Source organism: Molossus molossus, unplaced genomic scaffold (genome assembly GCF_014108415.1).
Source record: "Molossus molossus isolate mMolMol1 unplaced genomic scaffold, mMolMol1.p scaffold_m16_p_12, whole genome shotgun sequence".
Classification (NCBI taxonomy): Eukaryota; Metazoa; Chordata; class Mammalia; order Chiroptera; family Molossidae; genus Molossus; species Molossus molossus.
In genome coordinates, this window is record NW_023425347.1 from 4,461,448 (window position 1) to 4,749,805 (window position 288,358).

Genomic DNA, 288,358 nt, shown 5'->3' on the forward strand with positions numbered 1-288,358 from the left:
CAGAAGGAGTGCTCAGGCCTGGGCAGCAGCAGTGCTGGCCCGAGAGCTGGGGACATGGCCTCGGGAGCCTGTGGGAGCGGTAGAGGTGGGTGGTGGAGGTGATGGGGAAGGAGGCAGGAGGTGCGAAGTCAGGTGTCCCCTAAAACGCTGGCGATAGTGTAGAAGGCAGAGGGGATGGGCGGCGACTCTCTGCCCCACCCTCCCTGCAGCAGCCTTGCCCAGGGACCTCCCCTCTTCCAGGCAGCACAGGCTCTCCCCCGACAGCCTTCCTTTCGTTGAGTGATTCTGACCCTGGGAGAGGGTTTCCCTTTCTGGAATGGAAACCATTTTCCCCTCTGCTTTCAACCCACTGGACCAGGGTCACTTCTCTTCCAGTACAGAACGCTGCCTGACTCCTCACCCCATAGCCCAGCAATCGAAGGCTCCTCTTGGCCCTTGACCCCACCAGGATCCCCACCAGGATCCCCACCTGGATCCCCCCTGGATCCCCACCTGGATCCCCACCTGGATCCCCACCAGGATCCCCACCAGGACGGCGGCCCTGCCCTTCACTTGGTGGTAATGTCTTTGCGTGGTCTGCGTTCTGCCCCTGACCAGCCAAGTGCTTGGGGTGAGTGAGCCCGCGGTGTTGGGGTGACAGCAGCTCCCAGGGTTGCTGTTGTGCTAAAAGCCTAGAGTGACCCCAGCCTGTGACACACGCTGACTGTCCCAGCAGCAGTAGCAGCAGCAGCTTTATTCACAGGCCGTTCACGCCCTCACCCACGGAACACACGGCCGCAGCCCCCCGAGGCCCGGCAGCTGCTGGTGGCGCCGGGCAGCAGGGGCACAGCGCCGGCTCGCTGGACACGCACAGCCTTTCCCTAGGTGGCTGGAGAATCGAGTCGATAGCATGCTCATCAAGTTTTTGCTGAATGAATGTTGAATGATTTTGAAATCAAAGACCAAACCACAACACCCATGAAGAGGAAATGAGAGGATGGTTCTAGAGAGAGTGAGGGTTACAGCGCAGAGAAACAATGGAAAAGCAGCCGCGGGGGCGGGGCCCAGACCCGCCGGGAGGCCAGCCAGGCCGCTGTTTTCCTTTTCAGCTGACAGTGAGCACTGCGCGCTCGCGCTCTCTCTCTCTCTCTCTCTCTCTCTCTCTCTCTGATTTTTCAGTTTGAAGCAATAAATTAGGGGATTCATAAGAATCACTGTAAATAAACAGAGTGGAGCATGGCTGATAGCTTTGGTTTCTGTGGTTTCTGCGTTGGTATTATGAAACAGTCTCTGGAACAAAAACAGTATGAGGAAGACAGGGCTGTGCTCGGGAGCCAGGTTCGCCTGCCCAGAGGCGTCACAGGACCTGTTCAGAGAAATGTTTCAATGCGATGGCGAAGGGACAGTCGACCATGGCACCTGTCTCACACCAATGCAAGTCTAGCACTGTATTCAAGTTGCAGTTAGTCCCTCAGGGGGTATGAAGCCTGGAAGACGGACCAGCGGATGGAGAAGCCCGTGCAGAAGCCCGGGGGCTGCTGGCCTGGGTCCCGCTTCAGGCCCAGCAGTGGGAACAGGTGGTCCCCTCTGGGTCACCGAGCGCTAAAGAAAACGGCGGCAGTGCTTTGGGGGCCAGGCGGACAGCCTTCAGCACGTCTGCCCTCAGGAGGGAACAGTAAGCATTCATAAGTGAAACAGTGACAGCAAAGGGCTCTGAAGGCCGAAGTCCACTTATGTGTGGTGGCACGACCCTGGTCACGTGGGCTTCAGAAAGGGCTGGCGTGGCACTGAGGCTGGACCGCTGGGGCAGGGGACAGGGCAGCTGGCCCAGGCTGCCACCCCTGTGAGGGTTCCCCCAGCTCTGCCAGGGGCCTGGCTTGGTGCCACGTCACATTGTTAATGGAATGTTTGGAACCTGTCCCGCAGACTCCTAGCCCAGATTCTAACTCTTGTTTTTCCAGACCCCTGAGCATGCGGCTTGAGGCTTGGGGCCTGGGCTTTGGAAACCTTCACCATCGGTTCCCAGGACCTGGCCACCTGCCTCCCAGTGGGACCTGCCCGTTCCTCTCCCAGCCCAGGCTCTCGGCTCACCCCACTCACAGCCCTGGGCAGGTGCCATTCGGAAAGGTGGGGCGCACGGCCACCCTCCGCTGGGGTGGAAGGAGACCCAGGAGTCCGGGCTCTCTGGGCAGCAGCATCCCTGGCGGGGCTGTGGGAGGGCTCCGAGGGCACCGAGTGGGCCCACACGGAGAAAGTGTTCTAGCTGCAGCACCTGGAAAGTTCTGGAAGAGAATTTAGCAGTAAGGACTTGCATCCTGGGCCGAGCGCGGGCGGCTCTCTGCCTCGGTGCCCCGCCATCCTCGCTCGGACCGGGAGTCCACACCAGGGTCTCCGAGGGGTGGGCCGTGGAGGAGCATTTACGGAATCAGGTGAGCACACGGATCACGTCTCTTTTAACCTATGGAGTGACTAAAGCAATCTCACACACACACACTCACACACACTCAAACAGCTCCAGCCTTCCGGGTGGCTCCGCCGGGAGAGCGCGGTGGAAACACTGATCGGCGCCTGCCGGCTGGGGCAGCAGCTGCGGCAGCCGCGCAGAGGGCGGCCACGCGCCTGACTCAGTGGAAGGAAGTGGTGTGTTTCCATCGCAGACTCGAAAACAAGGTGGTTTGAGGAACAGCATGTGTCACTGGCATTTCCCTGTTGTGTTTATGAAATAAGGTGGGAATAAATCTTCAGGTTACTCTAATCTCATCTTTTACAAGAAACCATGAAGCCCCCAGCGGAACACAGGCAGAGGCTGCGGCAGCCTCGGAGGTGCTGGGGAAACCCACGGACGCGCCTGCGGGGGAGGGGCCCGCACGGCCCCGCGCGGTGACGCCCGTGTCAGGAATGGCACCGGGCCACCCTGGCCGGGCCAGCTGCTTCCTTCTCCAGGTGGCAGGCCCTCCGAGGGGGCACTGCGTCCGGCCAGGGCCAGGCGGTGAGAGGGTTTGCAGACAGAACATGTGGGGTGTCAGTGTGAGCACCCCCCTCTGCACGGGAGTCAGCAGCCAGCTCGCTGAGGTCGCAGTTCGGCTGAAAGCGCTTCCACGCTCCGCGGGGACAGGGCGCGGAGGCGGCCGCCCGCCTGGCCCGCCGCAGGACAGCTGGCTGCGCCTGGCAGCGGGCCGCAACCCCACAGTGAAGATGGACGAGGGGCCCAGGCACAAAGACCCAAGGCCCCTGGGCAGTGAGGTGCCCTCCTCCCGGGCTGGCAGCCTTCGCCGGAATCTCCGGGTCCAAGCAGCCCAGAGGAGGCGGCTTGGGAGGCACAGCCGGGCAGGAAGCCGGCCCAGCCACGGGGCGCGCACGGAGGAAGCGCGTCTGCCAGCGCCCTGGGCCGAGCCCCAATGTTCCACTCACCTGTTTGCGTTGTGATCAGGCAGCACAACAATGGGAGAAAAATCCCCACCTTTTCACAGGAGGTTTACTGGAAATGTACCAAATAAATAGACTCGGAAGTGTAAGCACAGCAATCTTGAAACCACCTTCTTATCATTCAATGTTGTTTTCAAAATCCCTCTCTCCTGGGCACAAGGTCCCCTCTAGTCCTGTGGCTCTTCCGCAGCCGGGGACAACACCATCTGTTAGGGGCCGAGCTGCTCTCCACAGATGTATGTGGGGCCCTGGGCCGGCCCCTCAGTGTGGCCTTACAGAGGGGAGGTAGGTTGAAATGAGGTCGTTGGGGTGGTCCCAGTCCAAGCTGACAGTGTCCTTACAAGAAGAGGAGATTGGAACTGACACCCACAGAGGGATGACCACGTGAGGACACGAAGAGCAGCCTCGGAAGGAACCAGCTGCTGGCACTTTGACCTCAGACTTCAGCCTCCGAGAGACCGAACTCGCCGCTGAAGCCGGCTGCGCCCCTTTGTTCCGGCAGCTCTGGCAAACTACTGTATCATCTTTCTGGAAACTCTTTTCTTTTTTAAAGGACACTTGGAAGTCAGTGAGACCCCTCACTTTATAGATGAGGAAATAGAGGCCCCCGCATCTAAAGTGACTGGTCTGAGGTCACATGGGGCAGCGCAGTCCACAGGTGTCTCCTGAGCGTCCAGGAGGGACCGGGCTCTGCTTCAGCAGACAGGGCTCCTCCCCTCAGAAGCTTCCCCCGCCTGCTGGGACCAGACAGCGAATACACACGTGTCGCGGGGAACGAACGCTGGGCAGGCGTGGCCCTGCCTGGTGCGTCCAGCAGAGCAGGGCGGAGGCTGCGGAGGCTGCGTGGCTGGAATGGAAGGAGCCAGGGGCGAAAGCCAGGAGATCAAGGCAGAGCAGAGGGGCCAGCTCTGGTGACGCGCAGGAAGGGCTGGGCTCCGCGCGGGTCGCGAGGGGGCCTGACAGCCCTCTCTCCCTTGCCAAGGGTCCGGGGGCTGCATGGAGGCTCTTCCAGGGGACAGGGGTGGGAACAGCAGCTAGAGGGCCGAGAGTCCAGAGGAGGAGGAGAGTGGCAGTGGGCACATTCTGGATGTTTTCAAGGTAGAATTTACAATATTTCCTAATAGATTAAATAAGGGGTGCAAGATAGAAAGAGAAGAGTCAAGAATGATTCCAAGCATTTGGGTTGAGCCATCGGTAGGACGGGGGGCAGTGTGGTGCACAATCGTTGATTCGGGGCACGTGAAGCCCGAGCACCTGTCAGGCCCTGGAGGAGAGGAGAGCAGCTGCTGGCCTGCCCCCCTGGAGCCCGGGCACCAGGGCCTGGGCGGGGGCGTTCAGCCACGTCACTCAAGGTCCTCAGCGTGGACAGGGTCACCGTGTGAGCGAGACGATTGAGACCCTCGCAGGGAGAAGACGAGAGGAGGGAGGAGGCTGGGCAGAGGGGAGCCCGGAGCCTGGGGGGGCAGCACTTAAGAGGACATGAGTGCAGACTGCGTTTGCCACGGAGACACTGACACGGGACGGAGAAGTGGCCCTGGCTTTGGCACGTAGCCGCGCTGGCCCTGGCAGCGGTTCTGGTGGAGGGGCAGCGAAGGTCTGGCTAAACAGGGCCAAGGGGAACGGGTGGTAAGCGTGGCAGCTCAAGGGAGCAGAGAGAAGGGCAGCGGCTGGAGGGATGCACGGAATCAGGGGTGGGTTTGGTGGGTGCTGCTGGGAGGGTGGGAGCCAGCGCAGAGCTGCCGGCTGGCGGCAGGGCCACCAACACACCCCGGCAGTGGCCGAGGTGGCTGCTAAGGAACTCAGATCACTTCTGAGGCCGTGTCACCAGGGGAGGCTGAGTCCAGAGGTGAGTAATGTCTGGGTCTCAGCCCTCTTGCCCAGACAGAGCCTGGAGTAGGTGGCTGCAGGGCTTCTGGGAGGACTTCCTCACCCACCTCCCAGTGCACACACCACCAAGGCCCCCTCCTCTCCCTCGACCCTCACTTTCCCTCTGCCTGTGGCAGGCATCTCGGGACCTTGAGAAACCATTTTAAGAGGGAAAGCTACATGCTGAGGATGGCAGCAGCCTGGGTCCCTGCCAGTGTCCCCAGGTCCTCACATCGCCCCCAGAGGTTCCACGTCCAGCCTTCTCACCAGGTGGAATCACAGTGCCACGCTTGTCCTGCTGTGGGTTTGCTTTGTCTTGCAGGCGTGGAGGTCAAGCTCAGCCAGAAAAGGCCTGTGCTGCGGTCTCCTGGGGAGGCTCTGGAGTGACCGCCTCACAGGCGTGTGGATGAGACCAAGAACCTGGCCCTGTGCTCAGGACGGGGCTGCGGGCGCCAGGCGACCCGAACCACGGGGACGGGGCTGTGGGCGCCAGGCGACCCGAACCACGGACCGGAACGTGTCTCTGGTGAGGTGTGCACGTCCTCTGGTCCCCTCGATAGGACTTCAGGCAGGTCACTTAAATTCTCCAGGCCTCAGTTTTCTCAGATGTAAAATGGAGGTTAGAATAGTACCTGCCTCAGTGTCCTTACGGGGATTAAAAAGGGTCACAAGTGTAAAGCAGTTCAAACAGTGCCCGGTCTCTATTAAGTGCTATGATGTTACCTATTAGTATAATTGGCCCTTGGCCTGTGCCACTATTTTGATAAGAAATAATTAAAGATAAAAAGAGCTAAAAATTATCGAACACTCACTAAGTGCCAGACATCGCACAATATCCGCTATAAACGTCTCGCTGACCCGACCTGGTCGCTGGTCCTCTGAGGCCTGCTGTTAACCCTGAATAGTCCGGCGCCCTGTCTTGGGGTCAGTTTCCCCAGAGACCCCTAGCACCTCTGAGAGAGAAAAGGTCAGTGCCGCCCAGCTCAGCTTCGACAAATGCAAACACTGCAGGCAGCATCTCGGGGTTCCTCTCGGTCATCTGGACACCGAGCGGGGTTATCAACCCTCCCCCTGCCCTTCCACCCCTCCACCTTGAAGAGAGGGCCAGGAAGACAGGATTAGGGAAAGGGGGCCAGGGCAGCACCCCTCTGGTGCACCCTCCACATGTACCCATATCCCTCCTCCATCCTTGGTTGGGGGGGGGGTCCGGAGGAAAGGACTCAGAGCTACTTCTCTCCACACAACCCCCACGCATGACTGAGGGGAAGCCCATTTCCTTGGACAAAGAGCCTGGCAGGAAACAGAGCTGGCTGTCTTCTCCTGCTCGGCTGAAGGCCGTGCGTGGCTCCAGCCAGAGCGCAGGGGCCTGGGACTGGGCCTAGTGCAAGGACGCACCTCCTGGAGCAGCTTCCCTGGTGAGCTCAGGGCCCGCGGCACCAGCCTCTTCTCAGAGTCAGGCTGACACATGACACAGTTCACTTTTCCAATGACAACTCCAGAGGCTTCTGTGGCCACGTCCCTGCTCTGCTCGGAAACCTTTAGGGGTTCCCACGGCTCACTGATTTACGTGCGTGCCCCTCTGGACAGGAGTTTGAAACGGCTGAGGCAGCGCCTCTGGCGGGGCTCGGACACGCTGGCGCTGCCCTCGGTGCACATGGCTCAGGAGCCCAGGCCCCGCTGCTGCTGGGGAGCCCCGCCCCCGCCCCCACCCCCGCCCCGCAGCGAGCAGCTCCCTCTGCTCCTCAGGAGCCTGGTCTCCCTGGGTCGGGTGGGCGGGGCCTGCCGAGGACCTCGCCTCCCTTCTTCTGGGGCTCTCCTAGGCTGACCCCCCAATCCTTCCGCCCCGTGGGAGGCGGCGGCGTGGGTCCAGTAGGACCCAGGAACTTCGGAGACGTTCGCACCAATCATACCCCACAGTATGAGGCTGGGAGGGCTCTGCGGTCTGTGGGCAAGGCCGGGGCCTCCCAAAGATGGCTCAGTGCGCCAAGGCCACACAACAGGTGAGCAGAGCGGTGGCATTTGAACTGAGGTGCCGAAGCCGGGCATTGCTGGAATGATCACACCCTTTTCTTGGCTTGTCTTTGGATGAGATGAGTGACAGATGACTCTTCAGACGTTGAGCCAACCTTTCCTTTCTGGTGTAAACCCCACTTGGACATGATATTTCATCTTTTTTACATATTGCTAGACTTGGTTTGCCAATATTGTGTTAAAGGTTTTGGGGTCAATGTTCATGAAGGATACAGGTCAGCAGTTTTCCTTTCTTGACATGTTTTTGTCTGGTTTTGGTGTCAGGGTGATACAGGAATGATAAAATGAATTGGTAAGCGTTCTCTTCTATATTCTGAAAGTTGGATATACTATAAGAATTTCATTATTCTTTAAATGTTTAGTAAAGTTTACCGTGAACACATTGAGGCCTAGAGGTTTCTTTATATGGGATGATTTTAAACTATGAACTCAATTTCTTTTCCTTCTTGGTGTGTGTGTGAGGGTTCCGTTTTAACTGAACTTATTGGGGTGACACTGGTTAACAGGATCATACAGGTTTCAGGTGCACAATTCCACAGCATATCATCTGTACACTGTGTGTGCACCACCCAGGTCGTCTCTGTCCATCACCATTTGAACTCAATTTCTTTAATATATATAGAAATATTTAGGTTACCTAATTCTTCTTGAGTGAGTTTTGGTAATTTGTCTTTCAAGGAATGTGTCCATTTCACCCATGGTATCAAACTTATTGGCATAAAGTTGCTCATAATATTCCCTTGTTATCTTTTTGATAGTCACCCTTCTGCTCTGTCTTCAGGCCACGTGCTCAACTTTCATCTTCTTTATTTTCAGACTACCTTCTCTTTCCTTTCTTGGTCTTTAAGCACGATTCTCCCTGAACCTCTAACCTTTTTTTTTTATTATTTTTTTATTTTTTATTTTTTTTATCCTCACCCGAGGACATTTTTCCATTTTTTTTTTTTTTTATTCAGGTAGAGTGGGAGGGAGAGAGAGGAACAGAGAGAGAGAGAGAAACATCGATGTGAAGGGACACATCGAGTGGCTGCCACCCACACAACCGACCAGGGCCGGGGACAAACTGCAACCGAGGTACGCGCCCTTAGCGGGAACTGAACCCGGGTCTCTCAGGACTGCAGGCCGACGCTCTAACCGCTGAGCCAAACCAGCCAGGGCTGAACCTCTAACCTTTACCTAAAAATTACCTTCACCCCTTCTTTACTTCCTGTTTACTGACCTCTGAAAATGTGTTGTCTCCTTTCCTGTCACTGTGCCCTGATTCCGGCCTCTTGTGCCCCGTCCCAGACCTAGCCCCTGGAGCTCTCAGAGGGGGCGCCCGGGGCAAGGAGTAATGGCCCCTCTTTCATCCCTGACATTAGTCATTTTTATCTTCCTTTTCCTACATCACTCTGGCCAGGGATTTATCAATTTTATTGATTTTTTTCAAAGAACTAGATTTTGGTTGTATTGATTTTTTTCCATTGCTTTTCTTGCTTTAAATTTCATTCATTTCTGTCCCATGTCAACTATTTCCTGCCCGGTGTTGGCTCCGCATCCAGGTGGAAGCTCAGAGTTCCAAGTGGAGACCTGTCCTGTGGCCAGCAGCATGGACGGGGTCCCCTCCCTGCAGCCTGTGGGTGCGTGGCCTGCAGATTCTGACGTTGCGTGGCCCGCAGTTTCTCTGACGCTGCGTGGCCCGCAGATTTTGACGCTGCGTGGCCCGCAGATTTTGACGCTGCGTGGCCTGCAGATTCTCTGACGCTGCGTGGCCTGCAGTTTCTCTGACGCTGCGTGGCCTGCAGATTCTCTGACGCTGCGTGGCCCGCAGATTCTGACGCTGCGTGGCCTGCAGATTCTGACGCTGCGTGGCACTTTCACTCACTGCAGAGTACTCTCTCATTTGCCCTGTGATTTCTTTTATGACCCATTGGATATTTAGAAGTATGTTTAATTTCTGAGTCATTGAGGATTTTCCAGATATCTTGCTGTTTGTGCTTTTTTTGTTTAAGTCCGTTGTGGCCAGAGAGCATTTTGGTTGTTACAGAGCGTGGCGGTCAATGCTGGCTTTCAGTGAGTGTGTTGGGCTGGGACTGCGGCATGTCCTGCTGTGCCCAGGATGCCCAGACAGGGCCGCGGACGAAGGCCTGCCAGTCCGAGTCCGAACAGCTCCCTCTCTGAGAGCTCCGGGAGCAAGGTCTGGGACGGGCACGAGAGGTCGGAATCAGGGCACAGTGACGAGGGTAGACCTAAGACAGGCAAGGAGATAACGCATTTTCAGAGATCAGTAAACAGGAAGTAAAGAAGGGGTGAAGGTAATTTTTAGGCAAAGGTTAGAGGTTCAGGGAGAATCGTGCCTAAAGACTAAGAAAGGAAAGAGAAGGTAGTCTGAAAATAAAGAAGATGAAAGTTGAGCACGTGGCCTGAAGACAGAGCAGAAGGGTGACTTATCATCATGGGTGCTGAACAGGAACTAGGCAGGACAGGACTCCCGGCAGCCACCCAGCGGACACTGCCGAGTGGCGAGGAGGGTCAGAGAGCAGCCCACCGGGAATCACCAGGCTCTCCAGAACATTTACACCAAAAGCCTGGTTGGAGGCATTCAGTTTCATCAACATTCAAGCCTATGGCTTGGCCATGGAATTTAATAAAATAATTTAAATTATTGCACAGAGATACAAAGTAGAAGGAAGCTCTTTCAAGGTGACAATTCTGTGGACATAGTAGCAACAATGGGGAATGGGGCAGTGAGCCAGCCAGGTCCTATTCTTTTGGATCCAAATGAAGAGAAATGAGTCATGTGACTCAGTTTCTTTGTGGTTCATAAATTGGGTCTGAGGGTATTTCTAAAAATTAAAAAATAATAATAATGCAGTGTTTTGACCCTGAGGCAGCAGAGCTGTTGTCCACCCAGGCTGTGCGATCATCACACAAACTTCACACGGACGCACCTGTCGAAGCAGAGCCCACGGCAGCACCCGCCTGACAACAGCCTGTGTTCTCGCCCAGGCACAGGCATTGCACCCCCACCTGAACCCACCTGTCTCCCCACCCATGCTGTACCTCACCTCCGTCTCATCGTCCCTAAAATGTCTTTGTGTAGTTGGATTACCATTTTATTGAAATGTTGTAAATTACATTGAAGCCTGGGTTTGTTCTAATGTGCAGAGGCAGGTTTTAAAACATTCTTTCTAAGCACCAATCTTTAAAAACACCCTCTCTTTGAGAAGGGCCTCGACTTTCCAGGGCATTCACTTTGTGGAATGAAGCAAGAAGTTGATGGCATCATTCCTAGAGAAGGATAGAAGAAACTGCCCGTCATTTCCAAGGCTAATGCTGATGCCTCCATCCCCGTGACCAGAGCGCTAATGTGACGGGCTTTGAGCCAAGTGAGACTCGGTGCATCTTGGTTTTACTTAGGCCGTTTGACAAGCTGGCTTTGTGATCATAGAAAGCACAAGTTTCTCTTAGCTTCAGCTTTCTCCTGTAAAGTCCAGACACAGAAACATTAATTCGGCTCACTTCACAGTGAGTAAAAAGTCTTGTACATGAAAGTTCTTGGAAAAGCACAGGGTGCTGTACCTAAGGTGGTGCTGTGAACAGAAATTATGATTAAATATAGGAACACATGTACCCACGTGTGGCTCAGGAGGTGACCTTTTATGATACTGCTGTGCACGATGATACCTGCAGCCTGTTATTTGCTCATGTGAATAACTAGCTCACTATGTAACAGCAAACAGACCTCACTAAGTGCAACAGTATCGCTCCCATAAATGCTAGGAGAGAAATGAGTAAGAAGTAAAGTGGCATCAGGTAAGGAAGTTGCTTTGTGGCATTGCCACCCTCCCCCCAGTTCTAGGACACAGATCACTTTAAATGACTAAGTTTGAATATATTTTCTAAAAAGTAAACTTCTATGTAATTCTCTTTTTTGCATTTGCCTCAGAGCCTCTGGCCCCTCCTTGTGCCTGCTGAGTCTCTTCTGCAAACCTGACATCCAAGATGCGCCCCCAGACCTGCTGTGGGTTCTGCCCTGACCCCGACTTGTTGGAAATGATCTCAGGTAGCACCTACAAAATGACTGTAAATTCTTCTTGTGCTCACAGCCATGGGAGTGCTGAGTGGTACATCCAGTTTCTTTAAACCCAAACAGAAATAACAGCAACTGGGACACACACCTCTTAACTTCTCCGACTGGCTCCTGGAGGCTGAGCCGAATGTGAATCGTCTCTGCAAACCCACGGAACCAAGAATCCCAACTGCCCGGGGCGCCCTTCTCTTCTGGCTTTGGAGTCTGACCATGGGTTCACTCTCCGCTGGGACTCTCAGGGGCCCTGGCTCAGCGACATCTGCTCTTCTGTTGAGCAGTACAGATGGGGGTTACGTGCACAATCTTTGGATCTGCCTTGAAATCCTCGCCCGGTTTCCAATGAGTTATGTGGCCTTGGGCAAGTTCCTGGACCTCTGTGCTTCCAGTAAAATGGGGTAACAGTCCAGATCTAAGGAGGCTTTCGCCAGTGCTGACCTGTGAACTCAGGACAGTGTCTGACAAGCAGTTCGCGCTCGGTGTCAAGGCCCTAGGGCAGCGGTTCTCAACCCGTGGGTCGCCACCCCCTTGGGGGTCGAACGACCCTTTCGCAGGGGTCACATATGACCATCGGAAAACACATATTTCCGACGGCCCTAGGAACCGAGACGCCGTCCACTGCCGGCTCCGGGCGGCCCGCCACGGACAGTGTGGGGAACGTGTTCCCGGGCCGGCCCAGGGAGGCCGAGCCGCTGCGCCAGAGGACGGGCCTCCGCCTGCAAAGCCAGATCCCGCCCCGCGCCCAGGCCCAGACCTTGGTGCGCCCGGAGCCGCCAGGGTCTCGGGGAGAGCACAGCGGCTGGGCCTCCCCGCGGCCCTCGGCCACTCCCACCACACCCAGGTTTGAGGGCCACTTCTGCAGACAAAACTGGACTATTCTATTCCCCTGCACAAAGAAAGGCTTTGGAAGGAAGTAGCCAGTCTCCTCTTCCCCCAGTTCTGTTCTTCGGTCCAAGCGGCGGGGTGTGCGGGGAAGGAGGAGTCTGCCGCTCCCAGGAGCAGCGCAGGGGGCAGGTTCCTAAACAGCGCTGTTCTGAAAGGTTCTGATTGGGAACCTACACTTCAAACCCGTCTGTCATTCAGGTTGTCACCGCAGATACTCTTCCTGATGTCTCATACAGAATGGGATTTCATGTTGTGGCCTGGCTCTGTCACATAAAATAACAGGCCTTGAAAATCATGTTATTTTTCTTCTCAAAAGAATCTTTCCTTTTTGTTGAGGAATTGTTTTAAGTTCTGTGTGAAGTGACTGACAGGACTAAACCGGGCTGGGGGAAGGGCTCACTCTGCCCCAGCAGCTGTTTCCTGTTTGGTTCTGATCCCAAGAATTCTGGGGAGGTCTGAAGAGGCTGTCGTATTGGATACCTTCCTCCCTGGCTGTGTCCAGGGGCCCAGTCTGATCCCAGAAGTATCTTTTTTAAAAGCAGTTGTATGTTTCATCATGTTTCCCTCTTCAGTCTAGCAGATTTTGTCTCCAATAATCCCGTTTTAAATTTACTCAAGAGAGTCAACTTTTGGCCTTGTTGATTTCATCACCTCTATTGTGTCTTTGTTTTCTACTGCTTTCATTTATTCTATTGTTTCCTTCCCTCTACTTTCTTTGGGCGTATTCTTTTTTTTTTAAACCTTTGGTGTAATGCTTAGCTTATGTTCGGTCTCTCTGGCTGCATCTCACATTTTGATGTGAAATTTTTTATTACTGTTCAGCTCTCGACTTTTTTTCTAATTTTTGTGATGACTTCTGTTTTGACCAATGTGTTCTTCAGAAATCTGTTCTAAAATTTCCAAGCATAAGTGAGTTTTACAAGATATCTTCATGTTACTGGTTTCTAACAAAATTTTATTGTGGTTAGAAAACTTCATACTGATTATTGGTTATTTCTTGAGACTTGCTTTAGTGGCTAGTACGTGGTCAGTTCTCTAATGTATGATTGTAGGGTTATATGAATTTCTGCCTGATTCAGTTTTCTAATTGTGCTTTTCAAATTTTCCTTAAATTTTATAATTATTTTGTCTGTTTAATCCATTAATACTGAGAACATGTGTTTAAAATCTACCGATATAGTTGTGGATTGTGAATCCATCAATATAAAAATTATATATCTTGAAATTATTATTAAGTGTACCAAAGTTGAGAATCGTTTTATTTTCCTGGCATGTTATCACACATATTATTACAAAGTAGCCATTTTTATTCCTAAATACATTTGATTCACATGAGCACTACTAGCTTTCTTTTCGTCAATAGTTTCTTGGCTTGCTTATCTATCAATCATCTATCTATCTATCTATCTATCTATCTATCTATCTATCATCTTTGCCTGGCATTCTTTTGTTTTCAATATGTACGAGTCTCCATATGTTAGGCTTCAGAAATGACATATATTTTAAAATACCTAGATGAGATTTTATCTGCAAATAGTTCTTGACATTGTATTAATTCATTTAAAAATATTTTTACTTTTTTTTTTTAATCCTCACTCGAGGACATTTTTGCACTTATCTTCAGATTCAGATAGAGCAAGAGGAAGAGAGAAAAACATTGATGTGAGAGAGACACACCGACTGGCCACCACCCACACAACCCTAACCAGGGCGGGGAACAAACTGCAACAGAGGTAGGTCCCTTAGCAGAAACCGAACCCGGGACTCTCTGGTCTGCAGGCCGACGCTCTAACCGCTGAGCAAAACTGGCCAGTGCTATTTTTACCTTCTTAATTTGCATTTTCTAATTACTCTTTTGTGCCCCCCCATATTAGTTATTTCTATTGGTTTAGTTTTGTTTTGTTTTTAATTTTTCTTTTTTGAAATTTATTTATTAAAGAAATCACATTGTTTATCCTATAGGGTTTTCCAGTCTGCGGTTTGCTGAGTGCGTCCCCATTTAACATGATCCTTTATATTTCCTGTCAATTGATAGTTGGATCTAGAGTCAGATTCCCTTCAAAAACGTTATGTATTTACACCCTGCCAGGCCCTTTAGGGAGTCTGTGCAGGCAGTGGTGCCGGATGTAAGTCACTTTTCAGTATTCGAAAGTACTGTGTCTCTTCAGCTAATAAGGCTATATAGGTAACAACATTGCCTAGTTTCTTTGATTTTACCTAGAATCACATAATAGTTTAGTTTTTTAAAAATTACTCAGCAATAACTATGCAGCTGTAAGAAAGAAAGATCTCTTATCCTTTGAGACTACATGGAGGGACCTGGAAAGTATCATCCTAAGCGAAACAAGCCAAACAGAGAAAGACAAGTATCATATGATCTCACTTATTTGTGGAATATAATGAACATAACAGTCTGAGAAATGGGGTAGTACCAGAGACGTGGAAGTGGGGTACAGACTGACAATCCCCAGAAGAGGGGGTGGTGGGGGAGAGATAAACCACAGAACTTATATGCACGTGCGCATGAACAATGCACATGGACAACAAAGAAGCTGGGGACAGGGCAGGGAGGGAGGGGGAGGGAAGAACCAGTGGGGGGGCAGGGAAGGAGAAACATCTGTAACAAAAATAAATTAATAAAAAATAAAATAAAATTAGCAATATACACTGAACTGAAAGTTTTTTATTTTATACCTTTTTAAATTAAAACAACTTTTTATTATAAAATAATTTAAGACAGTTTCAAAAATAGTATAAAGAATCCTCACATTCCTTCTCTCCATTCAGTTTCTCCAAATAGTAATACCTCACATCACCACAGTACAATGATCAAAAACAGGAAACTAACATTTATACAAGGAACCTACAGATCTTATTCAAACTCCAACTGTCTCATTAATGTCCTTTTTCCAGGTTTAGGATCCAATCCAGGATCATATATGTTGCATTTAATTGTCATGTCTCCAACCTGAGAGGGTGCCTCAGACTTGACACTTTGAAAACACACTACTTAGGTATTTTGTAGACTGTCCCTCAGATGTGCTTGTCTAATGATTCCTTGTGATGAATTTCAAGTTATGAGCATCACTTCTCTGTTACTACTGCCAAGAATAGGTTCATGCTGCCTGCTGGGAACCTGGAGGTGCTGCAGCTCAATGTGCTTCTGCGTCCAGATACGCTCATCACCTCGGGTTCCTCTGTCCCCGCCCTGCTCCCCCACACACCGGAGAAGGCTCAGAGCAGGAGCTCGCTGAGCTTCAGGTCCTGGACCCGCGGTCAACAGGCTGAAGAGATCCCCTTAAAAGCTCCCGGGTAGAGCCGAATGTGAGGACTCTTGGGAACTGGTCTGGAGAACATATAATTTGAGACTATGTCCAATATTACCTAGAGGAACGGTGATTTATTAATTCCCTTTAAAGTGTAAGATTTTAGTGATGTGCTTATTTCTGGACGTTAAAGCCATATTATAAACTGTTATTTTAAAAATCCGGTAAAATTTCAAGAAATTTTATTTAATAAATAGGAGCTAAGGGGAAAGTCAGGGATGCTCCTTAGTAGCTCTTACTTGAATTTATTTTGAGGCAGAGAACACAGCTGTGTGCTGAGTATCTGATTACGTCTCTAAAATAATGCTGACAACTCATATGGGTAAAGAGACCCACAGAACAAAGACAATGATTGTCCAAGAGCCTCAGGAGCTAGTCAACCAGAAATCAAGCTTGGGACTTCTAACCTCTGATTTGCAGTCTTAACTACTTGAACATGCCCACTTTTAGCAAGCCAAGTCTAGAGCTTGTGGTGAGTCACATCTAAGTCCATGGTATATGTTCCTTGGAGTATTAAAAGAGATGCCTGGCTGGTGTGGCTCAGTGGAATGAGAGGTCCCAGTTCCATTCCCCATCAGGGCACATGCCAGGGTTGTGGGCTGAATCCCCAGTAGGCGGCATGCAAGAGGCAGCTGCTCCATGTTGCTCTCTCACATCAATGTTTCTATCTCTCTCTCCCTTTCTCTCTCTCTAAAAAATCCATTAAAAGAGTAAACATCAATGAACGTTATAGATTGTACAAATAAAGCACGGTTTACTGAGCAACTACCAGCACATGCTTCTGCACCCACCCTAAAATTTTAGAGCGTGTCGTGTGCCTTCTAAGTCCGCGACCTTTATTATACAGATGAGCAAAAAGATGCATCAAAAGGGGGCGTGACCTTCCCAGCACTGTGCAGAGTGGATGGCAGAACTGAATGGAGAAACAGATCAGAAACTTTGATTTCATTTTCTCTAGTGCGTATGCATTTTCTCTTTCATTGATTTCTACTCTTCATTATTTCTTTTATTCTACTTACTTTGGATTTAAATTGCTCTTCTTTTTTACTTTTTAGCATGGAGACTTAGGTCATTGATTTACATGTCTTCGTATCTAACATAAGCATTTAAAATGACAGATTTGGTGCTGATTCGGTGTATTATTTTTCATCCAGTTCATCTACTTTTGTCAAGCGATGTTCCTCGGCACCACCAAACACAACAGGAATCCCTAGGTTGGGGCGCAGTGAAGAAGGAAACTCTAGTGTCAGCAGCTCAGTGGCGATGCAGCACGGCTGTGAGGACAGCACGCTGTGGACAGCTGAGTTGTCATGAAGTCGAAGCGAGGTCGCCCTGGGCGGGGTGGCCCTGGGCAGGGCCTCTCTGGCTGGACAGCTCTGCTCAGCCTGCTCTGTTCCACTCTGGTCCAGTCAGACCTCTTCCATGTTTCCTCTTTGGTGGGGGAAACAGCCTTCAGGTTTTGATGGAAAGGGAAGTGTGCACTCCCCCCCCGAGTGGAGCTGACTTATATAAAGAGAAGGCCCACCCCGGTCCCTGATAGGTCTGTCCAAAGGCAAATGAGAACTCCAAATCATTACAGTTTTCTTATATTAACATACATTATTTTTTTTCTATTTATCAATTACAGTTGGCATTCAGTATCATTTTATATTAGTTGTGTGGCAGAAGAGTAAGGAGCGAGGAAAATTCCTGGGCAAGTGGAGTGGGGAAACTGAGGCAGGGAAATCAAACAAGGCCCATCAGTCCGGGCAGCCTGCAGCCAGCTGTGAACCACAGGCCTTGTCTCCCCAGCCAGAGAACACATAGCTTAACTCACGCTGGCCTGGGGAAACAGAGAACAGAGACTCAACCAATGCCATTGTGCCAGCTAAACCCAGGGCCCAGTGAAGTCGGGGAACAAATAACGAAAACCTCATTAAAGCCAGACAGAACTATGATAAAAATAGAACAGTAGAGCAGACCAAAGAATAATCCCAAATTCCCCTGTACACTCCTTTTGATGCATTAGCATATTTCAAATGAACCTGGAAAGCTGATGAACACTCTACTGAAACCCTCCCCTCAATCTGGCCCACAGGAAATAAAGATAAAAAGCCCCCAGGACCAGACTCAATGCGGCTCGCTCTAGAGCATGCCCACGCCTCTCGCTGGGCATGAACATTCTAGTTCTTTTTTTTTATCCTCACCAGAGGACATTTTTCCATTTATCTTTAGACAAATTAGGAGGGAGAGAGCCAGAGAAACATCAATGCGAGAGAGACACATCGACTGGTTGCCTCCCGTGCGAACCCAACTGCAATCGAGGTACACGCCCTTGATGGGAATCGAACCGGGTCTCATTGGTGTGAGGGTCAATGCTCTCACCGATCAGCCAACCCAGCCAGGGCTGAACATTTTATTTCTTCCTACACTCTAAGGGCCCCTGTGAGACTTGGAACCAGGGCAGCAGTGGGCAGCTGCGGCTGGACCCGGGCTCGCCCTCGATCCTGTCCCCAAGCCCCCTTTTCTCTGACCTCAGTGACTAAAACAGCCCTGCCTTGGCTCTCTTCCATCCTATATTTCCAAGAGCCAAAGCGGAGCTCCACCTAGGCTCTCCCCTGTTGCTTATTCTACCCTTTCCCCCTTTGTTTCGCTGTTCCCAGCATTAATAAACACTCTCAAACCCGTCTGGACTCATCTTGTGAAATCTTTCCTACACGAAGTCAAGACCCTACACACTGTAGGCTGGCCCGAGGCAGACCTGTTCCAGGCTGGTCCATGTCTGGTAACAGTTTAAGGTGTACAGCATAGTGCACAGACATTTATATAATTTACAAAGTGATTGTCTCCGGACGTCTAGTATCCACCTGGCACCAGACACAGTTATCAGAACATTATTGACTATATTCCCAATGCTGTACTTTCCATCCCTGTGACTATTTGGTAATTGCCAATTTGTTCTCCCTAATCCTTCCCAATTTTTCACCCAACCACCAACCCCCTTCCCATCTGGCAACCATCAATTTGTTCTCTATAAGCCTGTTTCTGTTTTGTTTGTTCATTAATTTTGTTCTTTAGATTCACAATATAAGTGAAATCATGTGGTGTCTTTCTCAGTCTGATTTATTTCACTTAGAATAATACCCTCTAGTTCCATTCATGTTTTAAAAATAGTAAGATTTCATTCTTTTTTTTTTTTTATGGCTGTCATATTTCATTGTATATTACCACCTCTTCACTATCCAATAGTCTATTGATGGGCACTTGGGTTGCTTTCATATCTTGGCTGTTACAAATAACACTGCAAAGAACATAGGGTGCATATATTTTGTCAAATTACTGTTTAGGATTTCCTCGGATAAACATCTAAAAGTGAAACTGCTGGGTCATAAGGTAATTTCACTTTTAACTTTTTAGGAACCTCCATACTGTTTCCCACAGTGGCTGCACCAGTTTGCTTTTCCACCAACAGTGCACAAGGGTTCCCTTTTCTCCACACCCTCGCCAACACGCTATTTGTTGACATATTGATGGTAGCCATTCTGACAGATGTGAGGTAATATCTCAGTGTAATTTTAATTTGCATTTTTCTGATGATCAGTGACATTGAGCATCTTTTTATTTGTCTGTTGGTCATCTGTACGTTCTCTTTGAAGAAATGCCTATTCAGGTCCTCTGCCCATTTTTTTTTATTGGACTGTCTGTTGTTGTTTGTTTGGTTTGATTTTCTTCGGGTGTTAAGTTATATGAGTTCATTATCAATTTTCAATATCGACATCTTATCAGATATACCATTGGTGAATATCTTCTCTCATTCAGTAGGTTGTCCTTTTGTTTTGTTGAGTTTCCTTTGCTGTACAAAAACTTTTTAGTTTGAAATAGTTCCATTTGTTTATTTTTTGTTTTGTTTCCCTTGCCCGAGAGGATGTCTAAGAAAAAATATTACTGCCCTGGCCGGTTTTGTTCAGTGGTTAGAGCGTTGGTCTGCGGTCCAGAGAGACCCGGGTTCGGTTTCCGCTAAGGGCATGTACCTTGGTTGCAGTTTGTCCCCGGCCCTGGATGGGTCGTGCGGGTGGCAGCCATTCGATGGGTCTCTTTCACATCGATGTTTCTCTCTCCCTCTCTTTTCCTCTCTCCCTCCCACTGCATCTGAACAAAATATTGAAAAATATCCTCGAGTGAGGATAAAACAAAAAAACAAACAAATATTACTAAAAGCAATGTCAGAGAGTTTACTGCCCAAGTTTTCTTCTAGTTTTATGGTTTCAGTTCTTACATTTAAGTCTTTAAGCCATATTGAGTGCATTCTTGTTTATGATGTGAGGTGACTTGGATTTGTGTGTGTGTGTGTGTGTGTGTGTGTGTGTGTGTGTGCGCATGTATCTCTCCAGTTCTCCTAACACTATTTATTGAATAGACTGTCTTTTTCCATTGCATTGTCTTGCCTTCTTAGTCATGTATTAATTGACCACATAGGCATGGGTTTATTTATAGAGTCTCTATACTGTTCCACTGATCTATGTGTCTTTTTATGCCAGTACCATGCTGTTTTAATTACTATAACCTTGTAGTATACTTTGATATCAGGCAGCATGATACCTCCACCTTCGTTCTTCTTTTGTAAGATTGCTTTGACTATTCAAGGTCTTTTGTGGTTCCACATACATTTTTTTAAATATTTGTTCTAGTGCTGTGAAAAATACCATTAGTATTTTGACAGGAATTGCACTGAACTTACAGATTGCTTTGGGTAGTATGGACATTTTATTAAAAACAAATTTTTTTTATCCTCACCCGAGGACATTTTTTCCATTTTTTGTTCAGACAGAGTGGGAGGAAGAGAGAGAGAAACATTGACGTGAAAGGGACACATTGAATGGCTGCCACCCGCACAACCCAACCAGGGCCAGGGCCAAACTGCAACCGAGGTACATGCCCTTAGCGGGAACTGAACCCAGGTCTCTCTGGACTGCAGGCCGACGTTCTAACTGCTGAGCCAAACCGGCCAGGGCAGTATGGACATTTTAACGGTGTTAATTCTTCCTACCCATGAGCACATTATATGCTTCCATTTATTTGTATCTTCTTTAAACATTATATGCTTCCATTTATTTGTATCTTCTTTAATTTCTTTCTTCATGTCTTATAATTTCCTGAGTACAGGTCTTTTACATCCTTGGTTAAATTTATTCCTAGGTATTTCATTTATTTATTTATTTTGGATGCAATTGTAAATGGAACTTTTTTCTTAGTTTCTCCTTCTGATAGTTCACTATTGTCGTATGAAAATGCAACCAATGTCTAAATATTTATTTTGTATCCTGCTGCTTTACTGTATTCACTTATCAGTTCTAATAGTTTTTTGGTGGAGTCTTTAGGATTCTCTCTCTATACAATATGTCATCTGCAAATAATGACAATTTTGTTTCTTCCTTTCCAATTAGGATGCCTTTTCTTTTTCTTATGTAACTGCTTTGGCTAGGACTTCTAATACTAAGAGTGGCGCCAGTGGACAGGCTTGTCCTGTTCCTATCGTAAGAAAAATGCTTTTAGTTTTTTACTGTTGAGTATGTTAGCTGTGGGTTTGTCATGTATGACCTTTGTTATGTTGAGGTATGATCTCTCTTTTCCCACATTGCTGAGCATTTTTATCATTTTGTCAAATGTTTTTTCTGGATATACTGATATGATCATATAATTTTATCCTTCATTTTCCTTTTGTGTTGTATCATGTTAATGATTTTTGGAAAATGAGCAAACTTTGCATCCCAGGAGTAAATCCCACCTGATCATCATGTACATTCTTTTTCATGTATTGCTGATTTTGGTTTGCTAATATTGAGTTGAGGATTTGTTCATTTTATGTTCATCAGAAATATTGGCATATATATATATATGTGTGTATGTGTATACACACACACACACATATATATTTTTTTTGGTAATGTCTTTTTCTGGTTTTAAAGTCAGGGTAATGGTGGCTTCATAAAATTAGCTGGGAGGATTCCCTCCATTAGAATTTTTTGGAATAGTTTGAGAAATATAGGTGTTAATTCTCCTTTGACTGATTTATAAAATTCACCTGTAAAGGCATTTGGTCCGGGATTTTTGTTTGATGGGAGTTTTATTATTATTACTTATTATTATTATTATTATTGTCATTACTGGATTGATTTCATTGGTTATAATCAGTCTGTTCAGATTTTCTGCTTTTTCTTAATTCAGTCTGGAAATTTATCCATTTCTTCCAGATTATCTGATTTGTTGGCATACATTTATTTGTAGTATTTTCTAATAATCTTTTGTATTTCTTTGGCATCAGCTGACACTTCTCTTGTTTATGATTTGGGTCCTCATTTTGTCTTAAGAGTCTGGTTAAAGGTTTATCAATCTTGCTTATCTTTTTAAAGAACCAGCTCTTGGTTTCATTGATCTTTTGTATTTTTTTAAGACTTGATTTTGGTAATTTCTGCACTGATCTTTATTATTTCCTTTCTTCTACTCATTTTGAGCCTTGTTCATTGTTGTTCTTCTGCTACTTTAGATATAAGATTAGATTTTTGGAAAAAATGATTTTACAGAGGGAGAGATAAACATTGATGTGAAAGAGATACATTGATCGGTTTACCTCCTGCACATGCCCCAACTGGGGATCAAACTTACAATCTAGATATATATCCTGACTGGGAATCAAACCCGCACCCTTCCAGTGCATGGGGTGATGCGCCAACCAACTGAGCTGCACTAGCCATTGGTAAGGTTAACTTTTTTTATTTGATATTTTTCTTGTTACTTGAGGTAGTCCTATATTGCTATGAATTTCCCTCTTAGGACTGCTTTTGCTGTCCCATATATTCTGGGTCATTGTTTTCATTTTCATTTGACTTAGGTATATTTTTATTTCTTCCTTGATCTCATTGTTAACCCACTCACAGTTTAATTACATTAGCCTCCATGTGTTTGTGTGTTTTTCATTTTTTTCTTGTAACTGCTTTCTAGTTTCATACCACTGTGATCAGAGAACATACTTGATGTGACTTCAATCTTCTTAAATTTATTGAGACTTATTTTGTGGCCTAACATGTGGTCTATGCTGGAAAATGTTTCATGAGTCCTTGAAAATAATGTATATTCTGCTGCTTTGGAGTAAAATGTTCTAAAAATATCAGTTAAATCCACCTGATCTACTATGTCATTTAAGGACACTGTTTCCTTGCTGATTTTCTGTCTGGAAGACCTATCCAGTGATGTCAATGGGGTGTTAAAGTCCCCTGCTATGACTTTATTAATGTTGCTCTCTCATTTTAACACTTGCTTTATATATTTACGTGCTCCTATGTTGGGCGCATAAATGTTTACAAGGGTTATATCCGTTTGTTGACTTGATCTCTTTGTCATCATGAAATGTCCTTCTTTGTCTTAAAGTCTATTTTGTTTGATATAAATGTTGCTACCCAAGTTTTTTAAATTTTTCCATGAAATATCTTTTTCAATCTCTTTACTATTAGTCTGTGTGTGTCTTTGATCTAAAGTGGGTTTCTTGTAGATGGTATATGTATGGGTCTTCTTTTCTTATCCATTCAGCTACCCTATGTCTTTTGATTGGGTCATTTAATCTGTTTAGATTTAAATTGATTATTAATGGGTAGGAAGTGATTGCCATTTTATTATTCATATTTATGTCCCCCTCCTCCCTTCTTCTTCTTAAATAAGTTTCTGTAACATTTCTTGTAATATTGGTTTGGTGGGAGAACACCTTTAGCTTTTTCTTGTCTGGGAAGCTCTTTATCTCTCATTTCAAATGATAGCCTTGATGGGTAGAGTAATCCCGGTTATATGTTCTGCTTTTCATCACTTTGAGTATTTTGTGCCAATCACTTCTGGCCTGCAAAGTTGTGATGGATTCTCAGGGAGTCGTCAGGGTGAAGCAAGTAGAGTTCACCAGGCTAATGCATATTCAGACCCGGCCAGACAGCTCCAGCCCTTGCCCCGAAGGCACACAACTGTTTCTCCCTGTGTCTCTAGAGCCTATCTAGCCACTGTCCCTCCACTGGAGCCCAGGGTGAGTGCCTGTGAGCAAGCAAGTTTGTGTGTGGACCCTTTAAGAAGACACATGTGTTTGCAGTAGTCTTCCATCTCACCTTGTCAGACAAGATCCCCACTGATTTTCACAGCCAAATGTTTTGGGGTTCCTCTTCTTGGCATTGGTGCTCAGGGCAGGGGAGTCCAATGTGGGCCTAGGATCCCCTCACTTCTCAGGGAGGTCTTCTGCAGCTGAAATTAACCACTGATTCTCAACACCACATATGGGTGTAGGGCCAGCCTGTTTCACATCTCTGCCCCTCCTACTAATCTCCACGTGCTTCTTCATTACATGCTTAGTTATAGGACTTCAGCTAGTCTCTAGATGGTTCTCTGGGTTTAATTTTCAGTAATTTAGTTGCAATTTTGATGTGGTCATGGGAGAAGGTGAGCAGTGTTTACCTATTCCACCATCTTGACTGGAACTCTTCAAATCCTCAGTTTGGTCCACTGTCCTGACAGGTCAGAGTGGAGTCATACTGATTGGTCGGTGAAGATACTGATGGAGATATAGCTGTGCAGCTCTGATTCAACAAGGAAAGTCTCACTCCTTTTGGTTGAAATAGGATTCCAGGAACCCCTTTATAAGGGCTGGCTCAGCTGGCAGCAACACACAATACAGGCAGGCAGTTCAGTGCAGGTTTTCCCTGAAGCATGGCTTGTATGAGATGCCCATCTAGAAACAGCTGCTAGACTCCTTTTTTTAAATTTTAATTTGAGTCCTGTTAGCTACTAGAAGCCCTTCTTGGTAGGTATCTTCTATCTCGGGGTCAACACTTTTCATTCAGTTTTAGATATTTGATTTCCCTGCTGATTTCCTCCTTACTAATGAGCTATTTAGGAGTGTGCAGTTCAATTTCCTAATATTTAAGGTTTTAAAGATATTTTATTACTGATTTCTAATTGAATTCCACTGTGGCCAGAAGGCAAATTCTGTATGATTTGAGCACTTCTGTATTTTTGAGATGTTTTATAGCTCAATGTGTCCTGGTAAATGTACCACACAACTTAGAGTATGTATTGTACAGTTGTTCAGTGTTTTATAAATATTAATCAGGTCAAAGTAGTTGGTAGTATTGTTCAGAATCTTTTTTTTGCTGATTTGTCTAGTTGTGTTTTTTTTTAATTGTTGAGTTTAAAATTCTCCAAATGAAATTGCCCATTTCTCCCTTTAATTCTGTCAACTTTTGCTTCATGTATTTTAGTACTCCACATTTGATGTTTTATTAGGCCAGACACATGCATGATTGTTGTCTTACTGCACGTTTCATAATTATGAAAAGTCCCTCATCGCTAATGACATTATTTTTGTCTTAATATCTACTTTGTCTCATATTATACCCAGTCCAGCCTACTATTTGCATGGTATTTTTCCATTCAGTTATTTTCAATCTATCTGTGTATCTTTTCTGTTCTAAATATAATGTCTACCTCTTGTATATAGCATATAACTGAGTCATGCTTCTTTATCCATTCTGACCACCTCTGCCTTCCATTGAAAGGTTTAATCATTAGTGTTTAATAAAATTATTGGTATAGTTTTATCTGAGCACATCATTCTATCATTTGCCTTCTATTTATTTTTTCCTTTCATGAATTTTAAATATTAAAAAAATTCAGTTAAAATATTTTAATTACTTTTTGTTTATTTTAATCCTCACCCAAAGATATGTATCCATCCATCTTCAGATAGAGTGGGAGGGAGGGAAAGAGGGAGAGAGAGAAACATCGATGTGAGAGAGACACACTGACTGATTGCCTCTTGCATGACCACGACCAGGGCCGGGGAACGAACTGCAACCAAGGTACATTCCCTTGATCGAAATGCTCTAACTGCTGAGCCAAACTGGCCAGGGCCAGTTAGAATATTATTACTGGCTTTTTAGCGATAGTCCTCTACAGTACTGTTTTAGTGATTGATATGGAGTTACTATACCAACTTTTCACAGTCCATTTGCAGTTAATATATTACTTCATGTAAATGTAGAGATCTTGCACCCATATAGGTCCATTTCCCTCTTTATGTTACATCCGTATATACTATCAGCCCACAGAACAATGATGTAATTTTTGCTCCAAATGATCATGTATTATATATGTCATATATATTACAAAATTTTTAAGATAAAAAAGGCAGAAAAATATTTGTATTTACCTAGCTATTTACCATTTCTGATGCTTTTCCTTGCTTTCTGAGGATCTGCAGTTGCATCAGATATCTCCTTTCAGTTTGAAAAACTTACTTGAATACTTTACAGTGCACATCTGCTGGCAAAATTCTCTTAGTTTTATATGAAATATCTTTATTTTGCTTGCATTCTGAAAGAATATCTTCACTTGATATAGAACTGTTGGTTGACAGTTTTTTTTCTTTTATTACTTCAAACATGGTTAATTCATTCTCTTCTGGCTTCTACAGTTTCTCTCTCATGTTAATCCTCCCCTGAGGGTATTTTTCCATTGATTTTTAGAGAGTGGAAGGGAGGGGTGGGTAGAGAAAAACAGCAATGTGAGAGCGAGATGCATCAACTGGTTGCCTCCCACGTGTGCCTCAACTGCAGCCAGGGATTGAATGTGCAAATGCTGTTCCTCTATATGTAATAAGTTGCTTTTCTACCTCTGCTTACTTGATTTGATCTTTAACTTTGGCTTTAACATTTTGCCTCAGTGTGGCAATCTTAGTGTTCATCCTTTTTGTTGTTTGTTAAGCATCTTGAATCTGCAAATTTGCGTCTTTCATTAGATTTGAAAAAACTGTCAGCCATTCTTTTTTTCTTCCAAATTTTTCTGGCCTAATTCTCTATTTTTTCTCCCTTTAAGACTCTAATTGCACATAGTACACTATTCAGTTACATCTAACAGGGGCCTATGAAAGTACATGTTCACCTTATCCCAAACATTTTCCTCTCTATTCTTCACATTAGATAATACCCACTGATCTACTGAGGCTGGTCTCAGTTGATTTTGTTCTAGACATGATTAATGATAAATTATAAATAATCTGGATCCTGTTGTTTTCTTTTAATTTAACAGGAAGTTATCTTCATTGAACTTGAACAGCAAACTCAGTGTTAAGTGTTAGCTTTAATCTAAGTTCAAATTTTCTGTCTTTAGTTGAACTGTTCTGAGTCTGCCTCATGCAGTTGTTGTTCCGGGGTGTCAGCCAGGGATTTAGACCAACAGAATTTGGGGATCTCTTCACTGTCACTTTCTTTTCGAAAGTTCTTCCTCTCCAGTAGCTGCAATTTTGGGGGTACAATTCTAAGTACTGAGAACAGAAAAACATCAGTTTTTACATTGGTTCCCCCTCCTACCCTAGTCTGTGCGCCAACAGTCCCTGATTCCTGGCTAAAAGCCACAAAAATAGTAAATCACTGTATTTAGTTTTGACAGTGTAAGTGAAGATTCTGTCTACTTCTTTTCACTCCTCAGTGCACTCAGGTTACAGCTTTATGACTTGTGGCCACAGTTTATGGTTATGTGTAAGTGCCAGTCTAATAGGGATTTACCCAGCAAGAAGAATGAAAACAGAATGTTTTGAAATATTAAGCTTTACTCTATATTGCTCTATATTACTATACTTATCCTTTAAAATATTAATAATCCTAGTGTGCATAATTAAGGAGAAATAAACTTCTTTTTCTATGTGAAATGATCTCCTTTTATAGAGATCATCTTTTTTCTGAGATTTACTTTCACAATTTATCCACAACACAGAAGGGGATAATGATTTGATCTGCTACAACAGATACCTGTTGTCGTAGCAACCATCATCTACCTTTAGTTAAGACAACACTGCAGCTATGATTTCTCTTCAAGTGATCTATGAGCACTATCCTTAACACAGACACCTGAGCCCACATATCTTCTGTTCTATCAGTACGTGCGGGCAAGCAGTTTGTACTTACCATGCTCCTCAGCCGCTTGCAGTGTCTATGCCCACTCACTCCCAAGGCATCTTTTCCATCATGAAAGGATTTGATATTAGTTACCTGCACTCATTCAATTGATTTACTTTAGTATAAATGAGCTGGATTATTCAGTGGTTACTTTTGTTATGTTTTTCCTTTTTAAACTTTTTATTATAGAAAATTTCCAATATATCAAAAGTGGAGAGAACATTAAAATTATGCATCATTTATCTATAACCCAGACTCAACAATTGTCAACTCATGACCACTCTTATTTCATCTGCATCCTACTCTCTTCCCCCACTCTCCACTGTTACCTCCCTCGGATCTTTTTGAAGCAAACTCCAGAGATCTTATCATGTTATTTGTAAAGAATGAAAAGACATACACACATTCAACAGATTATACTTTAAAGAAGTTTGGTTCACAGCAAAATTGAGCAAAAAGTACAGAGTTCTCCTACATAGGCCTCTGCATTTTCAACATCCCCACCATGTGGTACATTTGTTACAACTGATGAACCTACATTGACACATCACCCAAAGTCAATACTTTACATTAGCGATCAACCTTGGTGCTGTACATTCTATTGGTTTGGACAAGTGCATAATGACATGTATCCACCATTATAATATTATACAGAATAGTTTCACTGCCTTAAAAATTCTCTGTGCTCGCCCTGGCCAGTTTGGCTCAGCAGTTAGAGCGTCGGCCCACGGTCCAGAGAGTCCCGGGTTCAGTTCCCGCTAAGGGCACATACCTCGGTTGCAGTTTGTCCCTGGCCCCAGTTGGGGTTGTGCGGGAGGCAGCCACTCGATGTGTTCCTTTCACGTCAATGTTTCTCTCTCTCTCTTCCTCTCTTTCCCTCCCATTATGTCTGAGCAAAAATGGAAAAATGTTCTCAGGTGAGGATTAAAAAAAAACACTCTATACTCCATTTATTCATCCCTCCCTCTCCACTAACCTCTAATCTTCACTGTTTCCATAGTTTTGCCTTTCCAGAATATCACATAGTTGGAATCATACAGTGTGTAGCCTTTTCAGATTGGCATCTTTCAGTTTTCTCTTCCTCCATGTCTTTTCATGAATCTAACTACTAATAAATATTTTCATAGACATAGAAAAGTCTTAAATGGACCATATTATTCCATTATGTGATGTGCCACAGATTATTTATCCACTCACCTACTGAAAAGCATCCTGGTTGCTTCCAAATTTTGGCAATTATAAATAACTGTATCTAAAAAGTCATCACCAAACCTGCGGTCGTCTAGATTTTCTCTTACTAGTTTTTAAAGTTTTGTATTTTACATTTAGGTCTATGGTCTATTTTGAGTTAAATTTTGTGAAGGGTGTAAGTTTTGTGTCTAGATTCTTTTTTTTTTCTTTTTGCACTGGATGTCCAGTTGTTGCAGCACCATTTGTTGTGAAGACCATCTTTTCTCCCTTGTATTACCTTTGCTCCTTTGTCAAAATTCAGTTGACTATATTTGTGTGGGTATACTTTTGGCTTATCAGTCCATTCCATTGATGTATTTGTCTATTTCTTTCAGCAAATCAGTTATGGTTTCTGTAGCTTTATAGTGACATCTTTTAAAACATGTGATGTCATTTACAAAGAGTTAAAAGATAATGACTTAAAAAATCATAACCACATATACTAATTCCTTAATGTAATATTTAAATCTTTTTAGAATGGTGTTTAAATTTTTCCAATTGTTTAATTTATAAAAAATAATTTTCTGGTACAACTCAAATAATATTCATACAATGCAATTAATAAACAAATTCCTGAAGTATACTCCCTCTTTCGAAATTAAAAAGAGTTTTAATTTTGTCTGAAATTTCTTTGTTGAAAAAATGAAGTTGTTTGCTTTAGAGTTTTCTGCAATGCAGACTTTTCTGACTGTACATTGATATGTTCTTCTATCCCCTGCATTTCCTATAAATTAAGTAGATCGAGACATCCAAGTTTCACTTTTCTGTGGAAGAATACGTCATTGGTGTATTGTGTGAGTTTTTTTTTTTTTTTTTTGGTACATGCCCCTAGCGGAAACCGAACCCGGGACTCTCTGGTCCACAGGCCGACGCTCCAACTGCTAGCCAAGCCAGCCAGGGCGAGTTGTTTTTAAATATGCAATGAAAGATAGTTTCTGCATGCCAATCCTGATGTGGTACCTTTAGCATCCAGGGATGGGAAGAGGGATCATCAGAATAGAAGATCTATGGCTCATCTCCACTAACTCTTCCTTCAATTTTTAAAAGTTGCAGTAAATAAGCATATTTTATGAGCAACAAATCTGAAGGCTATACGCATGTGAACAATTTGGTATATTATCAAATAAAACAAGCAAAAGGTTAATCTGAACTTTCAGTTATAGAGGACAGACTGAAACCACACACTAACCTTAGCTCTAACCAAAACTACGAAAATGACAGTACAGTTTTGTATGTGTGTGTGCGCATGCGTATTCATACAACAGAGACACACATATTGTATGTATCTATATATGCAGTGAATATACTGAATGTAACAGTATATATAACTATAAATAGTTAATAATACAGTTCACTATTTGTAAAGAGTGTAACTCCACAAAGAAAGAGAAGAGGTGAGGAAATCACGCTGGAAGAGGCTGAAAGCTGCCAAGCGTACGGGTGAATGGAAAGTGACGCAGCAGATCTGAAAGCATCAGAGCCTAAATCGGCGGTACTGTGTGTAAAACAAAGCTGCAATCTATTTCATACTGCAAAACTCCCAAACGGTCAAGAGTTTGTGGTAAAGAAACTTCTGAAAGTGGGATAAAGTTGGGATTAAAACAAATGACTTGTTTAAAGGCTGTTTAAAAAATAGCCAGATGTTCCCAGGTCTCTTCTCCCCACACGGCTGAGCAGTGCCTTCCATCTTCCCACTCCAGCAGAAGACCAGAGCTTTGTTCTGTGCAGCGGGTTAACGCAGAAAGTCACGTGACAGCAGATCCCACTGAGAGCAAGGGTACTGCCCTGACAAAGACGATCTTCCAAGCCTTCTCCCTCTTCTTCCTTCCACAAGGCATAAGATTAAAAAAACCTTCTCTGGGAAATCTTACCAGCCCCAGAAAAATGACCTAAGTGTAATAATGCTATGGATTCCCCAATGAAAAGGCCCATACTTTCTACCCTAATTGAAGCTCAGTTGATAAGACCCATTCACTGCATGGAGTTTACAATCCTATTCAGCTTTTTAGTGCTCTACTGCTACATCTGAATAGGGACCCAAAGCCTGATAGAAATTTGAAGTCTGTCATTTATTCTAGAATCGAAGACAAAAGAATAAAAAAAATTGGAGACTATGCAAAAAGAAAACTTCTAAAAGAGTATTCTTATTCCCAGGGAAATAAGAAATAAACAGGACTATTAAAAATAATATTCAGAGAACAAGAAGTTTCTTATAAATTAAAACACACACACACACAAAATAGCAGAAACAAACAAACAATAGAAATGCTCTATGATAAAAGTGAGGACGTTTCTCAAAAAGCAGAATAAAGACAAGAGGTAAAACATGAGAAAAAATATTTTAAAATTTTTATAAAAGACCAGGATAGGAGATCCAATTACTAAAGATAAAGAAAAATATTGGAGCAGAGGGAGTCAAATAAATAATTCAAAAAGAACTCCCAGAATCTAGGAGTACTAGGGCATCACACCCAAAACATGATGAACTTTCAGAACACTGGGAAAAGGAGAAGGTTCCATAAGTAGAGAGTGACAGACAAACACTGGAGAACAACAGTGCAAAGTCTTGAGAATTCTGAGGAAAAATTATTTCCAACCTAGAATTCAGCCAAGCAATCATAAAGATTTCCACCATATATTCAAGGTCTCAAAGATTTTACTTCCCATTTACTCTTTTCTCAGAAAGTTACCGGAGGTTAAGTTCTATCAAGGAAGGAGCAAACCAAGAAAGAGGAAGCATGGGACACAAAAGCAGTCGGTCCAACCCGAAGAGAGGCAGGCAGAAGAAAACTCCAGGATGATGGTATTGATGGGTGATCCCAAGACGACAGGTGTGAGGCTGGCCTAGAGAGCACCCAGGCCGATTCAGAGGTGGCTGCGAGTGAGACTGTTCAAAATAAACTTGATGAACATAGTGTTTGAACATAGTACAAGGGCATTTGCATAACTTGTTTGGAGGAAGTTTTGGGATGAATGAAAACTACATAGAATGCACAGGAAATACAAGTACAATAGGAAAAGCATCTTAGTATATATGGGCTTTAGACTGAATGGCATTGCCACAGGCATAACAACATGAACACTGAATTATGATCAAACCGAAAGAACACACTGGGGTGAAAGGCTGAGAGAAGAGTGGGTGTGGCAGAGGCAATGAACAGGCTGCTTTCCTCCCGGCCCCTGCAGTGAGTTAAGAGAATCAGTCCAAAGTTTAAGTTTCTCGGACTCGTTCCTTACCACTTTCTGGTCGTTTATGATTTTCTGAATGCCAAGTCTAGCAAACATTTCTCAGTACTTATTCTTTGGACATATCCGTAATATTGAACTCTAATAACATCTGACTGTGATTCTTGTTCTATTCCTGATTTTTGTGACCCTCTGACCCCATTCTTCCCTGGTTCTGTGACGAGTCCTTCTGTGGGCTTTCCGTGGCAATTAAGTTCAGACAGTGGATTGGGTCTCAGGAAATTTGTTCCTAGCTAAAGGGTTTGTAGGCAGGTGAGACAGAAATATTTTTTTTTACATGTGATTAAAATAACAATAGCAACAACAACAGTATTAACAATGATCGGAGCAACACAACCACGGGTGCCAGTCATGGTGACAATGCTGATGAAGATAAGAGTGACCAGCTCCAGTGCTACCTTTGTCTGAGTTTATGGGTCTAGACAGGAGAATCCTATTGGCTTTCATTAGCCAAATTACAGCAGGTAACCCAAAGAACCCAGATCTTGTTTGTAAAATATTCATTGCTATGCATTTATAACCTAGACAGGTATAAAAAGACTTTCCAGTGATACATAACACAGCTAAATCTAAAATGCGGATGAATAGAAAATGAGATAGCAACACACAAAACACGACTCTACTATATAAAGATATGTAACCCGCCCTGGCCAGTTTTGCTTAGTGATTAGAGTGTTGGCCCATGGACCTGAGGGTCTCAGGTTTGATTTCCAGTCAATGGCATGTGCCTGGGTTGCAGGCTTGATGCCCAACCCTGGTCTGGGTCATGTGGGGGGCAACCAATTGATGTGTCTCTCTCACACTGATGTTTCTCTTTCTCTCCCTCCCCTTCACATCTAAAATCAATGAAAAATTATCCTTGGGTGAGGATTAACAAAAAGTAAAAAGATATAAAAAATAATAAAAATATGTAACCTACATGTAAAGCAAAGTTAAAATTATTAAAATTGTTTTAATTAAAATATGTGTGTCAAGTATTCAGTATATCTTTTATATTTTCAGAGCAGTTTATATATAAATCCATGAAAACTTTATGACAGTACTGCTAGGTAAATGTTTAACGACAAAACTGTACATATTAAATAAAATAGAGTTTACTTATTTTAGAAACTTAACTTTTATTTAAAAGCTAATTTATAACTTTCAGAAAACACATTATAATATCCTTCTGCCACTGCTAATACAACATGCCTCACCACACAATCCAGACAGAAACACACAGGCCCCCTTCACCAAATCTAGAATGAAAATGTAACCTCTGCTCGTCACCGCTTTAGGAAGCCTGCAGGTAAGGCTGACGGGCCAGAGTGGCCCAGGGAGCTGTGCCTGCTGCAGCCAGGCGCGCTTTGCAACGCTGGAGTCATTTCTAGAATGTGCCACTTTCATGGCACACTGATATAGAAAGTCGTGGTAAACCCAATTATTTCTAATATTTGTTGAGCACTGAGGTGAGGCTGACTTTGCTAACTGACACGAGGCTAGGCTGGCCACATGGACGTGGACATGTGAAATCCTAATGGTATCTCGGCGTGAAAGCAGCACCTCTGAGTAACTCGAATTTTTTCTTGGCTACCTCTTTGTAAATCTGCTCCAAGTCTCTCAGAAGTCTTACACTGTATTCAGCCATTTCCTCTAACCACTAAATTCTTCTGTAGCTCAAGATGATCTTAAAATTCCCCCTTCTTCCAAGAAATGCCCCTTGACTTGTTGGAAGAGTAACCCTCGATTGGGGTACAGGGTTTTTATGTGCCTACCCTCCCTTCTCCAGTCCACTAAGGCACTTACCTCCCCTGCTCTGCTTACACGTTATCACCCTCCCACGTCCACGTGCCTCCCTGAGCCGGGCGCTGCGGAGGGAGGGCCAGCGGGAGCTCGTTCTGCTGGTGGGACGAGCTGGCAGTGGTGAAGGAGCCTGCCCCTTGCAGCCTGTGGCCTTAGAGAAGTTGCTGACCACTCTCTAAGCCTTGATTACCTAGATTCCCGGTGTCCTCACTGCTGGAAGGGCTAAGTGAGGTAATTCAGTGCAGTGCCTAGCATACGGTAAGCTCTCAACAAGCAGAGAATTAGCAGGACACCTGATAAAAGCTTTCTGACAATGACTAGACAAACATAAGGTAAATTGCAATATAAATATTTATTCTGAGTATTAAAATTAGACCTATAAAATTATATAGCTAATGAAAATGTTGAAGTAAAGATGCTTAGGAAATAAATGTCAATTAAATTACATCTTCTATTGAAGACACACTCTTTATTGGTTGAATGCTTTACACTAGATATTTAAAATAACACAAATATTCAGGACTGTAGTTTTATAATTTAATTTATAGTCATGTTAGCTACAGTGGTTAACATGCTTAAGAGACAATATCTGTATATTTCTTAATAAATGATAAATCAAGCACATGTATAAAAGATTAAACCTTCACTTCCAGTTACTATGATTTCCACCTACATAGCAAATAAACAAACATAACACTGACTTATTTCAAATAATGGACGCTCTATATGGCTATACTGTACTCTAAAGTGAGTTGAATTAATAAAGATGATCATGTCAGCTTATATGCATGTGTGCATGGACAATGGACATGGACAACAAAGCTGGGGACAGGGCAGGTAGGAAGGGGGAGGGGGGAATCAGTGGGGGGAAAAGGAGAAACATCTGCAACAAAAATAAATTAATTAATTTTTTAAAAAAAAGGAGATTCTGTGATACCCACAGAATAGTTGGAAAGCCCTGACACAGACTATTCATTTTCTGAAGCGAACGGTAAGATGAAGTGTGTATGAGGGGACTGACCTGAAAGACCTCACCATGACCTGAACACACGTCTGTGGTTCATCAGCAGCTCCTACTGCCTAGTGAGCTCCTGAGCGGGTACTTCAAAGGGCAGGAAGTGGAGAGAAAAGAGCTGGCCAGGGGGGAGCAGCCGGCATGGGCAGCTGTGCCGGCTCTCGCCCTGGGGCCTGGTGTGCTCTTTAGGAGACGTGAAGACAGCAGCTGTTCCAAATAGCACCTACATGGTATCCAAGCATGTAACAGAGGGTTCTTCAGGGACAGGTAACACACTGACAGGAAGTGACACATCAATTTAAGAGTGAGAGACACCAAAACAAAAGAGTTATGTTGAAAAGACACTTAATATTTAGCACTGTGAAAATAAAAATTAGGCAGCAAAATGCAAAGGTCACTAACTCATGGACATCTGGACCACAAATGATCTACTGCAAATATAACCTTTTTTTAATGCAGACCACAAATTTTCTAAACATCTTGAATCAGGAGAGCTAGGAGCTAGAACTATAACCTCCTAAGATGTCTAAACAGAACTTTCCAAATCTCTTATCAATCTGTCCATGTGTCTTGGAAGCTGCCGACGCAGAAATTTTAGTAAACGAGACACTGAATAATGCTTTAGTACACATCACATGCTGCCTCAAAAACGCCCCGAAAAAGTAACTTCCTGCGGCACTCGCCATGAACACCTAGCTAAGACAAAATAGACAGATTTAAAGTTTGAAGTCATACAGGACTTAATGTAATAAAAATGACAAAACAAATACTGATGGCATTTCAAATAAGGGTATTTTGGTTGAAATAAAATATATACCAACATCCTTCTAAGCTACAAATTCGGGAGGGGGAAAAAAGAGAGAGAAACTGCAAATCTAATGCTTTATATACAATACCTTTAGGGCAATTAAGAAAGAGAATAATTTCATCACTTGTGATTTTTGGGTCGCCTTTATTTTGGAGGCATTTACGTTTTCATCATGGTTGAAGAAGCAGCTTGGAAGCAGGTGAGTTGCAAGTGCATGCTGCTCCTGAACTTGTTCAGCAGCTCTTCCAGTAGCCTGCAGGGAGCAGAGAGCACGTTACAGCCTGCCAGAGCGCAGGCGGGCCAGCAACGCCCGCAGACGCGCAGGGGAGCCTACTGCGCTATTCATCTATCGAGTCTCAACTCAGTGACAGAAACAAGTCAGTCAAAGCAGGTAGTAGAAAAGGAAGATGCATATTTATGTTTATATATAACAATCTCCCTCCTGTTCCCTTCCCCAAGTTCTCCTGAAAACAGATTGTTTGCACCTGTCCATTTTCTTAATTCACTTTTCAAAATTCTGCATACAGTAAAATGTACTCCTGCTGGCATACCGTTCTATGAATGCTAATAAACACAGCACAGGATAAGAACTCCCATCGTTCTCCAAATTCCCTTGCACTGTCCCTTTTGGCCACCTTTCCCTCTACCCCTACCCAGGGACAACAGTTTGTCTAGTCTCCGTTCCTATTATTTTGTATTTTTGTCTTTAACAAATATTGGCAAGTGATGAGCTAAAACCAGAAGAATCAAGGTTACTTCTAACTCCACTGGGCAAATCATTCTACTACTTGATAACTCAATTTGTTTCTTTAACTGGTCTGATATGTCCATATAATTTTAGGGCCAGAAGGATCTTAGCTTTATCTAGTTCAGATGAAGCAACTAAGAAGTGGGCTGGGGTCAAGAGATTATCTCATGGTTTAACAATGCTCAGCATTAGAACACTGTCCCAACCAACAGTAGATCTAAATTATCGTCCATCCAGGACTACATCAGGGTGGCTGTAGTTCTTGACTCGCCGCAAAAAGCACTTGCTTTTTGAGCCTTGTTCTGTATGTTACAAATAATAGTAATTGTTTTCATCCTTTATCAAATTTATTTTAAATAAATGAACAAGGTTTAGAATAAATTCAGAGCTTGAAAGTTAGTGTGAGGAGAAGGAAGTAGGAACATGGCAAAAAGGAGTGTAGGTGTGAGTACGGTTTGACAGCCATCCACTTGCCCGTCTGGGAACACACACAGGAACACATACGCATACTGGTCCGCTACCATCCCTCCCAGCCCACAAAATGTACATTGCTGAGCTACTCCAAGGAAAAATCATTAAGCCCTGCATTTTACTATGCTGTCCTCTCTTTTACATTTCCAAGTCTTTTCTTAAAAATGCAAGATAATGATAGTTTAGTGAGTGAGTCAAAATTAACTTTTTTTATGACGTTTTCTATACTAGTCACTTAAAACAAGAAAAGAACAAATTTATAAACTGCCATGAACCCAGAGGAAGAGTTTCACGAGCTCTGCCCTGAAGACCAGCAAGGCACAGCCAGCAGCGTGCACACCTAAGGGCTCCTCAACACGGCTCCTCCTTAAGTCCAAATCGCCCCTGGTGACAGGAGTGCTTCTGGGGAACACCACGTCCACCGGCTCCGAAGAGCACATGACACTTACTTCTTGTCGGCCGCGCTGGACAGCTGGGGCAGCGCCTCCACGGCCTGTTTGAAACTGGACCTGCAACACGAGGGCGACACTCCGGCTGAAACAGTCCAAGTTCTCAGGGGAAGAGGAGCATCACTGAAAACTTGTCAGCATAACTTAAACATAAAGAAACTAGTCTAAACCAGTGCAGCATGTAGAAATATGAGGAAGAGTGCAAGTGTAAAGCGAGGAGAAGTAAATGTGTGGTGTAGTTACCAGAAACTGTAGGGGCAGGGGCAGAAAGCTCATCTGGGAAATGAAACGTAACTTGAAAAACTAAAGGAGAAATGGAGTTTTATAAAAGGATGCTCCTAGTGGTAGATGAAAGCTTAATGTGGGCATTTCATTTTTTAAAGGGTCTTTATTTCAAAACAAAACTGAAGTCTAGATAAAACAACTGGTCAGAAAGGAAGAACACTAAGTAGAAATATGATCTTGTGAAAGGGTACACAGATGGGGCCATCAGCAGTATTGACGTGCGCAGGGACTGGTTTACAGCCACTATCTTACAACGCTGTAACTGAGCACAGTCTTTATAGAAATTAGCTATAATTAATGTTTAAAATTTGGAAGATAATGGAGAGATGTATCTATATATTTTTAAAAAGTCAACATTATTCCTTTTCATGAAAAAGAAGAGTTTTAAAACCACCAATTTGGTATGGTTGACTTGTTAATGTAGAAAGTAGCAGAAAAATTGCTGAACCAAATTAACAGCATTTTAGGGGAGGTTATTTAGTAATAACTTATACCATTCATGTGGAGACAGCTAAGGTGAAGAAATAAATATCATTCATGACTTTAAAGTGGTCTCTGATTTTGTCTTGTAAAAACATCCTCATCACTACCAGAAAATAACTTTTGAGGAGGACTTCTCAAACTAGAAACAGATGCCCTAGCAACATATAGAGAGACTGCAAAGTCCCAAGAGAGTCATAAAAAGTGGCACTTGATACCATCAGTTGTTCCTGGTGGGGGCAGGGTGTGGGTACAGGCAGAGGTACGGCTCGTGGGTACACTTAGCTCTCTTCCCAATATGAAATCGGCTCTATGCTTTCCTGATGTCGAGGGAAGTCTCTGCTGTATCTCCACAATCATCTTGTTTCCTGTAAATCTCTTCTCAATTAATCAAATAAATGTGATGCTATTATTCTTTATTTTTATATTATGACGGTAATGATGATGATGATATGACCTATTATTTGTAGTGCACCAACAGTTTAGAAGATGACTTTAGATATTTCTCATTTAATTTCCAAGAACTTTGCCTAGGAAGTATTATCTCCCTTTATAGCGAGGAACTTAGGTGCGAAAGGCTAAGATACTGAGAGTAAATACACAGGCACTTACAGAAGTCATGCATGCACATCAACTATGGAAGGAATGCTTCCTGTCAGCTGTTGTTTAGCACTTCATGCAAAAAACAACAACAAAAATGACTGGGAAATGGTGTGGTTAAGCAACTAACATGAAAGCCATCTAGAAATGGCTTCTGGTAGCCATGATGAACAGGACTAAGGAGCTAACTTTGTCAGGCAAAACACTGAAGAAGTCTTTCGGTTGTAATGATGGCAGTAAGAATGGTGGCATAGCCATGTTATCAAAAGCTGGACATGAATGAATATGTATATTGCACAAAATATCCTTCAACATTTGCATACCACCTGGCTTCTCATGCACATTAACGGTATAACCCAAAATTTCCTAGGTAATGTTGCCAGTGGAGTAAACAATTTTGTGAAAGCAAGTAGTGCTGTTTCAGTTCATCTATTGATATTTCAACGATAGGAAATCCTGACTTTCATTCAAAACAGCTAGAAATCATCATCAAATTTCCACTACAAAATTTTGCAGAGAAAGCACAAGGCTTCCTCTTATGCTGACAATCACAACACATGAACTGTCCTTCAAAGTCTGCTATGAATAGACTCAATTCTTATTTTCTCTTTTTTTAAAGAAGAATGTAATGCTTTGCTATATCATTTATGAGACTAAAATTTATCTTACAGAATGAAAAACATAAAATCATATTAAATCTTTTTCCTTTATATTATGCTAACCAGTCTTAGGAGTCTGTGGCTCAGTATAAGTATACGCTTTTTAACTGAAAATTTGATCAATCGAATATAAACATTTTCCAATCACAAAATCATGAGCATTCACTCTGATCAGTTATCTTTTCAAAGAGTTTTATACATTAGTAAGGCAGCTCTACTTTTAAGGAAGCACTCAGAAGAACCATCAGCATCTCACCTGCTCTCAGGCGTCAGGTGGACAGCCACAGTGTCCCTCAGGGCACAGACTTCAAGCCTCGCCTGAAGAGGAGGGAAGGAAAAGTGAAGTAGGATCTGAGATGATGCTCAGATAGAAGCGGGTGGTAAGGGAGGCCGTCTCCAGCCTGCTCGCTGTGGGCACAGTGCTGACAGAGTAGTACTGGCACATGGACACCTCAGTACCTCCACCTCCCTGTGACTATTAGTTATGAACAGACTTTCAAAAATAGAAATCAGCTATGACAAAATTTCCTTTGCCTGAAAATTAACTTACAGCCAAGCGACTGAGTGAAGACAGAGAGTTCCATATCTTGCTGTGAAAGGTACAAACTACACAAGGATTTCCCAGCAATATGTATTTACTATGTAATCAGTGATTTTTCTTTTATTCTGCTTGTGAGAGGAGAAAGTCTGGATCGCTGACCCTGAGTTATTCCCCGCCCCACAGATTTAAGAAAGTGGGCTGGCTCACTTCCTCACACCTATGCCGTTCCAGCACACTGGGTCATCTCAAGGCTGCTCTCAGCTGTCTTTTCTGTTGAAAATAGGTCATGTTTTCCTGTTTGTACATTTCAATGAAATTTGGATAGTACCCTAGACCCTGTGTATGTCATGTTGTGGAGACTCTGGATCCATAATATGCCTCTGAAGAGTGCTGATGCTGATTTGTTTTAGCAAGCAATTTCCTTATTTGTACTCAAACTGAGAACTCTTGGCTCTTGGGAAGCATTTCCATTCTTACTTCAGTTCTTTCAGCCTTAGTTGGGCTGGCTGTAGTGGAGTGTGGCCATGCATACATGGTTCAAAGGCCAACTAGAGACTTAAACAGTGTATACACACAATTTCTAGCTCTTGCTTTCTGGGGTACCTTCCCCGTTCTGTTGTTTGCCCTATTCTTCAAGCTTAAAAGATGTAGGTTGTGCAGAGTTTTAGGCACTGCTGGGTTTGCCTTCAGGCTAAAATCCATAAAAAGTGAGGAACTCAACCAAGTGTCATTTCATCCAGAATCACCATTTAATGGCCATTTCGCCAGTGTTTTTCATATTTTTGTTTTTCTTTTAACATTTAAAAATTTTTATATATTATTGAAGATATAGTTGCTATCTGTATGGGCTTAGCCTGGTAAGAGCTTCTTCAGCCATTACTGGAAGAAAAACTGGCAGGACTTTTAAAAACACAGTGTTCTTGCCCTGGTCGGTTTGGCTCAGCGGTACAGCGTCGGCCTGTGGTCCAGAGAGACCCGGGTTCGGTTCCCGCTAAGGGCGTGTACCTCAGTTGCAGCTTGTCCCCGGCCCTGGTTGGGTTGTGCAGGTGGCAACCACTCGATGTGTCCCTTTCACGTAGATGTTTCTCTCTCTCTCTCCCTGCCCACTGTATCTGAACAAAAAATGGAAAAATGTCCTCGGGTGAGGATTAAAAATAAATAAATAAAAATAAAATAAAATAAAATCGGTGTTCTAGATCACTGACAGCTCTGGTGCAGGAGGTCACACTCCACATGCCTGCACACCTGGGCTCCTACCAATTTGGCTACATGCATTCAAGAATCATCTGGTTTATATAAGTTATATCTGCTATTGTAATTATGTAATTTAACTAATTACAACACAAACCAATAGAATATAAGTGCAAAGAGACAGTTATTTGTCATTTCTATGCAAACTATATTGAATAGTTTAGAAAGACATTAAAAGTTGCTAAAAATTTCTCATGGGGATTAAATGTAGTGGAGACAACTGTAAAATTAAAAGGAAAAGAAGCACAGAACTTCAGAAGGAATCTGCATCCAGATAATCTCTCGAGTCGGTAAGGCCTTGCCCTGCTCTGAGGACGGAACCTCTGGGACTTACAGACAAGGTGTGATGGGTGTGGCCATGCGACAGAGACGACATGCACCTCCAATCAACAGATTCATAAAAAAAAACCCCAAACCTGCGTGTCTGTCCTAAGAACAATAACTAAAAATATGTTTAAATGAAATACAAGTCTGACATGCAATGGAGTGATTTTGGCACCTGTAATGCTCCGTTTTTGCTGAAGGATGAAACACACTGCATCAGTCGACTGAGCTCTTCAGAAACTGCTTCCACCACCTTGGATAGGACCCGAGGCACCAATTCTTTAGAAATAGTGAACACCTGAAAGGTTTAAAATAAAGAGAAATGGTGCATTATGGGGACTTACCCTGAGTTCAATTTGTTAAAAACAAAGGAATGAACAAAAAAGGTAGGAAAAAAGACCACCATAAAAACCATTAAATTAGCCTCTTTTACCTTTTTTCCAGTTACTAATATGTCTTAGGAACATCTAATGATAGCTTACCTCTGCATGCACTGCAATTATGTTCACCAGTGCTTCTTTTAAATAGTTCCTGACACCTGAAATCAAGATGGGGGAGGGAAAAGAAATTTAATGGAAACACAAGCTGCTTACCCTGCCCCTCCCCCCATGGCATCATTGTGCATAGTCCTACTGCCTCACAGTTTTCTAAGGAGAAACAAAGTAACACCACCACTATCTAGTTTCTTTTGAGAACCAAATAGTGAAAGGACTATTTTTGTACATGTTTTTTTAAAAAAAGGTTAAATTACTTAAGCTTTTTCTTTCATTACTTTTCCATTGTCATTGTTTATATTCTCTGTAACTGTAGGTCAAGTCTCCTTCAAAGCTGAAAATTTAAAATGTCCTTCATGTATATATTCTTCACATGTATGCATACACACACTCAAATTAACAGGCAAAAAATAGACAACAGAATGGTATTTACCAAAACTTATAAAACATATGCTAAATATTTATCATGGAATCATACTTCCAAAGGTAAATAATTACGCAGAATAACTATTTTTATTAAAAAATCTTCACCCAAGGATACTTTTTTCCCATTTATCATCAGATAGAGTGGGAGAGAGAAAGACTGACGTGAGAGACACATCAACTGGTTGCCCCCCACATGACCCCGACCAGGGCTGGGGACTGAACCATAACTGAGGTATGTGCCCTTGACAGAAATCAAACCCATGACTCTTTGGTCCATGGGCCAATGCTCCAACTCCTAAGCCAAACAAGCAAGGGCTACAGTATAATGATTTTGATTTTTAAAAAATTGCTTTTGGGAGAAACTCTGACAAAACCACACTCAGTCTGATTCTGCAAATCAAGTTCAAGACTGGACAAAATACAAGATTTCAGATGGTACAGAATTAATTAATTAATTAATTAACTAACTCTAAAGCAGGCACACACAAGACTTAGTGCGAGAGTCTGAAGTCAGAGTATCTAAGATCACACCCCAATCTGATAAGGCTCTGTGCTCCTTCCAATACACTATCCTGAAAATACGAGGGCAGTTTTTAAGTTTGTAAATTTGTTCAACGTAAAAGAGAAGAGTGGGGCCAGAGTTCTGACTAAAAAGCAAAAAAGTAAACTTAGAATGAAGCAAGGCAATGTCATATGCTCAGTATGTTATAACTCAACTCCCACTCTGACCCTGACAAGAAAAACATTTCCTGGCAAGAACCCATCAGACTAAGCATTACTAATAAAACACCCTTAAGAGAGATAAATCTAAATTACTCAGTACAATTCTAAAGACAAAGCTGTAAACACTAGGAAAAAACTACAGGACACTTTCAACCAGTGGAATCATATTTCTGTTGATAAGAAAATTTGAAAGAAAACAAAAAAATCAAGCTTCCTGTTTTATGTTGACCACAGGTTTCATAAGGATAATGTATTGGAAGGAGCACAGAACCTTGATCTTGGGCAAGTGAAAAAATTCGGAATTTCTTAGAATCTTCTTTTTGTGAACAGAAACAAATGAAGTAAGTCTCTCCCCAAGCAACAACAAGCTGCTGCAGGGGGTCAGTGGAGAAGAGAAGGGAGAAATAGAAAAAGAGCTCCTAGTCAAGTCACAGGAAGTCTGTAAGGGTTTAAGAAGACGGCATTAAATTGAAGACGTCTGAAAAGGCATGCTAGCTCAAGGCAGAGCTCGATGACATGGAACAGCCTCCCAAAGTAATGCATATGCTGATGTTTTAACAATAATCATTTTTAAATATATAATAAGTCATTGATTGCTTCTCTCCAAAAAGCTACCCATTGCGGTGATACAGAGATAAGTTTTTTTGTATTGTCTACTGGGATAAAATTGTTTATTTCTAAGGGAATGGCTAAAAGTTCTCATTCTTGCATTTAACATAAATTTGTTGAGATTCTACCCCCTGGTGGACACTGTTAGGCACACCTCAGAGGTAGTCAGACATTGGGTCCTTCCAGTAGAATATGTAAGCTCCCAATATGAATAAGACCCTAAAGTGCTTATTTTTACTTTAATTTACTGGTGTTCACAAATGTATCTATCTAGTTGTACATAGAAATTAGCAGTAGATGGCTATATAAAAAGGTTTTAGTTAAAAAAAATCTTTGTACTCCAATTTAAAGTAGTCTGTAAAATATTTGTTTTTTTTCTATTTTATGAGGTTCTTAAAAGGTTAAAGAATAGCATGTGGGGAGGGGTGGTAAAGTCAGGGTAAAGGGCCTAAAGACTAGACAGCTCTGTGTCTAGGGAGTGAGGTATGAAGGTTATAAACATGAAACAGATAAGATCTTTGTGGTCTTCCTAGTTAAGAATTTCAATTCCTTTCTCTCTTCACTCCACTCTACAGCCAATTATCTGATGAGAAACAAAGCCCTGCTCACTAGCCTTCCTTCCCCAGCCTCTCCCCTGTACTCACTCAGGGGCCCACATGGAGACTTGAAGATGGGTTTCTAGCAAACTAAATGCAGATTAATCCCTCAGGTTTAATTGTCTGTTGAGTTTTGTTTTAAAATATTGCTCCAAATTAAACTGTAGGAGGACTGTCCGCTCTTTCACAAATCTGCACCAGAAGCAGCCGTGACGCGGCAGGTGCAGAGACTGCCCTGCTTTCCGCACGCGCAGTGGCGCCAGAGCCCCACCGAACACGCGCCAGCGCACGGAGTGGCCAGTTCGCCCGTCCGACTGGGCAAGTACGGGAATCATGCCAAACGGATGAAGATGCAAACCTCCGCGCCGAGAGAACAGATCTGGGTTTGGGGAAATGAAAAGTTGGGTCTTCCCTGTGATTTCACTGACAGCTGAGTTACACTGGGCAGTCCCTTCCTTGAACAGGAGTTAGATTTGGAAAGTAAGAAAGTGGTGGTAAGAACGCCAAGAAACACATCGCCCGAGAACAATCCTGGAGCCGTCAGAGAAACTGCACGTCTTCTGCCGTCAGGGGCTGGCGGCCCTGAGCCCATGGCGAATGAAGTGAACAAGGAGTTAAAGGGTCCACGGTCATGGCACTAAGGGTCAGGACCAGGATTGTGACAAAAAACCACATTTTAGTTAATTTGAATGGTACATGTCACATGTGCTATGACGGACAGGCTGGTCTGGCACGATACTCTGATTTTGCTGGGTTGCACAAAATTCTCTGGAAACTGGAATTTTTGTGGAGCTCTTGTCATACTGGTTTTGGAAAGGCTGGCGGACCACCACTAGGGAAGGCTGGCATCTGAGCAACGGCCTCTGGAATCACAGCGCGCAGCAAAAGTAGGTTCACAGTTGTGAGTATGCGAAACAGTTTCTTCTTCTATTTTTTGGTAATGATTGCATTATTTTCCAGATGAACAACTGTAAATCGACTTTTTCGCACACCCTCTATGTATGTGAACAAAAGGCAGAAGCAGATGCTGACCTCAAATACCCATGATACTAAGTCACCTTTGGGCAAGTTTCTGAACAGCTCTAACTTGTTGCTTTCTCGTTATAAAACAGATCCCATTTGTTAAGTGAAATACTGCTAAGTACAGCAGGCAGGCATCAGACAGAAGGCACTGGTACTGGTCACATCCGCCGACCCTCCCTCTGTTTCCCAGGTGCTGCACTTCGCTCACTTCTTGTGTCCTCACTGCTGGGCCCCAATCCTCCCACTGCAGCAGCTCTGTTTGTGTGGCTGCTTGTCTGATCTCTCCCCTCCGCCAGGCTGTCAATTATAAGCCTCACTTACCTCATCTTTGTAGCCTCAGTACCTGCCACAGTGTCTGGCCTGTAGCAGCAGATGCTCAAAAATAATTATGAATTAAGAAGTCAAAGAAGGCAAAGACCACGTATGGCTTGCTCACTAGTAAGTTCCTAGGACTTAACCCTCTTAAGTAAATTGATAAGTAACTGAATGAGTGAACACCAGAAAAAAAATTAGTATTTGTAGAAGTCTATAATACATTATTCTGTATTTGAGTCATCCATTAAAAATGGCAATTGCTCAGTTTATGTGCAAAGGAGACATTCTCTGCTAAAGCATGTATCTCTCCACTTCTCACTGGATTTAAGAAACAAAAAGTCCTTTTGAGGTAATTTTTCAGAATTCATTTGAAAAATACTATTTGAATTAAAGTATAGCAGAATAAAATATTGCTGAGGCTAACTACATTTGTTTTCTAAATATGCCTTACTTTTCTAGCTATATATTTAAGCAAATAGTGTATTCCAAATAATAAACCATGAAATATTTACCGAATGCTTGCCACGTGCTAGTTACTTAGGCAGATGATTGGATATATTAGAACACAGTGCACACTCAGTAAATGTGTTAGGAAATCTAGGTTTTAGTTTCAGCTTCAACAGTAGCAGGCAAAAAATGCCAAATTTGTGGTACTACTAGGGAAGACACTGGTAATGTTGACAATGTGCACAGGAAAAAGGCAAACTGACTTGCTCCTTGAAATTACAGACAGGCTACATTATTATCATGTAGTAATAAGTATTGCTTTGAAAAAGATTACCCTTAGGTAAACCCCCACAATTTTCCATGTTATTTATGCAAGGGAATGAGAACAGTTCTAAACATTTAGAATATGTATCTCCTGTACTCTGAATATGAAATTAGAATGTGTCATGATATTTGACCAAAAGTGTCCCCGCCCACACAGTATCAATCTAGACTATCACGTAGCAATTAATCTAGTAGCCCAGTGTGGAAATTCCCCATGGAGAAAACAAAGCTCATCTCTGCTCTGAGCAGGAACCTGTAGGCTTTTTTTCACAGGGTGGGCTTCCTGTAAGTGGGCCCCTTTACCACATAGCATCTTCTCCAACAATGAAGGTCTTGTTTTTCATACATTAAAGTAGAAAAAGAGGTTTTTTTCTTGCTATCTTTGTCAGTTCCTTCTTTTAATCTAATAGGGCCCTTGATTTTTGGAATCGACACACTGCTAAAAATATGTATTGAGTGCTTATTACTATTACACATCAGACTCTATTCCAAGTGCTGGGGCTACAGTAGACCAAAAAACAAGGTCCCTCTCTTCACAAGACCTACCTTCCAGTGGGGGCACATCCAGATTTAAGAAAATGTGACCATCTTGCACATGGGAGAGGCTTACATCACCTCTAGAACAGCATGAGAAAGCAATCACATGGGATAAACTTGTTCAGCAAACAGAACCCACACTGGCACACAGAGAGCTCTTCTGATTAGAAAGCACAGCACCATTTGTGAAAAAAGAAAAACAAAAAAAAGGCTCCCTAATTTGTTGAAAAGATTTTAGTGTTTCTACTGTGCCAATCTCATGAAATAATGCCTAGCAGTCAACTATAATAGATAATGTACAACAGATGATGTACAGGTGTGTATGCAATAACTTGGATTTAAATCTTAGCTGGGAAATCAGTTAATTCATTGGGGCTTCAGGTTTTCTTTCAAGTATGAGAAATACTTTAAAAATTAAAAGCAGTCCACAGGCAAATTTGATTCTTCTTATAATTAATAATTTGGACAAATTGCTAGGCAGACGTTAATTAACAGAAGAGTGAACATTTTGGATTGATCAAGACTTTATTCTTGCCCTGGCTGGTTTGGCTCAGTGGTTAGAGTGTCGGCTCACGGACCAATGAGTCGCGGGTTTGATTCTGGCTGAGGGCACATACCTCAGTTGCGATTCTTCCCCAGCCCTGGTTGGGATCCTGGGGGAGGCAACCACTCGATGTTTCCCTTTCAGGTTGATGTTTCTCTTTCTTTCTCCTTCTTTCTCCCTCTTTCTCTCTCTCTCTCTCTCTCTCTCCCCCCATCTTTCTTTCTTTCTCTCTCCCTCTCCCCCTTCCTCTCTCCCTCCCTCCCACTCTATCTCTCTATCTGAACAAAAATGGAAAAATGTCCTTGGCTGAGGATTAAAAAACAAAACAAAACTATATTTTTGATTCATTTATTTTATGTGTTCATTGAAAAGAATTAAAAACAATACAGAAGTATAAGTTTTCATAACAAATAAAAGTCCAATAAACTTCTCCTTCATTTCCCTAGTTTGTTGTGTATTCTTCTGCATCTTTCCTATGAATATAATTTTTCCCTAAAACACGAGATCGTACTACATAGTCTCTCCTAGAAACCTGCTTACTTCATTCCACAATATATCACAAACATTCTTTCATGTTACTGCATACATAACTACCTTATAATTTTCAATGGCTTCCTAGTATACTATAGTATGATTGTACCATATTTATTTATTCTCCTACTATTTATTCTAATTTATCATTCTTAATTTATTCTCCTACTGTTAGACAGTTATGTTGCCTCTTCCTAGAAGTGGAACTGCGAATTCAAAGGTTTTGAGTTTTAATTGATTCTGCCAACTTGTCATTCAAAAGGCCATATAACATCATACCCCTGCTTTATGCCTTTTTATATTTTAACTTGGATTCTCTAATTACTATAACTAATAACCATAATATATGTACTTCATAATATGTCTTCACATACATGACATAATATATGTCAACCACGATGTCAAAATTTTCAATTAAAACACTAAAAAAATTTAAGCTAAATACAAAGGTCAAAGGAAATTTACTAAAAGTTACATAAGACACACTTAATCAGACTGTGTAAAGACTGTCTGAAAAACAGCTAGAGAGAAAGAACACTGTGTAATTACAGAAAATGACTACTATGTTATAGGAACCTATACCAAGAATGCAAACTTTTCCATGAAGCACTTCCTGTCATAATTAAACAGACACTCCTTTAAACGGACTGATTTCAAGGTATGCTGCCTAATGTTGTTTTGAAACACGACACTCTACAGTCAATAGTATAAAAAAATAAAACTTTGGAAACTGGAGATACCACTTACATTATAAACCACATTTCCTGTTTTGAACCCCTGTGCCCTAAATCAGTTATCAGTCCTCGTCTACAGATAAAAATAGATTGAAAAATACTATAAATATCCCACAATGTACTTTTTTTTGGGTCAAACTGAAACACTACCTGAAAGAACTTTGAAGTATTTTTTTTCAAGTAAATTATCTATTCAAGTATACTCTGAAGACACATTATTGAAATTACTGCTTATTAAACACAAGGCAACTGTAGCAATATTGCCAGACAGATACAAAGGCCTAAATATTCTGCAACAAAAATAGCTTTTGTTGGAATAAAGAGTTTTTAGTCCTAGGTCTTCATGTTTTAGTTCACTCATTCTTAAACTGATGCTTTCCCTTAAACTGATAAATGTCTTTTGCCACGTAGGGGATTTTTAAAACGAACATTCAAGGTAAGGACACCCTTTATATAAAGTATATGAATGAATCACTTCAACCTCTACAGTTTTCTATTTTCTTTCTCAGGATCTTTTTTTTTTTTTTGGCGGTGTATGTGTGTGTAATTAATATGATCTGCTAGCTTTTAAATGAATAGAAAAACTTTCTTCTATGAAAACAGAAAATATTGCCAGCAGTGAAAATAACAGTAAAATGATTTCATGGCTTATTTTCTCTATTTGCAAGACAGGATTATATACACAAGAATTCATTTAGCATTCATAAACTTGACAGATAGCTTTAAGACAAATTTGGGCAAGAGAGTGACAACCTCTGCCATTTCAAAGTTAAAGTCTGATGTGTAAAACAGATTATGATTATACTAACATAAATTATTACAGAATACTTTATACATTTATCATAGAATTATCAGTTTCATTTGAAACTTGATACACTAAATTTCAGACTTAAAGGTAAAATTTTAATTTAATGTTTACTAATAAATCAAATTCATTTGTTTCAATGTAGTATACTTAGAAGGCAACTTCAATTAGAAAAGTGTGACCAAAAAATAGGATTCATTCTATATATGCAAATGAATGTATTTGTTTTACAATAAGAGGCATCATATTTATATATATTTCATAAACTGGTCTGTAGTTAACTGTTCAATTTTTAAAATCTCAATCGCTCTTTTGGATTGAGTACTGACTGAGATTTTGAGTTTATAAAAAATAAGAATGATTTTAATTAAATCAAAACTAATAATGCTTACGAGAAGTTGGGCTCCGGAGCCTGACTGCTTGGGTTATGATCCTGACTCCCCTCTTCAGCTGTGTGGCCTCTGTGATGAAATGAGCGAACACAGGAAGCAGAAAATGCCTGGTAGCACTATTTTACGGAGATGCTATTGCATCCCTGTCGTTGGAATCATTACCATGGAGCATAGCAAAGAAGTAATAAGGTATGGTCCCTATTCTCAATAAATAATTCCATATATAATTTAACAAATAAAACCCAATTATTATATGTTTCAACCATTAAACTAAAGACCTTGAAATAAAAAACAACTGAGTTGTAATAAAATTAAAGTGGAAAATAAATATGAAAAGCCAATAGTTAACTTGGAGTTTAAAAGAAGTCTTTAAAAAATCTTTTAAATCTTTCTTTTTTTTAAATCCTCACCTGAGGATATTTTCCCATTTATCTTCAGATTGAGTGAGTGTGTGTGTGGGGGGGGTACAGAGAGAAACATTGATGTTAGAGAGACATATCAATTGGTTGCCTCCCACACAACCCGACCAAGACCAGGGACCAAACCGCAACCGAGGTACATGCCCTTGACTGGAATTGAACCCCAGACTCTTTGGTCTGCGGGCCGACGCTCTAACCACTGAGCAAAACCGGCCAGGGCAAATCTTAAAAATCTTTTAATAAGCATCTTTTAGAAGCTGAATTCTGACCATTAAAACTGGTTGGGCATGATAAAACTGAAGTGTGAAGCAGCATGGCAAGCTGGGACGAACTTGACCCATACTCTGGGTCTGAGTCCCTGACTTGGGTAAGCTATGTATATACATTCGCCTGCACTTCTGTTTTGTGACACCAGCTTTTCAAGTTTATTGCAAGGACGACGAACCAAGGGCACAGCAGCTTAACCGCAGCAAGGAAAAGGCACAGGAGGGGTAGTAAGAATGGTTTGTTTCATTGATAGAACTTGGTTTCTTGGATTCTTCGTAATAAAATCTGAATTCTAAGTTACTTTTTCTCTCTTGGAGACTTTACGTAAATAATCACTCTCCTGCCTTTCCATCTTCTATATCAATGCTTGCTTTTTATCCCTCTACCCAATTTGTTGCTTAGAGCCCTGCTATAGTTTTGTGTAGATTCTTTATTCAAAATTAAAAGCAACCTCTTTATTCGTACTAGTATCTTTACCATTCATTACGATAACCTTTATAACTTGGCCATACTTTGAAATGATCCAGCATAAGCCACTATTTGCTGGGGAAAAGGTGCAGCTGGGCACACACACACTGTTCTTGTACTAAGCCACGACTCGGTTCCTTAGCAGAGGCCTCGCGCAGGAGAGGCCGCAGCCCTGCGTTTTCAGTAGTGCGATGCACCTCGGACAGAGGAAGGCACAAAGCACGTTTTTAACCCAGCTATTAACAAAATACTAGAATATGCAAAATTACACAGCATTGTTATCTGTCTGGTCTGATCCATTTCCAAGGTCCCATACACTTCTCTGAGAAGAGTGACAAAGTTAGAATTTGGAGACAGAAGAGCTAGGCTGAAGACTGAGTCCTAGTACCTCGAACAAGTCATAGCCTTTTCTAATTCTCCAACTTTTAAAAATCTGCCAAATGAAGAAAAAAAATAATACCTTACCCCAACAGGCTATTGGAAGGATAAAATGCAATAATGTATACAAAAAATAACAGTTAAACTGTAACATATTTTTATTTAAAAATGGACCAAAATGATATATCCTAACAAATTTATTAAACTTTTGATAAGAGCCAAACAAACTGATGTTTGGTATTTTATTTTCAATGCTATAAGCTTTAAAAAACACAAAAATGGGCCAACCTTCCAACTCCGTTCCCATTCACACTGTTATGACTCGAATGATGTGTCACTAGGTTCTTTCTCAGTCACACAGTTTCTGAAGCAATGTCCAGAAGCGCATCACCTGCATTTCTACAGGAGCCTGAAAACATTAGCACTACCTGTATGAGATGTTTCCTTATCAGGAGAAAAGGTTAAGACTTGGGATAATTCCCAAATGAGAAACCACTCATTCACCTATTAAAGCATTCATTTGTTCAAACATATGTTGAGAATCCATTATATAAAGGGGCTTCTTATTGTGGGGACCACAGAGATGACTAAGGCATGGTGTCTGTCATTAAGAGACATAGTCTAATAGAGCAGTCTTCAAACTTTTTTTGATTATGCAAGTAATAAGTAAAATAATTTTATACCCTTTCAATACATGTATTTTTATATGTAAATATATATAAGGTTTTAGTATATGATATGTAACTTCTAATTTATCAAGATTTGTAGCATTATGTTAACACATATATTATAAAAGTATATAGTATGTAAACTTATAAAATACATAATTTATACATATATATGTATATTATGTATTCCATGCATTATAAATAAGAAAAAAAAAATCAGGAAAGGAAGCAATAAAGAAGAAATTCAAATTACTTCATTAGTTTAAATAAGTTAGGTCATGCTAAAATGTAAAAACAACCCTAAAATACCAGAAGGTTAAGACAACAGCAAATGTATTTCTTGCTCATGAGATATGTCCAGTGGGGGTTAATCACTCAGGGATCTCAGCTTATATGGAGGTTCCACCTCAACACAAGCTCCTGTGAGCACAGAGCAGGGGCGAGAAAAACCATGGCCACATTCCAGGCTCAGGCGGGGACATCCGGGCTGCTTCCACAGGACCACATTTGGCCTCGGCAGTACAACCCTCTCCCAGGGAGAAAAATGGGGACTTGGATGAATGGTAACAGAATCTATTACAATTATTTTTTTAAGTTTTACATTTACCAGTACAAAAAGTGTTCCTGAATTGAAATCACAATGATTTGAACGTCTGAATCTAAGGTAATCACTATCCTGCCCTCTGTCTCCATTGATCAGCGTGCTGGTTTTCTTATCAATGGAATGGACTCATACAGAAGCAGGCATTGTCTTCTTTTGGATCCAGCTTCTTCCCCTCAACATTATGTCTGTTAGAACCATTCATGTGGCTGCATATAGAAGAGTTTGATTGTTTCACTGCTATCTAGACTTTTACTATGACTGTACCACAATTTATGTAGCCATGCGACTGCTGATGGACATTCGAATTGTTTCCAATTTTTAACTATATCAAATAGTTGCTGTGACTATTGCTGTCTGTGTCTCCTAGTGGGCATAAACACTCAGTATATTCTCTTAGGTAACATAGTGAAATAGAGCTGGTTCACTGCAAAAAGCACATTTCTGTTTAGTAGGCACTGCCTGGTTTCCGGTGGGGAGAGAAAAGCAGGGATGTGTATCCCACCAAGAGTGCTCTATTGTCAACAGACTTTATGTATAGTTTTGCTGAATATGGGCCCACATATCCAAAAGCAAAATTTGCTGTAGTTAAAAAAAAAAGAAAGGATTTTCCATACCTAAACCTATTTTCCTTAGCAGAAAAAGCTATGACCCAAAAACAAAAAAAGTCCAAGAACATACATCAAATTTTCTTTTCATTAATATAACCCAGCCATAGAGTACAAGAATATTAATTTCGTTCAAACCATCATATTTAAAGTCTGTGAAGATTTTTGTGATTTTATAAAGCTATTATTAAAATCCTTCAATACACAAACTTGCTGAAGTTGACATTGAATCTACATATAATTTTTAGTCCTTGTGACTGTGATCACAGGCTGTCACACGTTTTCAATTAGAAATGACAGTAATTTCAAAAATAAAAATGGGTTTTCAAATACATCATAGTTATTAATTTACTTCGCTTGACACGCATACATTTCGATTGTATGAGATATTATTTGAAAATTGAAATAAATTGATCCAAAGGAAAAAATCTATATTCCAAGTAGATATCCTGTGAAAGATTTTATTAACACTATCTTTAATTTGCTTTGTTGATGTCTATAGCTTCAATCACTTAAAATCCAGCCCCAAATTGAGTTTTGGATTCAAACTACACCACTGTTGGTGTAGTGTTTGTTCAATGCAGAATTTGCCGCATTAATGAACTTGTTGATAACTGATAAACTGAGGCAGAGGAGAAAAGTCCCAGTTTTGTCAACCAATGGTCCTCTGTGGCCTTAGATAACCATTCACTTGGGCCTTGGTTTCCTCAGCTGTTCTGGGAAGGATGTGTCTGCTGTGGACTCCCAGGAAATGTACAAGACGTTGTTGTTTCAAAAACACATGCTCACGCCTGGCACGCCACAGATCCCACAGGCTCTCAGGGCCTGCATGCCCTGAGTCAGAGATCAGAACAAAGGCAATGCCTCCAACGCACTGTAAAGCTTTTCACACCGACTGTTTAAAGGCAAACACTTTTAAATTCAGGGTAAACATTAACTCCAAGATCATAAGGAAATAATAAAATAGATGAGGTGGAGAAAAGAACACCAGAATGGTAGAATATATACAGGTCTCAGTTACCTTGGTGTCCACCATGGTGCACACACTTGTTAAGTGTGTCAATGAGTTTTAGAAAAAGACTTTTCGGTCTATAATTAGACATCATCAGGTAAATTGGGGGGGGGGGGACCCTAACGCCTTCCATCGGGCCTTAGAAACAGAAGTTCCACATTCCTGATCACAGAGCACAGGTGCGGCAGTTCTAAGGCCTCACTGACCAGAAGAGACCACGTCAGAGGGCGTGTGGCCTTCCGCTGCCAGGCTGACCAGGTTGGCAGGAACTGGGATGGTAAGGAATGGGCGGATCTGGTGCTACCTGGAGCAGAAGCAATGGCACTGCTGGAATATGAGAGACCGCCAGGTACTGTGATGCTCTGAACAGCACTTGTCCAATCACAGAACCGACTTTCAGATGAGATTTAGTGAGAGTTAGATTACAAGAAAGTCAAGGGTACACAGGGAGGACAGAGACAAAGTGTGGAAAGAGTAATGGGAAGTTAAGAGAGAGAAAGTTTTTGTCATATTTCAGATTATTTCAATCCCTTCCAACCCCCTGTCCAAGCCCGGAACAAGAAAGCACACATTGAGCACGGAGCACCTCAGCACCCCAGACACGGGAGCATCACCAGGCGGCATCTTCAGAAGCCCAGAGCCCATCGAAAGAGATTCCCCCAGCCAGAAAGGGCACAACTTGATTATTAAAAAATAACTACTGTAATAAATTGAAACCCATTAAGTATGCTCAAATCATGAGTTAATAAAGATAAAAAATAAAAAATATCTTGATCATCTTTTAAAAAATACGAGGCAACCAACTCATTCTGAAAACTCCTAAAATAAAGAATCAAGCATTTATCCTGCCTTTCCTGTAGAAACTTACTTCAGAGTAACCGAATAGTTGATGATTTTTAAAATGTTTTTACTTAGTGTTCCACCTAACAATCATTAGTTTGCAATCCCTAAAGAGGAACAGATCATGGCAACAATTACATATGGTACTCAGACCATTAGATGAAAGGTTGTGATAAGTTGCCAAAGGGTGGATCAAGCTGATACCACTTATATCCAGTTTCAATCTTAATATCAAAAAAAAAGAGAGGCAACCAAACACTATGTACCTCCTGGTGGTTGTAAACAAAATTAAAACAAAATCAAACTCTAAAGCTGATAAAGCTTATTAGTCACACATTTATAGGAAACACAAGGGACAGAAGAACATGTTAAATGCACTATGAAGAAGCAATCTGGAAAGTCCAGGAAGCGAGAATATCTACAGAACAACCAACCTGATTTATTCAACAAATAAGCTGAACAGGAGATCCTAGAGAGCAAAATAATAATAAAAATAATAACATATCAAGCAAAAGCAAAGACCTTGGTTAAATCCTAATTTAAATAAACTGTCTATAAAGCTTCTATGAGAATTTTGAACACTGATGGGATATTTTATGAAATTAAGGAATTAATATTAATTTTTTCCAGATCTGATAAAGGTACTATGGTTATGTTTTTTTTAAAAAAAGCCCTTATCTGATCTGCGTATGGATGAAATGATCTAATGTCTGGAATTCACTTCAAAATAATATATCCCAGAGGTAGTGGGGAAGAGAGGAGGGTACAAATAAAACAAGATTGGTTATGAGCTCATAATTGTTGAAACTGGCCAATAGGTCAATCAGGATCTGTTTTACTGTTCTATTTTGATATGTTTGAAAATTTCCAAAATAAACGTCTAAAAGTGACTTTGACTGTTTCTTTGCACAATAGTAAGTACATTAGTTTACCCCGATGCCAAATAGCATAGTTTACAGCTATCAATTTAATACATAATAAAATAAGTACTTTAACAGATAAGGCATGCAATGAAGAAAATATGTAGGTCACAGGTCATCTCAAAGTTAATAAATTTCACATTGAGGACCAGTAGAGCCAAAATTTAGCTTTATTGAAAAATGTTTGGCAGACAAATAACTTATAACCAAATGTCCAAAGTATTGTACAAATGGTTTTATAGCATTAACTCTGATACATTAAACTGCTTATGAAAAAATGTCTGGGGAAAAAGTGAGATTAAATAATAAAACTGATTTTTAAAAAGATAATGATTATACTCTTGTAGAAAATGTAAAATTGCTTTTCTCTTAAAAATAGTTTAAATACAAGTTTATTAAAATCTACTTCACAATACTTTTCAAATGAAATTAATAAAAATAGCCCAAGGAATTAATAAAAACTATATTTTCAGAGTCCAGTACAGGAAAAAATTACTAACTTAGACTTTTCTCTTCAAAGATGAAGTTCACTCACTAAAAATCATTAGATGACTATGCAAGGCTAACGTTCAGTTAGTGATCACAAAGTCAGAAGTACACAAAGAACAGAACTAAGTACTACAGTTTATAAAAGTGAAATGAACATTGACAACACCAAGTGTTTTTGGAAACTGAGAAAGAATAAATAAAGTGCTGACACTGCAGTGTCATGTGCCCTCTGCTCATGAAAGTATGTTTGTCTTAAAAGAAACAAGAAAAGAGCTAGGTAAAAAGGCCACACCACTTAATGTTACACAGCCAGCAGAATTGACTTTGTTTTAAAAAAGTACCCAGAGGCCACACATCATCATCACTCTCATGAACGGCTGTACTGGTTCACTTTCATGGCAGAGAAAATATGAAGACACCTCACTGGGGATCCACCATGGTGTCACAAAGCCTCTGAAGTGCTGTGGGCTGACCGCACCCCTTAAGCGAGGGGGTGACCTCATGCACTGCTGTCTTCCAAAGACACCCCCTGAAACACGTGAGCTGATAAGAAAGCAAGCCTGCCTCCTACCCCGTCAGGAATTCTGTCATCGCTGCTGGTGGTGCTCAGCATGTGCTAAAGACTACTGACTGTTAGACGAAGCTGCAAGTCAGAGAAGATTGGGGGGTGGGAGGTTCCTCTGCATCACTCACAGGTAAATTGTGTTTCTCAGTAACAATTAGACTTTAAATGGAGACAGATGTGAGACTGATGCTTTGTGACCAAGCCTTTTGTTGCAGAATCACTAAACATGAGGAAAGCTGCAGTAGCTGTGTCATGACCTTTTCCTATTCTCACAGAAACATCACAAGTAATCTGATGACCCCGAACATACAAAGCAAATAATTTAAGAATAATGTCAGTGCTAATAATTATGTCAATATAATAATTATGTCAATAAACATACCAATAACTGAAGAAAATATTAATTTTAACAAAATTAAACTATCCCTGAAAACAGGTTACATTTTGTATGGCAATGCCACATAGAACTGCTTATGTGTTGTGCAGACATGATACTTTCTTTTTTTTTTGAATCCTCACCCGAGGACATTTTTTTCCATTTTTTGTTCAGATAGGGTGGGAGGGAGGGAGAAAGAGAGAGAGAGAGAAACATCGATGTGAAAGGGACACATCAAGTGGCTGCCACCCACACGACCCAAACCAGGGCCAGGGACAAACTGCAACCGAGTTACGCGCCCTGAGCGGGAACCAAACCCAGGTCTCTCTGGACCACAGGCCGACGCTCTAACCGTTGAGCCAAAGCGGCCAGGGCGGTACTTTCTTTTTAATTCAGATGTAACTGCTCAAAATTTAGGGAGTGCACAAAACTACCATGTGAGAACTCACAGGACGTAAGAAAATGAGTGTTAATATATTCATTTTAATTCAATTAAACAAGTATGAATATTCACTGTGTACTATTTATTAAAAAATGAACAAAAATAATAATGGAAACTAGAACATCATAAGATTTGCTTTCCTATTGAAAAATAATTTTAGAAAAAATAATAACAAAACCATATAGCAAATATTTGGCAGAAAACAAACTGAGGAGTGACCTGCACGTTCAGTAAGGCTGTATACTAACAACATAAAAATAAAGAGACAGTGAGACAGAAGGTGGAGGTGGGCCACCCAAGGAGAGAGGCAGTTATCAGGATGGCTGGCAGAGCGCAGGCTCTTCTGTCTAGTCGTCCGAGGACTGGGGTAAGAGGGAGGTTACACTCAGTGCTGCTAAGAGCTGTCGAACAAATCTGAGAGAGACCTGGAACCCGTTTATACCACTGTAAGGCTAAGAACCCAGTAAGGGCAATATCTGAGTACTGCATATTGTTACTTTAAGTAGAAAATAAAAAGATTTTTAAAATTCTTCTGATATCTGCCCTTTGGAATCTGCATCTTTCAGTAATTGTTCTATTAAAATACTTAAATAATTTGAAGTCTGGGAATGTGAAAAGAAGCTCCTCACATCTTTATTTAAAAATTCCTCCAATACAGAGTAATAAGAAAACAGAAACAAAATATATACATACACATAACATATACATGTACTAAAGAGGAGAGGCTAAACGTGTACTAGGGGTTCAGAGGAAAGCAAAGCCACCTTGTCAGTGTGATTAGGAGGACGTCCTGGAAGGAGCACTCAGCTCAGAGGCAGGCCCCGAAGTGTGCACAGGTGAGCCAGGAGTGATGATGACCAGGCTGATGCTACTAGCAAAGGCACCTCTGCGAGCTCCCAGGAGGTCATCCGTATAGTTAGTAAACAAATATTTACTGAATAAGTACTAGGTACCAAGTAGTGGTCTAAATGCTGGACATACAGAGGAGGATGCAAGATTTTGTTTGTGAATTTGCAAATTTGTGGACTCTTGTGGTGGAATTTCTCACCTGAACTGAATAGAATATTATCCCTTCATGTTTCTCTGCAGGAATCCCTGTTGGGAATGTAACATAATATATATGGTACACATACTATATTATCTTTCTAAAACCCCAAAATATTCAACTTCAAGTCATCTGGGCCCAAGAGTTTTAAATAGAGACAAGATCCAAAGTGCCAGAGGCTGCTGACTGAGGTCTCAAGAATGAGAGAATGATCATTTGTTGTTGAAAGTCAGATTTGTTCACTTAAAGTCATAAACCATGCTTACCACTAAAGGTCAATTTTATCAACAATGTTGTGATAATTAAGAGTGGACTATGATCTTATGGATTTAGCTTTAAAAGCTCTCAGAATAAAGGCCAGTGTATAACATTCTCCCTTGAAATACTTCTTTCACGAACGAAACAGGAGTAGTTGTCACAGGTTGAATCTAAAGCACCATGCCTATTCTCCAATGGCCCTGGCACTTCTTCTGGTCAATGGCTGGTCCAGTGAGGCCTGAGTGACAAAGGGGAATCAGCCCCATGAAGATGTAGGAGAATTACTGTCTACGCAAAGGGAAAAACAGTACTGAAGAGGCCCTGAAGTGGAAGGGTTTGGGAAGTCTGGGCAACAGAAAGGCGCACTTTGTTGGAGAGCAGGTGGAGAGGTGGGTGGTGGAGAGGTGGGTGGTGGAGGTGCACCAGGGGATGGGCAGGGGCCAGCACTGAGCTGCTCCGCAGATTTTACTGTAAGGATAATGGGAATATATTGCAAGGATTTAAAGCACGAAACTGATAGGATTTGATTCAAATTTTAAAAAGACATATTTGGGATATAAACTATAATCCAGTTTTCAGACAATAGAGAAGTATATAAAAAGGTAATGGGAGTTTAGAAAAAAAGATCAATTATGGCCAACTGTAGGTAAAAGGCCTTATATGACTCTCTCCCTTCCTCTATCTAAAATAAATTTAAAAAATTAATAGGTAGCTTGGTTTTATGTTTTGCACACTATTTCATACAAAGAAATTACTATTTGATTAATCAAAGAATTTATTTGATTCAGCAAGCAATAGTTTTGTTTTTCCCCTCACCTGAGAATATGTTTTTATTGATGTTAGAGAGTTAGAGAGGGAGAGGGAGAGAGAGAAAGAGAGGGAGAGAAGGAGAAACACTGATCGGTTGCCTCATATAAGTGCCCCGACCAGGTAGCGAACCAGCAACCCAGATATGTGCCCTGACCAGGAATCGAACCTGCCACCTTTTGGTGTACGGGATGATGCTCCAACCAACTAAGCCACCTGGCCAAGGCACAATAGTTATTTTAAAAATATATATGATAAAGTTATGTGACTTTCATTTGATATCACAAAGATAATACTGAAAGTGTATCAGTCATTCTCCTGCAGGTCAATTGTCTTTGCTAAATTACTATGATAATCTTACTCCTACACATTTTCTTTCTATCCTTCACTTTCAGCATCAATAATTAGGTCTTTCTTATGTAGAACTACCCAGACCTCTTAAATTTTTTGATGATGGTCACAAAATCATTGCATAAACTGTTCAAGTCTATTATATCTATGCAATAAAGGAATATTGCAAGAAGTATGCATCACTAAAAATGATCAAATATTATAAGGTATAATTATTCTCCAGAATTTAAAAATAACGAAGTCATTAATTAGTCATAATTAAAAAGTGTACTAAATTCTAAACTATCAAGAAATGTGTTTAAGCTAATAAATAGTTACAATCAAGGTAATCCCTTAGTAAATATAAGAAATGTGAATAAAAAGAAAAATATTTTAAGCATATGTTAATTGATAAAAAGCATATCCATATTTATTATTCTAGATATATCAGACTACTTTTAGAGAACTTGGAGAACTTGAAACCATTCACCTGTTGGAGGCAGGCAGTCCTTCCAATCAAAATAGCCTGCATAAATTCCAGGTTCTAAGGAGCCAACGATGGGATCTGCTTTCAATTCAATGTAATTCTCAAATAGTCTTTGGTCTAACTCTTTCAGTGAGGCCATGCTAACCTAAAAACATATAATAAAGAGTAATTATAAGTTGTCCATTTAAGGGTGATGGAAAAGGTAATAATGTAAATTTAAAAATACTTCAGCATAGCCCGGCCCGTGTAGCTCAGTGGATTGACTGTCCCATGGACTGAGAAGTCCCAGTTCGATTCCTGGTCAGGGCACATGCCTGGGTTGCAGGCTTGATCCCAGTAGGGGGCGTGCAGGAGGCAGCCAATCGATGTTTTCATCTCTCTCTCCCTTCCTCTCGCTCTAAAAAAAAATCAATTAAAAATATTTTTAAAAAATACGTCAGCATATTTTAAAAGTACTTAATTTTCCTACAAAAACCACATTTTAATTTTATTTATGTCAGTGATAAAGATCACTTTAGCACAGCTATTTAATAGAGTAAGAACGAATCCCCATGTGTGGACTACAGGGCATTTACAGAAAGCTCAGCCCACGTGAGTTCCTGCTAGCGGTGGGGATGAAGCAGGGTGAGGAGGTTAGCTGTCAACACCAGTCCAACAAGTCTGTGCTGGGTCTCGACGGCACCCAAGAGGCCAAGAGGGTACAGTGGGTGGGTAGAGCACTAAGTTTGGGGAGGAAAGAGTCTGTGGGTGCAGGCTCCTCTGTAGTGGACTGGGCACCTGTCTGCTTCTACAACACTGACCCACGGAACACAAGCTTCTCTCCAACACCAGATCTAGGTTTCAAGAAGCTCAGGTTGAAAAACAAATAAACATCTAGTGAGTCTGGTGGCTATAAACAAGGGTATCTGTCAAGCAGTGAAATTCAGCTGTAGAAGAGAAAGGCAACAACATGAGCTTAGAAAAATAACAAAAATGCTTAAAGAGATTAAAGTATAATATAAAACAAGACTTCATGAACATAAAACATGATTTCCAAAGCTAACAACTGACTAGATTAATTGAAACTATTGGTGACTACTAAGATTGAAATTAAGTGCAATTAAGTACTTCAAAGCACAGAGTAAAAACGTAAATGGGCGGAAACTATGAAGGGAAGAGACTCAGAAGAAAGATCCAAGAGCTCTAATACACATCAAGACATTCAAGTAGAGAGCTATGAGCAGTTAGAGAAGAGGTAATAATTAAGCAACCAATAGAAGAAAATTTAACCGGATCTAAAGACTGAGTTTGTCATTTGAATAGGCTTGCTGAGTTCCAGGCTAGACTGTTAAGACACTGTACACATCTAGGCAAATACTACTAAAGTATCAATTCTCTAAAAGAATAAAAAGAGAAAGAGGAACTCTTTTAGGCTTCCAGATCAAAAAAAAAATTTACCTACAAAAAAAAAAAAAAAATCTGTCTGACGTCAACTTTCTCAGAGGTAAAATTGGAACCCAAAATCAGGGGAATAATATCTATAGGAATAAAAGAAAGGCAACCCAAGAGTACTATATTTGGCTAAGATATCATTCACTAATAGAATTCAAGAAAACAATTTTTGAATATACCAAGATTCAAAGAATATATCATCCATGTAACTTGAGAAAAGCCTCTAACCTAAAAGCAAATACATCAGATTGAGGAGGAGGAACAATTGAGGAAAACAGTGGTAGGGAATGAACCTTGAGCTCCCTTACCCTCCTTCATCCCTCTCTCTTTCTCTAATATTTAGAAGCATAAACCTAAGCAGATAATTAGAGATACGCTGGGAATGTGAAATACAAGTGCCAATTCTTGAAAGAGGAGAGGCATCCAAAAAGGAAGCATTAATAAGAACCTAGACTGACAATGAAAATACAACAGATCAGAATCTGTGATAGAGATAAAACCATGGATTTTATAGCCAGAGATGTATCTCTCAGAAAGAAGAAAGGTTTAAAAGAAGAAAAGCTTAAAGTAATGTTTTAATCTTTTATTTCCAATAGCTAGAAAGAGAAAATTAAACTCAAAGAAAGCAGAATAATTAAAGATATGATCAGAAATCAATTACATCTTTAAAAAGATTAGTATTAGAGAAAACTACCAATGCCAAAAGTAGGCTTTGAAAGCATTATTATAGTTTTATGTAATCTGTTAACACAAAGAAAATTGATAAACTTCGGAAAAACACAACTTTCTAAAAATGGCACAAGTAGTCCTATGTAGATAGAGTCCCTAACAGAGTCCATTATTTCAAATGCTCTCATATGATGCCAACTTCAGGACCAGGTGGTTTCACTGGTGAATCCTACCCAAGCACTTAAAGAAGAAATTACCACACGCAAACTTGATCACAGTCCAGAGCCTGAGAATATTTCCTATTTTGTTTCATGAGGCCAGCAAAACCCTGATATAAAAAACTGACACAGACATTGTAAGCACAGAAAATTACAGACCAATAGGCCTCATGAACAAAGACATAAAAATTCTAGCAAACTACTGGAAAATTGAATCTATAAATAAATAAAAAGAATACAACCCGGCTGGTGTAGCTCAGTAGTTGATTCCAAGAGGTCGTACCAAGAGGTCGCTGGTTCGATTCCTGGTCAGGGCACATGCCCAGGTTGTGGGCCCAATCCCCAGTGAGGGGCTGCAGGAGGCGGCCAATCGATGTTCTCTCTCATCAATATTTCTATCTCTCTCTCCCTCTCACTTCCTCTCTCTCTAAAATCAATAAAGAAAAAAAAATTTTTAAAGAATACATTATACAGAAGTGGAATTATTTCAATAGATGAGAAAAAAGGACTTGATAAATGTCCCTTCTCCCATTTATATTCAAGATTATAACAGAGGCCCTAGTCCAGGTAATACAGGAAGAAAAAAGTATCAGAAAAGAAGAAGCTGAACTGTCTTTTCACAACATAATATAACTTATAATAATATATTTAAAATTAACACAAAGATAATGAATAAAACGTTAAGACTTAATAAAAGATAAATCATAGATCTGAATATAATAGCTAAAACTACAAAGCCTCCAGGAAAAAAATATTCAAGACACTGGAGCAAATATTTTGACAGGATAGGAAAGGCATTAAAAATTTTTTTAATTGACAAACTGATCTCATCAAAATTAAAATTTTCTACTCAAAAGATACCATTATAAGAACAGAATGGGAGGAAAAAAATAGACATCTAACAAAGAATTTATTTACAGGTTTCTAAAAATCACTCATAGAGAAATGAACAACCCAATTAAAAAATCAGTAAGCGGCCCTGGCAGTGTGTCTCAGTGGTTATGGCCCAAGCACGCAAGGGTCGCAGGTTCCATCCCGGGCCCCAGCTGGGGCTTGTGCAGAGGCAACCAATCGACGTGTCTCTCTCACACTGATTCCTCCCCCCTCTTTTTCTCCCTCCCTCCTTCCCTTCCACTGCTCTCGAAATCAATGGAAAAAAATCCTCAGGTTAGGATTAAAAAAAAATGAGTAAGTAAAAGAAGATATTTAAATATGAATATCTGAATGTATAAGATGCTTAACATCATTACTTACCAGGAAAGTCAATGAAAGCAATGAGACTGGCTAAAATAAAAAGAGTGATAACTTTATCAGTGAAAAGATGGAGCACCTGGAAGACTCATACATTGTTGGCTGAGTGTAAAGTAAGAGTCAACTTTGGAAAACAATTCAAAGTTTCTAATCAACTTATTCCATGACCAGCAATCCCACTTCTAGGTATATACAGAACCCCACTCAACTTCCAGGACCCCTCCATGGATGCCTGAAACCAAGGAAACCAAACCTTATACATACCATGTTTTTTTCTATACATATATACATATGATAAAGTTTAACTTGTAAACTGGGCACAGTAAGAGATGAACTAATAATAAAACAGAACAATTATAACAGTATATGGTACTATAATAAAAGATATGAGCGTGGCCTGGTCTCTCTCTCCAAGTATCTTATTGTACTACATACACAGTGTGGATACGCTGGACAAAGGGATTATTCACATCCCAGGGTGGGGTCGAATGGGACAAAAGAAGATTCCATCACACTGCTCAGAAAAGGATGCAATTTAAAACATGAGTTGTTTATCTGAAATTCTTCATTTAGTATTTGTATTCCATGCTTGATCGTGGGACTAAAACTATGGAAAGCAAAACTGCACCTGAATGGGGGAACTACTGTATCCAAGATAAGAGAATGCGAATGTCCACAAAAAGACTTTCACAGCAATGTTCACACCAAATATATTTATAAAACCTACAATTCAAACAACCCATGCCCGTTATCATGAGAGTGATAAACAACATTTGGTTATCCAAACTCAGCAATTAAAGATGATAAATTTCTGAAAGACACAATTTTGATGAATCTCAAAAATTGTTAAGTTGGAACAAAAGCAGCCGGATAAAAAAGGCTACATACAAACTGTATGATTCCATTTTATATTCAGTTCAAGAACAGGCAAAAAATCTATGCTGACAGAAATCGGAACAGTGGTGAGACAGTGCCTATCGACTGGAATGGGGCATGAGGGACATTTTTATCTTTTGATCTGGGTGGTGGATACTTGGATGTGTAAAAAGTCACCAACCTATACACTTAAGATGTCTGTGTTTTACTGTATATAAATTATACCTCAATTTTTGTCAGAGAAAGGGGAGATGAAAATAAACGATGAGTAGACAGATACTAGGCAAATGAAACGAAAAAGAGGGAGTGGCAGCATTGATATAATGGAGTGACAAGGCAGGATTAAGGTAAACAGTACTCACCTTAGAAATTTTGTGAGAATTTAAAAACACAATTTGAGGAGCCTGTGTAGCACATTTAAAGCACATAATAAATGCCAGCACCAATTATTATTATTATTTTATTATTATTATTTTAACTGCCTGTTATCACTGATGCCCTGTTCAAACCAGTTATGAACACAAGATGTTAACTAAGTGTACTTGACCCTACTGAAATCCAAGGCTAAGGCCCACCCATCACTAAAGCACTACCTGACAGTGATGGATGGAAGTTAAATGAAAAAATCCTGTAAAGAAATCACAGTCTAACAGAAAAGAAAGACAAACATTCTTGGAGCTCCATGTTAAAAAACAGGGTTATTACGGAAGCAGAGTGTTTAAGGGGCACTACCGGGAGGACGGAAAAGTCTCACAGGGAAGGTGATGGCTGAGGGCACGCTCCCCTAACCAAAACAGCACACTTATCTACAGGAGAAAAGAGGGGGCAGGGTGCTGATTAAAGAATTATGTACTCAGTATAGCTGTACTCACTCAATTCCTACATATTAAAACTGGGCAGCACCTTTTAAAGTACTTCAAACAGTTAGTAATGACTTACAGAATACAGACTACATTAGGAAGCAGTATTTCAGATGTAGTACTACTTGCATTAATCTACCATGATAACTTCTTTAGCAGCAGAGACTCTTCTATCACATGCCGGACCTGTATCACACTGGACTGGTCCTGGACAACAAAAACCTGCCAAGTCGCATTTCCTCAATTTCTATACAGTTGTCTTCAACTCACTTAAAATAGTTTAAAAAATTAAAAATCATTATTTTTATTTATTTTAATGTTCCAAATTTAAATTTTTAAATTTACTATTTCAAAAAAAATTTTAGTAAAAATGCTTTTTAAAATAAAATGTTTCTGAGAAAGAAGAAAATAGAAAACAAAACCTGTTTTTTTCTTTTCAAAGATGACAGAATAAAGTACATTTAACTGAGCCATCTCTATAGAAATAAACTCATCAAACTTCTAACTGAATTTGAATTACTAGGTTCAGTCAAATTAATATATTTTAATTCATTACAAATGTATAGCTAGACAGATGACAAACCAACATTCTTTTATGTTACTGAACCATAACTTATCAAATGTGGACAAAATAAATACCGAGTAAATAATTTTTTTTTAATCCTTACCTGAGGATATTTTTCCATTTATCTTCAGATAGAGTGGGAGGGAAGGAGACAGAGAGACATCAATGTGAGAGAGACACATCGACTGACTGTCTCCCATATGACCCCAGCAAGGGCCGAGGATGAATCGCAACCGAGGTATGTGCCCTTGACTGGAATCAAACCCGAGACTTATTGGTCCATGGGCCCACGCTCTAACCTTGGAGCCAAACTGGCCAGGGCTAAATAATTAATTTTTAAAAATAAACTCCTAATCCCGAGTAGAAGTGATACTATTAAAACAAACAAAAAAGAAAACCATGGATAAAACAAGATACACTCTTGCCCGAAACAGAAGAACAAGCGATGTTTCTAGGACTTGTCAGTGAGCACCATCATCAATCACTTCCTTCACCTTCCACTGAGTAACCTGGTGACGTACTGCTAATCTTTATTATCATTCCCAAAACTTTTTTTTCCCCTTGGATTTTTTATAATCAAGCTAACTACCTCACATCCCATTCATTAGGTGTCACTGGATTGCTCCAATCTCTCCAATCTTCTGTTAAGGAAGGGAAGAAGAGATGGCTTTTGTTTTGGCTGTACACTGTATTTGATTTGAGACCACCTACATAGAATGATCTGAGGGATGCTGGAAAGAACTTGACTGCCAGACCACTGTCTCCTACACCAGCGATTTTCAACCTTTTCCATCTCATGGCACATAAACTAACTGCTGAAATTTGTGGCACACCAAAAATATTTTTTTGACGATCTGACAAAAAAAAAAAAAAGGTATAATTTTGATTAATTCACACCAGATGGCTATTATTGTATTGGCTGTTGTCATTTTTTTTATATGCCTCTGACTAAATAAATAGTCAGGTACTGCATGGTTTTTATGTTTTGTTTTGTTTTTTAAATCCTCACTGAGGACATTTTTCCATTTTTTGTTCAGATAGAGTGGGAGGAAGAGAAAGGAAGAGAGAGAGAGAGACATTGATATTAAAGGGACACATCGAGTGGCTGCCTCTTGCATGACCCCAACCAGGGCCTGGGACAAACTGCAACCGAGGTACGTGCCCTTAGTGGGAACTGAACCCGGGTCTCTCTGGACCACAGGCTGATGCTCTAACTGCTGAGCCAAACCAGCCAGGGCGGTACTGCACGTTTTAAAAATTATTGTGACACAACGGTTGAAAATCACTGTCCTACACTTATATTGGAAATTATACCATTCCAGAGTAAGTTAATAATTTTCCATTACTTAGTAAGAAAAATAAAAAAGTTTCTGAAAATGATAAACTGAAATAAAATGTCAAAAGACACTAAGTTACAGCAAGATTAGATACAACTGAGAAGAAATGAATGAGAAGAGAGAACTTCAGAAATAACTCCTAATCATTTCACAGAATTAAAAAGATAAGGGAAAAACATGAAAGAAAAATATGAGACATAGAGAATAGAGTGAGAGGTCTAATAAGTATCCAATAGGAAATCTTGAAAGGAGAGAAAATAGTGAATAGAGAAACATAAATATTCAAAGAGATAATGACTGAGAATTTTCCAGAATTAATTAAAGGTATAAATCAAAGTCAGGAAAAAAAAATCATCTTATCAAGAGACATATTATAGTGGAACTACAGAATGTTAGAAAATACCTACAAAGTAGCCAAAGAAAGACTTTCATATATGTCTTCTAGTAATCAACAAATTAAGACCAAAATAAATGAACAAAAGGAATGGATACAGAAGATTCAACAATATAATTCAAAAACTTGACCTCACGGACATGTATGGAATGTGGCATTCAAAACTGAAAGACATAATCTTTTTAAGAAGGTAGAATTTAAGAAAACTGATCATGTATCCTGCAAAGCAAGTTTCAACAAAGTTAAAAACATATCTTCTGACCTCAGAACCATTAAGTAAGACATTTGTAATAAAGAAAACTAATTCCCAATATGGAAAAGATTGCTCTCCCAATTTGGAAATTTACAAACACATTTTTATATATGTTATGTGTCCAAAAAACCCCACAAAATGAAAATTAGAAAATACAAAACTGAAAAACTAAAATACCATATGTTAATATGTGGAACATAACTAAAGAGATAAAGGGATATTAAAAAGGCAGAAAGGTTTGGAATGAAGGAGCTATTTAAAAAAAAATTAAGCCCTGGCCGGTTTGGCTCAGCAGTTAGAGCATCGGCCTGCGGTCCAGAGAGACCCGGGTTCAGTTCTCGCTAAGGGCACATACCTCAGTTGCAGTTTGTCCCCGGTCCCAGTTGGGTTGTGCGGGTGGCAACCACTCGATGTCTGTCTCTCTCTCTCTCTCCCTCCCTCCCTCTTCCTCTCTCTCCTTCCCACTCTCTCCGAACAAAAAACAAAAAAATGTCCTCGGTGAGGATAAAAAAAAATTAAGCTAAGCACCCAAATTATTGCAACAGAAAAAAAAATATAAAGAGAGATCAGAAAGAATGATATACAATTAAGCTAAACATAATCAAATATGTAAAATATAGCAAGATGGTTCAAGTGACACAAAAGTCTCTAAAACTGACAGCTGTAGGTAAAGAACCTTCCTTCCACCCCAAGCTGGAATAAAGCCTCAATCAAGAATTTAAGGAGACTTGTTTCATGATTGCAGCCCAAGTAAACTGAAAATCTGCGATTATACACACTCTAAGTTAGACGTTTGCTTTTTAAGGACTAGAATAGGTTAAAATAGAATTTTATATATGTAAAGAAGTTCTTTGGAATTATATAATTGCAGCTACCACGATTTTCCTATTCCTTTGGTGTGTTTCCATGGGAACAATTTTGTTATTTATTTTAAGATATATGGTGCTAGGTCAGAATGCATTCTGGATTTAGAATGAGAGTACTTAATGCTGAGACCTGCTTTACTCTGCACTTAAATAGGTCAAATCATTACATTCTCTGCGCATCTTTCTATATTAAAAAAGATGGAATTAATAATACCTTAATTACTTCACAAGTTATTTGCATCAAATATACTTGTATATTTGAAATCATTCCAGCTTTAAATGATCATTGGTCACTAAATTTAATAAGCTCCTAAAAAACAAAGCTATTTGTGTACTTTTCCAATATTATAATTCATTCTACTTTGGAAGACGAGGAACAAGATTACAGGAACTAACAAGTGCTCATTTTCATCCATCTGCTGGTAGAAGTACCAAGAAGAAAGCAGGAGGAAATGCCCAGACGAACCCTTGGCAGACCACCAGTTCATACCAGGGAAGAGATCTGAGAGAATGTCTAGTGTCCTGTGACACTCAGTAAGAGCCCACAATAAACCATTATCTCCAATAGAGAAACAGGGTGAAAGAGTGGATACCAAGACATTCGCGTGACCTATGTGCCCCATGATTTTTCAGGGATCACACCTCTAGAGCTATCTGTCATTTGAAAACAGAACTGTGAAAACCAACAGCAGTTGGCAATCTTTTTTCCCTTAACGCAAAAATATAGTTTACTTGGTTGGCATCATGAAATTAATGAATTTACTCATAACAAACAGTTAACACAAATGTTATAATCTAAATCTAGTTTACTGTTTACACAACTGAATAATTTGAAAATATTCACTGGTCAATTTAAAAAATTACAAATTCTGAATGTGAAAAATAGCCTACCATTTATTCTAAGCTGTACTCCCAAAGCTTTCATATTACCTTGGTCTCAAAATGATCTAGACAAAAACTAAGGAGGGTATCTAAGTCTATTTATATGTCACTTTCATGCTACTTCTTAATGATATAAACTGAAAAAATAGATAGCTCCTATTGATAACTTTAAAAAATATATATTTTTGATTGGAGAGAGAGAGAGAAACATCAATGAGACAACATCGACTGGCTGCCTCCTGCATGCCCCCCACTGGGGATCGGGCCCACAACCTGGGCATGTGTCCTGACCAGGAATCGAACCAGTGACTTCTTGGTGCATGGGTCGACACTCAACCAGTGAGCTACACCAGTCAGGCCCCTACTTATAACTTTTTAAAAACCTAAAGAAAACCAAACTTAATGCTTCTGCTATATGCAATTCCTAATCATTTCATGTATTTTTAAATAATTAAAAAGTCTCCACTAAATATACTGTTATCATTATTGTTACTGCATAAAAACAGTGTCCACTTTTTACTGCAAAAGAACTCTGTACATTTCTCAGCACAAAAATTTCTGGAAATAAACTTCACTTTTGGCCCTATAGCCTTAAGTCACAACATTTCTCATCAGAATGATTAACCTTTACGAAAAGGCAGGAAAACAAGACAGAGCCACCCACTTTGATATTTTCATTCTTTGAAAAAAAATTCCAATTGAGCTCATAAACTGGAACCATCATTTGTAAAATATATGTAATCCATCAAGAGTACATTTTGATTATAAGATTAACAAGATCATTATCTTTATTATTCTTTGCACTGAGAAAACTGTACTGACATTAAAAAGTGGTTCTAGCTTAGTTTTACTTAGAAATCTGATAAACCTTTGCCCAGGAACTAACCTTTAATAACAAGGTTGCTTCATTTTTTCCTTTTCTGCTTACTTAAAAATATATAAACGACAAAGTAAAACGTTCTAAAAAACCTACTCCATTGACACAGGACTATTTTTTGTTCAACCTTGCTACTTCCATGGAGTAGAGAGTGAAGAGCATGTGTTTTTCAGGTAAGATGTTAAGCAAGATATTAAGCATCCTGCCGCTGTTATACACCAGCTGTGCGTGCATGCACACGTCCATGCTAAAGCACCTGTGTGCTGCTTAAGTAGTGAAAGCAAAAGGACATCGCAGACACATGAAAAGGGAGAAAGGAAAAAGTGTGAACAAACAGGAAAAGATTTATTTAGAGACTCAGGGAATCTGCTCCTGGCTATAAATAAAAGTTATGATCTAAAAACAGCCAAATTTGAAATGATTCTTAAAGACTTGGGTTTTATGCCTTCCAGTCATTATTTTCTTCCCTTACTTTTGCATAACTTAGGTGGGGAGTAAACCAGCTCTAATCTTCAGAAAACTTTGCTCTAAAGGAAAAGAGAATGTATTAAATTAATTATTCAAGGTGAGTTATGAGAAGGATGGGAATTACTCAACGACAGTGGGATGAAGATGGGGAAAGAATATGGGTGTGGGGAGGGCAACAAGAGGGAAAAGAATAGGAAAGTAAAAGAAAGAGGGTGCTGAGGAATAGTTTGGAAACTAAACTGATAAAACAACCAACTTAACATAATCCATTTACCTGTGTTATTTTTTCTATTCCCTGGAAGTTGTACTTTTCAAAATGTTCTGCTATATTTAGGAAGGTGTGACGTTGCAGGTAGCAGCAATTACTTAGGACTATCAAAAGTTGCTGTTCCTAAAAGCAAAACAAATTTTTAGAAAATTACATTTACAGTAACAAATGAGAGTCTAACAGGTATCATTTATCACTTATTAAATTTAATTACAATCTCTTGGTGTTTAATATCAACATTCAATGCTTTGGTTTTCTTGGCTCCTTCTTTCTCAACATTAACATAGAGACAAACATAACAATTCTAACTGCTTATTATCACATAATACACTGAAGAGTCAAATAATGTTCCCTTTGAAATTTAATAGCTGTATAGAGAAACAGATTGATGAAACACAGTTAACTAAAGTGGGATCAGCTGTTGTTCACATGAAAGGGGTTCATGCTATTATTCTACTTAATATTTTGTGCACAAAAAAGCTATAAAATTGATATTTTAAGTGATTACAAAAATTATAGAAACTCTTAGAAAATAGTTTATAAGAAAATTATGATACAATCTACATGATGGGTTCCTTAAAAAAAAACGTACCTTTGCAGAATTGTTTATGTAGGATAATTTCCCTCTTTTGGGGAGTGAAGAGAGTTAGGGGACTCCCCCAGTGTCAGTAATAGAGGATTAGAGCCCCATGTTCTATACTCTCCAGAGTTCTAGCTGCTTAAAGTCATTTGTCAGCAAAATCATAGACCCCAATGCTGATAAATAAGACACCTTTTACAGTTCAGAAGAACTACTTTTATAAATAAAATTCCAGGAATGGCATTTGTCACTGCTACTGTGGTTCACAGACAGACTTTCCCTGTGCTCCCTCCAGCGTAAGAGCATTCTCCGGAACAAATATGACTAATTTAGGGCCGTAGTTTAAGATCCCTTGACTAAAAACTAAGGCAAATAACATTTTCCAGGAAAAGTTCTCACTCATACTTGTTTACTATTTCATATGTAATCAAAATAACTTATGTTCAAGTCAATATGATAAACACGGAAATAAATAGGCCCCTGCCCTTTGAGGTAGACAAATGACAGATGAAATACACTCTTGAAGCATAGATTATATTTCCTAATAATTTAATTTAGCCCCATCACATTTTTCAAAATTTTCTAAATCTAAAAATATATTATTTAATATGTTCACATACTTAATATGTCCCTGTCTTTATTTGTGGCAGAGTGTAGTCTATTCAATGCCGTTTCTGGTCTGCAACAAATATAATTAAAAGGCCAAGGAATTACTAAGGTACTTTCAAGCAAATGAAACACTGCTGATGGCACTAATACTGTCTGGGTGGGAAATGGAGTACAGAACAAGGTAGAGAGGATTATGGTGTGTAAACTCCTCCACACTTTGTGTATAAATGACAAGTAAAAGTCAGAAAGACAGCAGTGAACAGCATTGGCAAGGTACACAGGTGAGGCAGGGGGTTGGAGGCCATACTGCCTCTTGCCCCAGACCAGACCTGGTGTTACCCTTTTGTGGTCTTTGTAAATAAAGCACATGAAATAAGTAAACATAATGTCTCACCAGCCACTCTAAACATGCTGTAATCCTCGAAATTCTCATCTGGACTCCTAGTTATAAAATCAATTCTTAATTGCCTTATTCTTCGAGTCTTCCCTCCAAATATCAGCCTTATCTAGGAGTCCACCTGAGCCTGCTATATCTTCTGACCCCTATTAATTCTCTTTAGTGGAAGAAAAATGATTCTTCCCCTAAAATGGAAAAACTATTTGAGTGATTTAAAGTCTTACCCTTAATAACTGGTTTCCCCCCTCAAATCTAACCAATCAGAAGAAACATAAGTGGAAGAACAATTGAATAACACAATCAAATAATCAAATTCTTATTAACAAAATCAAATAATCAAAAGCTTATTAACAACTTAGATGAGTATATATGCTTGAAAATAACAATGCAACCTATGAAAGGTAGCACTTGCAAACTATGGACTATAACCTCATGTATTATTTCAGTTATTCCTCACCGAAACTCTGAGATATAGGCATGACCATCCCAACTTTGTTCAGAAGAAAACTGGACAACCTCAGTGATAGTCCAAGGCTATTCAATTAGTAAGAAGAAGACCAGGACAAACCAGTGTCTTGTGACTTCAAACCTAGACCTCTTTCTATCATAACTGCCCCTGGTAAATAACAAGACCTTAAGAAGATTTCAATAATCTGGGCCAAATCTCTGGACCGAAGGCCGACGCTCTAACCGCTGAGCCAAACTGGCCAGGGCGATCTGGGCCAAATCTAAGAAGGTATTACAGAAGAAGAAAAAATTAGGAAATAAATCTGGTACCAAATAAATACTTTTTGGAGAGCAAAATGGAAGAAATAAAGTCTTGTGAGTAGCAAAAGCAAGTATGAAACGGGGTTTTGGTTGACAGTAAGCTCAATGTAAGTCAACAGAGAGATGTACCCTAATGTGTGGTCTGGCTGCTTCCCCGTAGTCAAGGTCACATTGGAGTCCTGTGTCCACCCTTGAAGAAGGACCAAAGTAGACTTAGAGGAGAACTACCACATCAAGTGACTACAGCCTGTGAACTGGGAGGCATCTACATGATTTAGTGTTAGGAGAAGGAAAGATCCCAAGCACACACAGCAGCTGTTTTCAAACATGGGAAAAGTTATCATGTAGAAATTAGGCTTGTTCTAAAAGAAAAGAAAATGACTGGCAAGGTCTCTCTCAATTTAGGAGGATTTTCCCTCCAGCTCGTGGCCCCCTCTGGCCCTCTTTCTAAGTTCCCAATGGAAAGAACATTGTAAACTCTCCAGAACAACTTCCTCAGCTCCTATTCTCTCAAGACCCTGCAGGTGGCCCCTTGGCAGTCTAACGATGTGATTCTCCCACTGTCACACACAGCCTCCTAATTGCCAAGGTCACGAGGCTCTAGTTTTCATCTGATTGAATCTGAACCTCATCTGTCTATTGTTAAATATTCCTTTGTTTAAATGGTCTTTTCCATCTGTCTCAGGAACATTATTACTCTATCTGGATTTCCTTTCTTTGATTATTCCTTCAAGAAAACTTCAAGGTTCTCTGCTTCTAGCCATCCCTTAAATATGGTACCCCAATTTTATTTTTATATATTTGACTCTCTTCTCATGCTACTAGTATTTTCCCCAATATTGTTATCCACTCCCAAGCCATATATTGCTGATTCATAAATCTCTATCTATATTTTTCTCCTGGGGTCCAAATAAATATATCTAATCTCCCACAAACTATCTCTAACTAAATGTCATTTATTTAATACATCTGGTCCCAAAACAAATTTTTAATCTTTCTTTAGAATCTATTTTCTTCCTGAATTCTCTCTGTGAATGGTACCATTATCTACCTAGCCATACAAGTAATTAAATCTAGAATAGATGTTATTAAAAATTACTTTGAAAAACTATACTTTTCCTAATATGGAAATGCAGACTAGTGCAGCCACTGTGGAAAACAGTATGGAACTTCCTCAAAAAATTAAAAATAGACCTGACCTTTGACCCAGCGATCCCATTTCTGGGAATACATCCTAAGAATCCCAAAACACCAATCAGAAAGAATATATGCACCCTTATGATTATAGCAGTATTATTTAAATAGCCAATATCTGGAAATAGCCCAAGTGCCCATCAGTGGATGAGTGGATAGAAAAGCTGTGGTATATTTACACAATGGAATACTACACGGCTGGAAAAAGGAAGGAACTTTTACCATTTGTGACAGCATGGATGGACCTGGAGATTACTATGCTAAGCAAAATAAACCAGTCAGAGAAAGACAAGTAACATATGATCTCAATTATATATAGAATCCAATGAACAAAATAATCTGATAAACAAAATGGAACTGGAAACATGGGCACATGGAACAGACTGGCTAGTACCCGAGGGAAGAGGGGTGGGGTGACTGAATAAACAAGGTGAAGGGATTAGCTAAAGAACATATATGTATATTCTATGGACATGGACAATAGTTCGGTGAAGACTAAGGTAGTAGGAAGTGGGAGTGGGCGGAGGTGGGCAAGAGGGGGGGAGGGGGACATCTGCAATCATGTCAACATTAAAATTTTTTAATAAAAAATTTTTTTTAAAAACCCAATCTTTAAAAAAAAAAAACCCAAATCTTTTATTAAGGAATTCCTATTTATAAATATAATAATTGTGGAAATGATACAGGCCGAAAATTTAAGTCATATTTTCTTAGTTGAGTGACACATACACACACACACACATCCTTCAAATTTATGACAAACTAGAGAGGGTTATTTTTTTATATAGCTGGAGTTTAGATTTCAACAGCTAAATTTATATATGTGATAAAATACATATACACAGGCACGCGCCCCCCCCCCCCCCAGGTTTTGGTTTTGGTTTTGCCATGGAACTCTGTATTAAAATAAAATGCTATTATGGAGTTTAGAAAATGAAAAAAGAGAGAAAAGCAGAGCTTCTCTGGTGAAAGAGGAAACATGGGAAAGGAACAGGTGTCTGCCCTCTGTCGCCTCTCCAAATTTCAGGCATCAGGGAACTACTAGACACCTAGTTCACACTCAAGAATCTGCATGATACAGAGAGTAAGTGGAAATAGTTAAGTTATAACTTCAGCTAAAGAGATTTTAAGTACAGAATATATATAAAATTATATTTCAGTAAACTTTTCACAAAATAAAACACAACTCCAAAGTACAGAGTAGTATGCTATAGCACTAATATAGTAGATAATTTAGATAGATTTATGAAATAGTCATTACATAGTTTTAAAATGACATATTTTACTCCCTTTTTATCATCTTAAGTATTTATCACCTTACTTACAGAAGTCAAACTGAAGTCTTCATGAATACTTCCAAACAAATCAGGAGAAGAAACATCAACAGAAAGGCTGAATATAAAAGAAAGAAAGAGAAAAGTTACAATCAAAGCCTTAAAATAAAAAATGCATCCAGCCAGTATGGCTCAGTGGTTGAGTGTCGACCAATGCACCAAGAACTCACCGGTTCTGATCTCCAAGTGGGGGGCATGCAGGAGGCGGCCAGTCGATGTTCTCTCTCATCCATGTTTCTCTCTCTCTCTCCCTCTCCCTTATACTCTCTCTAAAATCAATAAAAAGAAAAAAATGCTAATACAATGTTTGTTGAAGGACATATATATATATATTATACACACACACACACACACACACAAGTATTACTCGGCCATATAAAAGTGAAATCTTGCCATTTACAACAACATGTATAGACCTAGGTATTATGTAAATGAAGTAAGCCAGAGAAAGACAAATACCATATGATTTTATTTACATGTGGAACGTAAAAAGCAAATTGAATAAACATATAAACAAACAAAATCAGACTTACAAATACAGAGAACGAACTGATAGGTGTCAGAGGGAAGGTCGGCTAGGGAAAGAGTGATAAAGGTGAAGGGGATCCAGAGGTACAAACTTGTAGTTATACAACTAATAAGGCACAGGGATGTAATGGACAGCTAAGGGAATATAGTAAACAATATAACTTTGTATTAAACAGATGATTATTAGAATTATCATGGTAATCACTTCATAAGGCTATAAACACTGAATCACTATGTTCTACACCTGAAACTAATATAACATTGTGTATCAACTATACTTTCATTTAAAAAAATTAATCTTTCGATCAAAGATCAAGTAACTTTATATAAGCTTCTAATATTTAACAATAGCTCAAAATAGACATTATAAACTATCTATTAACATGAGCCATTGAAATGTGGTTTTGGTCTTCCCAATGACTTAATTAAATTTAAAAAACAAATCAACAAGGGAGAAAATACCAAATAATTTAATTTCTAGGTACAGACTTACATAATTGAAATTGTTGTGACTATCAGAATCTCCACGAGGCTTTTTCAAGCTAACCTTCATAGTTGACCATTTACAAGTGAGTTAAGTTAGAAAAGTAGTTAATTGCTCACAAGTAAACAGACATACAAAATTATACAGAAGGAAATATCATAAATCCACTGATTAATTTAAAGATACAACAAAATCATAATAAACACCTTAGTAGGAATTCTTTTCTTTAAATCTAACCAACTGATTTAGAATTCATAAGAAAGACTTTTAGCCTGGCCGGCTTGGCTCAGCGGTTAGAGTGTTGGCCTGCGGTCCAGAGAGGCCCCGCTAAGGGCATGTACCTCAGTTGCAGTTTGTCCCCAGCCCTGGCTGGGTCGTGTGGGAGGCAGCTACTCGATGTGTCCCTTTCACGTCAATGTTTCTCTCTCTCTCTCTCTCTCCCCTTCCCACTCTATCTGAACAAAAAATGGAAAAATGTCCTCGAGTGAGGATAAAAAAAAAGACTTTTGGATAAAATTATCAAACAATATTTTAAAATAGAGAAGCAATAAAAAATAATCGGAAAAATATTAAAAAATAAACTATACTTAAAGTAACACAAACTGATCGAAAATATAGATGAATAAATGAAACAATATAAAAGTTCAGAAATACACTGCACTATATATTAGAATTAAGTACTGTATGAAACAAAAATTGTAACAAAACAATACGAAGAAAACATTTAATCAATAGTTTCAGGGAACTGATTAGTAATACAATTTCCTGGTGGGTTTATGTGTTAAACATACAAAATCTAATTTTTTTAAAAAACAGAAGAATTAAATACTTATTAGGTATCAGAGAAGTGATAGTTTTCTATACTGAGGCAAAAACCAAGGAAATAGACAAATAGGAAACAACTCACAATTATTATTAAAAATTTTTCATTTATTTCAGTATTACGTATGTCAGAGCATATATCGTAGGTGCACAAAAATTATACATGCCAATGTCATTCAGAAAAACTACATTTAAAAAAAATTCTGTAGCGACTTCTGGTCAGGATAGCGTGTAGGTAAATGCGGTATAGCCTCCTCCCACAACCACATCAAAATTACAACTAAACTACAGCACAACCATCATTCAGAACCACCGAAAATTGAGCTGAATGGAAGTCCTACAACTATGAAATTAAAGAAGAAGCCACATGAAGACTGTTAGGAGGAGTGGAGGTGTGGACCGGCTGGTCCCATACCCACATATGGCAGATAAAAATCAGGAGGGACACCTCAACTGTGAAGGTCCTCCCTGAGGAGTGAGGGGGTCCCTGTCCCAGGCGTCCAGCTCAGGGCCCCAGTGCTGGGAATAGATGTCCCCATAACTTCTGGCTGTAAAACCAGCAGGAACTGAGGCTGAGGGAGGCTGCAGCTGCTGAAGCCCCAGGTCGTTCCTCTTAAAGGGCTCACGCACAGACTTACTTGGACTTGCTCCATCCAAGCTCAGAGGGGAGGCAGCTTGAGGGGCACCAGAGACATACAGGGAAGAACTGTGGCCTCAGGACAAGGGCTGGAGAGGCAGCTTTCTCCTGGAAAAACGTGCTGGCAGAGGCTGATGTTCCTTTGGTGAGCCCTACCCTGGGGCAGCAGACGGCCACCATATCTGGGACTCCAGGAACCTGGCTCACACTATTTGCCCCACCCTGATGACTCCCTGAGGCCCTGCCCAACCCAACTTTCGAGCCCACCCAAGCTATTTCCAGTGGCTTTACCACAGGATTGGCCTGTCTTGAATCCTGCTTTAGATTTTCCTAAATTCTCTCAAACAAGCAGCATCTGGTCTCAGCGAGCCCCATACCTCTCATTAAGTGGCCCCAGGCCTGGCACTAGAAGCAGCCAGCCTTGGTTCACAACTTGGCTTTTTCTGGGCAACTCCAAGCCCAGCACAAGAAGCAGCCATCATCAGATCACTTTGTAGCTTGTGCTGGGTGGCCCGGGATAGAACACAGGCGATGGCTGACCTGGCCCTAGAGACAGCACACTCAGTAGACAGTTTCAGACCACATCGAAACACCACCACCCAACCACCTCCACAAGTGACACATTCAATGAATGGACCCAGTGGGTACCAGAGCCCTGATGAAGTAAATCTTGCTCTGTGTGGTGGGCCCTACTTAGCTGATCTTCCAAAGTAGTCAGAGGCCAGTGGTCAGTGGGCACAGCCAGTCCTTACAGCTGATCAGCCTGAGTAAATCCCTCCCATTGATGTGCCAACAGCAATCAAGACTCAATTATAACAGAAGCATATACAGTCCACACTAGGGGTGTGCCGTGAGGGCCCGGCTGGGGTGATCAGGGAGGTTGTGCCACTGGATCCTACAGGACACCTACAAAAACATGCCACCCTATGAAGCTTAGGAGATATAGCAACTCTACCTAATACATAGAAACAACCACAGGGAAGCAGCCAAAATGAAGAGACAAAGAAACATGTCCCAAATGAAGGAAAAGAATTTAACAAAATGGAGATAAACGATCAATCAGATGCAGAGTTCAAAACACAGGTTATAAAGTTGCTCAAGGAACTTGGTGAGACATTCAAGGAACTTAAGGAGACCTCCAAGGAACTTAGTGAGACCATCAACAACATAAAAAAAGGACCAGTCAGAAATGAAGGATGTACTAACTAAAATAATAATTTACCGGAATCAATAGTAGAGTAGGTAAAGCCAAGAAGAAAACCATCAATTTGGAATATAAGGAAGCAAAAAACACCCAATCAGAACAGCAAAAAGAAAAAAGAATCCAAAAAAATGAGGATAGTATAAGGAGCCTCTGGGACAACTTCAAGCGTGCCAACATTCGCATCATAGGGAAGCCAGAAGGAGAAGAGAAAGAACAAGGAATTGAAAACGTATTTGAAGCAATAACAACAGAAAAATTCCCTAACTTGGTGAAGAAAACAGACATACAAGTCCAGGAAGCAGAGAGTCCCAAACAAGATGAACCCAAAGAAGACCACACCAAGACACATCATCATCAAAATGCCAAAGGTGAAATATAAAGAGAGAATCTTAAAAGCAGCAAGAGAAAAGCAGTTCATTACCTACAAAGAAGCTCCCATAGACTGTCAGCTGATTTCTCAAAAGAAACTTTGCAGGCCAGAAAGGAGTGGCAAGAGATATTCAAGGTGATGAAAAGCAACATCCTACAACCAAGACTATTCTATCCTGCAAAACTATCATTTAGAATCAATGGACATATCATGAGTTCCCCAGATAAGAAAAAGCTAAAGGAGTTCATCACCACCAAACCAGTATAATATAAAATGCTGAAGGAGAACAACAAAAATATGAACAATAAAATGGCAATTAATACATATCTATCAACAATCAAATCTACCAACAAAATGAGCAAACAGAACAGAAACAGACTCATAGACACAGAGAACTTTTTGTTGCTTGCCAGATGGATGGGGGCTGGGTGAAAAAGATGAAGGAATTAAGACGTACAAATTGGTTGTGAGACTGTTGAACATCAAAGGGAAGGGGGGGAGGGAGGGCGGAATGAGATAAACCAAAGAACTTCTATGCATATATGCATAAACAATGGACACTGACAATAGTGTGGGGAAGGTTGGAGGGAGCGAGATTGGGGAGGAGGGGGTCAATGGGGCAAAAAAAGGGGGACATCTGTAATACATTCAACAATAAAGATGAGCTAAAAAAAAAAAAGAATAAATTGCTAAACTGATGTCTATAAAAAAAATCCTATAGAGCATTCTGAAAAATATTTAAAAATAAAAGAATTATCACATGAATTTGTAAATATCAAGATTTGTCCTCTGCAGCCCAAGTAACTAAGCCGGACCCAAATTAATTCGATTAACATAATCAGTCTTTCACAATAGTGTTAGTGAAACTCTCTACACCAAAATTGTATGAGTTAACAAGTAAGAGTTATATATATTTTAATTTTCTACTTTATTTATAAAACTTCATTTGGATAATTACTGAGCTAATCATGTGTTCAGTTTGCTAAGATGAGTTCAGAAGATAAAGAAATTATGTAAAGAATATACATCAAATATAGAAAAATATAACAACTTATCTCCCTAATTGAATGTCTTAGGATATAAGACCAAATATGTAACATCAGTCTGTATTTTTAATGCTCCTAAATGCATGAATGAGATTCATTTCAGTTTTACTTACTGTGTAGTATCTACATCTGCATCAGGCTTGGTGCTCAATTGTTCCAGACAATATATAAAAATCTAAGTCAAAACATAAGAAGTTTCAATGACATAAACTGTTAGATTCTAATCTATTTGAACATTAAAAATAATTTTATGTAAATAAAAAAACAAATACATGTCTTTATGAGGTATGTATGTAAGAATGTATGTCTACATCTCCCATAGATTATACATTATATATCCACCAGTGTATGTTGCACAAGTAACAAAAAGTAAAAAGCATCTATATTTTGATACAAATATTGAACTTGCACATATTTTAGTGCAAGTTCCTTTTACTCGTTCATTCACTCACATGCTCAACTTTGTTTATGTGCCCACAAAACACTGGTCCCAATCAAAGAACTGCACACTCTGGACACAGTGCAAACAACTAGCATGCCATTTCCTCTGAGCTCTAACAAAATTATATATAAAGTCCCACAAGAAAACAAAACAGGGGAGCATAACATAAATGAAATATTGGGGTATTATTAAAACAAACTGAAATTTTACCTTGAACTTTGTTACCTTACTTGGTATTATATACCAATGAAAAAATATTTAATATAATATATGTTATACATACATTCTAAATAAGAGAGGGTTGACAAATAATTTACATTATTTCAGGCTCAGGGTATGTGTTTTTAATTACCTGCATGATATTGATGCTTAGTTGGCAAACCTCCTCCTGTGTTTTCGGTTGTTGAAAGACCTATAAGGATGAATTTTGGTGAAAATTTTTGGACTTCACTAAGAAAACAAAACTTTCATTTATGAAGTGCAATATAAAAAGTTAACACATGGAAAATTGCTTCTAGTATGTATGACCTTACTCTGAAAGGGGCCATGAATGAAGACCAGGACTACAGCCCGTGAGTGTTCCTACCCACAGTGGTTCCGCCCTGAGAAGACAGTGACATGGAGCTCTTTAACACCTGTCACTTGTTTTCTCTGTATGGAAAGTGTTAACAATGCAAGTAGTATACCTACAACACTTACATTCACATTGTTAACTTCCATCAACCCCTCTCGGAATCAAGAAATGAAGAGCCTATCTATTTAAATGAAATAAAATAACAGGCTGTCAGAGGGGAAAGCTCCTGTGCTAAAACGACTTGGAAATTTACAACTGTGAGTCTGAAACAGAGGTGAAATAGAACAGAAAACTCACACTGGCTTCTCCAGGCTTGCAGTCTAGAACTCCTTTAAGTGATTGCAGAGAATGTACAATGCACTGTTCAAACTGATATGGCTAAAGGAGAAAACAAAACAAAACGTGTATCTTAAAATTAAAAACAAGCATTGGTTATTAAGACATTAAAAAGAAGTGAATATGGCCCTGGCCGGTTTGGCTCAGCGGTTAGAGCATCGGCCCACGGACTAGACAGTTCTGGGTTCGGTTCCTGCTAAGGGCACGTACCTCGGTTGCAGTTTGTCCCCGTCCCCATGGGATTGTGTGGGTGGCAGCCAGTCGATATGTCTCTCTCACATCGATGTTTCTCTCTCTCTCTCTTCCTCCCTCTCTCCTTCCCGCTCTATCTGAAGATAAATGCAAAAAATGTCTTCGGGTGAGGATAGGAGAAAAAAAAAAAAAAAGAAGTGAATATGGCCAAAAACTCTCAATTTTTCATATTTTATGGAAAGGAACAGACATAAAAAAACGACAATAATCTAGTCACCAGGATTTAGCTTTGCCATGTTTTGCACTTGATATTTAAAAACAAGTGAATCTTGAAATTCTAAAGTCCATCGAATTCAATAAGAACAGAAGTCATGTATAACTAAAATTTTTTCTTAAAAATTCTACTCTTCTGAGAGGCAAATGACACAATAAAAAATGGATACAATAATTTTAAACCCTGCTTGCAGGGTACGGTCTGCATGAGCTCGATCTCTTAGATATTCCACATCTCTGGTACTGCTCAAGAAAATTTAATGTTGGCCCTGGCCGGTTTGGCTCAGCGGTTAGAGCGTCGGCCTGCGGTCCGGAGAGACCCGGGTTCGGTTCCCGCTAGGGGCACGTACTTCAGTTGCAGTTTGTCCCCGGCCCTGGTTGGTCGTGTGGGTGACAGCCACTCGATGTGTCCCTTCACGTCGATGTTTCTCTCTCTCTCTCCCTTCCTCTCTCTCCCTCCCACTCTATCTGTACAAAAAATGGAAAAATATCCTCGGGTGAGGATTAAAAAAAAAAGAAAATTTAATGTTGATAACGATCCTGAAGAGACCCAAGATCTGTAACTTTAACAGTCATTACAGCCCTGGCCGGTTTGGCTCAACGGTTAGAGCATCGGCCTGTGATCCAGAGAGATCCGGGTTCGGTTCCCGCTAAGGGCGCGTACTTCGGTTGCAGTTTGTCCCCGGCCCTGGTTGGTTGTGTGGGTGGCAGCCACTCGATGTGTCCCTTATACATCGATGTTTCTCTCTCTCTCTTCCTTCCATTCTATCTGAACAAAAAATGGAGAAATGTCCTTGGGTGAGGATTTAAAAAAAAAAGTCATTACAGTCATTTTCTACATACATTAAATCAGCAAATGGAATTTGAAAAATGTGCAACAAATGGCATTCAAGAGAAATTTGAATGAAGCCTAACATCTTAGCTTCTAACTGTATTTAACGTTTTACTTTGTGCCAGGCATTCTCTAGGTGATAGGAATACATGAGTAAGAGCGACTTCTCATTAATTGTATGTTCTAGGCTGACAGTAACCATAAAACTAAGGCTCAACAAAACTCTTACTTTTTACTAATAAAATATAAAAAGTACAGAGATAAAGTAAGTGCAATCCCAAACTTATTGTCATGAAGAAAATAAGTGGATCTCAGAGAAAAATAGAGATGGAGGACAATCTGTTCTAAATAGGATAGTTTGAAAAGGTCCCTCTGAGACAGTGAGAACATTTCAGCTGAGACTTGAAGAACAAGAGGAATCAACCCTCAAAGGAAAAGGGAAGGAGGGACGTGAGCTCGGGGAGGAGGGTGGCATGTGCCTAGACCACACCCAGGGTGAACAGGACCTAGGGACTGAGGGGCCACAGTGTGTCACAACCTCTGAGCATGAGCTTGGCAGTCACGAGATGAAGCTAAGGATCTGGGTTTCATCCAGGGGCGTAGAACTGTGCAAGGCTCAAAATTAAACTAAATTTTTCCAACTGTAAAAATCTGCAGTCAGAACATCTCCTCAACGCATATTTCATTTTTTTTTAATCCTCACCCGAGGCTATTTTTCCACTTATCTTCAGATAGAGTGGGAGGGAGGGAAGGAGAGAGAAACATCAATATGAGAGGGACACCAACCAAGACTGTGGACGAACCGCAACTGAGGTTCATGCTCCTGACTGGAATCAAACCTGCGACTCTTGGTCTGCGGGTTCACGTTCCAAGTGCTGAGCCAAACTTGTACTTATTTCAATTTTTAAGAGTTGGGGAAAAAGAAGAGACACCTATATACAAGGGGGAAAAAAAGACAAGCTTATTTTTTTATAAAAAGGAACCCAGACTTAATGAAAGCTAAAATAGTGCCTCAACTTTAATGCCATTTTAATACTGCACTTTGAAGCCACCAGAGGGCACCACATAAAATACTTAAAAGAATTACCTCCCAAAAGGTGGGGGTGGGGGGGAGGCTTATAGGATGAAATACCAGCTGCACAGAGAGTATTTAAGGAGTCAAAATGTTTGTTAGATACCTGATCTTATCCATCCCATGTACCTGACTCAACAGGAATAAAAGTATAAGATATTAAGATACTAATAAAATGAAAGCCAAAATTCAACTGTGGAGGAAGTTAAATGTTATTGAGATTTCCTGTATTAAAACCTGACTAGGTTTCTCAGTTTTGTTTATATCCATAGTAATACAATAAATGGGTAGAGAATACCAAAGAGCCCAATGAGTAGTTTCAGTTAAACTGGAAGCAAATGATAGTCATAGTCTAAACATCTGTTATTTCTTTCTTCTAAAAGGAAATAATGCTATCTCTGCATATTGTCAGTTAATCAATCACCAATTTAGCTGACCAAAAGGAATTACCACAAATCATTCCAGTTCTTTTGAAAGAAGAAAATTCTCAGAATTATCCAAATTTTTAAAAGGCAGAAAATATTTTCAACATGAGAAGAAAACAGGATGCTTTCAAACTAGCTACTTCAGAGCCCTGACATGGAGTTCAAATTGAAGATAATACTGCAGCCGAAAGAATAGTCATAGAGGCAAAGCTTAATGTTCATTTCTTTAACATGACAAAGAAATGTCTTCCTATCCCAGTCACAGGAAAAGAAAAACGTAACCTCATTTCAAACAAACAGGATTGCTACTATAGAAATGTCAACAAAATATAAACGAGAGGTAGGTGATTTAAGTCACTGTTCAAAGCCTAAGAGTTTTAGTTAAGTTAAAAATACTCAAAACTGGAACCTAGACTTGTATTCTAAGCACTGATTCACTTTATCTCTTAAGTGAGGTCCATGCTTAATAGTTAAAACCGTGCTCAGCTTTATCAAATCTATCATGTTGGCATGTTTGTTTCTGCAACATCTGACTAGAAGAGGGTTGGCTGACACCACAAGTGGAACTTCCCGTGGGTCATTCATCTACAGGGTGTGGTGGGTTTAGTTTTCTGGCTTGTGTGAGAGCGCAAACATGAAGTTAGTTATAGAGGTTACAGTTTCTTACAATTATAGTTAAAATATAAATTGGCTACAAACAATTTTTATAGTAACCATTTCAAAGCATTTTCAAAGTTTATCTACTCAGCCTTACATGTGGCAGCTGTAGGTAAGCTCGCACTGCGACCCCAGGTGTGGCAGTTGTAGGTAAGCACGCACTGGGCCCCAGGTGTGGCAGCTGTAGGTAAGCACGCACTGGGCCCCAGGTGTGGCAGCTGTAGGTAAGCACGCACTGGGCCCCAGGTGTGGCAGCTGTAGGTAAGCACGCACTGGGCCCCAGGTGTGGCAGCTGTAGGTAAGCTTGCACTGGGCCTCAGGTGTGGCAGCTGGTAAGCTTGCACTGGGCCCTAGGTGTGGCAGCTGTAGGTAAGCTTGCACTGGGCCCCAGGTGTGGCAGCTGTAGGTAAGCTTGCACTGGGCCCCAGGTGTGGCAGCTGTAGGTAAGGCCGCACTGGGCCCCAGGTGTGGCAGCTGTAGGTAAGCTTGCACTGGGACCCCAGGTGTGGCAGCTGCCAGGTAAGCACTTCTGGGCTGTGTGTGTAAAAAACACTAACCTGAGGAAGGACCTAAAGGCAATACCTGCCTTTTTTAAAAAAATGTTTTTATTCATTTTTTAGAGAGAGATAGAAACATCGATGTGAGAGAGAAATGCCCCCCACCGGGGATCGAGCTCGCAACCCAGGCCTGTGCCCTGACCCGGAATCAAACTGGAACCTCTCAGTCCATGGGATGACGCTGAATCCACAGACCACACCAGCCGGGCAAGGCAATACCTGTTTTATTGTTAAGTTTTGTTGTATTTATAAAAACTTTTAAAAATGAAAATAGATACTCTATTTTCTCAAAGTAAATATGTGTATTTTTTTTCATTTTCACAAAACTTATCTGAAACACAAATTAAAAACCAAGCATCAAAGTAACTTGTCTAATCTGCCCTGGCTTATTTCATCTGCAGTAAGTTTTTCAGTGTATGATGGTCCAACGATCCTTTTTTGGCCTGTCTTCCAGGCTTGCTGTGATAATTAAGTGGGATAGGGTTATATGAAAGAGCTTTGAAAATACCAAGGCATATAACATAAACTTAAGAGATACTATTGGAGTAGCCCTGGTATTACAGGTATTAGTTTAATAAATAAAAATAAATAAAGCTATGTGCACAAAGCTTTATAGTTCAGTGCTTTAATCTTAACTAGCAACACTGTGAAAAAGTGTTCTGCTGCTTCTTTAATTAGTACAGAAGTGGCTTCTTTTTTTGTTTGTTTGTTTCTTTGTTTTTTTTGTTAATCCTCACCTGAGGATATTTTTTCATTGATTTTTAGACAGAGTAGAAGGGAAGGGGGGTGGGGGGAGAGAGAGAGACAGAAACTTTGATGTGAGAGAAACAACCATATGTTGTCTCCCAAATGACCCCAACCAGGGCTGGGAATCGAACCTGCAACCCAGGTACGTGCCCTTGACCAGAAATCAAACCTGAGACCCACAGGCCAACACTCTAACCGCTGAGCCAAACTGGCCATGGCTAAGTTGCTTCTTTAAGACTGCATGGCTATGATGTAACAGAACTCAGGACTGAACCAGACTGAGGCTAAATCCAGTGCAGCCCCCGCCTGCTACAGCAGTACTGTCAGGCAGAAGTAGAATTTGATCCACAAACACAATCCATGCATACAATTTTAGATTTTCCAGTAACCACAGAAAACTAAAAAAAAAAAACCCTTGATTTTAATATAATTTATGTAATAAAATATATCAAAATATTATTTCAACATGTAATAAATATAAAGTTGAGATTATTTTACATTCTTTCTTTTGGTACTGAGTTTTTCAAATCTGATGTGTATTTTATATGAACCATGTTTCAAGTGGCTGCCATATTAGACGGTGCAGGGTCTGCCCATACCTCCTTCTCTTTAGTGTGACAGAATTAGTTATAGGGTAGTTTGTATTTAAATACAAATCATTATGAAAAATAGAATAAACCAAATGAATCAAAACAGATTTTTTATAAAAAAATAATTCCTTTAACATATAATTACAACGGAATTATTTAAAACATTAAATTCTCCTAATTTCAAGCATGATTTAATTTACAAAAATTTGGAACTGAGCATTGCTGTTCTAAACCACATCATTACATATAAAAGAAGGATGGTCTACTGTACACAGTTATATATATATATTTTTTTTTCCCTCACCTGAGGACACCTTTCGATATTTTGTTCAGATAGAGTGGGAGGCAGAGAGAGAGAGAAAGAAACATCGACGTGAAAGGGATACATTGAGTGGCTGCCACCCACACAACCCAACCAGGGCCAAACTGCAACCGAGGTACGTGCCCTCAGCAGGAACTGAACCTGGGTCTCTCTGGACTGCAGGCCGATGCGCTTACTGCTGAGTGAAACCGGCCAGGGCTGTATACAGTTATATTAACTTAAAAAGAAACCCTGACCTTTGGAGGAATAGAAGGAAAAATTTCAACTTGTCAAAAATTCCTCAATTCCCAAAGGAAGACTGTCAATAAGAAGTGCAGAAATTCAAGAAAGAAATATTACACGAAATTATTATTTTTCAACAACCTGACTGACTCACACATGAGTCATGAGGATATAATGTACAGCACAGGAAATACAATCAATGACATTGTAATAACTTTGTGGAAAAAATGGTGATAATAGGGAGGAAAAAAACTGACCTAGCCACCATTTTATAAATTTGGTAAATCAAAACTAATTTAATCCAGTTTCCTTATAAGACTTACTAACTAGGCAGAAACTGGTTCATGCCACAGATGTACAACACGATAAATGATGAAAACTACTTTTTAAAGGTATTTTGAAAACCTAAAAGTCCCATCTGAAAAGATGAATGTTTTGAATGAAGAGATCATGGTGACCTGACCTGTGTATGCATCTGGAAAAGTCTGCTGTTGTTTGTTCATTTGGTTTTGGCTTAGAAGCCACCAATAGCGTTTTTTTCTATCCCACTTTTCTGAAAAATTTAAGTTGCTGGGTAACTTAGGATTCAGCGTAATTTATTAAAAATACAATGCAAACAAAATAGTGATACAATGAAAAAGATTATTCTAAAAAATCCATTTTTATTAACTTTTAAATATATGTGGTTAGTATCCAGCAAAAATTATTCTAAGAAGAAAAAGTTGAGAGACTTGTTTTTCTATTTCCAGAAACCATTTAGAGTTACAATACAGAGAGGACATTAATAATAAAATGAATAATAAATTAATTATTAATATAACAAATAAATTAGTGTATATAACATACATTAATGATTAATCATTTAAAATAATTTAAACTTACTAGAGAAGTCAGTCCTTCATTATCAACAATCCAGTCTTCCTTTTCAGCTAACCTCTTTATTTCTGTAAGGAGAATAAATACATACAAGTACTTTTTATTATAGTTATCTCACTGAACTTTCTAGAGATAAAAATCTATAGGTTATGGTTTTTAATTGTTTTTCATAGAGTTGTAAAAAATTGGTGAAATTAGGTACAGAATATAATTTTGGTAGACTCAAGGATTCAAATGTGTCTTGTTCACTAGATTTTTGTAATCATTTTTGACTACTTAGTCCATTTTGGAGAATGTGAGGCTAGATTTAATAATAACTTTAGACAATGTATTATTTATTCAGCACTCTTGGTAATATTAAATATGTACAAAATACTATACAATATTTTTCCCCTAAAACTTCTAATGAACAATTTAGATTCTGTTTTAATCCTGTACACTTCTGAACGGCAGTCTGTTTCTCACTCGGCTAAAGGAATGTGACCTGTTCAAACCTTTAGCATTGTGGTCTGTTTCAGATTCCTGACAGGAGGAAGTGATGAATTAAGAAGATACTGTTCAGTTTTTCACCTGATTCCATTCCCTTTCGGGTTACAGTGTATTAGTCATCAATTCTGTACAGATATGAACTTCCTACTGACAGACAGTAATAATGATAGTCCTGATGATAGTAATAGTTTATGTCATTTATAACAATGTCGTTTGTTTTTGAAAGTATTTAATACCCAAAGGGCAGCTTTGTAAAGATAGTCTTTTCTATTGTTTTTACTTAAAACTTGCCAAAAGGATGTTTTTATAACTTAAATATTTTTCAAGTATATCCATCTTTATTTCTGTACAGTCTGGTAGCTCAAGTTTTTAACAAATTCCTTTTGAAAAAATCCTATTGAGCAGCTACAGATATTCAGATTTCCATAAAAATAATTTCTTGTTTTCAAGGACTTGGAAGCTAGAAAGAGGTGGCATATTCAGATAATCATTGTCCAGTAAATGTCATCAATTTTTCTTAATATACCTTCTGCCGTGTGCTGCAACGTGACCATCACACAACGTACTCGGAGGTCCAAAATGAGATCCTGGATAGTCTGTAACATGTCATTAGGAATTTCAAGTGCAGTCAGCGATTCATAAGTAAGCCTGTGAAATCCCACAACGGAAGAAAAGTGAGCGATGCAAGCATAAGCAGTCCCTCTCATCATCCTGGCCATCCTAGAATGATTCATTATGGAGCCGAGAAGCAATAGTATGTTGAAAAGAAGGTAAAAGTATGATCATAAGAGGGATTATAATATAACAGTAACGCTAAATTACACAATAAAGATGCATATCTAGTATTACATTCTCATCAAACATGAGACCTGCTAGAAAACACATGGGAAACAGTGGAGGCAGAAGGACAGAAAGTAAAATTCTTCAGACTGTATTAAAAATTATATCCCATCCTGAGTATTTATTTTTTTTAACAGACAAAAAAAATCTACCCCTTTCAGGAAAATGTGTCCATATTTACCTTATGGTCTGGATGACATGAGTGAGCCACTGTCCAGAGAGCTCAGACTTCACGTCCCAGCCTCCATACTGCTTCACTCCCCCCTCTGGGACGCTGAGTGGGAGCAGCGCTCCACGGACCAGCTTCACGAGACAGTGCATTACTTCCTGAATCATTTTCTACAATAATAAATACGTAAACTGCATTAAAAGTCACTAACTTGATTAAATCAAATGAAGAATTCTGCTTGAGTGATGATGAATATCTTGAACATAAATAAACTCTTCTACTATGATTGAGAAAACCCTACCCTGTGAAAAAGATTAAATACTTAACCTTAACTTACCTTAAAATCATTTTGTCTTTGCCTGACATTCTTTGATCTTTCAATCTGGCCTGACTTCTCAGCAGTCTTAAAAATTAAAAAACAAACAAACATTTATCTTTAGAAATAATTTACAAAAATAAGAAATGCTTGAGGATTGTATATAAAAATGCATGAAATACGGTTGTAACTTGTTTAAAAAGAATATATGTGTAAGAAATAATCTAAATTTCTGATTATAGGATACTAATCAGAAAACCTTTCTTATTACAACAAGAAGTTGTTCATCTTCCTAAAACATTATGTACAATTCCCATAAATGAGCCAAAGTATTCATTGAGACTATCTTTTTTCGTAGAAAAATTTCATGTGTCATTTTCATCAAAAATTTTATATGGTTAAACCTAAAAGTATTATACCCATGATAGCATTCTCAACATCATTTCTCACTGACTAGGATGAAAATAAAAGAAAGAGCACTCTGGATTAATGTCTAGTAATCTCAGGACATCCATTCCATTCCTTTGACAAATATTTATGAATATAAGCATTATATCTGGCATTTTATTTTTAAAACTTAAAAATCATTGTTCTTCAGAGGTTTTACAGTCTACCTGAAGAATATATTACAGAATTCTAAAATTAATTTTTTATCTGTTTACTGATAGCCATGATTTCCTCTGATATTTCTCGTCTTAAAGTAATATGTAGATGACCATATTGCATTGATTAAAGAGAAATCTATTCAATTGAATTTCAGTTAACTTTTTATTACCAAATTTTCTAAGAACTAAATATTATTATATAAAGTGCCTTAGAAAGGCAAGTTTAGGAAACTTTCCAAATAAAGAAGTAGTAACAAAATGGTACAGTGTAAAAAAAAAAAAATTCTGGTATTTTATTAACATAATGCAAAAGCTATCCTCTAAAGTTAAAGTATTCATGTATTAGTGGTTAAAGACAAGTCAAGAGAACTTTCACATTAAGAATAATTGGATTACAAATAATTATGATATTGACTTGAAGTTAATTTTTCTTCCAAGAGACTTTTTTTCATTTATTGATTTTAAAGAGAGAGGAAGCGAGAGGGAGAGAGAGACAGAAACATCAATGAGAGAGAACATCGACTGGCTGCCTCCTGCATGTCCTCCACTGGGGATCTGGCCCACAACCTGGGCATGTGTCCTGACCTGGAATCGAACCGGCGACCTCTTGGTGCGTGGGTCGACACTCAATCACTGAGCTACACCAGCTGGACTTGAAGTTAATTTTAAAACATAAGTAATGCTAATACATTTTATGTATAAGCTAGAAACACAGTGTATAGAGTTGGTTTATATAACGAACATTATTGATGTGAATGCAAAAAGAAAGGATTGTGAATGTTTTCAACAAAAGCATCAGACATACCTGGTCAACATACACACAGACACACAACTCTTCAGGCTCTAATTTACACTGAATTTAAACTTTTCTATTAAAGTTTGCAATTTTTATCATTTTTTCTTTGTAGAAGTACTTTTGCTTTGAAATAATTGAACTTTAGTTTTTGAAAAAATCTAAACTCAAAATTTACCTCAACGATAATTAAATAAGCAAATTCCTAAGGTTATTGGCAAACAACACTCAAAATTCTTTGTACACTGCGATTTAACTTAGAAATTGATGTTTCTGTCCCTTTATCTTTAAGACAAACTGAAGTGCTTTACAGCTACAGTGAGAAGTGACAGGAGGGACAGAGTTAAGAGCATGAGTGCCGCACTGAACCAGACTAGAGGAGGTGAACAAGGGGCCAGGGGATGGCTGAGGCACAGGCGTCTGAAGCAGAAGTGACTGCACCCACCGGGTGTTTCCGTGAGAAAGGAGAGATTCAAGAGTGACTTCCATCTAAGTCCAACCACTCAGGTAAGTCCAAATGGCCCTGGTGTCTGTTAGCCTACTTTCTGTTTCTGTCAGTGTGATGCTCTGATTCAAAATAATACTTGGTGACAGAGTGCCCTAGGTGTCAAAAAGCAGGCACGTGGCCCTGCTCACTGGGCTGATAAAGCGCTATACTCTAAAGGTTGAGTTTTTATCAGGTCTCTGTCTTAAGCACTTACTCTGCTTTCTTTATGCTCTCTCAACAATTTATTCTCACAGCTTCAAATATCATTTCTATCCAATGCCTTCTTCCTATTTTGGGCTCTGCACCCAGTTCCAACGTGTATGTGTGAGGGGGATTTGAGGGGTTCCCCACACCAACAAATACTTCTCCAGACCTCAGCAGGGTGTCCATAATTTAACTCAATTTTGACACAACCTGAAGTCAAATTCCACAGTTAATGGTTCAGTCCTACAAGACTATCCCCTCCAAACACACATACACTTCAAATGCCAATCACAAGCCCAGGCTGTCACCTGTCTTTCTGACTGACTAGATGCAGACTGGAGGTTCCTATGAACCCCTCCTCGGTTTCAATTACTTTGCTAGAATGGCTCACAGAACTCAGAGAAACGTGATACTCATTAGATAACTGGTTTATTATAAAAGAATATAGCTCAGGAACAGACAGATGAAATGATGCATTGGGCAGGGCGTGGGAAAGGATACGGAGCTTCCACACCCTCTGAGCAGGCCACTCTCCAGGAATCTCCACATGTTCACCAACCCTGAAGCTGTCTGAACCTTTTCCATTTGGGTTTTTATGGAAGTTCTGTAAAATCACTGGCCAGTGCTGGCTAAGCTCAGTCACCAGCTATTTAGGAGGTCTGGGAGTGGGACTGAAAGTTCCAGCCCTCTAGTCACATGGTTGGTGTTCTAAAGAACCATCCCCCATCCTCAGGTGGGGACCTAAGCCACCTTATTAATATCACAAAAGACACCTTTGTTATTCCTCACTTCAGAAATTCCAAGGGTTTCAGGAGCTCAGTGCCAGGACAAAGACCAAATAGATACTTATTATAAATCATATATCACACTTTCAAGTTTATATATACAGTCCAACTCTTTCCTCTGACTATTTGAATTTCAGACTGCCTACTTGATATTTCTTCTTGAAAAAAAATCACAGGAATTTCAAATGCAACACATTAAAATTAAAAACTGATATTTTCCTTCGAGTATGTTCTTTCTCAAGTCTGACTATGAAAATGGCATACCTACTCAGTTGGGAGCCTCTGAGAGTTATATGGATCCCTGTCCTCATCATCCTCATCCGATCTGATCTATCAGTAAGTCAGGTCAACACTACTTCCAAAATACAAATAAAATCTATCATTTTCTCCCCAACTCTACCGAAAAATCTTAATCCAACTACCGTCTCCTGGCTGGACGGCCTCAAGAGCATCCCCCGCTTGACTTTTGTTCCTTGCCAACTCATTCTTGAACAAGGCACCAGAGTAATCTTTTTAAAACTGAAAAATCTGGCCAGGAATTCTAACACTTAGAACTTTTCCATGGTTTCCCACAGAACTTAGAATACAAACCCTTCACCCTGCCTGCTCCTCTGCCTCAGCTCTCACTTCTCTGGATCTACTCACCCACTGCCCAGGATGCTCTGGATGCCATGACTGTCCTTCTGCCAAGCTCTTTTCCTCAGGTTTGTGTGTGCTGTTCTCTCTGCCTAGTGTCCTCTTCCCCTGATCCTTTGGGTGGCTGTCTCCTTCAAGTTTCAGTTTTAATATCACCTCCACATAGAGACCTTACTGACCTCTATCCCACCACCAATATTCTTTATGTTAAGACTCTATTTGTATCTATCTATTACAGCTGTTATCAAAATTTAGGATGGAGTGGAGAAGTCATGTTTACCATGGTCACTATTTTACTTATATTGTATGCAAGTATATTAAAATCTGTGTGTGTGTATTATATGTGTACATGTCTGTGTGTGTGTATGTGCATGTTTCAGTACCTGGCACACAGAGGCTCTTCAGGGCATTCAATAAATATTTGTGAATAAAGTATCACCAAGGGTTAGGGTCCGTCAGAACCTCCTGGAGTAGAACACAATGGCTCTGAATACTACCAGGTTAATTAAAAGGACTTTTTTAAATAACTGAAGTCCTGAGTCTCCACATGACAGACGGACCCTTTGAAGATCTGTGGGGCATAATCCCATGACGTGCTCCAGAAATGTCCAACAGACTCCATGCTTCTCCTAGAGATTTAACACGTCAACAAAAGGGAGAAGAGGTTTAAAAATTTTGTGTGAATGTTGGAGGTTGGGAGGACTGTTTCAGGTGTGGAATTCAGATGTGGCTGAGGTGCCCAGCACCTACTTCAGTGTCAGGAGGCACAGAACAACATTGGCATCCTGTACTAGGAAATCTATATTAAGGGCTTTGTGATGGTTTAATTCTTTGTGTCAATTTGATTGGGCCATGGGTATCCAGATATTTGGTTAAACATTACTCCGGTGTGTCTGTGAGGGTGTCTCTGGATAAGATTAATATTTGAATTCATAAGCTGAAGGAAGCAGCTTGCCTTCCTCGGTGTGGTGCGTCCCATCCAATCAGTGGAAGGCCTGAATAGAACAAAAAGGCCAAAGTAAGGGGGAATTCCTATAGCTTGATGGCACGACCTGGGACATTGGTCTTTTCCAGCCTTCAGACTGAAACTGAAATACGGGTGATTCCTGGGTCTCAAGCCTACTGGCCTTCAATTGGGAATGACACAGTGGGCTTTCCTGCGTCTCCAGCTCACTAACTGCAGCAGATCTTGGGGCCTGTCAACCTCCATAATCACATGACCCAATCTCTTTCTCTTTCTTTATATGGTTGGACACAGAACCAAGATCCTACTAGCTCTGTTTCTCTGAACCCAAATATAGACACCTGGGTTAGTGTGCTATGGAGGAGGGGATGGAACTGTGAAAGAAAGGTGTTATTCATCTCAATTGAAGGGTCATGCCAATGTAAAATGGTTAAGTATATTGACTGTCAGATGGTGTCTTTTCTAGTTGTATCTACCACATGACCTAATACTTAACTTTTCACATAGTGGGCTTGTTCACTGGGAAGATTATTTCATAGTCTTTTGTGAAATATTTTCAAATCAAAGAAAAAAGTGATAATCAATTATTAAAATTCACCATGTCAAAATTAAGGCTGAATTTTTCCAGAACAATTTTGCCCACCAAACATGTGCTAATAAATGCATGATGCCATCTACTGCACAAAATAATTCCATGAATTTCAAGGACCTGTCTCTAAATATATGAAAAATGGAGGGGAGAGGGGAATTAGCTGTAAGACATCCTCTTTCAACTGTTAATTAAAAAACCGCTTGTTATTGTTTTAATCTAATGAAGACACCTCCAACATACTAAATTTTGTAAGGTTTGCTCTATTTTTTAATCTAATTTTGGAACATAAAGTGCTATATACTATAAATTATAAAACTTTTTTAACATTCTGATTCTTACTACTTAAAAATTATTTGGATGCTTTAAATTTTTTCACCCCAAATACACTGTATTTAAAACATATCTAAAGGTGAGATCTTAACCTACTATTAACCATTTCGTTAATTAAAAACCTTAACTCTTTCCTGCACACACAAACCAAAACTACTTTGTGGTGAGACCAACGGCTAGATTTCACTGTTTTGATTCACATATGTTACTTTACATGGGCTTGACTGGTTTGAGGAACTATTTTTTAAACTGTTGAAAACTCCATCTAAATCTTCAACAGATAAGCTATTAATAAAACAAAATAGTTCTATAACAAGAAAAATAAAAAATTTCAAGTAAATTTTGTTTTTTAAATATTAGAGAACTTTCTTGTATGAGATTAAATGGCAACTATCAAAAGCCCAGAACTCTTCCCAAGTTTAATGTGATTAAGTTTCTGGCTCTCACTTACAGACTGAAATGGTAGTCACACTTTCCTAACTCCTCCATTCTTTTCTACTGCCCTTTGGTATCTTTCTAGCTTTTCAATAGAAGGTGAATAGTTTATAAACATGCCCAACTATGTAGAGAAATTATATTTAATTGATAAATATTACTATAAATTTTTAAGAAAAATTTATAAATATAAATAGGTAGAAATACCAGAGGCATGTCCACCTCAGTACAACTCATTAAAACAATTTTCTCAGTACTAATGTTCATGAGTTCGGAAGAAGCTCATTTATTTAACTACTAGGTATAACCCATAAAGAAGGAAAATGTATTTATTCTTTTTCACTAAAATATCTCAGACCAAAAACACTTGGGAAATTTTACAAACTCTAAAAAGACCCATAATAAGGCAACTACTGTCAATGTGTGGTGGGCCACCTATAGGAACAGATCCAATCAGAAGGAAAAAAACACTTGGCTGAAAAATAACTAGGTTTAAAATCCATTTCCTCAGGGAATAATTCTTCAGATGATTTACTCCATCTTGACATTATTCACCACTAATCTAGCAGTTCTTCAATCCAGTATTTCTTAATGCTATTAAACTTTGTTCACTGAATACCTATTATGTACCAGGACAAGGAGATGTCAAATAATGGAATAAATATTTATTCCAAATAACAAGAGCAAATTCTTATTTATCTTCCAGACACTGTAATAAGCACTTCATTTATGTTAACTCATTTAATTCTCAAACCAGCTCTATGGAGTAGGCAAAGAGAAGTAAAGTTACTGCTAAGGTCACAGCTAATAAGTGATAAATATTGGGTGTTTACTACAACATTAATGTTCTTTAAGAAAAGATGTGAACACTATTTGCCCAAGGCACTGATATGGAAGCATCTCACCTTTCTAGTCCTCAGATAAGCAATGTGCGTTAGAGATGGAGCAGACCAGAGAGGAAGCTATGACACCATGTGAATGGTGCAGCAACCCCCCCCCTCCCCCGCCCCCGTGGGAGAGCAAGAAACCCAAACCTGCCCTCAGCATAGCAGCCACACAACTACCATCCCGTGGAGATGAATAAAAATGTGAACTGACGGGGAAATGTCTGAAAGCAGAGCTGAGAAATGTTTTTCAGGACACCTCAAAAACAGAAATTAAAGCATTTTCCTCCTCAGCCAGCAGTAAGCAACCCTCCATTTTTTTAAAGTCAGCCAAATTCTACATTAATTTTATGGAAGACTTTCTATGTATAGTTAACTTTTCAACAGACCTTTTACATAACCAAGTGATACAAAAAGAACTTAAGAAAGTTGTGATGTATATTATTAATTGTTATAACATTTAAATGTTCACTTAGTACAGTAACTAATACACTGCTGAAATTAAAGAAAGAAAAAATATACGGTGATAACTCATGTTTAAGGGGTTGATTTTTCTAAGGAAGTTGTTTTTTGATGCATTGTCATTTTTCTGTTTTTTTTTTTCATGCACTAAGTAAATTTTATGGTTTAGATAACTAGCCATTCATATAAAGAAGAATCAAGAGATTGACTAGGTTTAAAAGAGATAGTGGACAAATAAGAATTAAATATACAATGGGAAAAAAAAAACCAAACACACACACACAAAAACAACTCCAGAGACCAACTCTACTTCTTTAAGAGTAGCATGAATGTATGTCCACAGTCAAACAACACTGGATGGACCACGGGAGTACCAACATACCCCAACCACCTTTTACCAAGGAAGAGGTCTTGAACCACAAAGGTAAGCCTCAGTACAAAAAAGCATAAACTGTTTAACCTTTTCCACATCTATTTTCTGTGCTGGCAAGTGCAAAAGAAGAAGGAAGAAGATCCCTATCTCCCCAGCTCTCTCAAGGCTGTAGAGAGTTCTCTCTGGAGACAAAAAACTAGAGCTGCCTGCTCCGCGTTACAAGCGAGCCTCCCTAGCAGCTGGAGGCAAGGCCATTCGAGGGTATAGCGCAGGACCTCAGGGCCTTTCTGGGGCACTGAAAGTAAGACAACAGAGTGAGGAATCTAAGTTCCAGGTGCTATAAAGAGAAGTCATAACTTCTGTGCTACCAATTATATTATGATTAAGACACTAAGTAAATGTGTGGCTTGTGAAAATATAAAGGCTTATAAAACTTCTGTGGAATGATTATGAGGGCTAAATAACAGAATCTTTAAATTCTTTCCAACTAGGAAATCACATTATTATATCAATTATTTCTAATCTGTGTGCAAGCTGCAAGCATTTCATCCCTATTGTACATTTGTTCATAGTCCACTGCACAATAATCTCTCCCAAATTTTGCCTAACACTATACTTAATTCAGAATCATTGAAAACATTTCAAATTTTCTGACTAACTCATTTAATGATCACAATCATCTTTTGAAATAAATGCACTCAATATTTTTTTTACAGTTGAGGAAACTAAGTCCCAGAACAATGAACTTGTTCAAGGTTATACAGCTATTAAGTGTTAGGGCTTTAGAAAACTTTTAACTAATCTTAAAATATCTGACAAGAGTTATAGGTGTTGTGCCTTGACGGTTGTAAAAATGTCACTTCAGAATCTAAAATTTTAAGACTAAAATTCACAATGACTTACCTACATCTACAGTCATAATTGTATACATACCTCACTGAAAAGGCTTCCATTAACATATGAAATCCAGAGCTTCCAGAAGTTAGGCAGCTGACTTAAAACAAGTTTGGTCAATTTTTCAACAAATGCTACCCGGTGGGGAGATTTGTATCTCCATGCTAAGGGGGAAAAAGAATAAAACACTATAAGTATACTTCTAAATCAGGAATAAAAACCTGCTTAAACATACTGCTACTTCCCCACCTAAAAATGTGTTCCACTTTCGCTGCAGAGCTTTAATAAGCTAAAAGACCAACTTTCCATTCTTCCTGTCACACCAGCAGGGCCTGCAGGCACAGACAGCCACTCTCACCACAGAGCCCTGCTTTCTCAGGGAGACGGGCAGGCAGGAGGGGAGGGACAGACCATCAGAAGGGCACAGCAGCAGATGCAGGGAGGACTTCACAGAGGAAGTTGCTTTGGCTTTTCAACCATGTTGTCTTCAGCATGTTATATTTCTCTTTTAAAATCATGCCTTCAAACAGCAAAGTAAGGCAAAGGCAGGGCTGCCCTACAGCCAATATTTAAATTTAAAGCTGATATCAACTAATGAGAAATGCCACTATATACCCTATGCAATGAAAATTCAGTAAGAAGTCAAGTCATCACAAAGGAACGTATTCAAGCACAATCATGTAATAAATAATTCCTCCCATAACAAAGACATTTAAGACAAAAATAAAAATATTGAAGCCTCCTGGGTTACATGTAATTTAATGTGGTTATTGTAGTAACTGGGAAATAGGTCTTCTAGATTTTTCATAGGAAGGATAAGTCCATGGGAATGAAAACAAATGCAGTAATTCAGTGAGCATTCCTCACTTTCCAGTCTCTCCCAGCTTTCTTTACCCCCCCCTTCCTGTTTCTTCTTCCCTCCATACCCTGCCCCCTGGCTCTATGACTCTGCTCCAGAGTCTCCGACAGGAGCAGGGCAGAGGCATCCTCCCTGTCCAATTTCACAGCAATGATGAGAAGCACTTCTGGTGTCAACTTCTAACTATTCAGCAACTTCAAAGCAAGTCAAGAAAAGGAACTTTCATTGATTCCTCCATCTACTGGCTTCTTTTAAAAATACTCCCAGGCAAAACATTTGTGGTTTCATATTATCACTGTTATTCTAGTGGGAGAAGGGTGGATGCCATTTATTTAAAAATGTTCAATCATTTTCTAAATAGACAGTACATGGTTAGAAAAGAGAACTTAAAAGGTATACAATGAAGTCTACCACCCACCCTCATCCTCCATTGCCCAGTTTGCAACTCCAGCCACAAAAAACAACAACAACAGTTAATAGTTCTTGTGATTCTTTTATATACAAAGGCAAACAAAAATATGTATTCTCCCCACAACCAAAAGTTCTTTTACATAAATGGACGCATACTAAAAATAGTTTTATTTTTCATTTAACAGTGAATCCTAGAGTTCTTCCATATTTCCCCACCACCCCCAAGTTACATAGTAATTCATATTTTGGAAATATCATAATTTAATAAATTTTTCCAGTTAACATTAATGCTTCAGCCAATAAGGTATACCCCATCACTGAGGCACGTGTGCAAGTACAGATGCTCCTCAATTTACAGGGTTATATCCTAATAAGCCCTTTGTAAGTTGAACATATTATAAGTCAAAAATGCATTAAATACACCTAACTGACAGTTTAGCCTCACCTACCTTAAACGTGTTCAGAAGCCAATATACAAAAACAAACAAACAAAAATACCTCAAAACACTGGCAACAGGGTATACTGGAGAGTGTTGGCTGTTTGCCCTCATGACTGCCTGCTGACTGGGAGCCGCAGCTCAGCCTGCAGCCCAGCATCATAGGACAGTGTCGGACCACTTATTGCTAGCCCAGGAAAAATAATCAAAATTCAAAGTATGGTTTCTACTGAATGTGTATTGCTCTCATAACGTCGTAAAGTTGAAATATTGTTAAGTTGCTCCATCATTAAGTGGGGACGGTCTGTGTAAGAACAGAATACATTCTCAGAAAAGGAGGGGCTGGGTCCAAGAGGACAGAGTTGTGGTTTTGATCTGTGTTATTAAATTGACTTCTCCAGGGATTGTTTACATACCCACAAGCAACACGTGCAAGTTATAACTTCCTTCTAGCCTCGCTGATGAGCAAGCAGAACACATAAAACCCAAAACCAGACACTGGTAGTTCTTGCCAAACTATTATCTGGATGTAGTGTTACAATGCTTTTTAGTTTTCATTATGACTGAAATTCAGTACCTATTCATACGTTTAAGAGCCACTCAGACTTCCTTTCTGTGGCCTGTAGAGGCTCTTTATTTATTGGACATATTAGTCCTTTGTCTCCGTTATGAATTATAGGGAAAGCTTTAAATTCAGCTATCATATATGAGAAAGGCATGGCTCTTTACTTGGGGCACACTACAGACTTGTACTTTTTCAACCAGCCCACATTTCCTGACTGTCCACTGTGCGCTAATTCTGTGGTTGCACCCCAAAGTCTGTGGATGATGCTCACCACAAATACTGAACAGCACAGGTCTCCTACAATTAAATGGATAGCTAATGAAAGGAGTCCTAATGGTAACGTGACAGGAGTCTAGTGAGATAAGAGGTATATTTCATCTGAAGACAGACTGAAACAGACTAACTAAATACTGATAAGCACTTACTGCTTTTGTAATGGCTGGTAGCATACTACATAGCACAGGCCATGGCCTAGTGTGTCTTGGGCCAATGACAAGGTAAAAATAGAACCAGAAAATCTAAAAACTGAAAAAGCATTGAAAGACCTGCCACATACAGTAACTAGACTCTTACATGGTTTGTTCCCCAAAACTAATGTTTTAAAAGATATGAGTCCTCCATGCAGCTACACTGACAATGATTTTGTGTATCCCTATTGTGAGAAACTCATCTGGTATGCATATATCATCTATTCTTTGCAGGGATTGTTTCAAATTAAAGTGAAAGCAACCTAACCTGAACCCAAGTCCCCAGGGGCTCTGAAGTTGGGCAAGCTCTTTGCGTAGTCTGGTCTGGCTTAGTACACATCCATATATTCTACATAGACATATATATTTGACATATACAAATGAGGTGGTCTCAATGAGCAGTCTGTCACAGAGAATGCCTCCACCCCAAATAAAAACAGGGAACATAACCTTTTCACCAATTTAAAAGAAAAAATTTTTTGAAAACCACAAAATGAACAAAGTAAACTCAGCTACTTCTCTTGTTAAATCTATCAATTAATGAGTAATCTAGTTGCAATGATTTTATGATAGAAGTATTTAGACAATTTTAAGTAAAAACATAACAAACCAATTCCAAGAGTCTTCCAAAAAGATTCCTTGAGTTGAATCTTTTTATGGCACATTAATCGGTAAAGTGATTATGTCTGAGTTCACTATAGTATGAAGTGTTAACACAGGTATCTACATGGTACTGTCAGATAATCACACTGAGCTGGAAGTTCTGCAATTACTTAATGTGTTGGCACTCAATCACCAAGGCTTCTGGAAAACAGATGGGTTCCTGTTGCCTCCTGCCCAGTGACAGAGAACAATTCTAAGTCTCGTGTTTCAGTTGATCTTTTTATTCCTAGCAGATTCTTTATACCTATGTATTTATGTATGTAATGATAACCTCCCCCTCATTCCTTCTAAGTATACTTCATTCGAATTCTGATCATTAAAATTGAAAAATGATTTTGGATTTTTTTCTCACTGAATTCAACATGCACTAGTTAATTCCCACATGCTATTATCACTGACAGAGTAACTTTAAGAGTTATTTCCTAAGACTGACAAAAAGAACGAAGGGAATATGACAGGAATATCCAACAGAAATTAAAATTATGTAGGTTCATGAATTTTGCTTTGATCACAGAGTTTAGAACATGTTTCTTCAATTTTATTCATACCTACTTTTTCCTATAAGTAATTCTTTACAATGCTCCAAGTTCAAGTAATAAAACATAGATGGAGAGTGAAGGATGGAGCCTGAGTAATCTATGGAGTAATAACTAGAGTCTCAGAAAAGAAAGCAGACAGAAAAATATTTGAGAAAATTACAGGCAAATTTTTTTCAAATTTGATGAAAGTTTCCAGATTTTGATAAAATAAAAACAAAAAGCTTGACAAAATGTAGGTGGGATAAATTTGAACTGTTCAAGGTCATATAATTCATTATAGTCAACTCCAGGTATAATTTCTAATTTATTTGAGCCTGTTAACATGTCAGCTGGTGGTACTGAATTACAAACAGAGAAGGAATGAGGTGGAGAGTGTTTACACCTGAAAAGGAAGTATTTTTCAAAAACTGGTAGGCTGCACTCCAGGGTCAGGCTAGGTATGTATGTTTAGAGGGCCACACTGTGGCACAGAAGGCAGAAGCAAACAGTTCTGTTCTTCCATTGCTTGGTGAGTGGGGTTGAGAAAGTATACAGGACAAGAAGAAGGACTATCAAATAGAAACCCTTCATTTAGTACAAGTGAATCATCTAATTTTAAGGTGTTCTTATAATAAACATTCATTCATATTTACTTATTTATTTCTAATGGTTTTATTTATTTTTTCAGAGAGAGATAGAAACATCAATGTGAGAGAGAGCCATGGATCGGCTGCCTCCTGCAAACCCCCTACTGGGGATCGGGCCACAACCTGGACATGCGCCCTGACCAGGAATTGCATGGGAACCTCTCAGTCCATGGGACAATGCTCAATCCAGAGGCACACTGAACGGGTGCTCATTTACACTTATTAATGAACCTTAAAAAATTCCCTACTTCAGTACTTATAAGAATAACATGAAATACTTCCAAATAAACTTTAAAGATATTTGAATTTAATATGAAAAAAGGTATTTCCATTACTCTATTTGGATTTTTAATTAGAATTATTAAGGTTAGAAATACCAATGACTAATACCATCTAACTGGCACACAAACACTTTATAACCAATACATTTTCTATCTCATATAGGTAAATAAATAATAAGTAAATATCAACATTACAGTTAAAAAATATAACAGTTACAGTTTGATACCTTACCTCATGAAAAAAGATGAACAATTAATTTATGATTGATTAACAACAATTCCTTCTTTCCAAACCAAATTCATTAAAAAGATGTCTTTCTCTGGACTGACTACAGAAATTAGTTTTGTTGCAAAATTCATCTTGAAGAAGTTCTCACATAATTTTTTCTGTGGCATATTTTAAAAAATTAAACCAGAGAAAAACTAAACTATACCTTAAGTAAATATGTTGAGTAAGTACTGAGCCGTGGCCACTGACTTATTAAGAAATCAAATGACATATATTAAATGTACAATGTAAGGTGCATTTAAACTATTAAATTTAATTACTGGGTAGTTACTTAATAAACAGAAAAGATGATGGTTGGTAATATTTAACAACAGTAAGATAACTAATTATGAAAATTTCCAAGGGAACAATGTTTTAAATTGCACAAGAACAAATGTAAAAGACAAAGTGGGGGTAGAGAGACATACTTACTGTCATCTCGACCAGACTGAAAGCTGCTGCCCCTCTTCAGTGATGCTGTCTGACTAAGATGACCCAACACTGAGGGACGTACATCGTTATCCAGATCCACCATGGGACTGTGCAGGCCTGCAGTGCCTGGAAGAGAAGTGACACTCCTATAGGCTCTATGTATTCATACCTAGGTGATTCTCTGTGTTACTTTTTGCTCAATTTTCCATTCTTTTAAATAAAGCATTTACTAAGTAAAATAAAAAATATTTCCTCTAAATAGGTTTAAAAGTCATTCCCGCCCTGGCTGGTTTGGCTCAGCGGTTAGAGCGTCGGCCTGCAGATGAGAGACCTGGGTTTGGTTACCGCTAAGGGCACGTACCTAGGTTGCAGTTTGTCCCTGGCCCTGGATGGGGTCGTGTGGGTGGCAGCCAGTCAATGTGTTTCTCTCACACTGATGTTTTTTTCTCTCTCTCTCTCTCTTTTCCTCCCTCCTTCTCTCCCCGTCTATCTGAAGATAAATGCAAACATGTGCTTGGGTGAGGGAAGGAAGGAAGGAAGGAAGGAAGGAAAGAAGGAAGGAAGGAAGGAAGGGAGGAAGGGAGTCATTCCAATCCTGAAGGATTTGGAGGATCCAATCCATTACTTTGGCTTAATATAGAGATGTAACAAATCATGGGGTGACACTTATGTCTCATTTTAGAATGAATGTGCACCACAACTTGGGAAAAAGATGTTCTAGAAACAAAAATCACTATGAGAAATCACTTTTTGAAAAATGACTTGGCACTTGGAAAGGAAGTCATGGAGGTATGGTTTTCAATGGAGCAAATTTACAGCATAAATCTTTGACTTCTCCTTAAAATTTAAATCCCCAATTCCATTTCTTGCTTTCTTTGGAATGTGGAATTTGTGTCCCTATTTCTATTCCTGGCGCCAGTAAAATGAGTTTTAATCCTTTTCACCTCACACTGTCAATATTCCAGAAGCCTAACATGTCACTATTGTCAAGAAATTTTCTTTATTGTCCTGAATTAATATCACTAAAATATTGCTTTCTTAATTCTCTCCTCAGAAATATTCCAAAGTACTCCCAGAATTCCAACCCAAATTATCCTAAGAACCAGGAAACATTTTTTTCTAAAATTGGTATCAGCTATTAGGAAAAGAATCCCAGTGTTGCTAAATGTGTTAGTAAGACATTCTCTTTAAGTGGTAAAATTTGCCTTTCAGTCTATGGATATACCTATTACCCCGCCCCATCCCACCCTCATACTGAGCTCTTTAGCTGAGCATCTTCAAAACAAGATGAATTAAATAAACAGTTACACAGTATTTACTGTGCGTAGGACACAAATACTCTCCCTAAGAAAATGCATCTTACGTTTTCCTGCTTATTTTCTATTCTCTCTACTTGAAAGGCCTTGCTCCTCTTCTCCCTCTGATGGAGGAAGTGAACTGCCATTTTAACTGAGCCACCAGCTTAGAAATGACATGACCCCTTTCGTTTCCTGCTTCTGTAAGTTGCTTAGCTTTCGCGCCAAAAGAATGCCCCCCCAGCCCGCTATAAAGCTAGGGAGCCCTGCCCTTGGGGCCCAGAATGTGGGGACTGCCTCCTCTGGGTCCACATGTGTGGTGTTTGTCTGCGTGTTTTCTGTTACTCCTCCACTCCAACTCTCACCCTTTACAACCTGAATTACATGTACTACATGAAGTACTGCCTATCTCCAAAACAAAATACTATCTGCTTAGGGATAAGGATTAAGTATTATATCTCTGTCCAGTCATTGGACCTTCTGCAATAATTCCCTCAATATATACTGAGTGGCTGATACTAAATTATTCAATAAAAACCCTATTCCTCATTTTATAAGTTAGTAAAATATTAAAAGCTTATAGGTTTGTTTTCAGGTGCAAAAGATAAAACACATTTATAAAATAATAGTTTTATGCCACTAATAATGTTAGCTATTAAATAACACTGAACAATTATTTACTGGACACCTCCTATGTGCCAGAAACTATACAGACCCTGGGGAACAGATGATGAATAAAAGATAAGGCCCTACTCTCAAGGTGTTTACATTCTGGTCGTGCAGGCAGAAAATCAAGCAATAAGTAAATAAACAAAATACAGTAAAAAGTGCTATGAAGAACCTGTTTCATGGGCTCCTCCTATCATAAGCCCCTTAATGTGATACAATATGAAATATCTCCTTGTATCCTCACAAAGTCTACCAGGTAGATTTTACAGAACTAGAAAGTAAGTCATTTGAATGGGTTTATTTAGTGGAATATAATTTTATTGAAGACTTAACAATGTTTCAACTACTGTGCTAAATGTTTTATTTATATGCATTTCTACTTTGGTGAACATATCTAAGATAAGAAGACTTGTATAATTTAAGAAGACAATAAATGTAATTCAGTGTAAAGAGATACAAACAATGAAAATATAATACTTTTTGGGAAGATGGCGGCAGGCAGGACCAGAGGGAGGGTGAGTGTGTGAGAGTGTGTGAGTGGACATGAAGGTGGACGACCAAACCCGAGCAGTGCAGAGAAGCGGAGCAGAAGGTTCGTGTGCTGTGGACGGAGCAGCCGGCTACCGTGGTAAGCGGCCCTTCAGGGCTCTTTTCCTTGTGCCGTGGGGAGGTCTGACCATTTTGGAAGATCCCGGGTCTTCCCTGGGAGGAGGTAGTGGGAGCAGCTAGGGCCCATCAACCTGAGCCCACCAGCACACCTGGCACCATCAGAGCAATGGACACTCTCTGTCAACACAGACCAGTGCACAGTAGTGGAGCTCTCAAGGTGCTGGTTGCGGAAGCCACGGACAGCCTGGAGCCCGGCACCATCCCCCACAATAGCAGCCCAATCAGAGTCGAGATATAGCCCCAGCAACAGAGGCTGGGGAGCAGACATCCATCCCCAGGCAACAGAAGCACAGACCAGCCGCTGAGAACCATCCCCGAAAACTACATAAAAAGCTGAGCAGGAGTTGAACCCCATGGGGCAGCAGCATTCCCCAGCCGCCAGCTGCAGGACCAGGGGCTCCACAGAGGCCTGTGTGGTCCAGGAGCTCACAAGAGCACTGGGAAGCCTGAGCCCGAGAGAGACTGATGCAATCCAGCTGCCTGCCCTCGGGATCTGCAGGGTGCAGGGGCACCAGAGAGGCCTGTGCAACCCAGCAGGGACTTTGCAATCCAGTTACCCGTGGGACCTGCGGGGTGCTAAAGCACCAGAGAGGCCTGTGCTACCTAGCAGGGACTGCACAATCTAGTTACCCATAGGGCCTGTGGGGTGCTTCAGCACCAGAGAGGCCTGCATGTTCCAGCAGGGACTGTGCCATCCAGTTACTGTGGGACCGGCGGGATGCTGAAGGACCAGAGAGGGCTGTGCAACCCAGCAGGGACTGTGCCATCCAGTTACCCACAAGACCTGCAGGGTGCTGAAGCACCACAGAGGCTTGCGTGACCCAGCAGGGACTGCGCAATCTAGTTACCCATGGGGCTTGTGTGGTGCTGAAGCACCAGAGAGGCCTGCACGAACCAGCAGGGACTGTGCCATCCAGTTATGCATGAAACCTGCGGGGTGCTGAAGCACCAGAGAGGCCTGTGCAACCCAGCAGGGACTGCGTAATCTAGTTACCCATGAGACCTGTGGGGTGCTGAATCACCAGAGAGGCCTGCGTGACCCAGCAGGGACTGTGCCATCCAGTTACCAGCAGGGTCTGTGGGGTGCTGAAACAACTGAGAGGTGTACGCGACCCAGCAGGGACTGTGCCATCCAGTTAACCGCGGATCCTGCGGGGTGCTGAAGCACCAGAGAGGCCTATGCGACCCAGCAGCCCATAACATACACATAGGGGATGTGAAAAACAGAGGGGGAGTGAATAGAAGCTACAAAGATGATCTCCCAAGACCAAACAGGAATTACAGCTAAAATAAGGACAAATTCTGGGGAAAAAGCAACAGAAAAGCAGCAGGACACGACCACATAACCAAGGACCCTGGTAGGATCTGCATAGGAGGCACAAGAGGGTGGCAGGCTGGCAGCCCACAGACAGCAGCAGTTTTAGCTGTGAGCAGCACCCCTGAGGAATATAGACCAACCTGGCTCCACAGTGCAGAGAGCCAGGACAGAGCGCTAAAATAGCCACAGTCACTCAAGCTAAGGCAGAGGGAGGCAGACTGGGCTGAAACTCTGTGGGGACACCAGGGATTTGGAGGGCACTCAGAGTTTTTGCTGAGTTGCGGCCACAAAAAGCAGTGGCCAGTGTGCTCTTTCCCAGAGCTGTGGGGAAAAGCAGCACCTCCCCTCTCAGAGATTCAGCCTTTCCCAGGTAAGGCAAAGAAATGTGAATTGAGGCTCATTAATAACCAGCATATGTCCCATCCTCTGGAAATCCTCTTATGTAGAACAAGGGCTACATTCCAAGGTAGTGAGTAACTGAGATTACTAGACACCAGGGAAAAGCTAGAGGATAACTGAACCTTTCCTGGGCTTGCAAATCTACCCAGGAAAGTAAGACATGATAGTGGTGTTTAACGTGGGCCCACATAGGACCATCCAAGCCCAGAAGAGGGAGCCAAAAACAGCAGAACACCAACACCCACAGGGAAAATTTAGCATGCTCCAAAACACACTGAGATAACCAAAATGGTGAAAGAAAGAAACAAATCCCAAATGAAAGAACAAAAGAATTCAATCGAAGATGAGATCAATGAAATGCAGCTAAGCAAATTATCAGAGGTAGAGTTCAGAGCCATGAGTAAAGATATAGAAATATTGAAAACCAACCAAGTGGAAATAAAGAATGACATGGCAAAAATTAAGAACACAGTGAAAGGACTAATCAGCAGAGTAGAGGAAGCTGAGGACTGGATCAGTGAATTAGAAGACAGGGTAGAAAAAAAATCAACCAATTAGAAAACGAAATGGAAAAAACCATTAAAAAAACAGGAAGACAGCTTAAGGGAACTGTGGGACAACTGGAAACGTAATTAACATTCGCATCATAGAAGTCCTCGAAGAGGAAGAAAATGGGCAAGGGTTAGAGAATATATTTGAAGAAATAGTGACAGAAAACTTTCCTAACTTGGTGAAGGAAGAAGGCATTCAAGTTCAAGAAGCACAGAGAGCCCAAGTAAGAAGAACCCAAACATGCCCACACCAAGACACATAGTAATCAAAATGCCAAAAATTAAAGACAAAGAGAAACTCCTAAAGGCAGCAAGAGATAAGGAGCAGGTTACCTACAAAGAAAACCCTATAAGGCTCTCAGCTGACTTCTCAACAGAAACATTACAGGACAGAAGGGAGTGGCATTAAGTAATCAAGGTCATGAAAAATAAGTATCTGAATCCGAGACTACTCTATCCAGCAAGGCTATCATTCAAAATAGAAGGTCAAATAAAGAGTTTTCCAGACCAAAAAAGGCTAAGGGAATATATTAACACCGAACGAGCACTGCAGGATATGCTAAAAGTACTGCTGTAATTAGTAAAAGAAATAGGAAGAAAAACAGAACCACATGAAACAAAATGGCAATAAATAAGTACATATCAATTATCACCTTAAATATGAATGGTTTGAATGCTCCGATTAAAAGACACAGAGTAGCTGACTGGATAAGAAAGCATGACTCACATACATGTTGTTTACAAGAGACCGACCTCACAACAAAAGACTCACATATGTTAAAAGTGAAGAAATGGAAAAAAATCTTTCAAGCAAATGAAAAGCAAGAAAAAAGGTGGGGTAGCAATACTCATATCTGATAAAGTAGATTTCAAAATGAAGGCCCAAGCTAGAGACAAAGAAGGCCACTACATAATATTGAGAGGATCTATCCAACAGGAAGATATAACCTTGGTAAACATATATTCACCCAATTTAGGAGCACCAACATATATTAAAAATATTCTGGAGGACTTCAAAGGAGAAATCAACAGCAATACAATCATAGCAGGGGATTTCAATTCCCCGCTGACATCACTGGATAGATCTTCTAGACCAAAAATTAACAGGAAACACAGACAATAAACAAAGCGCTGGATCAAATGGATTTAAAAGATATCTACAGAGAATTACACCCTAAAACCGCAAAATTCACATTGTTCTCAAGTGTACATGGGACGTTCTCAAAGACAGACCACATGTTAGGGCACAAACTAAGTCTCTACAAGTTCAAGAAGATTGAAATCATATCAAGCATCTTCTCAGATCACAATGGCATGAAACTAGAAATCAACTGCAATAAGAACATGCAAAACATGGAGGCTAAATAGCATGTTATTGAATAATGAATGGGTTACCATGGAGATCAAGGAAGAAATTAAAGACTTTCTTGGAAACCAATGAAAATGAACACACAACAACACAAAATCTATGGGATACAGCGAAAGCAGTTCTGAGAGAGAAGTTCATAGCACTACAGGCCTACCTGAAGAAGCAAGAAAAATTCCTAATAGACTATCTAACCTCACAACTTAAAGAACTGGAAAGCAAAGAGAAAGAAAACTCCAGAGCAAGTAGAAGGAAGAAAATAGTAAAGATCAGAGCAGAAATAAATGACATGGAGACCAATAAAACAACTCAAAAGATCAATGAAACAAAGAGCTGATTCTTTGAAAAGATAAACAAGATTGATGGAGTGTTAGCTAGATTCACCAAGAAACAAAGAGAGAGAACACAAATACATAAAATCAGACATGTAAGAGGAGAAATAATAACTAACACCACAGAAATACAAAGGATTGTTAACAGATATTATGAACAAATATACGGCAACAAATTCAACAATCTAAGCAAAATGGACAAATTTCTAGAAACACAGTCTCCCAAAACTGGACTTAGAAGAGATAGAAAACTTGAACAGACCAATAACAACAAAAGAAATTGAAGATGTAATCAAGACTGTCCCGGCAAACAAAAGTCCAGGCCCGGACGGCTTCATGGGGGAATTTTACCGAACATTCAAAGAACAACTAATACCCATTCTCCTCAAACTATTTCAAAAAATTCAAGAAGAAGAAAAACTTCCAAACTCATTTTATGTGGCCAACATAATTATAATTCCCAAACCAGAAAAAGACATTACAAAGAAAAAAAACAACAGACCAATATCCCTGAAGAACATAGATGCCAAAATCCTGAACAAAAATACTAGAAAATCGAATCCAGCAATATATCAAGAAAATTATTCATGACCAACTGGGATTCATCCCAGGGATACAAGGCTGGTACAATATTCACAAATCAAAAAATGTGATACACCACATAATCAAAATGAAAGATAAAAATCATATGATCCTATCAATAGACGCAGAAAAGCATTTGACAAAATCCAGCACCAATTTTTGATAAAAACACTCATCAGTCTGGGACTACAGGAATCATATCTTGACATAATAAAGGCCATATATGAAAGACCTACAGCTAACATCATACTCAAAGGGCAGAAACTAAAAGCATTTCCCTTAAGGACAGGAACAAGACAAGGATGTCCACTTTTGCCACTCTTATTTAACATAGTACTGGAAGACATAGCCACAGCAATCAGACAGGAAGAAAAAATAAAAGGGATCCAAATGGGAAAGGAGGAAGTGAAACTGTCATTATTCGCAGATGACATGATACTATACGTAGAAAACCCCAAAGTCTCCAACAAAAATTTACTAGACTTAATAAATGAATTTGGCGAAGTAGCAGGATACAAAATTAACATCAAGAAATCAATGGCATTCTTACACACCAAATAATGAATTCACCAAAAGAGAAACTAAAAAAACAATCCCAACCCTGGCCACTTTGGCTCAGTGGTTAGAGCATCAACCTGCGGTCCAGAGAGACTGGGTTCGGTTCTCGCTAAGGGCATGTACCTCGGCTGCGGTTTGGCCCTGGCCCTGATTGGGTAATGCGGGTGGCAGCCACTCAATGTGTCCCTTTCACATCGATATTTCTTTCTCTCTCTCTTCCTCTCTCTCCCTCCCACTCTATCTGTACAAAAAATGGAAAAATATCCTCGGATGAGGATAGAAAAAAAAAATACATCAACGACAGATTTCACAGAACTAGAACAAATACTTCAAAAGTTCATATGGAACCAAAAAAGACCTTGAATAGCTACAATCTTGAAAAAGAAGAACAAAGTTGGAGGGATCACATTACCAGATTTCAGGTTATACTACAAAGCGACTGTAATCAAAACAGCCTGGTACTGGCACAAGAACAGAAATATAGATCAGTGGAACAGAACAGAGAACCCAGAAATGGACCCAAGGCAATATGCTTAATTAATATTTGACAAAGGTGGCAAGAGCATACAGTGGAGTAAAGAAAGCCTCTTTAATAAATGGTGTTGGAATAATGGGACATCTACATGCAAAAAAATGAAACTAGACCATCAACTTACACCATACACAAGAATAAACTCAAAATGGTTAAAAGACTTAAATGTGACTCACAAATCCATAAAAATCCTAAAAGAAACTGTAGGCAACAAAATTTCAGACATCATACGCAGCAGAATTTTCACTGATACATCACCTACGTCAACAGAAACAAAGGAGAAAATGAACACATGGGACTACATCAAACTCAAAAGCTTCTGCACAGCAAAAGATACAATCATCAAAATGGAAAAGCAACCCACTGTATGGGAGAGCATAATTGCCAATGATATATCAGATAAGGGGTTAATTTCCAATATATATAGAGTGCTCATACAACTCTACAAAAGGAAGACAAAGAACCCAATTAAAAAATAGACAGAGGAACTAAATAGACACCTCTCCAAACAGGACATACAAATGGCCAAGAGACATATGAAGAAAAGCTCAACATCACTAATCATCAAATTAATGCAACAATGAGGTATCACCTCACACCTGTCAGAATGGCCGCCATCAACAAATCATCAAACAACAAGTGTTGGAGAGGGTGTGGATTAAAGGGGACTCTAGTATACTGCTGGTGGGATGCAGACTGGTGCAGTCACTATGGGAAACAATATGGTGTTACCTCAAAAAATTAAAAATTGAACTTCCATTTGACCCAGTGATCCCACTTCTAGGAATATACCCTAAGAAGCCTGAAACACCCATCAGAAAGAATATATGTACCCCCATGTTTGTAGCAGCACTATTTACAATAGCTAAGATCTGGAAACAGCCCAAATGTCCATCAGTAGATGAATGGATAAGAAAGCTGTGGTACAGACACACAATGGAGTACTATGCAGCTGTAAGAAAGAAAGATCTCCTATCCTTTGAGACTACATGGAGGGACCTGGAAAGTATTATGCTAAGCGAAACAAGCAAAACAGAGAAACACAAGTATCACATTGTCCGAAAGCCTGGGAACTGGCGCCAGGCAAACTGCTCGACCACTGTCTCGCTTGCTCAGCCTTGCCTCCCACCCTGTTCCGGGAACGGCCTGCCCCAAGCTTTGTAGACCAACTCCCATCCTGCTCTTATCGACTCACATTCCAGAGGCTCCCATGCATAGCCCCCGCAAGGTCAAACCCTAACAGACAAATCTCAGCTGCAACGGGTAGATATAAAAAAGCACAAACCCCAGCATCGGGCGCGGCTTCTAGGACTTGACCCTCGGAGTCTGTGAACCCGCCCGGAGTGTGCCCAATTAAGCCTGATCCCCGTTTATTCGGCTGATTGGCTCTCCAGTCTCTTCTCTGTTTTTCGGCGGTGCCCCGGATTCCTTACACATATCTCACTTATTTGTGGAATATAATGAACATAACAGTCTGAGAAATGGGGTAGTCCCAGATACGTGGAAGTGAGGTACAGACTGAGAATCCCTAGTAGAGTGGGTGATGGGGGAGAGATAAACCACAGAACTTATTTGCATGTATGCATGAACAATGAACATGGACAACAAATCTGGGGACCGGGTGGGGAGAGGGAAGGGGGAATCAGTGGGGAAAAAATGAGAAACATCTGTAACAAAAATAAATTTATTAATTAATAAAAAATTAAATAAAAATGATTAAGCCCTGGCCGGTTTGGCTCAGTGGTTAGAGCGTCGGCCTGCGGTCCTGAGAGACCCAGGTTCGGTTCCCGCTAAGGGCATATACCTCGGTTGTAGTTTGTCCCCGGCCCTGGTTGGGTCGTGTGGGTGGCAACCACTCGACGTGTCCCTTTCACGTCGATGTTTCTCTCTCTCTCTCTCTCACCCTCCCACACTCTATCTGAACAAAAAATAGAAAAAATGTCCTCGGGTGAGGATAAAAAAAAAAAAATGATTGGGAAAAAATATAATACTTTTTATAATTGACTTTTTCTACATTAAAAAAGAAGTCCTATAGTTGGCACCACTATATATAGTCTATATAGAATTCAGGAAGTTAATATCAAAATATCAATATTCTGAAACACCTTAAAAGTATAAAGGCACTTGAACTTAGTATTACATTAAACATTTATATATTTTAATTTACATAAAATGTATATAAAAAGGTGTAAGAAGAGAGTGCTTTATTTTATAATGTTACATGTTACTCTTGAAGGTTTCAGGACTTTACATTTTTTACTAACAAGGAAAAAAAGCTTCCTAGTTTCCTAAAAGTACACTATATATACCATTCTTACAGAAAACACAATTATCACTGTTTGAGTAAATCCTCAGAAAAAGTTTTTCTATATAACTGATGTGCTTACAACTTTAATTTAAATGATTTAAGATTATAAGGTATTTATGTAGCTTAATTAAAGTAACTCAAATTCTGAAACTGTTCAAGATTGACTTATCTTTCTCTGTATTAAGAATGTGCTTTTCTTCTATGAGAAATTATACCATAATTTTCTATATTAGGAAAAGAAAGTTTAACATGAACTAATTTCTTAATTGGTAATGTCGAATTACGAGCAAGTATGTCACAGCAACAGGAAGCTAGAACAGTAATCCACCCTTGGGACTATCCACCATCTGGAACACATCTGCGAGACGTATTTCCGCTGAGTGACCAGAAGATAGCGCTTCAGCACTGCACACAAATGCACGAGCCCAGCAAACTGAACAGTGGGCATTAACCCAGAAATGTGTTTTTCTCCCTACCATTTTGCACCATTTTTCTGTTTAAAAAAAAAAAAGTCTTACAACGAGTTATTTTACAGGAAACTTATAATAGGATTATCATTTGAAGAGAAAATAAATGAAAACATTTTAAATTTCAGTTGTCAGAAATTATATACTATCAAGAATATATTAAAAACAAAAACCTGAGGATTCTAAGATTCCTTTTAAATTTCTACCCCAGAAAAGAATTACAAATATGAAGTGGTTTTCATGATAACAAAGTATTACTAAAAAGAACCAAAAAAAGATGAAAAAGAAAAACAATGTCTGTAACAAAATCTGCAAAAGGTTTAAAATATCTTACGAGAAATTAATTTATTTTCTTTTGACTGTTTAACCTCACAATGTGAGCAATAGCTCCTGATGTGTTTAAGAGAAATGTGTGTGTATGTGTATGTACACACACATACACACACAAATACAAACCATATGGTTACAAATTAGAATTATTAAGTTTCACAATATCATGCTCTGATTTATGTGCAGATCATATGCAACTGAAAACAATATTACTTAGTATATTTTCTTGAAAACCTAAATTATCTGCCCCTTGATATCCATCTGAGGACAGTGTTCAACTGTATAACACCCACCTCAGTTTTTACATTAGAATGTTAGCTCGTAATGGGACATTTTGAAGGTGATAGAGACTAAAGTATTTCTAAAACTGTATTTGACTTTGTCTTTTGCAAACTTAATAGTGCATTAATATGAATTACGAGAAGTCATCTTTTATCTTGACAGCAAATTTCTCTGGAAATGAACTGTTCCTATGCTTTTTTCCTACGTCGAAATTTTTTAAAAGCCTTTTACCAAATAGGACTACAACCTTTCTGCCTTCATTTATGCTAATACTAACAATTGTTCCCTATATCTGAAACTGGGGCAGGGTATAATTCTACCTAAGATTCTCATGGCTATGCAACTGGTATGGGGTTTTGCAGCTAGCTTAAGGAATCATAATATGCTTTATCACCTGTAAAAGTTAGGGTTTGAAACTGCAATTTAAAAAGTCTTTTTAGCTATAAAATTCTGACTCTATTATATGAAGTTGAAATCTGAAACTTAAATCATCACTGAGAACAAAATGGAAAAAATGCTTATTCTGCTCACTACTGCTACAATTTAGAACTGATTAGTGGTGTCATCTAAATTATAAAAAGAAAAGCACATCAAGAAAATATTAAAGGCAATTAAAAAAGTAACAGAGAAAACTTCATCAGAATTTTATAATTTTTATCGTGAATCTTACAGCTTAGAAAGCTTAAAGACACGAAGGAGAGTAACCAATAAATATACTCAGATAAATAAGTGTTTCAAGACCCAAATTACTTGGATATAACCTGTCAAAATGATCTGCGAGGAATAGCTCTAGGGTAAAGACTACTCTAGAGACAAAACTGCACATGTAGGAGCACATCCAACAGCATGAAAATCATCACTATAGTATTTGTAGAAAAATAATACAAAAAATATTCTAGAACTGAATGTTCTTTGGGTGTAGTTCTATCTTCTAAATTCCAAAAACTAGTGTTTGAGTTACAATTTTACCAATATTCCAAAGAAAAAACAAGTATCTTATATACAGATGCTTGAAAGAAGCATCTTGGAAGAAAAACTCTTTTAAACACTTAACAATTTTTTTAAAAAACTAAGCTTAGGTACTGACAATCAAGAGTCAATATTTTGATTTTCCAGTTTAATAAATCTTCTATGACATGCTATCAGCAATTTCAAAAGGAGCTCTTTTTCTAATTGTGAATATACAGGAATAATTTAAAGGATTAAAAACAAACACAAAATTTCAAAAATTATTTTTAGATATACTATATTTTGGTTTAACATGAGAAAAATTTTTCAGAAGTTGCAGAAATTATTTTCTTCACAATGCTAATAAAACAATCATAGTAACTTCATTAAAAGAATAAAAGCTGCAGTGTAGAAATAAGTTTAAACTGCTTTATTTTCTTTTAAAAAAAAAACTATCAATCTTTTACAATCTGCTATTAACAAATCTGAAACATGTCTTTTTTTTCCCCACAACTGTGAGATTTCTACTAGATAAAAAGTCTTCAGCTTTATGCTGATCTATATATCTGAGAAGATCTTCTGCAAAGCTCAGAAATGTATGGGTTTACATTAAAACGCTGATTATTACCAAAAAATGATAATTATTTTAAGAAGACTTTATAGAAAATGCTTATCATACCTAGTATTCCATTAGACTTCCCGGAAATCTTATCATGTATCAGTCAAATCCTTTCAACTCAAGATGTACAGGTTTTCCCTATTTTAAATGAAAAGCAGTCAATATTTGTTTTAACAGACCCTATAAAGGGCAGAAGAGACCTTTCTTCAGGGAAGCCTGCAAATGTAGAGCCAGGTGAATAAATTCATTATATTTTCTTATCCTTCGTGCTTCTTGCAAGTTTTCTCACAGTCTGCAATAGTGTAGGGAACAATGATCTACAGCCCTGACTCTCAGAAGGGCAGCTGACTTCCTTACTGCCCTTAAACACCTTTGAACACATTTTCCTGAGCACAGCAGGCCCTTGTCCCATGTGCAGCACGACCACCCACTGTTGCTTGTTGACCAAACACTCAGGGCCAGGAGCCTCCACAGACACAGGCAGGATGGGATTCCTTTCAAGCACAACACACAGAAGAATTTCAATGCCAAAGCTGGGGGGCAGGGGCCGGTGTATCAAGGCAGAATTACAAATTCCTCATGAATTAGACCTGTGTCAACAGATAAAAATGTCCTTTTTGATCTTATACTTCTATATATATTTAAAGTTCCTAGAGGAGCATTTCCTCAATTTAAAGGGTATCATTTAGACAAATTAAACAATAGGAGACATATTTAACATACCTTACTTCATTTTTTAGGGTGTCAGAATTGTCCTTACCAGGTCACAGGCAATAGTTCTGATATAACATCATTCACAACAATAGTTGAAAAAAGAAAAACTATTTTAAAAGCAAAACTACAGGTGTAAATTTTAAAGAAGCATTTATTCGCTAACATTGTCTATCTAAGCAAGAACCATATGAGTCGGATGGATGAATAAACAAAAGAAAATTACTTATGTTTTAATTATAGTACTATGCTTTTCTTGCAATTACATATATAGATTTAAGCAGAGAAAACATGCTAAAAATATATAATAGAATAATTACCAAAATGATAGAATACAGAATTAAAATATTTGTACAAATGAATATTTTAAATTACCAGTTAATGCTAGCATGCAATGTGTGCATGACATTAATTGCCGATTTTTTTTTCCGCTTAAGGACAGGGGAGGTGGTTTAAACACCAAAGTGGTTCCCGGCAACAAGAAATCTTCCTCCAGATACACAGTAAGCCAAGACAGCAGAAAAGAACCAGCTGCCAGGATAACAAATTGAAAAGTCTTTTTGACATAAGCCTGTTGGTCTGTCTGATTTAATAAAGATAGATCACTCATTGTTAAGTGAATAGAATTTAGTATAAAATAGAAAAAACAAGCAAAGAGAACTTAATCCAACTCTTTTCTATGATATTCAACAGCTGTTATTTTACTATATAGGATCTACAAATGAACCTATCGTATTCAAAAAGTAAATCAAATTCTCAACTCTTAGGTTACTGCCTTAAAAAAAAAAAACTGATTAAATAACTGGCATTAATTACTAGTCAATTTTAATTTGGAAGCTAAAACTGTCTTTCCTAATTAAATTTTTAAAAAAATCTATAATCATTATGTACATCCTTGCTGATCTGCATTTAGATACTTAAAACTGCTTATATAAATTTTACTATTTATAAACAACAGTGACAACTTCTAATCGTATGCATCAGATATTCTAATGGTAAACAATTACAGTGGAACCTTAATTCTCCAAATTAATTCATTCCGGAAGGCTGTTCAAGAAGCAATTTGTTCAAAAACTAAATCATTTTTTCCCTTTAGAAATAATGTAAACTGAATTAATCCATTTCAGATCCCCCAATGATTCCGTTTTAACCTTTATTATATACAGTACATGTCTAATGTACTGTTTAATCTATAAACAAACACTTCTTTTCTTGGATTTATCGAACCACCTTCAGCACTCCTTCCAGGGGTGTCTTTCAGGACACAGCAGCTGTATGAGGTCAGCATACAGCAGCTTAGCTTTTTCACTATCATGGCCTCCAAAATGCTGTCGCTGGCTAACTGCTTTTCATTTATCCATAACAACAACAGTTTTCCTACCTCTTCAGTTGCCTGTGATCATCCCTTCTTTCACATTAGCATTCTTGATGGCCTCTCTACGTTTTAAAATTGCACCAGCAAGAAAGCAAAAAAATAAAACCCCCAAAAAACACACACAAATATTCACAGCACAATTTCCTGAGATTTTAACAAGCAAGGTTTAGCACCAGTAAACTGCCCCTTTGTTTGTGGCCTGAGAGATGCTTTTTGTCATGCTGATGTCTTAGCATGAAAGGGTTGTGAGGTTGAGAACCAAAGTTTGTTTCAACAACCCAGACATTATTTCCATGAACAGCTTGGTCAAGAACTGGTAACTGTTCGAGATGGGAGACATTTGAGAACTGAGGTTTGACTGTAATCGTAAATCTCATTCATGGCACACTGAGTATCACCTAGTTTTCTTTCCTCTTTCTGAAGAAAAGACAAAAGGATAATCAGACCACCACTATGCTGGAAAGAGGTTTTTCACTGCCATCATAAACTGCTACTTTTCTTCTTTTCTCTCCTACATCTACTGTCTTCTATATATACCTCATAACTTATCAATCTTAAAGCAAATAAATAAAATCCCACTAGAAAATTAAAAAGCATTTCATCTTCTAAAGTCAATTTAAAAAATACTCTGTAGTTACAACATGCAAAAGAACAAGTGTGTATATAAAGCTGGGGTTGTGGAATCTACACTGGAATAGATTTAGTTGCAGGGAAAAGGTAAAAATCAAATTAATGTCTCCTGTTGGTTCTTGCTGCAGGTGTGCCTTTCCGGTGTTCTTTTAAAATCAACTTCTGTTATTCTGCATTCATATGGTTATGATAAACATTCAGGAGAGGAACTATTTTTAAATCTCCAGAAAATAAACTTCATTAAAAATCCTTTCTAATGTACAACCTCATTGTAACAACTTGAAAATAAAAATTATAATTTTATTAGAATTTAATATGTGCATGACACTGTTTTACTGTCTTTTTAACCAAGGAAATATTTTTATAGTCCCATAGAAAATTCGACGCATCTGCTGCCGGCTTTCTGACAGAGGCTGAAATTTAATCTGGTGGACAGTAAGTCTACCTAACCCTGCATTATGGAAATACTACAATTACATTTATTAATACCTCACTTATTAAAAGCGAACTGTAAGTTATATACATAAAGGTCAAGAAATATTAAGAAAAACTACAGTGTGGTTATACTATGTAAATTCACAAAATTATACATAAATTGTAAAATATAATTTATGTATGTATTTATGAGCTTTAGAGTTGAAAATACATATAGTTTTTTAATATCTTTAGGTCTTTGGGTAAACAAACATTTTTATTTCAGCAAGTGGTTAATCTAATAACCTACTCAATTTTTGAAATAATTAGAAGAGTAGGTATTTAGCCCGGCCTCTAAAATATTCTCATTATTTTTCTTCTACAATAAATCCATACTGGGATAATTTAGAATAAATCTTTCAGGTGTGATCTATCATATCTAAGTTTTCAAAGAAAACCTGTGCCACATATAAATGTATTTCCTTCTGTTGTGCAACTACTTCAAAGAATGTCTTGCATGGTTAAATTATTGCTCCTATTCTAACATCCACCAATGTGCCCCATCCTAATGTATCCTAATTAAGTACATATCTGTGAGCAGGCTGAAACATTTCCCCTTGAATCATTACACACAGCCAACATATATTATAAGAGTTAAATTCATTTTCAGAACAAAGAAAAAAACACCTTTGAAGTCTACCTTTAAAAGTCCTGTTTGGGAATGTCAGTAGGGGGTTAACCAAAGGCTTTTCCTGGCAAGAAACTTGAAGACTAAGTCTAATTTTGGATCTATTTCACAGGAATCGAGGGGACAAATGACACTTCTTATAAGGTGGTAAAAGTTTTCCATGTGTAACAATTCAGGACACAGGGCTAGTCTGAACATGGGGGAACAGAAACAAATGGTTAACTGGTTCAGGCTGGGAAAAAAATCACTCTTCATTAGTATTTAAGTTTTCAAGATGAGTGTTTAAAATGTTAATCTTTATTTCCTCTCTTTGTCTCCCCTTAGGGAAACCAAAAGATCACATCTAGGCTACAGAGAGGTAGGCCACGGAGGAGGAGTGAGAACACTTGGGGATAAGTGGCCAAGTGAGTTGAAGGTGCAATGGTAATCTCCTGTTCTTGTGCACCAGTGTTTTTAATAGAGACAGTATCATCATCTTAGTTCAGTTATGTTATTACTATAAAAATTGAAATCCAGAAAAAGATCTAGTACAGTGTTCATAAGAATATCAACCTTATGACTTCCCTCTGCTGACAAATGCTTCATATACAAAAGAATCTTCCCTAGAAAAGGTTTTTTATGTAGGACTGATGTCTCTGAAAATCCATTACCGTTTTTTGCTCATAAAATTTTCTCTGAAGACAACAGGATTACATATAAATAACGGTTCCCCTACAAACCATCAAGTAAAGATTTTAAGTCTCAAAAAAATCTGTATGTTAATTAAATGTATGCTTAAAGATCAGCTTTACTTAAATAAACAACAACACAAAGAAACCTTTTCCTGTCTGAAATATTTATAGTCTACCTATTTTAATTTGTATTTTATTTAATAAGACTGTCTCAGTTCTTAACCATTGTTCTGCCTGTGGATTTACCTAAAAAATTACAACTATTTCTCTTCTTCAGTGTTAAAAGTCCAAGCACAGATTATAATACAAGGACTTACAACTCCTTCTTTAGATTTAGAAAATAGATTCCTGAGAATACCTGAAAAAAAACAATGAAGCTTTAGCCTGGCCAGTGTGGCTCAGTGGCTGAGCATCATCAACCCATGCAGCAAGAGGTCGCTGGTTCCATTCCCGGTCAGGGCACATGCTCATGTTGTGGGCCAAATCCCCAGTGGAGGGCATGCAGGAGGCGGCCAATCGGTGTTCTCTCTCATCAATGTTTCTGTCTCTCTCTCCCTCTCCCTTCCTCTCTCCCTCTCAAATCAATAAAGAAACAAAAACAAAAACAAAAACAAAACAATGAAGCTTCATAACAAAGTGGTAGATGAGATGCAGGCAAGGTCATCATATCATGTTCACCATCAGAAATGCTATCTGATGGAAACATTTGCTCCATTAATAGAAAACAAAGAGGTCTGGTGGAACTTGCTCTCCTACTTCACTGATCAGAGGGAATGCACTCTGGTGGGATGGGGAGAAATCTGAACCACTCACTACTTTTGCCACTTTTCAGGACATAAAGAAGTTGGGTTGTTACCTGGCTTCTCTGAGATACCTTCCTCAAATGCAAAATAGATGTAAAGTCACCTACTGAACATCTGTTGGGAACAGACAATTTCCCAGGTTTCTTTCACATCTAAAGGGTCATAATTATGAAAGGATGTCCAATAGAAAGTCCAAATGATATTTAGGAGCTTCCCCCCAATATTATCTTACACTTATATTATACATAATTAGGACACTCATAAATAGCAATTAAGAGTCCATCAAGAACAACTGGTAATAGATTATATAAAAGAAAAATTGTGCTTATTCCCAGCAAACTTATAATTAAGATGAATATTTTATATTTGCATATATACCTATACATACATATACCTATACTATATAATTATATTACCTATACAAATGTAGATAACTGTATATTAAATAGCTAAAATGTAACCAATGACACACATATGCATTAATGACAACAACTAGAAAAAGATCTAACTGTAAAGTGGCCAAAGTGGACCATGTCTTACAGAAGGCTGATTTTTCCATTCTAGGAAAGATGTTCTTGTCCATATTTATGCCAGATTTTATATCAGTTGCCTTTGCACTGAATATAAGTTAAAAAACCATGGTATTAATATACTTAGATCCTGAAGATATTACCTGCTTCTGAATTTGAAAATTAATTGAATATTTGATAATATAAAGAAATAAATCATTGATAATATTTTAAGTAATGATAATGATGTTTTGGTTACAGTTTTTCAAAAATGTCTTTATCTTTAAAAATTACTGCTGAAATAATTATGGATGAAATGCTATGACTTGCTTCAAAAATAATTCAGGGTGAGGGAGAGGGGTAACAACAAATGAGGGTATAGGTAAGATTGGCTATGAGTTGATAACTGTTGAAACATGGGAGGTTATTATATTACCCTTTCTGCTTTTAAGTATGTTTGGAATTCTCCAAAATCAAATAATAAAAACCCCTTCTGATGTGAACTCAAAAGAGCACACCAATATTCCAATTAAAATGCTCCCATATCTTAGGGTTACCCATGTTGTTTATATTGATAATGTCTGCTGACAACAAAAGAGGGCACAGGCAACATGTTCTCTGGAATGTCAAGGAAAATTAAAATATAACCTATAAACATCTGACTAATAAATTTAGGAAATTTACACTGTCTTGTCCTGAAACTTGTTGAGTAAGTTCAAAGGGATGATTATTACTTTTTACTTCCTAATCAAAAGACCAACTTATGAAAATAACTTCAGGTAAAGCTTGTCACTAACAAATGGATCCATTTGATGTACACTAGTTTAATTATCTCACAAGTGATGAGCAAGTTTTGCAATAAGCTTGGTCAGAATGAATTTAAAAAGTAGGGCTCCAGTTACACATAGGCCATTGTCATTTTTTTTTTTCCCCAGAAATACTGATTTTAAGCAGATCTGAATGAATGCATACAGTAAAACATAACATCAAGATGATGGAAGGAATCCATCAGTAAAAGTATCTCTCCATTTATCTTCAAGAAAAATTCAGACCTCTAGCAGTGTAATATTGGTTATCGGATATTTCAGATATGGATATGACTATAAGATATATGAGATTTCCAATCTGAAATAGTTTCTACATTGCCCTCATAATATACACACATCCCAGAAATTAAAATATTTTCATAACCAGATTATCATCAGATAGTTTTTTCTAGGCACAAGAAGGAAAATCCTTGATCAGACCATGCATCTTGTTTTTTATCTGAAGAACATCATCACTATTTAGTGAAGTGGGGAATGAAGTGACAATGTTTGAAAACCTACTAGGTATCTATACTACTTCTCATGCCTCTTCATCTGGATAACTGATATTCGTCATTTGGGTTCAATGGAAATATCACCTCCTTGAGAAAACTTCCTTGGATCTCCTCCTTACGGCACTGCAGGAGAATTCTGTACTCCCCACTTCATACTTTCTTTTTTTTTCTCTTTTTTTAAAGAGAGAAACATCGATGTGAGAGAGACATATCAAGTGGCTGCCACCCACACGACCCTAAGCGGGGCTGGGGACAAACTGCAACAGAGGTACATGCCCTTAGCGGGAGCCGACCCTGGGACTCTCTGGTCCATGGACCGACACTCTTAACAGCTGAGCCAAACCGGCCAGGGCTTCGTAACATTTTTCAAAGTTATATCTATGTAATAAATACGTACATGATTTTTTTTAAAAAAATATCTCTTCCACTAGCCTACAAGGTCCAAGAGGTCAGAGGTCATGTCAGTCTTGCTCATTACTGTATTTCCAGTTCCTTGCATAGCATCTGGTACACTGATTATCAATCCTTGCTGTACCTGGATCATCTGGAAGCTTTAAAAAATACTGATATCTAAATTCCACTGCTAGAGGCTCTACTATAATTGGTAGGAATGGAGTGGAGGACAGGAATTGATATTTTTTAAAAACATGAAGGGAAATCTGATGAATAGTCAAGGTTTAGAGGCCTGCCTAACATAGTAGAGTCAATAAACAAATACATAAGGCCCTCTAAGTACCTTCAAATACTATCATTTGATATTATTTTCACTTGCTAAAACTACAACATAATTAATTACATTAATAGGAATTTTGATTTGGCATAAAAAAAAAAGAGATACTTGGGTTTTCCTAAGAATCAAGACTAGAAAAGAACAGCATCATAGTTGGAAAGTGCTCTAATTCATGACAAAACTGCTATAAATAAATATTCTGTGCCAGGACTATTCTCATGTTACACCACTTACTCCTGGAAACCATATTAGGTATCACTATGCCTTCTTTTATATAATCTATTTGGCATCTCAGGCCACTGCCACCGCATTTGCCAAGGTCAACACCAGCCTCTGCTAAATCTAAAGGACACCTCTTTATCTTATTCTTCTTTTGAAACCCTTGCTGATCACTCGTTCCTCTTTGCTTTGGCGATACTATACCCTCCTAGCCTATGAATACCCCTTCTTCTTCTCTTTTGCAGGTTTCTCTTCTACCAGTCCAGTCAATATCTCTCCTCAGGATTCTGTCTTAAGTTTGCTCCTTTTATTTTTATTTTTTGGGTGAAAGCATCAGCTCCCAGGAACCATCTATATACAGTTCATATTCAAATATCTCCCTCTTTAAATTCAACTCCTACTGACTATCTCCACTTGCATGTCCAAACAAAAGGGGGAAAATATCATTTTTCTCCTCCAGGTGCCCTAACTAAATGGTGCCATCATCCTAACTAGCCGCCGAGGTCAGATTCCAGTTTCTGAACAGCTCTCAGATCCAGCCCTCTCCATACCACCACCTGCAGGCTAGGACTGATGCCTGAACAGCAGCCTCCTAACCATCTTCCTGCTCTGGGCTTACACCCCCTCATCCATTCACCACATAGAAAGACAGTCGTCTTTTAAAAAATAAATCTCACTGGGTGTTCCCCTTGCTTCGAATCCTTAAATGCTCCCACAACCCCTTCTGAAAAAAGTCCAAATCCCTTGAAGCAGTGAACAAAGTGTATCTTTAGCCACTCTGATCATGCTCTAAGCTCTGGCCACACAGAATTCAGTAGCCTTCTCTTACTTTCTCATCCTGAAATGGTTTTTATCTCTTTCTTCTTCCCCACTTCTATTTCAACTGGCCAATACAGATACCACACAGATCTCAAAACACGTAGCATTTTCTTCAGATCTTGGAATATCACGTCTGTGACCTCAAAAGTCTGGATCAACTGCTGTTTCTAAGTGCTACTACGGCAGCTGAAACTTCCCAGGCTTAGAAAGGAGCACGCTGTATTCTACTGGTCACTTTCCCTGTCCCTCTCTCCTGCTATTTGGAAGCTTTGTGTGAGCCAGGCTCTTGTTTGCCGTACTGACCACTGCATCCTTAGCCCCCCAAAATGGCTTGCACAGACCCTTCAGAATATTCAATGTTTGTGAATGCAGGTGTGACTTCTTCCTTCAAACTTACCTCGAGGTCTCTGCAAAGGCTGGTCCTCTTTTCAGACTGCAGTGGGCCCAGCAGGCTGCTTCACATCCTTCCAGCTCTTAGCTAACATGGAGCCTTCCCCAAGGCCCCTTCCCAAGCCAGCTATCTAAAGCATTCTTTGCAGTTCTCCCTCAAATACCATTATTTTTCTTTATATCACTTGGCAAACCTTTGTATTTGGTTAGTTATGTATCTAATTCTACATGGGCAGGAACCATGTCTGTTTTATTCACCACTATCTATCTGCACTGAACATAGAGCCTGGTACATAGCAGGACTCAACATACATATGAAAAATTAACAACTGACTATTAACATTCATCAAGGAATAATATAATTTCTAACAGCATGTTGCTTCTCACATAAGTTTGTCCCCTAAACCAATCTCTGTCAGTTATTGCCAGTTAACCATAACAATAGGCATATTTAAAGAATTTTCTGTTCTGTTACTCAGGTATAATGCTAACCAGGGGCAAAAAAAACCCCAAAAAACCCACAGATACAGATATCAAGAAAAATAATTAATCATTCCTTTAACCATTAAGTGTTCCCAAACTGTGTTGAAGTGACAACATGAAGCAATGATGCCCTGGAAGAGAGAGGACCTGCCTTTCAGATCTTGGATGTAGCCCTCCTTGCAGCTGTGCATGAGCTGAAGGATCCATCTGTGTTGGGCTCCAATACACTGCCAAGCAGGGTCACCCGGCGCATGAAGGTCAGACAGGTACCTGAAAGAGCAAGGCCAAGGCAGACTAAGCAGGCTTCCTCTACACAGCCATAAATAAGGATGAAAGGAAAGCTAGCATATTTCAAAATCATCACTTTTTTAAAAGAAAACCTAAACTTTTATCAATTAGTAAAGCAGTTATCAGAATTAGTTTCTAATATTTATTTCTAAATGAAATAGATTCAAATTTCTTTTCATAAAGTTTTGTTAACAAACAAGAATAGAGCTGTATTTTATAAAACTAGGACTTTATAAAAAGATAACAAAGAAGACAAAGACAAGCTACTTTAATCCAATATACTTAGTGAGAACTTACCTTATGTGTAGTATTTACATTTACTTCACAGAATGTTTATATTTAGTTCTGTCATCATATAAAACACAGGTGGGAGCCAACAGAGGACACCCGGTGAATATTTTTTCGATTTCAGGTGGTTTTTATTTCTCTCTGGTCTGAAGCATGGCCACTAGATGCCACAGTGTCACAGTTTTCTAGACAGTCTACCAAGGGTCAACTGAAACTTCAAGCCATTTTATTACATGAAGAGATTTGATGACAACAAGCACCTACCTCTGAAGTCTAAACCCTAATCCATGACTGGGAAAATACTTCTCTAGAATATAGCATAGATGGGCATTTTTCATAGATTTAGTGAAGTTCTTAAAATATTTACAGTTTTCTCTGTACCTTAAAATATCTAAACCCAGATATACAACTGAAATAGATTTTAGTTAAAAAATTTCTGCCAAATATTCAAGATTTGGCACTGGGCCCTCACAAAATATATAAATATAACAAGTTAAATCAAATTAAATTAACTCCAAAAGCTGAGTTTATTGTCTTAAAAATTACTCTTAGACCATAAGCTGCCTGTTGTCTTGAGGTTCAAGATTTTTGTTCAATGACAAATTTTAATTAATGGTTACAAGCTGTGACCTCTAGTCAAATCTTAGTAACTCAGGGAATCATCCGATGCCCCTCTCCCATGTTTCTAGGACTGGGTATTTCCTTACTCGCAGACATCTCAATTAGTAGCTAATTAGAGGGGAAACATTTTGTAGTTAGTTAGCAATAAATAAAATGTTGAGAAGAAATCTGACATCACATTTAGGAACCATCCGCCCTGACCCCGACCTCCAGGCTAATGGACACGGCCTGGGTTCTGAGAAGAGCTGGGCTTTTCTTTGTCCTGTCAAAGGGCCCCTTAAACAGCGTGGCTCACACTGCAGAGGGCTGCCCTGGACACAGCATGAGAGCGGGCCCTTCTCCTCCTACCTGTCACTCTCTATTTACAGGCTACAAGTAGCCTATGTTTGTATGAGAAAGTGACAGATCAGGTAATAGCATCCCTAGAAGAAAACTACAGTCTAACAAATTACACTTAGCTTGACACAAATAATTCATTTCAAAGCTTTTAAAACCCAATCAGATTATTCCTCTCTCATAAGGCTTTCTTCTCTTATTGACTGGAATATAAATATGACAAATGATATGTTGTGTCATTTCTCCAAAAATGTGACTTTTTCCTGTCTTGCGAGGGAGACTTTGCCTTGGAATTCTCCTTAGGTTTGTTTTGTGTCCCAATACTTCTGCAACACTTTCCCTCATATAACATCAGATGTGTTTCAGTTGTAAGGCATAGGAATATTCTTTCAGGAAAGCTGCTTCCTTTTACTTTTTAAAGTACTGAATAAGCACACAGATGAACCATTAAAAGGACTCTTTCTCAAGCAAGAGAAACCAATACGCATTTTTTGCTTAGTAACTTTTAAAATTGTTAAGTTTCTTTAATTTGGTGACTAGATTCTTGCAAAATTTAATAATAACCCTCTTTCAATTGCCTTATTAACGGGTATTATGTTAAAGTTTTATAAAGAAAGATAAACATGTTCTCTCAGAAATTCTAGTGTTTCGGTTTAAAAGTACAAACTGTGCTAGGCTTTTACTTGGTTAAATGACTTAATCCAGTAAATTTCTTCTTTTCTTTTAGTAAGTAGCTTAAAAATAAATACTAGTTACATTTCAAAAATATTTGTTTAGAATATGACACATTATTGCCATTTCTTTTAAACCTGTGTATATTAAAGAACACTTTGTAAAATACTTTATTAGAGGAAAAAAGTTAAAATATGTTAATGATGATGAGCATAGGCTCAATATTTTAAAATTTAAGAAGTAAAGTTTTTAGCCCTATTCTAATATAATTTTTAACAATTATCAGGGATAGGAACACAATGACATAGGAAGAAGTATATAAAACTTTACTTCTTTCTAAAAAAAAAAGAAGATAAAGACATAATGAGAGTAAAAATAATCAGGAAGTTTTTTATTAGATAAAATAGAGAAAAGTAAGATAATACAGTAGTAATCTTATTTTCACTCATACCATGCATAACTTCAATTATGTAAGGTAACTAATACAGATGCATTTTTGTTGATGATAAGCTGTTTCTACCCCCCATGAGGTACTCTTACAGTTCCTATCATCATAGATTCCAAAGTCCAAAACATATCTGACCTGGTTGTAATGTTATTTTTGTCCTATTTATTAATAGTAAAAATTACTTAGTTCAAAAAGAATAATAGAATTGCTTAATGTCTTCCCAAAGCATCAAAAATAAAATAATGATTAAAAAATAAATGAACTACTTAACACTGTTATTGACATTCTTGTTCTTTTTCCTTTAAAACAGCAGGTAAAAGCATTTAAATAGGCCATTTGAAAGAATCTTTTTTAACACCTACTATCTTCTAACTGCTATCCAGTAGGTTAACCAGTCATAAGAACCACACATTCAATAATCACTACATAAAGAAATCATACACGTAATATGATTTAACACATTACTATCAGCAAATTTAACAGAATAAATGTCAACAGTAAAAATAAATACAAAGCATAATTAGCGAACACAGACAAAACATTAACCAACTGTATCCTGGACAAGATGATTAACATTCCTGCAACTCTGTTTCTTTATATGTGGGGGAAAAAAGTTCTTGGATAACTAATGTGTAGTTTATTTCTACAAGCCAGAAAAATCCCCAAATACATTCTTTTTTATGAAGGTAGCTTAGAGAAAAGCAAAGACAGGCTCTGAAAGCAGACAAACAGCAGTCCTACTACCAGCTGTGTGTGCTGAGCAAGCAATGAAACCTAAGGTGCCCTGGCTGGGTGGCTCAGTTGGTTGGAGTATTGTCCTGTACACCAAAAGGCTGCAGGTTTGATTCTGGATCAGGGCACATACCTAGGTTGTGGGTTCGATCCTCGGTCAGAGGTATACGAGAGGCAACCAATTCATGTTTCCCTCTCACATCGATGTTTCTCTTCCTTTCTCCCTCTCCCCCTCTCCCCCGACCCCTTTTTCCTCTCTCTTGAATCAATAAAACAAATAAAATTCATATCCTTATGTAAGGATTAAAAAAAAAAAACTACCAGAGGCTCAGTCTCCTCACTAGTATACTAGGTATAATACAAATGGCCCTATGTGGAGGCTGGGAGGATTAGAAATGATAAACAGCATACCTAGCATGGTGCCCAGGTGCTCTGAAGACAAGGGGTAGTGGCAGCAATCAATTTCAGTGTTTTCTACTCCATGACAAAAGCCTCCTCTTCCTTTCCTCTTGGGCAATGCAAATATCCTGACAGTGACAATGGCTCATGCTCCTACTGTGCTCCTGCATCACTGGGAACACAGGTCTGAATGTGGACCCTGGTCCCTCCACAAGTGCAACCAAGCAGCAGCTTTCAGACCAGACCCTCTTGTCCATACCTGGGAATTATTTTCAATGGTCACATGGCAACAACAGCCAGATGCATGAATATATGTAGTCCATTATTTTATAACTACCTATTCAGTAAACTTCATTAAATAAAGAGGAGGGTATTAAGTTTGAGAAATAAAAGCTTATTCTGAGAATAAGATCACATTAAAAATATGACAGTAGAAAATATTTTTAAATCATAGATATAATAGCTTAAATTTATATGCTTTGTCTCCAAATCCTGATATAAACACTATATATAGATACATGTGTGTGTATCTATATACACACACCACACATACACTCATGTAATTTATTGTCTACTTATTATGTTCCTGATGCTATATTACATTCTTAGATGTATTCTTTTTTTTTTTTATCCTCACCCGAGGACATTTTTCCATTTTTTGTTCAGGTAGGGGGGGGGGGGGGAGGAGAGGAACAGAGAGAGAGAGAGAAACATCGATGTGAAAGGAACCCATCGAGTGGCTGCCACCCGCACAACCGACCAGGGCCGGGGACAAACTGCAACCGAGGCACGTGCCCTTAGCGGGAACTGAACCCGGGTCTCTCAGGACCACAGGCTGACGCTCTAACCGCTGAGCCAAACCGGCCAGGGCCTTAGATGTAGTCTTGATTATGTTTTACAACTACCCTCAGACATGAACCATGTTAGCATGTCCATTTCACAGAGGAATAAACTGAAAAAGAAAACTCAAGTCACCCAAAGTGAACAGCTAGTTCCCATTATGCTACAATGCTTCTTTCTATGGCCTTCTCATCATACCCTGTGATTTCCATCACTTTCAGTATTACTGCTATTTTTTAGTTTCCCATTTCCTTTTCAAGACTAAAACCTTTCTCTCTACTGCTGAGCCATGACCCATTCTTGTGGTATGAAGAATTTCCCACACAGTGTGACAATGTTACACTCTAAATCATACAGGGAGCTCCTGCCTGTGGCCTGTGGGTGCCCAAAGATGCAACACCCATATCATCCCACTAGGTTAGGTAAGCTCTTGTTGAGCAGGAGGGAGAAGTGACAAAGTAATGAGGCTAATTTTCCTCTCCCCAAACAGGCAGGATTTTCTTGCCCTTCAAGAGTGAGTACTTGCAAATATATTAGTATACTAGGGTTTTGGTGTCCTGCATTAGGTACTCCTAAGTGTTTTCCCTTTCATTATTTCATCATTCTCTTAATTTTCCCCAAATTAGCTTTAAGAGTTAAATGAAGTATCCAATATAATACAGATATAGATGATTTTTGAAAATCCTTGCAGAAGGTTTACCTTATATAACGTTTTTGGTCATGTAAAGTAGATGGTGTCTCAAGCAATTTATCCAGAAGTAATTCTCTTAAAGCTTCAATCCGTGTTTCTACTTCAGCATAATCTATTTTTTAAAACGAGCAAATATACAAGATTACAGAATGGAAATTTAAGAGCAAATTATGCAAAGCACAACAATGGCTGCCTTGGGTATTATAGTGGTTGACCGAGAAGAGGCTCAAGGGAAGTTTCTATCTGGGGTGTGAGTTATAGGGGTGTGTGCATTTGTCTGTGCATTTCACTAAATGTAAATTAACTACAATAAAAAATAAAATTACGTTTTCTGAGTCCTTATGGAGTTGAGGCTTACAAAGTTAATAAAGCCCTGTGATATTTCTCCTAGTTGATAAGGCATAACCATAAGGCATTTTAAGCTTTTCTTATTGTTTTATTTTCTGTTCCTGGCTTAAGAGATCATTTCAAGTTATTTAGTTTACTTTAATAAAGGGCATTTTTAGACTTTTCTTATTGTTTTATTTTCTGTACCTAGCATTAGAGATCATTTCAAAAGTTGCTTAGTTTACTTTAATGTATGTTAGAATTCATAAATATATAGATCTTTCCAAAGAGGAAAGATTAAAATATAGGTTTTTATCTCTATAAAATAACTATAATTGATTATTTCCAATGAAAAAGATTTGTAACATCACAGTTAATAAGTGGCAAAGAATATCTAAGTCTAACCAAACCTACAGCTGAGGTTGCTCATTTTCACTACATCTAAGTAAGAAAAGCTTTAAGTTATTTTTAAAGTAATTATTTTACATTCTAAAAAGAGCACCATATGAAAAAAAATAAAAAAGGACGTAACATTCTTTGCAGGATACATCCTACCTTCTTCCTGTAAAAGGAAAGGAAGATCTAAATGCAATAAACAAATCTTACATTTCTTGAAGACTTGCACCTCCGTTTTCCCAAAAAGTGACTTGGCCTTTTCATAATCATTAATAACCACATCGTAATCACCCTTTAAAGTAAAAAAAAATATTTTGGAGACTGTTAGTAAAGAATAATAAAGACGTGGTTAAGATACAAAACATCTTAACATTTTTAAAATTTATGACATCTATAACCATAGGTATATAAATATTACTCTACCTTTTGAATATTCCTTTCAATATTTAGAGGAAGGTTGAAAAGAAACTTAAATCGCTGGAGCACATTGAGTGCGTTTCTAGTGGAATCTGCCTTGTCCTTTCGACCTAATACTTCCTGAAACAATGTGTCTGCAGTATTACTTGCTCCTATTTTAAAAGGGGAAAAAACAAAAACTTAGGTAAAAATTGATTTTATTCAGAAAATGTATAACTGGACAAAAGAAACAAAATGTAAGACTGCTACTGTAGCTGTATACTAAAACTCAATAGACTTTTTCTAAAGGGAGATCTTCATGGTTTGCTAAAATACAATTCCCATTTTGCCTTCTAAGTGTTTTCTTATGTTAAGAATGGTATCCCATTAAAAATAAGCATATCTACCAGGCCCACAAAAATTCTCTAATGTGAACCTACATTTACTTTAGTCACTCTAATACACATATATATACATGTGCACATGCATGTACACTAAATTCCCTAGATTCAATATCTATATATGTGGTAATACACAGAACAAGAAAAATATTTTTCAGAAAAGTTGTTCAAAACAATTATTTTAGAACCAATCCTATTTCTTGATAAAATTCTCTCTTTTTGTAGCAGGCACAAAAAATTACATAAGTATTAAAATGACAAACTTTATCATTAATGAATATTCCTTAAATCAGCTAATTCTTATACTTTTATATACAAACTGAACATTATATATATATTTTTAACCTAAAAGACCTCAAACTATATGAATCACTGTAATGAAAGACTTGCTTTATCAAAGCAAAATTTATCTGTGTCCAAAAATAAACTTCGTCAACGTATGAATTATTTTTAATTACCCACAAGGGGAGAAAAAGGATAAAGTGTTTTCGGCTGTTTGATCATTGCACATAAAAAGTTTCTACATTATCTGGTCTAGTGACTATACTTTAAGCAAGATGAAAAAATTACCTCAGTCTCACTGGGTGGCTTACATGCCATATTCTCCATTCCACAGTGTGGGTGGGCTGATCCTGTTAAAAGTCATCTTTGTAACATAATTGTTTTATCTAAATATTGTTTAAATTGTGTTGAAATTGTAAAAGTCTGATATAAAAACTTTGTTTTGTTAAAAGTTATTTTCGCCACATTCTATTTAACGCTGAATACTAAATTTCTGCTATAAAATAAGAAAAACACTTTTTTCTTGCCACTAAACCACATAATAATGGTGGCTAAATGAATATTTCAAATCTGATTAGGGTTAAATTTTTTTCTCCAAAAAGAATTATTATTAATTGTTTAATCATATAAAAATATAAACTTCATAAACTGAGGTTTCATAAATGAATAGATATATGAAAAATATTAAATACTTTTAAAGGGTTGATAACTTAGGTATGAGATGTGGATATTAAATCCCTAGGCACGTTTTTAATATACAATGAAAGAATTTAGAGCAAAATGTATGAAAGTTCAAAATTGGATTTTTCTCATCTTATTTTAAAGATAATAAAAAATATCAACTAACAATTTTAACTCCTCTAAAAAGTATGAAAACCAAGTAGAGGTAGAAAATTCACTTGTAATTTTTTTTTAAATAGAAACATTTTATAGAGAAAAATCATAGGCAGAAATTACAAATTGTCATTTATTTATAGAGAACTGTATGTATTTATGGAGAATTTTAATTTATGCAGAGAAATTATAAAGTATAATCTTAATTTATAGATAATTTCCGCCCATAAATTATTATCCTGTTGTGAATTTTACGGCATTCACAATAAAATTTTGGGCGTTTACAAGTCTTTGACAACTAGACAATTATATTCAGTAATAAAATAAATAAGAGCAGTGAAATAAAGATTTGTGCAAGCAGATAAATACAAATTACCAGCAGCTCACAAAATGCATTTTATGTCTATATTCTCTAGAGCCACTTAGTAAGAAAATGAAACTGGGTGGGAAGCACACAATGTTGCAGTATAAATCTGTACACTTGGAATTCAGATAAGTTACTAATCAATGTTACCTCAATAAATTAAATTATTTTTGAAAGAAAATGAAACGACTAAACATGCACTGTTCACATGCAAAGGACACCACAAATAAGCCAGAAGTCTTAGTCATCACAGAACAATCCCCCTCAGTACCAATCCATCCACATCCTCACTCCACCTTCTCACACCTAAACACACCATTTTTAAGACAGCTGGCAGAAGCTTGGACATCCAGGTTGTAAAACTGAATGACATGGCTGCGAAAACCATCACTTGGGTCTTGTAGTTTGCAGAACAAATCCTGATCTTACAACTACCAGCCCTGGGCAAGTCTAGACCTGAAAATTGGTCCTTTCTCAACACCAGCTCACTGGAGAGTGATTGTCATCATCTCAGTTACAGATTTACCCCAAGTACAAACAGCAATGCTGGTATAACAACACTGTGGCTGACACTGTTATAGTTGGGCTGACTGAACAATTAAATTGTCCTCAGTATAAGTAAAATGGGACAACATGGATGGACTTTGAGGACTTTATACAAAATGAACTAAGTCAGACACAGAGACAGATAGATACTGCATGGTATCACTGACATAAAGACTCTAAGATAGGGAACTACTAGAAACTGAGAGTAGAATGGTAGTTACCAGGGGCTAAGGGACAGGGAGTAGGAGAAATGAAGAGATGTTGATAAAAGTACAAACTTCCAGTAAGAAGATAAGAAAGTTATGGGGATCTAGTTAATACTATATACTTGAAAGTTGCTAAGAGTAAATATCAAATGTTCTCACCACTAAAAATAAAATGGGCCCTCAACGGTTTGGCTCAACGGTTAGAGTGTCGGCTCATGGATCAAAGAGTCATGGGTTCGATTCCAGTCAAGGGCACATACTTCAGTTGCAGTTCATCCCCAGCCCTAGTCAGGTCGTGCGGGAGAAAGCCAGTTGATATGTCTCTCTCACATCTATGCTTCTCTCTCTCTCTCCCCTCTCTCTCCCTCCCACTCTATCTGAAGATAAATAAAAAAATATCTTCAGATGAGGTTTAAAACAACCAAAACAAAACCAGAATTACGTGACGTGATGGAGGTGCTAGCTAAAGTTAAGGTGGTAATCATACTGCAATATAAAAGTGAAGCAAGTCAGCATATTGTACACAATGTTATATGTCAATTACATCTCAATAAAGCTGGAGGGGAGAAGATGGGAAGAAAAGTCATTGCGTCACTGCACACTAACCTGCTCCTTCTTCCTCCAGTTGTGGCCAGAAATCTGGAAGTCATCACTGACTTTCCTTTTCCTTCTCACACCAACCACTGACCAAATACTGCCTTCCTCATCTCCTTAGCATCTCCCATGTGTCACTCACTCTATCTTCATCAACTCTGCTTTGGTTAAGAATCCTCAGCACTTCACTCTTACAACTGTACCTCTACTGGGCTTCTTCCAGTCCAGGGTAAATCTAGTCTAGCTCTTGTCTGAATTGTCCATTAGACAATACGCTCTGAGAAGTAAAGCATTCGCTTTATCTTCATATCCGTGGCATAGAACTAATAGGGGCTCAATAAATGTTTACAGAGCAAGGACTAAACATCTGACTCTAAACCAGTGCTCAGTACTCTTTCTACCTGGGTGGTAGAGGCCGTCCAAGCCTCACTCTGCGTGGTGTGCAGAACCGTACAAATGACAGTGCAGCTGAAACTGAACAATGTTAATAACCAATGAAAAAAAATAATGATTTTTCTTGACTGTTAAAAATTTTGTTGAAACATTAAAAACTTACTGCTGGTTATAAATGAGTAAGAATATTAAAAAGTGGTAAAACTATTTATTCTGTACACTATTATTTAGAGCACTAGAAATGGAAAATTCAAGGGTTCTTTCTTTTTAAAAAATGTATCAAGATTGCCTGTCTTGTTTTTTTCATCGTAAAATTTATATGTATCTAGCACCTTTTCTATGCTTTGACACATTGTCATACTCCTTTCTAAGTTTATCCTTTGTACTTTCAATGTCATGGATTACTCCCAGTATTCCTTTCGGTATCACTTCCTATAAAACATCTAAATCTTTTTCTTCACACTTTCCTCATTCCCTCAATACAGTCACCATCACTGAGTTCCTCCAGCTGCACAACTTGAGTCTCTCGAACAGTAGTAGTGTCCACATCCCCACAGTCAGCTACTTTTTCTGTAACTCCAGTCATGTTAGATTTGAATTTTACTTAGAGTTATCACTTGTTTCCTGATGCATTTTCATCTCTGTGGGCCAATACCCTCTTTTATTTATCCATTTCTTTAAAATGTCATGTGAGTTTATCTCTGGGAGACAAGGAAGCTGCACAACTGCCCACTTTGATGTCTGTGTGTGAACTGATAACACATGTGCAGTGACCAGTCACCGATAGACTCAGAAGAGACACTTGGTCACTGATCACTTGCACATCCGAAGAGCCAGCATCTGAATTTGTACTTTATGAAATTATATCAAATATACTGTGGTAACTGAAATTTGAACTGTGTTTTTGGGGAATAGGTGTATTTAATTGAAATGAGGTAACTGAAATTAATGCATATCAAACCCATGCACAGCAAGGGTTTAAGCCCATGCAATCTGTGGTTTAAAGTACAAATTTGGAGCCAAATTTCTACACATAAATCCCAACTCTACCACTTACTTTTTTCATCAATAAAAGAGAGATAACAGTACAAACTTCATAAAGTTATTGTGCGGACCAGATAATACAGAATGTTTTGACCCTTACTGAACACTGCAAATGTTTTAGCTATCACTACCATAGCTTCTACTATAAATATTTATATTACATTGTTTATACTCCCATTGTCCAAAAGGCAGCTACTAGCCACATGGGGCTATTTCAATTTTAATTAATTAAAGTTAAAAAAAATTAAAAATTCAATTCCTCAGCAATACTAGCTACATTTTAAGTCCTCAATAGTTACATTTCCATCACTGTAGAAGTTCTATCAGATAATGCTGCTCTATACTCTTGGAATACGTAAGAAAATAAAGTTGGATATGTAAATGTGATATAAATCATAGTCATCACTATTATCACTTGCTTGAAATCAAGAAAAAATTATTAAGTTAAAAGGCAAATCGGAAAAACACATGACAGTGGGGGGAAAAAAAGAATTTCAATGAAAGGCTTCAGCACTGATAAATTCTGAATAAAATTGACTAAGTTTCTTATAGTTAAAATTTAATTTAACAGTGAGAAAGGCTGCCCACATTTTTTAAACTTTCATTTAAAATAACTCAAGAAAAATGCATGTAAATTAGCATACAATTATACACAAAATTGAAGCATTAATAATAATCTAAGCAAATTAAACTGCATTCATACTCATTGATCCTTCCTTCCTGTCCAAAAGAAAACGAATTAAATTTTCCATAGTACTTCTATAATTGTTCATCTGATTCCCCAGACTTTAGTAACTAGGACACACCTGTCTGGGCAGAAGACATGCTCACAGGGCTGGAGCCAACTCTCTCTGAGCTGTGTACCCCACACTGGATTGAGCAGGGTATGTCTCCACAACCAGTCTTAAATAAATGTTAGTCAAACTGAATTTGCAAAACTTTAGATAGTAAACATCAAGTTGATAAACATGTTTCTAGGAAAAAAGGCACTGTTATAAAGGAATTTTTATTTTAAGAAAAATATTACACCAGAAAGTCTTGAAGGAGAATCTCATAAAGTGACCATTTATTTATGTTAAGCACAACTTCATTCAAAAAGAGCAAATTTCAGTAGAAAGTTAGTATGACACATTTCTAGAAAAGGTTTGTGGTTATAAAGGAATAGAAGTAAAATGATTTCCCTTACAAATTTTGTACCACAAGTGCGAAGGGAGGATTTCCTAAACTACTACTTAAAAGAAAAAAATTATGTTAACACACTATGCTAAACCTAACACTTGAAATGGATCTTAATCTTTTCAAAACCTTAACAAGTATCTATTTTATTTTACTGGTAACAATGATATACTTACCATGTCAGCGTGTCCTTACAAATCACCTTTGAAAAGTTAATGAAATAATCTCACTTTTTTTAAAAACAGATATCATGGTTTAATGACAATTTCTGTAGTGAAAACATCTTTCCAAGACATATGTCTGACTATGCTAATACAGAAATAGCTTTAGTAAATGTTTATTTGGGTTGAATTTAGAATATATTCATTTCAGTCAATTTGGTGACATGGTTCTCAGACAAAAACAAGGCAAAATAATAAGAACAACCAGAGGAAAAAGCATTTAAAGTGCTGTGAAACTCAAATTTTTAAGAGGAAATCTAAGTACTCAAATTTTACTACCAAGGAAAGCCTATGTCAAATTAAAACTTCTTCTAAAAAATACATTCTTATCAGAGATCCCCAGGTTTATGAACAGACATTTATTTAAAAAAATTTTTTAAAAATAACTCAGTAAACTATTCATGGAAATAAATTAAGCTAGAAGTACAAAAACTAACTTGATACCACAGCTCTGTATTCATAGAATCACTAAAGATCTGATGAATGAGATGGTTCTTAATTTCTTTAGTTATTCTTCACCCTACTATGGTAAGGTTAAGACTATACTTATTTAACAAACAAGTAGATTCCTTTGGGCATTACTGTGCCTTGTCAAATATTTACTATATGCATGAAAGAGGATAGTTTATTTTTAACCCATTAGTATTATAACAGGAATTGATTCATCTGATGAGTTTCTTCCAAATCAATATTGTAAGTACCTGAGAGCTAAGTATCTCAGAAAAAAGATATCAAGGGAGGTGGATCTCCAAATTTTGCATATGTCAGTTTCTCTGGGCCTATAGTTTTTACAAAATGTCTTAGTTAGAAACAGTCTTAAATATGCAGCTGCCTTAAATTTGTTTTGGAAAAAGGCCAGGTATAAATAAATAAGTGACACCTAAGTATCTGTTATTCTAGTAGCTGATATTATTTGCATTAATACTAGTAGACACGTGAAGATGCGTTTTCAGGTTTTTGGTCAATAAAAATCCTGGATTGCCTCTGTGCTTTTCTGTCTTTGATGATGCTATTTATATACTGGTCTCTTTTATGGTGGCAAATTTTACTTATTAAGAAGTATATTGGCTTATTTTCAAATTATGACTTCTCATAAATAAAATGGAAAAAAAAAAGACATTCATTTTCAATGGTTTTATTCCCCTTATGTTCATTAAATAATTACTACTTAGAAGTAAATACTAAAATGCAACTTACTGCCTTGTTCTGTGAAACAAAATCCAAGAACTGTATTAAAGCTTGTTATAAAAGTCCAAAAATGGTTTTGGGTAGTAGAACAAAACTTACTGTTCAGAACATTCTCCAGTTTTTGCGTCATGGATCCTTCTACTTTTTCCGTTCCATCTGCTTCTAGTTTCTGATGGATGGCTATGACAAAATGTGTAGTTAAAATTTAGGCCCTTTAAATGGGTGGGAATACATTACATCAAAATGACATTTTTTAAACAGCTTTTCAAAATGATCATATTATTTTCACTGGTGGAAAGAAGCAGAAATGTGCAAAACCCACATAAATTCAGCAAAGTAATCAGCAGACACCAGTCTAAATTATTCATAGTTTCACACTATTAAAACAGTACATTATACACATAATCATGTGATCCTCAATGTTGAATGGTAACACCAGATGCATTACAAAAGAAAAGTGAGACTTAAGTAAGTAATCTTTGATATTTGGTAAAGGGCAAGTCACACTTATTTCTTAGTTCACCATCTGCAAAACAGAAATACTACTATTTGAAATATATCAAAGTAAAAATATTTCATTTCAACCTGGGACATAACATGGCAAAACACATATTATTCACGTTTTATTCATACTATAATTATTTTACTCAAAGTTCCAAAGAAACATCTATTAACATCTACCAATATATCAATTCGTGGATGTACAAATTACATTGAAGTTTTTTGCTATTACTGATATATGTATGTATAATTCTTACAAAGGTTATTAGGGTCACTTAATATTATATATTTTAAAACTGTTTTGCCTGTCGAAGAGGGGAGGTTTTAAACAGAGCAAATCAAGCTTAGATGAAGCACTAAGGAAATTTTCAAAACAAAATGACCAAATACAATTTCAAATTCAAAACTGTGACATAATAAAATAATAAAAATAGCAAGCCAAACATTAATTGAGCCATGACTGTAAGTTAAGCACTATAAGTTTCTAATGCATATTGCCCTTGTAAGAGGCCAATGATGTATATTGTAATATTATTTCTATTTCACAGATGGCAAAACCATGGCTCAGTAAAATTAAGTAAATTGACTGAGGTCAAAAGCTAATCCCAAAATTTGAATCAAGCAGTCTGATCCCAGGACAAAAATCTTCACCCCATACTGCTCATATTCATGGGTAAATAGCATCAACTGCTTAAGCCTCTGTTTTCACATCTGTAAAATGAAAATTATAGACTTATTATGTCAGTTGGAAACTACATTCAATTGCAATGAAAGGACCTCTCTCAAAAATAATATCTGCTAGCCCTGGCCAGTTTGGCTCAGCAGTTGGAGCGTTGGCCTGCAAACCAGAGAGTCCCGGGTTCAGTTCCTGCTAGGGGCACGTACCAAAAAAAAATTAATTAAAAAAAAGAAGAAAAAAATAATAATAATAGCTGCTAAAACACCCAGAATTTTATACTTTCACATAATTTGCTCTAGCAAAAACTCAAATGCAAGATGTGTAACTCCACAGGCTTCACAGCCAGTACACTGAACGCTAACATTACTCTTATGTTAACCATTCTCTAACATTCAAATAGAGCATCAAACTCTTTCCTAAAAGAAACTTACTGCCTCGACCCCACCAGTCATGAGTGGCAGATATCTGGGAAAGAAAGTATGTCTAAGCAAAAAAAAAAAAGAAAAGTGTATGTCTTTACTAAATTACCATTTGTTTAATAAATTACTATTCATTTCTGGGTCAAATTTAGTACTTATATGCGGTATAAAATTATTCTCAATGCATGATAATATCTATTTCTCTGCTTGTTTTAATTAGTTTCTAATACTGATCTTGTCCTTTTTTATACTTCTTTTCATAAACAACCTCAAATTTTGTTTGTCATTCTAAAATAGACTGCTTCTCTCTTAAAGAAACACATTGAAAAATACATTTGGGGAAAAAAATCAGTCACTATATTTTTTTAGTTTCTTGGTTGACTCAGGAATGAAAAAAAGTTATTTCTTTAATGTTTCAAATTTAGATTATATGATAATGATAACATAAAATATTTGTAAATATCAAAGCCTAACCTTAACTTGTACATAATTTAAATGGAAAAGCTTCCCTATCTTTAAGAAGATAAAGATGCCCAAATATTATAAAGCAAAACTAGAAAGACTTCCATGTTCAATACCAGCAAATCTGCTCAAACAATTTATTTAAATGTTGCTGTGATTTTCTAACAGGCCAGGCTGCAAAAGAGCAATCGGCATTCACTACATGTGCTAAGCAGACACTACATGCAGTTGGTTTGTCCATGGCAATGAAACATTACATCTTCTAGTAGCCCTACTTCAAATACTACTTTTCTAAGTCAAAATTAGCATTAAAGGAAATCATGCAGCCACATTTTCTGTTGCTAGCAAAACCCATCACTGATCAGGTCAAGATCAGGTCAAGACAAGGTGAGCGTGGCTCCCCCCAGCTCAGTTTGCAGCCCTTTCCTGCTAACGAAGCAGCTTCCTGCCAACCATCTCCACCACAGCAGAGCCACTGTCAAGCTGTCAGCCGAGCAGGAGGACCGAGACACGGGATCTGATAAAGACAATCCTATTTTCCAGAAAATTAAATCAAATAACCCAATGTCTGGTTCACTTGACCTTTTATTTTCTCTGAAAACATTTTTAAATAGTATAACTCAATAAGCAACCTGGTACATGATCACAGGTTTGTTATTTCTAATCTATTGAAACTTGAAGCAGTTGAATACCATAAGTTTATATTTGGGAAACTAAAAAAGTATATATATAAAAGTTCTATTCAAAGAAAAATCAGAGTTCTAGAAAGAATGCCTATTGGCTCACTAAAATTATTTGATTCATTTAACTCTCTAGTAAAATGTAGATATCAAATGGGAAAATTTCAATCAAAATTATCATACTCTTTGTCCATGCATTTATATGATGCCATTATTAAATGAGGCACTAAGAAATGACATGGGTGTATAGGCAATGACTGTAAGGGTTCAGTGTCAGGTACACTGTGGTGTACATACTCTAATCACACTATGTTACTACTGGCCTGTGTAACATGAGAATATTCAAACTAGGTCAGAGATTGAAAAAGTATTTCTATAAAGAACCAGACAATAAATACTTTATGCTTTGTGGGCCACATAGGGCCTCTATAAATTGTTTTTCTTCTCCAAAAAAAAAAACACCTTGAAAAACATAGCCATGCTTACCTTCTGGGCCTGTACAAAGAAGGGATAGGGCCTAATGTGGCCCATGTGCCAACCTCTGAGTATAATACTTAATAAAAAACTAGGAAGGGTTTGGGTAAGATGTATTAATAAATTTATAAAGAGCTTTTCAAACATTTGGCTTCCACTTCTTATTCTACCAAATTTTTGAGTGGCTAAACATATACAAATGATATTTAAATTGTTTAGATAATATGAGAATCCTTTCTTTCATCAGTTATATTGGAAAAAAACAAATAATAATATGATTACAACTATTACATACAAGACTAACCAGTATAAAGGATTCTCACTTACATGATTGGGTCTTATATAACCATACCTGCCTAGATTATCTTCATACATAAAAGATACTAACAACAGAATGTGCCACATCAGCATGGCTCAAACCACCTAGAGTAGCAGCAATAAAACAAGGAAAGGAGGGCCAATCATGTATTAAGCAACATGTGTTTAGTTACTCTGCTTTGACCTCTTTATTCTGGTATTATTTAGTATATAATAAAAAGAAATAACTCATGGTTTTGGTCCATAGTTGGCCTCAAGAAGAACAGTGCTAATGCTGGACTTGACACTAAAATCAGTGAATGTACAGGTGGTAAGTTTAAGGGGCAGTCAGGGAAATGGTCACTGAAACCAAGGTGACACTCAGATGGCACTGAGGAAGTGAAGGCCTTTACTGCTATGAGAAGCTCCACAAACAGTGTAACCTGGTAGCACTGCTCTGAGCCGTAGCTGGTAGGAAACCATGGTTCATCAAGACTTCAAGGGATTGGAAGACTTGGCAGAGAGACAGACAGTCATGAAAAAGTGAAGTAGCTGCTGGAAATATTTTGTAGGATATAGTAAAACAAAACAAACAAAAACTGTAATAAACATACTGAGATTAACATGGGCAGATTAATTATGCCAGACACTTCTTGTCAAGTTCTAATTAAAATACTCGGATACACACAAGAAAAATAACTGACCACAGAATTAAAACTTAAAAGATAAATAAAGCCCTGGCCGGTTTGGCTCAGCGGTTAGAGCGTCGGCCTGCGGTCCAGAGAGACCGGGTTCGGTTCCCGCTAAGACCACGTACCTCGGTTGCAGTTTGTCCCCGGCTCTGGTTGGGTTGTGTGGGTGGCAACCACTCGATGTGTCTCTCTCACGTCGATGTTTCTCTTTCTCTCCCCTCCCACTCTATCTGAACAAAAACTGGAAAAATGTCCTCGGGTGAGGATTAAAAAAAAAAAAGATAAATAAAGATCATACAAGAGGGTAATAACTATTATTGTATACCTGACTGGAATAGAAAAACAAAACAAAACAAAAAAAAAACCCTTGAACTGTATATGAAATACTCCACTCAAAGAGAATACAGATTATAACAAAAAGGTAACCTAACTGTGATTTATGGTGAGAGCTTTGGTCACTCAGTATAAGCTCAACCTCCAGAGGGACTGGACAGATCAGCCATTGGGGCAGTTGACTGTGTCTATATAACGAGCCTCAGTAAAAATTCTGCACACCAAGGCTTGGGTAAGATTCCTTGGTTGTCTCACACCATTGCCAGGAAAATCACTGATGACCACGACTCGACTTGAAAAAGACAACTGCACACTCCATTCATGAACTTTCCTGGACCAGCCTTCCCTTGGCTGACTTTAATCTGTTTCTATTCAATATAGTACACCATAACTGTGAGTACAACAGCTTTTAGTGAGTTCGGTGAGTCCTTCTAGCAAACTATCAAACCAGCTGGTAGTCTAAGGAATTGCCACCAATTTCGCAGGTATTATTATTACATTATAATATTAGTACCAAGACAATCGAAGCAACCAAAGTTACAAAGTAAATACGTTTTTCATACAAAGAAAAACTGACAATCAAAATTGAAGATGGAGATTTTTATCTGACAGGTTTATTATAAATAACTTAGATTTAAATAATGTAGTTTATCAGGCAATAATAATATATCAAACAGTGTGTCCTGACAAGAATATGCCCCCTCCACATTTTTTAAAAATTAGGATATAGAATCTTTAATTATAAATATGTTAATTATGCTTTCTTAAAATAAAAAAAAAGGTATATTTCACCACTATTGTTGTAGACAGCTTTATCCTTTAAAAACAAAAAAAATCTTTACTGTTGAGAGTATTACAAATGTCCCTCTTTTTATCTCCCACTGCCCCCCTCCTCCCAGATCCCATTCCACCCCAGGCCTTAACCACCCTATAGTCTGTGCCCATGGGTAATGCATATATGCATGTAAGTTCTTTGATTAATCTCTTCCTGTCCCCTCTCCCCATTCCCTTTGAGGTTCACCAGTCTGTTCCATTATTTCCATGTCTCTGTTTCTATCGTTTTCATCTGTTTAAGTTTGTTCATTAAGTTCCACATATAAGTGAGATCATGTGATACTTGTGTTTCTCTGACTGGCTTACTTTACTTACCACAATACTCTCCAGGTCCCTCCATGCTGTCTCAAAGGGTAAGGACTCCTTTTTTACAGCTGCATAGTTTTCCACTGTGTAAATGTACCACAGCTTTTGTATCTACTCATCTACTGATGGGTACATGGGCTGTTTCCAGATCTTAGCTATTGTGAATAGCACTGCTATGAACATAGGGGTGCATATATTCTTTGTGATTGGTGTTTTGGGTTTCTTATGATATACTCCTAGGAGTAGGATCACTGGGTAAACAGCAGATCAATTTTTAATGTTTTAAGGAAATTCCATACTGTTTTCTCTAGTAGCTGTACCAGTCTGCATTCCTATAAGCAGTGCACAACGGTTCCCTTTTCTCCACATCCTCGCCAGTACTTGCTGTTTGTTGATTTATTGACGGTAGCCATTCTGGCAGGTGTGAGGTGATACCTCATAGTCATTTTAATTTCCAACGCTCTGATGACTAGTGACATTGAGCATTTTTTCATATGTCTCTTGGTCATTTGTATGTCCTGTCTGGAGAAGTATCTATTCAGGTCCTCTGCTCATTTTTCAATTGGGTTTTTGACTTCCTTTTTTTGAGTTGTATGAATACTTTATATATTTTGGAAATAAACCCCTTGTCAGATGTGACACTGGCAAATACACTGTCCCAAACAGTGGGTTCCCGCTTCATTTTGATACTGGTTGCGTTTACTGTGCAGAAGCTTTTTAGTTTGATGCAGTCCCATTTATTAATTTATTCCTTTGTTTCTCTTGCCCTAGATGATGTACCGGTGAAAATTCTGCTACGTGTGCTCTCTGAAATTTTGCTGCCTACATTTTCCTTGTAGGATTTTTATGGTTTCATGACTTACTTGTTTATGTCTTTTATTCATTTTGAATTTATTCTTGTGTATGGTGTAAGTTGGTGGTCTAGTTTCATTTTTTTGCATGTAGCTGTCCAATTTTTCCAGAGCCATTTATTGAAGAGGTTGTCCGTACTCCATTGTATGCTCTTGCCTCCTTTGTCAAATATTTATTGAGGATAATATCTTGGGTCAGTTTCTGGGTTCTCTATTCTCTTCCACTGATACATGCCTGTTCTTGTACCAGTACCAGGCTATCTTGATTACAATGGCTTTTTAGTATAACCTGATATCTGGAATTGTGATCGCTCCAACTTTGTTCTTTTTCAAGATTGCTGTGGCTATTTGTGGTCCTTTTTTGTTCCATATAATTTTTGGAGTTTTGTTCCTGATCTGTGAAACATGCTGTTGGTATTTTAGTAGGGATTGCATTGAATTTATAGATTGCTTTGGGTAGTATGGACATTTTACTAATGTTAATTCTCCCAATCCTTGAACACAGTCTATTCTTCCACTTGTTTATTACCTTCCTCTATCTCTTTTCTCAATGTCCTGTAGTTTCCCAAGTATAGGTCCTTTACCTCCTTTGTTAAGTTTATTTCTAAGTATCTTAATTGTTTTGTTGCAATGGTAAATGAGATTTTTTTTTAGTTTCTCTTTCCAATAGTTCATTATTGTTGTATAAAAATGCCATCAATTTCTGGGTGTTAATTTTGTATCCCACTGAACTGCCGAATTCATTTATTAAATCTACTAGTTTTTTGGTGGAGTCTTTAGGGTTTTCTAAGTACATGTCATCTGCAAATAATGACAGTTTTACATCCTCCTTTCCTATTTGATGTTTTTATTTATTCTTCTTATCTGATCACCGCCCCCCTTCCCCATTTTTATCTTTGGCACCAGTAACAGAAAATTGACATATATTAAGAAACACATTTGTTTTCATGATATTGTAAGATGAAAACTAACTTTCAAAAACAAAAGTCTAGCCCTGGCCGGTCTGGCTCAGTGGTTAGAGTGTTGGCCTGCAGCCCAGAGAGTCCTGGGTTCAGTTCCTGCTAAGGGCACGTACCTCAGTTGCGGTGAGCCCCGGTTAGCATTGTGTGGGTGGCAACCACTGGATATGTCTCTCTCCCATCAATGTTTCTCTCTCTCTTCCTCCCTTTCTCCCTCCCACTCTACCTGAAGATAAATGTAAAAAATGTCCTCAGGTGAGGATTAAAAACAGAAAACAAAAGTCTACTACAGACTATTAGATCAAAATAAAAATTTAAATTTCAAATTTTGAAAACGCAAAAATGGCATCACTACCGAATCAATGTAAATAAAGGAAGTAGAACATACAAGTAAAATGAGTTGATAATGAGAAGGGCCTAGAACATAAATTTTAAATAATTTTTAAAATGATGATGCAATGCTAAAAAACATGAAAATCTCACCCAGCCGGTGTGGCTCAGTGTTCTGAGTGTTGTCCCATGGACTGAGAGGTCCCAGCTGGATTCCCAGTCGGGGTGCATGCCCAGATTTTGGGCCCAATCCCCAGTAGGGTGCATGCAGGAGGTGGCCAATCGATGTTTCTATCTCTCTCTTCCTCTTGCAAAAAAGTCAATAAAAATATATTAAAAAAAAAAACGAAAAGCTTTAAGAAAGAGAATTTCAGGAAAACCACATGAAAATAAACAAAACAAAGAAAGTAGAAATTTTAAAAAAAATACACACACAAACACACACACATATACAATCTAAGTGCCAGTGCCCACCTCACTTGAACCCACTGCTCCATCATAGTGCCCTGCAGGAGGAACAAATAGACACTAATGGCCTCCTGATGTGATCAAGCAGGAAGCACACACTACCACTTATGGCCAAAAATGTTGAAATTGATTCTTACTAATGTCCAAATAAATAAGTACAAACAATATAATGAAGAGTAAAATAAAATAACACCATGAAGAAGTAATCCGTTAAATCCAGACTATGGGATATCCTACAGAACAAATAGCCTTGTTTCTTCAATAAATCATTTGCATGGAAAAAAAGGACAGTGTAACCCAGGTGAGGGGATTGTTTTAGTTTAAAAGAGGCTTAAGAAACTTAAAAAAGCATATGAAATACCTGGAAATTATTTGGATCTTAATTTGACCAAAACAACTTAAAAAACAAAAAACAAGTTGGAGAGTAATTTGGGAATTTTGAATACGAACTGGGAATTAAATGATATTAAAGAATTATTGAAAGTTTTGTTGTTAGCTGTAATAATGGCACTGCGGTTATGTGGGTAAATGCCCCTGGGGTGGAAATAGGGGGCTGGGGGCTCATACTAAAGTACACAGGACAAAAATGTCATGCTGCTTGAGAGTCACTGCATGAGATCATATAAACACAAACCAACCAACCACCTTCATACTTAATACTTCTGTAATATGCATTTCATTTACTTCCATAAATATGTGTCTAAAATTTTCAAATTCACTATTAAAGTCATTTTCTATATAAAATAGTTGCTTATTAGTAGTTGGTCACTATTACCTTTGTTACTTTTTTTTTTTCTTTTTAATCCTCACCTGAGGATATGTTGTTGTTTTTTAACTGATTTCAGAGAGAGTGAGAGAGAAAGAAACATCAATCAGTTGCCTCCTGTATGCACTTGGCAGGGTTCGAACTCGAAACCTAGGCATGTGCCCTGACTGGGAATCGAACCTGCAATCTTTTGGTACACTGGACAATGCTCCAACCAACTGAGCCACCTGGCCAGGGCTCTTTGTTGTACTTTTAAGTTACTGATATATTTCTAGGGCAAATGTCTAGTAAATGAGGCCACGTAAATTTAATGCACAAAATAAAACTACTTGGTATCTGCCAAGAGTAAAACCAAACAAAGAAAAGAAATTTATGTGTATATATAAATATGCTTATTTTTAAAAAGGTAGACAGAAAAGTCAAACCATATATTTTTGCTAAGTGAAATAATTTTAATTATAATATTCTATGAGAATGGCTAGTCATATGTGGTAAATTATCATTTATATAGCTACTAGGCCTAATAATAACTTAATTCTACTTTATAACACTAAACTGTTCATATATGCTGAGGTTTCTATTATTGACATAATAACATTGATAACTTTGAATGTCAATAAGCACAAAGAAAGAAAAGCATACCATCAAAAAACATGAGGCACAGAACGTTCCCTGAAGAAGGCTACCTAACTGCTCTCTTCCAGCCTAGGCCTTCACCTTCCACTCTTGCTAGGAAAGAGCTGTACCAGACGCACTCACGTGTCAGAAGTCAACTCTGCATGTGTGGCCCAGGAGGGAGGAACTTTAACAACAATAAGAGGGAGTCTGTACTTTAAGAACACAGATTAATTTTAAAATTTTGTCTTTCTGAATGGAAGAAGGTGTGGCCTCCTTGTCTAGTCAGTTTTTTAAAAGAATTGGACTAAATTTTAGTAATATATTTACTTTTAGCTAGATAAACAATAATTTTATTTTTATAAAAGATAGTTTTTTTGGGGGGGGGACCTACCTAACATCTTCCCTGAAATGTCTGAAACTATGTTATTTCTATTTAATACAGTTTCCCTTGCATATACAAATGATGACATGCACAGTGAACAGTTAAATATTGTGTATGGGACTGGTGGGGTGATGGCTTAAAAGAATGATACACTACTATCAGTCTTTTCCAAACCAATCACAAATGGGTCATATTTACAGAATTAGTCACATGTGTAAGACATTGATGGCTGGAATTCTTAAAATTCTAGAATTTAACCCATTGGGATTTAATTTCTTATTGGCCCTGGAGATTGGGCATTCTGGAAAGGCAAAGTAGTCTCCTATTTCACACATGTACCATGGGTCTACAAAAGCTTTAGAGACAAATATTTAAAGTGCCAGGCCTTCAAAGAGATTCCAGCCTAGTCTGCAACAAATATTTATGGCACATTTTAGATCTCTACTTTTATAAATACAGACCGAATGTCACACCCTGTAAATACTCTGCAAACACAGTGTCAGGTTTCTGTTGTGGAAGCCACAGCAGATGGCTCTGAGGGTCACCTTACCTGAGAGAGCATCCTGGGCTTCAAAGAAAGTACTAAGACCCCCTTTCACACAGGCCAGGCTGCTTTCACTCTTCTTGTTAGCCTGTCTCTTCAGGTTGGTGACTGCCATTTTGAGCTGTTCAAAACTGAAATAAAATAAAGAAACCAAACATCTGACACTCTTAACAAGTAAAAAAGAAATAAGACAGTGCATTAAGTATAAAATATTGAAGCCTAGCCCTGGCCAGTTTGGCTCAGCGGTTAGAGCGTCAGCCTGCGGTCCGGAGAGACCTGGGTTCGGTTCCTGCTAAGGGCATGTACCTCGGTTGCAGTTTGTCCCCAGCCCTGGTTGGTCATGCGGGTGGTAGCCACTCGATGTGTCCCTTTCATGCCGAGATGTTTCTCTCTCTCTCTCTCTCTTCCTCTCCCTCCCTCCCACTCTATCTGAACAAAAAATAGAAAAATGTCCTCGGGTGAGGATAAAAAAAATATATATATATATAGAAGCCTACATTAAGAAAGATACAGAGTTATATAATATGTAACCAGATAAAAACAAAAGCTTTCAAATTCTTACCTGGAGCTAAAACTTTTATTGTGAATGCCAAAATTATAGCAGCTAGAAAAGAGATTAGTAGCCCTCAAATGGTCATTCCAAATATATAAGTAGATATTTTTATGACCAATATATATCATATATACATGTTCCAAGTAAGGAGTTCTGAGCATCATCTCCCTGATGTTAAGATCTAGACCATGCAATGGCTGGAAGCCATCTAAGACAGGATCTTCTCTGTATGTTCACTTCTGTATTCTGGACACAAACTGACCATACTGTTATCCTTACCACATCAATAACCAATCCTGTCATTAGCAGTGAAATTACAGAAAAACTGGGGGAGGTTTTTAATCCACAATCTAAATATCTAAAAAGACAATAACATTTTATCTCTACATCTCAAGCACAGAAAAAAAACAAACAGGTAGTCCTCTGTATTTCAGAAGTCTTATTTCTATTTGAGCTAAGACATTTGGCTATAAAATTTTGAATATATTGAGTGCCATGATAGCCCTACACAGAAAAGAGATCAATTCTGACTTAGTAATAGAAAAAATACATCATAATGTAAAATTAGAACCATCTTCTATAATAGAAGATTTCAGACATTTGCTTTAAAAATTTATAAGGCAGGTCCTGGCAGGTGTGGCTCAGTGGATAGAGCATCGGCCTGCAGACCAAAAAGTTGAGGGTTCAATTTCAGTCAGGGGCACGTACTTTAGTTCGGTCCCCGTCCCTGGTCAGGATCGTACAGGAGGCAACCAGTGGTTGTGCCTCTCTCACTCAATGTTTTTCCCTCTCCCTCTCACTCTATCTGAACATAAATAGAAAAATATCCTTAGGTGAGGATTAAAAAAAAAATTTATCAAGCCAAATTCATTCTATGTATACACCAACTTTTTCTCACATTTTCTACTAATGGTGTTCCTTCTAATAGGTGAAGGATTTCTCCTAAGTTATATTTTAACAAGTTGAATTTTCAAGAATATAAAGTTTAAGCAATGAAACATTCATTAAAACATTTTTACTAAATATAATTGTTTAAAACCATCTTGCAAAAATAGTGAAAAACCTGATCTTGTAGAATGTGTGGGTAAAATGAAATTAGCAGACAAAAAGGAGCACTTTTACTTAACTATATAACCGTGTCTATTTTTTCACCTAATTTTAAACAAAGTCTTTGCAAAATGATAAAACAAGTCATCTTCCTTTGCTCTATGGCCTTGGAAAGAAGTGTGTTACCTGCTTTACACCAGGACTTAAAAGTTTTCTTATTTGAGTAGGAAAAAGTCACATTCAGCCACATCAGTTTAGGTACCCAGCTGAGATTCCACAAAGTTTTAACGGGTTGCACAAACAATAAAACTGATAGAAACAATAAGGGCCCTCTAATTAATAATCTTTTTATAAATAAGAAAATAGATACCTTGAAATGTGCACGAGCTCACCCAAAGTCAAAGGACTCGGAAGCGGCAGACCTATTAGCGGCATTCAGGTGAAACAATTCACAAGCAACAGTCCCACATCACTAACCTGGTGGTTGAGTGGTTCTCTATAAGATACCAGGCAGCTGAAAAATTCTCACTTGTAAAATCAGCACTCATTCCAGGAAACAGCTTTTCCAATTCCTTCTGGGGAAATTTACTTCTGAAGTAGAAAAAAGGTTACAATATATTTCAAGTTCTATTACTTACAAAGATTAACAGACAACCAGGAGTACATAGTATAATAAACATGAATATAAACCATTATAATTATTCATCTACATTATGAAGCCTATGTTTGTATGTGTATACAAAATATATTTCCTACACCTCAGTTGATTTCTTATATATCAATTTTGATTATATATGATAGGAAATTAATTAAAATATAGAAATTACATTAATACTAGAATATAAGATTTAAAGAGACTAAGTTGATACTTTATAAAAATCTATCCAAACATGAAATCAGTCCCTAATCAATGGGTAAAATTCAAAATCTGGATACAATGAAATTGAATAACATGAAATCAGTTTGGTAAAAATGTTAAAGACCTCTATGAAAGTTATTTTAAGGCATACTATTTTCATGTCCATGTCTGAAATAATTTTAAGAAAAGTTTATGATAACAGGCAATACATTATCTACAGCTCACTTTCTTTTCTACAATTTTTTTTTTAATCCTCACCCAAGGATATGTTTTTTATTGATGAAAAAGAGAGAGAGAGAGAGAGAGAAAGAGAGAGAGAGAGAGAGACATCAATGCAAGAGAAACACTGATCCATTGCCTCCTATACACACCCCAACCAGAGATTGAACACGCAACCTGGGTATGTGCCCTGACCAGGAATCAAACCCACCACCTTTTGGTGTACGGGACGAGAGTCCAACCAACTGAGCCACACCAGCCAGGGCTCTTCCCTATATTTTTAATGCCAATTTCCAGATAAATTCATTTATTTACTAGTTTAAATACTAATTAAATACCTACTATAGGTCAGACTCCACGATGGCCATCAGACAGTTGTGTCTGAGAGCTACAGTAACAATGGGCAGACCTTGACCATTGAGGGCTTATTAGCTAGCAGCCCTACCTATACTCTCCACCCCTTCCTCTGTGCAGAATGAAGTCCAAGTTCTGTAGTCAAGTCTCTCCTTGATTCAAACCAGCTAATCTCTCACGAATCGTACCTACCACTCTCATCCTCAAACCTGAAGCTTTAGCAACTTCAACGGCATTGTATTTTCCTGCCATGTCCTACTTGTTGTTACTTTATTACTCTGATTGAAATGTGTTCTTCAACCCCATATACTAGGTAAGCCCAACTCTCAAGGTATAACGAGGACACATGTTATTTTATAGCCTTGTGTCTCTTTGGGTTCTTTGTTTATTCTTCTGTTTAAAGTATTCACTGCAAATTTATTATACATTAGGAAGCTTAACTTAAAAACTTTATCATAGTATAAAGGCACGTCATGTTTGTTCACAGCAGAACAAGTTTCAAAATATATTTTCGTTTAAATGTATTCAGTCAGTATATAATCTTCATAAAAGTTGTATATATTTTTTCTGCCAACACCTTCATTACACTTATATTTTCAACTCTGACACTATTACATATGTCCCCAAACCCCTACCCACTTTTCCCACCTCCACCCAGACCCCTCCCACCCACCATCTGGCCATCACCACACTGCTGTCTGTGTCTATGGGTTATGCACATATGCTCTTTGGTTAATCTCTATACATTCTTTCATCCACTTCCACCCCCACTCTGACGTCTGTCAGTCTGTTCCATGTATCCATGTCTCTGGATCAGCTTTGTTCATCAGATTCCTCATGTAAGTGAGATCATATGGTATTTGTCATTCTCTGACTGGTATATTTCACTTAGCATAATAATTTCCAGGTCCAACCATGCTTCGGAAAAAAGTAAGAGTTCCCTCCTTTTTATAGTCATATAGTATTCCATTGTGTAAATGTACCATGACATATTTATCCACTCACCTACCGATAGGCACTTGGTCTGTTTTCAGATATTAGCTATTGTAAATAACGTTGCTGTGAACATAGGAGTGCACATATTCTTTCTGATTGGTGTTTCGGGATTCTTAGGATATATTCCCAGAAGTGGGAACGCTGGGTCAAAAGGCAGTTACATTTCTAATTTACTGAGGAAACGCCATACTATTTTCCAGTGGCTGCACCAGTCTGCATTTCCACCAACAGTATACCAAGGTTCCCTTTTCAGTACATTCTTGCCAGTACTTATTTGTTGATTTACTGATGGTAGCCATTCTGGCAGGTGTGAGGTGATACCTCACTGTAGTTTTCATTTGCATCTCTCTGATGATTAGTGACACTGAACATTTTTTTCATATGTTTACTGGCTATCTTTACGTCGTCTTTGGAGAAGTGTCTATTCAGGTCCTTTGCCCATTTTTAAAATTGTATTGTTTGTCTTCCTGGTGTTGCGTCATATAATTTTGGAAATTAAACTCTTATCAGATGTATCATTGGCAAATATGTTCTCCCATATAGTGGGGTCCCTGTTCATTTTGTGGATGGTTTCTTTTGCTGTGCAGAAGCGTTTTAGTTTGATGTAGTCCCACTTTTTTTTCCCCCTTTACATTTTTTTCCCTTTACTGATTTTATTTATTTATTTATTTATTTGAGAGTATGTGCCCTTAGCGGGAACTGAACCCGGGTCTCTCTGGTCCGTGGGCTCATGCTCTAACCACTGAGAAAAACCAGCCAGGGCCCTTTATTGATTTTAGAGAGAGAGGAAAGGAGAGGGAGAGAGAGATAGAAACATCGATGAGAGAGAACATTGATTGGCCTCCTCTTGCATGCCCCCTATTGGGGATCTGGCCCACAACCCAGGCATGTGTCCAGGAATCAAACTGGCGACCTCTTGGTGCATGGGCGATGCCCCACCACTGAGCCACACTGGCCAGACAGCCCACTTTGTTACATTTATAAATACAAGACTTATACAGCACTCCATCAAAACAGAAATTTAGCCCTGGCCGGTTTGGCTCAGCGGTTGGAGCGTCGGCCTGCGGTCCGGAGAGACCCGGGTTCGGTTCCCGCTAAGGGCATGTACCTCGGTTGCAGTTTGTCCCCAGCCCTGGTTGGTCGTACGTGTGGCAGCCACTCGATGTGTCCCTTTCACGTCGATGTTTCTCTCTCTCTCTCTTCCTCTCCCTCCCACTCTGTCTGTACAGAAAATGGAAAAGTGTCCTCGGGTGAGGAAAAAAAAACACAGAAATTTAAAACACTTTATAAATATCTACATATATGTCATACCTATAAAACTTTCAAAGGAGTACTCTGTTAAAGGAAGAAAAAACACCCAATCGGAACAGAAAAAAATATTTTTAAGAATGAGGATACCGCCCTGGCCAGTTTGGCTCAGCGGTTAGAGCTTCGGCCTGCGGTCTGGAGAGACCTGGGTTTGGTTCCCGCTAAGGGCATGTATCTCGGTTGCAGTTTGTCCCCGGCCCTGGTTGGGTTGTGCGGGTGGCAGCCACTTGATGTGTCCCTTTCACGTCGATGTTTCTCTCTCTTTTTCTTCCTCTCTCTCCCTCCCACTCTATCTGAACAAAAAATGGAAAAATGTCCTCAGGTGAGGATAAAAAAAAAAAAGAATGAGGATACCTTAAGGGAACCTTGGAACAACATGAAACATTAACAACATCCTCATCACAGGAGCGCCAGAAGGAGGAGAAAGTGAACAAAGGATAGAGAACCTGTTTGAAGAAATAATGACAGAAAAATTCCCTAACTTAGTGAAGGAAAAAGTCACACAAGTTCAGGAAGCATAAAGAGTCCAATCAAAATGAAACCAAAGAAACCCAGACCAAGACACATCATAATTAAAATGGCAAAGGTTAAAGACAAAGATAGAATATTAAAAGCAGCAAGAGAGAGACAGTTAGTTATCTACAAGGGGGGTTCCCATTAGGCTATCAGGTGATTTCTCAACAGAACTACTTCAGGCCAGAAGGGATTGGCATAAAGTATTCAAACTAATGAAAAGCAATGACCAGAATACCAAACTACTCTATCCAGCAAGGCTATCATTTTTAAAATGAAGGCAAAATAAAGAACTTCCCTGTTTAAAATAAAAAAAACAAGACAAAAAAAATGCTTAAGGAGTATATTACCACCAAGCCAGCTTTGAAAGAAATGTTAAAGGGACTGCTTTAAGAAGAAGAACTAGAGAGAGAAAGGAGTGTAGATACAAAGAAAAAAAGGGTAATAAATAAATACCTATCAATAATAATCTTAAATGTAAATGGATTAAATGCTCCTATCAAAAGACACTAAAACCCATATATATGCTGTCTACAAGAGACCACCTCAGAACAAAAGATACACACAGCCTATAAGTAAAGGAATGACAAAGGTATTTCGTGCAAATAAAAATGAAAAAAAAAAATAGCTAGGGTAGCAATATATATATTTGACAAAAAAGACTTTAAAACAAAGAGATAAAGGACACTAAATAATGATAAAGGTCACAACCCAACAAGAGGATATAACCCTTGTAAACATTTAAGCACCCAACGTAAGAGCATATAAATATATAAAAGCACACCTTGATGGACATAAAAGGAAACACTGACAGTAATATAGTCATAGTAATAGATTTTACACCGCACTAACATCAATACATAGATCTTTCAGAGAAAAGTCAACAAAACAGCAGCCTTAAATAACACACTAAATGAGATGGATTTAATTAATATCTTCAGAGCATGGCATTCAAAAGCACTAGCATATACATTCCTTTCAAGTGCAGATGGAGCATTTTCCTGGTTAGACCACATGTTAAACGGACAGAAAACAAGACTCAATAAAATTAAGAAGACTGAAATCATACCAAGCATGTTCTCTAACCATAATGGTATGAAACTAGAAATCAATCACAAGAAAATAAACGAAAAGACACAAGAGCACATAGAGGCTAAATAACATGCTAGTACACAATGAATGGGTTAACAATGAGATCAAGGAAAAAAACCATAAGATACCTTGAAATAAATGAAAATGAGAACACAACAATCTGAAAAATAGACACAGCCAAAGCAGTCCTAAGAGGGAAATTCAGAGCATTAGAAGCCTGCCTCAACAAACAAGATATATCTCAAATGAGGAATCTAAACTTACACTAAAAGGAACTTAAAAAAAAAAAAAAGAACCATAAACAAAGCCTAAAGTGAGTAGAAGAAAGGAAATAATAAAGATCAGAGCAGAAATACACCAAGAGCTGGTTCTTTGAAAAGATAAACAAGACTGACAAAACGTTTAACCAGACACATCAAGAAAAAAAGATACAGGACCCAAATAAATAAAATCATGAATGAAAGAGGAAAAGTAACAACTGACTCCACAAAAATACAAAGAATTATAAGAAAATACTATAAAGCCAGTATAATCAAAACAGACTGGTACTGGCACAAGAATAGGCATATAGATCATGGAACAGAACAGAGAGCCCAGAAACCAATCCACACCTTTGTGGTAAATTAATATTTGACAAAGGAGACAAGAGCATACAAGGAATGAATACAGTCCAATAAATGGAGTTTTGAAAATGGACAAGTATGTGTAAAAAGAATGAAACTAGACCACCAAATAACATCATATATAAGAATAAACTAAAAATGGAATAAAGACTCAAATATAAGTTGCAAAACCATAAAAATCTGAGGAGATGACACAGGCAATAAAATATCAGACATCTCTTATAGCAATATTTTTGCAGATATATGTCCTCGGGCAAGGGAAACAAAGAAAAAAATAAACAAATTAGATTACATCAAACCTAAAAGCTTCTGTGCAGCAAAAGAAATTATCAATAAAATGAAAAGAGAACCTACTGTATGGGAGAACATATTCGCCAATGATACATCTAATAAGGGATTAATTTCCACAATATATTGAGAACTGATACAACTCAACACCAGGAAGACAAACAGTACAATTTAAACGTGGACAAAGGACCTGAACGAACATTTCTCTAAAGAAGACATATAAAAAAAAAAGTTCAACGTCACTAATCATTAGAGAGATGCAAATTAAAACTAGATGAGGAATCACCTCACACCTGCCAAAAAGGCTACTATCAATAAATCAACAAACAAGTACTGGCAAGGATGTGCAGAAAAGGGAACCTTAGTACACTATTGGTGGGAATGCAGACTTTGCAGTAACTGTGGAAAACAGTATGGCATTTCCTCAATAAATTAAAAATATTACTGCCTTTTGACCCAGTGATCCTACTTCTGGGAATATATCGTAAGAATCCCAAAACACCAATCAGAAAGAATATATACACCTTTATGTTCATAGCACCATTATTTGCAATAGCTAAGATCTGGAAACAGCCTAAGTGTCCATCAGTAGATGAGTGTATAAAAAGCTGTGGTACATTTACACAATGGAATACTATGCGGCTATAAAAAAAGGAACTCTTACCTTTTTTGACAGCATGGATGGACCTGGAGATTATTATGCTAAGTAAAATAAGCCAGTCAGAGAAAGACAAATGCCATATGATCTCACTTACATGTGGAATCTTAATGAACAAAACAAATGACATACAAACTAGAACCAGAGGCATGGATACATGGAACAGATGACAGATGTTAGAGCAGATGGTGATTGAGGAAGTACATAAACAAAGGTGAAAAGAGTAGCCATAAAACACATATTCATAGCCCATGGACTCAGACAGCAGAGTGGTGAAGCATAGGAGAGGGGTTGGTGGGGGCTTGGCAGAGGTGGGTAAAGGGAGGTAAGGTGGGGGACATCTGTAATAGTGTCAACAATTAACAACAACAACAACAACAACAACAAAAAACCCTCTCCTACGCTAGGAGTCCCTCCCTATCTCCCTCTTCCTCCAGAGGGAACATATGTAGGCCTGGCCACATTCCAGAACACAGCTGGGCCCATAGTCACCAGCAGTGGAGTTTTCTGGCAATAAAGCGAAGCACATGGGGCATGGCCAGGCCTCAACAGGTTCTTCATCATGGACAGATCATGCCACTAGCAGGGTAAGGGTGGGAGGAAGAAGGGGTGAAAGACCCTAAAATTGAGCTCTACCATTAGTGTGAGTGGTGAGGAGGTACCTTAGACATTTGGGATAGGCCGTGTGTTTCCACCACAGACCTCTAAACTGAGACTGGGAGCATTAATCTACCTAGTACTATCTCATTTCCCATGCACTGTTAGTTCTCATACATATACCTCCTTTATTCACCTAAAGGGGTCAAGCAGAGTTTGAAAAGTATTGGATCTTATGTCTTGATGTGGGACTCTCAGGTTCATCTTGATTGGGATTCTCTGTGCTTCCTGGACCTGTATGTCTATTTCCTTCAGCAGGTTAGGGCAGTTTTCCATAATTTTTTTCAAATAGGTTTTCAATTTCTTTCTCTTTATCTTTCAGCATCCCCATGATATAATGTTGATACACTTGAAGTTATGCCAGAAGCTCCTTATATTATTCTCTCTCTCTTTTTTTTTTTATTTCTTTTTTCTTTTTGCTGTTCTGATTGGGTGCTTTTTGTTTCCTTATATTCCAAATCACTGTTTTGATCCTTGGCTTCATCTACTCTACTGTTGATTCCCTGTAAATTATTCATTTCATTCCGTGTATCCTTAATTTCTGACTGGTTCTATTTTATGGTTTCCATGTCCTTTTTTACGCCGTTGAAATTCTCTTTAAGTTCATCCACTCTTCCCTGAAGTTCAATGCACATCCTTATAACCAGTATTTAGAACTCTGCATCTAGTAGATTGCTTGTCTCCATTTTGTTTAGTTCTTCTTCTGGAGTTTTGTTCTGTTCTTTCACTTAGGACATGTTTCTCTGTCTCCTCATGTTGGCTGCCTTCCTATGTTTGTTTCTACATATTAAGTAGAAATGCTACGTCTTCCAGGCTTGGTTAAAGACCAAGAGAGAATCTTAAAAGCAGCAAGAGAAAAGCAGTTAGTTACCTACAAGGGAGTTCCCATATGCCTGTCCGCTGATTTCTCAACAGAAACTGTGCAGGTCAGAAGGGACTGGCAAGAAATATTCCAAGCAATGAAAAGCAACAACCTACAACCAAGGTTACTCTACCCAGGAAGGCTATCATTTAGAATCAAAGGACATATATGGAGCTCCCCACACACAAAAATGCTAACCACCAAGCCAGTATTACATAAAATGCTAAAGGGTCTTCTTTAAAAAGAATTTTTTTAAAAATTTAAAAATATAAATAAAATGGCAATAAATACATACCTATCAACAACTGAATCCAAAAAATAAAAATAAATAAATAATAAACAAACAAACAGAAAAGAAACAGACTCGTAGATACAAAAAACATTTTGATGGTTGCCAGATGAGAGGGGGGTTAGGAGGTTGGGAGATTGGGTGAAAAAGGTGATAGGATTCAGAAATACAAATTGGTAGTAACAGAATACAAAGATGTAAAGTACAACATAGGAAATATAGTCAACAGTATTTTATTAACAATGTACGATATCAGATGGGTACAATATTTATCAGGATGATCCTTGGTAAGTTATATCATGTCTAATCCTGGGGTATACACCTGAAACTAATATAATATTATTGTATGTCAACTGTAAATAAGAAAATAAAATGTTTTAATGATTTTTAAAACATAGAAAAGTGTTGGATCTTTTGGTCAAAATACTATCTCCTAGTTCCCAAATCCTCCCAATCATCCCCAAGACTAGGTTAACTTCATGATTTCTTATTGAAGACATTAAACTCTTTTTGGGGGGAGTAGAGGGGTCCGTGCCCCTAGTGGAAACCGAACCAGGGACTCTCTGGTCCACAGGCCGACGCTCCAACTGCTTAGCCAAACCATCCAGGGCTGAAGACATTAAACTCTTTATCAATTTTGTATATATATTTAAATTGGAAAGAGTATTGAGACTTATACTAGGAATCAGACTTACAAAAACAAGACAGAAATTATATTAAAAATGACAAAATTCTAACAAAAAAATGTCAAATAATTTGCTCCAAATCACACAATTAAGTCCACTGTTGACTAGTGAACCAATATTCATTCTCTAGCCTCTCAGACAAAACAGTCCCATATAGCTTGTCCCTAGTACCTTCCCTGAATAAATGCCAGCTATCCTAAGCCAATCATGCTTTTCACATTTCTCTTGCTATTTATTAAGAGATCTTGTTTCGACCAATGATGTCTTGAGAAAAGATCTACTGGAGCATTTCTAGGACAAGTCTCCATACTTTTAAAGAGAAACAAAAAAACAGCAGCTTCTTACCTTTAGATAGTACCGTGTTTTATCATTTATTGTGTATTATTATTGTTTCAACACTAGAAATTGCTAAAGCCATTTTGCAATTATAAAGAAAATCAGTGTTATGCTAAGGGCAGCAGAAGAGTAAACCCAGGTTCCTTACATCTTGGTGACATACATTACTGAGTCACTGATTCAACTAATCATGGAGTCTACCATCTCTGGACTTTGTATATTGTGAGAAAATAAATTTTTATATTTAAGCCCAAAATTTTTTTTTTCTATTACTTAAAGCTGAAGACATCCCGAGTCAATATTCTATCTCAAAATATATTCCTAAATATACTGATCTTTTACATACACACCTCGAAATTAATGTGAACTAGAAAATCTGGGGAAAAAACAGACAGTAAATGGCAATGCTAAGAGCAAAGAGCTAAGCTCTATGAGAAACTTATTTGCAAAAGCAGAGATGAGACATCACTGTGTTTATAATGGGTGGAAAAGTAGTAAGTCGAGGTTTAGAGCACAGGCTCTGAGCTAAATCTTGAAGTTTGCTAGATTTATCTGTATAACCTTGGGGAAGTTATATCACTTCTCTATGGTTCCGTTTATCATGAGGCAAACAAGATTATGACATTTTCTCTTAGGAATGTTTAAGGATGATAGTAGATAATGCATGTGGAAGGCTTAACAGATTCTGACACACAACATGCTCATAAATGTTACTTGCTGTTTTTATTTGTTATACTTCATTTTTTATATTTTATAGACTATTTTCATACATATCATTATATTTGAATCTCATAACAACATAGTGAGTTCTAGATTCCCATATTACACTGAGGAAATAGCCTCAGAGCGGTTGCATGTAAATAGTCAAGATTTGAACCTGGTACTCCTATAGTCAAATAAAGAACCAGAGAATCTTAGATGTAAAATAAAAACACAACTACAAATCTAGAAAGTTGGAAATTTAGGGGGAGAGAGGAGGGAGAGTTGATTTAGAATGCGGAAAATTGCTAGTGGTCTTAATAACAGTGTTAGGTAAAAAGAAGCACTATGTCAATGGAGAGTTAGAACTCAAACATTTGCTCACCATAACAAGACTATAGGCTCTAAACCACCAAGTGAAGTGATGTCTCAACACATCAATAAGGTAAATTCTGAGTAATTCAAATTAAATCTACACTTTAGATCTAATAACATGGAGTTGGAGAGTGAAAGCAACACATACTCTACTCTGTAAATTCATGAAATCTTTTCATTGAAGAATCATAAAAGATTCAGTAGCTGACAACTCTTGCCACCCCTAAAATACATGTTTTCTATTAGGTGGCAGTATAAGCGCAGATTTAAATCTAAACCTATAAAGGTTTAAGACCATATCATGGAAAGATCCAGGTATACTGAGTGGTCAGATAAAACTAACAAGAATGTTTTTAACCTATCAGCAGCTTCACTTTCAAGTATAAAAATTTGCAGTAATGACTCATGAACAAGCAAAATAAAAAATAATTTTGAGAAAAATTCTCACCACCCCACATACTCTGTACTGAGCGTGAACAGAATATGTTTTCTTAATTTGGCAGATGGGAAGGTGAAAGGCAGGGAAGGCTAACCCCAGTAAAAGCAGGTTTATCTAGTCCTTTCGAGAATGTGTATATTATAGTCAATTATTTTATTAAATTTTTAGCACCATTGTTTTCACTCTGTTGTATTAAATATTATGAACTTTTTTGTTTTTGATTGCTCGTGTGTTGATTTTTTTTTTTCTTTCCTTCTTTTCTTTTTGGTCTGATATAATTTCTGGACTTGAGCACTGTATCACAAACCACAAATTTGTTTCTAAGAAATTTCTAAAAGATAAATTTATCCAAGGCTCCTCTCTTCTACACTCATACAAAGAACTACTTTGCCACCTTTGTTTTCCAAATTTAGGAAGTGGTCACTTTTTCTTTTTATTGGAAAGCCAAACTGACAAGAAGAAAATTACATTTGTATTGCCCATAAAGCCCATGTGAAAATAAAACAGCTATTAGTGGTACATCAATTGACTACTCTAGATAGCCATTCCCAGGTAACAGTTTCACAAAGAGTTATAAATCATACAAAGACAGAGGCAAAAAAGACAGAGGGCTTTCATTCTATGCCCTCACTCCCAAACATTTACTATCTCCAAAAACATTATTTATACATATTCTTATATTAGGCAAATATTATTTTAAGAAATGAAACCTAGTTAACGTTTTATTTAATATGAACCTGTTTTTACCTTCTTTTTCAGTTTAATTTGTCCACATAACACTTTAAGCCATGCAAAGAATACATACATTTGTGACAATCTGTATAATAAATAGTCCGGTAGGTGGCTCAGATTGTTAGACTGTCCTCCTGCACAGCAAAAGGTTGCAGGTTTGATTCCCACTAAGAGTACATACCTAGGTTGCGGAGTTCGATCCCCAGTCAGGGTGCGTAATGGAGGCAACCGATCGAAGTGTCTCTCCCTCTCTCTCCCTTCCTCCCTCCAAAATTACTTGAGGCTGTTTACAAGCAAACTGTAGTCTCAGTTCAAAGTGAAGTTATTTTTTTCTGAGCAATTAGTATCATTTTTTATAAGGGTCAAGGCACCATGTGTGCAAAACATCAGTTAAAATTTAGGAATATGAATGACTTTAGTAGTGTAAAGAGGCCAATAAATGCCAGTTGTTAAACTTGTGGGCTGAAAGACAGTATGCATGTTAGGTACACCAATAAAATGCTTATTAAACTCTGACTCACTCCAAAGAGTCACAGGGAAACTATTTTTTGTTATTATCACTTGCTTTTTCATATTCAGATGAACTAGCCAAAACCCTACAGGACCCCTCATTGTTTCACACTGTACATGGCTATCAGCAGGACCCCTCATTGTTTCACACTGTACATGGCTATCAGCAGGACCCCTCATTGTTTCACACTGTACATGGCTATCAGCTAAAGAGAATTTCCATAAACATTCACCATGCAATTCCCAGGAGCTAATTCATCTTCTAAAGAGCTCCTTACCACCACTTTAATCTGATAATCCATCAGGATCACAGTACAGTATTTTATAACAGGCAATCATAATTCTTCAAAACTTCTCTATTAATATTATTTTAACAAGCAAATATTATTAAAACCCCTTTTAATTATAAAAGCAACCCCCAAATATCGTTAATAAACAGAAATAAAAGAGAGATAGTTTTTAAAAATGCTCTTAGGGATTCTCATCTATATGTAACATCATTCTCTATGGAGACCAAAGCTTTTATCAAAAAATAATGAGTCAGGTAAATAAAATCCATACCACCAGTATTTTAACATCTGCTTTTCCTTTCCTGTTTTCTTCTATTTCTAAAATAAGAACTCTCTATCCAAGGTCGAAGTTCAATAAAATAAATGTATTCTTCTTGACAGTATTAAAACAAAACAAAACTGGACAAGCATTTTTCTAATCAAAAACATTCTCTTCTCTTGGTTTTTATAACTGTTCCCACTTTCACCTTTTATTTTCTTGCTTCTTCATATGTCTATCCTTTCTTTCAACTGAGAAAATTGTAAAAACTTTAAGCAGACAAAAATGGTTACTGCCTGCCCTTCCCCTGTCTGGAGGGTCTTCCCAGTGTTTTCGGATGCTATAAAGATCTGTGCCTTTCTTTGTTTCTCTTTTGCAATTCTGTTATAGAAACAAAAGTCAACTTGTGGAGAGCTGATAGTGAGCGGAGATGCCTGGCCACAGAAATACCTGTCAGGTGAAAATGCAACTAATTACCACCCAGTAGAAGTGGCCAGTTTTGCATCTTTTAGCATTCCTCATTGCCTATTCATGTCTGTTCTCTGGAATTTCCTTTGAACTGGTTTTAATATTTTACTGGTCTTCCTGTTAACTAATGAACTAATAAAAGCTCTGACACATGTTCATTTCATGCATGTATGAGAGCCATGACTTTACCTTTTCAAAAACTCCTTTAATTATCCCATGGCTGAGCAAATATTACTCAAACTTAAGTAACAGCTCAAAAGAAATATTGCTAATTTTATCACCATTTAAACTCTCCTTGAATTACTATACATAATCCTCTTTTAAGATTTCTTTTTTTTAAATTCTTACCCGAAGATATTTTTCTATTTATCTTCAAACAAAGTGGGAGGGAGGAAGAAAGGAAAGAGAGACATAGATGTGAGAGACACATCGACTGGCCACCTCCCACAGGACCCCGACCAGGGCCGGGGACAAACCACAACTGAGGTACATGCCCTTGACTGGAATTGAACCTGTGACTCTTTGGTCCGCAGGCTGATGCTCCAACCACTGAGTCAAACCGGCCAGGACCTCTTTTAGATTTTAATACAATTTATTATCCTGACATCTTAATAATCATTAAAAAAGAGATTATTTTTCCTAAGTGACAGAGCATTGAATAGCACATATATATGAAGAGCAAAAAACTCACAGAAATAATGACTAACACTTCTTAAGCACTTGCTATGAGTGAGACATCTTTCTAAGGCACTATTCACTCACTGAATCCTCACAACGATCCTACGACACAAGTACTCCAACTAAAGCAAAGGGAAGTGAAGAAACTGCTCAAGGTCATATGGCCAATAACTGCTCGAGCTATGATTTATACTGAGAAAGTTTGTCTCCAGACTAAATCAAACTACCTCTCAGAGAAGAAAAGAGAAATTTTAAAGCACTGACCACTTTTAGTGCCATTATTCCTGGCTGTTGTTACCAACAATATCTAAGACATAAATATTATTATCCCGAAACCCATTTTTTTAAAATGATATTAGAGAGAGTTCAAGTCAAACACCTTTGTGGGTAGAAGCAATAACAGGGGAAATAAAGACAAAAGGTGAGAGGACATGAGAAGGTAAAGAGATCAAAGATGGGATGGGTTATAAGCCAAACTAAAATATAAGGAAATTCACTTTATGATAGCAAGCATCCAATTTAATACTAACTTTGATAGTTTTGTCTAACACTTGTATAAAATTCATACAATATTCTTACACTCCTGTGCCCATGTAAAATACTAGTTCTTCTTTATGAAAGAACAATCAAAAGGTCCCTCTTGCTCTACACTTCTGTTGTGGCAGAGCTTGGAATGAAATTAACTGGCTTTTCAGAGTACTGAAGCAGGCCGTAAAAGTTTTACAATCAATTGCAAAGTCTATTCATGCTTGAAACTGTGCTCAAATAAATATCTAGCAATTACCATTCCTTTCTGGACTTTCTCAATTCTTAAACTCTTAATTTATAGAGCACTGAAAACTTTAAAACAGCTTCAAAATGACCCATACTGCCAACAAGCTCCAAGATGTGACTTGGAACAGCCCAAGCTAACTAAAAGCTGCTATACCCAAGGATTTTTTTCAACACATGATAATGTCAAGACTTGATGCCTCCTTCTCAGCAAGGGGTAAACCCCAGCTGGTGAAAAAGAAGCTTACTGTTTCGATTACTAATGGTGTTCAAGTGTAAGCTTCAAATTTAAATATATAGGTTAGTGGAGAATTTTTTCCATTCCTAGAAAAACCTAAAATAAAGCTATAGTTACAGTGTTAGGAGAACAAATTTGTCACCGTCAGTAAGTTTTTATAGAGAAACACACTGTATATCACTTTATAAGTAGAATCACTAACCCAGAAAATAAGACACAATCAAAGTGGTAGAAGAACTGACTAAGATGTAAGGATAAAGGTACTAATTATAAAACTTACTGAAACACTGTTCTAGGGGTTAAAAAAAGAAAATTCTAGATTTGGTTATAAGACATCTTAAAAGATATCAGTTGCCACAATTCTAGTAAATAAGTCTAAATTAAGTATGAAGTATAGGTAAGGGTTTTAAACAAAACGAAAGACTACACTGGGCCTAATTATTCTAAAATATTTCCCAAATACCAAGCACATGGGAAATCCTTTTTTATTTCAAGTAACACCTAAATATTTAAACTTACCAACTCTAGAAAATGGATTAATTCTCTTATTTATTAAAAGTATTAGTTATTCAAACAAGTGCTGTGAAACTGTAAATTGGGGCAGCCACTATAAAAAACAGTATATGCGTTCCTATGTTTACTGCAGTGTTATTTACAATAGCCAAGATATAAAAGTAACCTATGTGTCTATGGATAGATAAGTGGATAAAGGAGTTATACATACACACACACTTACACACAAAATGGAGCCCTGGTGGGTTGCTCAGTTGACTGGAGTATCATTCATACACCAAAAAGTTATAAGGTTGCAGGTTCGATCCCTGTTGGGGCACGCACAAGAGTCAACTGATCAATGTTTCTCCCTCATATTGATGTCTCTCTCTCTCTCAAATCAATAAACATATCCTTGGGAGAGGATTTAAAAAATGGAATATTACTCAGCCATAAAAAAGAATGAATCTTGCCACCTGTGACAACATAGATGGACCTAGAGCATATTAAGCTACGCAAAAAATGTCAGACAGAGGAAGACAAATACCATATGATTTCACCTATGTGTGGAATTTAAAAACAAAATAAACAAAACAGAAACAGACACATAGATACAGAGAACAAACTGAGGGTTGTCAGAGGAAAGGAGTGGAAGTATGCACAGAAAATGCGAAGGGATTAAGAGGTACAAATTTCCAGTTATAAAATAAATAAGTCACAGGGAATACACAGAACATCATAATAACGTTACATGGTGACAGGTTACTAGGCTTGTAATGGTGATTACTTCATAAGGTGTATATAAATATCAAATCACTATGTTGTACAACTAAAACTAATATAATATTGTATGTCAAATATATTTTGATATTTTAAAGTATCAGTTATTAAAACTTTCAAGATATTTTTCTTCTTCACAAAATGTAAATTCAAAAAACTAAAGCGGTAAGTAGTTTTAGCCAAAAGTTTTAATTAATGGGAACATCAATTGGCAGCAAAGCTGACCAGGCTTCAGAAATAATAATAATAGTCTCTCATAATGAAGGTGTCTTAAATCATGCTCCCCTGATGTTTTCAGAGTTTAACTCTCTAGGTATATAAAACTTTTCACCAACTGAAAATAAAGAAAACTGAAGGAAAATAATGGTACTCACTTTTCGATCTCAATGCCAAGTGGATTAGCAGGACGCAGGGACAAGGGAGGAATTCCTTTATTCCTGTCAGTACGCATATCATAATAATTCATTTCATCAACCCACACAGCAGACTGGTCCAAAATACCTACCAAAATCAGGAGCACATCCTCAGTAAAACATAGACACCTCCAGGTACTTTCTAAGTTTTACAAATGACTTTATTTTTTAACGTTCTAAATGCATGCTAAGATAATTTTTAAGGGATTGGAGGGCACAAAAGCTCAAAATTTTTTTTTTTTAATCCTCACCCAAGGACATTTTTTCCATATTTTGTTCAGATAGAGTGGGAGTGAGAGAGAGAGAGAGAGAAACATCGACGTGAAAGGGACACATCGAGTGGCTGCCACCCACATGACCAACCAGGGCTGGAGACAAACTGCAATTGAGGTACGCGCCCTTAGCGGGAACCGAACCCGGGTCTCTCTGGACCGCAGGCCGACGCTCTAACCACTGAGCCAAACCGGCCAGGGCAAGGCTCAAAATTTTTTAAATGTCTGGCAGCTTAATTAAAAATACTAAAAGTCTATTTTTAAAAAGACAAAATTAACACCTCTTGGCTCATGGTTTCATTGCACATTACTCAATGGAGAAGACAAATTGAGCCTCTGATAAAAAGTTGTGCTAAAACAAATGCATTTTACAAAAAAACAAAAACAGTACAATTAATTTGGTAAATTCAACAAAATATCCAACAATTCCTTTTATAAAAAAATCAAACACCTTCCAAGGAACATATAGCTTGTGTAATGAAACTGACTGGTATTCAGGAAAAATGACTGGGTAGTGCCTGTGAAAAAAATACAACCTCTGAAAATAGTATCATATTCTCTGCTGGGCTCTTTTGTCATTCATCTTGGCATATAACTTACCAGTTTACCATCCGGACCTGGGATGCAAGAGAAAATAGGCAAAGTGCCAATGAGCAGAGAGGTGTTGGGGGCTGGGAAGGCTTCATGAAGGAAGGATATTTGAACTCAGGCAACTTCTAGATGTATGACCCTTTGTGATCAACCAATTTTATCAACACCCACTTTCTTTCACGATGCAACAGGAGACTGTCAGGGGTTATGCTCAAGTCCAGATACTTCTGAGTTCAGTTAGATAATCCTTTATTGACTCTACGGTGTGCTAAGCCCTGGCGGGGAAGAGGTCAGAAGTTTCCTTTATATGCTGTATAAACATGACATGAAATGATGCTGGATTCTGTCAAAATGTTTTAAGTTCCTCAAGAAAACAAGTTCCTTAATTAATTTCACAGTTGTTTTTAAAGATGTAATATAAAAATGAGTAAATAAAAATAGTAATATTGTGTATGTATGTACATATGTATGCATACACATATATATGTACATATTTAAATTCAATTTTCCCTTAAATTCCTATTTATTAAAAAAAATCTATGAATTTAAGGAAGATAATGCTGCAGAAAAGCTCTATACTCTAAGATAGAAAACAAAAAAATTTACAAAATTATTTACTTTTCTATATCAGAGAGAAGTACAGCCTGGGTTTAACTGCACCTCTGATATTCCTATATTATACAAATATTAATGAAGTACTGACCATGTGCAAGACATTACAGAACCAAAAAGACAAATCTAACATTATTCTTATTTTAGGAGTGGGGATGGCCATGCTCAGAAATAGCTATGGGAAAAATTAAAATTATTGGTCAGCAGCATGGCAGTCAAGCCAGGACCTCCAGATCTCTCCCCTTTAGGTTACAACAACTTGGACAGCTATAATTCCACAAAGGGTTCCCTACCTGACACAGAAACACGCTGCACACTGAGACACCTGGAGGCGGGTACATCTCAGCCAGCAGTGGAGACAGGAAGGGGAGGGACAAGACAGACGGGAGCCGTGGGCACTTCAGAGGCCCAGAGCAGGGAAGGGTGAAGAGCAATCACCACTGGAAGACTGGAAGGGCAGAAAAGCAATCAGGTCTCAGTGGCTGACACTAAGGCTGGGCCCAGGATCATGAGCAGAGAAACAGTACAAAAAGTCAAGGAACTCTACAGCCAGCCGGCACCAGACACAGGATTCCACAGCTGCAGGGACCCACCCACACCTGTGGCCTGGCAGGCAAAGAAAGCCTCACTTGGAAGATCACAAAGGGCTGAAAAAACTTCCAGCCTAAGTGGTCTGTACTCATTGCGGCTAAACACTCGAGGAAGAGCAGAACCTCGGACTCATGAAACCACTCCCCCCACCAAACCCTCTTGCGCCCATCTCCATGTAACCTGGTAGAGGCAGCTGGGCCAACTCAGATACAATAGCCTGCCTGGCAGCTTCTGGGTACCTGAAGACAGTGTTGAGAACATTCAGAGACCCACAGCCCACCACTTCTTAAAAAAATATATTTTTTTACTGTTTTTTTTTTGATAAAGGAAGGGAGAGGGGAAGAGAGAAAGAAACATTGAGAGTGAAACATCAATTGGCTGCCTCCTGCAGACCCCATATTGGGGATCAAGCCCATATCCTGGGCATGTGCCCCGACTAGGAATCGAACCAGGAATCTCTCAGTGCATGGGACGATGCTCGATCCACTGAGCCATACCGGCCAGGCCACAGCCCACCACTTTGCATCCACAGGAGTGGTGCCTAAAGACTCAGGTGGGGCAGGGTCACCCACCTCCTCAGAAAATACCAGGAATATTCCATGGCCCAGGCTATACTGCGCACAAAGGTCCTAGAAGCCCCAGCAGTGCAGACAAGAAAAAATGAAAACTTGTGCTTTAGCACCACCTACTGGAAAACAAAAGAAAGACATCTACTTATCAACCTGCTAAACAGGGAAAGGTCAAATAACTTAAAAAAAATTTTTCATTCCCACAAATGTGCAGGCAGAGAAACAATCCATCAAGCACAATGACTAACCAAGGGAACAAGGGAACTCAAAAAATTTTTTTTAAACTCCAGAAAATAAACTTAAGACATGAAACACTGTGATTTAAATAACAGAGAATTCAAGATTGCAGTTCTAAAAGAACTCAATGAGATACAAGAAAACTTAGAAAAGCAATTCAATAATCTCAGAAATAAAATCAATGAACAAAAGGAGTACTTCACCAAAGAGAACTAAAAAACAAAACAAATTCTGGAGCTGAAAAAAATCTTAGAAACAATGAACAATTAACTAGCAAGCTTAGGCAATAGAGCTGACCAGATAGAGGAGTGAATTACTGATATAGAAGTAGTCATCTAGAAATGACTAAGGTGGAAGAAGGAGAAACTTGGAGTAAAAAAAAAACAAACAAAAATAAACTGAAAGAATTCTAAAAGAACTATCAGGCTCTATTAGAAACAGTAATATAAGAATAAAGAATATATCAGAAGAAAAGCAAGAGGAGAAACAGAAAGCCTATTCAAACAAATAATCCATGAGAATTTCCCTATAGAAAGAACCGGATCCCTGAATCCATAAAGCTAACAGAATACCTAATTATCTCTATCCGAAAAAGCCTACTCCAAGGCACAGTATATTAAAGTTGTCAAAAACTAACAACAAAGAATTCTCATGACAGCAAGAGAAAAGAAGATGGTAACCCATAAAGAAAATCCCATAAAGATTATTATCAGATTTTTCAGAAGAAACCCTAAAGGTAGAAAATAGAGAAATCAAATATTCAAAGTGAGAAATCACAAGCCAAAAAATGTATCCAGCAGTTATGCTTTAGATATGAAGAAAAAAAATAAAGGGTTTTCCAGACATAAAGAAGCTGAGGGAACTGACCACAAGACCTGCATTACAACAAATGCTGAAAGGTAATCTACTTAAAACAAAAGGATATAAAACTATGAGCAAAATGACTAACAGACAGAAGCAGGAAATCTCAACCCTTGTTCAGAATAGGGCATTAAACACTTAAATATAACACAAAGGTAAAAGGAGACAAAAACATTAAAAGAAAAGACAATAGCTACTCCTACTTAGAAATCAATGCACAGGGATAATTTGTACAACAAAAACATAAAAGGGGTGGGGGTGGCGGAGAATGAACTTCCACAGGTAAATGGAGATAAGATGCAATCAAAGGGAAAAAACAATTGTACATATGAAACTTTTTTTTGTATAACCCTAATGGTAACCACAAAAAAGAAATCTAGAAATGAGACATATACATAAATAAGGGGGAAATGGAGGGGGGGAAAAAATCATACCACAAAATTAAAATAAAGAAAGGCAAGGGAGAAAAAGATAAAAAAAATGAAGACACAGCCACCAGAAAACAAAAGATAAAATGGCTATAGGAAATTCTCATATATCAATAATCACCATAAATATAAATGGACTTAAATCACCAATTAATACACTAAGTAGTGGGATGGATCAAAAAACAAAACCTAATTTTATGCTGTCTTTAAGAGACACATCTCAACTGCAAACACAAATACAGACTCAAAGCAAAGAGGTGTAAAATTATACTCCAAGTAAACGACATCCAGAGAAAAGTGGTGTGGGCTGTATTTTATCAGACAAACTAGGTTTCAAGATAAAAAAGAAAAAGATGAACATTTTATAATGATAGAAAAGACAATCCATCAAAAAGATGCAACATATTAAAACATAAGCACCTGCCCTGGCTGGTTTTGCTCAGTGGTTAGAGTGTGGGCCTGCAGACCAGAGAGTCCCGGGTTTGGTTCCCGCTAAGGGCATGTACCTCAGTTGCGGTTTGTCCTCGGCCCTGGTTGGGGTCGTGTGAGTGGCAACCAGTCGATGTGTCTCTCTCTCCTCGATGTTTTTCTCTCCCTCCCCCCACCCTTTCTATCTGAAGATAAATGCAAAAATGTCCTCCGGTGAGGATAAAAAAAACCCAAAAACCTATGCACCCAACCTTGGTGCACATGAAATAGAGTTTATTCTTTTTTTTTTAATCCTCACCCAACGATATTTTTTCCACTCATTTTTAGACAGAGTGGAAGTCGGGGAGGCAGAGAGGCGGGGGGACATCGATGTGAGAGACACATCAATTGGTTGCCTGTTGCACAGCACGGTCAGGCCTGCAACCAAGATACATGCCCTTGACCAGGAATCGAACCTGAGACTCTTCAGTCCACTGGCCAATGCTCTAACCGCTGAGCCAAACCAGTCAGGGCTAGAGTTTATTCTTGTATTATTATTTATTAATTGTTTTATTATTTTCCATATGAACAACTGTAAACCTACTTTTGCCCCACCCCTGTATATAAAGCAACTACTAACAAAATTAAGGGTAGTAACTGACAAAAATACAATGATAGTAGGGTACCTAAATACTCCACTGACAGCAATAGACAGATCATCATAACAGAAAAGCAATAAGGAAATATCAGCCTTACATAACACATTACAACAAATGGACATAATTGATATTTACAGAGCTCTTCATCTGAGAACACCAGAGTATAGATACAGTCTTCTCCAGTGCACATGCAACATTTTCAAGGACAGACATATGTTGGAGCACAAAACTAGCCTCAACAAATTTAGGAAGACTGACAACATACCAATTCTCTGACCACCATGCTTTGAATTGGAAATCAACTGCAAAAAGAAAGTAAAGAATGTGTGGAGATAAAAAAGTATGCTACTAAACAATAACTTGGTCAAAGAAGATATGAATGAAGAGATGAAAAGATATATAAAGACAAAAAAGAATGACAATATGATATATAAAAATTTGGAGGATACACCCAAAGCAGTAATGAAAGAGAAATTCACATCATTACAAGCCTACCATAAGAAACAAGAAAAATCTCACATAAGCAACCTAATATTTCACCTTAAAGAACTAGGGAGGAAAAAAATAAAACGAAGCCCAAAGTCACTACAAGGAAAAAAATAATAAAAATTAGAGAAGAAATAAATGAAATAGAGAACAAAAAGACAATACAAAAATTAATGCAACAAAGAGCTGGTTATTTCAAAAGGTTAATAAAATTGACAAACCTCTGGCTAGACTCACTAAGAAAAAAAAAAAGAAAAAACTCGAATCAGAAATGAAAGAGGAAAAGGTACAAGAATACTATGAATGGCTATATGCCACCAGATTCAATAATCTAGAAGAAACAGACGAGTTGTTAGAGATATATAACTTTCCTAGATAGAATCATGAAGAATTGGAAAATCTAAATAAACTAATCAACAGTAAGAAAACTGAAAGTCATTAAAAACCTTCCAAAAAGTAATAGCCCAAGACAAGATGGCTTCAATTAATTCTACCAAACATTCGAAGAAAATTTAATACTTATCCTTCTCACTCTTCCAAAATATTAAAAAAGAGGCAAAACTTCTTAACTCATTTTTTGAGGCCAACATTACCCTGATACCAAAACCAGATACAGAAACATAACACAAACAAAATTACAGGCCAGTATCTCTGATGAATATAGATGCAAAAATCCTAAACAATTACTAGCAAATTTAATACAAGACATTTAAAAGATAATACGTCTGGCTGGTTTGGCTCAGTGGTTTGAGCATTGGGCCTGCAAACCAAAGAGTTGCAGGTTCAATTCCCGGTCAAGGGCACACACCTCAGTTACAGGTTGGATCCATGCGGGAGGTAACCAATCGATGTGTCTCTCTCACATCAATGTTTCTCCATTTTCCTCCCTCCCTCCCACTCTATCTAAATATCAATGGAAAATTATCCTCAGGTGAGGATTAAAAAAAAAAAAAAGATAATACATCACAATCAATTGGGATTGAGCCCAGGGGTGCAAAGATGGTTCAACATATACAAACAGATGAATATTATACACCCTATTAACAAAATAAGTGAGAAAAATTATATGATGAAATAAAAAAATACAGAAAGCATTTGACAAGAAACAATATACATTTATTATTAATAAAACACTCAATAAAATGGGTATAGAAGAAATTACCTAAACATAATAAAGACCATATATGGTAAACCCTTCCTCTAAATCAGGAACAAGACAAGGATGTCCACTTTCACCAGTTATTCAACATAATAACAGTTGTACCTAGTCAGATGAATCACGTAAGAGAAAGAAAGAAAAGGCATCCAAATTGGAAAGGAAAAAGTAAAACTGTCACATTTTGCAGATGACATAATTCTTTTTTTTCAAATTTTTATTAATTTATTTTTGTTACAGATGTTTCTCCTTTTCCCCCCAAAGACACCCTCCTCCCCATCCCGCCCTCCCAACACCCCAGCATTGTTGTTTATGTCCATTGGTTACGTTTACATGTATATAAGTTCTTTGGTTTATCTCATCCATCTCCCCCCACCCCCTTGTATGAGGTCTGTCAGTCTGAACCGTACTCCTTTCTATGTCTCTGGGTCTATTTTATTTATATCAGCTTATTTTGTTCATTATATTCCACAAATAAGTGAGATCATGTGTTATTTGTCTTTCTCTGATTGGCTATTTCGAATAATTCTTTATAATTAAAACCCTAAAGATGCCACCAAAACTTTTAGATACAATAAACAAGTACAAAGTTGCAGGATATAGAATCAGTGTAAAAAATTCATTGCATTCCTATCTACTAAAAATTAAATTTCAGAAAAAAAATGAGAACAATTCCATTTGCAATTGCAACAAAAAGGATAAAATATCTAGGAATAAACTTAACAAAGGATATGAAGGACCTTTGTCCTGAAAACTACTAGACATTGTTGAAAGAAACTGAAGACAACACAAAGAAATGGAAAGATATCCCACGTTCATGAATTTAAAAAATTAACATAGTTAAAATGGCCATATTACCTAAAGCAATATACAAATTTAATGCAATCCCCATGAAAATCCCAATGGCATTTTCTAAAGAAATAAAACTAATAAAAAATCCCCAAATTTGTATAGAACCACAGAAGACCCTGAGTAGCCAAAGCAATTCTGAGGAAGAAGACCAAAGTTGGATGTATCACACTCCGATTTCAAATGATACTACAAAGCTGCAATAATCAAAACAGCATGGTATTTTCTTAAGATACATAAAACCAATGGAACAAAACGGAGAGCCCAGAAATAAACCCATATGTATGGGCAATAAATTTTCAACAAAGAAGCCATACATAGCATATAATGGAGAAAAGATAGGTTCTTCAATAAATGGTGCTGGGATAATTAGAAAGCAACATGCAAAAAAAATGAAACCAGCCCGGCTGGTGTGGCTCAGTGGGTGGGTGCCAACCCATGAACCAAGAGGTTGAGGGTTCAATTCCTGGTCAGGGCACATGCCCAGGTTGTAGGCCTGATCCCCAGTGTGGGGCATGCAGGAGGCAGCCAATCAATGTTCTCGCTCATTGATGTTTCTATCTCTCTCTCTCTCTCTTCCTTCCTCTCTCTAAAATCAATAAGGAAAAATTATTATTTTTTAAAAATCCTTGGGCCCTGGCCAGTTTGGCTCAGTGGTTACAGGGTCGGCCTGTGGTCCAGAGAGACCTGGGTCCGGTTCCCGCTAAGGGCACGTACCTCAGTTGCAGTTTGCCCCCGGCCCTGGTTGGGTCGTGTGGGTGGCAACCACTCAATGTGTACCTTTCACATCGATGTTTCTCTCTCTCTCTCTCCCCCTCCCACTCTGTCTGAACAAAAAATGGAAAAATGTCCTCAGGTAAGAATAAAAAAAAAGCCCTGGCTGGGTTGGATCAGCAGTTAGAGAACTGGCCCGTGGACCAGAGAGTACTGGGTTTGGTTTCCGCTAAGAGCACCTCGGTTGCCGTTTGTCCCCGGCCCTGGTTGAAGTCATGTGGGTGGCAACCAGTTGACGTGTCTCTCTCACATCAATGTTTCTGTCTGTCTCTTCCTCCCTCTCTTCCTCCCGCTCTATCTGAAGATAAATACAAATATGTCCTTGGGTGAGGATAAAAAAAAATAATGAAACTAGACTGCTATGCAGCAATGCTATTTTACATGAAAAGTAACACAAAATGAATCAAATACATAAATATAAGATCTGAAACAGTAAAATACATAAAAGATAGGTTCTAAACTTATGGACCTTGGTCTTAGAGAGGATTTTATGAATTTTACCCCAAAGACAAGAGGAAGTAAAATCAAAAATAAATGGATGGGACTTAACATCACACTAAAAAGCTTCTGCACACAAAAGAAACCATCAACAAAACAAAAAGGCAACCAACTGAATGGGAGAAAATATTTGCAAAGGATACCTCCAATAAGAGGCTATTATCCAAAATATATAAAGAAATCATACAACTCAGTAACAACAAAAAATTGTTCCAATTGAAAAATGGGTAGAGGACTTGAACTCTTCCCAAAAAGACATACAAATGATCAACAGGTATTTGAAAAGATGCTCAATTTCACTAGCTATAGAGAAATGCAAGTCAAAACCACAATGAGATAACCTAACACCTGTTAGAATAGTTATTATCAATAAAACAAGAGATAACAAGTGTTAAAGAAGATGTGGAGAAAAAGGAACCTTATACAGTGCTAGTAAGAATTTTTTTTTAATATTTTTTTAAATCCTCACCTGAGGATATTTTTTCATTTATCTTCAGACAGAGTGGGAAAGAGGGAGAAAGGGGGAGAGAGGAGCAGTGAGGGGGAGAGAGAGGGAGAGGGAGATGGAGAGAGACATAGACTGGCTGCCTCCCGCACCACCCCAACCAGGGCCAGGGACAGAGCCGAAACTGAGGTATGTGCCCTTGACCGTAATTGAACGTGCAACACTTTAGTTCGCAGGCCAACACTCTAACCATTGAACCAAACCGGCCAGGGTTAAATTATTTTTTAATTAAATTCATTGGGGTGACATTGGTTGATACAATTATATAAGTTTCAAGTGTACAATTCCATGATAAATGATCTACATATTGCATTGTATGCTTACCACCCAAAGTCAAATCCTCTTCCATGACCATATATTGACCCCCTTTACCCTTATGATCCCCCCAACCCCCTCCCCTGTTGTCTGTGTCTGTAAGATTCTGTTTGTTCATTTGTTACTTTCAGTTTTATATCCCACATATAAATTATATCATTCTTGACTTTTTCTATCTGACTTATTTCACTTAGCATGATATTCTCAAGATCTATCCATGTTGTCACCATTATGAAAAACAGTATACAGGTTCCTCAAAAAATTAAGAATAGAGCTAGCATATGACCCAGCAATCCCTATTCTGCATATCTACCCTAATAATTTGAAAATTATGCATGAAGATATATGTATCCCTATGTTCATCACACCATTATACAGGATAGCCAAGATGTGGAAACAACGTAGAGTGTCCTTTGATGGATGACTGAATACAGATGATGAGGTTCATACATATAATAGAATACTACTCATATGTAGGCAATAAAATAGAAAGCAACAAATGAACAAACAAAACAAACTCACAGACACAAACAACAGTATGGTGGTTACCTGAGGGAACAGGGTATGGGGGAGAGGTTGATAAGAGTAAAAAAGGTCAAATATATTACACACTTGGAAGTTATATAATGTTATTAACTAATGTCACCCCAATAAATTTAATTTAAAAAAAGAAAATTTTAAATTAAAAAATTATTAATTTATTGAACACTTACTTTGTGTAAGAGATGCTATGCTAAGCACTTTACATGTAACTTTTAACTCATTTAATCCTATAAGGTAGGTAATATGATTATTCCATTTTTACCTACAGAGAAAGTAGGTACTGAAGTTCCACAGATAGTGCTAGAGACCAGATTATTATTCAGAGTCTGGCTCTTTAGACCCAAGTTCTTACTCTAATCTGAGAAAGCCGGTGTTAAGTGTGTAAAAATGTAACATGCAAAGTGCTGTGGGGTACAATAGTTATTTTTAGTTTGAAGGGTTAAAGGTACCTCAAGATCAAGCAACATTTTGTCCAGAACTGAAAGGATAGAGAAAATGAAAGAAAAGAGCATATGATTTAGAAAATATTATTGCTAATTTGGTCGAATCAGGAGGATATTTCACCTCAAATTTTAATCATATAACAGAAAAACAAAAATGAAATTCAAGAAGAAATGTATTCAAGAGCAGGGAACTAAAATTATCATATCAAAATGTTAAATGAACAGATTTTATAAAGGATTTAGAATGACAGTTCTGTCAGGATCATCACCCTTAGATGCCTTTCCAAAGGTAACGTGAATTTTAACCAATATGCTATTCCTGCTAAAATAAACATAAACAATCTAAGTCAATGAGATATAATAATAGGTAAATATTAGACTAATCTACCAGGTTTAAATTTTAAAAGACAACCCCATTTTTATTTTCATCTTCAGAATAACATCATGGAAATTGATACCTATTTTTTCAGGTTTGAGTAGCTTGAAAGAGACTGTTGAGGTTCCTTTGCCACCTGATTTGGTTGTGACAATTATGTCTCCTTTGTCATTTTTGGCTTGTCCCACACGACATACTATTTTACTTGCAGACATCCATTCTGCTGTCAGGAGGCAATTATGTCCACAAATTGTCAAACCTGAAAATAACAAAATTTAAAAGAACAATGATAAGAATTAATCATGTCTATTACATAAAAAGACAATTCTTCTTTCTCCTCTTAGTAATACCAGGCCTTTTCAAGAACTGAAAAATAAATATAGAAATAACATTTCCTTGTTCAATATTATTTGTATTATGGAATATACCCAATATTATTTGCAAATATACAACTGTCTCTAATGACTTTTATCTAATCTTTTTACTCAAATATTTAAGACTTCTTTTAGATTATATTTAAGTTTCTTCAAACATCAATGGAATTAGATAGTAATGCCCATAATAATAATGTGTAGGCATTCTAAATTACTTAGACTATGAGAATCTTAAATTGCTTTCATGGATATTAGAAGGGAAGTTATTGTTATTAGAAGTCTAAGTTACTAATATAAAATTCTAAAGGATATAGAATTCTAAAATTCTAAGTTATTGATATAAAATTCTTCCTAAAAATAATTTGCATATAGTTTTACGAGTGTTCAATTATACATGGTATAACAGAATGAACTAAAATAATTTATTTTAGGCATTGCCTGGAATCTGGCAAATCCAGCAAATATTCTCAGGAATTAATTACTGGCTCACTATTTCACTTTTCATATCTGCTCATTATTCCTCTAAAGACAGTTCATGCAGCCTTACTGTTCCCCTAATGACACTGTCATTACATTCTGCTTTCACAATAAACTGGCACTCCAAACAGGTCAACTCCTGCCTGGTATCTCAGGCCCCGGTTCCACGTAAATTACAATTTAGGTAGTAACCTAACAGGGAGGCACTGAAAGACTTTTTAGTCAAGAAGACATGACCCCAGGCAGAAGACCGATATACCATGTGAACACAATGCCAGCTTGTCCACTAACTGATTTCCTCTCTATTTTCTCATTCACCAAGAGAAACGATATAATAAATATTTATGGAGAAAATAAACCAAAATGTGGCAAAGCCCCAGCCACTTCACACTGTCTTTTCTTCTGATGTAACTGTGTATACTGTTCAGCAGTCAAGTTTGGCAATTCTGAATTTCTTTTTTCCAGGAACACCTGTCAAATTTGGTTTTAAAAAATGTAGGGAGGGATTCATGTTCTGTTACAACTTAAAGCACTATTTAGTAAGAATGTTATATTAACAATAAAGGAATAAAAACTACACTTTTAAGACATTTAATAAAATAATCAATTTTAGAGACTTCTCTAAAACATCTACTATTTCTTCATGTATGAAATTTTGTTTTACTAATAAAGGACTTAAAAGGTTCCTAAAGGTTCCTTTAGGACTAAGTTTTCTGTTGGTTTTGTGAAATGTGTAATGACATTCACACATTTTTTTTAATTAGTTTATTTTTGTTACAGATGTTTCCCCTTTCCCCCCCAGTTTCCCTCTACCCCTCCCTCCCTGCCCTGTCCCTAACTTTGTTGTCCATGTCCATTGTTCATACACACATGCATATAATTCTGTGGTTTATCTCTCCCCCACCACCCCCTCTTCTGGGGATTGTCGATCTGTACCCCACTTCCACATCTCTGGGACTACCCCATTACTCAAACTGTTATGTTCATTTTATTCCACAAATAAGAGATCATATACTTGTCTTTCTCTGTTTAGCTTGTTTCACTTAGCATAATACTTTCCAGGTCCCTCCATGTCATCTCAAAGAATAAGAGATCTTTCTTTCTTACAGCTGCATAGTACTCCATTGTGTGTATGTACCACAGCTTTTTAATCCACTCATCTACTGATGGACACTTGGGTTGTTTCCAGATCTTAGCTATTGTAAATAGTGCTGCTATGAACATGGGGGTACATATATTCTTCCTGATTGGTGTTTCAGGCTTCTTAAGGTATATTCCTAGAAGTGGGATCACTGGGTCAAATGGAAGTTCAATTTTTAATTTTTTGAGGTAACACCATATTGTTTTTCATAGTGGCTGCACCAGTCTGCATTCCCACCAGCAGTGCACTAGAGTCCCCTTTCTCCACACCCTCACCAACACTTGTTCTTTGATGATTTGTTGATGGTGGCCATTCTGACAGGTGTGAGGTGATACCTCATTGTTGTTTTAATTTGCATCTCTCTGATGATTAGTGATGTTGAGCATTTCTTTATATGTCTCTTGGCCATTTGTATGTCCTGTTTGGAGAGGTGTGTATTTAGTTCCTCTGCCCATTTTTTTTAATTGGGTTCTGTCTTCCTTTTGTTGAGTTGTATAAGCACTCTCTCTCTGTATATATATATTGGAAATTAACCCCTTATCTGATGTATCATTGGGAATTATGCTCTCCCATACAGTGGGTTGCATTTCCATTTAGATGATTAAAAATATGGAACGCTTCATGAATTTGCTTGTCATCCTTTGCACAGGGGCCATGCTAATCTTCTCTGTATTGTTCCAATTTTAGTATATGTGCTGCCAAAGCGAGGACCATTCACACATTTTTAAGTGCCTTCATAATTCAAAATTATTTTTTTCAAAATGGGGAGGTTTTAGATATCTTTCTTGATAATTAATTTTTGTCACAAACAGTTTAAACAATTTAAGAGATTGAAAGCCATCTCTGGAACTCCTTTCCATCTCCAACATAAGCACTGTGAAACCCTTCAAATGCGTATTTGCTCAAATCATTTTTATGCATACATAAATCAGTGTATTTTTTAAATGAATGGGAAATGTTTTAATTTACAAACTGTTTAATTACAGATGGTAGACATTTTTATATCATTCTAGGTCAATATATAGCAACATTTTTTAATTTTACTATATCAAAAAGGTTCTTATGATTTTAAATATTAACTCACTTCAGAAAGAAGAAAAACACAACACCAAATGTCAGGGCTTAATGTAAAGTCATTCCTACAATAAGTTCCCTGCTAGAGAACTATCTTATGATTAAAACTGAGGAATGGGAACACCTATCAGCCACAGAGACATGAAATCTTAAAAACACATTCAGATGAGCAAACGTGAATAGATATCCGTGAATAGGTACACGTTGAAAAAATACTGCCCAGAACAACAGTAGATTCATTTGGTCATAGCTGCTATCAGTGTTGTTCTGATTTAATATGTATTCTGCATTTTAACTAAAAGAAGTTAATAATCACCATATAATTTTAAACACAGATTTAAATGGATCATTTTAAATGTCATGAGAATTAAATAAGAGCATAAGATCTATTTCTTAATTTCTTAAGCACACTTTTGCTAAGTTACTGAAAGCTAAGAAATCTGCTTCATGAAACAAAATATAGTATCTTTTTTTTAAGTAACTCGTAAAATTCCAAATAAAGTGTTCTTATAATGTTTTGCTTGGCTAGTGTAGGTATCATCCGAGTTAAAAACACTTAAACAATTTAGTAGGTTAAGTTTTCTTTTTTAAAATAATCACCTCAGGAAGAAGGAAAAAAAGGTTTCTTGGCAATACATAGGCAGGTTGAAAGCTGAACCACCAAGGTTTATAAAAGTAATACACAGTTAGTCAAATAAAAATAGCACTGCCTAAAGCTAAAGCAAGATTAAAATTTACAAAGACCAGCAACTGCCATGTTTAGGAGCTCACAACGACTGCCAATTAAAATGTGGGGTGTAACCTCCACATGTATAGCCTCTTCCCATACATTCTGGGGATTCTTTCTTCAGACAAAGAAAATTCTGGAATAAGCTATATCAAAAACCAAGACACAGGATTAGATAAGACTAGCTTCATAAGAACAAATTTGTTTTATTTATTGAAGAATCAAAAACTGTAACTAGAGAAGCAATATAAAGTGAGACATAGTTAGATAACACTAGCAAAAAGAATTAGCTAGGAAGTGGGGAATTCAGGAATTAAACACAGTGTGGAGCTTCAGTTCACTTTCTCTTTTCAAAGGGGTTTCTGAATGACCAAAAACCAGACTGCTGTCAGTTAGCAGCTATAATGCAAGAAATAAAAGTTCCAACTCATAATTTCCAGTACTTTACCAAATTAAAAAATGAATCAAGAGAATGTCTGAATCCAAATAAATGTACTTGGGAAATCAGAATACCTATTCAGTAGCATACACTACAGTCTCTCCCTTCCTCAGTCTCAACGACCGGTACATAGAGTTTACAGAAAAATAATCTTAACTGACCATTCGATTATATTTCTAATTTGCTCTCTTTCCTGGCTATATCTAACTCCCATTTTTATTTAAAAAAAAAAAAAAAGAAGTAAAAAAAACTTATTAGGCTCTTTAGAGACTAAGACTTAGTGGGCCAGAGCATTTTTTTTTTTTTTTTAAGTTCTAGAAGAGATTAAGAAAAGCCAGGAGTAAGAACCACTAACAGACATCATGGTTAAGTAAACCAGAGGACAAGGCCTCCAGGTTAAGGATGGGGAGAAACACACTATGCAAACCAACATCTAATAATATTTATGCTGTGTCAACTGGATGCATTCATGTCCTTGAGCTTAAAAAGATTAAAAAACATAAACTGACTCTAACAACTAAAACTTAGTATGCTCTAAATAAGTAAATATTAGGGGAGCCTAAATAAAAAGATTAACATGGGTGAGAATTAGTCTAAAGAGACTTTTGGTTGTAAGTCTCCAGGTTTGGCAGGTAGAGACTGTATTTCAGATCAGTGGTGATACTCATAACCATAATGGAGCAGCCACGTGGCCGAGGAAAGGAAACAAATAAGATCCACAGGTATAATAATTAGGTCACCTGGTGGGAGAGTCTCTTTCAGGAAGAGTGAGAATAAGAGCCAAGTGGTACTGACATCACCAGGAGATGGAGTTTAGATTTCAATGGAAGAGCAGTAAGGAATAGAAGAGGCGTAATTCACAGAGCACTTGAGAAGGAATACAGATGGTTACACAATGAAAGAAAAAACTAAAGCAAGCAAAAATAGCTAGTTTGGGCAATCTAAGCTGGAGAGAGCAAAGCTGAGAAAATGGAGGCAAATCTCAGCTATGGGAAAATTTCTGAAGGACTTGGTGAAAGACAATGTAGACAAGATTGGATAGAATGATTTTTAACAGAAAAATCAAATAGTTCTTTCCTTTTTATTCAGATCTTTCTGTACAGACCACAGTAATGTTTTTCTATCACCTTCACTATTTCAAAATAATATATCCTCAACTGTCCAACATAAAAATGCATTCAGCAAGTCCTCGCCCTTACCTATGAGGTCGGTTGGACCAGTCCCCAGGTTTTCTCCTCTAATTGTGACCTTCGTCCATGATATACCTTCATTTGGAGAGATGCCTGTCACAAGGGGGGGTTGTCGTGAACGTGACATTGTGCTTTTTTTTTCCTTAAGCAAACTGGAGATCTAGTTACAGAGGTAATCTGTTAAAAGAGAAAGAAGAAAAGGTTTAGTGCCCACTGAGATAAGCATTAACTAAAATTACAAGAATTCTAGATATTCAGTACCAAAACATAAAATGTATTATTAAACATATAGTTCTGAAAATTTTAGCTGTCATTAGCCTGTCTGCAAACAGCTACTGAATATTAAGTTTACTAAGAATACTCTAGCTAGTACTGTGAGGAAAATATCATAAAAATAATAGAAAACTAAGACTTTGATTCTAAAAAGTTTCAATATCATGACAGACAGAACCTAGTATCACCATTTATCTTCATGCCTACAACCTGAATCCCAAACACACACTAGAAACTATTCTACTCCCAAAATTGTTTAAGGAAGGTATTCTGATTAATTGTATTTATAAATGTTAAATCATATTTATATTCCTATAGATGTACTTATTTCACTTTATTTTTGTACTATACTAAGTATAGCAATTCTTTTTTAATATGTTCAAATCAATATATTGACATCTTTTAAAAAAACTAAAATGTAGACATATAGGCAGAAGTGTGAACTGGTAAAAGTCTAGTTTCTGAGGTCAAATATACCTGTGTTCAAGTCCTGGTGCTCCAACTTACTAATTCTGTTCCAAACCTCTGTTTTCATATGGGTAAAAGGGAGCTAAAGAAGCTTTCATAAGGTTACAATTAAGATTATGCAGGATAATTCTAGCAAAACACAGTGCCTAGCATATAGGCAACCAATAAATAATAAAACCTCATGAATGAATCCTGTAGCACTCCTTAAGTGCTCATGGCTTCAGATGCCCCAGAACATGAGGGTGAGGTTCAGAACACAATAAAGGAACTTTCTAGTTAGCTATTTCTCTACATATTGAGAAGGCAGACACCCTCGCCCCTGCCCTCACCCTGCAGTCAGGCAGGAATTAGAAGTTTAGTCTCTGAAGAAACCAAAAGGAAAAGGACCAGTACTCAGGGATACCAGTAAAACAGGGGTAATTAAGTGTCAACCTGCACAGCAAATTCAGGAACTCCTGCACTTAAACCTCTGTCAGCAAGATATGTAAGCCCCTCCACACCCAACATCACCCTGCCTTGATAACCAGAATATTATTCTCTAAAGAAACTGAAGAGTCCTAGTATAAAACAACCAAAGATCCTGACATGTAAGGGTCCGCCCTAGAAAGGGAAGGGCTATTTGCAGTCATATCACCTGATGGAAAAGCCTCTTACAGACAAACTCAGCCCATACACAAACTAAATCAATCAGCTGTTCACAGCCTAACTCTAAAATATACAAGGACAACCAAACAATGTGGTCAAGGAAAATATGTGAAAGAGAGATGGAAGTCAGATAAACAAAAAGATCCAAAAGAAACAGATATAATAGGTGTACAAGCTGAATTGTGTTCCTCCCCAAAAAATCATGTTGTAGTCCTAACTCCCAGTACTTCAGAATGTGACGGTAGCTAAAGATTAGAGCTTTAAAGAAGTGATTAAGGTAAAATGAGGTTGTATAGATGGGACCTAATTCAATATGACTGGTAACCTTATAGAAGAGGAAATTAGGACAAAGAAACACACAGACCATGTGAGGACACATGGAAAAACCACCATCTACAAGCCACTAAGAAAGGCCTCAAAAGGAACCAACCCTGCCCTGGCTGGTGTGGCTCAGCTGATTGGAGCATCGTCCAGTGCACCAAAAGGTTGCTGGTTTGAGTCCTGCTCAGGGCACAAGTTGGGGTTGCAGGCTTGATCCCTGGCAGGAGGCAGTTGATCGATGTTCCGCCCTCACATAGATGTTTCTCTTTCTCTCTCCCTCTCTCTTCCTCTGTCTCTAAAAATCTATAAAAATATATATATTTTTTTTTAAAAAAAAGGAAACAACTCTGCTGACACCTTGATCTCGGACTTCCAGCCTCCATAATCATGAGAAAATAAATTTCTCGTTTCAGTCACCAGTCTATTGGATGGCACTCCTAGCAAACTAACACAATAGGTAAGAGAAAAACAAAACTTTGAGAGTTCTGTGAACTTTGATCCCAATTTAGTATCAGCAGAGGGAAAAAGTTCTTATCCCTAAAAGAACGGATCCCATGAAAAGGAATGTATCCAAAAATAAGAGCTTTTGAAACCTTCAAAAGGTGCAAAAGAAACAAGATTTATATCATCCTCTCAATGCAGGAACTGATAACTGATTTAACTGGCAAAGAGGCTGCAAACAGGCAGATGTGTGTTTAGGGAGCAGGAAAGGAGGATGAGGAGAGAAGGGGAGTTATAAACTTCACCTACAATTGACTATCAAGATAATGAGAGATTAGACACAGAATCTGGAAATGTGGAGAGGGATGCCAGAAGAGAGAGCTACGTAAGTATGTTGTATAATAAAGATGGTGACTGTACTTTGTCCCTGGTTTCTGGAGGGAGACTAAATATCCAAGGAGTGTCTCTGTTATTCATGAGCCCTCAATATCATAGGTACATGATTTTCATGACAGCTCAATATAATAGCTGGCCAAATCAGAAAGAGTAACCACATGATTAGAGGGTTGGGGTTTTGAGCCATGTGATGTAAACTTGGTATCTTCTGGAAAAAGGGCCTTGGAGACTGAGTTCATTCTCATGGCCAATGATGTAATCAAACAAGCACAATTTATTTAATAAAATTAAAACAGCAAAGCAACAACAACAAAAAGTGAAAAACCAGAAAGACATTACCATCATCCAATAAACCAAATGAGACAACTCGAGATTATCTTGACCCCTCTCCTTCCCTATAGCATCCCCTGAAAACTCAGAAACTTTCTTTTAGAATCCAAAGTCAGCTATTCCTGTCAATTCTATTGTTGCTCTCCTAGTTAAGACCTTCATCTTCTCTGCCTGGATACTGAAACAGACTTCTAACTCAGCAATTTTCAACCTTTTATATTTCATGGCACACATAAACTAAAATTCTGCAGCACACCAAAAGATACATTTTCGCCGATTTAACAACAAAAAAAAAGGGTATAAAAGGTATAATTTTGCTTCTTTCACACTGGACATCTACTGTTGTGTTGACTGTTGTCATTTTTTTATTTGACAATCTAAGGGAACAGAGGTCAGTGCCCCCAACTAAATAGTCAGGTACTGCATGTTTTAAAAATTCTAGCAGCACACCAGTTGAAAATCGCTGTTCTAATTACTCTGCCCCTATTATATCTACATCGCAATCCATCAGCAAACACTAGAGTTAATTCTCCAAAATGCAAACCTCATCAACAGCATCCTTCATTTTGAAAAAATCCCATGACATCTCATTGCTCAGCGGTTTCCAATGCTCAAAAAATCCTTAACATTTTATTAAAACCTATAAAAACCAAATTCTACATTTCCTACTTCACCCTCAGTCATGTCCCTCGGTCATCTGACACTTAACATATAAGTCTGTTCACCGCTTATGAACAGCCAAATACTTTTATGTATCATGATTTCCTTTATCTTGTTTCAATTAAATAGAAAGTCTTTCCTACTTTGTTAGATCCTTACCAATATTTCAAGGTCAAGCTTAAATGTTACCATGTCTAACAAAGTCTCTCTGAACCTTCCTTCTACAATGCTTCTGCTACATCAAATATATGTTGTATTAAAACCTTATTTATTAAACCTTGTGTCTCCCCTTTGAAAACACATGATGTTTAATCAACTCTATATCCCAATGCCTGTCACACACACTGACACTAAAAAGCATGTCGCGTGATTTCTGAAAGAGGTCAAATAAATGTTTTCTGAATGTTTTGTGGTATCAATGGAAGATTGGAACTAAAACAGGACAAAGATAAGGAATAGAATATAGGGATAGGGGAGATGTATTACATACACAAACAAACAAACAAAAAGTTCAAAAGACATTTGTATAAAATAACATCAAAAATAATAAAATGCTCAGCCCAGCTGGTGTGGCTCAGTAGTTGAGCATCGACCCATGCACAAAGAGGTCGCTAGTTTGATTCCCCATAAGGGCAGAAGCCCAGTGGGGGGCATGCAGGAGGAGGCCAATTGAGTTCTCTTTCATTGATGTTTCTGTCTCTCTCCCTCTCCCTTCCTCTCTAAAATCAATGAAGAAACAAAAAATTTTTTAAAAAGAATGAAATACTCAGAAATAAGTTTTACAAAGGAAATGCAAAACTTGTGTTTTGAAAATTACAAATTACAATTGAAATAAATTGAAGATGATATAAATAAATAGAAAGACATGGATAGGAAGACAATATTAAGATGGCAATACTCCCCAAGTTGATCCACAAAACGCAATCCCTATCAAATTCTCACCATTAATTTTATGAAACAGAAAGGACTCAAAACAGCCAGAACAATCTTGAAAAAGAGTAACAAAGTTGGAGGATTCACATTTCCTGATTTCCAAACTTACTACAAAGTGTGGTGCTGGCATAAGGCCAGACATATAGATTAATGAAATTGAACTGAGAGTCCAAAAATAAACCCTTACATTTATGGACAAATAATCTTTGAACAACAAAGAAAATATAATCTTTTTAACAACTGGTACTGGGATAACTTGATATCCACATGCAAAAGACTAGACCCCTTCCTTATAGAACAAAATTTTACTTCAAGTGTATTATATACCTAAACGTAGATGGTAAAATTAGAAAACTCTTTGAAGAAAACATAGGAGTAAATCTTTGAGACTCTGGGTTAGGCAAAGCCTTCTTAGATACACCAACACGAGCAACAGAACAAAAGGAAAGCAATCGGACTTGGTTTTAATCAAAATTAAAAACTTCTTTATATTCCAGTCTCTCTCTTCTTTCCTCGCAGTCATTTCCAGATTTCTCTCTTTGAGATCACTAATTCTTTCCTCCATCTGGTCAGCTCTATTTCCTAAGCTGGCTAGTTCATCCCTTATCTCTTTTACTGAGTTCTTCATCTCCAGAATTTCTATTTGATTCTTTCGCCAAGTTTCAATTTCTTTGGCAAAGTACTCATTTTGTACATTGATTTTATTTCTGAGTTCATTAAACTGCCTACCGGTGTTTTCTGGTAACTTGCTGAGTTTTCAAAACTGCAATTTTGAAAACAGGAAAGCCACATGCAAAAGAATGAAATCAGACTACAGTTTGTCCCCATGTACAAAAATTAACTCAAAATGAATCAAAGACCTAAATATAAGACCTGAAACAATAAATTACATATGAGGAAAAATAGGTACTAACCTTATGGATAAGTTTATCCATATGAATAAAGCTATTATAAGAAGAAAAATGAGAAAATTCTTCAGGCAATAAGTTTAAAGAGAAGTATAAATGCTATAAGACTTTACTAGACTATTTCAAAGAACTTCAAAATCACTCATTTAATACACACATGTATTGGACACTTGGTTGTCCTCTGAGACAACGTCCCAGTCTAGCCAGCACAGAAAAACTAAAATGCAATCATAAAGCCACAGTCTATGGCTTAAGTAATCAGAGGATGGAGCTTTGTGCTAACAGAGTAGCTTAAAAGAGAGGGACAAAATCCTGGAGAGGAGGGAACCACAGAGGCAGAAAGAATTTTACTGAAACACTTAGACCCCAGCCCCAGGATGCACAAGAGAGACTCCAAATAGCACAGTAGAGAACAGCTTGAAGGATGAAAGAAGTAGTGATTTCCTTTTTTTTTTTTCGTTTTTTGTTAATCCTCTCCCGAGGATACGTTTTTATTGATTTTAGAGAGAGAGGAAGGGAGAGGGGAGGGAAACATCGATGTGAGAGAGAAACATCAATTGGTTACTTCCCACATGCACCTCAACTGGGAGCAAACCCGTAACCTGCATATGTGCCCTGAACAGGAATCAAACCTGGGACATTTCAGTTTACAAAACAACACTCCAACCAACTGAGCCACACCAGCCAGGGCAGAAGCAGTGATTTTTTTTAAAAATACTTTTTCTTTATTGATTTTAGAAAGAGAAGAAGGGAGAGGGAGAGGGAGAGCGACAGAGAGAAACATCAGTAAGAAAGAACATCAATTACCATCTCCTGCACACCCCCCATTGGGGATCAGGCCCACAACCTGGGCATGTGCCCTGACCAGCAATCGAACCAGTGACCTCTTAATGCATGGGTGGACACTCAACCACTGAGAGCACCAGCCAGGCTTTTTTCTTTTAAATCCTTACTGAGGATATTTTTCTATTTATCTCAGATAGAGTGGGAGGGAGGGAGAGTGAGGGTGTGGGTTGGTGGGAAGAGAGAGAAACATTGATGTGAGAGAGACACATCAACTGGTTGTCTCAGCACAACCCCAACCAGGGCCCAGGACGAACCACAACTGAGGTACATGCCCTTGACAGGAATCAAACTCATGACTCTTTGGTCCATGGGCCGACACTCTAACTGCTGAGCCAAACTAGGCAAGAGAAGAAGCAGTGATTTTAACTACTGCCCACCAGAGGAAAAAGAATCTGTAACAAATAAGCTCCTAAAAATATATATATAATCATAAGAAATATATAGCTATTCTAAACAGCAAAATTGAAATTATAAAAACAGAAATAAAATGAAAATTCTAAAACTGGAAGGTACAATGTCTAAAATAAAATATATACTCACTGGGTTGAACAGAAGACCATTAAAATCAGAGAATATAAATATAGCTCTATAGAAAGTATTCAATATGAAGACCTAGAAAAGAAAAAAACAGAGATTCAGTGACCTATGGCAAACACAAGCACTGACATAAGAAGAGAGAATAGAGCAGAGCAGAAAATAATATCTGAAGAAAAAAATGGGTGAAAATTTCCCAAATTTATTAAAAATTATTATTCTATCTATTCAAGTACAGCAAGCATCATGTAAGATAAATACAAAGAAAATCACACATATTGAAATCAAACTCAAGATAAAGAGAAAATCTTAAAAGCAATCGGGGGGGGGGGACACATTATACTAAGAGGAATAACAATATGGATGATGATTTCTAATCAGAAAAATTGAAGGCCAAAAGATAATGAAACATTTTCAAGTGCTAAAAGAAAAAAACATGTCAGAAACGAAGGTTTTAAAAAAGGCATTTTCTGATGTTGGGGAACCTGAGCAGGCACATGCAACAGACTGAAATTGACTCCCTATTCTACACTACATGCAAAAATCAACTTAAAAAGAATTTAAGATTGAATGTAAGACCTGATAATTCCATGAAACTCCTACTAGAAAACACAGGGAGTAAGCCTCTTGACATTGGTCTTGACAATGATTTTTTTGAACTGGATACCAAAAACAAAGGCAACAAAAGCAAAAATAAACAAGTGGGACCACATCAAACTATAAAGCTCCTGTACAGCAAAGGAAACCACTACCAGAATGAAAAGGCAACCTATGGAATGGGAGAAAATATTTGTAAACTACATATGCGATAAGGGGTTAATATCTAAAATATACAAGGAGCTCAGACACCTGAAAGCAAATACCATATAACCCAATTAAAAAATAGGCTGAGGATTTAAATAGACATTTTTCCAAAGAAGATATACAAATGGCCAACAAGTAGATGCACAATATCATTAATCACCACGGAAATTCAAATCAAAACTACTATGATATATTATCCTACACCTGTTAGGATGTCTATTATCAAAAAGATAAGAGATAGCAAAGGCTAATTGTGGAGAAAAGGAAACTGCTATATATGGCTGGTGAGAATGTTAACTGGTACAGCTACCACGGAAAACAGTATGGAAGTTCCTCAATAAATCAGTAGTAATTTCTGGCAATGGGATTACCATCCAAACACAGGTGTCATGAAAACCACTACTAAATCTAAGCCAAAATGGATAACAAAAAGACTCACTGGACACATAGCTTCTAACCACTATTAGTCATCTGATCTACAAATGAGGTGGAACTGACAAAAGAACCATAAAAAAATTTATTTTATTTTATTTTATTTATTTTTAATTTTTTTTGTTACAGATGTTTCTCCTTTTTTACCCCATTGACCCTCTCCTCCTCACCCACCCCCGCCCCGTCCACGGCTTTGTTGTCAATGTCCATTGGTTATGCATACATGCATATTAAGTTCTGTGGTTTATCTCTTCCCACACCTCCAACCACTCTTTTGAGGGATGTCAGTCTGGGCCCTACTTCCATGTTTCTGGGTATACCGTATTCCTCAGATTGTTATATTCATTGTATTCCGTATATAAGTGAGATCATGTGCTATTTGTCTTTTTCTGCTTCGCTTATTTCACTAAGGATAATACTTTCAGGTCCATCCATGTCGTCTCAAATGATAAGAGATCTTTCTTTGTTACAGCTGCATAATACTCCACTGTGTATATGTACCACAACTATTTTATCCATGCTTCTACTGATGGACACTTGGGCTGTTTCCAGATCTTAGCTATTGTAAATAGTGCTGCTATGAACATGGGGGTACATATATTCTTCCTGATTGGTGTTTCAGGCTTCTTAGGGTATATTCCTAGAAGTGGAATCACTGGGTCAAATGGAAGTTCAATTTTTAATTTTTTGAGGTAACACCATATTGTTTTCCATGGTGGCTGCACCAGTCAGCATTCCCACCAGCAGTGTACTAGAGTCCCCTTTTCTCCACACCCTCACCAACACTTGTTGTTTGATGATTTGTTGATGGTGGCCATTCTGACAGGTGTGAGGTGATACCTCATTGTTGTTTTAATTTGCATCTCTCTGATGATTAGTGATGTTGAGCATTTCTTCATATGCCTCTTGGCCATGTGTATGTCCTGTTTGGAGAGGTGTCTATTCAGCTCCTCTGCCCATTTTTTAATTGGGTTCTTTGTCTTCCTTTTGTTGAGTTGTATGAGCACTCTATATATATATTGGAAATTAACCCCTTATCTGATACATCATTGGCAATGATGTTCGCCCATACAGTGGGTTGCCTTTCCATTTTGATGATTGTTTCTTTTGCTGTGCAGAAGCTTTTTAGTTTGATGTAGTCCCATGTGTTCATTTTTTCCATTGTTTCTGTTGCCTTAGGTGATGTATCAGTGAAAATTCTGCTGCGTATGATGTCCGAAATTTTGATGCCTACATTTTCTTCTAGAATTTTTATGGATTCACGGCTCACATTTAAGACTTTTATCCATTTTGAGTTTATTTTTGTGTATGGTGTAAGTTGATGGTCTAGTTTCATTTTTTTGCATGTAGATGTCCAATTTTCCCAACACCATTTATTAAAGAGGCTGTCTTTACTCCACTGTATGCTCTTGCCACCTTTGTCAAATATTAATTGAGCATATTGCCTTGGGACCATTTCTGGGTTCTGAGTTCTGTTCCACTGGTCTATATGGCTGTTCTTGTGCCAGTACCAGGCTGTTTTGATTACAGTCGCTTTGTAGTATAACCTGATACCTGGTATTGTGATCCCACCTACTTTGTCCTTCTTTTTCAAAATTGCTGTGGATATTTGGGGACTTTTTTGGTTCCATATAAACTTTTGAAGTATTTGTTCTAGTTCTGTGAAATATGTTGTTGGTATTTTGATGGGGATTGCATTGAATCTGTAGATTGCTTTGGGTAGTAGGGACATTTTAATGATGTTAATTCTTCCAATCCATGAACAAGGTATGTGCTTCCACTTTTTTATATCTTCCTCTATTGTTTTTTTCAATGTCCTGTAGTTTTCTGCAAATAGGTCCTTTACTTCTCTGGTTAAGTATATTCCTAGGTAACTTAATTTTTTTGCCACGATGGTAAATGAAATTGTTTTTTCAGTTTCTCTGTGAGTTCATCATTGGTGTATAAGAATGCCGTCGATTTCTTAATTTTGTATTCTGCTACTTTTCCATATTCATTTATTAAGTCTTGTAGATTTTTGATGGAGTCTTTAGGGTTTTCTATGTATAATATCATGTCATCTGCAAATAATGACAGTTTCACTTCCTCCTTTCCAATTTGGATTCCTTTTATTTTTTCCTCATGTCTGATTGCTGTGGCTAAGACTTCCAGTACTATGTTAAATAAGAGTGGCGAAAGTGGACATCCATGTCTTGTTCCAGTTCTTAATGGAAATGTTTTTAGTTTCTGCCCAGTGAGTATGATGTTGGCTGTAGGTCTTTCATATATGGCCTTTATTATGTCGAGATATGATCCCTCTATTGCTGAGCGTTTTTATCAGAAATGGATGCTGGATTTTGTCAAATGCTTTTTCAGCATCTATTGATATGATCATGTAGTTTTTATTCTTCATTTTGTTTATGTGGTGTATCACATTTATTGATTTGCGAATATTGTACCAGCCTTGCATCTATGGAATGAATCCCAGCTGGTCATGGTGAATAATTTTATTGATGTATCGCTGGATCCGATTTGCTAGTATTTTGTTCAGGATTTTGGCATCTATGTTCATGAGGGATATTGGCCTGTAGTTTTCTTTCTTTGTAGTGTCTTTTTCTGGTTTTGGAATTAGAATTATGTTGGTCTCATAGAACGAGTTTGGAGGTCTTCCTTCTTCTTAAATATTTTGGAATAGTTTGAGGAGAATGGGTGTTAGTTCTTTTTTGAATGTTCGGTAAAACTCCCCCGTGAAGCCATCTGGGCCTGGGTTTTTGTTTGCTGGGAAACTCTTGATTACCTCTTCAATTTCCTTAGTTGTTATTGGTCTGTTCAAGTTTTCAATCTCTTCCCGGTCCAGTTTTGGGAGACTGTGTGTTTCTAGAAATTTGTCCATTTTGCTTAGATTGTCAAATTTGTTGCCATATAATTGTTCGTAGTAGCTGTTAACGATCTTTTGTATTTCTGTGGTGTCAGTTGTTACTTCTCCTCTTTCATTTCAGATTTTGGGTATTTGGGTTATCTCTCTGTTTCTTGGTGAGTCTAGCTAAGGGTACATCGATCTTGTTTATCTTTTGGAAAACCAGCTCTTTGTTTCCTTGATCCTTTGAATTATTATTATTATTTTTTTTTTGTTCTCTATGTCACATATTTCTGCTCTGATCTTTACTATTTCCTTCCTTCTATTTGCTCTGGGTTTTTTTTTTGTTTGCTCTCTAGTTCTTTAAGTTGTGAGGTTAGATAGCCTATTAGAGATTTTTCTTCTTTTTTGAGGTAGGCCTGTAGTACTATGAACTTCCCTCTCAGAACTGCTTTTGCTGTATACTATAAATTTTGTGTTGTGTCTTCATTTTCATTGGTTTCCAGGAAGTTTTTAATTTCTTCCTTGATTTCCTCGGTAACCCATTCATTGTTTAATAACATGCTATTTAACCTCCATGTGTTCAAATATCTTTGCATGTTCTTATTGCAACTGATTTCTAGTTTCATGCCATTGTGATCTGAGAAGATGCTTGATATGATTTCAATCTTCTTGAACTTGTAGAGATTTAGTTTGTGTCCTATCATGTGGTCTATCTTTGAGAAGGTCCCATGTGCACTTGAGAAGAATGTGTATTCTGTAGTTTTGGTGTGTAATTCTCTGTAGATATCTATTAAATCCATTTGGTCTAGTGCTTCATTTAGAGTCTCTGTTTCCTTGCTAATTTTTTGTCTAGAGGATCTATTCAGTGCTGTCAACGGGGTGTTGAAGTCCCCTGCTATGATTGTATTGCTGTGGATTTCTCCTTGGAAGTCCTCCAGAAGATTTTTAATATATTTTGGTGCTCCTATATTGGGTGCATATATGTTTATCAAGGTTATATCTTCCTGTTGGAAAGATCCTTTCAATATTATGTAGTGGCCTTGTCTCTAGTTGTGGCCTTCATTTTGAAATCTATTTGATCAGATATGAGTATTGCTACCCTTTTTTTTTGGCTTTCCTTTTGCTTGGAAAATTTTTTTCCATCCCTTCACTTTCAACCTATGGGAGTCTTTTGTTATGAGGTGGGTCTCTTATAAACAACATATAGATGAGTGATGCTTTCTTATCCAATGAGCTAATCTGTGTCTTTTTATGGGAGCATTCAGTCCATTTACATTTAAGGTGATTATTGATATGTACTTATTTATTGCCATTTGTGTTTAGTGTGGTTCTATTTTTCTTCCTATTTCTTCTACTAATTACAGTAGTCCTTTTACCATTTGTTGCAGTGCTGGTTTGGTGATAATGTAGTCCCTTAGACTTTTTTTTGTCTAGGAAGCTCTTTATTTGACCTTCTATTTTGAATGATAGCCCAGCTGGGTAGAGTAGTCTTGTATTCAGATCCTTGTTTTTCATGACCCTGATTACTTCATGCCATTCCCTTCTGGCCTGTAGTGTTTCTTGTGAGAAGTCAGCTGAGAGCCTTATGGGGTTTCCTTTGTAGGTAACCTGTTGCTTCTCTCTTGCTGCTTTTAGGATTCTCTCTTTGTCTTTAATTTTTGGCATTTTAATTACTATGTGTCTTGGTGTGGGCCTTTTTGGGTTCTTCTTACTTGGGGTTCCCTGTGCTTTTTGAACTTGAATGCCTTCTTCTTTCACCAAATTAGGAAAGTTTTCTGTCACTATTTCTTTGAATATATTCTCTAAGCCTTGCTCATTTTCTTCTTCCTTGGGGACTCCTATGATGCAAATATTATTACGTTTCCAGTTGTCCCACAGTGTTCTTAAGCTGTCTTCCTGTTTTCTAATCGTTTTTTCCTTTTGGTTTTCTGATTGGTTGATTTTTTTTCTACCGTCTTCTACTTCACTGATCCAGTCCTCATCTTTCTCTACTCTGCTTTTTAGACCTTCCAATGTGTTTTTCATTTCTTACATGTCATTTTTTATCTCTTCTTGGTGGTTTTCAATTTCCAATTGGTTTATTTTCAGCATCTCTATGTCCTTACTCATACTGTTGAGCTTCCTCAAGATCATGGCTCTGAATTCTAGCTCTGTTAACTTGCCTAACTGCTCCACATTGATCTCATCTTCGGTGGAGGTCTCGTTCTTTCATTTGGCTTCTGTTTCTGTGTTTCACCATTTTGGCTATCACAGTGGGCTTTGGAGCCTGTCAAGTTTTCCCTATGGGTATTGGTGTTCTTCTGTTTGTGGCTCCCTCTCCTGGGTTTAGATGAGTGAGGGAGGACCCACGTTAAACACCACTGGCAAGTCTTACTTTCCTGGTTAAAGTTGCTAGCCCAGGAAAGGTACTGTTATCCTCTAGCTTTTTGCCTGGAGGCTAGCAGTCGAGGTTACTTGAAGAGTTTTGAGTTGTCAATTGACTGAAAAACTCCCTCAGGTGCTCAGCATAAGGGGATTTCCCGAGGGTGGGGCAGATGCTGGTTGTTAATGAGCCTCAATTAGCACTTCAATGGCCCACCGGGTGGGGTTGGATTTCTGAGGGAGGGGCTGCTGCCTCTCCCCAGAGCACTGGAAAGGAGCAATATGGCCACTGTCCTGCGAGGCAGCAACTCATCAAAAGCTCTGAGCGCCCTCCAAATCCCAAGTGTCCTGACACAGTTCCAGTCCAGTCTGCCCTCCCTCTGCTGGAGCCCAAGGTGAGTGGCTGTGGCTATTTTAGCCTCTGTCCCGGCTCTGTGCTGTGAAGTTGCCTGGGCGTGTATCCCTAGGGCGCTGCTCCCAGCTAAGGGAGCTGCCCAGCTGCCCAGCTGTCGAGCTGCCGACCGTGGGCTCCCAGCTTGCATTTCGCACCTTCTCAATCCTACCAGGATCGAGTCAGTGTCCCTGGTTATATGGTCCTCGCAAGCTGCTTTTCTGTTGCTTTTTCCCGTCGATTTGTCTGTGTTATAATTGTAATTCCAGTTTGGTTCTGGGAGACGGTCTGTGTAGCTTCCATTCTCTCTGCCGCCATTTTGGATCCAAAAATTTGAGGAGTCAGATGTGAAGGGAAAAAGCTCCTTCTTCAAGTATGCATGGATCTTGGGTCAATTGAAAGCTATATGTGAGCATGGTATCACCACTGACAACTCCCTGTGGAAATTCAAGACCAGGCAGTATTATGTGCCCAGCACTGACATACCAAAACACAAGAGACTTTATCAAAAACATGGTTGCAGGCATATTTCATGCTAACTGTGCTGCCCTAATTGTTGCTGATGGTATTAATGAACTTGAAGCAGGTATCTTCAAGAATGGGCAGACATGCCCTTTCACACTGGGTGTAAAACAACTGCTAGTGTTAAAATAAATGGGTTCCACTGATACCCTACAACCAGAAGAGATATAAGAACATTGTTAAGGATGTCACCACCTACATCAATAAAATATAACACTGGCACGGCAGCATTTATGCCAATTTCTGGTTGAAATGAAGATAATATACTGGAGTCAAGGGCTAACATGCCGCAATTCAAGGGATAAAAAATAACCTATAAACGTGGCAATGCTAATGCAACCACAGTCCTTGAAGCTCTGGACTACATCCTGTAACCAACTCATCCAACTGACAAGCACTTAGATTGTTTTTGTCAAATCCTGGTTGGTGGTCACCTTTGTTGCTGTCAACATTACAACTGAAGCTTTGAGTGAAGCTCTTCCTAGGGACAACGTGGGCTTCAATGTCAAGAATACGTCAGTCAAAGGTGTCCATTGAGGCAACATGGCTGTAGACAGCAAAAATGACCCATCAACGTTAGCAGCAAGCCATCCAGGCCAAATCAGTGCATATGTGCTATACTGTCACACAGTGCAAATTGCTTGAAAATCTGCTATGCTGAACGAGAAGACTGATCATCACTGTGAAAAGAAGTTGAAAGAAAATCTTGAAATCTGGTGATGCTGCCATAACTGATATGGTTTCTAGCAAGCCTATGTGTGTTGAAAGCTTCTCTGGCTAATCCTCTTCTTAGTTGTTTTGCTGTTTGCAACATGAGACAGACGGCTGCTATGAGTGTCATCAAAACAGTGGACCAGGCCCTGGCCAGTTTGGCTCAATGGCTGGGGCGTCGGCCTGCAGTTTGGAGAGACCGGGCTCGGTGTCCACTAAGGGCATGTGCCTTGGTTGCAGTTTGTCCCCGGCCCTGGTTGGGTCGTGCAGGTGGCAGCCATTCGATGTGTCCCTTTTGCGTCGATGTTTCTCTCTCTCTCTCTCCCTATCGAAAAGTGTCCTCAGGTGAGGATAAAAAACAGTGGACCAGAAGGTAGCTGGAGCTGACAAAGTCACCAAGTCTGCTCAGAAAGCTCAGAAGGTTCTAAATGGATATTATCCCTAACAACTGCCACCCCAGTCTTAACCACTGATAGAAGAACAGTCTCAGAACTGTTTGTCTCAATTGACCACGATAACACTGCACTTGTTTATAAAATGTTTTGTGAACTATTCGCTTTTTTGTGCGTGGCAGTTAAGTTAGTAGTGTTTAAGATCAGTATTTTTAATGGAAACAACTTGATCAAAATCTGTCACAAAATTTTGAGACCAATTAAAACATAGAGAGTTTAATGAGGAATAAAATTAAAAATAGAAATTTTATATGATCTAGCAATCCCACTTCTGGGTGTATACCCAAAGGACACGAAATCATTACCTCAAAGAAATGTATGGATGTATAGTAAAGAAAGACTCCCACTTCGCGGAAATTCATTTATCACAGTAGAGTCTGAAACTGATTAACCATGATAAATGAGGGCCAACTGTATAGTATTGGGAAAAACCACAATAGAGTAAAGCCGCGAAAGTCGAAGCGTGAAGTGGCAAGGGACGACTGTACTCCCGTGTTAACTGCAGCATTATTCACAATAGCGAAGATGTAGAAACAACCTTAATGTTCATCAATGGATAAATGAATAAAGAAATTGCGACATATACAATGGAATATTTATCAGCCTTATAAAAGAAGGAGATCCAACACACCTAATATACTTAATGGTGAAATACACAATGCTTTCCCCCTAAGACCAGTAATAAAGCAAGGATGTCTCTCTCATCTTCTCTTTTCTCCTTAACACTGTTCTAAAGGTTCTAGTCAGTGCAACGGGCAATAATTAAGCTAAATAAATAAATGGCATAAAGATCACAGAGGAAGAAATAAATATTTTCTATTTGCAGATGACATGATTGTTTATATAGAAAATCCTAGGGTATCTGCTAAGCAACTAATAGCACTAATACATGAATTTAGCAAGTATTATGATCAATAAACAAAAAGTTATTTTTTATAGTCTAGTAAAAATTAATTAGAAAACAAAAGTTTTTAAATTCTATTTGATATTATAAAACCATATACATTTAATAAAAAATATGCAAGACTTCTACACTGAAAAACCTCAAAATATAGCAGAGGAAAAGCAGAGGAAAAACAAGAAAAGAAGACCTAAGTAAGTGGAGATGTAAACCATGTCTATAAATCAGAAAACTCAATGTTAATAAAATATTAATTCTCCCCAAATTGATATATAAATTCATGCTAGCTTATGTAGAGAAACTGGAGAGCTGATTCTAAAATTCCTATACATATTTTAAAAACCTAGAATAGCTAAAACAATTTTAGGGGGGGAAAAGTTGTAACACTTACAGTATATGACTTCAAGACATTATAAAATATCTAAAATAACCAAAATAGTATGTTGCTAGCATAAGGATAACCTACTAGATCAGCAGAATAAAACAGAGTTCAGAAATGGACTCACATTTATGTAACTAGTTGATTTCTGACAAAGGCAGAAAAACAATTAAAGGGAAAGAAAAATATTTTCATCAAATGGTGTTGAAACAACTAAGTCGCCACAAGGGGTATAAAACAACTTGAACCACATCTCACTCACTTATAAAAATTAATTTAAGACAGATCATAGACCTAAGCATAAAAACTATAAAATTATAATCTATAAAGAAGATAAAATAAGAGAATATCTCCATTACCTACATATAGGTAAAGTTTTTTTCAACATGACCAATAATAACTATATATTAAAAACCCTCCTATATTTAGACTTCATCAGAATTAAAACCTCATCAAAAGAAAATAAATACACAACCAGACTGGCAGAAATTATTCTCAATGGATACATCTGACAAAGGACTTTATATAAGGAACATATAAAGACCTTTTAACTTAATAATAGAGAATACTCAATTTTTTTAAATGAACAAAAGAGACTTCACAAAAGATGTATGAACTCACAGTTTTTAATATGCATATATAATACATATATATGATTGATAGATGCAAAGTAGGCAAACAGATGTATATATTTGTAGATTGTATGTGTGCGTGTGTGTTTCCTTGTTCTGTACCCTGAGAGAGGCTACAGGCAATAATACAAAAGTAGCAATGAGCATACCTAGCTTGTACATAGCATTCCCAATAAAAGGTACCAGAGTCCTTAGAGAAATGGCTGATTTCAGGGCTAAGGCAGAGATATAAGATAAAGGAGAAACAGTGTGTTGTGTCAGTAGGGAATTACTCAAATAATGATGAGGACATGTCAAAAGGGAACAGGAGTCACAACGAAGCTCCCATTTCCCAAATCTGAGACAATTTGAGCATTAAAATTAATTATAGCAATGGATTGAAATCTATGTAGAAAATAATATCAGCTCCTACCTAATAACACAAATCAATGAACAAATATAAAGGAAAGAAAGCTCCCTTACTACATAGTATGTTAACTAATAAGGAAGTCAAGATGAAATCAGAAATTAAAATCACCAATGTTGAGACAGACACCATGTCCTTCCTGACATAATACATTGCTAAGGATCTAATATTACTTCTGTGATGTTCCTGACAAAAAAGCCTAACTCAAATCTAATCAAAAGGATTATAAAAAAAACTTACATTGATAGACATTCTACAGAATAACTGGCCTGTACTATATGAAAATATCAAGGTCAAGAAAATCAGAACTGTTCTATATTAAAGATCACTAAAGAGATATTAAAACTAAATGTAATGTGTGATCCTGGATAGATTTTGGAACAAGAAAAAAAATTTTTCTATAAAATTCATAACTGGAAAAATTGGTATTCATGTTAAATTTCCTTACTTTGATAAGTGTACTATGGTAATATAAGAGAATGTCTTTGCTCTTAACTACATACAGAAGTATTTAGGAACAAAAAGATTATGCTTCCACCATATTTTCAAGTGGGTCAAACAAATCTATGCAGATAGACTGACAGAATGATAAAAACAAATGGGGCAGCGGCAGTGGGAGTATGGAGGCGGTGGGGCTGGCTGCGGGGCTGCATGGCTGCAGTGGGAGTGTGGAGGCAGTGGGGCTGGCTGCGGGGCTGCATGGCTGCAGTGGGAGTGTGGAGGCGGTGGGGCTGGCTGCGGGGCTGCATGGCTGCAGTGGGAGTGTGGAGGCGGTGGGGCTGGCTGCGGGGCTGCAGCAGTGGGAGTGTGGAGGCGGTGGGGCTGGCTGCGGGGCTGCAGCAGTGGGAGTGTGGAGGCGGTGGGGCTGGCTGCGGGGCTGCATGGCTGCAGTGGGAGTGTGGAGGCGGTGGGGCTGGCTGCGGGGCTGCATGGCTGCAGTGGGAGTGTGGAGGCGGTGGGGCTGGCTGCGGGGCTGCATGGCTGCAGTGGGAGTGTGGAGGCGGTGGGGCTGGCTGCGGGGCTGCATGGCTGCAGTGGGAGTGTGGAGGCGGTGGGGCTGGCTGCGGGGCTGCATGGCTGCAGTGGGAGTGTGGAGGCAGTGGGGCTGGCTGTGGGGCAGCAGCAGTGGGAGTGTGGAGGCGGTGGGGCTGGCTGTGGGGCTGCATGGCTGCATGGCTGCAGTGGGAGTGTGGAGGCAGTGGGGCTGGCTGCGGGGCTGCATGGCTGCAGTGGCCTCTGGGCTTCTGGGCTATGAACCATGAGGCCACCGTGGGTAGGCAGCCAAGAAGGATCCTGTCCGAGATGGGGTGGCTTCACCAGCCACTTCTCAAACTGGGAAATCTAAGGGGGAGAGAACAGTTGACTAGCAGGCTCCTTGAAAAGTGGAAGGCTGAAACAATGCCCCCAGGAAGAGCTTATCAGGTTTGCCAAGAAGATGATACTAACACAGAAGCTAAATCAAGATATACAGAACTGGAGAAAGTAATTGAAGAACTCAAATCAAAACCTGTTGCAGGAGGAACTGAAAATATTATTAAGTACACTGCTAAAGAAAAACCACAGGAAAACTGCAAAATATTACAGTTTTGAAGAAACATTTTTTTCTTCATTCTCCAAGAAGACGTGTGACTTACAACATAAAATAAAAACACCACAGATTTCAGTTACACAATTCAGCAGGGAAGATGCGAGATCTCCTTTTTCGCAGTATGTCTGCCGTCCGTACCTCCTCCATCATTCAAAGAACTTGCATACACATACTGGAGAAACAGAACCAAGATCCTGTTAAAACTGAGACCTGTCTACCAGGATCCGGCAATGTATCTCACTTTTCATTCCTGGGAAAAAACCTCCACAATACTCTACCAACTTCCTTAAAACTAGGAAACTTATGGTGACTATATGATCATCTGAAAAGTATTACTGCTCAATTCAGTTATATGGGGAAAAATTTCTGAAAAATAAAAAAACAAACATTCCAGGAGGTTTTTAATTGGGTGAAAGGCATATATGACTCCATTTATCTGACATTTTTAGGAAAAACAAACTATAGGAATGAAGAAGAGATAAACAGTTGCCAGAGGTGAGAGGTAAGAGGTTGGTATAATTATAAAGGAAGCTTTTTTGGAGTGATGGGATATTTCTATATCCTGATTGTGGTGGTGCCTTCATAAAAAATGAGTGTACCACCCCTGCCCAAGAAGTGAATTTTACTGTATAATTTTAACAATAAGTACTTTCTGCCTTGGCCGGTTTGGCTCAGTGGTTAGAGCATCGGCCTACAGTCCGAAGAGGCCTGGTTTCGGCTCCCGCTAAGGGCACGTACCTTGGTTGCAGTTTGTCCCCGGCCCTGGCTGGGTCATGCGGGAGGCAGCCACTCGATGTATCCCTTTCGTGTCAATGTTTCTCTCTCTCTCCCTCTCTCTCCCTCCACTCTATCTGAACAAAAGATGGAAAAATGTCCTCGGGTGAGGATAAAAAAAAAAAAAAAAGTACAAAAATTAAACAGTTGCTGTGTCTGATAAAAGGATTTACACTTGCTATTTACCATAAAAAAACGTTTACAGGAATAAGTTACATTTACTATTCTTAAAAGTTTTCTGTAAGTTTGAAATACAAATTATCAAAAATAATGCTTTGGTATTATTTTAAAGTAAAGCAAAACGACATGAAATTATTATCCTCCTGGTAATCAACACTTAAGACCCATTGTTAGTCAAAGTCAAAAGATAAATATTTTCACATTTAACATTAGCAAAATGCACAATAAGAAATGAATAAACATATTTAAAAAACAGCCACACTAGGTAATTTTATAGTTGATACATAAAATTATACAAGTATCAGAAATAAGTATTCTTTTAATGCAATGTGCTATTGTTATCTCTTTAAACATGTTTCTAAACAGGGGCAAGAGTTTGGAAGGCTTGTTTTGAAAATGTACTTGAGCCCTGGCTGGTTTGGATCAGCATTTGAGTGTTGGCCTGCGGACCAGAATCATGGGTTCAATTCCGGCCAAGGGCACATACCTCAATTGTAGTTTGGTCCCCGAACCTGGTTGGGGTCGTGCGGGAGGCAGTCAGTTGATATGTCTCTCTCACGTTGGTGTTTCTCTCTCCCTCCCTCCCTCCCACACACTCTATCTAAAGATAAATGGAAAAATATCCTCAGGTGAGGATTAACCCCCCAAAAGAAAAAGTACTTGAAAACTATTATAAATTGATGAACCTAAAATTTAGTAAGGTAACACATATTAATAAAATCTTTCATGAGAAAAAAGACATATTTCAACACAAAAGAAATTATAATGCCACAAAGATACCATAACACTGCAAGAAAAACAAATATTAAAGAAAGAATAATTAACCTGCCTCACTAATTAATGCCTACAAACCAGTTCTTGACAAAAGAAAATGCTTCAATCAATTAGCATGGAAAATCAGACCACTACTGAGTGGTGATTTAATTAACTAGACACTATTAATCCCTGTCTGTAGTGTTAGACTATAAAATAGATAAGCATGTGGCTTCAACTGATTACTTTCAAAAATGGTCTAGTTCACTTTATAAAGAACCACATTTTTAAGAACAAATATTCTACAACCATTGTTTCCAGAAAAACAATGGTATGAACACTTAGTACTTAGTAAGTATGTAAAGCTAATTTCATCTTTTGAAAGCAGAATGATAGAGACAAAAGGTAAAGTAACTATTCTTACTCATGTAAGAAAAATTATTACAGATACAGAATAAGCCACTTTTACTAAGCAATATCCTTGCACAAGTATGCTAATAATAAATAAAGAATTAAATGATACAAATGGGCAAATAATAAAGGTTGACAATACTGGATTACCTATTGAAAATTTTACATATATACACCGGTATTTTTTGTAGAGGAGCTTCAATTATTACATACTAGCTCTTAGTCTAATAACCAAACTACACACTTATATCCTGTGCATTAGCAGAGTTACAGGTTTGCTAAAAAAGGAAACATAATATTAATGCGTCTCCAGACTACCTGGGCCTGAATGAGGTAAACAGAACTAGGAGGACCCTTACAGGAGGACCCTTACAGGTTAACCAGCCAATAGACATTTGTCTGATTCCATTTGATATTGATTGTTACTAATGTGTTTATGTTTATTCACTGAATGATTCTTATAGTTATAAATAAACATATACTTTTAAGCAATCTTTTTTAATAGCTTTTAGCAAATATATTTAGTGGAACAATAAAAACTAAACTGCAACACATTTCTAGATATAAGAAGGCAATTTAATACATTTCATCAATGATTTATTTTCTCTAAATGAAATAAATGAAGCTAAAATAATTTCTAAACTTGATGCCTTGATTCTTGTTTTAATGTGTGGTCTTGATTTTCCATAGAATTGCCATTACGTGGCAAGTAAATTTCTTCGTACGTGCGAAAACACAGAATATCTTCACACAAGGATGATATGACAATGCCCTTCAAAAAGGTTTAGAACTTTTTTCATTTCAATTTTATCTTTCCAGATACGTAACAGATCCATATGGTAAACTAGATTTATTTTAATAAACAAAAGTACATCCAAAGCTGCAAGTCTCTGAATTAGGCCTTGATAGACTTAACATCTAGGAATAGTTGGGAAACCTCGTTCTAAACTGGATTCTGGTATTGACAATCGAAAACTCTTGGCTACTTTTATACTATCTGAAACTGTTTCTCACCTATAAAAAGGTTGCTAGATGAGATCATTTTTAAGGCCCCTTTTAATTCTTTTAAATTCAATTACTGATATAAGACTATAGAAACTGACACTTCCTAGCTTTTCACAATTAAATTAATCTATGATAAGAGAATGTTTTTATTTAAAATTTTTTATATTATTATAAAACATTTTTTACTGTAACATTAGGAAAATATAAATTTTTAAGACCTCATATTTAAATGTTAGAGTTTTAGATGAACTATTTTTTTTTAATAGCAACATATCCCTAATGATTAAGTAGAGGGATCACGTATACTCCTTTTCAAAAGTTACACTGCAAAGACCCTGGTCTGTTTGTTAATGAATTACTAAAAGTAAACCAGTATAGACCCTGACAGGATAGCTCAGCTGGTTAGAATAGCTCCCAATACACCAAGGTTTCGGGTGCGATCCCTGGTCAGGGCACATAGAAGAATCAACCAATGAATGCATAAATACGTGGAACAAGAAGAGACCAGTTGGGTCTCGAAGCTACCAGGGCGTCGCAGACTGCGTGAGCTCCAAAGGAATATGAAACAGGAACTCTGGACACTGGCTTTTTTTTTTTTTTTTTTTTAATATATCTTTACTGTTGAAAGTATTACACATGTCCCCCTTTTTTTCCCTCCATTAACCAATTTCTCCCCGCTCCCACCCCTCCCCTGGCCTTCACCATACTATTGTCTGTGTATATTGATTATGCATGTATGCATATAAATTCTTTGGTTTTGGCCTTGCTGATGGTTGGAATTTTTCCATGGCAAAAGGGATGGAGATAGGACACTGTGAAGCCAGGAGGGGAACTCCTTTGAGTCTGCACCACAAATAAACTATGCCACACCACAATCTCCCACGGGTGGATCCTTGAAATGCTTTTCTCATGATACTGTGAAAGAGCCTGTTTTCCACCAACAACTAATTCACCATACATTAAAATGCAATTATTTGTTTCTCAAAACAAGCCAACAGAAAAAGAGAGAGGAGAGAGAGAATCTGAGGGAAAGAGAGGGGATAAAACAGGTAAAAAGATAGACTTCTACTGTAGTTTGGAAATTCTCATTTAATTAATAAACCGAAGAAAATTTTGGAAGGTTACTAAAAACAAAGCACGGTAAGTCATTTCTGTGTTAAGGCACAGAAAAAAAAAATCTGCAGATCTTAGTTTCTCATTGTATTAAAACATTTATTTTGCATTTTTCATCTTGCATTTAAAGTCCACAAAACTGCTGATGAGAGCAGGGGCGTTTAAAAACATTAAAAATAGCTTTCTAAATACTCCACAAACAGCATTAGAAATATTTATAAAGCAATTGTGTATAACTCAGAAGTTAGAAAGTAAATTGTTCATAAAGCTTAAATTATAACTCTGAAATGGTTATGTATTAATTATTTAAAGATACTTTTGAAAACGACTCTTTAATCTTCTTATGTTATAACCCTCAGAGTACTGCATCTGAATCTATTCACACTGAACGATACCTTAATCGGCCAGAAGTTCAAGTGACTTGCCCCGTCTCATATTTCTGTATTCTTTCTGTAACACCATGAGTGGAATTCAGAAATCAGCAATAGTAACAACAATAATAAGTATAAGTATTTAGTCATCAAATCTAGTAGGAAATTACTATTCATTACTAACGGAAATGTAGTCATGCAAATTTACTGAGTCTGCAAAAATATAGTCTGTAAGGTTAATGGTTTGTCTTATTGCATAAACCATTAAAAAACTAAAATTTTTACAAATCTCCCCTCTCCATGAGAATCTTAATCACTGTACGTGCCCTTTAAAACCCCTCCTTCCTCTTCTCAAAATAATAAAGCATTAAGAATTATTTTCTAAATGGAGTAACAATACTATGGGGAAAAATTGGAAACATGGTTCATATAAAAGTTACACACAAGAAACATTTTGGTCCACATAAACTTGACTTTCCTTGAATCCTTGTGTGAATTATTAGTGAACCTAATAAATAACCAATTCAAACTATGCAGATGATAAATCTAAAACTATGAATATTCACTAATATATACTGTGAAAGACACACAGCCTAGCAAAGACTATGTAATGCACATAAATGCTAAAAACCTTATATTTTTCAGATATCATACTAAGGTCTCTAAATTAAGAAAAATTCCTCAGAAAATGTTTATATTTGATGAAGTTCCCATTCTACACAGTAGCATTTTATAATAAAAACAGTGGTTCAATTATTTCAGAATTCAAAGTTATTTTTATTTTTGTTATAATCCTCTTTTCTCCAAAAAAAAAGAGCTGAAGTAGAAAACTGGTTTTTTGTTAGCATCTGAAAAAGTATGAAACAAATGGCAAAGCCAATAAGCTTAAAAACGAACTATCCAACTCTTTCACCAATGATACTGTAATGAAAGCTTTACAAAGGAAGAAGTGCTCAACAGAATGTACACCTTGTATATGCCAGTGAGTGTACAGACTCAACCCAATTAACTAAGGATCTGTTTCAGTTTTGAAAATACCATTAACTTAAAAACAAACAAAAAAATAGGCTGGTTGAATTTTTATGAGGCAAGAAAGAAATACTGAAGAATGACATCGGAAGATGAAGAAGACTTATTGCTCAAAATATTGCATAAGGCCAATTTGCTGTCCCTTAAAAACTGCAGAAGCTTCCTATTCTCTACCCACACTTGCAGCACCATGCTCTCCAGGTTTCTGTTTTGAGGTATATCCTGAGCAGGCACTGGAGGATTTCCAAGATTGCTAAGATAACTTTTTATAGTCACTATATCAGTTTCTATACTTGAGTTCATTTTGCCATTTAGATTTGCTTCAACCAGCACTTGATCACCCATGTTTGCCATCTTTTCTACAGAGCTCTTCAGTCTTCCAAGCTGGCAGATAAATAAAACATCACAGGCTTGATCTCTGGGCTCTGGGAAATCATCCAGGACCCCATTAGAAAGCACCCTCCCAGGCAGATCACAGCTGTGGGCAAGGGCAGCTCCACAGCCACCATGAGGCTGGGACGATGCCTGTTGGTTGGCTAGAGCTTTAGGGCAGAGGCATCCCCTGTGCTTCTTTCTCACTGCTCTGAACAAATGCCCAGGTGCCAGCTCTAGATAAATCTCTTTAAACTCTTCCGAAACACCTTCCTTGAGAAACCAGTGGAAGAAGTCTCCCCACCTCACTTTGCATCATATCCTGGCCTCCTGCGCGACTCTGGAATCAGTGTCCCAAAGCACAGCTTGTCCTGGTACACAAGAAGCACACAGACATTTGCAACTTTTGATATGGTGCTGATGATGAGGACAAAGTTCTATAAAGTCCTTGCCAGCGATATTAGCATAAAACTTCATGATACTGTGAGGGTGGCAGCCAAAGCGCAGTCAGAGTGGACATCGCGTGCCACAGCCCTTCAGGTCTCAGGTATCACCCCTCCACATCACACCCAGTAGAGGCAACACTCAGGTTCTGCCTGTCTGCAAGCCCCCTGACAAAGGCTAGAGAGGACTGCAGATCTGGGGCCTCTAAAAACAATGCCTCTATTCCTATCGTCAACTTCCCTCTACCTCCTTGCCTAAAAAGAACTTTGCTGTTTCCACTCTGATGATAAAACAATAGGCATTATATCATATAAACTTCTAGTTTAAACTGTATAAACTTCTAGTTTAAACTGTATGGGAAAAAATAAAATCATCACTCAGATAACCACTTTTCACCTCATTGGTGTATATAACACTGTCTTCATCAATCAGGAGATATAGATACAGTTATATTTGCTTTATAAAATTGTCACATGCTAAGTAAACATTCTGCAACCTGATTTTCACATATAAGCTATATGATGGGAATTTTTCTACGTTGGTAAATACAAATCTACATCATTTTCAGGCTGTTTAGTGTTCCATTGCATGGATGTATAATCAATGACATTAGGTGATTTCCAAATTTTCACTATTATGAACATGAAAATGAATATTTTTATAGAAAATATTTTTGCACATTTACCCAGTTATTACCTTGCATTACATTCAAAGAGAAATTGCTGGTCAAAGGATGCACATTTAAGGTCCTAACATGTATTACCAAACTAGCCTACAGAAAATCTTTATCAACACATAGTCTCACAAGCAACAATGGGTATTAAACATGTTTAATGTGTAAAGCAATCTGACAGGCAAAAGGAAATAAATGGTTTCAATTTGCATTGTGTATGAATTCCATTTTCACTACTTTTGCATTTTTATCAAGTCTTTTCCCTTGATTTTAAGATCTTTTACCAGAGAACATTAACTCTCTGTCCATTATAGACACTATTAATATCTTCCCCATTTTACCATTTGTCTTTTCACATTGTTTATGGTTCTCTTTGCCCTTAGGAAATTTTCAGTCTTTTGATGTCAAAAATATTGACCTTTTCTTCTCTAGTTCTACAGTCATGCTTTCATGACTTTGGAAATCACCTTTCAAAGTCACTTTAATGCCATGTGTTTTATCTACTCAATTATTAAACTGATCTGAAAGTTATTTTTGAGTATTGACTAGCTAGTTGATCACAGTACCATTTCACTAACCAATCCGCTGTTTACTGATCTGAATAGCCACTTTAATCATTGACAAAAATTCTCATTTTGTATCCATTTCTGGACAATCTATGTTTTGTCCCACTGATCCATAACATAATGATTTAATTCCCATTTTATCATTAAATTATCTCATAGGACAATCAATCTTCAGTAAGGTTCCTTAGTACAGATGAACTTTAAAATATTTTTCAGGTTCCGCCCTAGCCAGTTTGGCTCAGCGGTTAGAGCGTCGGCCTGCAGTCCAGAGAGACCCGAGTTCGGTTCCCGCTAAGGGCATTTACTGCGGTTGCAGTTTGTCCCTGGCCCTGGTTGGGTCATGCAGGAGGCAGCCACTCGATGTGTCCCTTTTACGTCGATGTTTCTCTCTCTCTCTCCCTCCCACTCTATCTGAACAAAAAATGGAAAAATGTCCCTGGGTGAGGATAAAAAAAAAAAAAAGAAAAAAAATATTTTTCTGGTTCCAAAATTAATTATACCAGAATTCTTATGGGAATTATCACCACCCTAACCATACTATACTTGCATTTCTTTGTCCACTTCAACTAAGTAGTAAGTTCCAGGAGAGGAGAGTTTTTCTGTTATTTTCTGTTATATACACTGTTGTATACCTAGCATTTAGAACAGTACCTGGCATATAACTGATGTTCAACACATATTTGTTAAATGAACAAATGTTTTAACTACATTGAATTTACTGATGATTTAAGGACATTTAAAATATTTACAACTTGGGAGACTTCCAGTCACGACGGCAGAGTAGGTAAACACTGTGCTCACCTCCTCTCACAACCATTTCAAAATTACAACTAAATTATAAAACAACCATCATTGAGAACCACCAGAAGACTACTGAATGGAATATAACTAAAGACATATTAAAAAAAAAAAAAAAAAGCCATGTAGAGACTGCTAGGAGAGGCAGAGATATGAAACAAGCAGGTACCACACCAAAAGTGTGGCAATTAAGAATAGAGAGGGATGCCCTGGCCAGTCTAGCTCAGTGGTTAGAACATCTGCCCGTGGACTAATGAGTCGCAGGTTCCATTCCCAAGGGTTCGTACCTTGATTGTGGTTTGGCCCTGGCCCTGGTCTGGGTCATGCAAGAAGCAACCAGTCTCATGTCGATGTTTCTCTCTTCCTCCCTCCCACTCAACCTGAAGATAAATAGAAAAATGTCCTCGAGGATTGGGAACAAAAAAAAGAATAGAGAGGGCTATCTCAGCTGCAAAGGTACCTCTGAGGAGCGAGGAGGGGTCCCAGCCCTACATGGAGCTCCCCAACTTGGGGAATCAGTGCTGGGAGGAGGAGTTCCTAGTAACACCTGGCTGGAAAAACAGAGGGGACTGCATCTGAGTGAGACGAAGGCTCTGGAGACTCAGGAATTCCTCTTGAGGGGCTCGTACATACACTTGCTTGTTCACAAACTCACTCACTCTTGGCTCAAGTGCAGGAGAAGCAGCATAAAAAGCACCAAGGAGCCCTGGCCGGTTTGGCTCAGCGGTTAGAGCGTCGGCCTGTGGTCCGGAGAGACCCGGGTTCGGTTCCCGCTAAGGGCACGTGCTTCGGTTGCAGTTTATCCCCGGCCCTGGTTGGTCGTGCAGGTGGCAGCCACTCGATGTGTCCCTTCACGTCGATGTTTCTCTCTCTCTCTCCCTTCCTCTCTCTCCCTCCCTCTCTATCTGTACAAAAAATGGAAAAATATCCTCAGGTGAGGATAAAAAAAAAAAAAAAAAAAAAAGCACCAAGGACATACAGGGAGGAACTAAACTGAGTAACTTCAGGGCTACAGCTGGAGGGACAGGGGTCAAGGTTGCTCTCTCCTGGACAGAAGTGCTAACAGGTGCCACTGTTCCTCTGTTGAACTCTCTTTTCGCCCAGACAGCCTGATGCAGGTGGGCACCAAATCAGAGCTCACCCTTAACCTGGATAACACCATTTGCCCCATCCTGATGATTCCCAAACCCTGTTCCACCCAACTTGCATGCATGGCTGAACTTCTTGCCGAGGCTCTTCCACACAAGCAGTCTATCTAAGTTCTGGCTGTGGACTTCCCTAAAATCTCTCAAAGGCCCACAAACCATAAACAAGCAGCAACTAAACTCACCATGCCCTGCACATCTTGATAAGCAGCCCCAAACCCAGCACATTCAGCAATTGGTCCCAACTTGCATTATTACTCCCATCAGGTGTTCCCAAGCCACACATAAGCAGCAGCTTAAACTAAGTGGGCCCAAGCCCAGCACAAGTGGCGACTAAACTCGGATCACACTGTTGTACCCACCAAAATGTCCCAACCTTGGCATTAGAGGTGGGCACCCTCAATTCGCAGCACAGCCTCTCCCAAGCACATCCAAGGTCAGTACAAGTGGCAACCAACTGCAAATCACTTTTTACTTCCTACAAGGCAGTCCCTAACTAGGCACAAACAGCGACTGTCAACATACCCAGAGGCCAGCTTCAGACCATGTCAGAGCAATATCCAAACAGCCCCACAACAACACACCCAAAGGGAAGACTCAGCTGGCACAAGAGCCACGCTAAATCGACTCCCACTATGTGGGGGGCAGCCCACACGTACACAGATCGCCTACTAGTAACAACCAGCATTCAGCCAGTCAGCCTGAGGGTCAACCCTAACTACTAATGTGCCAACAGCAATCAAGGCTCAACTATAACAAGAAGGCATACACAACCCGCACAAGGGACAACTCTGGAGCACTTAGCTCAGGAGACCAGAGAGACTGCACCATGGGGCCCCATAGGAAACCTACCACATAAGGGCACTCTGCCAAGACTGGGAAATGTAGCTGATCTACCTAATATGTAGAAACAAACACTGGGAGTCATCCCAAATGAGGAGACAAAGAAACATGCCCCAGATGAAAGAATAAGGCAAAACTCCAAACAACTACATGAAATGGAGACAAGCAACCTACCAGATACTGAGTAAAAACCCTGGTTAAAAGGAAGCTCAATAAATTTTGGTGAAGAAGAGATGAACTCACTGAGAACGTCAACAAAGAGATAGAACATTAAAAAGGAGACAGAAAACATAAGAAAGAAAAAGTCAGAAATGAAGAATACATTAACTAAAATGAAGAACATATTAGAGGGAATCAACAGTAGATTAGATGAAGCGGAGGATCCAAGGTAGCAAAAAACAACCAAAATGGCAACAACAAAAAAGAAATTTTAAAAAATGAGGATAGATTAAGGGACTTCTAGAAGAACATAAAGCACACCAACATTCACATCATAGAAGTACCAGAAGGAGAAGATAAAGGGATTGTAAACCTATATTTAACAATAATGACAGAAAACTTCCCTAACCCGGAGAAGGAAATAGATGTACAAGTCCAAAAAGCAGAGTCATAAAAAGACTTACAACCAGGATTACTCTACCCAGCAAGGCTATCATTAAGAACTGAAGGGAAGCCCTGGCCAGTTTGGCTCAGCGGTTAGAGCATCGGCCTGCAGACCAGACAGATCCAGGTTCAGTTCCCGCTAAGGGCACATACCTCGGTTGCAGTTTGTCCCTGTCCCGGTTGGGGTTGTGTGGGTGGCAACCAGTCAATGTGTCTCTCTCTCTCTTCTTCCCTCTCTCCCTCCTGCTCTATATGAAGATAAATGCAAAAAAAAAAAAAATGTCCTGGGGTGAGGATTTAAAAAAAATGAAGGGAGGATAAAATGCTTCCCATGCCCTGGCCGGTTTGGCTCAGCGGTTAGAGCATCCGCCTGCAGTCCGGAGAGACCCAGGTTCAGTTCCCGCTAAGGGCATGTACCTTGGTTGCAGTTTGTCCCCGGCCCTGGTTGGTCGTGCGGGTGGCAGCCACTCGATGTGTCCCTTTCACATCGATGTTTCCCTCTCTCTCTCTTTTCCTCTCTTTCCCTCCCACTCTATCTGTACAAAAAATGGAAAAACGTCCTCAGGTGAGGATAAAAAAACATAAAAATAAAAAAAATAAAATAAAATGCTTCCCATACAAGAAAAGGATAAAGGAGTTCATCATAACTAAACCAGTATTACAAGAAATGTTAAAGAGACTTCAGTAAGAATAAAGTAATTGAAAATGTGAATACAAAAATATAGAAAAAAAAATTTCTCACTAACAAGGCAAACACTTAATAGTGGATCTGCCAACTATAAAGCTAGTACAAAGGTTAAGAGGCAAAAGTAGGAAGATCATGTGTAATTATAACAGTAATGAAGGAATACATACAAATACAAACACACAAAAGAAGAAATAATAACAAAAACATACAAGCAGGGGAGAGTAAAAATTACACTAATTTTAGAATGTGTTAGAATTTCAGCAACCATCAACTTAAAAAAGACTATTATAAACATAACTTAGTATATATGCAGCACATGGTAACCACAAACCAAAAATCTACAACAGATATAAAAGAAATAAAGAAAAGGAAATCCAAACATAACACAAGAGAGGAAGAGAGGAAGAAAGGAACACAGAACAACTATAAAAACAATAAAATGGCAATTACTACATACCTATCAATAATTACTTTAAATGTAAATGGACTAAATGCTCCAATCATACAGGGGCTAAATGAATAAAGAAAACAAACAAGGCCCGGCACATATGCTGCCTACAAGAGAGCCATTTCAGATCAAAAGACACACACAGACTGAAAGGAAAGGGATAGAAAAAAATATCTCATGCAAATGGAAACAAACAAAAGCTGGGTAGCAATACTTTTATCAGACAAAATAGACTTTGAAACAAGGCTGTACCAAGAGAAATAGAAGAGCATTTCACAATGATAAAAGGATCTCACAAGAGGCTATAACTCTAGTCAACATTTACATACCCAGTGAAGGAGCACCAAAATATATATAACAAATAATAACATACAGGGAGAGACTAACAGTATTGCATTAATAGTATAGGAGACTTTAACACTCCATTGACATCAATGGATAGATTATTCAGACAGAAAAGCAACAAAGACATCGTTGCCTTGAATAACACATTAGACGAGATGGATTCAATAGATATTTTTAGAGCATTTCACCCCAAAGCAGCAGAATACATTCTTTTCAAGTGCACATGGAACATTTTCCAGGACAGACCACATGTTAGGACACAAAACAAAGTCTCAACAAATTTAAGTAGATTGCTATCATATCAAGCATCATTTCCAATCAGAATGATATGACTAGAAATCATTTACAAAAAAAAACAAACAAACTGAAAAACACAACCACAACTAAGCTAAACAACATGCTACTAAACAATTAATGGGTTAAGAATGAGATCAAGGAAGAAATCAAATGATACCTTAAGACAAATGAAAATAAAAACAATACAACCCAAAATCTGTGGGAAAGACAAAGCAGTTCTAAGAGGGAAATTTATAGCAATACAGACCTTCCTCAACAAACAAACAAACAAAAAAACTCAACTAAACAATCTAGCCTCACACCTAAAGGAACTAGAAAAAGAACAAAGTTCAAAGAGAGTGGAAGGAAGGATGGAATAAAAATCAGAGCAGAAATAAATAAAATAGAGACTAACACAAAAGAACAATAAAACCAAGAGATGGTTCTTTAAAAACATAAATAAAATTGATAAATCTTTAGCCAGATCATCATAAAGATGAGAACCAAAATCAATAAAATCATAAATGAAAGAGGAGTAACAACTGACACCACAGAAATACAAAGAATTAGAAGAAAATACTATAGACAGTTACATGCCAACAAACTGGACAACCTGGAAGAAATGAATAAATTCCTATAAACATACAATCTTCCAAGACTGATCAAGAAGAAACAAAAAAATGTGAACAGACTGATAACTACTAATGAAATGGAATCAGTAATTTTAAAAAAGCTCCCAACAAACAAAAGTCCTAGACCAGATGACTGCACAGGTGAATTTTACTAAACATTCAAATAAGAATTAATACCTATCCTTCTCAAAATACTCCAAATAATTGAAGAGAAAAGAAAGATCCCACACTCATTTTGGGAGACCAGTATTATCCTGATACTAAAACTAAAGACACTACAAAAAAAAAAAAAAATTATAAGATAACACCCCTGATGAACACAGATGCAAAAATCCTCAACAAAATATTAGCAAACCAAATTCAGTGATACATTAAAAAAATCATATACCATGATCAAATGGGATTTATTCCACAAATCAATTAACACAATACACCACATAAAAAATGAAGGATAAAAATGATATGATCACATGTAAAGATGCAAAGAAAGCATTTTACAAAATCCAACATCTATTTATGATAAAAACTTTATATAGTTCAGCATAAAAAAGGTCATATGACAAATGCACAGCTAACATTATACTCAATGGTGAAAAGCTGCAACCTTTTTCTTTATGAGCAGGAACAAAACAAGGATGTCCATTTTCACTTTTATTCAACATAGTGTTGTAGGTACTAGCCACAGCAAACAAACAAGAACAAGAAATAAAAGGCATCCAAATTAGAGAGGAAAAAAAAAAAGTAAAACTGTATTATTGTAGATTACATGTTACTATACAGGAAAAACCCTAAAGATTCTGTCAAAAACTATTAAAACTGCCCTGACCAGTATGGCTCAGTTAGTTGAGCATCATCCAATACACCAAGAGGTCACTGGTTCTATTCTGGTCAGGGCACATGCCCGGGTTGTGTTGCAGGCTGAATCCCCAGTAGGGGGCGTGCAAAAGGCAGCCAATCAACGTTTCTCATTGATCTCTCTCTCTCTCTCTCTCTCTCTCTCTCTCTCTATCTCTTCTCCCTCCTTCCCTCCCTCCCTCTTCCTTCCTCTCTAAAATCAATAAAAACACATCTAAAAAAAACTATTAGGACTAGTAAGTAAATTCAGTAAATTAGCAGAATACAAAATTAATATTCAGAAATGAGTGTCATTTTTATACACCAATTATGAACTATAAATTTTAGCAATTAAGAAAACAATCCCATATACAATTTCATACAAAAAAATAAAATACCTAGGAATAAATTTAACCAAGGTAGCAAAAGACCTGTATTTGGAAAACTATAAGACATTGAAGACGGACATTAAAAAATACACAAGTAGCCCAGCCAGTGTGGCTCAGTGGTTGAGCGTTGACCCATGCACCATGAGGCTACCAGTTCAATTCCTGGTCAGGGCAGGTTGTGGGTCAAATCTCCAGTGGGGAGCATGCAGGAGGCGGCCAATCGATGTTCTCTCTCATCGATGTTTCTATCTCTCCCTCTCCTTTCCTCTCTCTTTAAAACCAATAAAGAAAAAAAAATTTTTTTTAATACACAAGTAAATAGAAGAATATACCATGCTTATGAATAGGAAGAATTAATATCTCCAAATGTCCACAGTACCCAAAGCAATCTACAGATTGAATACAGTCCCTATCAAAATTCTAATGGCATTTTCACAGAACTAGAACAAATCCTATAATTTATACAGAACCACAGAAGACCCTGAATAGCCAAAGCAATCTTGAACAAGTTGGAGGTATCACACTACCTGACATCAAACTATATTGTAAGGCCACAGTAATCAAAACAGCATGGTACTGGCACAAAAATAGATACACAGATCCTTTGAACAGAATAGGGAGCCCAGAAATAAACCCATGCCTATATGGTCAATTAATCTATAACAAATGAGGCAAGAACCTACAATTGGGTAAAGACAATCTCTTCCATACATGGTGTAGGAAAAACTGGACATATACATGAAAAAAAATAAAATTAGACCACTTTCTTACACCATATACAAAAATAAACTAAAAATAAATTATAGACCTATAAATGTAAGATTTAAAATCATAAAACTCCTACAAAAAAACATAGGTAATAAACTCTTTGACATCAGCCTTAGCATTGTTTTCCAGGATATGTTCCCTAGGGCAAAGACAACAAAAACAAAAATAAACAACTGGAACTACATGAGACTAAAGAATTTTTTCACTGCAAAGGAAACCATCAACAAAACAAAAACCCAACATACTGAATGGAGAACATACTTCCTCTGATATATCCATTAAGAGATTAATATCCAAAATATATAAAAAACTCATATAGCTCAACATCAAAACAACAATCTGACTTAAAAATGACATTTCTCACCCAGTGGGTGTGGCTCAGGGGATGGAGCAGTGTCCCAAGTACTGAGAGGTCCCGCTTCAATTTCCAGTCAGGGAACAATCCCGGGTTTCAGGCTCGATCCCCAACAGGGGGCATGCAGGAGGCAGCTGATCGATGTTTCTCTCACACACTAATGTGTCTCTCTCTCTCCCTTCCTCTCTCTCTAAAAAATTAATAAAAACATTTTTTTTAAAAAAATAGACATTTCTCTAAAGAGAACATACAGATTTCCAACAGACCCATAAAAAGATACTCAACATCACTAATTATCAAGGAATGCAAATTCAAATGACAGTGTGATACCAACTCACACCTGTCAGAATGGCCATCATCAATAAATCAACAAACAAGTGTTGGTGAGGATGTGGAGAAAAGGAAATCCTCGTACACTGCTGGCAGCACTGTAAATGGGTGCAGCCACTATGGAAAGCAGTATGAAGTTCCTCAAAAAATTAAAAATAGAACTATCAGGTGACCCAGCAATTCCACTTCTGGGTATTTATCTGAAGAAATCCAAAACACTAATATGAAAACAGATATGCATCCCTATGTTCACTGCAGCATTATTTACAATATCCAAGATGTGGAAGCAACCTAGGTGTCCACTGATAGATGAATGAATAAAGGAGATGTGGTACATATATTCAGTGGAAAATTTCTCAGTAATATAAAAGAGTGAAATCTTGCCATTTGTGAGATGAATGGATCTAAAGAGTATTAGAGTGTGTGCCACTTTCCTAAAACTTAACATGCAGCTAACGTTGGCCAAGGCATTGAGAGATCCCTGGAAACGGGGATCAAACTTTATAGGGTAATATTAATCTAAATGAAATAAGTCAGACAAAGACAAACAGCGTATTATTTCACTTACATGTGGAATCTAAAAACCAAAAAAACATACAAACACAACAGAAATGAACTCCTTAGATAGAACAAATTGATGGTTGCCAGATAGGAGGGCAGTCAAGGTGATGGGTAAAGAAGGTCAAAGGATTAAGAAGTACAAACTGCAGGTTATAAAGTCATGGAGATGTAAAGTACAGCACAGAGATTATAGTAATATTATAATAACTATGTATGGTTTGACATAGATGATCACAGTTATCACTTCATAACGTTTAATATAAATGTCTAATTACTATGTTGTATACCTGAAACTAATATAATATTATATGTCAACTGTAATTGAAAAAAAAATTTTTTAAAGACCCTCCACCAGCAAAAAGATTATAATTTGCTGAAGGCTCAAATGATGGCTTGTATTTTTAGCAATAAAGCATTTTTAACTGAAGTATGTATACTGCTTTTTAGATGTAATGTCACTAAACACTTGAGACTACGATACAGTATAAATGTAATTTTTACATGCACTGGTAAACCAAAATATTTCTGTGGTGCGTTTTATTGCAGTGGTCTGGAACCAAACCCACAATATCGCCAAAGAATGTCTGTAAAAAAATTGTAAAAAAGTGTGTGTGTGTGTGTGTGTGTGTGTAGCACATATAATATATATTTAGCTAATCATTTAGAATTTTAAAATACTTCCAGAAACTTTTTCTATACATAGTAAAATCATTCTATACAGAAATACATATTATAAGAATCTTCCATGGGACAATCTTCTGACCAGATGTTTGGAAAATTTTTAGCCTGCCTATCAGGTGACCTTTCCCAGACAAAAGCCTATTGTGAGGAAAGGGAACATCTGCCCAACTGACATCACCCAAGCACCCATAGCTTCTAATAAAAAGGTGACCCTTTGTCCAAAACCTGGAGGCGTATGGTTCTGACCGATGCTTGGTGGCTACCATCCTCCAGCAGGGATGCCAGGCTAGCACCTCATCACTCTTGCCCCCTGGGAACAAGGACAGTCTGCAGGTCTAGATGCAGGGAATCCAGGCCTACCACCTCAGCTGCCTATTGCTCAGAAAGTATCAGCTTCCTTAAAAATACATTCAAGGCCTAAAAAAGGCCCCAAATCTGGCAAGAATCTGACTTGTTTTATGTGACAGATGCAATGAAAATCCAAGCATTTGGATTAGTAATGTGTATGAGCATTTTCAGCTTGTGCAAATAAAAAAAGTGTATTTTTTTAATTTATAGATAATATAATTATATATGTATAAATATATTATATAATTTTGTTATTTTTAAATGTACAGAAAAGGTGCCTGGAGGTAAGTATTCTAAAATGCTAAATGGTTTTATTAATAGTGGTAAGATTATCAGAAATTAAACAGCTTATCCAAAATCACAGCTAGAGTTGGGATTCAAAACCAGGCTTTAGTTCTATGCTATCCTAATTCTCCATGTGATTTATTTTCACTTTTTATTATGGAAAACTTTAATATACATAAAAGAAGGGAGATTAGCATAAGGAATCTCCATTTTCCCATTATCCAGCTTCAACATTTTTTCTCTTGTTTCAATTACCTCTCCTCCTCAAAAAATTTTTATGTTGTTTTTGAGGGGATATTTTAAAGGAAATCCCAGGCATTAATTTCATCCATAAATATTTTAGCTTGTATCTCTACAATGGACTTTATACCCAGCCCAAGTTCAATTTTTCTATATTGTCTCAAAAACTCATGTTACAGTTGAAGTATTAAAATAAGGATCTAACCAATGCTCCTATGGAAGGAAGAAAGGGAGGGAGGGAGGAAGGAAGGAAAAGAGAGAGAAAGAAAAAACAAAAGCTACCTTTGTACAAATATTTATGCTTGTATGAATATGGAGAAAGGCTGAGAAGGATAAACACCAGAGGTTAACATTATTGAGAGAATGAGACGGAGAGGGTAGAGGGGTCAGGGAAATCATGTTTTTACATACATTTTTATATTGCTTTCCCTGTGAGAGTGAGCATGTATATAAATTTCTTAGAGAGACAGTCTGGATTTGGACTGCACAAAAAGGCCAATTCCAAAGCATGTATGGAGCAGCCCTTATGGATGGGGATCCAAGGCAGAACACAGCTTCCTTAGACACACTGACTACATAGTGTTTCCTCTCCGCAGCTGTGGACTTGCTCATTTGTCCTGCGAATGAATTATCTTAGAAAAAAGAATTATAACCAGTAATATCCTCTATATTTTAAAAAAAGAGAAAAATGAATTACTGTATCAAGGTTCCTGATAAAGAATTGTCCTCAATGGTCTTGTCTGTATTATATTCTTTCCTGTACTCCTAGCACCTAACCCAGTGTCAGAGCAAAGCAGAGTATTTGGTAAAATGGTAGCCGGGCTGAAGAGATCCAGGAACACATGGGTTCATTGGCAACTCTCCCCTTTTGGCTCTTAAACAACAGCAGCAAAACTCAGACCATATGGAATTCCAGCTATGAGAAACCACTGAGATGTGGCCTTTGAGAGAGATGTCAGCTTGATTTGTCCTACTGAAGGACAGAAACTCTTCCTTGATAAGCCCATGCACTATTTTTTAAACCAATAAATCTGTTCTACAATAGTAATTGCCAAAAACTATTAATTATAGAAGCTGAGAGTCCTCTAACTACATCCTAAAAGTTTACTCAATCAACCTGACAGCGCCTCTTAACACTCTACAGGTGTGCTAAATATAAAGGCAGGCTATTTGTTCACGCCACAGCAAAGAATTAGAGATGAATCAAATTAACCACAAAGACCTGAGCAGAACAACTCTTCTACAGGTTGCCTATTAAAGACAGCAGATGAGTTCAAATGTGGCCTCTAATTGTAAGGTGCAAGAGGTGAAAAGTTTATATCTATTACCACTTCCATCAATCAGAAATTCTAATATGTAGAGTCAGATCTTTAATACTGTGTCCCCTTTTTTACCAAAAAAATATTTTAAATGTTTAAATCAAAATGAGTTTTACCCATCATAAACTATACATTTGAAAAATACTTCTATAAAAACCAAGCCAAAACTAATTAAAGTTTGAGTTTTTAAATTTTAAAACACCACACACACAAAAAAAGGAGCAATACTGAGAATATATTAAAATATTCCAACTTTTCAGTTCTAAAAAATGAAAAGTCCAAGTAAAGATAGTAATTTTTTTTCTTAGATTTAAAGATGGACTTGTGTTCAACAGAGATGCATTGAGAAATACTATTTTTTTAAATGTTGCCAAGGTATTGTGGCTCTAACAAAAACTGTTTATCTTTGTAAGAAAATCAACTGTTCTGCAGGGTTACTCCCACTTTATTAGCTAGTATAAAATACTTCTCTTTTTCCTGCTCATTGTTCATTCCTAAAAGATTTAGCACAATAAAAAAGGAGGCAGATATAGAGAAATTCAATTCAATCAGGATTTATCCCTTTAAAGTTCCAGATCAAATTTCAAACAGGTCAGCAATGACACTGGTGAAACTCAAGATAGTGGGTACAGGGTCTGGCATGACAGACCACTGAAGCAAAAAAGCTGGGTGACTAACAGATGATACACATCCGTGGCATTTCTATCAAATATAAGCCTAGAGCATTTCGCAGCTCCTGTAAAATATTTCTGAGTTTCTAAAACATACATTCAATTCTATTTATAATGATTATTTCACAATAACCGTAACTTATCAATTATATATACATATTTTTTCACCTGCTAGGTAAAAGACATAGGGTAATGTAAAAGATGTAAGGTAATGACTACTACTAGGCACATATTGGCTATAATTGATACAAAAAGTTACAGATTGTATGAATCCATTTATAGGAAAGTTCAAAATAGGTAAAAACCCATAGAGACAGAGAGTAGATTAGTGGTGGCTAGAAGAGGGGGAATGGGGAAGGACTGACAGTGGGTTCAGAGTTTCCTTTTGGAGTGATAAAAATGCGCCAGAATTAGTGGTGATATTTGCACAATTTTGTGAGTATACTAATTTTGCTTCAGAATTATTTTGAGCATTAGATTATAATTATCACCACAAACACAGAACCAAAAAGAAAAAAAATGGACAAAAGTGGAAATACAGAACGATAACATTTTTTATAAAAGCATTTGAGCCCTGGTCAGGTAGGTCAGTTGGGTAGAGCATTGTCCCAATACACCAAGGTTGCCAGGTTTAATGCACCAATGAATGCAAAAATAAGAGGAACAACAAATTGATGTTTCTTTCTCCACCCACCACTTCTCTCTCTCTAAAGGAAATAAATAAAAATTTTTAAATAATAAAAAATAAAAAAGCATTTGACACTACTAAATTACTAAAGTCTTATTCAAGAGCAAATGAGACTAAAGAAAACAGTGGCCAGGACTGCAAGGGTGAGGGAGTGGAGGAAGGCTTTTTACACAACCAGTGACATAAACTGACTTCATTTGCAGTCGTCCCTCGGCCACTTCACCCTTCGACAGTCGCAGCTTCACTCTATCACAGCTTTTTCAAATGTAGTATAGTATTTGAAAAAACTGCAATAGAGTGAAGCCTCAACCACTGAAGTGCAAAGTGGCAAGGGACAACTGTATGTAAATAAAAAATCCTACTTCATGGAAATTCATTTATCACGGTAGAGTCTGGAACTCATTCACCGTGATAAACGAGGGCCAACTGTATAGTCATGTGCAGCATAATGATGTTTCAGTCAATAGCAGACTGTATATACAAGGACAGTGGTCTCATAAGATTATAATGGAGCTGAAAATTTCCATTAACCGCTGTAACATCAGCAATGCATTACTGATATGTGTGTGGTGACGCTGGTGTAAACAAACCTACTGTGCTGCCAGTTGTATAAAAATATGGCACAGTACAGCCAGTGTGGTTCAGTGGTTGAGCACTGACCCATGAACCAATAGGTTTCGGGTTCAATTCCTTATCAGGGCACATGCCAGGGTTAAGGGCTCAATCCTCAGCAGGGGGCGTCCAGAAGGCAGCCAACTGATGTTGATATTTCTCTCTCATCTATGTTTCTCTCTCTCCCTCTCCCTTTCTAAAATCAATAACATATTTAAAAATAAAAGTGTAACAATTATGTGTAGTACATAGTACTTGATAATAACAACTGTTACTGGTTTATGTATTTACTATACTATTCATCATTATTATAGAGGGTACTCTTTCTACCTACTAAAAAATAAGTTTGCTGAAAAAGAGTATGCCGTTATGCCTGCCGCAGGTTCATACATTCATGTCTTTTGATTGCATCATTTCTCCTGTGCTTTGATAGTCTCATGTTGTTTTATAAATTTAGTGTAGCCTAAATGTACAGTGTTTATAAAGTCTGCAGTTGTGAACAGTAATGTCCTAGACCTCCACTCACCACCCACTCACTAACACACAAGCAACTGCCAGTCCTATAAGTGCCTTAACAGGTGTACTGTAATTTATCTTTTATAATTGTATTTTACTGTACCTTTTCTATGTTTAGATATTTTAGAAACACAAATACCATTATTACAACTGTCAACCATATTCAGTATAGTAACATGCTGTATAGGTTTGTAGCCTAGGAGCAACAGGTATACCATACCACCTAGGTGTGTAGTAGGCTGTACCATCTAGGCTTGTGTAAGTGCACTCTGTGATGTTCGCACAAAGACGAAACTACCTAATGACGCATTTCTCAGATTTTATTCCCATCAGTGAGTGCACAGGACTGTACTGAAACTCAGGGTTAAAAGTAGTGGGAAAAGCAGCATAACAACAATAAACTACATACATTAACCCTTCTAGAAAATGTCAATGGCTTAGACTTTCCAGTCCTGAACAACACATCAATAATAGCAACTCCATTCCAGCAAGACTGTGGAGAAGACAGGGAAATAAACAAAACAATGTAAAATCCCAACTGATTCTGAGCCTATACTTACTTAAATTACAAAATACTTGACCATCTCAACAAGAATGTTCAGGAATGAAGGAGAAACAAAATCAAGAAAATATTGCTAAGCCATTTATAATGAAAGAGTTAAGAAAAACTATATTGTTCTAAATTTACATCATTGCATAAAAACAAAGTTTCATTTGTCTCAAGCTGTCAAATCTTTATGATGAAATAAGCTAATTATTACTGCTGACAAACATAGTAAACAGGTATGCCAAAATCAATGTAGAGTCTCAAAAAAAGTCAAGGAATCAACTGTCAGCTTAAATTGATTAATTTTATTAAAATTGTTAACATGACAATATGTCATGTAACGCCCAGATTTTTTTTACATAAGCAGAGTTGGATTAATGTGACCCAAATTTTGTATAATAGCTTCCCCAACTTCTAAAAATACATCAACTTTGTCACTTATCTTAAATTTTCTGCTTTACTTCTCTAGCTCTACCTCAAATGAAACTTCTTCAAGGCCATATATCTGACATAGTGAAAGCAAAATAATCACAGCACTCAACAGTGTCATTAACATTTCTGAGCCCAAAGGGATTTAAACAGGCAGATGCTAAGTAAAGTGCCTGTTGGGAGAGAGCGGCTGCAGAGCTGAGACTGCGCCACAGCTGTGAGGGATTGAAGCTACTAGCTATGGAATCAAGCTTGGGAGAAACTCTGGGCACAATTCCGGCATCCGAAATAAATTAAAGTAAACAGTCTTGCTCTCTCTCATCCACCCTGTTAGCAGCCTCTGGGCTGAGCTGAGACCACACACTCAGACCACACAGCGCCAGCTGAACTCCTCGCACGCAACATCTACAAGCTGTCACTCGGCAGCAGAGATGGAAGAAGAAGGGAGGGCTGGGGACTGGGGGACGCTGCGGGGGAGAAGGAGGTGGGGGGAGCAGAGGAGAGTGAGAAAAGGGAAAGGGGGGAGGGGAGAGAGGAGAGGCTCCTCTACTTACAGCTGGGTAGAATGATGTGTGGTATGGAGAAAGGAAAAAAACCTCCCTGAGAAAACAAGCTGGTCATGGCCTTGTGTAGCCTTGACCTGTACTCCCCCATACCAATTTAGCAGTTGATGAAGGATTAACAAAGCATCCATTTAACATCAATTAACCTCCTATCCATCAAAGGTCAAAAGAGAAAATTACCATTATAAAAGCATTTCATTCAAATAAAGCCAAAAGGCCACATTTTCTTATAATTTATAATAATTACTTAAATAAATGCATTTTCTATTAGATTTATGTTATATTAGTTTTAACCCTTCTGCCTCTTTTCCTTTAATGAAGCACACAGGATAAATTTAAAGTGTTTCTTCAAAAGAGGTCAGAAAGTTTTAATTTTATAATTTCCCCATATTTCATTGTGGCAGAATCTTTACTTTTCCAAAATATTTCTTAGTAGAGTAACTGACAGCAAATTATTATTTTTACTTAACTTCAGACTAAAAATACATATAAAAGTAACTAGCAGCAGTAATATTATGGGGGGGAATGTAATCACAAAAATAGCTTTAGAATTTTTGTACTATTCAGTTAAGAAAAATTTTGCTTATTTAAATAGCAGACAAGAAATCGGCACAAAACGAGTGCACGAATGTCGTACCCTGTCAAGTCCCCAGAGGCTCAGCTCAGTTCAGCTAAGGGGATTAAGGCCAGGAGTTGGAAATATAGGAGTTCTGATTCACTGAAGACTTGGAGAACCTTCACCAAATAGACCAAGGAAAGCCTCTGATGTCAAAGTACTATTTTCTTAGATCAAGCCATAGAAAAGTATAAGTTTCCCCTCCAAAACACCAAAAAAATAAATAAAAATAAAAATTCCCACACTGTCTGGCCGGTGTGGCTCAGTGGTTGAGCATCGACCCATGCACCAAGAGGTCGCCGGTTCCATTCCTGGTCAGGACACATACCCAGGTTGTGGGCCTGATCCCCAGTGGGGGGCAGGCAGGAGGCAACCAATCGATGTTCTCTCTCATTGATGTTTCTATCTCTCTTTCCCTCTCCCTTCCTCTCTCTAAAATCAATAAAGGAAAAAAAAAATTCCCACACTCTTTCTCTTCCCATGCTATTCAAACTTCCATCATGAAGGAGCCAATCTGAAAGGCAGAACCTTATGACACCAATCCAATCCCACTAAGTGAGAATCTACATTCTGGCCATATGTGTGCACATTAATGTTTGAGAAGCACTAGGTAGACTTACCCAGTCCAGAGCCATCTTGGATCCAAAGGACTCCAGAAAAATCTGGTTGCAGAGCTTCAAAGTTTTGACAATAAAATTATACTCAACCAGTATCTCAAGCCACCCAGCACCATAATCAAACTATTGACTTTACCACATCTCCCATGAGTCATGTTCAACCTAACAAAGGATAGACACCTCTTGGGGCTGGGCTGAGCTGGCCCCAAAAGGGATCTTCCAGAAAAACTGGAGAAAAGGTCTTAAGAAATGGTAATTTACTTCCTTCAGTTTTCTGTAAACTCCGGCTCTATTATTCTTGAGCAGGGTAAAGGTTAAGTTGTATCAGCTCTACTGTACATTTTACCATCTAACAGCAGAGGGTGGGACAAGTCTTAGCAACAGGGTCATGAACTCTTTTATCCAGTTTTCTATAATAATCTCTGTCTCCTGCTCCATCTCAAAATCATGGTTAACAAAATTATAACCATGAACCAATCTGAAGGAATCCATGGGGTACAAATTTGTACCATGAAGACTCACTGGGTCCCAGAAGGGACATGTGCAGAAAGGAAGTACTGAACAGATAAAAGATAAAGCATCCTTGCTTTTCTGGCTGTTCCCCTCATTACTCCTATAAACAAGATAAAACTTAAATATGCTGCTTTTAAATAAAAATATAAGTATTTAGATTTTAATTCATTCGAAAACAAAATCCAAAATCCAATGATTTTTTAAAAAAATAACATAAATGGCAGTCAATTTGGGGGGGAGGGTATCTTCACCCCGGATACAAAATTTGGAAGTAAGGGATTAAGAGAATGTGAGGTGACTAGGAAAGAATACTGAAAGCGAGAGTGTATACCAGGGAAATGCCTGACAATTTGGCTCTCCAAGTTCCCACATAACTGATCTGTTACATAAATTCTTAACTACCCAATTCCTTTCTTAAAACAAGCACTGGATTCCATCTTAATTAGAACGGTCAGTTAAAAGTCTCCTTCTTTATTTCCCAGTAACCATAAAATCGCCTGCCTCAGCAAACTAAGTCTCTTCCTAGAGGGCACTAAATTTTGTAGCCAAAAGCTATACAGTCGTCCCTGGCCACTTCACGCTATGACTTTCGCAGCTTCACTCTATCACGGTTTTTTGAAATATATTCATTAAAAGTTGATCGAGACAGTGAAAATAATACAGCGTGCGCTCAGTTGTCTGAGTCAATTATACACGCCTGTATTACAATTAAAATTAAAATTACCGTACATATGGACTGTAGGCCTATGCATTCGAGCACCCCAGGAAGCCTTCAATGCCAGGTGCAACCCCAAGGGTCTGGAACGGATTAACAGTGATAAAGGAGGGACGACTGTAGGTCTAAGGATGGCTGGTCCTCTAACTCATTCCGTTATCGAAGAAAAGCCTGAATGGTCTTTCTCCATTGCTAGTGAGCGCGGGGTCCATATGATATCACGAGAAAAAGAATTTTCTGAGAATCGCACAGGAGGATGAGTGATTTTTATTTTCGTGGAATTACATCCTTGGGTTTGGAAAGCCCCTTTTCCCTTAACCCAGTCCTGCAAGATTGCAGCTGGAGATTCAGCAGAGCTAGCAGCAAAGTCAGTGTCCAAAGTTTCCTTCCATGGTGGAGCTGGGTCTGGCAAAGCATTAGGCTAGTTCTAGTCGATCAGTCCATTGTGTGAGGTCCACATGGCTGTGGGCCATGTGGGCGAATGCAGGGGAACCAAGAGAGAACACCCCCTGCAACAAGAATCCCAAGAGCACCAGAGAGGAAGAGAGAGAACTCCTTGCTTAGGGAATTAAATATCTTAAATCTTCCAACACTTGCAGTGGCCACAGCTACTTTGGCCAATGAACTGTTCCCAGGTGTAACTGACAGGCAAGTACCTTCCCTAATTTCACCCAGACTTTCTGGGCATGCATCTAAACTGCTGCTTCTTGGCAAAGCTGCAAATAACTATAATATTGGTCTTCCTTTTGCTCCTTTCCAGTTATTCATAATTAGGGCTAATTACATCAGTATCTACTCCACTGCACACTGATGACACACCAAAAATAAACCAGGCCAATGCAGATCCATTCCCCCTTTGCTACCAACACCTAAAAAAAAGTGAAAACAACCCTGGCCGGTTTGGCTCAGCAGTTAGAGCATCAGCCCATGAACCAATGAGTCACGGGTTCGATTCCAGTCAAGGACATGAACCTCGGTTGCGGTTCATCCCTGGCCCTGGTCAGGGTCATATGGGAGGCAACCAGTCAATGTGTTTCTCTCACATCTCTCACATCGACATTTCTCTCTCCCTTCCTCCCACTCTATCTGCAGATAAATGGAAAAATATCCTCAGGTAGGATTAAAAAAAAAAAAAGTGAAAACAAAACACTCAAAGAAGATATGCTGCTTAATGTAAGAAAGAAGAATAATTTCATGTAAAAGCATAGCATTATTCACTCATGAATCTACTGCCAATAGCACCCATGTCCCTACCACTCCCTCTTTAGTAGACGTACTAGGTGAACAAAAGATTACTTCTTGATATTTTAGGAAACATAATTTTTCAGGAGAAAAAAATGTGTTTTTCCCCAAAAAAAGACAGCTCACCTGGACAATATTATCAAATAAAGTTGATTTCTATCTTTGTTTAGTCCATCAAGAACATCTGGAAAAGAGCAGAGAATTTTAACGGGAATGTGAATTCAAAGGAGGATGTTTCTTACTGTTGTTTTCCTGTTTTGCTTCATTGTTTTCTGTCTCCAAGCATGTCTAAAGGCTGACAGGAAGGGAGTGAAGTGCTTCCAAAGACAGGAGTGGATAGGATACAAAGCCTAGGTTCAAGGATCGTCTTAATGTAAATACAATCTCTTCCAGTATAACTGGGGAAAGAGAAAAGTTTTTCAGGAAAAAGAGCACGGGATTCTTCTCTGATAGTTCTACTAGTTATGAAGTAAATAGTAAGATTATCTACTAACGGTATAGATTATATGAAAGGATGGGGGTTTTAAAAGAGTGGAAAATTATTCAGATTCTGCAAAAAACAGAACTAAGAACTGATGAGGAAAACTCTAAAAAAGTCTTGGATGGCCAGTTGAAATTGGTGAACATTAATTTATAGGGGTACAAAACCAGATGCTAGGATTTTCCCCTGCTAGTCTCAGCAATTCAGTTCAAGCATTAAAGAAGTAAAGAATTAGGGTGGTCCAGGCTAAGAATTTGCCAGCCAGAGGATACAGATGGATGATGACACAACTGAGCATACCAGCATACCAAAGATCTGGTAAAAGAACTGGTGTAATGGAGGTAACTGAGTGGGACTTAGAAAGAAGAAAGACTAGCCCTGGCCGGTTTGGCTCAGCGGTTAGAGCATCAGCCTGCGGTCCGGAGAGACCCGGGTTCGGTTCCCGCTAAGGGCACGTACCTCGGTTGCAGTTTGTCCCCGGCCCTGGTTGGTCGTGCGGGTGGCAGCCACTCGATGTGTCCCTTTCACGTCGATGTTTCTCTCTCTCTCTCTCTTCATCTCTCTCCCTCCCACTCTATCTGTGCAAAAAATGGAAAAATGTCCTCGGGTGAGGATAAAAAAAAAAGAAGAAGAAGAAGAAGAAGAAGAAAGACTAAAAGCAAAGAGCAGTAGGTCTGAGCTTTGGATTTCAGAAGTGAACCAGTTTCAGGCTGGGGCACATCAGTCCAGCTCCCCTACCCTCAACAACACCTCAGACCATTACCATACTCCTCCTCTATGGCTCCAGCTCTCAATGGGCTCTACTTTCTCCTTTTGTCCCTTCCAGTTGTTGTTAAGTTTCTCTTTGGACCTCACTATCTCTTGTTTGTTCCCTCATGCTGTCATTCCTCTGCAAGTAGACCCTTTATTAAAATCTCCTTATTTGAACCATATGACAGAAATTCTGATTCCAGCTGAGGCTCTGATTTATCCAGATACTCATTATAATGTCATTCACATGGGGGCTTTCATTAAAATTAAACTAAAACCAAATATTCCTAGCTTTTTGTCCTGTTCTGTCTTTCAATAAAATTATAACACAATAAAAGTTAAAATTATATACCCTCCATGAAACCAGACCACCAACTTACAAGAATACACTCAAAATGGATAAAAGACTTAAATGTAAGTCACGAAACCATAAAAATCCTAGAAGACATAGGCAGTAAAATCTCAAATATCTCTCGTAGCAACATTTCTGCGGATATATCTCCTTGGGCAAGGGAAACAAAGGAAAAACAAACATATGGGGCTACAGCAAATTAAAAAGCTTCTTTACAGCAAACAAAATCATCAAAAAAAAAAATGAAAAGGGAACCCACAGTATAGGAGAACATATTCACCAAGGACACATCGCGTAAGGGGTTAATCTCCAAAATATATAAGAACTTACACAACTCAATACTAGGAAGACAAACAATCCAATTATAAAATGGGCCAAGGACCTGAACAGAAATCAGCATCAAAATGAAAAGGGAACCCATTGTATGGGAGAACATATTTGCCAATGATACATTGGATCAGGGTTAATTTCCAAAACATAGAGTACTCATACAACTCAACCAAAGGAAGACAAACAACTCAATTTAAAAAATGGCCCGAAGACCTGAATAGACACTTCTCCAAACAGGACATAAAGATGACCAAGAGACATATGAAAAAATGCTCAACATCACTAATCATCAGAGATGCAAATTAAAACCACAATGAGCTATCACCTCACACGTGCCAGAATGGCTACTGTCAATAAATCAACAAGCAAGTACCGGTGAGGATGTGAAGAAAAAGGAACCTACTGCATTGCTGGTGGAAATGCAGACTGGTGCAGCCACTGTGGAAAACAGTGTGGAGTTTTCTCAAAAAATAAAAAATGGAGCCTGGCCGGTGTGGCTCAGTGTATTGAGCATAGTCCCAAGGACTGAGAGGTCCTTGTTCGATTCCGGTCAGGGCATATGCCAGGGTTGCAGGCTCGATCCCCAGTGGGGGACGTGCAAGAGAAAGCAGTTCAATGTTTCTCTCTCACACTGATATTTCTATCTTTCTAAAAATAAAAAATAAAAAAAAAAAATATATATATATATATATATATAGAGAGAGAGAGAGAGAGAGAGAGAGAGTAAATGGAACTGCCATTTGACCCAGTGATCCCACTTCTAGGAATATATCCTAAGAATCCTGAAATATCAATCAGAAAGAATATATGCAACCCTATGTTCACAGCAGCATCATTTATAATATCTAAGATCTGGAAAGAGTCTATGTGCCCATTGGTAAATGAGCAGATAAAAAAGCTTGGTACATTTACATAATGGAATACTCCATGGCTGTAAAAAGGAACTCTTACCTTTTAGGACATTATGGATGGACCTGGAGATTATTATACTAAGTGAAACAAGCCAGTCAGAGAAAGTCAAATACATTTGATCTCACTTATATGTGGAATCTAATGAACAACAACAACAAACCCTGATGAACAAAATAGAGCCAGTCATGGATACGTACAGACTGACAGATGTAAGAGGGGAAAGGGGGAGGATGGGATGAAAGGTGAAGAGAATAGCCAAAGAACATATATGCATATACCATGGACACAGCCAACTATGTAGTTACAGCCAGAGGGAGGGAAGGGCAAGGGTCTGTGTGGAAAGGAGTGAAGAGGAGCGGAGGGGAATGGAGGACATCTGTAATAATGTCAACAATAAAAAAAAAGAAATCATATACCATCCAAAATCACAGAACTCTGTAAGTAGAAAAGGCCTTAAAAATTCATTTTGATGAAACTAAGAGCCAAACCTGCCAAAAGCAGCACAGCTGGCAAGTGGCAAAGGGAGAACTCATTCAGTGGTGCACAATGATTACTAATGCCAACTTTGTGCCAGGTAACATTCTAAGTGCCTGCTTGTGCAGTCCACCTTGTGCAGTTTACATTCTAATTAACTAAAGTCCAGGCTTCCCAAATCCTGGTGTCCACTGTTCTCTCTATTACTAGCACCAAGATTTACTGTAAGTGGGAAAGACTAAGTAGAAGGAATTACTAAAACCAAAACCATAAGTAAAGCAAACTATATGGTCCATTCCAGTATTCAGTTAAAGAATATTCATACAGTTTTTCAGCAAACCTAATACAAATTTTAAGAAGAAAAAAAAAAAGGCCTAATGAGTCAGTTTCAAATTCCTATGCCTGACCTGCAAATCACTCCAAAACTCAAAATGCACTCACTCACCAGTCAGTGGGCTTTGCTCCTGATATGCTGCCCATATGTTCACCTGCCTTCCCTCTGAAGGGCCACATCCTTCCCACTGGAGGTCTGACCTTCCCAATTACTCTACTCCAACAGATCCTTCCCTTCTCTGAATTCTTGCTCTACTTACACAGAATACTACAGTTTCATTTTTAACTATTTTTGGAGAGGGCAAAAATCCCCTTTCTGAATCTAGGCTAACATTATTTTATTCCCAATGTGTGTCAGGCATAGGCCAAATTGGGAGATAGAAAAATGACTGAGACTAATCCCTGTCCAGCAAGAGCTTAGTCTTTTGACAGATATGTAAATACCAGTAATAGCTACAGCCCCTAAAACAACACAGGGATAAGACAAGTGCTAAGTGATTATAGGATTCACTGAGTTAGAAAACTTTACAGCAGGAAGAACTGATAAATAATCTAGTTTTATGTGTTCTCTAACTACAGGAAAATGGAGACCAAAGCCTAAAAAGGCTAATTCAGCCCAGGAAACAAAGCAGATTGGTGGTTGCTTTGACTACTAAGCCAAATATCTTTGACTCTGTAATTGTCAAACTGGGGTTCAAGGATTCCTATAAGTGTGTCCACAGCTTCAAGATTCATAATTTCTCTACAATTACTTTAAGTTTGTGTATTTATATCAATAATAATTATTTTAAATTAATAGAAACACAGACTGAATCGTGTGATTATAATTGAACACTACTCCCATGTGGGGATCCAGACCACATCGCCCAGGGTCTGAGAACGATCTACACTCCAGCATTCTGCTGAACACAGTGGTCAAGGTTATTTCCCATTCAAGTCCATTTCGAAATCCTCTCTACTCAACACTGGCCTGAAACACATCCATTCAATGAACACTTAAGCTCCTACTATGTGGTAGGTGTGTAGGAGGACTCTGGCTAGATGAAGAGGAGTAAGCTGGAGAGTGGAGGGAAAGTAACGGAGAAAATAACTTATAACCATTTCCTACATGGCCTAATCCTGCCACTGCCTGACACTAGAAATTGTCCACAGTCCTTTATTAGAAGAGGCCTCTGCCCAGATTTCGAGTACCAATTTCTTTCCCCATAAGATTTACATAATATTTGTGGAATGGAAATTTAACTTAGCAGGTGAACAATGGTCTTTTTGAAAGAGAATAGTTCAAAATGTACAGGAAATTAAATGCCTGACAAGGAAAAAAAAAATCATTTTCTGAAACTTCAATCACTGTCCCAAGTCACATTGGGGGATCCTCTGATTCTCCGCTTAAAATGCGAAGTTTCTAGTTAAACAGAAGAGAACGTGTAAGAAGCACACACCAGCCTTCTATTACCCGCCCTTCGGAGTCAACAGCTCTGGGCGCACAGGTGACCTCGGGGCGCTCTTGGACTTCAGCTCCTTTGTTATTAGCCGCTCCACCGAGCCTGCCCACCAGCTACCAGCACAAAGTATCCCGCACCGGCAGGGAGGTAGGTCCCCCGGACAGTGCACCCAATGGTCCAGTTAACGCGTGGCTGATTTTTAGAGTCTTTTTTTTTAAGTTTTCCTTGTAGGTTTATTCAAGATTCGTAAAAACAATGACACAAACTGTCTCATACTTATGAGTAGGATTAACCTTCAGCGATTAAACGAGCTGCTCACTTCCATTCACGAAGGGCGTACGGGGAACCGGGAGGGTCCACTTCCTGGGCCTCGGGCGGGCACCTAGCGCCGCGGCCCGAGGCGAGCGGCCGCGCGCGGGGGGCGGGCGGCCCCGGGACGCGACACGGGCCGCGGCCAGCGCGGGGCTGGTTTCCGCGGCGGCACCACCCCGGCGGAACCCGGCGGTCAGACGGCAATGCGACGACAGTGACAGATGCCTGGGAGCCCAGCGCCGCCCTAACCTGAGGCGACTGCGCGCGGCCCCGATCCGGCCTCAGACCCAGCTCCGCGGCCGCGGCGAGGGCGGCTCCGTCCCGCAGGCCCCGGCGCCGCGGGGCGCAGGCGGCGAACCGACCGCGGCTCCCCTCACGGTCGGACGGAGGGCAGACGACAGACGCGGGCCGATCGCCGCTCCATCCGCCTCTGCGGGAGCGGGCCCGCCGCCGGCCAGGGCGTCCGGGCCCCGTCACGTACCTCCACCTGCCTGCCGCCCCTCCTGCGAGCTCGGACCGGGTTCCCAGCGCTCCAGCGAAGAGCTGTCGGGCGGCGGCCCACAACCGCCGGCCGTCCACTTCCGCCCGCCGGGAGCGCCGAGGGCGTCGATGCGCCGCGCAGCTGAGCGCCGAGTCTGCGATGGGCCGGGGCGGGGCGGGGCGGGGCGGGGGCCGGGCCGGCCCGGGAGGGCGGGGCCAGGACAGCAGGGGCCCCAGGGTACAGGGGCCGCCCGAGGCCCTGCGAGCTGAGGTGACGCACAAACCGCAGCACCCCGGAAGTGTGGAGGGGCGTGCCAGTCTGCAGCCTGCACGTCCTGAGCGTTGGCCGTGTAAATTCAGCCAACTCAGTGAACGCGCCCGTGGCAGGCGCTCGTGTGCAAAGGTGGATGACTGGCAGGCACCAGCACCTCCCTTTTAGGGTCCCTCTGGGCCGAGGGTAACATGGCAAGAGGACAAGGAATGTCACTTAGGAACGGGAGCAGTCTAGTCAGGAAATGACCTGAGGATGGCGGGAGGTGGTGCCGGGAAAATGACAAAATACTCTTCTGGTTGCTTCTATTTGATTAGCAAAAGCAGCAAACTCATCCGCAAGGAAGGTTGGAGGAGAAAGAGTGAAATCTTTGTGTTGGATATTGAGAAGCAAATTACTAAGAAAATGTGGTAAGATTTCTAGGCAAGGGTGAAAGGCTTCTTGGCATGTGTTGTCCTAAGTTTAAAATGGACCTAATCATCATGCTTTTGTATGTTTTGGCTACTGTGGTAGTTAGAAAATTCATTGTAACCGAATTTGGGGTTTTACAAGGCAGAAGGAACAGGGAGCAAAGGAGTTGAGAGTCTATGCAAAGAATGACGTTATGGAAGATGGTGGAGTATAAGCTTGTGTGACCCGGTTTTTAAAGGGTTTTCTTCTCTTTTTGGTCATCCTGGAATTGGCCACTGAGATTGGAAAAGGTGGCAGATAACTACGGTGATCCCACTCTGTGTAAGATAACTGGTTCTTATCTGTTATCCTGGCTTAATTATCAAAGGTGCCCCTTTTACTGTCAAAAGTGTTCCTGTTTGGACAGTATATGCTCACCCTAAAGTCACTCCACACTACAAAGAGAGCCCAAAACAATTGGGGTCAGATACTTCTTTGAGGCTAAGAAGGGATTCACCCAACTGGCTCTGAACCAGGTTAGTATCAGGCATACAGGAACCTGTGCTTGCTGCCATTAGAGTGGAGCTGAGCATCCAGGTGAAATTCTTGGAAGAGTTTACTTGCCATTAGAACTGTATGTGATCAAGAGTATGCTACCCTCTTCTAGACCAGCGGTTCCCAAAAGTAGTAGACCTGTTGGAGTGACCAGTTATGGCTGAGTGGAGAGGAGCATAGCCATGAAGCAGAGGCAATTCATGGTGAGGGTGTTGCCACCTCTCACCCCAAGAACTCACATGTGTACCACGCACAAACTCCATCTTTGGCCCATCTGTATGTGTCATGTGAATGCCCACAGAGAGCATCCACAGCAGAGGGGCAATGGTACCCAGGATGATTTGACCAGCCTCTGTCCTGGGTCACCCCCCCCCCCCCCGTATGTATAATGGGCCTATGAATGGAGGAGGCATGGCGGCAGGGATGGAGCTGACTCTCAACAAGCTGCAGTGGCCAGTGGCCAGCCAGTGGTATTGTGTACCTTCCCTCAAGAAGACCTGGCAGCCACTTGGTGGCAAGTTCATTTCCACAAATTCAGGTACATGTCCTGGGTTTGGGTTTGTCTTCCTGTCTGCAGAGCCCTGGCAAGCATTGCTATCTAGTTGCTCACATAGTGTCTGATTTATCATCATGGGATTTCTCATAATATCACCTGGGACCAGGGACTCCCTATAGAGTGAAAGAGGTAAGAAAAAGGGGACAATACTGCAAGATTCACTGGTTCTGCCATAAATCACACACCCAGAAGCTGGTAGATAGGGCATAGCAGTAGAACATTATAACAGCTTCTAAAGGCACAGCTAAGGCTCCAGCCTGGGGGAAACATTTTGTAGGGTTGAGGTGCAGTGCATGGGAGGCAATGTATATTTTGGTGTATATACATCAGGGTGCTGCGTCCCTGACTGAGTCCTGGCTCTTCTAGCAGGGAGGATGCTATGCCAGGAGACACAAAGTTCCACTAAATCTAAAGGCCTCTCTTCATTTGGGCTTCTCATACAAGCAACAAAAATTGACCCTTATCAACAGGAGAAAATAGGGGCAGGGAAGATTTTTCTGGAACTCAGGACACTCACTACACATCTTTTCCATGGCTAGTCAGGCCAGTTAATGGGCAATGGAGCAACCCTGGTCTGGGGCAAATGGACACAGGGACAAAGATCTGGACCACTTGATCAAGGAAGCAGCCCAGGCCAGCAGAAGTGCTAGTTGAAGGTGAGGGGAATCTAGAATGGGTGATACAGGGGGAAACAATGGGAATCACTATGGCTGTAGCAGGAGCCCATAGCTCAACTTATCAGTACTCCTGATGTGGGTAACGACTGGACATCAGCGTGAAGAATCAGTAACAGGACAAACTGAACACAACACGGCATGTGAGGGATGGATAGTAGCAGAGGCCATCAGAGCCAACCCATATGTCTCTGCTGTCCCCTCTGCTCTCTGAAGTCTGCTTTCTGGGAAAGCCTGTCCCTTTGGTTTTTTTCTTTATTGATATTTAGAGGGAGAGGGAGAGAGAAACATCGATCAGTCCTGCATGCCCCACACTGGGGATCAGGCCCACAACCTGGGCATGTGACCTCCTGGTGCATGGGTCAATGCTCAACCACTGAGCAACACTGGCTGGGCAAGCCTGTCCCTTTGTACCTCAGGGCTTTCTTCCTGGATCAAGGCAAGCTGGAAGCACTGACCGTAGTTCACTGGACCAGAAGCAGACTGCCTCCCTCCCGGGGTAACTAGGAGGCATGTTATTCAGTGTATTCCAGAGCTCCCCTTGAGACTGAGCTCCAGCACCCTCAGGAATGCCTTCACAGCACACCTTTTATTGCTTCCTTCTCTTTTCCACCTGGCTTCCCCTACTCCCCTCCTAGTGTTTGCTGCTCTCCTTCCCAAGTAAAATACTAGCCCTTGAGACCACATCTCATGTATGTCTTCTGTGGGGAATCCAGCCAAGATAGTCATTATCATAGACCAAAAACAGCCTACACGCATTATGACTCAAATATTTTTATGTGTTGAATTTGCACACCTATAAGAGAAATACATCCCGAGAAAAAGAATGTGATATTTTGTACAGACACTTTGAGTCCTGGGACTTAGCATGACTTCATTTCTTTCTCCTTTACATCAGAAGACATGTCAAAATTGCCCCAGTGTACAATAGCTCAGCTGTCCCTGGATCGTCCATTTAAAACACAAGAGATGTGAGTCAGGCCTGGCAGCAGAGCTTGAAAGGAAATTAAGTTTTCTGTCACCCTGGCAGTGTACCCTGCTCATAGTGAAACTAAACCCCTTTCTTGTCCCCCCCTTTGGTCTCAGTGACAGGTCATTTCTCAAGTGAGGTGATCCTGCCATATGAATGGCTCTTGAGGATTCACAGATCTTTCCGGGGTCAAAAAAAAAGACAATACTATGTTCCTGAAACAAACACTCAAAAGAGGAAAGAGAATCTTTTGCTAATATAAAGATTACTGGTGGTGTTTTCTTTTTTTAAATTCCTGGTCTGTGTTCTAAAGCCAGCTAAGAAATGTTGGTGCAGTATATGCAGAAGCTGACAGCAAATAAAATAATTAAACACAAAAGTGCAGTAGTAGCTATTAAAGCAATTAAATATCATTATAGCTTTGTATTTTTATTTCTGCCTCAGATTTAGTTTGACCTAGAAAAGATCATCTACAGCATGAAATTTCTTTGGTTTTAGCCTTAGGAAACACTATGGCAGGCACAGTTTTCTGTTCTTTAGATTTTTTTTTTTTAACATTAAATGAGCACCTAAAGTGTTTCATACTGTGTGGCATATCAGTTTGTAACAGACCATAATTGGTATAGAAACTAATCCTAAAAGCAACTATAATTTGCCATATCTTAGTGATTCTTTTTTACCAAAGACTGACAATTGTTTGGTCTTCTGTTAACTAAGATTCTAAGGGCCTTGCTGGCAGATGCCTGTCTTATCCACCATTGTAGACACCACAGAGCAGCCACCAGTAACCAAAACTTGTATGTATATTACTATCTATTTGTTTACTTATTATTATTATTATTATTTGTTTGGTCTCCTTCCACCAGAATATAATCTCCCTGAGGAAAGGGACTTTGTATTGTTCACCCTGTCTCACACATAGTCGATGCTCAATAAATAAGTGTTGAATGGAAAACTAAAAATAATAAAGAACAACACATCATGATAGCGGCAGAGTTGGGCTTATTTTCAGTTGCCTACTTCAAAACATGCTTAGTGATCACTTCAGGGCACAAGAATGTGAACAAAATTTGATATGTAAATCTTGACAATATAAGAATGATTGAGATGTTTCACCAAACACCACCCAATTTTGTCATCCTTTACTGGTGTCTTTTATGGTTTAAGAACACAAGGACAATTTAAAATTTTCAAAGCCTGTAACAATTACAAGTCTGTTTAACAACTCTTAGAATGGACCTATTGGTTAAGGAAGCCCTTCTGCATCATTTTGGCTTTACCTTAATCTTGTTATTATGAAATGCTAGCAAATGCCTTTATGTGGACGTCAGCATCTACATTTCTCGGCAGCTTCAGAGCTCTGTGTATGAAAAGTCCTCAAAATAATCAAATGTCTCCAATCAATTTTACAGAAAAGCAGAGCTCTGTGGTTTTCTACTTACTTGGTATTGCGTATTTTATTTTTAAAAACTAAATAAAGCTGGGTCTACACAGGAATATGGTGTTTCAACAGTGTTACTCCAACCATATGGCCAGCACTGCCACCCAGCACAATGATGCAGCTGTGTTTACCACCTGTGTTTATATTGGGGTGTCCCTGGTAGTGGGTTGTGTCTGTAGGTGGTCTGGAAGAGAAACTGAGAAAGTCACTCACTGCCAGAGAGATATGACAGATATGGAACCTGGAGAGAGAGAACTTGGTCAGAATGTGAAAACAACTCATCTTCGTGACCAGGGGACCTCCCTTCCCTGCCAGGCTTGCCCTGCTACTGCAGACAGGACTTGGATCACCTAATTCTTGGGTTTACCGTGAATAGGAACATAGACCTCTTTCTCTTCTAAACAAAGTAGTTATAACTGAATGCAAGAGAACATTTAATTTATTTTTAAATTGCTAGGTGTTGGGTTTTTGTTTACTTGTTTGTTTGGGGTTTCTTTGTGTGTGTGTTTTGCTTTTTCTTTTAAAACTTTTCACTTGAAGGTTTTATATACTTCAGTAGAAATGAGGCCGATTTGCATTTTATCATTACTGTCTGGTATGATATGGTACGATATTCCAAGTTTATTCCACCCCTGTGATATTCCCCTAACGGATGAGGCTTAGGGCAGCAGACTGGCTGGCTTGCCATGTCATACACCTGCTGTCAGGAATGTCACCCCATTGTGAGCAGAAGCACCAGTTATAGTTTCCCTTGGGCAGAGAGACATGTTGTTGGCCTCTTGGCTTTTGTATAGGATTTTTGAGTCCTATCAACTCTCCTTTATAAAGGTTTCCAACTTCCAAAAGTTTCAGAAATGCTGTGCATACAACTTGTCTGCCTGGCTTTATATCTCATTTCTTTTTGTTCTAATATGACACAGTTTTTATCTGAGTCCTTTCATTGCTCGGCTAACACCTTGATTTCTCACAAACCCAAAGATTTTAAACTCCCTAAAGGTAGTTTTCTCATCCTCCATCTTCAGTAGATTTCGCCTAAGTTGTTGATTCAGCTGTGCTCCCATTGAGGGTATTGAATCAAGTTCCCAAAGGCGAATGGAAGCATCAGCGTGCAGGACGCCCGCTCAGTGTGCCTACGGCAGCTGGATCGGGGCTGCTACCCACTGTGCATCTTGAAGGACTTGTCCTGCCCTCCTGCAATAGCTGCTTCCTTTGAGCACATCTTCCAACAGCTGCTGGTGTTCTCCCTCTGGCCAGTGTTCTGGACCAGTTCCCCAGGAGGGCACCTCTCTCTTTATACTTTACATGGTACGGAGGGAGGAGGAATACATGAAAAATTAAGAGCCAAAGATCATTTCCAATTTACCCTTTAGGCAAAAGCCTGAACCTTTGCTCTTTCTGACTGAACACTGACAACAAAAGTGATAACCATAGAGCGTAGCCAATGGATTTAACTAAGAACTTCTTTTTCCACCCCTGGTGGAATTTGAGCAGTGAAATACTAAAAAATAAAGAACAAAAATATCCATGGTCCCTGAAAAATAAAGAATTGACTGTAGCGTTGTATGTTTAAATATAGATAGATTGATAGAATGATTGATATAGCTAGAGATTCAGCGTGTTTTTATTTAAGTCATCGATATGTTCTCAGAAGCTGTGATTTTAAGCAAACAGATATATAATGAAACCAATGTTACTACGGGCTAATTGATATAAACCACAGTTAAGTTCCTACAGCATATTTCTGGTCACAAAACATCACCAAATTTCTAAGTAAAGATTCAAAACTGGTCTAATTTTAAACTGAAATAAATGTGAGCTGTACATACATTTAAGAAAGATGAAAACAAGTAAGATCATTATTTTTCCAACCTGCTCATTCCAGTTCAGGGTCACATGTGGCCGGAGCCCATCCCCGAAGTTCAGGGTGCAGGTAAGTCCCACTGGACAGGACGCCTTTCCTGGCACTCACAGACGGCGACAATGTAGCCCAGGCACAGCTCTGGCTTGTGCCGGAGGAAACCCCAGTCCCGGAGAAAACCCTTGCGACGTGGAGGAGAGCACCCACCCCACAGACAGTGACTCCAGCTGCTTCAGCGTTTTTGTTTTTTTTCCTCATCAACATTATAAAGAAATGATGTTGAATGAAACTACATTATTCAAGGACCTACTGTATATATAATTAAGCCAAGAGTTTAGAAGCCCAGGTTTTGGGCCAGGCCTGATACCGACCCTGATCAGATGCATTCTTTGACTGCTTGAGAGTTCCAGTCATCTCATTTTTAAAACAAGGTGCTCAGGAGGGAGAAATTCAAAAGTCACTTTAAGTTCTAAAATCCCATGACCATACTTTTCAACAAACAGCTATCTGCAGTGAGTTTTGTCTCTGGCAACTTTATCCGGCCTGCCATCTGCGTAGACAGGACATGTGGTGGTGTCAGCGGAGTTTTCCCTAGTAACTCTATATGACAGTAGTACTGGGTCATGCTAATTTTCTTGCTGTTCTGTTAAAGGGATTTTTTCTCTCTTATATACTTTGTTCTTTGAATTTGTTACCTATGAGGCAAGCCATTTTAAAACAGAGAACTTCTTGGTTGCTTTCTATGACTTTGAGGCAGAGTTTGGTCCTTTTCTGTCTCCATAGCTTTTTGCTTCTCTGTCCTGGGTCACTTTCACACCTCTCAGCCCCTGCCCCGTGAACCAGGTGCTGTGCTTCTTAGTCCTGACTAGGGCACTGTAGTAGAAAACCAGGTTAACTGTAATGTAAAGTAATAAAGAAGAAAACAATATTAATGTTAATGTTAAATAGTGAGTTGCATTTTCAACTTCGTTTTTATTGAATTCCTACTTTTCCACAAAGTAATTCCTTCTAAGCTTGGCTACACTTTTTAAGATCCTGGATGTGTGGGTCTGTGTTGATGTGCATAATTATTATGTTGCACATATATTTAACATGATGCACATTTATCCTACTAACATAAACTAGAGGCTCAAATGCACACACATGAATGATAGATTTTATTTTAGCACATGAATATGCTTTCTTTCTGATAAACAATATCTGTGTAGGACTGTAGACTTGTAAGTATTCCTAACAATGTTTTATTTGAGAACAAATAAAGAAAACCTCTCTGTGTAATTGTAATTTTATCCTAGAAATTTATATACTACGCTGATTTCAAATTGTGAAAGAAAATTTCAGTGATTACTGTTAGTCCTTTCACGTCATTTTGTGTTTTAGATGTGCTTAATTATAGTTATTGCTATGGTCTCCTCCTGTTTGTAAGCATGTATTTATTAAAACGCATTTAGAAGGAAGCTTTTATTTCTTAGAAAAATCCATTTTAAACCAGAATTTATAACCCCCCTTTATGTTCCTTTGTTATAATGCTGGAAAGGGAAATGAAATGCATTATTGTACCAATCCTCGCCCACCCCCTCATCGGTTTTGGCATGTTTTAAGAGAAATAAAAGATAAATTAATTCTCAAAGAATTTAGAATGTTCTTCCTGAACTAGACAAGTCAGCTTCCCACATCAAACAGAGAGAGGAGCTTTCTGCATTTTTAGTTGATCTATATTTACAGAATTTTCACATTGCTTTTCTTTTTTGGTTTACAACACAGTACTTCTTTCATTTAAAGATGTCTAAGTCCCAAACTCACCAAATTGTATACATTAAATATATGCAATTTTTGTTCATCAATTATAACTTAATAGAGCTATCAATAATTCTTTAAATGTCTAAGAAATCTGTGTTTAACGGATCCTAGAGGCAGTAAAATTTACAAAACACTTTCAAAAAAGTTTATTTTCTGCACAAAAGGAATTGCCCAGCTACTAATGCAGAGAGACTCTCTGCCCATGTATATTGCAGGAATTCAAGCTTGTTTTTCAAATCAACAAATAATGACACAATGCCTCTTGTACACTAGGCATTACTCTTTTTTTCTACATGTTCTCTCTTGGTTTCTATAAATTAAGCTAATCTGCCATAATAATTATTGTCATTTTTGCAATATTTATTTTCCAAAAGCAAAATAAGAAAACCATGTTTTGGATTGTGGAAGGTACTGAGAATAATGAAAAATCTTGTTTTTGTACTTTAAAAAAATGTTTTTGCCCAGATCTTATTTGATAAATATTTACAATTAAGGCTAATACAAATTGACTGCCTAAGATCATTTGTTGAGAGAAAATCTTTAACAAATAAGAAAGGAGCAGCTGAAACTCTGAAGAAGCTGCCTTTCCTGCTTGTTTTTCAAGTGTAGTCTAACATATTTAAATCAGCAAATTTTGAGTGGGACCAAATAAAGGACTGTTCTGTTGGTTAGGTTTATTAGAAAATATAATTATGTAAGCTGTGTTTGGGGATAGAAATAATCCCAGGCACAAGGCTATTGGCACAACTCACCTTTTTAATAATGCAAGTATGAGTAAACTCACTGGAGTAAAATAAAAGTGACTTATACACTATTAACTTTAAAATTTTTTAATGTACTTATTTAATGAACTTATACTGCAAGACTTATACATATTATAGTTCACATTACATGCACACATTCACATTACTGTGATTTCTGTTGAAAACAATGAAATACAAGTATTTGTAAGCATCATATGAGAATAAGTAATTAATTAAATAATGACTACTATTTTTGAAAAAATGACAATAACAAATCATTCCAATGTGTCGTAACACATTATGCCCATCCTAGCTAGAAATCCAATAACTACATGTTAAACAGTTTTAAATTACCAGAAATGTTATGCATGTCATGACCTTTAATAAACCCAAGTAACTAATTTAGAATACTGACCTTCCATATACAATATAATTATAGAATGCATGTAGCTCTGCCATGGAATCAAAGCTTTCTACTTTATCCAATGAGAGTTCATATTGTCTAAGCATATAAGCTAATGAAACAGCAAATTAACTTTTATAAACTTGAGAGCCCTTGTATTTTTCAAAGTAGAAATTAGACTATTTCACATGGTAGAAGCATTTTAATGAGCTCTTCCAAGAATCCTGGCTAAGCAAGCAGTTTATTTAAATATGAAATAACTAAATACATATAAAAAATCCACAACTCTGATATATGAAATTATTCTAACTTTTTTCCAGCATATTTGTAGTAATTAATAATAAAATTAATGTTGCTAATGGTCTTTACAACTAATAGTCTTCAACTGCTGAGAAACACTTAGAGACCAAAAAAAAAAAAAAAAACCACCTTATTTAATGTATAAAATCTACGGAGTCTGAACTGTTAAAATCTCTATTTCGTTTTGGTTCTTGACACATTCCAAGTTCTTTTCAAGCCATTATAAACATACTACACACAGAAATCCTATTTGGCAGTCCAGAGGGTGCCCATGCTCCAAAGGTGATCAGTAGATGATGGCCATCAGAACATTCCAGAAGACTGAAGCAAGCATTTCAGACTGTGGGTGATGGTAGCAACAGACATCAACTTCTTATTACTTTTGCATACATAATTCATCTTAGATTCATAGGGATTGATTATATCCAGTGGCTTTTTATTCCTGAAAATCACATTTTCATGTTGAAGGGAAAAAGTTGTTACAAAACCAGACATGGCTGGCAGCAGGCAAGTGAGAACTATAAGCTAACAAAAAAAAATAAAAATTAAGTGGAAGTGGATAGAAGAGAAAGTTGAGTCAATAGACTGCCTTCAGTTCTTCCTACTTCTCTCCCTTCCTCTCTTCTTCCTTCTATTTTCATTTTTGAACAGAACAAAGCGTTCTGAGGAAATTAGTTTGTTTTTTTTTAACAGTAACAAGTAACTTTAGTAATTTGTCCTTTTAGCTTTCACTCTTGTTTAAGCTAAAGGCAGTGGCAGATTAAGGCAGGTCCCCCAAAAGTTCACAAAAATGTCCTCTACTCAAGGGGCCTCCCTCTTTGTCTTTGGGCAAGTCTCACCTGGCAGGTAGTCCAAAGCTTGCTGTGGTCAGGTCAGCAGTACATACCGTGGGTCAGTGCCCGCCACTGACTCTCTCTCTCTCTCTCTCTCTCTCTCTCTCTCTCTCTCTCTCTCATAGGAAAAGGTTGTAAACAGCATTTGGAGGTAGCATCTACTGAAGAGAATTGCAGTGGGGTGAGTGAGGACAGTCCCACTGGAAATCACGGTCCAGATGGTGGGTGTGAGGAACTTGGGGGGAGCTGCTGTACGGTTCGAGGACTTTTGAATGTTTAGATTTTATTTTGTTTTAGCCCTGTTTTAACCCAACTTGCATCATCCTGTCTCATCAATCACAGTTTAAATATTTATTTTCCCCACATCTCTTTCATCTTTAATGTAAATTGAGGTCCTCGGCAGAATGCTATGTAAAAAGAATTCTGAGAGCAGCATTCTAAATTTTAAAAAATTCTCTGATTTACACATTTCTCTTTTGTGGCTGACCTGCTCATCATAGGAAGATTGTATACTGGTATTTTGCTTTCAACAGCTCTTAAGCTCATTTGTGGTCTGTGCAACTGGAGAATTGTGTTTGGGAGGTTTGGGGCTTCCTACCCACAATGCCTCTTCTCTCCAAGTCTTGAAGTGAGTAGACAGTCTACACTGGCAAATCCTTCAATCCTTAAGCCAGGAAGTGTGTTGGTGCCTATTCTCTTAGTTCCATCACCAAAACCAGTTTATTTTCCTCCAGAAAAAGAAACCAGGAACCTTATGCTTTGGACAAACTAATCTAAATCAGGTGAGTTGTCAGTTGTTTACAGTTAAATGTCAGATGTAGAAAACCAATACATAGATCCCACAATTTTGTTATCCAACATTGCACATATACTCCAATTTTCTGTCTAAGTCATTCAGTTTCAGGAGAAAGCACAGATGAGAAGGTATTTTAAACTTAACACTCTGTGATTTTTGTTTTTTGCACACTGACAACCTTGTCCCTCCTCAGCTTGCTCTACAGATAACGCCCATCTAGTTTTACAAATCATCCAGCCCAGACTTTCCATTTTTATTATGAATAGTTCTGAAATTTTAGAAATTCATTTCTTTGGGCAATGCCTAAATTCAGCTGTGACTTATGTGTGTGCCCAGCTTGGAAAACACACTCTGGACTCACACATCCGAAAGGAAAGGGCAGCCCTCCGCATACACAGGAAAGGGTAAGTCAAGGGGCAGTTTCGTTCTTGTTTATTCTGTGAAGTGCAATTCTATTAAAAATATTTTAATTTTGCTGTTTGACATCTAGGCTAGGGAAGAAATCACCATCCATACTAAAATTCATTGTTAACGCTAGCAAAGTGGAAATGAGAGTGGGAAATATTAGAAATACGCAATTTTAATTTTTGAGACTTTGTACAAATAGTAAAACATATCTTTTCTCGTATCTGTTCAGACTTAACTATAAAAAAACAAGCCTCCGAATGGACTACAAACCAGCGAACATTTATTTTCCTAAGGTATAATTTAGCATAATGAGACAAATACGTGAAGAAGCTCACTACTAGGCAACAACCAGGAATAGTGTGATTTCCATTTAATATTTTGTTTTGAAAAAGTAAAAAACAAAACAAAAAAACACTACCAACTAAAATATGTTTGCATTTACCAAGTTAGTGAATGTCTGTGAGCTTGTTTTCTAAATTGTTTAGTTATATATGTTGAAAAATACTTTTATAGTTTATGAAGAGCTATATAAACAAAATGTTACCATTATTATATGCACAGCATGTCTTCAAATACACAATCAGTATTATGTGAAAAACCATAATTTTATTATTCAGCTTACATCTGTATATATTCAAAATAAGTACACCAGCTTATAGGCAATATTTGCATAGCCCAACCAGATTTTTTCCTCTCACATCTTTAATTTAGAAACAAAATATATATGGAAAAGAAGTCCTATTGAGGAGTTATAGTGAGGCATCAATACGTTTCCTCACTGAAGTAGTCAGATACATTTAGCTACTTGTTTTTTTCTGTGAAGATATGATTTTTGTCATTGTCATTTGTCTCAATTTATAAAAAGTGACTCAGACTAGCTATTTAACACCATTAATTGTTTGATTAAAATGAACAGATGAATTTTTTATTTTCCAAATCAGTTGCCCAAATTAAATAGGATGGATATTTTTTAAGATTTTACTATCAGCTCACAGCCATGGCAACCTTTGCTCCACAGAAAGGTCTTATCATTTCCCATTTTGAGGTAAATTGATGTACAGTTAGTGTACCCATTGATTACACCAATGGCAGAAATGCATATAAACCAAGAGAAGGTCACTCTTGAAATTAAAAAAATACTAGACTCAATCTCATTTTAAAGATACAGAACTGGAAATGTATTTGCCCCTCAACTGACACTCTTTCAGAAAGTTGAATTAAAGTAATTATCCTTGGTAACTAACTCTATCTATATTTTCAACCACTCTAAATCTTTCTTTCAATATATTTCATGCAAAATGTATGAGATGTTAAAAATTCACTCTCTATGTACTCAGGTTCAGAGATGAAAGATGTACACATCCAGGATGAAATCAAAAGCCAGTTTCAAGGTGTAAATTCTATCAGCCATATGTATAAATTTAATTTTTGCCAAAATTGTGTTTTTACACAAGTTCATTGAAATCGAGTCCTCTTTGAATGTTAGGCAATACAAAATTTACAGCAGTGGTAGATTATTAGAACAACATGGTATAACATCTTGATAAAATTAAATATTTCACTGTTAGCTTTCATAATCTTACAGAAAAATGTGCAAGGAACACGTGAGGCTGTAATTTGTATGAAATCCCAGTGCTACAGTGTGGTGAAGTGAACTCTTTAAAAGATATTAATCTAACAGGAAGTACGGGCCGGTGCATTTAGACATGGGCAGTCAATTGTTGAATTTTACCAAATAATTTTTAATGTTACCTCCTATTTATCTTTTATTTTTTCATACTAACTGAACATATCGCCACGTTTTTTCCTTTTCGAGGAGAAAGTGAACCTGTGTTTTTGGTTTCAGGGAAAACAGGCACTCCTGGTGGCTTACATTTAGTTACAGTTTGCAGACTCAGTGCTGCACATCAAACCGGGCGCAGCGTGCTGAAGCGGGCTGGCTTTTCTTCTCCTTGCCGTAGTTTGAAATTGAAACTCTGCACTGCTGAGAAAATGCCATGAAAATATAACCCACTGCATTCCAGGAAAATAAATAAGCAGGGCCACCCAAATTTTCAATTAGTGCTCGTGCAGAAAGCAGGAAATGGCAGGAGATCCGTCCAAGGCGCCCTAGGCTGGGTCGTGGACGCGGAGCAGTGACAGGAAGGTTGGGAAGGGGAGCGCAGGCACAATGTGAAGATGGCCCGTCTCCAAGGAAAACTGCATACTAATAGGCTAGTTCTGACTGAAACAGACCTGTGGCTATTACATCCTGACCAAGGTTACTGCTAAGCTTCAAGTGTTTAATGGTGAAGAAACACTTGAAAGTTCTTGTGGCATTACATATTTTATATCATAAGCTTGCTAAACATTCTCAGTAACGCCCACACACCGGCTTTTAGCTACCAGCAGCAGCAATATGCTGGGCAGTTGGTGAAAACTATGAAGTGCTTTTGCTTTAAAGGCCTGAGGAATGATGGTTTCCCGTTTGGTGGCTTTGCTTGCTAACAGACCACAGCCAGTGGGGAGGGGAGAGCCACTGGCCGGTAGGCAGAGAGGTCTGATGGTGTCTTCCTCCCCAAAGTGATAGCCAGTCTTCTCCTGAGTCAGCAAGAAGTGTAAGAATAAGCACAAAGTTATGGTTCAGAAGCTCCTTTCCTTGAATGTATTTTTCAGAAATGCTCAAATCACTACTTTGAAGGTAATCTTTGAAAGCCAAAAAAGGAAAGATGGGAAACAATGGATGCCTCGGGGCTCTTCTGTCCGACTCCTGCTTTTACTTGCTTTCTGTTTCACATCTCAGATCTTCACTGGAGCTTTTGGAGTTTTACGCTCACCATGTTGAAGTTAGTTGCAAGAAAAAGGTCAGTTGTTCAGTGCCATGATGTTGGTTGAGCTTAATTATTTTTAATTTCAAACTACACTAAATTCTTTAATCAGCTTCACGTTGCATTAATGCAAAGTAAATCTACACATTTGATTTATTTGTACAACCAAGGAGTGAAATAACTGAGGAGCTACTGTGGACTAAATTGTTAAAATGAGAAATAAAACCCACAGAGATCTCACCGTGCTACAATTATGTGGCCAGGAAGAATGAATGATATGTGTAAGTAGAAGCCAAACACCCATCACTCCAGCTGAAGATTAAATATGAAATTCAAATTACATTTTGTAATTATGTGACTAACAATGCTTTGTATTTGCGCTAAGATAAGTATGGGAGAGCTTTTCATCACTTCATGAAAATAAAGTAAATGGGAACAAAAGCACTATCGGCATTTTTCTTCTTAGCTGAATTCTTCCAGTTGAGAGCATTTTCTTGGCAAATCAACTATTTTGTTAGGTTAGGAAGGCTATCATTTCCTTTTCACAATAAAAGCAGGAATTTCGCTTTTATACAATACTGCAGCATTTCCTATAATTGAATTCTAATGGTTTGGGAGTGTGCTCTTTACCTACTTTCCCTATACAAAATAAAGAACAGAAGAAAAAAGCCAAACCTCTCTCCATTTGCAAAAGTTTCAAAATATATATATGCCTTTAGATTTGGTCACTCGAACAGTTAGCCATCAGGAATCTGGAGGCGCATCTGTCCTAGCACAGGTCCCAGAGCTGCTGGCCGGAGTTCCCGGATCTGAGCGTTCCCAGCCTGGCTGGGGCTCGCCCTCCTTCCGGCCTTCCTGTGCTGTCTTCTCTTCTCCACTCCTCTCCCTCCACCACCTTGCCCGAGGCTCTCTCTCCCAGCGCTCCCATAGTCCAGCCTGGAGTCTGCCTCCAGGAAACTATCTAATGAATTTGCACTGAAGTATAAGTTATCCACCGGGTTCAACTTATTCATTCAATACATTTTTTTTAACACCACACTTGGTGAGGACTCAGAAATACAGAAATGACACTGGCACTGTACTGTGGATACGATACCAACCTGGTCACCGTCACACAGGCTTTGGGCTCCCAGGAGAGTGGGAAGAGACCTTGATATCGAGTAGACCAAATCTCTGATTTTATAGATAAAAAAGGTGAAGGCTTAGAACCAGACAACTGACATGACTTTGTTTTCAGTAAACCTCAATAGGAACCTACTGGGAACATGTTTTTCTGGATTTCTTTGATACCTAAACCTTTCTCACATGTTGTAATAGATGAAGTTATTGTTTAAAATACTTATTGCCCCTGCTACAGGCTTTTCCCTCTTAGGGAATTGCACACCCTCATCCCATCGATGGGAGCCCTAGCCATGGACATTTTTTGACAATGGAACAGGAGTAGAAGAGACCTGCCCTTGGAAAGCCATCACAGCAGTCTGTCGCCTTCTCTGCCTTCTTTTATGACATTGGCATTGTTCCTGGTAAGGGCCACTTCTTCAGCCTCAGTCCTGGGACAAAGAATGAATGGAGCAGCGCCACAGCCAAGAGGGATGTTATTACTGAGAGATGTTATAGACCGAGAGAGAAACCTCTGTTGTTATAAACCCTGAGACTTCAGAGTTGTTTGTTATTGCAGTGAAACACAGCCTGCACCAATCGCTATTGCTGCCAAAACAGAGATCACTTGGTCCGTGGTTACCCATCCCATTCTGTGCAATTTAATTTTCATCAGGGTCATTAATATGCAGCATGATGGCATTTTTTTTTTGTACTAAGATCACAAAGTAAATTTACTAAGGGCTGATACCCACATGCTCTGCTTCAAGGCTTCAGGGGACAATCTGAGCCCTTCGCAGGCCTAGGTGGAAAACAGAGCATCCAGACATGGGTCCTGCTGCCTGGTGGCTGCCTGGTCTATATGCACCCTGAGGTACTTATATTTGACTGGGTTTTTCAGAAGTGTCAGCTTAGCTGCCACGAGAGGAAGAAATTCTCCAGAAAAAAGTGAGGAAACTGCACTTTCTCTCTTTGGTAACTTCAGCTAGCCTGAACCTGAGGCACATGCTCTCGAAAGCAAAAATCAGAAAAAATCACCATGCAGTTACGACAGTAGTAAAGCAGGCACAGAGCACATTCAGCTTAGGGGGCAAGAAGGTCTTCTTGCAGGAGGCGGCTCTTCTACTGGACTTTAAAGAACGAGCAGGAAGTCAGCATTCAGAGATAGCAGGAATCCCTTTCTCTGCCGCTTCATTCTGATCCCACACTATCCTAGGAAGGCCTGAAATGTTTTAGAAAGTATGTTGCCTCTTCCAGAACAAATGTTTAACTCAGAGAATTAATATTTACTAGATTAGGACAACAAAAAATTTGTTTGTTTTTGTTTCTTGTTTAAATGGCAGAAGACGGTCTGAAATTTGATCTCTTAATAGCATTTTGCTTAGTTTGATTTCTCTACTTTCCTTTGCATTCTTGTCCCTAAACACGGAGCTGCTGGAGGGCAGGAGTAGTGTTTTCCTGAGCTGTTACCCTGAACCTACTACAGTTCTTGACACAAATGAACGAGTCACAAATACTTATTAAAGACTAAATGAATAAATGTTATGGGCTGTTTTCATTCTTACTTACATGTGGAAAATATGCACACTTTATGAAGTGAAGAAACTCTATGCCTCTATTTAACATGTAGAAAAAAATTAGAATGATCGTCAAGAATTGCCCAGCATTTATAATGACCTTTGCTGAACAGTAAGTCAAATGTCTTCTTTTCTGGAATGTCATACTGCGTAGCGATGCCTTGAATCTTCTCTTTCATATGGAACCATGTGCACCTTTGCAAATTCATTGCGACTAAAATTTTTAAAAAGTGGAAATAAGCAGTGTTTGACTGCCCCTTGAAATGGATTTACAAACCACAGCTTTACCTCAGCTCAGTGTTTTAAAATGATATTCACTATCTGAATTTCTGGTCCTGCCTCATCTCATGCTAAGGTCTATGCACGTTTCTGAATCATAGAGCTAGGATCCTTAGAGACCAGGGAAAGCTATCCATCGGAAGGGTGTGCTCTTCTGAGAGCATCTTTCTGCTGGCCAATATGCAGCTGGTGGGAATTACCAGGGTCATGGTAACATGAAAAAACCCACAACAGTTAGGAGGCCATGACTGTCTAGCCTAATATAGAACTTTAAGAGGTAACACATTTATTAGCATAAAATGGCCTAGAATGATTTATGTAAGCAAAATAAATAGACACTGTATCAATGTCTATTGTTGCTCTGGTCCTCCCAGGCAGTGTGGATAAACATTGTGCTGTGCTGCCTGGCGCAAGTGGCCCGCTCACCGTCAGCTTCAGTTTTCCAACGTGCTTAATGGAAATGAGGTTTTCTATTTCCCAGCATCGTGGTGCCTGGCACAAAACAGTGTTCCTTAAGTATTTGTTTCTTTCCCTTTTCCCATCATAAGCAAGTAGTTATCATGCACAATGATACGATAAATTATTGCTGTTTTGATTATTACTATTTGCTAAATACAAAAATTTATCAAGTTTCTTCTGCGTGCAAGGCCATTGGCTCAGTGCTAATTGTACACTGACTGGCACAGGGCTCACTGAGGGGTGTCCTTTCTCTTTCCCTGCCCTTAAATCTCCTCCCCCCCCACCACCCTCTCACTGAAATACAAACCCAAACCGTCGCCGGTGTCGAGGTTGTGGCACATGGCCATCTTCAATATAGCAGTCCACTCTAAATTTAAATTTGTCACCATTTTCCTTAGAGGGAATGGGAGAGAAAATGAATTTAATTTAGTATAAAATAATAAACATTTCAGGGCGCTGGAAACATCTGTGGTGTTTTAAGAGCTGTTATCATTAATCAGTCAAGCATGTTTACCCAGACCCATGATTGCTTAGAAAACTGAACCGCATGCCCTCAGTCCTTTAATGAGAGATGGCCACCAAAACCTGAGGCAAAGGGTACATGTTCCCAGTAATCATTATATGCCTTGACTGGCTCATGAATGTGGCCTCTTTCATGGCTACAAGGTGACATAAACCAGTAGTTCGGAACATTGTAAAGCACTACTTGTACTATTGTTGCCTTGTGATTCTTGATTTGGGGCCAAAGCATTTTCTTTTGGTTCTGCTTTCAGTAGTTTATCCTGTTATAATTTTTAGATGCGGCAGCTTTTGCATGGATTCTCTTTATGCTAGTTGTCAAATAGCCATGTTAATTATTATCGTCAGTTAATTCTTACCACATAAAAGGAAGCATGGCATTGGCTTGAGAGGAGAAGCTTTCCAGGACTCAGCAAGGTATGGGTGACTTACAGTATCCAGTCGACTCTCGGAGCGGGTGGGGTCTGGCGGGGGCAGAGCTAGGGGACATGTCTCTTGAGGTGCTCCTGCAGTGTACAAAAGGCACTCTCCTGATAAACTATGGCAGAAAGGAAGCCCAATACAGAAAATGTAAGACCTTAAAAATTAGCAGGTTTTGTGTTTAGAACAGAATTTGGCCTCCAATAAACATATGTGTTAGTATTATTATTAGTATTAGTGAATTAGGCAACTAAGTGAATTTGGTGTCATTTACTGCAATGGAGAAGGCTTTGAGAAAAACCAGGAATTCTGTTTCGGAAGTATTAAGTCTAAGATGTTCATTAGATTTCTGAGCAGAAGTGTCGGAACTGGATGTAAGAATCTTAAGTTGCCGGGTAAAGGTCAGAGCTAGAGATTAAATTTGATCCTAAAGGAAAGGGTCTTGAATAAGAGAATAAACAAGGAGAGGTGGGGAAAGGAGGAGTAAGAAGAAGGAGCCTGTTCTGTTGGAGGGAAATAAGAACGCATTTTCTAAGGGAAATAGTGCCCACAGGAAAGAGGTGTGGTCAGCTGTGTTAGTTCTCACTGAAATGTCAAGTCCAGTGGATCCTGAAGCTTGACCATGGAATGTGGTAAACAGAGGTGACTGGCAGTTTGGATAGGAGGGTGTCAGTGTCTCGGTGAGGTCAGAGCCCACGTGGAGTGAGCGGAGAAGAGGGAGGTGAGGAGGTCCAGACAGCCTGGCAAAAGACCTATCCAGGTGCAGGTTCCTGACCGTTCATGTTATTTAGCTGAGTTTTGTGGATGGAAACTTCTTTAAAACAAAGTGTGTTAAAGAGAGAATGTGAGATGAGAATGTGGGGAAATTTGGCTGGAATGAGAAATAGACAGATGGGGTTAGGGTAGCTAAAGGGGATATGGGGGAAAGGGAGACATCTTAGGAGCAACACTAAGGCTTATTTGTATGCTTTTGGGAATGGTATGTTCAGAGGGATGGGATCATTTGAAGGGGCTAGGTTCCCAAGTAGGTTGAACTACAAGGAAGTTAGAGAATAAATAATAATGCTAAAAAAGCTAAAGCTGAAGAATTGAGGTTTTCTCCTAATTTGAATATTGTTCTTGTGAAGAACTTGCCTGTTTAAAAAGTTGAACCTGTTTTAAACCTTTGTGAAGATAAATGTTTCTCAATCTGTAGACAATCTACTAATTTTTGCAGAACAGAGAATTCATAAAGAATTAGCCTTTGTCTTTTTGTGCTGTGATTAAAGTATTTAAAAGTGACATACATAAATGATATAATATAAATATTAACATTAAAATTATACATTTAAGGAATAATCTAAATAATTTAATTACTATACAAATACACACTAGAGATTTATCAAAAATTAAAATTTTCTCACTATATTTCTAGCATATTAAGAAAAAGGTACTTTTTTTGGAGGGGGGCATTCAATAGTAATAGAGCAATTTTTGGACCTGAAAACTTATATTAAATTCTATTTTACAGACATTTGAAATGCCTTCTCCAGCTTCAAAGCAGCCACCACTAGAGGGAGTATAATAGGCCTTGAATGAATGGCCAGGGACCTGCCAAAACAGGCTCCTTAGGAATGAACGTGCCTCTCAGTTATTGCTCACTCACGGTTACTGTCTCCTCGACGGCAGATTTAATGGTCAAAAGCCAAAGTTATAGAATTAAAGTTTTATTCGTATTTGAATGTTCTCTGGTAAATGCATGTCTACTAAAAAAAAAGTACAATATTTTAAAACTTTTTCAGAGACATAAAAAGTTCCTAATTGTGTAAAGATTAAAAAATGAAATCAAAATACAGTATGAAATAATGACGTATTCTAAAATAACCCTCCATTTGTATTCTGTACTTAACCAGCCTTAATGGGAAATAAAAATGTAGGTTTTAACTGCTATTTCTTTGCGGAATTAAAGCCAAGGAGGCCCCCTTCACTTTCTCACCACTTTGTTCTCTGAGTTTAAACATTCAATAAATTCCCAGCCAAAAGTATCCCTTTTGATACTTTTCTGTGGTTTCTTATTATCGTTTGTAGGATATACTGTGGTTCTGTTTACCTCTGCCTGCCGTTTCCAGACCTTTGTGGTTTCCTCTACAGCTGTGGGTATTTCTTATGTGAAACCACAGGTCAGCACAGAACCACAGAACTGACAATTAGAATTTTAGCCACTGTCCTGTGGGGTTTTAAGAGCCACAACTGATTCCATGCTTTAAATCCAGATCCGTAAATGACTACCACCGACGCCTGAATGATCATGGCCTCTCCAGGGGTGCTAGGTCAGCCTTTCTCAGCAGTACTGGAAGTATGCGTGCCCATCTCTAACTGGGGCTCTCGCAGACACCTCCACCAGCTGCGAGATCATGAGACGAGGGTTCGGTCTCTCCACTGTGTTCTTGCATCTGTCCCCACTCCCGTTGTGGCATGAATGCACCTTTTCTCAGGGCCTCATTTTGAGTAGATCTCAGACTTGAGGAAGCACCAGAATCTTCTGAAGATCTGGATAAAATGCAGATGGCTGAGCCCCGTCCCCAGAGCTTCTGATTCTGTAGGTCTGGGAGGGAGTGTCACAGAAAAATTACTCACAGGAAGGAAGGTTTTATTCAAAGGGGTTACTTCAACAGGATTTTGTAGTAGGGGAGAAAGAGTGGGCTCAACTCTGAACACAAAAGGAAAAGTGGGCATTGATAGCCAAGGAACAGAGCGGGGGCTCAGTGGATGGAAAATTACCGGGAGGAAACAGCAAGGGTAAAGGAAGCTTCAGACCGGATTCTTGCTGCAGGCCAGAGAGACCAGACAGCCCCAGGACTGCTGGGCATGAGGAACCTGACTACATACTGGGGTGATCAGATATTGAGGATGAGGAAGTCTGGCTACACCAAGTTAGCAGGATTCTTGCTAAAACCGGACAATGCAGAGAAGAACATGGAAACCCGAAAGTCAGGGCCTCGCTAAGAAGAGAAGCCTGACAGAGTCTGGTCAAGGAAAGGGTCTTGGTGGGGAGACCAGACTTCGCGTTTTCAACACGTTTCCAGATGCTGCTGCCACCCTCGGTCTGGACACCAAGTTTGGAGACGCATAGGTTTGAAACTTCGCGAGTTCCCTCGGAAAGAAGATACACATGTTGCTGCAGCGTCCAGACTGCCGGAGCAGGTCACCTTTTGACTACGTGTGGAAAGAAAGCCTTTGTCAGAGGCATCGTCAGATTGGCGCTAAGTAAGATCTGTGCTGTCTATTACCACAGTGGGGCGATGGGCACGGGCAGAGGACGGCATGGGCACAGATTGTTAGTTTGCAAGTGAGAGTACAGTTATTTCTCACTGATCCCTTGTGCTAGTAGGACCATGGCATGTCTAAAATACGAATCATTAACTACTAATGCTATTTCACAAAGGAAGTGTTTGCCTCAATGATATGGCCAGGGGAAGTGTTAATTTCCCATTTATTTTTGTGAGGTGTGAGTTTTGTCCTGGCTTTGAAATAGCAAGCAGAGACAGACGGAAGAATTCATCTTTGGTCCCCATCATTATGAATCTGTCTCTTGGCAATAACCTGGGCTCTTTGTCTCTGAGCGACTGAGATTCCACAAACGGTCTGGGCATTTTCAACCTGTTTGTTTTTTTAAAGGTACCTATAAACACAGCTTCTAAACTCATGCTTCTCCGATACATGTATGTGCTCCTAGCCATGTGCCAGGAGACATAATAAAGCATGGAAGCAGCATGGCATTTCCTGGAGTCATAATTCCACTGGAGACTTTTGATGGGATGAGGGTGCTGTCTGTGACCGAATGGCAGACAGTCCCTGTGCGTGCTTCCTCCCCCACTCCCACCCGAAGCTGCCGTTGCTCAGCTTCGGCACCACGGGGCTTTCTCCATAGCAGAAGTGCTTCCTCAGCCAGCAGCTTGACACCTTGGAAAGGCCAAAGGAATTAATGCCCCTGGGAGCAACCTTTAGTCACTTGGGACAGGAGTCTGTGTATACGTTCTCCAGCTTGCAGGCCTTCAAAAGGACATTCTCTGAGCTGTGCACCATGTACCAGTCTATATCAAGGAAATCCAACTCCATTTACCCACAGTGGCAACCAGCTCAACTATACTCTCCTTATAGCTTTCTTTCCTTCCATCTCTGCTCTCTCACTTGCTCCCAAGTTTATTCTCAGGCTTTGCATTGAAGAAAATGCAAAACTGCGATACAAAATACTCAATATCGTTCAAATGCAAAATTCACACAATTTTAAGATATACAATAGCACTTAAAGAATTGACGGTGGAGCTAGACATTCACTTTTCCTTCCATTGGAAAAAAGAAAGAACAATTGCTCTAAATTCTACATAACATTTATTCCCTCTTTTCTTACTGAACATTCACACCTCAAACCCCTGCACTTTGTCTTCAGACCCCACCTCTCCACTGAAAATCCTCAGCAGTAACTTTCCACTGGTCAAACCTAGTGGCAGTCTTAGTTCTTGTCTTCATAGACCTCTGCACTGCCTTTGACAGCAATGACTGACTTCTTTTTGAAATTCTCTTCCCTTGTTCTTTTGGATGCAAACTTGTGGTTGGCACCTCTCTCTTTGATCATTCTTCCTTTTCTTGCTTAAATCCACTGAAGTATAGCATTTCTGTCTATTTTGTCTGATAAGTTCTGATTTATCTCATGTTTCACTTATTTGGGCTATTTATTTTTGGTTGTATTTTAGAATACAAATTAAAAGGCAAGCCATTTAAAAATAAGTTCGTATTGTTTCCATTTGTATCCGAATAGAAAGGGGATTGGAATACCTAGAAAATGCAGACCTGACTCCAGGTGCGCCCCAGCACAGCTGCAGCACCTCAGTGCACAGTAAGTGATCAATGTGTCAACTAATATGATTTTAAACCACGTATAAGTAGTGATATGCTTGACACTTAGTAAATTTCTTAGAAGATTATTATATGGTGTAATCCTGTGTAAGAGATTACAGTGAAGTGTATTTAACTATGAGAATAACAGTGGAAAAAAATTTGACATTCAAGAAATAAGATTTAGGTATCTTTTCTTTTTTAGCATTTTAAAAGTAAGCATCTGTTTAATGTTGGAAGAAGTTAAATTGTAGGCTCCAGATATGATTCCATTCTCTGTGGAAATATGTATATTTTTTATTATTGAAAGTATTACAGATGTCCCTCTTTTTCCCCCACTGACACCCTCCTCCTCACTCCCACCCCCCTCCTGCTTTCCCCACTGAATGTCTGTGTCTATCGGTTGTGCATATATGCACATAATTTCTTTGGTTTATCTATTCCTACCTCTCCCGCTTCCGTCCCTTGGAGGTTTGTCAGTCTATTCCCTACTTCTGTGACCCTGGATCTATTTTGATCCACAGCTTATTTTGTTCATGATATTCCATAAATAAGTGAGATCATGTGGTACTTGTCTTTCTCTGACTGGCTTATTTCTATCTTTTTTTTTTTTTTAAATCCTTACCCTAGGATATTTTTCCATTTATCTACAGTTAGAGTGGGAGGGAGAGAGAAAGAGAAAGGAAGAGAGACAGAAAGAGAAAAAGACATCAGACATCGATGTGAGAGAGACACATCAATTGGTTTCCTCCCAGATGACCCTGACCAGGGCTGGGGACCGAACCGCAACTGAGGTACATGCCCTTGACCAGAATCAAACCTGTGACACTGTTAACCCAGGGCTGACACTCTAACTGCTGAGACAAACTGGCCAGGGCTGACTGGCTTATTTCACTTAGTATAATACTCTTGGGGTCTCTCCATGTCGTCTCAAAGGATAAGAGATCTTTCTTTCTTACAGATGCATAGTATTCCACTGGGTAAATATATCATAACTTTTTTATCCACTCATTTACTGATGGGCATTTGGACTATTTCCAGATTTTAGCTATTGTAAATAGCACTGCTATGAACACAGGGGTGCATAAATTCTTCCTGATTGGTGTTTCAGGCTTCTTAGAGTATATTCCTAGAAGCGGGAGAGCTCTGGGTCAAATGGCAGTTCCATTTTTAATTGTTTGAGGAAACACCATATTGTTTTCCACAGCGGCTGCACCAGTCTGCATTCTCACCAGCAGTGTATTAGAGTCCCCTTTTCTCCACACCCTCGCCAACACTTGTTGTTTGATGATTTCTTGATGGTGGCCATTCTGGCAGGTGTGAGGTGATACCTCATTGTTGTTTTAATTTTCACCTCTCTGATGATTAGAGATGTTGAGCATTTTTTCACATGTCTTCTGGCCATTTGTATGTCCTGTTTGGAAATGTGTCTATTTAGGACCTCTGCCCATTTTTTATTTTATTTATTTATTTATTTATTTATTTTTTAATCCTCACCCGAGGACATTTTTCCATTTTTTGTTCAGATAGAGCGGGAGGGAGAGAGAGGAAGAGAGAGAGAGAGAGAGACATCGATGTGAAGGGACACATCGAGTGGCTGCCACCCGCACGACCAACCAGGGCCGGGGACAAACTGCAACTGAGGTACGTGCCTTAGCGGGAACCGAACCCGGGTCTCTCGGTACCGCAGGCCGATGCTCCAACCGCTGAGCCAAACCGGCCAGGGCTCTGCCCATTTTTTAAATTGGATTGTTTGTCTTCTTTTTGTTGAGTTGTATGAGTATTTTATATATTTTGTATATTAACCACTTACTTGATGTATCGTTGGCAAATATGTTCTCCCATACAGTAGGTTCCCTTTTCATTTTGATGCTGGTTTCTTTTGTTGTGCAGAAGCTTTTAAGTTTGATGTAGTCCCATGTATTAATTTTTCCTTTGTTTCTATCACCATAAACAATGTATCAGTGAGAATTCCGCTATGCATGATGTCTGTGTTCTTATGCTTCACAGGTTACATTTAAATCTTTTATCCATTTTAGTTTATTCTTGTGTATGATGTAAGTTGGTGGTCTAGTCCCCCCCCCTCCTTTTTTTTGCAAGTTGCCATCCAATTTTTCCAACATCATTTATTGAAGAAACTGTCTCTTCTCCATTGTATGCTCTTGCCTCCTTTGTCAAATATTAATTGTGCATATTGTCTTGGGTCGATATCTGGGTTCTCTGTTCTGTTCCATTGATCTATATGCATGTTCTTGTGTCAGTACCAGGCTGTTTTGATTACAATGGCTTTATAGTATAACTTGCTATCTGGTATTGTGATCCCTCCCACATTATTCTTCTTTTTCAAGATTGCTGTGGCTATTTGGGGTCTTGTATGGTTCCATATAAACTTTTGGAGTATTTATTCTAGATCTGTGAAATATGCCATTGGTATTTTAATAGGGATTGGATTGAATCTGTAGATTGCTTTGGGTAGTACGAACATTTTAATGATGTTGATTTTTCCAATTCATGAACATGGTATATGTTTCCACTTTTTTATATCTTCCTCTATGTCTTTTTCCAATGTCCTGTAGTTTTCTGAGAACAGGTGTTTTATCTCCTTGTTTAACTTTACTCGTAGGTATTTTATTCTTTTTGTTGCAATCATAAATGGGATTGTTTTTTAGTTTCCCTTTCTGAGTGTTCATTATTGGTGTACCAGAATGCCATTGATTTCTGGATGTTAATTTTCTATCCTGCTACTTTGCCAAATTCATTTATTAAATCTAGTAGATTTTTGATGGAGTCTTTAGGGTTTTCTCTGTACAATATCATGTCAGCTGCAAATACTGACACTTTTACTTTCTCCTTTCTAATTTAGATTCCTTTTATTTTTTCTTCTTGTCTAATTGCTGTGGCTAAGACTTCCAGTAATATGTGAAATAATAGTGATGAAAGCAGGCATCCCTGTCTTGTTCCTGTTCTTAAGGGAAATGCATGCTTTTTTAGCATCTATTGATAAGATCATATGGTTTTTTCTTTCATTTTATTTATGTGGTGTATCATATTTATTGATTTGTGAATATTATACCAGTCTTGCATCCTTGGGATGAATCCCACTTGGTCATGGTGAATAATTTTTTTAATGTATTGTGGGATCTGATTTGCTAATATTTTGTTGAGGATTTTGGCATTTATGTTTATCAGAAATATTGGCCTTTCCTTTTCTTTCTTTGTAGTGTCTTTATCTGGTTTTGGAATTAGAATTATGCTGGCCTCATAAGAAGAGCTTGGAAGTCTTCCTTCCTCTTGAATTTTTTGGAGTAGTTTGAGGAGAATGGGTATTAGCTTTTCTTTCTTTCTTTCTTTCTTTCTTTCTTTCTTTCTTTCTTTCTTTCTTTCTTTCTTTCTTTCTTTCTTTCTTTGTATGTGCCCCTAGCAGGAAGCGAACCCGGGACTCTCTGGTTCACAGGCCCATACTCCAACCGCTGAACCAAATTGGCCAGGGCGCTTTTCTTTGATTGTTTGGTAAAACTTCCTTGTGAAGCCATCCAGACCTGGGCTTTTGTTTGCTGTTAGTTTCTTGATTACATCTTTAATTTCCTTAGTTGTTATGGGTCTGTTCAAGTTTTCTACTCTTCCCAGTTCAGTTTTGGGAGGCTGTGTGATTCTAGAAATTTGTTCATTTTACCTAGGTTGTCCAATTTATTGGCATATAATTGCTCATAATGTTTTCTAGCAATCCTTTATATTTCTGTGGTGTCAGTTGTTACTTCTCCTCATTTGTTTCTGATTTTGTTTATTTGGGTCCTCTTTCTTTGTTTCTTGGTCTGGCTAAAGATAAACATCAATCTTGTTTATCTTTTCAAAGAAACAGCTCTTTTAGCACTGGCTGGTTTGGCTCAGGAGTTAGAGTGTTGGCCTGCAGTCCAGAGAGACCCAGGTTCAGTTCCTGCTAAAGGCATGTACCTTGGTTGCAGTTTGTCCCCGGCCTTGATTGGGTTGTGTGGGTGGCAGCCACTCAATATGTCCCTTTCACATTGATATTTCTCTCTCTCTCTCTCTCTCTTTGTCTCTCTCCCTCCCTCCCACTATATCTGAACAAAAAAAAATGGAAAAATGCCCTCAGGTGAGGATTTAAAAAAAAAAAGAAAGAAACAGCTCTTTTAATTCATTGATCTTTTGAATTTTTTTTTTAGTCTCTATATCATTTATTTCTGCTCTGACCTTTACTATTTCTTTCTTTCCACCTGCTCTGGGTTTTTCTTTTTGTTTACTTTCTAGTTCTTTAAGTTGAAGGGTTAGATAATCTATTAGAATTGTTTCTTGTTTCTTGAGGTAGGCCTGTAGTGCTATGAACTTCCCCCTCAGGACTACTTTTGCTGCTTCCCATAGATTTTGTGTTGTTGTGTGTTCATTTTCACTGATTTCCAGGAAGTTCTTAATTTCTTCTGTGACCTCCTTGGTAATCCATTCATTGTTTAATAACAGACTATTTAGCCTCCATGAGTTTGAATGTTTTTGAGTGTTTTTATTGTAATTAATTTCTAGTTTCAAGCCCTTGTGATCTGAGGAAATGCTTGATATGATTTCAATCTTCTTCAACTTGTAGAGATTAGTTTGTGTCCTTATATGTGGTCTATCTTTGAGAATGTCCTATGTGCACTTGAGAAGAATGTGTATTCTGCAGTTTGGGTGTAATTTTCTGTAAATATCTATTAAATCCATCCGATTTACAGCATCATTTAGAGTCTCTGTTTCCTTGTTAAATTTTTGTCTAGAGGATCTATCCAGTATGTGAACAGGGTTTTGCAGTCCCCTGCTATTATTGTATTGCTGTTGATTTCTCCTTTGGGGTCCTCCAGAAGTTTTTAAATATATTTTGGTGCTCTTATGTTGGGTGCATATATGTTTACTAAGGTAATATCCTCCTGTTGGATAGATCCTTTCAATATTATGTAGTGGCCTTCTTTGTCTCTATGGCCTTTATTTTGAAGTCTATTCTATCAGATATGGGTATTTCTACCCCAGCTATTTTTCATTTTCATTTGTTTGGAAAATTTTTTTCCATCTCTTCACTTTCAACCTGTGTGAGTCTTTTGTTGTGAGGTGAGTCTCTTGTAAACAACTTATATATGAATCATGCTTTCTTATCCACTCAGCCACTTTGTGTCTTTTGATTGGAACATTTAATCCATTTAGATTTTAGGTCATTGTTGATATGTACTTATTTATTACCATTTTTATTTATTGTGGCTATGTTTCTCTCTCTATTTCTTCTGCCTATTATAGTACTTCTTTTAACATTTCTTGCTGGTTTGGTGTTAATATATTCCTTCAGCATTTTTTTTTTTTTTGGTGTGGGAAGCTCTTTATTTCACCTTCTATTTTGAATGATAGCCTTACTGGATAGAGTAATATTGGATTCAGATCCTTGTTTTTCATTACTTTGAATACTTCATGCCATTCCCTTCTGACCTGTAATGTTTCTGTTGAGAAATCAGCTGAAAGCCTTATGGGGGTTCCTTTGTAGGTAACCAGTTGCTTTTCTCATGCTGCCTTTAAGATTCTCTCTTTGCCTTTAATTTTTCGCATTTTAATTATGATGTGCCTTGGCGTGAGCCTCTTTGGGTTTTTCTTACTTGGGGCTCTCTGTGCTTCCTGACCTTGTATGCCTTTTTCCTTCACCAAGTTAGGGAAGTTTTCTGCCCCTATTTCTTCAATATATTCTCTAACCCTTGATCACTTTCTTCTTCTTCTGGCACTCCTATGATGCAGACATTTCATGTTGTCCCACAGCTCTCTTAAATTGTTCTCCTGTTTTTTAATTTTTTTTTTTTTGTTCTCTGATTGTGTGATATTTTTCTATCCTATCTTCTAATTTGCTGATCCAATCCTCAGCTCTCTCTAATCCGCTCGTTATTTCTTCCAATGTGTTTTTTATTCATGTTATGTCATTCTTCATTTCTGCTTGGTTGTTTTTCATTTGTAATTGGTTGATTTTCATTGTGTATATATATATACACACATATATATGTGTGTGTGTGTGTACATATATGTTTGTGTATATATATATATACATATATATACACACACACACATTGTACATGTATATATATACAATATATATATTTTAAATATGCTTTTATTGATCTTTTTTTGAGAAAGGGGAAGGGGGAGAAAGACAGAAACATCGATATGAGAGACAGACATCGATTGGCTGCCTCCTGCATGCCCCCCACTGGGGATCGAGCCTGCAAACCAGGTATGTGCCCTGACTTGGAATCAAACCAGGACCTCTCAGTTTCTGGTATGACATTCAATCCACTGAGCCACACTGGCTGGGCCATTGTTTCTATCTTTACTCATGCTGTTGAGCTTTCTCGTAATCATTATTCTGAACTCTGTATCTGATAAGTTGCTTAACTCCATTTCATTTAGTCCTTATTCTGTAGAATTCTCTTGTTCTTTCATTTGGTATTTATTTCTTTGTTTCACCATTTTGGCTTTCTCAGCAGGGTTTGGAGCCTGCCAAAATTTCCCCGTGACTATTGATTATCTGCTGATTGTGGCTCCCTCTGCTGGGTTTGGATGAGTACGGAAGGGAGCATGCTGAACACCAGCATCTAGTTTTACTTTCTTGGGTACAGTTGCAGGCCAGGCAAAAATTCAATTATCCTGGAGCCTTTGAGCTTTTGTCTGCTTCCTGGCTATTAGTCTCAGTTAATTTAATGAGCCTTCGTTTGTAGCCTCAGCTAAATGAAAAATCCCATAGGTGGGCAGGGTAAGAGGATTTCCAGCAGGTGGAGCAATTGCTTTCCTCTAGGCTAAAGCTGCTTTGAGAAGAAAATGGTTTCTGCAATGTGGGTTAAGGACTCAGTACTGGGGCCCAGGCAGCCACTTTCTCAGCACTGACCCCAGAGCCTTGAAATCCAATGACCAGTGACCACGAGCAAGGCCTAAGGATCATTGCACCCAGATACCTGTCTTGGCCTGCAGGCTGACTAACAATCTCTGGCAGTTAATGAACCTCAGGTTATGCTTATCCTGGCCTGGTGGGGTTAAATTCCCAAGGGAAGGGCAGTTGTTTCTCCCCCAGTCTAAAGCCGCTCTGATAGAAAGGGGCCTCTGGAGAAAGATGGCTACTGCAGCATGGGGCAATGACTCAGCATAGGGCTCATGATGGCCTCCTTCCAACCTCTCTCCCCAATGCCATGAACCACTGACTCTCCTCACACAGCTGCAGTACAGTCTGCCTTCCCTTTGCCAGAGCCCAAGGTCAATGGCTGTAGCTGATATTTAGGGTGCTGCTCCTTCAGGGAAGTGTCGGTGTTCCCAGCACCTTTCCCTGCCAGACGCCTTTCCTACTCTCTGCTCTGGTGCTTTTCTCAGCCGGGTGTTATGTGGATGCTTTTCCCTGTTCCACCACTCTGTGCTGGTGAGCTGGCTTGGGGTTTATACCCCCGACTTCTCAGAGGGAGCTTCTCACAGCTAAGATAGCCCTTGGCTGCTGCCTGTGGCAACCCAGCCAGGTCTCTCACACCTCTACACCTCCTACCAGTCTTGATTTAGGGCCCTTTTTATGTCCCTGGTTCTAAGAGTTCTCTGCAGGTGCTCTGAAGTTGGGTTTTCCAGATGACTAGTCTTTACTTCAGTTGTAACTCCAGTTTGGTCCTGGGAGATGGTCTGTGTAGATTCCATTCACTCCACTGCCATTTTTTTTTTCTCTGAGACTTAGATATCTTAATGAAATTATGATATGGTTCTTCTATAGTGCATCTGATATTATAAGTGAATACATCTACAATAATATTATTTTTATAAGAGAAGTTTGAAAAATATAGTTTAGCATAATACTGCCAAGCAGAATGCCATTTTCAGGCCGAAATTCCTAGAGTTGTCTAGGCATCAAAATACAGGTAATTTAATGATAAGAGAGAACAATCTCAACCTAAAGCTAAAAAAGAGAACTTGCCACCGCAACATGATCATTGAACTTTTCCCCCCAAAAACTGTAGTTTGAAAAGTTACTATTATTACTATAATTTTTAATCCTCACCTGAAGATATTTTTCCATTTATCTTCAGATACAGTGGCAGGGAGAGAGAGAGGGAAAGAGAAAGGGAGAGACATCGATGTGAGAAAGACACATCGACTGGTTGCCTCCTGGATGACCCTGACCAGGACCAGGGACCGAACCAAAACTGAGGCAAGTGCCCTTAACCAGAATCGAACCCACTACTCTTTGGTCTGCAGCCGATGCTCTCACTGCTGAGTCAAACTGGCCAGGGTTAAACATTATTATTTTAATAGACCATTTATTTTATTCCAAGCATCTGTTTTAATAGTCATTTAAAATTTTTCTTCAAAGTAACCAGAAATGTTTCTTCTTCTCTATCAATAATTTATCTGTCATAGGAAAGGCTTTCTTCGTTTTTCAGAAACAAGGTCACTAATTAATTGTTTCACATTTTTGTCTTCCTATATTATCTGCTCAACCCTCTCTCCTCTCCTCTGCCCTCTCTTCTTTTTTCTCCCCTGCCCTTTCCTACTCTCCTTCCCTCTTCTCTTCTTGACACTTAGGTTGCTCAAATATTTGTATCAGTTAACTAGACTGTGGAGCTCAAAAGAACTAAGTCTTCCAAGAAGGATTCCTTATGGTTAACTGGGCACAAATTTATAACTAGAGTCTGGCAGCCATTGCTGATAGAGGACTCTCATTCATTCTTCATTTCAGGGAAAAGCTAAAGATTAAACCTTCAGCCTCCTGCACCGTGCTTCTGCCATTTTGTAAAGAAGTTCCTGGTGTCATCTTTCTACCAGTGGGTTGAGACATGCCCATCCAATTGGAATGGCACAGCTATATCCTCATTTGCATCTATACTGACCAATTAGAATGGCTACTTATGACCAATCAGATATCAAGAAGCTGACCAATCAGGACATTGCTATTTGGAGCAATCAGTGTGTGCAAATTTGTATTCCTCATTTGCATAAAAATGGACCAATTAGGAACCAGGCTGGAAAATTTGTCAAAGTCACCCTCCCTGTTGTCCCCACAGATAACACCTGCAGTTTCCACAGGGTCTGCATGGCCCCAGTTTGCAAACTGTTCACTCGAATAAAGTTTCTTCTCTTTCTGCTCTTCAGATTGGGGACTTTTATTGACAGTATTCTTCTCTCTTTATAAACATTGTGTTTTTCTCTTTAACTCATAACTGAATTCCTTGTCCAAGTGCTTTATGGAAGTGTAGGGAATACAAATGTCACATATAAATGGAATGAGTTGTGCAAACAGGTTGTTGCCATCTCTCCTGAGATAGGCAAATTTTCAAATGCCCTCCCTGGGAGAAGGGAGCCAAGGGCATATTCTAATTTTAGAGCACAAGGTTCAGAATATTGGGTGAATATGGTTATGACATGATCGAACATGAAATGCATTTTAGGAAGTCTTTAAATATTCAATGGCACTAAGATAAATTTTATATATTCATTATTATTCATTTCACTACTTCTTTTTCCAATTATTCACCATAGATCTTATGTTAAACCTGTGGCAGAATGAAACAAAGCACTATTTCTGTTTTCAAAAGAGTTCAGTTAATACATTCAAAGCTATTGTCATTTTCCTTGTCAAAGATGACATTGTTGGAATGAGCATACATAAACTTTCTTTCCTACTGAGTAGACCATGTGGAAAATGCTTATTTTATTTTTTCTTATAAGAATAAAATTGCAATCTTTCAACAGAATATGTTGATTATGCCATCTGGCACATAATTTCTATGCTTAAATTAAGTCGAGAAATCAATTCAGCGTTGAAAGATATTATCCGTTTAACATTTTTTCACCTCCAAGCAATTTGAGAAAGTAGGGCAGAAAATACTTTTTCTTTTCTAAGTATGTGAATTATATAGGTCTTGACTATTTTCTTCCACACAGAGGAAAATTATAATTTATAAGTGGATAGCTATGATCTACTGGGATTTCTTGTCCTGTAGTTACACCAAAACTATGGTGATTACCAAAAGGACAGGGGAGTAGGGGGAGGTAGGAGAGAGTAAAAGCGTGATAAATGGTGATGGAAGGAGACTTGCCTTGAGGTGGAGAACACACAATACAATATAAAGATAATGTATTATAGAACTGTACACCTGAAACTTACATAATTTTATAACCAATGTCACCCCACTAAATTCAATAATAATAAAAAAAACCAACCTATACAGTATAACTGGAAGATTAGGTGATTGTCAGTTGGAGACTAGTATCAGTTAATGGATTGTATAATTAACTGAGTATAAAGACCTGTCCTAAATGTTGGCAGTGAAACGGCACCAGGTGTTAGACCACTGGGTTCAGACCAGACCTGGGTTCAGCAACCTCACCGCTTGAGTTCTTTCTGGCTAAGAAATAATTCAGAGCCCAAACTCAAACTATAGCCCTGGCCGGTTTGGCTTAGCGGTTAGAGCATTGGCCTGTGGACCAGAGCGTCTCTGGGTTCGGTTCCCGCTAAGGGCACGTACCTCGGTTGCAGTTGGTCCCCGGCCCTGGTTGGTCGTGTAGGTGGCAGCCAGTCTCAATGTGAGAGACACACATCAATGTTTCTCTCTCTCTTCCTCCCTTTCTCCCTCCTCCTTTATCTGAAGATAAAAGAAAAAAAAATGTCCTTGGGTAAGGATGGAAAAAAAAACCCAAAAAAACTCAAAGTAGAAGAGAAAGTTTATTTAGAAGTTCACAGAGGTAGAAGTGAGCCGTAGAAGAAATGGGCTTAGGAAACAAGTTACAGAAGCAAAAGAAGGGCCCTTGGAGCTCAGGAGAAAGAGAGAGGCAAGGAAAACACGCCTGGGGGAAGGGGGTGGGCCAGGCACCGGCATGCTCCACAGAGAGAGCTGGACTGGGTCCTCCATCCTGAGGACTTTAATCTGAGGTCTAGGGGAGGATCCCAGTAGAATATTCACCAGTTTCCAGAAGTGTCCTTTCAGGGTCATGGTCTCCAGTGATTTGTGGGTGCCAGGGCAGGGGGTCATTACTCAATGCAGCTGGTCCTGAGGTCAGCCACGGCATCGCTTGGCTGGTTTCGCTGGTTTTCTGGGCTGGAGCTGAAACACAGCTGAGGCCTGGATGTATTTGATGTATGTCAGAATCTCATTGTCCTGGGGGCTTAGTGCTTAAGGGCTGTTCTCTGACCTCCTGGTTTGTTTCCCCTCTAAGGAGGTCTAACCTTGCATGACTAGCAACATGCCAGAGGAGGAAAGGTCAAAGGGGGGTCCGAGCCACAGGGCCAGTGGTATGAAAGGTCACGGAGTGTAAACGGCATGGTCATCAATATGCTAGGGGAGGAAAGGTCACCCTGGGGACAAGGGCCCTGGGGACTTTCTGTACCTGGCCCATTGTGCTTGCTCTACTCATGTCTGTCTAACTGCCCCACACATAAGGAGCTGTTTACATTTTGTTCAGACTTTTCTTTGTTAAGCAGATTTGAGTTCTGGTTGTAACCAAAGATAAAGGTACAAAACAAAACAGTACAATATACAAAGTATGCTGCACCTAGAACTACCTAGGACGTTAAGTAACTGTCAGGTAGTGGGAACTCAAAAGAAAAGGAAAGAAAATGGCTACTTTGGAGTGGAGAAGGGAGGACTCCTTCAGCGGGACCTCAATTTCTTTACCTCTCTCTTAGAGAATGTAAATCAATGCTCATTTACCTAAGAACTTCTCAATGAATAGTCTAAGCCACGAATAAATTTAGACCAGCCTATAGCTTCTAAAACAGGTTGGAATTGATCAACGGGCAATGGCATGCTCAGACATTTGTGGAAAATGCCATCAAAAAAGAGCTATGAACTGAAGGTATCGATTCATATGGTAGAAGAATGGGCAAAAGATAATCTGTTTGAATATTTGCTTTCATTTCTTTGAGTTACTTTAAAATGTCATCTTTAAAATAATAGTTAAATTTTAAGTTTTGCTTTTTCAATAAAGAGTCATTTTTTTAAATTAAGAAAGAACGGGGAATTTACATGTATTGGGGGAGGAAGACACACAGATTTCACCATCTGGAGCTGCAGTGTCCTCAGCCTTGATGGCCACCTGCCAGCCGAGGCCGGGGCGCACCTGCTGAACTGCTGGCGGCACTCGGGAGAAAAAGAAAACTCAAGGGTTTTTGTGCCAGAGGAAGTTTATAAGTAACTGCAAGCACTAAAAATGGAGTTTTTAAGAAAGTCTAAATTCTAGCTTTAGCTCAGGAATAGATTCACAATGTCTGGAAAATCGATACTGTAATCTTTTGCTACAAGGACTTTGCATAATAATAATAATAATGATCATACTATTACTTTCCATGGCACTTAACAGTATTTGAAGCACATTGATGTGAATTGTGCACATTTATGTAACTCATGTTAGAAAATGCCAGCTGATGAAACATGTCCTAAGGATTAATGCATCTATAAGTACACTTGAGAAAGAATGTCTCTAATTGATGCCTTAGCTTTCATATCCTTTTAGCAGTGAGTCAACAAGACCCGTTTGGGGAAAGAAGACCGCTAACGTGATGAGTAATAAAAGCACTGCTCCAGAAGAAGCCACCTCATTGCTATCGAGACCAAAGCCAGACCCACCTTTCCTGGGCTTGCCCAGCACTTTGTCCCAAAGCTTTTATATTACTGGAGCCACCAGGGGGCCTCTCCAATTTTTCCATTTGTTCAAGAAATTAATTTAAAAAAGTGAATTAGAAGACTGTTAAGTTCAAACTCAGTCCGTTTCATCATTCTGCCTTGGTTTATAGTTCTAGTAATGCCTCCCTGCTCTCCTGACCACTTTCGTTAACTGCTGCCAAACACTACAAGATACAAAAAAAAAAGATAGAACACGAACTACCCACATTTTCTAGGCTGGGAGAAAGGCATAAGCTGAAGGAATTCTCATAAAATTCTGTTTCTCATACAATTTGAACTTCCTACCTTTGCAATATGAAATGTACATTTTATATACAATTTCCATGGCAACTTGCAGGTGTTAAATTAGGAACAGGAGTAGAGTCAGACAGGGGATAATCTAACATAATAGCTACAGAGTTCAAACAAAGTTTGTTTCCTTTTTTTATATTATCATCTGGATGTCTGCAAAATTTCATGCAAATCAATCTTAATTTATTATGTGTTTTGGCTCTTTCATAAAATACTCTGACCATGGTATTTCTACATTTTAGCTGTAAAATTCTCCATAAATAGGGCACTTAATATGATTTTTAATATTTGGAATGATTCAGTTGGTACAAGAGTCCAGAAGAAGAAATACTTACTCCAGGTAGAGAAATGTAGCTTTTTCCCAGTTTCCAAAAGTAATTCTAATACCCATGTGTTGTTCAGACTTAGGGGAGCGTATTAGGAAGATAATGTTAGAATGCACTATTCCTAGTGTTACCCTTGTATTTCATCTACCATCTTTGGTCCGGCTCTGCAGATCTACAAATTGTCAAACTAAGTGATCACTTTACAAAAACTCTCAGGTAAATTTGGGTTACCAAAAAAGATTTTCTTGGTAACCTTGGTAACCCAATTCCATGTTCCTAAGAGCCTAGGCTTGGCTCTGTTTTGAAATTTACTCCTTTACATTCCTTTTGGAAGATGAAGGAAGAGAAACCATTGAGTGATAAGTATACCTTCCTAGGTATCAGAGTTTCCATGGTCGGAAAAAAATGAAGGACTAAGCTGGGGAGGTTATTCTCAGATGGTGGCTGATGTTGCCTGTCAAGTAAGTGCAACATTTGGTGTTACTCAAGGAAAGTTTGAAAACTTAGAGGGCTCTTCAATTTTAATTGGAAGAATTGGAGGTGGCGGCACAGACAGACATGCCTTGGAAGGCCTCCTCGAGAAGTTTTTACAAGCAACTGTGTATATGCCCCTGTTTTTATAGGACAAGCACACCCTTCAGACCACCCATCTGACTCACGCAAGCAGAGCGTGCCATAGGTCCCGTCTCCCAACAGCAAGTTCAACATTATTAGAGTTTTTGCTGTTGTATTGACTTGTGACTGAGAGAGATCAGTGTTGGATTCTTTGGATTTAGTAGGCTCAGATTCATTTCTTTTCCACATCCCAAGAGGATTTCTTCCCTGGGAAAAAAAAAGAGGGGGTGTTGGAAAGCAAGTTCCAGTGTTTTTATTCAAACATAATCCCTAACATCCTTTCTGGGTGCTCCCCAAAAGGATAGTTGTTTTCAAAAGGAAAATATCAGTTAAGACATAGCATGTCACTAAAACACCCTTAAAAAAGTCATTTGGCGTTCTAGCAGGACCACACTCAACGCAGAGATCACAATCTATCTCTTTCTTTAAAATCTCCACAGTGTTTTTGAAATGGTTAATAATAATAAACGAGATAAGGGAATCCAGGTGGCATGGCCATGCGGCACCAGCAGCAATTCCTCTGTATGTTTCGTGTCAGCCAATTTCCAGAACAAAGCCGACCACATTTCATAAGTAGTATTTTAAGAAGTGAAGTATTATGTACCTTTCAAAACATGTGCTTCTATTTATTCTTTGTCGGCGTGCTGCGGCACCTGTGTTAGCTTTATGCCGCTGCGTGCAGATCCCCGACAAGCGGGCTCCTGGTGAGGCCGTTGTTATTTCACCTGTGCCGCGCAGGACCAAGACCTCCCGGAACTTTGAATCTGAAGCACTAAAATTATGTGGAAAACACCACATTTGCAGCATATTAATTCTGTTATTAAATGCCCAATTAAAAAAACATTAGTTCTTCTTAAGGGTAATAACATATTTATAAGGTTAACAAACTGCTGATGTGGTTTCTTTGAGAAAACAAAATAAAACCTGGATATCTCCATGAATTCTATTGTTTACAGATATATAATAGTCATTATTTGTCTTCCACCATGTACTGTAGGCTAGGTACTGCACATACATTATCCTATTGAATACTTCCAATAGCCCTATGAAAAAGCTATTAGCATCTTCATTATCTAGGACAAGAAATAGGAACTTGATTCTTAAATTATTAATTTTTTAAATTAATATATTTTTGTTACAGATCTTTCTCCTTTCCCCCCCATTGACAACCTCCACTCAATCCCATCCCCCACCCCGTTACCAGCATTGTTGTCTAAGTCCATGGTTACATATACATGCATATACGTTCTGTGATTCATCTCTTCCCTCCCCCCCAAAACTCCCTTGTCAGTCTGTACCCTACCTCTATGTCTCTGTATCTGTTTTGTTCATTATATTCCACAAATAAGTGACATCATGTGATATTTGTCTTTCTATAATTAGCTTGTTTCGCCTAGGATAGTACTCTCTAGGTCTCTCCATGTTGTCTCAAAGGATAAGAGATCTTTCTTTCTTACAGCTGCACAGTACTCCATTGTGTATATGTAGCACAGCTTTGTTATCCACTCATCTATTGATGGACACTTGGGCTGTTTTCATATCTTAGTGACTATAAATAGTGCTGCTATGAACATAGGGGGACATAAATTCTTTCTGATGGGTATTTCAGGCTTCTTAGGATATATTCCTAGAAGTGGGATCACTGTGTCAAATGGCAGTTTAATTTTTAACTTTTTGAGGTAACACCATATTGTTTCCCATAGTGGCTGCACCAGTCTGCATTCCCACCAGCAGTGCACTAGAGTCCCCTTTTCTCCACACCCTCACCAACACTTGTTGTTTGATGATTTGTTGATGGCAGCCATTCTGACAGGTGTGAACTGATAGCTCATTGCTTTAATTTGTACCTCTCTGATGATTAGTGATGTTGAGCATTTTTTCATATCTCTCTTGGCCATTTATATGTCCTTTTTAGAGAGGTGTCTCTTTAGGTCCTCTGCCCATTTTTAATTGGGTCCTTTGTCTTCCTTTTGTTGAGTTGTATGAGTACTCTATATATTTTTGAAGTTAACCCTTTATTTAATGTATTGTTGGCAATTATGCTCTCCCATATAGTGGATTCCCTTTCCATTTTGATGGTTGTTTCTTTTGCTATGCAGAAGCTTTTGAGTTTGATGTAGTCCCATGTGTTCATTTTCTCCTTTGTTTCTGTTGCCTTAGGTGATGTATCAGTGAAAATTCTGCTGTGTATGATGTCTGAAATTTTGCTGCCTACAGTTTCTTCTAGGATTTTTATGGATTCATGAGTCACATTTAAGTCTTTTATCCATTTTGAGTTTATTCTTGTGTAGGGTGTAAGTTGATGGTCTAGTTTCAATTTTTTTTTCATGTAGCTGTCCAATTTTCCCAACACCATTTATTATAGAGGCTGTCTTTACTCCATTGTATGCTCTTGTCTCCTTTGTCAAATATTAATTGAGCATAATGTCTTGGGTCCATTTCTGGGTTCTCTGTTCTGTTCCACTGGTCTATATGCCTGTCCTTGTGCCAGTACCAGGCTGTTTTGATTACAGTAGCTTTGTAGTATAACTTGAAATCCAGTATTGTAATCTCATCTACTTTGTCCTTCTTTTTTAAGATTGTTGTGGCTATTCAGGGTCTTTTTTGGTTTCATATGAACTTTTGAAATATATATTCTAGTTCTGTGAAATATGACATTTGTCTTCTAAGTTGCTGATTCGGCCTTCAGCTTCTTCTAATCTACTATTGCATCTTTCTGAGGTATTTTTCATAACGGCCATGTCATTCTTTATTTCCTCTTGATTTTTATTCATAGCTTCTACCTCTTTTTTTAAGCTAAAGTAGTTCCCACTGCACTCTTCATAATTCTTATTGAGTTGCTTATAGTTCTCACTAAATTGTTTGAGCACCCTTAAAATCATTGCTTTGAATTCTTTATCAGTCAAATTGCTTTCTTCCATTTCCTGTAGTCCCTCTTTTGGTGATTTCTTCTTTTCTTTCATTTGGGTGTTGTTTCTTTGTCTCATCATTTTAGCAGTCTGGTAGTTCTAGGCCCGGTGAGGGGTGATGGGATGTGTAGGCTGGTCAGTGTGTATCATATAAGCTGCTGTGCCTCCCAGACTGTTTTGGTGTATAGTGCCTCTTGCCTGCTGTGGGTCCTGTAGAATTAACAACTGGTGGCTGGTATTGTTCTGTCATGTAGGTCTTGGCTGCCTGTGTCTTGCTGCTGCTTGGGCTAGGGCACTGCTCCTGATCAGCCTCTGCTGATGCCACTGTGGATGGGTCTCAGCTGCCAATCTGTGCTGCTGCTGCTGCCTGGGGTGTGTGAGTCCCTCTTGTGCACTGCTGGGGTGCATGGGTCCCACTGGTGCACTGATGGGGTGTGTGGGTCCAGCTGGTGTGCTGCTGGGGTATGCTACTGCCTGGTGGAGCTCAGCTCCTGAACAGCCGCTGATGGGGGTGAGTGTCAGTTCCTGGTTTGCACTGCTCCTGCTGCTGCTGTTGCCAGGAAGTGCTCTCAGCTCCCAATTTTCTGCTGCTATTGGCGGCTGAGGCTCTTCCGCTCCTAGGACTTTACTGCTGCCAGGAGAGGGGCTCCGCTGCTGTAGTTGTCAGGGGCAGGTCTCGGCTGCCTGAGTCTTGCTGCTGCTGGGGCTTGGGCACCACTCTTGATCAGCCTCTGCTGTTTCCACTGGGGATGGGTCTAAGCTGCTGATCGGTGCTGCTGCTGTGTCCACTCCCAAGCCTCTGCTGCTGGGGGTGTCTCAGCTCCCAAGCTCAGCTCCAGCCAAGCCCCACCCCCACTTCATCCCAGTCACTGCTGCTCTGGGGGAGGATGCTGGGCTCCCATCATGCTTCTGCTGTGGGGGATGGTGCACAGTTCCAATCAGGCTTCTGCTGTGGGGAATGGTCCTCAGCTTCTGGCCAGTCGTGGCTACTACAGCAGGCACCTTCACAGCACCACTACTGTGCACGGGTCTGCATTGACACAGTGGGGTCCACGGGTCTGATGGTACAAGGTGCTCTGGTGGACTCAAGTCACTCGGCCCGAGCTTCTCCCTGCTGCCTCCTGCCAGAGAAGACCACAGATCTTCCAAAATGGGGGGGTCCTCCTGGCCACGAAGAGAGAAGCTCCCTGACGAGCCACTTACCGCGGTAGCCAGCTGCTTTCCATCCACAGCACAGGAACCTCCTGCCCCATGTTTCTGCACTGCTCAAGGTTGCTTGTCCACACTCATGTCCACTCACACGCTCTCTCACAGTCGCGCACACTCTCACACACTCACCCTGGCTCCAGTCCTGCCTGCTGCCATCTTCCTCTAGAAATAAGAACTTTAAAAGGTAAAGTAGCCTGGCTGGTGTGGCTCAGTGGTTGGGAATTGACCCGCGCACCAAGAGGTAGCAGATTTGATTTCCAGTCAGAATGCATGCCCAGGTTGTGGGGGGCATGCAGGAGGTGGCCAATCGATGTTCTCTGTCATTGATGTTTTTCTCTCTCTCTCTCCCTCTCTTCCTTACTTTCTCTAAAATCAATAAAGAAAAATAATGCCATCCAAAGAAAAGAAATCTTAAAAAAACAAAAAAAGGTAAAGTAACTTGCCCAGCCAGTTTTGCTCAGTGGATTGAGCGTCATCTCATGGACTGAGAGGTCCCAGTTCAATTCCCAGTCAGGACACATGCCTGGGTTGCGGGCTGATCCTCAGTAGGGGGCATGCAGGAGGCAATTAATTGATGTTTTTCTCTCTCCCACCCTTTCTCTCTCTCTAAAAAAATAAAAATAAAACGTAAAGTAACTTGCAAGAGGTCTTCCAGACAATAAATCTGGTAATGGACTAAAATCTAAGCAGTCTAAGTTCAGAGCCCGAAGTCAAGTCACTACCCCAGTGTCTCATACAGGATGGGGCCCAGAATGTGGTGTGTGAAAGACTTCCAGACAGAACATGGAGGAACTTTCATGCATATCAGGGAAAAATTAAATTGCCATCCATCCACTTCTCCCGACCTCAACCATTGCTGCCACTTGTTCCCCTCCCGCCGATCACTGCAGGAACTTTCTAACTGGTTTCCAGAATTGCTAGTCTAGGGTGAGTTCTTCACACAGAAGCTTGAGTGATGATTATGAATGAAAAACACTCCTGCTGAAAACCCTCCAGTGGTTTCTCATTACATTCGAAAGAAATTCCAGAGGGACTTCCGGTCAAGATGGCGCGTAGGTAAACGCGGTATCACGTCCTCCCACAACCACATCAAAGTTACAACTAAACTATAGAACAACCATCAGTCAAAACCACCTGAAATCAAGCTGAATGGAAGTCCTACGACTATGGAATTAAAGCAGCAGCTACATCGAGACTGGTAGGAGGGGCGGAGGCGGACGGGCTGGTCCCACACCCACGTGTGGCGGATAAAAATCAGGAGGTTCCCTCAGCTGGGAAGGTCCTCCCTGAGGACTGAGGGGTCCCCGTCCCACACCAGGTGCCCCGCTCAGGGTTCCAGTGCCAGGCAGAGAATCCCCATCACTTCTGGCTGGAAAACCAGCAGGAACTGAGGCTCAGGGAGGCTGACGCGGCTGGAGCCCCAGGCAGCGCCTCTTAAAGGGCCGGCGCAGGAACTTACCAGACTCTCCCCCTCTAAGCTCGGAGGGGAGGCAGCTCAAGGGGCGCCAGAGACATACAGGGAAGAACTGAGCTGTTTGGCACTGGAGCGAGGGCTGGAGAGGGGGCTTTCTCTGGGACAAATGTGCTGTCAGAGGCCTTTGTTCCTTTGGTGAGCCCTTCCCTGAGGCGGCAGACAGAAGCCATATCTGGGACTCCAGCAACCTGGCTCACACTGGTAGCCCCGCCCTGGTGACTCCCTGAGGCCCCGCCCCGCCCCACCCATCTTTCAGGCCCACCCAAGCTGTTGCCACTTGCTTAACCATAGGATTGGCCTGTCTTGGATCCTGCTTCAGGTTTTTCCTAAATTCTGTCAAACGAGTAGCATCTGGTCTCAGCGAGCCCCATACCTCTCATTAAGTAATACACTGAAACAAGCACAGGGAGGCAGCCAAAATGAGGAGACAAAGAAACAGGTCCCAAATGAAAGAACAGAACAAAACCCCAATAAAAGAACTAAGTGAAATGGAGATAAGCAACCTAACAGATGCTGAGTTCAAAATATTGCTTGTAAGGATGCTCAGTGAACTTAGTGAGAACCTCAGTGAACTTAGGGAGGGCCTCAAGAGCATAAAAAAGGACCAGTCAGAAATCATGGATGCACAGTTAGAATTGAAGGAGGCATTAACTGAAATAAAGAATAATTTACATAGCTTCAATAATAGAGTATGTAAATCCAAGGAGCAAACCATCAATTTGGAATATAAGGAAGCAAAAAATGCCCGATCAGAACAGCAAAAAGAGAAAAGAATCCAAAAAAATGAGGATAGTGTAAGGAGCCTCTGGGACAACTTCAAGCATGCCAACACTCGCATTTGGGGGGTGCCAGAAGGAGAAGAGAGAGAACAAGAAATCGAAAACCTGTTTGAAACAATAATGGCAGAAAACTTTCCTAACTTGGTGAAGGAAACAGACATACAAGTCCAGGAAGCACAGAGAGTCTCAAACAAGATGAACCCCAAGAGGCCCACACCAAGACACATTATCATCAAAATGTAAAAGGTTCAAGACAAAGAGAGAATCTTAAAAGCAGCAAGAGAAAGGCAGCTAGTTACCTACAAGGGAGTTCCCATTAGGCTGTCAGCTGACTTCTCAAAAGAAACTTTGCAAGCCAGAAGGGAGTGGCAAGAAATATTCAGAGTGATGAAAACCAAAAACCTACAACCAAGATTACTCTATCTTGCAAGCTGTCATTTAGAATCGATGGACATATAAAAACTTTCCCAGACAAGAAAAAGTTAAAGGAGTTCATTACCACCAAACCGTTATTATATGAAATGATGAAGGGTCTTTTTGAAGAAAAAGATAAAATATATGAACAAACAAAGTGGCAATGAATACATATCTATCAACAATGGAATCTACAAACAAAATGAACAGGTAGAACAGAAACATTCTCATAGATACAGAGAACATTTTGTTGGTTGCCAGATGGGAGGGGGTTTGGGGGAATGGGTGAAAAAGGTGAAGAGATTAAGAAGTACAAATTCATTGCTAGACTGACAAACCTCAAAGGGAAAGGGGTTGGGGGGTGGGAAGAAATAAACCAAAGAACTTATATGCATAACCAATGGACACAGACAATAGTGTGGGAAAAGGCGTGAGGGGGGCGGGAGTGGGGTGAAGGGGGTCAATGGGGGAAAAATGTGGACCATTTGTAATACATTTTACATCCAACAATAAAGATTTAAAAAAAAAAAAAAAGAAAAGAAATTCCAAATTCCTTCCTAGGACCTGTGAGGTCCTACGTGATCTGGTCCCTGCCTGACTTTGAAGCCTCATCTCTGGCCTCTCTATCTCCCACCCTCATCCCAGCCTTCTTGGTTCTCCTTAGATGTGGTGGATTCATTCTCACATTGGGGCATTTACTATTCTATTTTCACTGCCGAGGCCTTCATGTGATTTCATGCAAGTTTCACTCATATATCACCCCTTTGGAGAGTCACTTATCTAACTTTATCTCCCTTCCCCCCTTACATTCTCTTACCATTCATTATAGCACTGAGATGACATTGTATTTATAGAATGCCCTATATTTTTTGTTCATTGATTCTCTTCTTCATTAGAATGAAATTTCTGTGAGAGAGGTTTTTTGTCCATCCTAGTCACAGCTGTGTTTCCACCTCCCAAAAATGTGTCATAAAGTACATGTTCACTAAATATTTGTTAATTTATTGTCTTAGAGTGACAGTAAATGTGGGTTTGTAAAGAAAAATATTAAGGGACTTCAAAGTGTGATTAAGAAATAACAGTACACCCTATGTTCATAGCAGCACTGTTTACAATAGCTAAGATCTGGAAACAGTCCAAGTGTCCATCAGTAGACGAGTGAATAAAAAAGCTGTGGTACATATACACAATGGAATACTATGCACCTGTAAGAAAGAAAGATTTCGTATCCTTTGAGAAGACATGGAGGGACCTGGAAAGTATTATCCTAAGCAAAACAAGCCAAGCAGAGAAAGACAAATATCACATGATCTCACTTATTTCTGGAATATAATGAACTAAACAAGCTGATAAACAAAATAGACCCAGAGTCACAGAAGTAGAGTACAGACTGACAATCCTCAGAAGGGGGGGCAGATAAACCACAGAACTTATATGCATGTATGAACATAGACAACAAAGCTAGGGATGGAGTGGGAGGGGATAGGCAGAAACATCTGTTGCAATAATAGTAGGGGCCTTCAATATCCCACTTTGAATAATTGGAGGAAAAAGGAGAAACATCTGTAACAAAAATAAATTAATAATAATAAAAAAACAAATAATAGTACAATGGAAATGATATAAATGATGAAAGTAGAATGATATGCCTAGAGTTTGAATAACATTGTATATATTATGTTCCACATAATTAGTTAAAAGTGAGATTATTGCATTTCCTATAATTAGCTAGCATTATTAAATAAATTAAGAAGTCCTGTTATACTCCTTGCTGAATTCCCAGGACAAATGACATTTACTGATTTTCAGATAACTAAATTTCTGTTGTACAAACTGAGCAGTGGCTAGGTGGTAACAACTTCTTATTTTCATTTTACTATGTATGAATGTAACCTGACAACTAAATACTATCAAGTTCTATAAACTAGGTAAGTTGTGTTGAATCAAGAGCTGGATGGAACCAGTAAGAAACTGGTATGCTAAAAGGGAATGCATTGGTTATTCTATTTCTGTTTTTATTTCTATTAATGTTGAGCCAGCCATGGAAATTGAGTTAAAGACCAAAACCAGAGTGCAAGGAAAGAATTTTCACTCTGAAATGCTGCATATAACTCTATTTCTTCAAAAGTAGAACATAGAGGAAAAACATATAAATTACAATTTACTTTTTAATGCTGAGATTGCATTAAGATTCTATAACTGAACGTATAATGAAAATATAGTGCTAAAAAATGAAATTGTCTGCCTGTTACGGGGAATTTTGAGCTGATTTGTGAATGTAGAGCTTGTTCTAAATGAGTAGTAGCTGTATGGGTTGAAGTCTCCTGTGTTGGTGGGTGTTTTAAACCCAGTCAAGTCTGTTGCCATCATCCAGTGATCATTCACTGCTCACTTTCATCATCACCACAGCACACTTCAGCCCTGCTCACTCATGATTCTAATCACCTTTCATCATTCCTGTAGTGAACATGTACCACTAAAAACACCAATAATTAAATCTCTCACCAGAAGAATGAACAGAACTTGAAGGTTTAAGAATTTTAAATGGGGAGAAAAACAGGGTGTGGAAAGTAACCTAAGAATAGCAGCTGCTAACTGATGGCTTGACTCATTCCCAGCATTACGTTTCTTCTTTGGGGAGTTGGTATTGAAACATTGGAGGGTTTTAGCAAGATCTGTTGGCAATAAGAAATGTTTCTATAATGTTCATTTGATTCAAAAAGTGGGCAAGGGAGAAAATTTTTTGAATGAGTGTACCCTGCTTTACAATTTTGATTCAGCAGTGAGGCACAGACACCAGAGGGCTGCTGAATGCATGCAAACTCTAACTACAGAAACTAAAAGACTTGACTCACTCTCAAAGGTCCTTAGGTATTATTTTTCCTATCATCATTATTTGAAATAGGTGAACATAGATGACATTCATTCTTTCA

At 38.7% G+C, this 288,358-nt stretch overlaps 2 protein-coding genes and 1 non-coding gene across 19 annotated transcripts; all 3 read right to left on the reverse strand.

Annotated features, from left to right (window-relative positions):
* Nucleotides 1-34,711: 34,711 nt before the first annotated feature.
* Nucleotides 34,712-240,813, reverse strand: EXOC2 (exocyst complex component 2). 17 transcript variants are annotated; one of them, XM_036257404.1, is made up of 30 exons: nucleotides 234,975-234,993; nucleotides 195,129-195,200; nucleotides 188,377-188,544; nucleotides 183,028-183,204; nucleotides 171,734-171,860; nucleotides 155,366-155,479; nucleotides 153,295-153,419; nucleotides 142,793-142,873; nucleotides 135,472-135,617; nucleotides 135,259-135,340; nucleotides 134,335-134,437; nucleotides 129,162-129,280; nucleotides 106,023-106,148; nucleotides 100,514-100,638; nucleotides 92,052-92,117; nucleotides 91,727-91,884; nucleotides 91,232-91,353; nucleotides 90,223-90,284; nucleotides 83,413-83,493; nucleotides 82,894-82,953; nucleotides 82,213-82,274; nucleotides 77,000-77,066; nucleotides 72,133-72,249; nucleotides 64,484-64,513; nucleotides 60,915-61,056; nucleotides 41,914-41,969; nucleotides 41,607-41,729; nucleotides 39,572-39,633; nucleotides 37,292-37,393; nucleotides 34,717-35,876 (listed from the first exon to the last, which is right to left on the reverse strand). In XM_036257404.1, the coding sequence occupies exons 3-30, from the start codon at nucleotides 188,492-188,494 to the stop codon at nucleotides 35,783-35,785; spliced, it is 2,847 nt and encodes a 948-aa protein (XP_036113297.1). In that variant the 5' UTR covers nucleotides 188,495-188,544; nucleotides 195,129-195,200; nucleotides 234,975-234,993; the 3' UTR covers nucleotides 34,717-35,782. The 17 variants fall into 17 exon arrangements, with proteins under 17 accessions (XP_036113308.1, XP_036113306.1, XP_036113297.1 ...); XM_036257403.1 differs by lacking the exon at nucleotides 234,975-234,993 and adding an exon at nucleotides 212,172-212,190; XM_036257402.1 differs by lacking the exon at nucleotides 234,975-234,993 and adding an exon at nucleotides 207,587-207,707.
* Nucleotides 185,541-185,648, reverse strand: LOC118627300. The gene has a single exon (XR_004959064.1). It is a non-coding gene; the product is annotated as a U6 spliceosomal RNA (small nuclear RNA).
* On the reverse strand, nucleotides 213,220-214,329 carry HUS1B (HUS1 checkpoint clamp component B). The gene is given in 5 exon segments (XM_036257421.1): nucleotides 213,220-213,667; nucleotides 213,670-213,748; nucleotides 213,750-213,901; nucleotides 213,904-213,983; nucleotides 213,985-214,329. Coding segments are annotated over 5 exon segments (792 nt in total). The 5' UTR covers nucleotides 214,026-214,329; the 3' UTR covers nucleotides 213,220-213,227.
* Nucleotides 240,814-288,358: the final 47,545 nt, after the last annotated feature.

What these genes read in the sequence shown, in the direction of transcription:
- EXOC2 (XM_036257405.1), bottom strand. Translation starts at nt 188,494, where the DNA reads ATGTCACGTTCACGACAACCCCCCCTTGTGACAGGCATCTCTCCAAAT. An exon ending in CTACATCCAAGATCTGAAAG is followed by an intron (nt 106,149 to 129,161) that starts GCAGGTCCTCTC and finishes CTTCTCTTCCAG; the next exon opens with GCACTGCAGGCCTGCACAGT. An exon ending in GCAAGCCTGGAGAAGCCAGT is followed by an intron (nt 82,954 to 83,412) that starts GTGAGTTTTCTG and finishes TCATCCTTATAG; the next exon opens with GTCTTTCAACAACCGAAAAC.